Source organism: Anabrus simplex, chromosome 1, assembly GCF_040414725.1.
Source record: "Anabrus simplex isolate iqAnaSimp1 chromosome 1, ASM4041472v1, whole genome shotgun sequence".
Classification (NCBI taxonomy): domain Eukaryota; kingdom Metazoa; phylum Arthropoda; class Insecta; order Orthoptera; family Tettigoniidae; genus Anabrus; species Anabrus simplex.
The window spans coordinates 1,558,872,477-1,559,128,299 of NC_090265.1; the positions used below are offsets into that span (position 1 = coordinate 1,558,872,477).

Sequence of the window (255,823 nt, forward strand, 5' to 3'; positions counted from 1 at the left end):
CCCGCAGTAGTTATTTTATGAGGCAGTAAATCTCTCGGTCGTCTTTGAGCACCTTGAAATGCCACTGGACTGAGCCGGGATCGAACCCCCCAACTTAGAATATCTGAGCTACTTAAGGCTGGCACTGAAAAAATAGCCTATACTGTAATAAATGTTATTGTTATAGGTTTTACGTCCCATAAACTAATTTTATGGTTTTTGGAGACTACAAGGTGCCGAAATTTTGCCCCACAAGAGTTCTTTTACGTGCCAGTAAATCTACCGACACGAAGCTGGCGTTTTGAGCACTTTCAAATACCACCGGACTGAGCCGGGATCGAACCCGCCAACTTGAGCTCAGAAGGCCAGCGCTTTATCGACTGAGCAACTCAACCTGGCGACAAACATATGGTGCATTAGATCTGGAGTGTCCTTCGTAATACATTACTAAACTTCTTTTCCTTCCGAAATCAGATGGGACGGGTTGGTAGGTCCTATCCCGCGCACCTAGAGATTCGTATCAGTTACTGTGCCCTGAGGTACAATAACACTGATATTGTTTGCGCACGGCGAGATAATATACGTTGCAAAGTTTATATAAGATTACAAATATTTCCATAGCGTCTGAGTTTCCTGTTCACCGGTGAAGAGATGTGCGCTAACTTCTAGCCTTGTCATATCACTTTACTCCGAAGTTCAGTCAGCAGTCGAGTCAGGTAAGCAGAAACAAAGTGGCCATGATTTAGTGATACTAAGATACGTAGAAGTATACCGACATCTTCCATATCCCTGCTTCTTCTTCTTCTTCTTCTTCTTCTTCTTCTTCTTCTTAATCTGTTTACCATCCAGGGTCGGTTTTTCCCTAGGACTCAGCGAGGGATCTCACCTCTGCCGCCTCAAGGGCAGTGTCCTGAAGCTTCAGATTCTGGGTTGGGGGGTACAACTGGGGAGGATGACCAGTACCTCGCCCAGGCGGCGTCACCTGCTATGCTGAACAGGGGCCTTGCAGGTGAATGGGAAAGATTGGAAGGGACAGACAAGGAAGCGGCCGTGGTCTTAAGTTAGGTACCATCCCGTCATTAGCCTGGAGGGGAAGTGGGAAACCACGGAAAACCACTTCCAGGATGGCTGAGGTGGGAATAGAACACACCTCTACTCAGTTGACCTAGCGAGGATGAGTGGACCCCCTTCCAGCCCTCGTAGCACTTTTCAAATTTCGTAGCAGAGCCGGAAATCGAACCCAAGCCTCTGGGGGTGGCGGCTAATCACACTAACCACTAAACCACAGAGGCGGACTCTTTCATTTCCCATGTATATTAATTGAATTAAATTAGTATTCACATTATTTCACCATTTGGACTTCCACTTGTTCTCAAACGACATTTTGATTATTTTGAACCACGACAGAATTAAATAGATTGGCGTATTTGAGCACCTACATTGTGACCAATTGTCACCGGACTGAGCAGAAAATAGTAATTTTCTTCGTCATTTGAAGAGTAAGCGGAGTTATGTAAATAACAAAAAAATATTTAAAATGAAGGGACGTTTCACATATAGTCTACAGAGTTTACAGAAATTCAATATTGTACGAGAAAATATCAAATAACTCGTGTGATCTCCCTATAAACTCCTAGTTTGTTCCATGATTTTTAAATCGTATGCATGCCAAAACCTGCTCCTGGATGAGTATGCTCTAAATATGAAGTTTGGTCGAACTCTATCCAGCCGCTTCGCTGTGATGGTGGAATAGACAGACAGACGGACGGACAGGAAAGCTAAAAACCACCGATACGGTCTTGAGTTGACCTAAAACGGATACATATCTGCAAAATTCGCAAAATAAATTAAATTACAGACAGCGGGCCCCCTAGAACTTTATTTTTATAGCTTTTATTTGTAAACCAAACCAATATTTACAAGCAAAATGTGATTTTCCTGAAAGTACATAATTTGCTTGCAAATAAAATGTTAGAAGTTTAAGTTTTACTTCGTTGTATGGAATTTCAAAACGAAAGTTATTGTCATTATATTTACAACGTCTTTCCCTCTTCATAGCTTAAACGAAAGTGTAAGTCAAGGAACTTCGTATTTATATTTAAAATAATTTCACAAAACAACGGGTTTAGGTTATTAGCGAACAGCTCATAAAATGGAATCGATATTTCTAGCATAAAATATCAATGTAAAACGTTTTAATCCACAGTATTCATTCTTTGCTTTATTTCTTCTTAATAAAAATGTTTTGCTGAATCATGAAACTTAATTGAATTTTCACCAGATCAAACAGTTTTTGGGCTGTTTCGCTAAACAATGACTGAGGAACCAGTCCCTACCTCAGGACATGTGGAACTGTTTTTCGAAAGAAGGAATCACACCACGAACTGAGCAGAGGGGTGGCACAGCCGACTCAACGCAACTATTGGAAGATTACATCTAAGGGGTATCGAAGCCCTTAAAAATGAGGCGGAGTTTGCTAGTCTTGCAATAGTTAGACACGAACTAAATTTACCTAAGTTCGAGTCCAGGGATAACGTTCCATGTTTTTGAAGTAGTATAATGCAGGGATTCTGGCGCCTCCTCCGCCGCCCGCCTCCTCCTCCGCCGCCGCCGCCCGCGGGAAATTTTAATTTTGGCGGGAAATTTGAATGTTGGCGGGAGATTTGAATTTGTAAACAAAGCCACGTGCTTTTTGACAGCTGTCATCGACAACAACGCATCGCTAACCTCACTGCTGCCATCTTGACGGGCCTAAACCTCACTAGTGCCAACTTAACCTAACTTGCGTGAGGTAAACAAAGCCACGTGTTTTTTGACAACCACGTGCTTTTTGACAGACAAGAACGCATCGCTAACCTCAGTACTGCCATCTTGACGGACCTAAACCTCAGTAGTGCCAACTTAACCTAACTAGCATGAGGTAAACAAAGCCACGTGTTTTTTGACAGCCACGTGCTTTTTGACAGATTTGTAAACAAAGCCACGTGCTTTTTGACAGACAACAACGCATCGCTAACCTCAGTACTGCCATCTTGACGGGCCTAAACCTTAGTGGTACCAACTTAACCTAACTAGCGCGAGGTAAACAAAGCCACGTGCTTTTTGACAGCCACGTGCTTTTTTGACAGCTGTCATCCGCCATCTTTAATCAACAGAGCACTGTGCTACTATCATGCGGGCAATTTCATCACCTGTCATCCGCCATCTTTAATCCACAGAACACCGTGCTGCCCTCTTTATGGCTACTACCTTAAGCACGTAGTAGCGGGCAATTTGAAAAGTTCTGTTAGCTATCATCCGCCATCTTTAATCAAGAGAGCACCGTGCTGCCATCTTTAGCTAGATACCTTTGAAATGTGGTGGCGGCAAATTGAAAAATTCCACGTGCTCTTGTTTGGAAACAAACTCACGTGCTTTTTCGACAGCTACCATCCGCCATCTTTAATCAACAGAGCATAGTGCTACCCTCTTTAGTTTGAAATGTGATGGCGGCAAATTCCACGTGCTCTTGTTTGGTAAACATAGCCATGTGCTTTTTTGACAGCTGTCATCCGCCATCTTTAATACAGAGAGCACCGTGCTGCCCTCTTTATCGTAGTAGATGTAAATTCGTCACCTATCATCCGCAGTGCTGCCATCTTTAGCTAGATACCTTTGAAAAGTGGTGGCGGATAATTTAAAAAGAAAAATTCTACAGCAGCCCTCTCTCGACGCTAATTGCATAAGATGGCGGCTATACATGACTCCTTAAGGGTGCTTACGCAAGATGGCTGCTATACACAGGTTCTTATGAGACGCCCTTGGGATGCTTGCGCAAGATGGCAGTTAAACATGGCTCCTTATGAGATACCCTAGGGATGCTTGCGCAAGATAGCGGCTGCTCTTATGGGACGGCTTAAGGGTCCTTGCACAAGATGTATTGAGACGCCCTAAGGATGCTTGCGCAAGATGGCGGACACAAGATGGCGGCTATACATAACTCCTTATGAGACGCTTTAAGGGTGCTTGCGCAAGATGGTTGCTACTCTTAGCTTAGAGGCTAACGTGTCGTGATAGTTCGATTCATTAAATTTAGGGCTTAAATGCAAAATGTTAAATATATCGAAAACGGTGCACCGTAGAGCAAAACGGACAAAATTTTTCTGCCTAATACGTAGGTTCGCAGTATGAGGAACAAGAAAATCATAGTCTAATGATGGGATCGACGGTTCGGTACCTACTTAGGCCCTTTGGCATTTGCTCTGTTTTAGCTTGTATTGAAGCGAGTCTTCGTAACATGATCAGGTCTAGCTATGGTAGAGAGTAAAACGTGCCGTGCAGGTTCGTTTCATTAAATTTGGAGGCTTAAATGCAAAATGTTAAATATCTCGAAAACGATGCATCGTAGAGCAATACGGACAAAATTTTTCCGCCTAATACGTAGGTTCGTAGTATCAGGAACAAGAAAAAACATAGTCTAATGATGAGATCAACGGTTCGATTCCTACTTAAGCCCTTTGGCATTCGCAGCTATCTATTTCTACAAGATGGTGGCTGCTCTTATGGGAAACAAGATGCCTTGAGACGTCCTAGGGATGCTTACGCAAGATGGCAGACACAAAATGGTGACTATACATAGCTCCTTATGAGACGGCCTAGGGGTGCTCGCACAAGATGGCGGCTACTCTTATGAAGAAAGCTAGCTTAGAGGCTACTGCGCAAGATAACAGCTGCTGTTATGCATGTGGTGGAGGGCAATTTGAAATTCTATGTGCTTAATCAACAGAGCACCCTGCTGCCCTCTTTAGCTGAAATGTGGTGGTGGATAATTTGAAAAATTCTTTTGACAGCTATCATCTTTAAAAACAATGGCGACTATACATAGGCTGTTAAGGCCTTATCATTCTCCTCCTCCTCCTCCTCCTCCTCCTCCTCCCCCTCCTCCTCCTCTACCTCCTCCTCCGCCTCTTATGTCAAGGCATAGCTTTATATCGAACAAGTTTAAACCTGCATCGCGAAGGCAAGCGTGTGCAGCGATAACATTATTGTGCATGTTTAGACTTTCGAAACATAAGAAGAGTAGAATCAAACGCTGTACTCGATACGACATGTGATCAGAACATTGATTGATGCGTTCAGAAAACAAAATAAGTGATCAAGACTAGAATCGAACAATGTACTCAATACATCATGTGTTTAGAATATGTCAGGGGATACGCTTGTTCTAAGAAGATCAGATTGAAACATAACAAGACTAGAATAGAACACTGTAATCGATGTTGTTAACTTCAACATGTGATCAGAACATTGATTGATGTGTTCAGAACACAAAATAAGTGATCATGACTAGAATCGAACACTGTACTCGATACAACATGTGATCAGAACATTGATCGATGTGTTCAGAACACGAAATAAGTGAACAAGACTAGAATCGAACACTGTACTCAATACAACATGTGTTTAGAACATGTTAGGGGGTACCCTTGTTCTAAGAAGATCAGAATGAAACATAACAAGACTAGAATCGAACACTGTAATCGATGTTGTTAACCTCAACATATGATCAGAACATTGTTTGATGTGTTCAGAGCAAAAGTACAATTTTGATGATTTGCTTAGTGTAAAATCACAAACTATGGAAACACACTGTGCACATATCGCGTAGCTAACTCGCTCAGTAAGCAATATTGCAAAACTACAACTTCAATGATTTGCATAGTGTAAACATCAAAAACACACTGTACCCATACTGCGCAGCTAACTCGCTCGGTAAACGATATAGCCAAAGTATAACTTCAAATTATTTACCTTCCATCATTCGTCTTGTGTGTAAAAATCAGTCGAACAAGTTATCGCATAAACATGGCTGAAAAAAAATCGTGATAGGGTATGGAACCCAGGGGTTACATCTTGTCAGAAGGGCAAAAAGGATGAAAAGACTCTTCCTCCTCCTTACCGCACATTCCTTGGCTAAAGGGCTAATGGGCTAAAGGGCTAATGGGCTAAAGGGCTAATGGGCTAAAGGGCTAAAGGTGCAACAACCTCGTCGATCGCTATCAGCAAGAACGCTTGTACTTTGTAGAAAATTAATCTTTATTGGTAAATGGTTTTATGTTCAGAACAAGGAATGGAACCTAGGGGTTACGTCTTACGTAATAAAATCCCCGAGGTGCGATGAGTTACGTTTTTCGAACTAGTGTTTGGAACACTGAACTTTTCAAGATGATAGCAGAGAGTTTAGCAATGTTCTGTTGTTGGATTTTAAATTCCGCGCTACAACATGCATAAGGTGGCAGCCTTGAGGTTTACTGCCGTAAAGATGGCAAGAGTGAGGTTAACAATGTTCTGTTGTTGGATTTTAAATTCCGCGCTATAACATGCATAAGGTGGCAGCCTTGAGGTTTACCGCCGTAAAGACGGCAGCAGTGAGGTTAGCGACGCTCTATTGTCCTTCAAAGTGAGGTTAGGGTTCGTCAAGAAGACAGCTGTCAAAAAAGCACGTGGCTATGTTTACCAAACAAGAGCACGTGGTCGTGACGTCACGGTCACGTAGTATCTTGCCTCAGCATGTAAAGTTCAATGTCTACACCTACGTAGTTAACACTCTGCTATGTTCACAAGATTTTTTACACATAACTATTCTTTATGCTTTAAGTTCATGCACATAGGCTATGCTAAGATAGCAGCACAAACACATGCGAACTTTGTACATTCTAATGGAATAAGTTTAGTACTGTATGCATCATGGATACATGATGTGTGCACGCATTTAATCTTGACTATACGTAATGCTGCTGCTTTGTTTACAAGATTTTTATACATTGCTATTCTTTATGCTTTAAGTTCGTGCGCGCACAAGCGATACTCGTACGCTCTAGCAGGAGAAGTTTAGTACGATATTCGATACATACATTATCGATAGGTGATGTGTACACGCTTTAGAACATAGCTCATCTTTATGCTTTAAGTTCATGCACATGGGTTAGGGATACACAAAAGCGATTGCTATATGCTCTAGCGGAAGAAGTCTAGTACGATAGTCGATGCATGTAAAATCGATAGGTTATGCTAAGATAGCAGCACATTTACATTATTTTAGCACAATCTAGTGGAAGAAGTTTAGTATGATAGTCGTTTCGTGCAAAATCATTAGGTAATGTGTAAACGCTTTGAAACAAGGCTATTCTTTGTACTTTAAGTTCATGTGTACAGGTTATGCTAAGATACCAGCACAATCTAGCGGAAGAAGTTTAGTACGATATTTGATGCATGCAAAATCGATAGGTGATGTGTACACACTTTGAAATATAGCTATTCTTTGTACTTTAAGTTCATGTGTATGAGTTATGCTAAGATAGCAGCACAACCTAGCGGAAGAAGTTTTGTACGAGAGTCGATACATGCAAAGTCGATAGGTAATGTGTACACGCTTTGAAACATGGCTATTCTTTGTACCTTAAAGTCATGCGTATAGGTTATGCTAAGATAGCAGCACAATCTAGCGGAAGAAGTTTAGCACGATATTCGATACATACATTATCGATAGGTAATGTGTACACGCTTTGAAACAAGGCTATTCTTTGTACTTTAAGTTCATGCGTCTTAGTTATGCTCGCGATAGTCGATGCATGTAAAATCGATAGGTTATGCTAAGATAGCAGCACACTTACACGATTTTAGCACAATCTAGTGGAAGAAGTTTAGCACGAGAGTCGATGCTTGCAAAATCATTAGGTAATGTGTACACGCTTTGAAACAAGGCTATTCTTTGTACTTTAAGTTCATGCGTCTTAGTTATGCTAAGATAGCAGCACAATCTACCTGAAGAAGTTTTGCACGAGAGTCGATACATGCAAAATCGATAGTTGTTGCGTACACGCTTTGAAACATGACTATTCATTGTACTTTAAGTTCATGGGTATAGGTTATGCTAAGATAGCAGCACAATCTAGCGGAAGAAATTTAGTACGAGATTCGATGAATGCAAAATCAATAAGTAATGTGTACACGCTTTGAAACATGGCTATTCTTCATACTTTAAGTTCATGTGCATAAGTTATGCTAAGATACCAGCACAATCTAGCGGAAGAAGTTCAGTACGATATTTGTTGCATGCAAAGTCGATAGGTAATGTGTACACGCTTTGAAACATGGCTATTCTTTGTACCTTAAGGTCATGCGTATAGGTTACGCTAAGATAGCAGCACAATCTAGCGGAAGAAGTTTAGTACGAGAGTCGATGCTTGCAAAATCGATAGGTAATGTGTACACGTTTTGAGACATAGCTATTCTTTGTTCTTTAAGTTCATGCGTCTTAGTTATGCTGAGATAGCAGCACAATCTACCTGCAGAAGTTTAGTACGAGAGTCGATACATGCAAATTCGATAGTTGATGTGTACACGCTTTGAAACATGACTATTCATTGTACTTTAAGTTCATGGGTATAGGTTATGCTAAGATAGCAGCACAATCTAGCGGAAGAAATTTAGTACGATATTTGATGCATGCAAAATCAATAAGTAATGTGTACCCGCTTTGAAACATGGCTATTCTTTGTACTTTAAGTTCATGTGTATAAGTTATGCTAAGATAGCAGCACAACCTAGCGGAAGAAGTTTAGTACGATATTTGTTGCATGCAAAGTCGATAGGTAATGTGTACACGCTTTGAAACATGGCTATTCTTTGTACCTTAAGGTCACGCGTATAGGTTATGCTAAGATAGCAGCACAATCTAGCGGAAGAAGTTTAGTACAAGAGTCGGTGTGTGCAAAATCGATAGGTGATGTGTACACGCTTTGAAACATGGCTATTCATTGTACTTTAATTTTATAGGTATAGGTTATGCTAAGATAGCAGCACGATCTAGCGGGTGAAGTTTAGTTCGATGGTCGATGCATGTAAAATCGATAGGTCATGTGTACACGCTTTGAAACATAGCAATTCATACTGCTGCTCTGTTCCCAAGACTTTTAAGCATAGCTAACCCTAATACTGCTCTTAACGACGTCGAGCTAAGGATTGATTACGTGACCGTGACGTCACGACCACGTGCTCTTGTTTGGTAAACATAGCCACGTGCTTTTTTGACAGCTGTCTTCTTGACGAACCCTAACCTCACTTTGAAGGACAATAGAGCGTCGCTAACCTCACTGCTGCCGTCTTTACGGCGGTAAACCTCAAGGCTGCCACCTTATGCATGTTATAGCGCGGAATTTAAAATCCAACAACAGAACATTGTTAACCTCACTCTTGCCATCTTTACGGCAGTAAACCTCAAGGCTGCCACCTTATGCATGTTGTAGCGCGGAATTTAAAATCCAACAACAGAACATTGCTAAACTCTCTGCTATCATCTTGAAAAGTTCAGTGTTCCAAACACTAGTTCGAAAAACGTAACTTATCGCACCTCGGGGATTTTATTACGTAAGACGTAACCCCTAGGTTCCATTCCTTGTTCTGAACATAAAACCATTTACCAATAAAGATTAATTTTCTACAAAGTACAAGCGTTCTTGCTGATAGCGATCGACGAGGTTGTTGCACCTTTAGCCCTTTAGCCCATTAGCCCTTTAGCCCATTAGCCCTTTAGCCCATTAGCCCTTTAGCCAAGGAATGTGCGGTAAGGAGGAGGAAGAGTCTTTTCATCCTTTTTGCCCTTCTGACAAGATGTAACCCCTGGGTTCCATACCCTATCACGATTTTTTTTCAGCCATGTTTATGCGATAACTTGTTCGACTGATTTTTACACACAAGACGAATGATGGAAGGTAAATAATTTGAAGTTATACTTTGGCTATATCGTTTACCGAGCGAGTTAGCTGCGCAGTATGGGTACAGTGTGTTTTTGATGTTTACACTATGCAAATCATTGAAGTTGTAGTTTTGCAATATTGCTTACTGAGCGAGTTAGCTACGCGATATGTGCACAGTGTGTTTCCATAGTTTGTGATTTTACACTAAGCAAATCATCAAAATTGTACTTTTGCTCTGAACACATCAAACAATGTTCTGATCATATGTTGAGGTTAACAACATCGATTACAGTGTTCGATTCTAGTCTTGTTATGTTTCATTCTGATCTTCTTAGAACAAGGGTACCCCCTAACATGTTCTAAACACATGTTGTATTGATTACAGTGTTCGATTCTAGTCTTGTTCACTTATTTCGTGTTCTGAACACATCGATCAATGTTCTGATCACATGTTGTATCGAGTACAGTGTTCGATTCTAGTCATGATCACTTATTTTGTGTTCTGAACACATCAATCAATGTTCTGATCACATGTTGAAGTTAACAACATCGATTACAGTGTTCTATTCTAGTCTTGTTATGTTTCAATCTGATCTTCTTAGAACAAGCGTATCCCCTGACATATTCTAAACACATGATGTATTGAGTACATTGTTCGATTCTAGTCTTGATCACTTATTTTGTTTTCTGAACGCATCAATCAATGTTCTGATCACATGTCGTATCGAGTACAGCGTTTGATTCTACTCTTCTTATGTTTCGAAAGTCTAAACATGCACAATAATGTTATCGCTGCACACGCTTGCCTTCGCGATGCAGGTTTAAACTTGTTCGATATAAAGCTATGCCTTGACATAAGAGGCGGAGGAGGAGGTAGAGGAGGAGGAGGGGGAGGAGGAGGAGGAGGAAGAGGAGGAGGAGGAGAATGATAAGGCCTTAACAGCCTATGTATAGTCGCCATTGTTTTTAAAGATGATAGCTGTCAAAAGAATTTTTCAAATTATCCACCACCACATTTCAGCTAAAGAGGGCAGCAGGGTGCTCTGTTGATTAAGCACATAGAATTTCAAATTGCCCTCCACCACATGCATAACAGCAGCTGTTATCTTGCGCAGTAGCCTCTAAGCTAGCTTTCTTCATAAGAGTAGCCGCCATCTTGTGCGAGCACCCCTAGGCCGTCTCATAAGGAGCTATGTATAGTCACCATTTTGTGTCTGCCATCTTGCGTAAGCATCCCTAGGACGTCTCAAGGCATCTTGTTTCCCATAAGAGCAGCCACCATCTTGTAGAAATAGATAGCTGCGAATGCCAAAGGGCTTAAGTAGGAATCGAACCGTTGATCTCATCATTAGACTATGTTTTTTCTTGTTCCTGATACTACGAACCTACGTATTAGGCGGAAAAATTTTGTCCGTTTTGCTCTACGATGCATCGTTTTCGAGATATTTAACATTTTGCATTTAAGCCTCCAAATTTAATGAAACGAACCTGCACGGCACGTTTTACTCTCTACCATAGCTAGACCTGATCATGTTACGAAGACTCGCTTCAATACAAGCTAAAACAGAGCAAATGCCAAAGGGCCTAAGTAGGTACCGAACCGTCGATCCCATCATTAGACTATGATTTTCTTGTTCCTCATACTGCGAACCTACGTATTAGGCAGAAAAATTTTGTCCGTTTTGCTCTACGGTGCACCGTTTTCGATATATTTAACATTTTGCATTTAAGCCCTAAATTTAATGAATCGAACTATCACGACACGTTAGCCTCTAAGCTAAGAGTAGCAACCATCTTGCGCAAGCACCCTTAAAGCGTCTCATAAGGAGTTATGTATAGCCGCCATCTTGTGTCCGCCATCTTGCGCAAGCATCCTTAGGGCGTCTCAAGCCATCTTGTGCAAGGACCCTTAAGCCGTCCCATAAGAGCAGCCGCTATCTTGCGCAAGCATCCCTAGGGTATCTCATAAGGAGCCATGTTTAACTGCCATCTTGCGCAAGCATCCCAAGGGCGTCTCATAAGAACCTGTGTATAGCAGCCATCTTGCGTAAGCACCCTTAAGGAGTCATGTATAGCCGCCATCTTATGCAATTAGCGTCGAGAGAGGGCTGCTGTAGAATTTTTCTTTTTAAATTATCCGCCACCACTTTTCAAAGGTATCTAGCTAAAGATGGCAGCACTGCGGATGATAGGTGACGAATTTATATCTACTACGATAAAGAGGGCAGCACGGTGCTCTCTGTATTAAAGATGGCGGATGACAGCTGTCAAAAAAGCACATGGCTATGTTTACCAAACAAGAGCACGTGGAATTTGCCGCCATCACATTTCAAACTAAAGAGGGCAGCACTATGCTCTGTTGATTAAAGATGGCGGATGGTAGCTGTCGAAAAAGCACGTGAGTTTGTTTCCAAACAAGAGCACGTGGAATTTTTCAATTTGCCGCCACCACATTTCAAAGGTATCTAGCTAAAGATGGCAGCACGGTGCTCTCTTGATTAAAGATGGCGGATGATAGCTAACAGAACTTTTCAAATTGCCCGCTACTACGTGCTTAAGGTAGTAGCCATAAAGAGGGCAGCACGGTGTTCTGTGGATTAAAGATGGCGGATGACAGGTGATGAAATTGCCCGCATGATAGTAGCACAGTGCTCTGTTGATTAAAGATGGCGGATGACAGCTGTCAAAAAAGCACATGGCTTTGTTTCCAAACAAGAGCACGTGGAATTTACCACCACCACATTTCAAACTAAAGAGGGCAGCACTGTGCTCTATAGATTAAAGATGGCAGATGACAGCTGTCAAAAAAGCACGTGAGTTTGTTTTCAAACAAGAGCACGTGGAATTTTTCAATTTGCCGCCACCACATAGAGGGCAGCACTGTTCTCTCTGGATTAAAGATGACTGCTTGTCGAAAAGCATTTTTCAAATTATCCGCCACCACATTTCAAAGGTAAGTAGCTAAAGAGGGCAGCACTGTGCTCTATAGATTAAAGATGGCGGATGACAGCTATCAAAAAGCACGTGGCTGTCAAAAAGCATGTGGATTTGTTTATCTCGAGCTAGTGAGGTTAAGTTGGTAGCACTAAGGTTTAGGCCCGTCAAGATGGCAGCACTGCCGGTGACAGGTAACGAAAGAGGGCAGCACGGTGCTCTGTAGTTTAAAGATGGCGGATGACAGCTGTCAAAAAAGCACGTGGCTGTCAAAAAGCACGTGGCTTTGTTTATCTCGCGCTAGTTAGGTTAAGTTGGTACTACTGAGGTTTAGGCCCGTCAAGATGGCAGTACTGAGGTTAGCGATGCGTTGTTGTCGATGATAGCTGTCAAAAAGCACGTGGCTTTGTTTACAAATCTGTCAAAAAGCACGTGGCTGTCAAAAAACACGTGGCTTTGTTTACCTCATGCTAGTTAGGTTAAGTTGGCACTACTGAGGTTTGGGCCCGTCCAGATGGTAGTACTGAGGTTTGCGATGCGTTGTTGTCTGTCAAAAAGCACGTGGCTTTGTTTACAAATCTGTCAAAAAGCACGTGGCTGTCAAAAAGCACGTGGCTTTGTTTACCTCGCGCTAGTGAGGTTAAGTTGGCACTACTGAGGTTTAGGCCCGTCAAGATGGCAGTACTGAGGTTAGCGATGCGTTGTTGTCTGTCAAAAAGCACGTGGCTGTCAAAAAACACGTGGCTTTGTTTACCTCATGCTAGTTAGGTTAAGTTGGCACTAGTGAGGTTTAGGCCCGTCAAGATGGCAGCAGTGAGGTTAGCGTTGCGTTGTTGTCGATGACAGCTGTCAAAAAGCACGTGGCTTTGTTTACAAATTCAAATCTCCCGCCAAAATTCAAATTTCCCGCCAAAATTCAAATTTCCCGCGGGCGGCGGCGGCGGAGGAGGCGGCGGAGGAGGAGGCGTGCGGCGGCGGAGGTGCCGCAGAACCATCCAATTATACTACTTTTTGAAATATTTATTTAATACGTACCGCACGTAATGTAAGTTCAATGTCCGCTTTCATGCAGTATGTGGGAATGAATGTATTTGTTTCCCTAAAAAGGGCCGATTAGTTAGCAGGCCGGACATATACGGACCGGAAATAATGGGAACACAACTGACCTGACAATGTTTTATTGAAGCAAATGTTCGATGTGATGACCGTTTTGGTTTATGCATATTCGGGCCCGGTGTCTAATAGATCGTGTTGCACGCTGAAGCATTCCAGGTGTAATTGCTCGGCAGGAGTCCATGATGAATTGATGGAGCTGGTCGGGGTTTGCCGGGGCTTGAGTGTTAACGACGTTCTTCAAATGCCGCCACAAGAAGAAGTCTAACGGCGTTAAATTCGGAGATCTGGCGAGCCAAGAAACCGGGCCTCCTCGTCATATCCATTTCCCTGGCAGTTCCTCGTTCAGATGGTTACGAGCGGGTAAAGTCGAATGTGGTGGAGCACAATCCTGTTGCAAACACATCGTCAAACGATCGTGAAAGGGCACATCCTCCAGCAGCAGTGGGAGTTCCTGACGCAGAAAGTGCAGGTAGCGTGGGCTCCTCCAATGGTCTTCAAAGAAATAGGTCCAATCAGGCGATCCCCTAAGATTCCATACCAAAATTTACCCCCTCCCCCCCTCCCCCAATCGTACTTGATAGGCCACCTGTCGCACCCAGTGAGGATTGTCCAGACTCCAATAGTGCATGTTGTGGTGATTGACGTTCCCATTATTGTGGAAGCGCGATTCGTCCGAGAACAAGATGTGCGATACGAATGCTGCTTCATTGTCCAGCGTGCCTAATAGTCACCAACAGAACTCCATTCGATCTTCGAAATCCCGCCCTTGGAGCTCTTGCGTAGCTTAAGAAGGTATGGATGAAATTTATATCCATGCAGTATTCGCCTTCTCATTCCTAGGCCTTTCCCGTCCCATCGTCGCCATAAACCCTATCTGTGTCGGTGCGACGTAAAGCAAAATAGTAGAATATTTTTTGACAATTGGTTTTACGTCGCACCGACACAGATAGGAATTATGGCTACGATGGGACTGGGAAGGGCTACGCGTTGAAAGGAAGCGGCCATGGCCTTAATTAAGGTACAGCCTCAGCACTTGCCTGGTGTGAAAATGGGAAACCACGGAAAACCGTCTTCAGGGCTGCCGACAGTGGGATTCGAAACCACTATCTCCCGGGTGCTAGCTCACAGCTGCGCGTCCCTAACTCCACGGTTAGCTCAGCCTGTACAATTAAATAGAAGTACGGCATGATCATGCAATTAAAGTTATTTGGTATTTTAATACACACTAAGGAACTAACAGACACTGAAGAGGCTGCCAGACTGACGAATGCGTGCGGCATACGGGTGAATTATAACTCAGTGTCCACGACCTTGGCAAAAGCATTATACCCCTACTACCCTTCCCCACAGCATATGCAAAGTCTCCACTACTTGCCGTAGCGCTATACAAATCGGTTAGCCACGACGAACGGCATTTGGTGCTTATTTCCGCCGAAAGTTATGTTAATAATTAAAGAAAATAAAAGAAAGAATTAGCAGATAAGACACAAAGGCTTGTACAGATAACATTTCTTTTAAAAATAATTCGCTGTGAGATTGCATCCGGGAGATCGTGGGTTCGAATCCCACTGTCGGCAGCCCTAAAGATGGTTTTCCGTGGTTTCTCATTTCACACCACGCAAATGCTGGTGCTGTACCTTAATTAAGGCCACGGCCGCTTCCTTCCAACTCCTAGGCCTTTCCTATCCCATCGTCGCCATAAAACCTATCTGTGTCGGTGCGACGTAAAGCAATTAGCAAATAATAATAATAATAATAATAATAATAATAATAATAATAATAATAATAATAATAATAATAATAATAATTCCTAGTTTCAGGTGGCTAAAGTGAATATGTAATGTTTACTCCACAAATTGGTGAGGGGCGGGGGCGACGTTCCCTTCTCGTCCCACCCCCTAATCGCCGCTACTGTTTGTTAACACGCCGAAGATGCAGAAAAGGAAATTTAATAACTTGTTAATTTATACATGTGTAGACATTCCACTCGATAAAAGAGTTGCTTGTATGAAACAAAAACGATACTGTTCGATGAAATACTTGTGTAGAAGGCATACGTCTGTTTGGAGCTTCGGCTGCATTCCGACCGCGTTGTTCAGATTAAGATAATGTCTGTGTATTCACCGCTGCTGATCACACTAGCTACTGCCGATATGCAGACAGCAAATATAGTGCGGCTGTAGCATACACCAGCCTAGTACTATGGGGTCGAAAACGATGTTTACTAATGCAAGGTGTGCATTCGACCGGCAACGCTGAGTAACATGCTGTGAGTATGACTCTGTTTCTTATCTCTTCATATTCTGACGTAACCTAACCGCTGGCAGTAGTTCCCCTGTTAAAATCAGTTGGTAGACACCACACACATCACTTATGCATGCGGGACATTTATAAGTAGAAAGTACGGCGTCCGTGAGCCACCTGGTATATAAAATAGCTTGTCCTGACTGACTGACTGACTGACTGACTGATTGATTCATCATCGCCGAGCCAAAACTACTGGATATAATGAAATGAAATTTTGGGGATACATTCATATTAAGATTTAGGTGCTCGCCAAGGGAGGATTTTTGGATATTCCGTCGCTAAGGGGGCGAAAAGGGGGGGGGTAAAATTTTAAAAGGACTGTATCTATATCTCAAAACTTTAAAAGTTTACAAATGTAAAAATTGGTATTTAGAATCTTCTTTAAAAATAAGGATACATGTATTTTTTTGTTTTCATAAAATCCCAATAGGAAAGGTGGAAAGGGGTGAAAAAGTGGTTGAATGCATTTAATGAGGATACTTATATCTCAGAAACTGAAGATATTACAGACTTGAAAATTGGTGTTTTGGATCTCCTTTAAAAATAAAGAAACATGTATTTTTTTGTTTCTGGAAAATCCAATTAATGGGGGGGGGGTGAGAAGGGGGTGAAATTTTAAAATGAGTGTATCTATCACAAAACTTTTGAAGTTTACAGGTGTAAAAATTAGTATTTAGAATCTCCTTTAAAAATTAAGAAACACGTATAGTTTTGTTTTCGGACATTCCCAATAGGAAGGGTGGAAAAGGGTGAAAATGTGTTAAATGCCTTTAATGAAGCTAATATTTCAGAACCGGAAGATATTGAATGCTAGGGGCTTTACGTCGCACCGACACAGATAAGTCTTATGGCGACGATGGGATAGGAAAGACCTAGGAGTTGGAAGGAAGCGGCCGTGGCCTTAATTAAGGTACAGCCCCAGCATTTGTCTGGTGTGAAAATGGGAAACCACGGAAAACCATTTTCAGGGCTGCCGATAGTGGGATTCGAACCTACTATCTCCCGGATGCATGGAAGATATTACAGACCTGAAAATTGGTATTTGGGATCTACTTTAAAATAATAAAGAAACATGTATTTTTCGTTTTTGGAAAATCCAAATAATTGGGGGGGGGGGTGAAAACGGGGGTGAATTTTTAAAATGAGTGTAGCTACATCTTAAAATCTTAAAAGTATACAGAAGTGAAAATTGGTATTTTGAATCTCCTTTAAAAATAAAGAAGCATGTATTTTTTGTTTTCGGAAAATCCCAATAGGAGGGGTGTAAAAGGGTGAATACTGGGTTGAATGCCTTTAATGAGGACACATATATCTCAGAAACTGAAGATATTACAGAACTGGAAATTTATATATGTGATCTCCTTTAAAAATAAAGAAACACGTATTTTTTTGTTTTTTGGAAAATCCAATTAATGGCGGTTAAACAGGAGTGACATATTTGGGTGAATTTTTTGAAAGACAATATCTACAGAATATGAAACCTATAATGTTACAGACGTAAAAAGTGATATTTGGAATCTCCTGTAAATGTAAAGAAACATAGGCGATTTGTTTTTGGAAACTCCTCTTAAGGGGAACTAAAAAGGGGGTGAAATTAAAAAATGAGAAATTATACAGTATATCTCAAGAAACTTAACATGTTACAGAAGTGAAAAATGGTATTTTTATCTCTGTAAAAATAAGGAAACGCGTATTTTTAGTTTTCGGAAATAACACTTGGGTGGAGGGGGGGTGGTAAAAGTGACTGAAAATGGTGTTGAATTCTTTTAATGAGGCTACTGTTATCTCAAAAATGAAGATGTTACAGACGTGAAATTTGATTTTGGAATCTGCTTTAAAAGTAAAGAAGCACTAATTCTCGGAAAATCCAATGAATGGGGAGGGGGGCGAGGTGAAAGAATTGAAAAATTAATTGACTTTAATTTATGAGAATACTTACATTTAATAAAAACTAAAGTTGTTAGGGCCTACGGACGTGAAAATAGGTATTTGTATCTCCTTTAAAAAGAAAGAAAAGCCCGTTTGGGGGGGGGGGGATCATCTTGGGGGCGGGAGTGAAAAGGAGTTGAATTCCTTTCATGACACATAAATCAAAAACTGAAAAAGTTACAGTCGTGATAATTGGTATTTAGAAGATCCTTTGCTATTAAAGAAACAAGTATGTTTTTGCCGGAAAATTCACTTGAGGGGGGGGGGGGGGGAGTGTGAAAGTGAAAAAAAGTGAATAATTTTGATCTCAAAACTGAAGGTAATAGACGTAAACAATGTTGTTTGGAATCTCCTTTAAACATAAAGAAACACGCCTCCATTTAGTTTATTTGGGGGGGGGGGGGGAAATAAACTTAACGGCGATGGGATGTAAAAGGAGGTGGGACCAATTTATTTTACTGTTCATAATGTATTTATAAGGAGCCTCCGTTGCTCAGGCGGCAGCGCGCCTGCCTCTCACAGCTGGGTTCCGTGGTTCAAATCCCGGTCTCTCCATGTGACATTCGTGCTGGACAAAACGGAGGTGGGACAGATTTTTCTCCGGATACTCCGGTTTTCCCTGTCATCATTCATTCCAGCAACACTGTCCAATATAATTTCATTTCATTTGTCATCCATTAATCATTGCCCCAGAGGAGTGCGACAGGTTTCGGCTGCCGGCACAATTCCTATTGTCACCGCTAGATGGGGGCTTTATTCATTCCATTCCTGACGCTGCCGAATGACTGGAAACAGGCTGTAGATTTTCGATGTACTTATTCTGATCATAAACCGATCATGTTTTAATCTTTCCTGGGTTCGTTTTCAAGAGCCATCTTTTCCTTCGGAGAACGTTCTTAGATTACAGTAGATTCTCCTGGCATATAAATAAAAAATTAAACACATTTGAAATAAACGATCGGAATGAGATTGACCGTCCAATTTTTCACCTCTATAATAAGGTCAATAATGCACGTCATAATGCATGTCATTCGTATGGCCAGAAATCCCCACACTTGCCTACGCGCGACAATGGTGCTGGTCACATTCTCAACAATGACAATGGCAGCAGATGTAATTTACCGCCAAGTAGCGGTCTTGCATCTTGCTGTTGGGTCCAGAACATCTATAATATAATAATAATAATAATAATAATAATAATAATAATAATAATAATAATAATAATAATAATAATAATAATAATGTCAAATGCACGGACCGCGCTGGAAACGGATCCTGGACGGGTAATGACTAAGAATGCAGTCCGGTCGCGGGTTCAGTACCGCCAAGGCACCCAAGACGACACTACGCCTGATCTCCTGAAGGATTTGTTCCATATTAAAAATGCTTATAGGAAAAGATGGCAAAGATTTAGGGACCCAACTGACCGGGTGGAATACCTGGACCTAGCCGGGAAGTACGAAATCGATTGCTGGAAAGAAAGATTGAAAAATGGGAGGAAACTTGCCGTAATCTATTAGAAAACGAGACAGATCGCGAATTTTGGCGGATTCTCGCAGTAAACGAGTCAGATCGCGAATTTCGGCGGATTATATATCTACAACAATAAGCATTCAATTATAAATTTCAGTATAATACCGTAGCGAAGCACGGATATCTTGCTAGTCTATATATATAAAATAACTTGTCCTGACTGACTGACTGACTGACTGACTGATTCATCATCGCCGAGCCAAAACTACTGGACATAAAGAAATGAAATTGTGGGGATACATTCATATTAAGATGTATGTGCTTGCTAAGAGAGGATTTTTCGATATTCCGTCGCTAAGGGGGTGAAAAGGTTGGTGAATTTTTAAAATTGCTGCTATCTATAACTTATCTCAAAACTTTTAAAGTTTATAGATGTAAAAATTGGTATTTAGAATCTCCTTTAAAAATAAAGAAACACGTATTTTTTTGTTTTCGGAAAATCCCAATAGGAAGGGACGAAAACGGTGAAAAATGGGTTGAATGCCTTTAATGAGGCTACTTATATTTCAGAACCTGAAGATATTACAGACCTGAAAATTGGTATTTGGGATCTACTTTTTAAAAAAAGAAACAGGTATTTTTTCGTTTGTGGAAAATCCAAATAATGGGGGGTGAAAAGGGGGATGAAATTGTAAAATGAGTGTATCTACATCTTAAAACTTTAAAAGTTTACAGATGTAAAAATTGGTATTTAGTATCTCCTTTAAAAATAAAGAAACATGTATTTTTTGTTTTCGGAAAATCCCGATAGGAGGGGTGAAAAGGGGATTGAATGCCTTTAATGAGGATACTTATATCTCAGAAACTGGAGATACTACAGACCTGAAAATTTGTATTTGGGATCTACTTTAAAAATAAAGAAATACGTATTTTTTCGTTTTTGGAAAATCCAAATAATGGGGGGGTGAATTTTTAAAATGAGTGTGTCTACATCTTAAAACTTTAAAAGTTTACAGATGTAAAAATTGGTATTTAGAATCTCCCTTAAAAGTAAAGAAACACGTATTTTTTTGTTTTCTGTAAATCCCAATAGGAGGGGTGTAAAAGGGTGAATAATGGGTTGAATGCCTTTAATGAGGATACATATATCTCAGAAACTGAAGATATTACAGAACTGAAGATTTGTATATGGGATCCCCTTTAAAAAGAAATACGTATTTTTTTGCTTTTAGAAAATCCTGCGGTTAAACAGGAGTGACAAATTGGGTTGAATTATTTGAAAGACAATATCTACAGAATATCTGAGAAACGTAAAATGTTACAGACGTAAAAAGTGGGTATTTGGAATCTCCTGTAAATATAAAGAAACATAGCTGATTTGTTTTTGGAAACTCCACTTAAGGGGAACTAAAAAGGGGTGAAATTTTAAAATGAGAATTTCTACAGTATATCTCAAAAACTTAACATGTTACAGAAGTGAAAAAAGGTATTTTTTATCTCTTTTAAAAATAAAGAAACGTGTATTTTTAGTTTTCGGAAATACCACTTGGGTCGAAGGGGGTAAAAGTAACTGAAAATGGTGTTGAATTCTTTTAATTAGGCTACTGATATCTCAAAAATTATGTTACAGGCGTGAAATTTGATATTTCGAATCTGCTTCAAAGTAAAGAAACACGTATTCTCGGAAAATCCAATGAAGGAGGGGGTGGGGGTGAAAGAATTGAAAAATTAATTGTATGAGAATACATACATCTAATAAAAACTAAAGTTGTTACAGACGTCAAAATTGACATTTTGATCTCCTTTAAAAACAAAGAAAAGCGCGTTTTGGGGAGAGGGAACCATCTTGGGGGGGCGGGAGTGAAAATGAGTTGAATTCCTTTCATGAGGACACATAAATCAAAAACTGAAGAAGTTAGAGTCGTGATAATTGGTATTTAGAAGATCCTTTACTATTAAATAAACAAGTAATTTTTGCTGAAAAATTCACTTGGTTGGGTGGGGAGGGGGAGGAGTGTGAAAGGAAGTGAAAAAAGTGAATTATTTTTATGGTGATACTTATATCACAAAACTGAAGGTAATAGACGTGAACTTTGGTGTTTGGAATCTTCTTTAAACATAAAGAAACACGCCTTCTTTTAATTTTTTTGGTGGGGGGGGGGGGTAAATAAACTTAACGGCGATAGGATGTAAAAGGAGGTGGGACCAATTGATTTTACTGTTCATAATGTACTTATAAGGAGCCTCCGTTGCTCAGGCGGCAGCGCGCCGGCCTCTCACAGCTGGGTTCCGTGGTTCAAATCCCGGTCACTCCATGTGACATTCGTGCTGGATAAAACGGAGGCGGCACAGGATTTTCTCCGGATGCTCCGGTTTTCCCTGTCATCATTCATTCCAATAACACTGTCCAATATATCATTTCATTTGTCATTCATCGATCATTGCCCCAGAGGAGTGCTTCGCCAGCCGGCACAATTCCTATTGTCGCCGCTAGATGGGGCTTTATTCATTTCATTCCTGACCCTATCGAATGACTGGAAACAGGCGGTAGATTTTCGATGTACTTATTCTGATCATAAACCGATCATTTTTAATCTTTCCTGGATTTGTTTTCAACAGCCATCTTTTCCTTCGGAGAACTTCTTAGATTACAGTAGATTCTCCTGGCATATAAACAAAAATGTAAACATATTTGAAATAAACGATAGGAATGAAATTGACCGTCAAATTGTTCACCTCTATAATAAGGTCAATAATGCACGGAAGTATGTCATTCGTATCACCAGAAATCCCGCACACTTGCCTACGCGCGACAATGGTGCTGGTCACATTGTCAACAATGACAATGGCAGCAGATTTAATTTACCGCCAAGTAGCGGTCTTGCATCTTGCTGTGGGGTCCAGAACATCTAATAATAATAATAATAATAATAATAATAATAATAATAATAATAATAATAATAATAATAATAATAATAATAATAATAATAATAATAATAATAATAATAATAATGTTCTGGACCGTCGTCAAATGTGCGGACCGCGCTGGAAACGAGTCCTGGACGGGTAATGACTACTATTGCAGTCCGGCCGCGGGTTCAGTACCGCCAAGGCACCCAAGATCTCCTCAAGGATTTGATCCATATTAAAAAATGCTTATAGGAAAAGATGGCAAAGATTTAGGGAGCCAACTGACGGGTGGAATACCTGGACCTAGCCCGAGAAGTACGAAATCGATTGCTGGAAATAAAAATTGAAAATGGAAGGAACTTTGCCGTAATTTCTCAGAAAACGAGTCAGATCGCGAATTTCGGCGGATTATATATAAAACGTTAAGCATTCAATTATAAATTTCAGTATAATACCGTAGCGAAGCACGGGTATCTTGATAGTTTTAAAATGAAGTAGTCCTCTGGACCTCAGGCAACTATTGAATTGCGGTGAAAGAAATAAGAATAAATAATATGTCAGGAATCATAATACTTGGAATTCATCAGGAGTTTCTTTTTAAGGTGTTTTAATTTTCCACCAGTAATAGACCTATAACTTGACCTACTTACTCCGCCAGGACGCGCGCTTGATTTTGTAATGTATTAGCTGATTGCAACATACCCCTTTGTATCAGCAGGCAGGGACGGCCGTACCCTATGTTCTGAAGTGCTGCAGCACATTGTCTATTTGAAAAATAAATTATTTTGATAATATTATCTACAGTCAAATGCAGTGCTTTGAAGGACGTCAGGCAAAGAGTAGGAAATCATTCAACTTCCCTCACAACCAGGTAACTAGTTGTGCGTTCCACGCCGGGTGCTGTGCAGATTACAGCTCAGCGAGAATTTCTAAGCTTTTTGCCAGAAAGCAGGAACTCTGGATTTCGCGCATTCTTGCCCAACTTCTCCGATGTGATGTGGAAACAACAGCCAAGACATCACTTCACAGCGATTCGTTCAACTACAGGTCACACTAGGATATCTACCGAAATGAGAACGTGGCAGCGGTGACTCAGCGGTAGTATTTCAGAGGAGATCGCTGACAGCAAACGGGAAAACAAAATACTATAGAGAGCTGTCAGCTGTTCCCACCAGGTATTTTAATACTCCCAACTTTCCTATTCCATAGCCACATGTGTAAATGGATGAACTCTAAAATTGTACTTTTTATGTTGTCAAAATAAGGACATGATATTGTGATTTTCTTTAATGACAAAATGTCTAGTTTATAAATTTCACTATAACAACATAACGTGTAATTTTGCATTACGACGTTGCTAGTTTTATTTCAATGATTTTGGTAACATTGAGAAGTTATATTTTTGCGCACTCACACCAAATGTTTCTGAGTTCGTGAATGTTTTGTCATTGCAAGTGTTGTGTTTAATTAGTTTTCTATGAGGAATGTATATATATATGTTGGGGTTGTTTGCGTATTTGTTCTGTATGGAAAACTCAGTGGAGAGGCTCTTGAAAACCGCATATGTTTTTGAATATTATTATTTTTTGGAGGGGGAATGGGTTGGCACACAACTCATTTTCTTCACCAGCCGCCGCTGCCGACATGGTATAAAAGTCCAAATAAAGCTTTAATCTTTTACTATTTACTGGTTTATGATCTCTCTCTCTCTCTACCGCAACTGAACTACACTATACTAACAGACTAACGTCTATTTTTTTTTTTTTACATCCACTTCTCCACCACGTGATACACTGAACTCAGCGACTCTAAGGCCGGCCCTATTCATTCCTTTTAACATACCGTAAGTCGCAATAGGTGATGTTCATAGTTAAGTAGCATAAGCCTAAAGTCAGTATGGATTGGTGACCTCTACACTTCACGAGAGCTGAATAGCTCTCACAAACATCAACACATGGGATCGGAGCATTACACTACACCATAGCTGTGCGAGAATGCCACTCTACAGCTAAGCTAGTATGATAACTGCCGAACTGCTAACGTAAATCAATGACAACATTAAAAATTTCTCTAATTAACTTACGTTAGCACGCGCGCTGGTTAGAAATTACCCAAGATTGGCATCAACACACAAATATGTCACCAGATCGAATAACACGGATACTAGTAATATAAGCAACAACGACTTTTTCGGAGATTCCATTATGAAAGTTGCAAGGGGTAGAAGACAAAATACCCTTTCGTCCAAGAATGATTAATTATTAATTTTGCCATGGGTAAAAAGTATCCACGCACCTCCTAGCGATTGATCAAATAACATTGAAACTTGTCATAGTTTTCTACCAGGTTAGCTCAAAGGTAGGAAAATAAAAGCAACGATCTTAAAAAAGTCATTTTTCGTGAGGAAGAAGGAAAGGAAAAAAATGTCAATGAACTGCTAAAATGTGTCAAACCTCTTCTTCAAATTTCGTTTATTTTAACCAAATTTCAACATACCTTTCTTTTCACTTGTATCCCGTCAGTCGCTGACTCATTCATTTACTTAGAAAGAGCTCTGGCTATCCTTGCATCAGTAAAATGAGTATGTTGTGCACTACCAATACGGGAAACACTGATCAGGAAATTCATTGCCATGTTACTTCATTGTATTTAGAATGGCTCAAAATCCAAATTGCACGTTGACTTTCAGTCATTTCTCCTCCATGAGTTACACCAGAATGACTCTTAGAGCATTTCATGAACATTTTCTCAGTGTACATATTCAAATACCATACCACTTCCTGTCCTTCCTTCGTACAGTAAAATGTCCTTTATTCAGCATTCTGTAGAGTTCTGGATTCATTGTTTTTAGTTCCTGCATTTCTTGAAGGTGTATTCTTGCGTATTTAGGATAAATCTATGACCTGAACTCGCAAAAAAAGTAGCATGTGCTCAACAGCCTGTAAGTGCATTACCTGATTGGTGGTGGTGGTGGTGGTGGTGGTGGTGGTGGTGGTGATTATTGTTTTAAGAGGGAGTACAACTGGGAAGCTATCCTCTATTAACACTAATCGGAAGAAAAAACGAAGATTATTCGAAAGATAAAGGTATCAAGAAACGGAAGAGAAGGGAAGGCCTAGGAAGTGCGTGAAAAGAAAGAAATCCTAGCCCTCGCAAACCTAATTACCCTCGGGTTTGGAAAAGAAAAAGAGTTGTCCAAGGCAGGTCAGACCGGATGGACGGAAGTGAGGAGCCTAGCACAAGTAAGTGGAAGCAATACAGTCTTAGCTGGAGGCTTAATGATCTCCCAACCTACGCTTCCAAAATAAGAGTATCTGGAGGCCTCCCTTTTAGTCGCCGCTTGTGACAGGCAGGGAATACCGTGAGTGTATTCCAACGCCACCACCTACAGGGAAAAGTAAGTGAAAGCAATGCCAGGACTCGACTAAGGTCCCCGTGGCACCAATTCACGCTCCCTAGTTGGAAGACCCCTGGAGTTCTAATTTTGGTGAGAGACAGGAATACCGTGGATGTATTCTACCACCCTCACCTACAGGGAGAGAGTGCGTCTGTATGGCAATCCCGTCTTATCATTCTTATATCTTAACGGTACTGGCATCTTATATTCGGCCCTGAACTTGACAAGTGTAAACTATACGCAATAGAATGGCCCTCTTGCTTGCTTGCTTGCTTGCTTATAATTTACCATGTAAAACTGTATGTTACATATCGATACTCTCATTTAAACGAGATCATAAATCGAAGAATTTCCTCACGAGATGGCGCAGTCTTCAACAGTGCATTAACCCACCAGCTTATTATGACATCCTCACGCAAGGTATCTGAGAGTCGAGTTAAGTTATATGCCAAAGGACGTCGTCACATCTCCAGATGTCTCAACGAAAAAGGTTCATAATTGTATATTATCTCAACAGTGTTTAGCCTCTAACGTAACGAAAGCAGCTGTGATAACCAACTGGAATCGAGTATGGAGGAATACCTTGACGCAAGTATAATAGACTAATATAACTTGGAAACAATATTCTTTAACCCATGGGTAAATAATGCAAATATTGATTATTATTATTATTATTATTATTATTATTATTATTATTATTATTATTATTATTATTATTATTATTATTACTTGTGAGGTGTAGCTATGAAGTTGTTTATATGTATCATTATTTACGTAGTTATGTCCGGACTTTATTTGGTATAAATCACGATCATATTATTTGTGAGGTTATGTCATGAAACATCTACTGTATACGCACGTAGGTATTAATATGAGCTTATTTAATGTATGAACGTGTAATTAATAATATATACGGTAACTTATTATTACCTGTATATATGATGTATTATCCAATGTACAATTGTGCAACACACTGCAATATTCAGAATAACGTATCTTGGACACTAGATAATTACAGAAAATTCTTTACATTGTAACTATGTTATTGGAGACTCTCGAATTTACGAGAAAATAAGTTGTGTCATATTCTTCTAGAAGCCTGGCCAGGCAACGTATATAAAAAGGCAGTCTTAATGATAGAGTGGGTTTTTTTTTAGTGAGACTTGTGTGGAAGTCGTGGTAGCTGAGTGTTTGAAGTCAAGTATGTGAATTGGTTTGTTGGGCTGGTTGTTGACATCCAACTGTTGCAGTCTCTCCTATCGTTATTTGTCGGATTAGTGTTTTGTTTTATTATGGCAGCTTATTAGTTTGCGTGTGAATATGTGTAAATAATTTGTAAATAAAATGGTGTACACAGCTGACAGCATTTTGTGTGCGTCTTTGTGAATACATCTATCTCCAATCGCATACTTCCAGATGTAGTAAAAGAAAGTTGGTATTAAGTAATCCACGACATTATACCGACAAACAGCAGACTTCATCATATTCATATGATGGAGACGGATTTGTGCAACTTCTGTCAACATAAAGGCACAATCCAACACCGACTTACAACTTGTGCGAAGATTCGACCGACGTGGGATAAATTTAAACAGTTGATGAAGTGCATCATCGGACGTCCGAACACATATATCGAACCTGAATGGATGACCCGCCCTACATTTATTTTACAACCACCGCAACTGAACAGTCCTGTCGTGCCTGTTAGGTTGTTATGTCGACTGTTTGCTGAAATCTTCTGAGCCTTACAGTGAACTCGAAAAGATGTCCGAGATAAGTGACTATGTTTTAATGTGCATTCAGTGTCCGAAAAGGAAGAAATGGTTGGGAGAATATCTAGAGCAGCTAAGTGTGATCTATTCATTTGTTATTTGTTAATTCTTGTCAGGTCCAGATGGGCATTATTTTGATATTCTGAGACTTCAAAAAATTCATGTACATTAGGCAACAAGAAGTTGTAAAGACGGTTTCTGTTTGCGTTTTTCTCTATCTAATTTTGTGTTCATTTGTTAAACAGTTGAAATAATTTTATGTATTAACTATTATATATAAATAAATCAGATGTAAATAACGTAGTCTAATAACAATAGGCAGTCTGTTCACAAATTCACCACACAATTGAAATTCAGCTAGAAAACTTAGCCAATGCGAACGTGAAGATAATTGATGTCACAGACGGTCTGAATGCTGTGATGAGTTCATCAGAACAGAAACCGACGATACATACTTTTAATATGTAAGTAACCTTCAAAATAACAACTAACATCCATTGTATTAAATACGGCTTGTTACGGGGCGAGTTGGCCGTGCGTGTAGAGGCGCGCGGCTGTGAGCTTGCACCCGGGAGATAGTAGGTTCGAATCCCACTATCGGCAGCCCTGAAAATGGTTTTCCGTGGTTTCCCATTTTCACACCAGGCAAATGCTGGGGCTGTACCTTAATTAAGGCCACGGCCGCTTCCTTCCAACTCCTAGGCCTTTCCTATCCCATCGTCGCCATAAGACCTATCTGTGTCGGTGCGACGTAAAGCCCCTAGCAAAAAAAAATACTGCTTGTTCATTTTGGAAACTGGAAATATAACTGGAATATGCACAGATAATACTTATTAATTCATGAAAATGTTGGCCGATTTTTTTATATTTTTTTTTTTACAGAAGGTAAGATTATAAAACAAATGAATTTCAAAGTCTAAAAGGTGGAGTGCGGAGACAAGAGAGCGAATGTGAACGACATGAGTAGTTCAGCGGAGTTGCGGAGCGCAACGACATGAGTAGTTCAGCGCATTTGCGGAGCGCATGCAGCCCCGCGTGCCGAGGCCCATATTCCGAGGTGCGCACGCAAACCCACTTCGTCCTACGTCAAAATGTAATAGGACCTTTTTGTTGCAGATGTTGTCTACTTGCCACATATCTAGGTATTATTTCACCGGGCGAGTTGGCCGTGCGCGTAGAGGCGCGCGGCTGTGAGCTTGCATCCGGGAGATAGTAGGTTCGAATCCCACTATCAGCAGCCCTGAAGATGGTTTTCCGTGGTTTCCCATTTTCACACCAGGCAAATGCTGGGGCTGTACCTTAATTAAGGCCACGGCCGATTCCTTCCAACTCCTAGACCTTTCCTATCCCATCGTCGCCATAAGACCTATCTGTGTCGGTGCGACGTAAAGCCCCTAGCAAAAAAAAAAAAAGGTATTATTTCCCGAAAATACACACAAAAAAGGCTTTTTAAGTCCACGTTTTTACAGGGTTTTCTGAACATTTTTGGAGATTGTCGGAGGAATTTGTGGTGGAAGTTAAAAATCCGTATTCAGTGACCCAAGAAACATAAAAGTAAGCCAATTTCTAGAACTAGCATGAATTTTTCCAGGTTAAATTCGCTATTACCTGGATTATATCAGGGCAATAACTCAGTACTAACGATGTTCAAAACTGTCATCCTCGTGTGATAGATTTACTGGCAAGTAAAGGAACTTCTGCGGGGCAAAGTACCTCAGCATCTCCGAAAACTGCAAAAGCAGTTAGTGGGGCGTGATACCAATATTATTATTATTTTTATTAATAATAATAAATCTACTGTTTTGTAAAACTTATGCTGAACAATTCTTACCGTCATAGTACAGATATATCTTCAACGGTTTCGCCAGGGTAAGCTAAAAAGGCGAACGGATGACCTTGTTTACTTCGACTTGCTTCACTTAAATCGTTACTGTAACATAAAAAAGCTTACAGTGGGTTAGGAGTTAAAGATACTGTAGATGTACAGTATGCTGTCGCAGATTTTTTGTGAACGTTTTATGCTGAACAATTCGTACCCTTATGTATCTTTAGCAGTTTAGCCAGTGTAAGCTAAAAAGGTGGACGAACGGTCGTTATTTATTCGGCTTTCTTCACTGATATCGTAAAACCTCGGCTTCCTTTGGTCATAGATTAATGTTTCTGTGCATAAATCTTTCTCGGGAATGGTGAAAACCGCATCAAAATCCATCCAGTGGTTCTTAAGATTAACCGTCACATATAGACAGACAGACAGACAGACAGACAGACTCGAGGACTTCATTTAATACTAAGTAGAGCTAATAATGAATACGAAAGGAACTCAGCTGCAAATAATGACGATTCTATTCATTTTAGTTGTCCTTACATATACTTAATCGTGTTTGTAGGTCTTCATATCAAAATCTGTTAAGCATAAATGTAAACGCCAATAAGCCCATTGGATGAATGGTGAATTTGTGCAGTTGAGAGTTGAGCGACTCTAATCTTAAGTGTTACAGATAACATTGTATGGAGCGTCAAGGGCATCGTATTGAATATGGAAGCGCATGAAGATTGATGATAGCGTTATGACTTTGGAACCCAATATCAATGTTTCCGAGCAAAACTCGCACTCAAAAACGTTTAGCGAACTTCTTCCACTGACGGAAAAAGTATACATACAAGGTTAAACAAGAGAAGTTGCATCAGGTGGAATGTTTGTTACCTGTATATGTTTATCCAGAAATACGAACGGATTTTGCTAAAAGAGTGAAAACGATCGAACATGGGCAGCTAAAACTCGCGATACTGGATCTAATGGATCATTAATGACAATTTACAAAAGATTAAATAAATACCCGCCAGGCATTTCGCGAATGTTCCTTGTGAGTAGAATGCCGCATGCACAAGCGTAAATTCTGGTATGGTCATCCGTGAAGAAGTTCACGGCATCTCTACTACTGGCAGCATTCGTCGAATATACATCATTGGCTTCGAGGAGAAAACCAACTGTCAGATTCGAGACTGGTGTGACTGATCAACAAAGGTGTCTACTTTACCGATGGTATTCTTGCTCATACTAGATCAGGTCATGACTGTTAATCACTTATCCTCTTGTGTCAAATTCTGGGAGTGACACCATAATGATCAATTTAAACCAAAGACAGTGACTGTTGAAATGAGCGATGTCAAAAAAAAATAAAATAAAAAAAAAGACGTACGATTTTCTTTTTTGGCAAGTTGCTTTACGTCGCAGCGACACAGATATCTCTTATGGCGACGATGGGACAGGAAAGGGCCAGAAGTGGGAAGGAAGCGGCCGTGGCCTTATTTAAGGTACAGCCCCAGCATTTGCCTGGTGTGAAAATGGGAAACCACGGAAAACCATCTTCAGGGCTGCCGACAGTGGGGTTCTAACCCACTATCTCCCGGATGCAAGCTCACAGCCTCGTGTCCATGACCGCACGGCCAACTCGCCCGGTATATCTTAAATTAGGTTTACAAAAGTCGAAAGTGGGTCTAATTTAAATGTCTGTCTCTCCGTCTGATTGATTGATTGATTGATTGATTGATTGATTGATTGATTGATTGATTGATTGATTGATTGATTGATTGATTGATTGATTGATTGATTGATTGATTGATTGATTGATTGATCATAACGGTAAAGTTGATTGATAGAATTTCTCGAAACACGGTATTGAAGTTTACGAATAGCCGGCGTGTGCACTAGACTCTGTATTATTTGATTGGTATAAAGGAGCGTACTCTATGGTAAAGTGGTTAGCGTGATTAGCTGCCATCCCCAGAGGCACGGGTCCGATTTCCGGCTCTTCCATGGAATTTGAAAAGTGGTATTCAGCCTCGGGAGGTCAAATGAGTAGAGGTGGATTCGATTCCTACCTCAGCCATCCTGGAAGTGGTTTTCCATGGTTTCCAACTTCTCTTCCAGGCGAATGCCGGGAGGGTACCTAACTTAAGACCACGGCCGTTTCCTTCCCTCTTCCTTGTCTATCCCTTCCAATCTTCCTATCCGCCCCACAAGACCCCTGTTCAGCATAGCAGGTGAGGCCGCCGGGGCGAGGTACTGGTCCTTCTCCCCAGATATATCCTCCGACTCAAAGTCTTACGCTCCAGGACACTGTCCTTGAGGCGGTAGATGTGGGATCCCTCGCTGAGTCCGAGGGAAAAACCGACCCTGGAGGGTAAACAGATTAAGAAAGAATGAAAGTAAGATAAAGTGGCGTAGCAAAATTAAAATGACCAAAATATGTACTGTCAAATTCCCCCTTTAATATTCGCTATTTTCAAGGCTTGTTTCAAGTTAGGAAGCAACACAAAAATACCTTTCATTAAACCTACCTAATCATAGAGTCTAGTAAAGGATCAGATTATTCAATACATCAAAGAAATCTACAGTAAACCTAACACTTTTGTATTTGCAGATACTGTTGTGATATAGGACGAAAATAATAATAATAATAATAATAATAATAATAATAATAATAATAATAATAATAATAATGGTTTTACGTCGCACTAACTACTTTACGGTTTTGGGAGACGCCGAAGTGCCGAACTTTTGCCCCGCATGTGTTCTTTTACGTACCGATAAATCTACCGACATGGGGCTGACGTATTTGAGCATCTTAAAATACCACCGGACTGAGACACTCAGTTCGACAGGAAGGAGAGTGACCGAAGTGCAAGGCAAGTTGAACTGTTGGAACAACAAGTTTATGGAATTTAAGATTAAAATAAACAAATCTAATACCGTGGTCATCACTATCAATGGAGAAGGAACAAGTTCTACTATCTTTTGGGAGAGAACTAAGTTACAATCAGTTCCCTGCTTCAAGAATCTTAGAAGCATCATCTCTAAGCAGTGTTGCTAGGTCTAAAAATAAAAAATCGGTAGATTGTACGTAAAAATTTCGGGAGTTCTAATACAAATTTCGGTATTTTCTCGAGCACTGAAAGAATGGAATAGCCATGTGAAGTTATTGGGAGAAAAATTTACGATTTCACTCACCCGTACTCTCTGGCCAATCTAGGTTTCTTCTTCTTCGTCTTTTTCTTCTTTCTCCCCACTCTTCCCGTATTTTTCGTTATTCATCTGGCGTAGAGATTGTGTGCCAATGTTGAAGTCGTAGCAGGAAACAGATTTTGTATTCCTTTTTCAATGCAGAAGTCCGGAAATCGTTTGAGTGTTCAGTCTATTTCTGGTTTTTGTTTTCATTCGATTGATAGCAGAAGACAGGCAGATTAATGGGGCAAACACAAGAGTGATAGACAGCATCAGGATTTATAGCCTAGGAGAAACTTCTGATCCATATCCCTGTTTTGCTTTACATACTGCATTTCAAAATTCTATTGGATTTGCACTGTCAACATTCACCTCCGTATTTCTAAATAGCTGCCACTTAGTGTCAAGTTCCTGAATGTCATTTTAAACTAAGGTGGGAAAATGTAATGCAAGACTGGCTACAGGTGGAATTTTCTCTTGATTCTAACACAGTTCAGATCAGACAGTTCTAAATCATTTACTGCAGTTATTGCAGTATCTGTAAAAGGAAATCTTGTGAATACGGTATCTACAAAGCACTCTCAATAAAAATCTCTAAACATCTCAGTTTAAAGTTCTTGACTTGTTGAAGAGAAGGATCCTTACTTGTTTCAATGTACAAAGTAACTTTTGCGCCTAAGTATATTTCATCACTAGGCTTGAAATTAGAGGAATATGGATAATCACCATCTTTCAAGGGCGTTTTCTCTAGATAGTCCTTCATTTAGCTCTTTAGAATTGTTCTCAAGGTTCCCTCAACCTCACGATACATGGTATGAATTCGAGGTATTTCTTATTGCATTTTGGGATTTAAAGTGTAGAATTTAGGCAGAATAAAGGCCAGGAAAAGAAGAAAAGCGTGGTTGCACCATAATTTAATTTCTAAAAAATAGTGTCGCTTGCCAGAAGCCTGTCAATACCCATAGGATTGATAAAATACAGTTTCAGTGCATCATATTGTTCTAGAAGCCTACATACAACAATATGTAGAGACTATGGTGAAGTAATTTATGGGGCTTTACTTCCACAAAATTTTGGAATTATTTTAGTTCACCTACGCGTTTAGGACTACAATGGAAGTAGCTGTACACATCCTTGTAAGATATTCTATGGCCCTTGTTAATTTTAGGCATGCACATGACGCACATTATCCATCCACGACATGTTGCATCTTTTTCCCACTCTGCATTATAGGCCTGCTATACTTCAGTTTTTCTTAATTGATTTTGACACAAATGCCGAATCGGAACTCGAACTAGAATCCATATTTTTAAAATAGCTTGCCAGCTAACTGTTAGGAACTGTGGCATAGATTAACATCCAGCTAGAAGTGGTCTGATCTGAACGACAACTGACTGTGACTCACACACGTAACACTCAATATGCAGGTCGGGGATTTCCCTTCGAATGATGCAGTCAAGTGTGAGTTTTGAGTTCAGTAAGGAGAGAAAGATTACGTAATTCCAGCCTAAAATGAATGCGGAGAAGTACCTAACGAGTAGAGATGGGCGAAGTTGTTCTTTTTCCGGAACAGTTCCGGTTGTTCCGGTTCCGAAAAAATACAAAGTTCCGAATAACAGTTCCAAAATAACAGTAAAAGGTTTAGGCAGTGGAGAATTAGAAAACATTAACGAACCTCATAAATGCTCATTATAGAATTGGTTCCTCACTGTTAGTTTCATGCTTTACTCTCAATGTCTGTAGAGAACGCTGAAATATAGTTTTTATCACAAAAAGTGGGTATTAATAAAACCTGAGAAAGAAACACCTTAATTAAATTGAATTGAATTTAATTTTCAGGTGTGATTTGTTGTTAAATGTTTCATTTTTCAGGTATCTTACAGCCTAATAAATAAATTAGTTTCGACAGACGGAATAACAGTTATACACTGACTGACAGAGCAAATGCAACACCAAGAAGGAGTGGTTCGAAAGGGATGAAAGTTGGGAACAAAACAGAAACGGCACGGACGAATAATTGATGTTTATTTCAAACCGATATGCAGGTTACACAATGCGCACGGCATCGACTCAGTAGGATGTAGGACCACCGCGAGCGGCGATGCACGCAGAAACACGTCGAGGTACAGAGTCAATAAGAGTGCGGATGGTGTCCTGAGGGATGGTTCTCCATTATCTGTCAACCATTTGCCACAGTTGGTCGTCCGTACGAGGCTGGGGCAGAGTTTGCAAACGGCGTCCAATGAGATCCCACACGTGTTCGATTGGTGAGAGATCCGGAGAGTACGCTGGCCACGGAAGCATCTGTACACCTCGTAGAGCCTGTTGGGAGATGCGAGCAGTGTGTGGGCTGGCATTATCCTGCTGAAACAGAGCATTGGGCAGCCCCTGAAGGTACGGGAGTGCCACCGGCCGCAGCACATGCTGCACGTAGCGGTGGGCATTTAACGTGCCTTGAATACGCACTAGAGGTGACGTGGAATCATACGCAATAGCGCCCCAAACCATGATGCCGCGTTGTCTAGCGGTAGGGCGCTCCACAGTTACTGCCGGAGTTGACCTTTCTCCACGCCGACGCCACACTCGTCTGCGGTGACTATCACTGACAGAACAGAAGCGTGACTCATCGGAGAACACGACGTTCTGCCATTCCCTCATCCAAGTCGCTCTAGCCCGGCACCATGCCAGGCGTGCACGTCTATGCTGTGGAGTCAATGGTAGTCTTCTGAGCGGACGGCGGGAGTGCAGGCCTCCTTCAACCAATCGACGGGAAATTGTTCTGGTCGATATTGGAACAGCCAGGGTGTCTTGCACATGCTGAAGAATGGCGGTTGACGTGGCGTGCGGGGCTGCCACCGCTTGGCGGCGGATGCGCCGATCCTCGCGTGCTGACGTCACTCGGGCTGCGCCTGGACCCCTCGCACGTGCCACATGTCCCTGCGCCAACCATCTTCGCCACAGGCGCTGCACCGTGGACACATCCCTATGGGTATCGGCTGCGATTTGACGAAGCGACCAACCTGCCCTTCTCAGCCCGATCACCATACCCCTCGTAAAGTCGTCTGTCTGCTGGAAATGCCTCCGTTGACGGCGGCCTGGCATTCTTAGCTATACACGTGTCCTGTGGCGCACGACAACACGTTCTACAATGACTGTCGGCTGAGAAATCACGGTACGAAATGGGCCATTCGCCAACGCCGTGTCCCATTTATTGTTCGCTACGTGCGCAGCACAGCGGCGCATTTCACATCATGAGCATACCTCAGTGACGTCAGTCTACCCTACAATTGACATAAAGTTCTGACCACTCCTTCTTGGTGTTGCATTTGCTCTGTCAGTCAGTGTAGATTAACTAAGAAGACAGGTACCAGTAAAATATGAAATATTTAGGCCTTGTTCAATAACATTTGGTATATTGATATCGCCATGTTTTATATATCGGTATGTATAATAATCTAACACTTCTTATGAACAAATTAGAATGGATAGCACAACACAGACAGCCGTAAATCGCGCTAAAAGAATACTTTGACGATGCACGTGGGTTCACGCAGCAAGAATTCATACGAATAAAGATTAAAAATCAGTGCCATGCACACTTTCGCTGTCTGTCAAAATGCTGACTGAGATGCGCGCCTCTACGTCTTACAGTTTCATATTTTGTGGGTTCCTTCCCCTTCCATTGATGTTCCAGTGCAGTCAAGTTTCAAAGACCTTCGAAGCCAGTGCAGAGAAATAGCACTCACGTTCGCCCAGAGTCGGAACAATCAGCCAACCAGGATTCGGAACACTGTTCTTTCGGAACAGGGTGTTGCTAGACCAGTCCCGCCGAATGCAGGCGATATGGAACACTGTTCTTTCGGAACAGGGTGTTGCTAGACCAATCCAGCTGAGTGCAGGCGATACGGAACACTGTTCTTTCGGAACAGGGTGTTGCTAGACCAGTCCCGCCGAATGCAGGCGATATGGAACACTGTTCTTTCGGAACAGGGTGTTGCTAGACCAATCCAGCTGAGTGCAGGCGATACGGAACACTGTTCTTTCGGAACAGGGTGTTGCTAGACCAGTCCCGCCGAATGCAGGCGATATGGAACACTGTTCTTTCGGAACAGGGTCTTGCTAGACCAATCCCGCCGAGTGTACAGTACAGCCCCTTTCATAAAACATTTTTCACTAATATTATTAGTAAGAAACCAATAATATTAACTAATATTTTGAGTATTACGTTTCATAGAGTTATTAGGTAATAATATTAGTTAGGCCTATTAGTTTATGAGTAAACATTATTAGTAGATATTCCTAATAATATTTTTAAACAGTTTTAAGGACAATATGACTAATAAAAGTTATTCATATTATTGGGATTATTTCCATGAGTGTATTTCGACTCATAATCTACAGTGCTGGTAAAAAGTTTAAGGACACCTGTCAAAAGCAGATAATCATCTACAGGCCTTAAACATTGTGCTAACATACATTTTTGGCACTGGAGCTGAAAGTACACCAGAAATGCCACCCATTAATGAAAACCAAAGGTCTCTAGCTCCACCCATTCCCAATATAAGGTAGTTTTTGTAAGTTACGGCATGCTTAAAAAAAGTCATATATTTATAACAAAGTAAATAATAACTTGAAAACGGTTTGAGCCAGTTTTCTGAATTTTGTTATACAAGCAGGTGTACCAGGTAGAAATTAACCATTCATTACTAAAATTCATTTAAAATGTGCATTAAAATTTTAGGGGTTTTGAATGTTTGCTGAATTTTATGAAAAAGAGATAAAATATAGGAAGAAGAAAAATAATTTTGAATTTCCCTCCATATGATGGCTATGAAGCCAAAGACTTTCTAGCACACTGCAGTGACCCAAGGAGAGATGTTACAGTAGGAAGATGGCTACATGGCCATCATATGGAGGGAAATTCAAAATTATTTTTCTTCTTGCTACATTTTATCTCTTTTTCATAAAATTCAGCAAACATTCAACACTCCTAAAATTTTAATAAACATTTTAAAATGACTTTTAGTAATAACTGGTTGGTTTCTACCTGGTACACCTGCTTGTATAACAAAATTCAGAAAACTGGCTCAAACCGTTTTCAAGTTATTATTTATTTTGTTATAAATATATGGCTTTTTCTAAGCATGCCTTAACTTACAAAAACTACCTTAAATTGGGAATGGGTGGAGCTAGAGACCTCTGGTTTTCATTAATGGGTGGCATTTCTGCTGCACTTTCAGCTCCAGTGCCAAAAAATGTATGTTAGCACAATGTTTAAGGCCTGTAGATGATTATCTGCTTTTGACAGGTGTCCTTAAACCTTGTGCCAGCACTGTATATTATTAGTGAAACCAAAGCGAGTGGACCGAGCTCGATAGCTGCAGTCGCTTAAGTGCGGCCAGTATCCAATATTCGGGAGATAGTGGGTTCGAACCCCACTGTCGGCAACCCTGAAGATGGTTTTCCGTGGTTTCCCATTTTCACACCAAGCAAATGCTGGGGCTGTACCTTAATTAATGCCACGGCCGCTTCCTTCCCACTCCTAGCCCTTTCCTGTCCCATCGTCGCCATAAGACCTATCTGTGTCGGTGCGACGTAAAGCCAATAGCAAAAAAGAAAAGCAAAGTGAGTAGTATTTTAATATTTTGGCATAAAATTGTGAAGATCAGTGAACGGGTTGATTCTAATTCAAATAGTGATGAGGAGCTAATGTACTGGTGGGGAACAAACATATGAATACAATGAGAGATTTACGTCGGATTACAGACATCTGAATATGTGCTTGATAGGAGAATGCAAGGAATGAAGCACTAACCTCAAAACAGCAGCTTCAGATTGCACTGAACTGGTTAGGTAGTGGTACACAGTAGCATTCTGTTTCTGATATACATGGTATTTCATAAACGACAGTCTGCAGAGTTATGTCAGCGCCAGATGGCACCCTTCCTCATGATGTCTCATGTTGGTTAGCTGACTATGGCGAAGTGCTGCATTTGTCATATTCACTGAACTTGGCGGTATTCCTTTAGTTTGTGGAGTACTTGGTGGAACGCCAGAAATTGATGCACCAAGTGCGTATGAACCAGCATTTGCTGATTGGTATGGGAAACATTCCTTGAATGTAATGATCATATGTGGGCTAAATTTAGAATTATACAGTTGATAGCGTGGTTTGGCGACCACGGGGCTCATAGCTGAGTCCTGGCATTGCTCCCACTTACTTGTGCCACTTCTGTCTATCCTTTCCGACCTCCCTTGGTCAACTCTTGTTCTTTTCTGACCCCGATGGTATTAGGTTGCGAGGCCTAGGGAGTCTTTCTTTTTCACGCCCTTCGTGGCCCTTGTCTTCCGTTGGACGATACCTTCATTTTTCGAAGAATCGGATCCCTTCCATTTTGTATCTCTGATTGGTATCATATAGAGGATGGTTGGCTAGTTGTACTTCCTCTTAAAACAATAATCATCACCACCACCACCATTTAGAATTCTATTATGTAGTGAGAATTGGCCTGGTAGTGTTTACGATGTTAGGGCTCTAAGGCTAAGTGACTTGAACAATAAGATGACTGATGGTTTGAGACCTTTTTCTGGTGCAGTTCTGCTCGGAGACTCAGTCTACCCGTTTATGCTCCGCTTATACCACCGGTAAACCAAGATGTTGCTAGTCCATCTCAACAGAGATTTTTAAGAGCACGTAAAAAAAGAAAAAGCAAGGAGGGTTATAGAGTGTGCAATAGGCTGCAACCCAAAAACTTTCCTCAACGAACATTTCTTCTCTCACATTACTTTAAATCGTTTTACCGGTACCCATTCTCCTATGTATCGAAAGTCAGAACAACGAAAAATCAAGTGACCCTATTGAACATATGGATTAATATCCAGTTGTAGTCAAGCAGTAGCCTACTTCTGGGAACAAACACAAACCAAGAACATATGCAACAAAACCGATTCTAACCTCCAATTGGATCAGCTGACTAATTAATTAATATTATGAGTGAAGACATTTTTTAGTCATGTATACACCTTTATGAAACAGAATTTGGTTAACCAATAAATATTTTTATGAGTTCCAATGATATCAGTTAGTTTTATGAAACAGGGCGATACAGAACACTGTTCCTTCCGAACAGGATGATGCTAGACCAATCTCGCTGGAGTGCAGGCGACACGGAACACTGTTCTTTCGGAACAGGATGTTCCGCGTACTGTTCACTTAGAGACCAGTTCCGAGTTCGGAACAGTTCCAAAATAACTGTTGTGTTATTTTTTGCCCGGCTCTACAAACGAGTGATATTATCGACAACACGTCACGCAGTGAGGCGAGGAAAGAGCTTTTCAATACAAATATGCCATTAATAATTATTACTCATTTTCCTTAAAATTGGATTGGAAGAATTTTGGGAGTTTTTTTTCGGGTTTTCTGGTGTGTTGCAAAGAAATCGGAAGATCTTCTGAAATTTCGTGAGACATGGCAACACTGTCTCTAAGGATAATAATGTTCACCGATAAGTACTTCACAGGACACAAAACTTCACACCTCTACAACCAAGTGAAAAATCTGCTATAGGATTGCAAAATAACACTGAAAGTCAATCTTCAGCTCTTACTTTGTTCCGATTCTCATACCGTATTAAACAAAGACTAGACAAATCGAGGAAATATAAGATCAGAAAGAAAGTGAATAGGAAGCTGGCACCAAAATATCCACAATATTACTGGTATCATTGGAAGGCGCCGACTTCAGTGGTAAGAATAGGTACCTCTTGAACACCAAGGCAATACTTCAACAGAGAAATAAAATGAACGAGTCCACTGGGAAGGCCAAGGAGACGCTGGATTATAACTTTTAGATCGGAGGTCGAGAAACAGGTAATAAAGTGGGAGGGTATGGAGGAACAGAAAATAGATTTACGGTAACAGGACAGAATGGCGAGTGCTGTGAACTACTACCGGGAAAGTGGAGACGATGATGATGATGATGATGAATATTAGCTACTAGCATGTACCCGCGGCTTCGCCCGCGTTTATTAATTCAAGCGTTAGATATTTTAGCCTATACCGTTTATTAATTCAAGCGTTAGATAGTTTATACCGTTTATTAATTCAAGCGTTAGATAGTTTACATACCGTTTATTAATTCAAGCGTTAGATAGTTTATACCGTTTATTAATTCAAGCGTTAGATAGTTTACATACCGTTTATTAATTCAAGCGTTAGATAGTATATACCGTTTATTAATTCAAGCGTTAGATAGTTTATACCGTTTACTAATTCAAGCGTTAGATAGTTTACATACCGTTTATTAATTCAAGAGTTAGATAGTTTATACCGTTTATTAATTCAAGCGTTAGATAGTTTACATACCGTTTATTAATTCAAGCGTTAGATAGTTTATACCGTTTATTAATTCAAGCGTTAGATAGTTTACATACCGTTTATTAATTCAAGCGTTAGATAGTTTACATACCGTTTATTAATTCAAGCGTTAGATAGTTTACATACCGTTTATTTAAAAGCAAAATAAAAACATTATATTTATCAACACACATCGTTTTCTCATAAATTGCATGAATTACATGATTTCATTTTTAATGTTTAATTGTATTGTTACTTTCAATACTTAAGATAGCGGCTTGGTGCATGGTACAAATAATATTAAAATAATTTAAAGGACGAAATTATATTCAACTTTACAATCTGCTTTACGTCGCACCTACACTGATAGGTTTTATGGCGACAATGGGATAGGAAAGGCATTGGAATGGAAAGGAAGTTACCGTGGTCTTAATTAGGGTACAGCCCAAGCATTTTCCTGGTAAGGAAGTGGGAAACCACGGAAAATCATCTTCAGGGCTGCTGACAGTGGGGTTCGAAGCCATCATCTCCTGGATGTATACTCACAGTTGGACGGTCCTACCCGCACGGGAATTGCCGGACAAACTATATTAAGTGTCCTTTGGAGCTAAGATGTTCCGGCACCTCCCAGAGGCTTTTTTTTAGCAGTGTTTTTAAGGAGATTGCTCAATAAAAAGTTTCTGGAACATAGTCCGCACCGAAGGTTTAAAATAGTACCCTACACGTTTATTTAATCGTAACGTAACTATAATTAAGCGTAATTATAGAATATTACATACCACCCGTTGTTTATATTAAATCTTGTTGTTTTAGTGTTTTGATTATAAGAAATTATTTTTAAAAACCTGAATTTCAGAAAAGTATTTTGTAAAAAATGATTTATCATTGTAAGTTTTATCACAAGTTTCCAAATATCCAAACCTGTGACTTTTGTGTGTGTGTGTGGGGTGGGGGTGGCATGTAGTTGGAAAGGGGGGCAAATGTGTGGGTATGCGTTCCGGTACCTACGATTTTAGAAATTAAACACGGGTACAACCCACCTGCAGTTGACCATGGGAGAAGCACGGTTTCCGAAGATCGAGTTTTACAACTTTAAGCCTTGTTGATGCACATAGCGAAACAAAAAACAAAACAAAAAACGGAGAACTGGAGACGCCTAAATTGAAACGGTATATCCGAAGGGAAGATTTGAATCCGAGGAATGAATACTACTTCGCCCGCGGCATGTGCAGTCATGATGTTGGTTTCAATAATATTAGGCATCAGTTTCTTGACTGAGAGTCGTGTTCCATTGCAGAGGAAAGGACGATTCATATTCCTGAGAAGGATAATCGGTGCCACAATCATCCGTTCCAAGATGTTCGACGGTATTCCAGGTGACTCCAAGTTGTTCAAAAGCTCTGTCATGTAGATGGCAGCCACATGTGTATTACATGTGTAGATAGACTTGTAAAGGTGTAGAACACCAACTAATTCTTGTAAAAGTTCCTTGTTGATTACGTTGACAGGTTCATTTTTGGAGTAGGAAATGCTCTTAAACACAGCCATGCGTGGTCATTGAAATGACAGAAATTTCAGATCTCTGAGTTTGACTGGTCGTCGCACACAAACACTTCCGAATATCACGGACTGAACGAAAATGGCTTCCTATGGCATGGACTAAAAGAGGCATCTTCACTGATACATGTATTACTGTACTTCGTTTATTATTATTATCTATGTTATATACTGTATGTTCCCTTTAAATAAAATATGAGATTGAGTTAGTTGAAAGAAAATACGGTTCAACTTTTGTTGCTGGTATAGCGAAATCCTCGTATTACCTAAAATTTTAGGTGAATGAAATTAACTAACTAACTAAATAAATAAATACATTTAAATCCATTAATGAAAGAATTTCAGCACTTACCTTTAAATCAGTAAACTAAGTTTACACTATTGTAAATACACACGCACCAACAAATGAGGAAAATAGAACACAGAAAGAACAGACAGAAAATTTTTGGCAAGAACTATCAAACATATTAGATCAAATTCCATTCAAAAACACAATAATACTGCTTGAAGACTTTAATGCTAAAATCGGCAAATAACTTCATCATCGATCCATAGTAGGCAAATTCCCTGCACATAAAAGAACCAATGCAAATGGAGAAAGACTCCTTAGTATATGCAGAGAACATGACATAGTCCTAGAATCTACATTCTTAAAAAATCCCTAGGAAAAACCTACATGTGTATCCCCAAATTCAATCTGTGGGAAGAAATAACTTGACCATGTAGCTATAAGCAGGCAGTCGGCAACAGAGATACTCAATGTTAAAGTTGCTAAGAGCACAAGTTTAGATTCAGACCACTATCTATCTCTCATTCAATTCCAAATAAGGCCAATATACAGAAGAAAGAATCAATGTCAACCCAAACAGTTCGACATACTAAAATTAGGTAAAGAAAATGATTTCAAAACAATTTTAGAAAAGACAGCACCCTAAACGTGGGCACAACTTCAAAAATACATTGTACAGACAGCAGAAGAAACCATTATCCTTAGAAAAAAAAACGAAAACATGCCTGGTGGAAAGATGAATGTGACGAAGTAATCCTAAAAAGACAACGGGCTTGGAACAACTGGAATGTAAATAAAAATTATAAGAATTGGAACAACCTTAAAGTAACCGGAAATCTTGCATCAAAAGGCCTCAAAAAATCAAAATACAACATATGAGAGACCAACTAACATCAATGGAATCAAACTTCAAACAAAACAACGGAAGGGACTTTTACAAAACCTTCAAAAGTAATTTGAAGGAATACACCCCTCCAAGTTTACTTTTCACAGATCCAAAAACACAGAAAACTGCATATAATAACGCTGAGAATTGCAGAATACTTGAAGAATGACATAACTGCGATCCGCCTAAAGAGAAGTTTAATTCTGATACCATAATCCCAATAACACCGGACTCAAAGCCACCAACAGCAAAAGAAATAAAATCAATCATAAAAGAACTTAAAAATAACAAAGCACCCGGAAAAGACAATACAGTTGCCGAAGAATGGAAATACTCATGTGACAACATGACACTATGGTTAACAGAAATCATCAATGAAATTAGGAAATCAAACAGTTTACCATCAGAATGGACATCTGCATTAATACATCCACGACATAAAAAAGAGAAGAAAACAGATCCTAACAACTATAGGCGAATCTCCCTCCTGCTGGTGCCCTACAAGATTTTGTCCAAGGCACTTTTAAAAAGAGCAGAAGAAATACTCGACCCACAACTAGGAGAGTATCAGGCAGGATTCAGAAGGGGACGGTCATGTGCAAAACAAGTATTAAGCTTAAAGAATATACCAAACGTGGAAAATCAGGAACTTGAAATATGTAGTTACTTTTGTGTGTTTTGAGAAAGCCTACGACTCAATACACTAATTGACATTATAAAGGAATTAGGAGTTGATAATAAAATAACCGAAATAATTAAAGCAACATTAACAAACGCAATATCAAAAGTAGAATTTAGGGGCAGGGGGGGGGGGGAATCTTAAAACCTTTCAGGGTAAAGTCAGGTGTAAGAAGGAAGATGGTTTGTCGCCTCTACTTTTCAATTGTGCATTAGAGAAGGTAGTTCGAGAATGGAGGAAAGCAATTAATACTAAAGGTATTCAACTAGGAAGAAATCCAATTAAAATCAATATAGATTGTCTAGCTTTTGCGGATGACATGGCATTAATTACTGACTCACCTGAAAATGCTCAAGAACAACCAGAGAATTGCAGAAACAAGCATCAAAAGTTGGATTACAAATTTCATTTGAAGAAAACGAAGTTCGTGACGAACATGAGTGACGCCCCCCAACATTCATAACAATACAATATGTAAAACAAATTGCTTTAAATAACTTACCTAGGAGAATGGATAACGAGCACAAAAGAAAATACAGACACAGAAACCAGACTACATAAACTGGATAGGATGTTCAATACGACAAAAATTGTATGTAACAAAAATCCTTATCCAGGATCACAAAATTAAGACACTACCAAACAGTGGTCAGACCCGAAACTTTATATGGAGCAGAGACACTTAAACTAACTAGAACTGGAGATCTCGAAAAACTTGAGAAAGCTGAAAGAAGAATTTTGAGAAGAATACTAGGAGCTACAAGAAATAATAATGCAGAATACAGGTGAGGGCCAAACAGAAAGCTATATTTGAAAATTCGGCTTAGAGGTGCATTTGGACCCTCCTCCATCTACCTATGTTAAAAATTTCACATCTTTACTTGCCGTAGATTTTGGCTGGGCATCGCGTACACACAGACAAACACTTCATTTTATTTTGATATATACCAGTATATCGATAACTAGTGTAAAATATAATTTTCGATCTTGTATGTTTTATGCATTTTCTTAATAATAATAATAATAATAATAATAATAATAATAATAATAATAATAATAATAATAATAATAGAGATATTCCAGATAAAGATTATAGTATTTTTCACAAACTACAAATATCTGTGGAATTATGTGCTCCTTCTATAACCTGTGCCGGCCCCGTGGTGTAGGGGTAGCGTGCCTGCCTCTTACCCGGAGGCCGCGGGTTAGATTCCCGGCCAGGCCAGGGATTTTTACCTGGATCTGAGGGCTGGTTCGAGGTCCACTCAGCCTACGTGAATATAATTGAGGAGCTATCTGACGGTGAGATAGCGGCCCCGGTCTCGAGAGCCAAGAATAACGGCCGAGAGGATTCGTCGTGCTGACCACACGACACCTCGTAATCTGCAGGCTTTCGGGCTGAGCAGCGGTCGCTTGGTAGGCAAGGCCCTCCCAGGGCTGTTGTGCCATGGGGTTTGGTTTGGTTTGGTTCTATAACCTGTTCATAACTACAGTTATAGAAACGGCAATTTTCGACCCCTACATTTTACCGCACGGGAAATAATAGCAGACTTATTCACGAATTTAGATTTATACTGCAAGTCAATCAACGCCGAAGATGGCTGAAGTGAATATAGTGTTCAATCGGCATGGTTATCGAGTTAAATGACTATGATGGTCGTTGTTGTTTTATACAATTCAAAACAGCGTGATCATCAGTCCATACTGATCAGAAAAATGATTAAGATAATCATTGAAATGAAAAGGAAAAACACGTATAGAAATAATAGGAAGAAACGGAGCTGTGGAAGGAAGGTGGAAATAATACTCCCTTGACCTCGGATACGCTATCATTACCGAGCAGGGAGAAAATTAAATGCTGTGGTGTACAATGTCCTTAGCCCAAGCAGCTGATTAACAATGTCATTAGACTGCCTGTTAATTGAGATGTTGCTCTCTCTCGTCGGCTGCCACTCATCTCAGCTGGATGTCATTATGCTACCGCTGCAATTCTACAAGAACTAACTCGTAAATGACGGGTTCAACAACTAATTTTCTTATAAATGTGCAGTAATTCTAGAGGAGCGGGTTGGTAGGTCCCTAGCATTGCCAATGAACACATTTCTGTTCTACAAGTAGTACGAGGTAAGATTTATATTGTTTTCGTTTCGAAATAATATAATGTATGCTGAGGGTCCTATAGTAAAGTTTTACAGAAATTGGATGACTGTGTGGGAAAATGGTGCCTCATTAGGTATTATGCTGCATACTTCAATAAAAGCTTCTTCTTGAGCTGCAATCATCGAATATCACTTTTTTAAATCACCCTCATATGATTACATTAATTATGTATTATTTTTCCTTTCCACAGCCCTACATGATTATGATCGAGAATGAAGACAACAGAAATGATGAAGGTAAGTCTATAATGTTCACCGTGGAGGAAAGGGGGATGATAGCAACATTAATTATTAAAAGTAATTCGCCAAAAGAAGTCCACAAAGAACCCAACTTTTCACAAACAGGAACATTGTACAAGTTTAATGATTAACAGTCCACCGATGATCGCGGAAAATAATATAAGTTGAGAGTTTATTGCACTCATTAGCGCTAGCGAATAGTCGAGGTCATAATGCTTGTTCCTGTCCCAAGCAGGGGCGGCCGTACCTTATGTGCTGAGGTGCTGCAGCACATTGTATATTTCGAGATAAATTACTTTAATAAGGTTATCTAGTACAATCAAATACAGTGCATTGAAAAAGACGTCAGTCAAAGAACAGCGAATCATTTAACTCCCCTTACAACCAGGTACGAGTAAGTTGTCGTGCGTCCCACTCCGGAGGCTATGCGTGTACAGCTCAGCGAGAATTCGTAAGATTTTGCCAGAAAGCAGGAACTCTGTCTATTGCGCATGGGTGCCCAACTCTTCCGATATGCTGTGGAAAGAACAGCCAAGGCATCACTTGCCAGCGATTCTTCGTTCGACCGTAGAGAGGCAGCACTGATCACACTTGCATTTCGACCGAAATGAGAGCGTGGCAGGCGGCACCCTCTGGATTCAGTGGTAGTATTAAGAGGGAATCGCTTAAAACAAACGGGAAAACAAAATACTGTAGAGGAAGGCATCATCTGTTCCCACCAGACTTTTTAATACTCCCAACTTGCCTGTTTCATAGACTATACAAATTGTACTCTTTATGTTGTCAAAATAAGTACACGCTGTTTTGATTTTCTTTAATTACAAAATGCCTAGTACATAAATGTCACTATAGCGACATAACATGTATTTTGAATTACTGCGTTACTGGTTTTATTTCAATGCTTTTGGTAACATTGAGAAGTTCTGTTTTTGCGCGCTCACTCTAAGTGTTTCTGAGTTCGTCAATGTATTGTCCTTGCAGGTGTTATTTTGTGCTTAATTAGTTTTGTATGCGGAATGTGTATATGTTGTTGAAGTTATTTGAGTGTTAGTTCAGAATGGAAAACTCTGTGTAGAGCCTCTTGAAAAGCGCATTTTCATCCAGAACTCTGGAAGAAAAAATTAAGGTAAAGATGTTAGGTAGACCTACCCCAGATTTAGATAGAAAAGTGTATAAAAACGATTGGGTGTGCGGATGCGAGATTAGAAATGCCCTTTTCTGTTTTCCGTGTTTATGTTTTGGCAATAGTGATTCTTGGGGAACAGTGGGTGTTAAAGGTCTTGGGCATCTAAACGCTTTAATTAAGAAGCATAATGACAGTGAGAAACACATTAATAATTCTTCAAACTTAAGTGCTTTAGGAAGGATTAATATTGCAACATTTTTAAGCCGTGCTTATCACGATGGAAAAGAAAGGCACAATCAACAAGTGGAAAAGAACAGTTATGTGCTATCAAGAATTATAGACTGCATTAAGTTTTGCGGAGGGTTTGAATTAGCTTTAAGGGGACACGACGAAAGTGAAAGTTCCGACAATCCTGGGGTTTTCTTGGGCCTAGTAGATTTAATTTCTAGTATAGACAGTGCAGTAAAGGAGCGCATTGAATCATGCATTTTAAGTGAAATGAACAACGTGTTTAAAAGTACACCGCACAAAGTTATTGCGCAGACATACGACGGGGCATCAGTAATGAGTGGTGGTAAAGGTTAGGTGCAAGCAAAGATAAAAGCCTACTACCCCAACGCACATTACATCCACTGCTACGCACACCAGCTGAATCTGAAAATGGAACATGCTGCTTCGCGGTATCAGTCGGCTAGGGTGTTCTCCGCTCACCTTTCAACAATCCTTGTTTTCTTTTCAAGGTCGCCGCAACGGATGTCTGCTTTCAGCTCGAAGAATTCCAACAGGAGCAGCGACTAGATGGAATTTCAGGTCGCACACCGTAAATGTGGTGTACGAACAAAGTGATTCCATAAAGGAGTCTTTATTAATGTTGGAAAAAACCTCATCCTATAAAATTTGCCTTGAAGAAAACGGGCTTCGTCGCAGCTTAGAAGACGAGGAATTCATCTTTTGGCTATCATTTTTTTCATAAACTGATGCCACATGTGGACATTATGTACAACCAGTTGCAGTCAAGAACAGCTGATGCTGTAAAAATAAAATATGCTGTGTCACACTAGGGAATCGGTAGAAAACATTGCCAGTACTTCTGAAGGTACGTGTGCTTCAGAAAACAAGCGCGGAAAACTATCGTGTCGGCGTACTGATGCCAAGGAAGTGTGCGATAGGATAACACGTGAGGCCCGTGATCGCTACCAAACCTTGGATGACCTGGAAGCAGCAAGATGGTCAGAGTCCACCAACTTTGAACGTTTTTATAAAACGTTTCCGGATAAAGAACTTGATGTGACTGTCCAGGCCTATAGCATGGTGGAAAAGGAAAGGCTCAGAACAGAACTGTCGGTTCTGTATTGTAGGCCAGATTTTAAGAATATTGGCAGGGCAGTTCCACTTCTGCAGTTCATAATTTCTACTAATCGGCAAGGCACATTCTGCCAAATAACTAAGCTTCCGAAGATATTAGTAACAACACCAATGACTACTTCAGAGCCTGAGAGATGTTTCTCATCACTGAAGAGGATCAAGGCCTTCCTTCGGAACATCGTGTTGCAAGAAAGACTAAGTGCCCTCGCAATGCTCTCCATGTCCAATGAATATCTGGAGTCTATTTCCATTTTGAAGACCAGGAGTTCTGGTCCCTTTTATGACAAAACATTTTCTCAAGACTATTTGCAGGAAGCTAAAAAGGCCACAACTATGACTTCAAAGTCGAACTAACATGTGATTTGCAGTGTGTGTTATATTATTTCCTGCCTGTGTTGCGACAAACAAGTGATATTGTGTAAATCCTTTTTCAATTATCGCATATCTGTTTAATTTATCAAGTAAGTCCTGTTATGTATTCTCCAAACCAATATTCACCACGCCTGCTACTATTCAACATGGATTTCTTCTTGATTGTTATGTTTATCTACAAATCACTGGCCTATGATGTAAGTAGATATGATTTCATTGAAGTGTCCTGTTTAAAGCATGAATTATTGTATTTTGTAGCCCAGAAGTATTATTATTTTCGTCAAACCGGGGTAACTTAAGTCGAAAATCGTTAGATTTTGTGTCGCGCGAGAGATTTACTGATGGCCCTTCTCAAAAGTTGGCAGGTATGCTGGAATGCAGCTCTACGATGATGTCCTAGTAGTATTCGTAGGTTGCGCTTGTGTCTGTTCCAGAGCGCCTTCATTTGAAGGTCCCTGGCGTTCATCCATAAGGCGCGAACCCGGTTTTTCAACTTAATGACTTGGTGAATCTCGTCGGGCAACGAGGTAGCCTTAAGATATCTGGTAGAAGGTCTCACGGTGGAAGTTTCAGCTGCATTCCTTATGGCCGTCGTAATTGCTTCTGCTTGGAGGTCGATATCCTCGGCTGAGCGAATGTTAGGATTGCCAGTGATAGCCTCGCTCAGCGTACTGCGATCGCGTTCCCAGTGCGCTGGTGTAGCGGGGTAGTATCAGGTTCGTGCTGAGGGGCGGCGTCAAGTGTGAGAAGGACGGGTTTTATGGTCGGAATCTAAAAAGTCTTGAGTGATGAAACATGGGAATAGATTAAGGTTACGTGAGAGAGAAATATCGAGGTATTCAGGAAGAATGTTAGGGTTGGGAGTAGTATCTGGGTTCATCGGTGGAGTAAGCTAATACGTTGTTATCGCAGTACGTGGCGAGAATACGGCCTCGTTGCGTGATAAGGCGGCTCTTTCATCTGGTATTTTTACACTTTAAATCTCCCGCGAGGATTACTCTTGGTTTGACTCGTAGTATGGAGTCAAACTCGTCCGCGTTAAGCTCAGCGTGAGGGGGTAAGTAGCACGAATCAACAGCTAAAGGTCCTCGACTGGTCTCTACCTCCACTATAGTGGGGTCTAGGTGTGTAAGGCTTCCTGGGGTTGGTAAGCGAGTGTGTGTTTAGTGTATTTTTAATGAAAATTCACGTATCTCCGCTGGATCGATCTCCGGGGCGGTCGTTTCTGTACAGTTTTGTAGGTGTACATTTAGATGAGGTTTGAGTTGAGTTTCCACAACTAAGATCAGGTCTGCATGGTGTGTGCGGGCTCGCTCACCAAGTTCAGTTACTGTTGAGGTCGTGCTTAGGGCCTAGTTCCCATCACTGGTCCATTCGAGAGCTGCACTTACTAATATTTCCATCAGTCCGCCTTGGAGGAGGCTGTACGGAGACGATGCAGCAGGGGCAGTACTTCCCTAAGTTTGGGGTCCCGTAGGAAGTTTAAACAGGTCAGCAGTAGGGGAGGGGGTTGTGGTTTGTTGATTGGCGGTGGTGGGGTTGGTGGGGGAGGGGTCAGCGTTTGACCCCATGGCTTGGGCCAAAGTTGTTCCCTTCTTCCTGAGGGCTGGGTCTTAATGGGGGTGGGGACGGTTTTATCTTTCTTAGAGAAGGGGAGGCGTTGGTTCCTTCCTTCTAAGATGTGGAGGTAGACTTCGCATCCCCTGTAATTGGTTGTGTGCTTTTTATCGCAGTTAGCGCACGTAGGGACGAACTCATTTTGCCCACGTCTGGGCATGCGCCAGCTAAGTGCTGCTCAGAGTGGTTGCAGTGACAACCAGTAGAGCCGTGACCGAAACCCTGGCAACGATAACATTTAATGGGACCTTGGGGGCCGCGATATCATTCTAATTTGACCTTGGGGCTGGCCAGGCCTTTAATTTCGTAAACTGAGCTTTCCTGGGCATTGGTCCCGTTGTGGGTGACCAAGAAGAACGGCACTTTCTGTCTAGACCTCTGGGAGGTCTTCTGAGCTATGGAAGCTACGTTATAGCCGTGGGAAATGAGTTCGTCTTTAACGGCATTCATGCCCTGCGTGTGGTGCAGCCCTCGAATAACTGCTTTGCGGTAGCGCTTGTCTCTAAAGGGGCGGGTGTGGTATTGCCACTTAAAGTCCTCCACGACTTGGATGACGGTCTCTTTGTCCTTCTTGGTGGGGTTATCCACCCTCACTCCTTTGCGGATTGCTTTCAAGAGGTAATCCACCTGGTGCTGGACGAGCAGGGCTTGGAACTGGTTTATGTCAGTGATCTCTTTGACGTAGACTGGTGGAATGTCGATCCTGGCCTTTCTGGCCTGTGCGTCTTGGGCGTCCTGCAGTGTCGTCTGCTGGTTTGAGGCGTGAGGGGTGGGGGCCGGTTGATGATTAGGGGCTCAGGAGGTGGAGGCTAAAGGCGTGTGTGGGGTGTTAGGAACGTTCAGAGGGGCGAAACTGTTACGTGTAGTTAGTGGAGCGGGGATGGGGTAGGGGTCTTGGGAGGGGAAGGGAGGTATGAGTGGGTTTGCAGCCCGCGTTCCTGTACGTGACGATCGTGAAACCGTCAGGGTCCGTAGTAGTCGTAGCGCCGGAGTCCTGAGGGCTGGCGGCTGTAGGTGAGCTTCTTGGGCTGCGGCTGACTGGCGACTCTGTAGTTTCAGAGGACGACAGAGAGGTCGCTGGAGAGGTTGAGACATTAGCGCTAAGCGGGGCGGTAGGACCGGTGATGGGGCGGCGTTGTCTTCGCAGGGCTAACTGCCTTAAGATAGACTTTGTTATTCGTTAGTGCGCGCTTTATGTTCGCGAGACGTCGTGGCTGCGACGGGTTGATTTTAGTCATGGTGTATGGTGCGGTAAAATCGCACTTTATTCGGAAAAGAGAGATCGGATAATTTAGTAAGGTCCCCTGCCGAGCCCAGGAGCCTGAGTGTGGGTATGGGGCGTTGCCTGTTAGGTGTAATTAAAGCAAGCATCCCGTCGCTAATGTGCGGTGAAAGTTGTGTGGGGTGGTGGTGGTGGTGGTGGGGGGTGTCTAACACCCTAGGGTGGACCAAAGGAGCCGCGCTACGGCTTACCACCGTGAGCCAAGGTTATGTTGACACCGTTAACTTTCGGCGAGTCTCACAGTGGGGCCGGCTATCGAACCCAATTAAGGTGCACATTACGGTGGCCGCTATTCGTCTTGAAAAATAGGGAGCCTACTGGTACACCTAAGACCGCCGCCTGGCGCTAGATTAGTGATTAGCCAACGACCATACTATGTTGAATACACCGGTTATCGTCCGATCACCGCAGTTAAGCAACGTTGGGATTAGTCATACTTGGATGGGTGGCCCTCAGTACGTGAATACCGCAGGCTTATATAGTGGTCGGAGAGAGGAGAAAGTAGGGGGAACACACACTGCACAATATTCTGGCGGGTTGAACAAAGTTCTTTCATGACGTCAGCGCAGGGCCAAGGTTGCTGGCAAGTGAATAGTCTGTAGCCTACCTGACGGAGTGTAGTGCTACTGCCATCACAATAATAGAGTGCGCAAGTAAACTGCTATGGGTTTTAAAATGTTTGGTTTTTACAACCCTACTTCTGCTTGTAATGGAAAACTTCAATTCATGTGTATGTTTTATGTTTCGTTACTTCTAAGTTAATTTAAATTTAAATTATAGGGAAGGCTCGGCTAAGTGTCCCGTACGGTTAATTCCCCTGTAACTAAAATATAAATTTACTTCTACTTTATCCTAGCGCGAAGAGAAAGTCTGATCGCCTTATTACATCATCTAAACATCGTATATTCTGAAGGTAAAAGTTGTAAATTGTGCAGTGGCAGAATGAAGAAACGTTAGTATTTATCCTGTTAACTGTGTTGGAGGATGTACAAATAAAACACTAACTCTTTTATTGAGCTATGTTAACCGAAGATGACCCAGTTAGTACACACTCAACATTATGCTCGTCAATGAATAACAACACTTCACTAATTACTGGCTATTTACAAACTTCTCAGCGGATCTTTGGCTGGCAGTCTTTACCTGTAACAGGCGACATGTCTCGCCTTTCACTTCGCTATGCACGCACCAGATTCACTTTACACAGCGGCTCCATGCAGTGAAGCTCAAACGCACGTCCATTGGCTATCAAAATGCACGACTGCTGTACACTAGATTCGATTCCAGACAAGACTGATAACTTGTACAGTCAACTCACATGATCACTCTACACACTGAACTCTCAGCTCACGACTTGTAACACTCACCTTACTATTCGAGGTGAACCTACTTTTATACAGCTGGTGATGGAGTTCTAGTATCTCGGGGAACGGACAGATTACGAGTGTTCTAGTGTTATACCTACCAGAAAATTCACGCAGACACCGGAAGAAAGGTACAACAGATGCAGAGGTTGTCACGTGACCGCAGAACGGCTGGTAGCTCTCAGTCTGATTCACCCATCCCTTCCAGGAACTACCAAATGGATTCTCAGTACAGCAATAATAAAAATTGTAACGTAGTAATGCGACTGTATTTTCAAGCAATATCATGTGCTGCGTTACTGGCAATACGTTCACGAATTACTGCGAATTACCCGGACCGCTGTAGATTTAGCAAAAGTCTTACAATTATAGCAAAGTGAATTAATTGAAAAAGTAAATTATAACATTGTTTTTAAGTACTAAATAAATATAGCATGAGTACCATAACAGTTGATCTCTTGTATAAATATTATTGTTTAGTAATTCCCAAAATATCGTAAGTCGTACTTCCAATTCTGCCTTATTATTTCGGATTTAACCGAGTCTCCCCTGTAAGTAAGTAAAACTTCGTGTGGAATCCTATGAAAATATCTGTAATCATTACATTACACCATTCGGAAGTAATTGTCGGGCTGAGAAGAGCTCTAACCTTCTGAGGCCAAGTTAGCGGGCTCAGTCCAGTCCTGTGCTGTGGTATTTGAAAGTGCTCAGATACGCCATCCTCGTATAGGTAGATTCATCAGCACGTGAAAGAACACATGAAGAACAAAATTCTCGCACCTCTGCGTCTCCGAAAGGTGAAAACCATAGTATTTAGTGCAACGTAACACAATTATTATGAGTATAATTTTCAATTTCATGTAACTTTAAATTATCAAGTTCACCGGACAAAAATTAGTCACCGCTGGGGAAATCATTACAAGCATCATTTAATAGCACGTAACTCCGCCTCTGGACTTGATAACCGCCTGGATTAGTTTTGGAAGTGAGTCCACAAGGTTGTGCAGGTACATCGCATCCAGGTTAAGTCACTCGCTGAGGATTTGATCGCGTAATTCTGCCAAATTGCGGGGATTCCGACGTCGGCGTTTTACCCGCTGTTCCAACATGTTCCACAAGTTTTAAATGCGGTTCAAGTCAGGTGATTTTGCAGGCCAGTCGAGATGTAATGGGGTAAACCAGACACATTTGCGTCCAGACCGATGACCTTTGCTGTTGTCATCTTGAAAAATCCGGGTATCAATAGCATGCTCATAATGCAGATGTTGGCCGAAAGACAAAACCTGATCATTCAGGATGTTTAAATAAACATGCTGGTTCATGTTAGTGGTCACCTCAGTGAGCTGACCCAATCCATGATATGAATAACACACCCAAAACATTACTGACCAACCTCCGTCTTGAATCTGACCTTGCACACATCCAGGATAAAATACTTCATTTGGCCTTCGGCGCAATCGACGACGTGCGTCAATGGAATACAGGCGAAAACGTAATTCGTCAGATCACACTGTGTCCCGCCAGTCAGCTACTGTCCACGTTCGATGATTTCTACCCCAATGAAATCGCGCAGCTTCATGTGCCTGTGTGAGCAATGGCCTCTTGCGAGGTGACTGACTCCAAATGTTCATTACATGCAGTTCCCGTCGCAATGTTCTGTCGCTAACAGGTTGGGATGGACCTCCATTCCTGTCGGGTTTATCTATCTATATCTATCTAGGTATTCTGCCTTATGGCAGGTCTTGTCATGGGATGAACCTCTTCCACTGTTGCCTGTCCTGCGCCAAGTTTTTCATGTCCGAATATTTATTTCCTTGGATATTGTCCAACATTTGATATTTTTTCCTTCCTCTTCCTCGTTTGCCTTTCACCATTCCTTCTACTCCTTCCTTCAGTAAACAGTCCCTCCTCAAACAATGTCCGATCCAGTTCATTTTTCTCCTTCTAATGGTTTGTAACATACTTCGTTCTTCTCCAACTCTTCGTAATACCTCCTCATTCCTTACCCGGTCTTCCCACTTCACTCGTTCTATTCTCCTCCATACCCACATCTCTAGTGCCTCCAATCTTCTCTCATCTTTTTTTCTCAATGTCCAAGTCTCTGCGCCATACAGCGCTATGCTCCAAATGTAAAACTTAGCAAGTCTTTTCCTCAAATCTTTGTTTAGTGGTCCACAAAATAATTTTGATTTTTTTCCTAAAGCCTTCTTTTGCTATGGCAATTCTTTTCTTAATTTCTGTTGTGCAATACATATCATCTCTGATCATACTTCCCAAATACTTGAAGTTACTGACTTGCTCTATTTCTTCTCCTCCTATACTAATATGACAACTTCTACCTTTTCCTCCAATTATCATACTTTTGGTCTTCTTCTTATTAATTCTCATTCCATATTCTTCTAGTTTCATGTTGAGTTTATCTAACATTCGTATATTTTCACGTTCGCTTTCTCCCATCACAACCATATCATCTGCAAATCTTATACATTCTACCCTCCTACCTCCAACACAAACTCCACTATTTTAATTCACAAGACGTGAAACGTGTCTCCGACCCCTCTGAGGATCTTTTTCTGACCACTATGCTGAAGTGTTTCGTGGCCACGTGTAGTACACCACTGCTTGTAGACACGCTGAACAGTCCGCTGTGAAACGCCAAAAAATCCAGCTTCACACATCGTATGGCCATGGGCACGGCCAAACAAGATTGCCCTTCTTTCTGTCACATCCTTAGACCTACATCTACCTATGCTGACGTACACCGTCCGCTTGAAGCATCAACATCTCACTGATAGCATCTGCCTTATGCTCACGTAAAGGCAGTGCGCGTGCGGTCGAGCACGGGAATCGTTCGCTGCGCCATCTGTACAGGCTTAACGATCATCTGTGCGTGCGCACCAGGGTGAGTAATTTTTGTCCAGTGAGCTTATTTTTATGTTACTTGCAGGATAATAATAATAATAATAATAATAATAATAATAATAATAATAATAATAATAATAATAATAATAATAATAATAATGATAATAATAATAATAATAATAATAATAATAATAATAATAATAATAATAATAATAGTGTTTATTGTTTATTGTTTTTTAGAAAAGGTAACTGCTTAACCATCCTCCATTAACGCTATTAACATACCTAAATCAGTGATGACAAACGAAGATGCCTTCGAAAATTGAAGGTATCGGTAAAATAAAGGGAAGGTCCACGAAGGGCGTAAAAATCAAGGACTCCCAAGGCCTCGTAAACCTAATGCCGTCGGGGTCGGAAGAGAACAATAGTTGACCAAGGGAGGTCGGATATGAAAGATTAAAGTGAGGAGACTGGCATAAGTGGAAGCAATTCCAGGCTCAGGTAAGGCCCCGTGGTTGCCACCAACTCTCCCAAGTTGAGAGCCCCTGCGGCCCCTTTTAGTCGTTTTTTTATGACAGGCAAGGGATTTATTTTAGCACCACCACATGTGTGACCCAGACCGCACCAGGGAGTGGGCAAAGTGGTAGAGGAAGACTAAACATTTTATTAAAATTCCTAGCCTTCTCAACTTAGAACTCATAGAGATGCTGGTGGTGACAATAGTTTTGGTTGTCGAGATTATTGATAGTTATATGTTCAGGTTTAAATATCTTCTAATTTTTTACATAAAGGTAGGAATACTGTCGTAGTAAATAAATAAATAAATAAATAAGTAGTATAATGGGAGAGTTCGGCCGCCGCCACCGCCACCGGGCTCCCAGAGGCCACCTTCACCACCACCACAGCCAGAGGCCTCCCAGATGCCTCCTCCACCACCACCACAGCCAGAGGCCTCCCAGAGGCCTCCTCCACCACCCGCGGGAAATTTGAATTTGTAAACAAAGCCACGTGCTTTTTGACAGCTGTCATCGACAACAACGCATCGCTAACCTCAGTACTGCCATCTTGACGGGCCTAAACCTCAGTAGTGCCAACTTAACCTAACTAGCGCGAGGTAAACAAAGCCACGTGTTTTTTGACAGCCACGTGCTTTTTGACAGACAACAACGCATCGCTAACCTCAGTACTGCCATCTTGACGGGCCTAAACCTCAGTAGTACCAGCTTAACCTAACTAGCGCGTGGTAAACAAATCCACGTGCTTTTTGACAGCCACGTGCTTTTTTGACAGCTGTCATCCGCCATCTTTAAACCACACAGCACTGTGCTGCCCTCTTTATCGTAGTAGATGTAAATTCGTCACCTGTCATCGGCAGTGCTGCCACCTTGGCGGGCCTAAACCTTAGTGCTACCAACTTAACCTAACTAGCGTGTGGTAAACAAAGCCACGTGCTTTTTGACAGCCACGTGCTTTTTTGACAGCTGTCATCCGCCATCTTTAAACCACAGAGCACTGTGCTGCCCTCTTTATCGTAGTAGATGTAAATTCGTCACCTGTCATCGGCAGTGCTGCCATCTTGGCGGGCCTAAACCTTAGTGCTACCAACTTAACCTCACTAGCGTGAGATAAACAAATCCACGTGCTTTTTTGACAGCTGTCATCCGCCATCTTTAATCTATAGAGCACAGTGGTGCTCTCTTTAGCTACTTACCTTTGAAATGTGGTGGCGGATAATTTGAAAAATGCTTTTTGACAGCAGCCATCTTTAATCTAGAGAGCACCGTGCTGCCCTCTTTAGCTAGATACCTTTGAAATGTGGTGGCAGGCAATTCCACATGACAGCAGCCATCTTTGAGCACCGTGCTGCCCTCTATGTGGTGGCGGCAAATTCTACATGCTCTTGTTTGAAAACAAACTCACGCGCTTTTTTGACAGCCGTCATCCGCCATCTTTAATCAACAGAGCACAGTGCTGCACTCTTTAGCTAGATACCTTTGAAATGTGGTGGCGGCAATTTGAAAAATTCTATGTGCTCTTGTTTGGAAACAAAGCCACGTGCTTTTTTGACAGCTGTCATCCACCATCTTTAATCAACAGAGCACTGTGCTGCTATCATGCGGACAATTTCGTCAGCTGTTATCCGCCATGTTTAATCCACAGAACACCGTGCTGCCCTCTTTATGACATGTAGGAGCGGGCAATTTGAAAAGTTCTGTTAGCTGTCATCCGCCATGTTTAATCAAGAGTGCACCGTGCTGCCATCTTCAGCTAGATACCTTTGAAATGTGGTGGCGGCAAATTGAAAAATTCCACGTGCTCCTGTTTAGTAAACAAACTCACGCGCTTTTTTGTCAGCTGTCATCCGCCATCTTATATCGCAAACCTCAGTGCTACACTCTTTAGTTGAAATATGGTGGCGGATAATTTAAAAAAGAAAAATTCTACAGCAGCCATCTCTCGACGCTAATTGCACAAGATGGTGGCTATACATGACTCCTTAAAGGTGCTTATGCAAGATGGCCGCTATACATAGGTTCTTATGAGACTCCCTTGGGATGCTTGCGCAAGATGGCGGTTATACATGGCTCCTTATGAGATTCCCTAGGGATGCTTGCGCAAGATGGCGGTTGCTCTTATGAGGCGGCTTAAGGGTCCTTGCACAAGATGGCTAGAGACGCCCTAAGGATGCTTGCGCAAGATGGCGGACACAAGATGGCGGCTATACACGTCTCCTTATGAGACCCTTAAGGGTGCTTGCGCAAGATGGCTGCTGCTCTTATGAAGAAAGCTAGCTTAGAGGCTAACGTGCCGTGCTAGTTCGATTCATTAAATTTGGGGCTTAAATGCAAAATGTTAAATATCTCGAAAGCGGTGCATCGTAGAGCAAAACGGACAAAAATATTTCTGCCCAGTACCTCGGTTCGCAGTACGAGGAACAAGAAAAACATAGTCTAATGATGAGATTAACGGTTCGGTTCCTACTTAGGCCCTTTGGCATTCGCTCTGTTTTAGCTTGTATTGAAGCAAGTCTTCGTAACATGATCAGGTTTAGCTATGGTAGAGAGTATAACGTGCCGTGCAGGTTCGATTAATTAAATTTGGGGCTTAAATGCAAAATGTTAAATATCTCGAAAACGGTGCATCGTAGAGCAAAACCTGATACCTAGGTTTGCAGTATCAGGAACAAGAAAAAAACATAGTCTAATGATGAGATCGACGGTTCGATCCCTACTTAGGCCCTTTGGCATTGGCAGCTATCTAATTCTACAAGATGGGGCCTGTACATAGCTTCTTATGAGGCAGCTTAAGAGCGCTTGCACAAGATGGCTGCTGCTCTTATGAGACTCCCTAGGGGTGCTTGCGCAAGGTAGCAGCGACAAGACGGTGACTATACACAGCTCCTTATGATACGGTCTAGAGGTGCTCACACAAGATGGTGGCTGCTCTGATGAAGAAAGGTAGGTTTGCATCGCGCAGGTATCTTTACAGCACTAAACCTCATACCTTTGAAATGTGGTGGCGGGTAATTTGAAAAATTATACGTGCTTTTTCTTAACAGCAGCTATCTTTAAACAATAGCGGCTATACATAAGCTGTTAAGGCCTCCTCTTATGTCAAGGCACAGCTCTATCGAACAAGTTTAAACCTGCATCGGGATAGCTAGAGTAAGCACGTGCTGCAGTGATGACGTCATTCTGCATGTTTAGACTTGCAAATCACTAAAGAAACATAACAAGACTAGAATCGAACACTGCACTCTATGCCGTTAACTTTATCATGTGATCGGAACATTGATTGAGGTGTTTAGAACACTAAATAAGTAGAACCGAACACTGTACTCGATACAACATGTGTTTAGAACATGTCAGGGGATACCTTTGTTCTAAGAAGATTAGATGACCGCACATTCCTTGTAGGGCTAATAAGCTAAAGGGCTAATGGGCTAAAGGGCTAAAGGGCTAATGGGCTAAAGGGCTAATGGGCTAAAGGGCTAATGGGCTAGAGGGCTAGTGTGCCTCTCCTCTCTTTATCAGGGCTTGAGACCGGCTCTACAACTAGAGGCGGAGTTAACACCCTAAGGAAGGGAGAATGTTGGGAAATAATCTATACGAATATAGCTACTCGATCGACTATATACTACAGATGGATGACTTAGGTGAGGGTAAGCGCTTACTTAATAATACCTACACGACGTAATTCATACTCTATTTCAAAAATATCTTCTTTGTACTGTGTGTAACCAGCATCATGATAGGCTCTTAGCAGTTGTAAACGTTTTACTAGTACGTTGGGGTGTTTACAGTAGCTTATATCTACATAGGGTAACAGAGGCTTGTTGTGAACTTTGAATCTATATGCAGACAGTTGATGTGCAGGAACTTGTTTTGATGTAATACGTGCTTCAGCAGTAGCGTTTCTAAGTACAAACTTAACTTGTTTCGATAGCGATGAAGCGTTAAAATTTCCTTCTTCTTTACCTTGCATCTCTTCTTGAGATGTTTGCACTGTGACAGAACGTGTAGTAGGCTTAGGAAATGAAGTAAAATCATCAAGCTGTAATGGCAATGAAACATTAAGATTTTCTTCTTCTTCTACTTACCCTTTACTACTGTTTTGATCAACATCATCATCCTTATTATCATAATCATGATCTTGCCTCTCTTTATCTTGAAGTTTGTGCTTAGTAACAGAACTTGCAGCAGGCCTAGACAACAAGGGAGAATTAAAAATCTCTCACAGAGGTGTACTTTTCAAACATAAATCAGTGTTCGCTGGAATATGGTTGAGCTCTTTGTATTTTGTTCCCGATGAAGCTACATTACACGCGGCTTCATGACGTTGAGCGTTGTATGCGTTCTTGAACTCTCTTCTACAATGTTTGCATTAAAAAATTGTCCTACATGATATCTCATGACGTCTCCTGTGATAGCTTCGGGAAAATGCTTTTCTACACTCTTCGCAAATATACCTAGACATAGGTTTTTCCATGACGGACTTTTATCTTCTGCTAACAGATTCGTATTTAAATCTACTCGACATTTGTTACTCTCTACTTCGATGATGCGAACAGCTTAGCGATTAACAGTAAACTAACACAAAAGCGTATAACCAAGGTAGCAACAGTAAGGTTTAAGCCCATCAAGATGGCAAGAGTGAGGTTAGCGACGTTCTGCTGTTGGATTTTAAATTCCGCGCTATAACATGCATAAGGTGGCAGCCTTGAGGTTTACCGCCGTAAAGATGGCAGCAGTGAGGTTAGCGACGCTCTATTGTCCTTCAAAGTGAGGTTAGGGTTCGTCAAGAAGACAGCTGTCAAAAAAGCACGTGGCTATGTTTACCAAACAAGAGCACGTGGTCGTGACGTCACGGTCACGTAGTATGCTGCTTCAGCATGCAAAGTTCAATGTCGAGTACTATCCGCACACTTTATCTTGGTGCATTTACATCCTAGTGCTGAATCGGTCGACCTCGGCGATCTTCGAGATTCATACTGGCAACCTTTGAAACACAAAACTATGAATCGCTTAAGCATCGTTGTGCGACATCTAGCGTAAACTTTACGTACTGGTACTGTTGTTGTTTACACATCAAAGTCAAAGTATAGAATTAATGCTAGGAACAAGAGTCGCATCGAGAGATATGTTTTATAATGTTATATAATGTGTATGTGACATAGTTGTTGGCTTAAGATGATAACGGTTTAGAAATTTCATATCGATCGATCATATTCTCGATTCAATTCAGATTTCATTTTCATTCAGTTGGCAGCACCAGGCAGCACTATCGATACCGGGACAGCTCGCTCCTTACTCCTCACCCCGTACACAAATGCATCAAGATAAAGTGTGCGGACAGTAAGTAGTATTGTAGTGTAGCAGTATATTAATTACCTTATTGTCTGTGATCCTTGTGTACTACCCCAGACAATATTTCTTTTCCTTCTTTTTTGCACAGAATACGTCATTTTATATGTTCTTTTCTTTTCATTTTCCGTAAAGAATGGCTAAGGAGTGCAAGTGTAGGAACGGTGGGTGTGGCCAGGCATTAAGGAGTATGAGGGAGGAGTTGGAGAGTTTGAGGAAGATAATTAGTATTATCTCAGAAGTCAGGAAGAAAGGTATACCTCCCTCAAACAATGTACAGAATACAGGGAGTGTAAAAGAGGGATGGAAAGGAAAGTTGGGAATTGTAGAAGACAGGTGTCTGTGAGAAATCGGTACGAGTTACTGCAGGTAGAACAACAGATGGAAAATGAGGAAAATGAAACTCTTGCTAAGAAGTGTGTGAATGTAGGAGGAAGGAAAAGGGTAGAAAAGGGAAATATGGAGTAGAGGATAGAAAAAGACAAGTGGAGCTGGGTCATGGCAGGGAGAAAAGAGAGAAGGAAGTAGCTTCTGCAGCTGTCAGGAAAGATAGGCCTGACCAGGAGGGGAGGGAATCAAATGAGGATGGTTAGTGTTGAGCCTTTGGTCAAGGGGTATTCCATTATTAGACATGTGGGGAAAGTGTGTGGAGGATAGGGAACCAGGGTAGAGTGTTATCCAGGAATTACGTTGAGGCATATGTTGAGAAAAGTAGAAGAGAAGTAGGAAGAGAAGGAGATGGTAGATTTCACGTTGGTACCAACAACGTAAAGCAAGCAGGTATAATACCAACGTAGTTGGGGATTGTGGGATCTGGTAAATGCAGCACGAGTGAAGATTAAGGAAGCGGATATTATTATCAATAGAGGGATACTGACTAATAGGTGGTTGGGGATTTAAATGAGACTATGGAGTGGGTATGTGTGAAACTGGGAGTGAGATATTTAGATCCTAATGGGTATGTAGGAGATAGAGATCTGCGCTCACGTGGCCTTCACTTAAACCAGAGTGGTACGTATAAGTTAGGAAATTTATTTAGAAGGGTTATAGGGAGGTACATTCAGGGAAACGAGGTGGTTAAGGGAACGGTGATAAGGTTACATGAATCAGGAATTCAAGTAGGGATGACATAAAAATGTTAGCGTTGAACTGTAGAAGTATTGTAAAGAAAGGAATATAATTAATTTAATATATATACTTACAGGCATTGTAATAGGTGTTGAATCATGGTTGATCAATGATATAATGGATGTGGAAATATTCTCACGGGACTGGAGTGTGTATCGCAGAGATAGGATAGGATTGGTAGGAGAGGGAGTATTCATTCTGGTGAAGGGATAATTTGTAAGCTACGAAAAAGTTAAAGATGACAAACATGAAATTCTACGTGTAAGGCTCATTTCTAAAGATAATAGGTAACTTGATATCTTTGGAGTGTACAGACCGGGATAGGGTAGCGCTGATGCTGATACAGAAAAAATGAAAAGATAATTAGCTATGTGGGAAATGACATGGAAAGGAATGTGATTGAAGCGGGAGATCTCAATTTACTAAATGTCAATTTGGAAGGTAATGCGAATGACAGGAAGCAAGTCCAACAAATGGCAAATAATATGGGAAGGACTGCTGATTCAGATACTGATGGAACCAACTAGAGAGAAGAATGTGAGATCTCAATTTACCAAATGTAAATTGGGTAAGTTAATGCGAACGACAGGAAGCATGAACAACAAATGGCAATTGGAAGGACAGCTGATTCAGAAAATGGTCACTTCCTTAATTAGTTGACAGATGTATGACACACAATGTGTGGAGCGAATGACTTATCCTGATCTTCAAGCCAAAATAACCAAAATATGATTTCCGAACATATTCTGTTACTTGTCGGCGTCTTGTACTCATAATATTCCACATATGTAACAGAATGTATCTAGGCTATTCACACAAAGCCTTCTTGACAGTTTGAACACTGTTCGATGAAAGAATTTCGAATTATTTTGATACAGCTGCATTTAGTTGTGCTGTTATTGTGCGCTTGTTGGTAACGGAATTAATTTGACTGTATAGCTGGGAATGACGTCATGTCCGTTTGTATCTCAGCCAATCGAGATGCTACTGCGTGCTTAAGAAATAGAGAACGGCGCGTGCTAAATTACATTAGGTTATAAAATTAAATGTACCTAATTCAGGTTTCTGGCGGGTGAGTCAATGGCTGTCGCAATGAACACATCTCTCCTCTACAAGATATTCCACATAAGATTTGGACTGTTTCAAACCTATTATAATTTTATAAAACTTAGGCAGCGGTTGCTGAATTTATAACTCTTCGAATAATACCCTATTTCGGATCCCCTCCGAAAATAAATCCTAGCTATGGGCCTCTTCACAGAATGAATATGCCCGCCCCTACCCACTGTGAAGTGGCCAGTATGGAACAGAAATATGTTATATACTGTATATGTTAATAATTATATATTTCTTTGTTTGCAGATTTTCAACCCATGGAACATTCGCCACTAAGGGCTTCCCACAACACCTCTACTGAATACACCGAGAAACGATCACCGCCTACTCAAAGGAAGTTTCCGAATACCTTCGTTATCTTGTTTATTGGTTTCTCTGTTATAATAATTAGCATTTCACTTATTGTAATGAAGTTTCACTTTGGCATGTTTTAAGAGAAATCAGTGCAGGAACTCTAAATAATAAATCGTCATTGATATTAGTAAACAAATATATACTACTTCGAAGAGGATCCTACATTGGTGACTAATAAATTTGTACATGCACCCGTAAAGGAATAGTCTTGCACAGAGCCCCCTCCCCTCCACCAAGTTAATGTGTTAACGTTTTGCATGTTCATGTGCTGTCCGAAAAGTTGACTCATGTGAAGGTTTACCAGACGTAAGTAATCCTTTTGGGGCCTCTACTTGTGCAGTCTTTCTTTCTTTCTTTCTTTCTTTCTTTCTTTCTTTCTTTCTTCAGGTGAGAACATTTCTGTACTCTTTTCTTACACCAAGTATCCTATCTAAACAATCAAGTTTAAAGTAAACAAATAGGTGGCGGAGTTAAGGTAGGAGCGTTAATCACAACACAGATAGCAAAGTCTATTTCGTCTTAAAACTTGGAGGAGATAACATGCGTACATATAATTTATGATTTTTAATCCCCCTATTTTTAAACATGTAAGTATGTAGTATCTCGCAACATTCTTGTCCGTGTGTGTGTTTCGAAAAAAACAGTAACGTGTATCAGTGTTCTAGTCGTGTTGCAATTACTAAGCGAGTGACCGAGCGAGTTGGCTACGCAGTGTGCTTTTTTGATTTTATCATGACATATATCAGTGTATTTGCAATTACTGAGCGTCTTAGCAGTGCGGTGAGCGAGTTAGCTACGCAGTATGGTTTTCTGATTTTCGCACTAGGCAAATCATTGAAATTATATCGTTTACTGAGCGAGTTAGCTACGCGATATGTGCACAGTGTTTTTAATTCCGTACTAGGCAAGGCAAATCATTTGAAGTTATATCGTTTACTGAGCGAGTTAGCTACGCGATATGTGCATAGTGTTTTTTAATTTTCGTACTAGGCAAGGCAAATCATTTGAATTGTTGCTATATCGTTTACTGAGCGAGTTAGCTACGCAGTATGTGCACAGTGTGTTTTTGATTTTCGCATTAGGCAAATCATTGAAGTGTTGTTATATTGTTTACTAAGCGAGTTAGCTACGCAGTATGGTTTTTGATTCTCGCACAAGACAAGGCAAACCATTTGAAGGGTTGCTATATCGTTTACTGAGCGAGTTAGCTACGCAGTATGGTTTTACGATTAACGCACTAGGCAAGTCATTGAAGTGTTGCTATATCGTTTACTGAGCAATTTAGCTACGCGATATGTGCACTGTGTGTTTTTTATTTTCGTACTAGGCAAGGCAAATCATTTGAAGTGTTGCTATATCGTTTACTGAGCGAGTTAGCTACGCAGTATGTGCACAGTGTGTTTTTGATTTTCGCACTAGGCAAATCATTTGAAGTGTTGCTATATTGTTTACTCAGCGAGTTAGATACACAGTATGGGTTTTTTATTTTCGTACTAGGCAAATCATTTTGAAGTGTTGCTATATCGTTTACCGAGCGAGGTAACTACGCGATATGTGCATAGTGTGTTTTTTATTTTCGTACAGGCAAATCATTGAAGCGTTGCTATATCGTTTACTGAGCGAGTTAGCTCCACAGTATGCTTTTTTATTTTCGCACTAGGTAAAATCACTGTTATATATCGTTTACTGAGCGAGTTAGCTACGTGATATGCATAAGATCGCGTTGTATGTTCGATAAAGCTATGCCTTGAGAGAGCAGGAAGAGGAAAAGGAGGTTATAACAATCGCTATCTTACGCAAGCTGTTCAGAACTGTAGTCTTATTATTTTTTCTCTTAGAACAAAGTATACCCCAGACATGTTGTAAACACATCAATCGATGTTCTGATCATATGTTGTATCGAGTAGAGTGTTCGATTCTATTCTTGCTATGTTTCAATCTGATCTTCTTAGAACAAAGGTATCCCCTGACATGTTCTAAACACATGTTGTACACTGTTCGATTCTAGTCTTGATCACTTATTTAGTGTTTTGAACACATCAGTTAATGTTCGGATCACATGTTGGGGTTAACAACATCGAGTGCAGTGTTCGATTCTAGTCTTGTTATGCTTCAGTCTGATTTAATGTTCTAATCACATGTTGTATCGAGTGCAGTGTTCGATTCTAGTCTTGTTATGTTTCAATCTGATTTTCTTAGAACAAAGGTATCCCTGGCATGTTCTAAACACACGTTGTATCGAGTACCGTGTTCGATTCTAGTTAGTGATCTGAACACATCAGTCAATGTTCTGATCACATGATAAAGTTAACAGCATCGATTCTAGTCTTGTTATGTTTCAATCTGATCTTCTTATAACAAAGGTATCCCCTGACATGTTCTAAACACATGTTGTACAGTGTTCGCTTGTAGTCTTGATCACTTGTTTAGTGATCTGAACACATCAATCAATGTTCTAATCACATGTTGGAGTTAACAACATCGATCGATTCTAGTCTTGTTATGTTTCAATATGATCTTCTTAGAACAAAGGTATCCCCTGGCATGTTCTAAACACATGTTGTACCGTGTTTGGTTCTAGTTAGTGATCTGAACACATCAATCAATGTTCTAATCACGTGTTGAAGTTAACAACATCGATTTTAGTCTTCTTATGTTTCTTTTGTAATCCGCAAGTCTAAACATGCACAATAATGTTATCGCTGCACACTCTTGCCTTCGCGATGCGTGTTCGATAAAGCTATGCCTTGACAGAGCAGGAGGTATGGGAGGAGGAGGAGGTGGTAGAGGAGGTAGCCATAACAGCCACCGCCATCTTGTGTAGTAACCTCTGAGTAGTAATTAGCGTCGGGAGGGGCATCTTGTTGTATGGTCTCCTTCAAGATGGTAGATGAGAGGTTAGGTTCGCAAATGCATTAAAGTTGATGATAGCTAACGGAATTTCAAATTATCCGTCACCACAATTCAAAAGGATAGCAGCACGGTGCTCTGTTGATTAAAGATGGCATCTGGATATAATTTCAAATTTGCGCCACCACATGTTAAATGTATGTAGCTAAAGCTAACAGCACGATGCTCTGTTGATTAAAGATGGCGGATGATAGCTAACGGAAGTTTTTTCATATTATCCGCCACCACATGTTAAATGTATGTAGCTAAAGATAGCAGCACGATGCTTTGTTGATTAAAGACGGCGGATGACAGCGGACGGAATTACCCGCAAGATAGCAGCACGGTGCTCTCATGATTAAAGATGGCGGATGACAACTGTCAAAAAACATGTAGATTTTAAATTTCCCACCACCACAACGATAAGGTTTAGTACCGTAATGATAGCAGCACTGAGTTAAGCGATGCAAGATGGCGGATAACAGCTGACGGAATTTTTCAAATTATCCACCACCAAATGTTAAATGTATGTACCTAAACAGTGCAGCACGATGCTTTGTTGATTAAAGATGATAGCCTGTCAAATAGAATTTTTCAAATTGTCCGCCACCACATTTCAAAGGTATGTAGCTAAAGAGGGCAGCACGGTGCTCTCTTGATTAAAGATGGCTGCTGTCAAATAGTATGTTTCAAATTGTCCGCCTCAAAGGTAAGTAGCTAAAGAGGGCAGCACTAAGGTTAGCGATGCAAGATGGTGGATGACAGCTGTTACGTAGAAACTGCCCACTACTACGATAAAGATAGCAGCACGGTGCTCTGTAGGTTAAAGCTGGCAGCTTGTCAAATATAATTTTTTTAAATTGCTCGCCTCAAAGGTAAGTAGCTAAAGAGGGCAGCACGATGCTCTGTTGATTCAAAAATGGCGGATAACAGCTGTCAAAAAACACGTGGATTTGTTTCCAAACAAAAGCACATGGAATTTACCGTCACCACATTTCAAAGGTAAGTAGCCAAAGAGTGCAGCACGGTGCTCTCTTGATTAAAGATGGCGGATGATATCTGTCAAAACAAAGCACCTGTATTTGTTTTCAAACAAGAGCACGTGGAATTTTCTGCCACCACATTTCAAAGGTAAGTAGCTAAAGTGTGCAGCACGATGCTCCGTTGATTAAAGATGGTTGCTGTCAAAAAGCATTTTTCAAATTATCCGCCACCACATTTCAAAGGTATGTAGCTAAAGAGGGCAGCACTGTGCTCTGTTGATTAAAGATGGCTGCTGTCAAATATAATGTTTTTATAAATTGTCCTTCTCAAAGGTAAGTAGCTGAAGAGTGCAGCACTGGGGTTTGCAATGCAAGATGGTGGATGACAGCTGACGGAATTTTTTCAAATTACCAGCAGTGCCGTAAAGAGTGCAGCACGGTGCTCTCTTGATGAAAGATGGCGGATGACAGCTGTCAAAAAGCATGTGGCTTTGTTTACCAATTCAAATCTTCTGCTAGTGAGGTTAAGTTGGTACCACTAAGGTTTAGGCCCGTCAAGATAGCAGCAGTGAGGTTATCGATGCGTTGTTGTCGATGACAGCTGTTAAAAAGCACGTGGCTGTCAAAAAATCACGTGGCTTTGTTTACCTATTCAAATCTCGCGCTAGTAAGGTTTAGTTAGCAGCACTGAGGTTTAGGCCCGTCAAGATGGCAGTAGTGAGGTTAGCGATGCGTTGTTGTCGAGGACAGCCGTCTAAAAGCACGTGGCTTTGTTTACCAATTCAAATCTTCTGCTAGTTAGGTTATGTTGGCAGCACTGAGGTTTAGGCCCGTCAAGATGGCAGCAGTGAGGTTAGCGATGCGTTGTTGTCGACGGGCGGAGGTGCGGGCCCCTGGGAAGGCCCCCGTGCGGAGGCGAAGGAGGAGGCTCCTGGGAGCCTGCGGAGGCGGAGGCGGCCGAATCCCTGACTTTATCTACTTCTGGTTCGCAACTTTCTTTCGTGAAGGAAGAACTGGCAGAGAGATTAGGTCTTCAGGAGATTAGAAAAGTGACTATGAGCCATGCTGTGTTTGGTGGTATTATTGTGTCTCCTGTAGAACATCGTGTATTTGAACTTGTTCTTCAGAATCTTGATCATTCTAATCAGTTGAGACTGACTGCTCTTAGCCAGCCTGTTATTTGCAGTCATGTTCATCCGCTTGCAGCAGAACACGTGATGCAACTGAGACTGTCACACCTAGATGTGGAGAGAGATAAAGAAATAGAGATCCTTATCGGACCAGATTTCCTAGAGTCAATTCTCTTGAATGAGCGTAGAATAGTGGGAGATTTGACAGCAATGTTGACTACATTAGGGCGGACGGTATTCGGCAGAAATCAGCGCTCAGGTTGTGATGAGAGGGAAGCGACACCTATTCTGCTGAATATAGAGCAAGTGAGTGACCTGTGGAAACTGGACGTTTTGGAGATAGAAGATCCTATCTCTGAAAAGAAGAAATGTCAACTGGAAGAAGAAGCAAGGCTAGATTTCCTGGAAACCGTACAGATAAAAGAAGATGGTAGGTACGAAGTTCGACTTCCATGGCTGAAAGATCATCTGCCCTTAGGTCCATCATACGAGACAGGAGAAAAGCGGCTAGAAATTACAAAGAGAAAGCTTGACAGCAACGGACTCTTAGAAGAATATGATAAAGGTTTTCAAGGCTGGCTTGATGAAGGGATAATAGAAGAAATTCCGGGTGATCAGGCTGGAATCTGTGGGCATTATCTTCCTCATCGACCTGTCATCAAGAATTCTAGAATACGCTGCTGTCGTCGTACGGAATGCTAGAGGCCTGACAGCCGCTTCACAGCCCTAACCTCGACGCTTACGGCCACAGATCCCATTTGCTCGGTCACAGTCCAAATCAATCCGCTAGTTCGTAAGTTGAACAATAACACCCCCGGCTCGCATGCTGCCACCCCCAGCGGTGACTCCAGAGATACCCTGACGTACTCCAGGCAGTGGCATTTTCCTAAGCACAATTTTAGAACTCTTCGTAGTAGATTTTTGCTTTTTATAACCTACAGCCAGGTGATGTGAATTTCAACCGCTCCATTGGAGACAGGCGCTGACCAGTTTTCCGCTTGCTGCAAGTCAGATGAACGGTGGATTTGGGTCGGTTCTTCCACCCTCTCTTCCATTGGGATATGTCCTATTCTACCGTTGAAGCCTTTGACCATTTTCTTGTCAACTCAGTTGATCCGCGGGTGGCTATTTGGCTAAGCCTTATTAACACTTGTCCTTCATACCTACAGGAGCTTCCCCTATCAGCCATTGGGATGCGCCGTATCGGGGTTGAGGGCTCCATCCCAGTGTCTTACGCAGGGTTTTGTCTAGGTCTTACTAAATTCTAAGCTAAACCCCCACGCAAGCTGACCATATTATTATTATTATTATTATTATTATTATTATTATTATTATTATTATTATTATTATTATTATTATTATTATTATTATTATTATTATTATTATTATTATTATTATTATTGTACCGGGAGGTACACCTCAACACCGGACATTTGAACGAAGCGCCTTGAAGAACGCTATCTATCATATAAAAACTGAAGCATCTAGTACAAGAAGTCACTCCGTCATTGATTGTTGTTATTTCTCCTTTTCAGTGTAGGCCAACATTACGGGGCATATGCATAGTATGTATTTTTACATTTTAAAATTGGAAATTTATAAGTTCGTTTTGTAATAGTTGTTCTGGTTGACATTGGCCACTACTAAAGCCTTTCATTCACTACCACACACTGGGCTCAAGCATGTTCTGGAACTATATAAAGTTCACCCCTTAATCATTCACTTCCTGAAGACGGTAATGGCAGACTGGAACACCTCACTTCACGTTTCTCTGAGAAACGGCAGTGTTGCAACAAATACGACGAGCGATCTTCCAAGGGAACTCACTGAGTCCATTATGGTTCTGCATGGCATTAAATCCACTATCCAACCTATTGAACACAAGTGGGTATGGATTTAGCATTGAGATCAGTGAGAAGAGCTATTCAAAATCAGCCGCCTACTCTATATTGTGCCATTTCAATATTCTGAGAATAGAATTCAGTGGAGTTAAAATGGTTGCAATTGCCGATAACGAATTTAAACAGAGCGCACGAACTCGATAATATATCAAGGAGATACGGTATAGCGAAAAATCAGAATAGTCAAAATCAACATGGCAGTGACTAAAACAAAACTAGTCTTAGAATTGTTAAAGACAGCACTATTGTAAATTGATAAGTGAACAAACCATCGTAGAGAGCGAACGCATTACATCCAAGAGGCTAGAGAAGCAATTTTAATTTGATTCCACAGAAGAAAATTATCGGAAAAAGAAAGACTTACAGTGTCAAACTAACTGAATAGCAAATAAATATACAACAGCAATAATATAAGCTACGCGATATAAAGAAAATATTATAAGATAATGAATATTCAGGATTTCATCACGGCAAAGACAAGGCCTTGATCCCATTAGAAGAAAAATAATTCCTTGTAACGAAGTGATAATATATTGAGACTTCAAGCAATATATTACTATTTAAAAAGCTTAAAAAACAGCAGAAATATCGGAGATCTGCAGGATTAAAGCGATATAATTCAAGTTAAACGAATTCACATTGAAATTGTTATGTTAGAAGGCTTTGAATTCAGCATAATGTTGCAGCTAAGTTTATATGTGTATTTTTATCTTCCTATTGCGCAAGATGAAACCGCCATGCAGTTCTAAGAAGAGTATTGGGAGATTGTCTCGATGAGGCCAAGCTGAGATGACGGCAAAGAGTGACATCATCTCCGAGGACATCTCGATCGTCAGCGGCGAAGTGCGAACGTCAAACCAGAGCCGCAGATGACGATGCAGACATAAACCAATCCCGGAGACGAAGGAAAAAGATAAGTTATTCATTAAATTGAGGTAAATGATTGTATTATAAATTCCAATGTAGATATTTTAGTCGTTTATAGGTAGGTGTTAGATCGTTAATATCTTCGAAATGATTCAGTTATGTTGGATTCTCGCGTAATAGTTATGCATTTGTGTCGATATACATGGAGATAGCTATTCTTCCTAAAAGACAAGACCCATCCTAATTAGGGAGTGTGATATGAATAATATGATAATGCCATTGCAATGAAACAAAAATATTGGAAGGTTAAGCCATGTGAAATGTGACGTGCAGAGTGGTAGAATATTTTAAGGTAATATGTAAAGTGATGATTGATATATTGGAATATGAACGTTAGATTTTGCCATAGGAAATCAGAGTAGGGATATATATGGATATGAGGATAAACCGAAGACATGTTAAGAATGGATATGAAGATATTGATCCAATGAAGTGAATAATTAGGAAAGAAGTGATTTTAAGCGTCAAGATAAGTTATATATGAGGTTTATTGGAAAGAAACGGAAGTGATATGATATGATATGATATGATATGATATGATATGATATGATATGATATGATATGATATGATATGATATGATATGATATGATATGATATGATATGATATGATATGATATGATATGATATGATATGATATGATATGATATGATATGATATGATATGATGTGATATGATATGATATGATATGATATGAAGGTAATGTTATTATGTTATATGAGTACAATGAAGCATGGAAAGATAGAATATATGTTGCTACGACGTTAAAAGAAGAAAATGATTGTTTTTGAAGAGAAAGATGATGTTATTTGACATAAGCTAGAATCATTTACGTTCGTGATACCATGTTTATATTTCATTGATAGAGAATCCATATCCTACCGTCGTGTCAACTTGTTGTGATAGTTATAATACGTTATGGCAGGATTAGATCATCACAATGAATCCTTATAGGTAGTGTTAGTCATTAATTTGATAAATTTTAACCTAGTATTTCTAACATAAAATTATATTTACCTGAGTGATAGGGATGGCATACATTAAATCACATGGATAGGCAATATTATTTTATATAAATAATTCCAGAAGGATAGATGGTTCCTTGTATTTTCATGAAAGATATTCCTTGCCTGCACATAAAGTTTTAGTTCTTCCTACTTATGTAATCACGAGCCAGTAATTGCAGCACTATCTTATCCTGATTTGTATAACCTATTGTTGTTTTTGTCTTTTTCTCCTAAATTTATTATAAGTTTTCAAAATAAGTTGTAAATTTTTTGTGATCTTTTTATGTTTTGCAATATATATTATTGTACTATATTTTGTAATGTCTGTTGTACATGAATAAATAAATAAACAAATAAATCACACAAGGTCATACATTGAAGTTCAGACACATATGTGAGAATATGGTTGATTAGTTATATTGATTAGTTATATTAATATTATCCTTGACTTTCCAAGCGGATTTGTACTTATTTTTTAAGAAATTTAATTTATATATCTTCTTGATTTGAATATGGATGTAGTGGTGATTAATACGTTCATTTCAGATTTTAAATCATTGTTACCATACGTAACCAACATGTCAATTATTAACATTCACAGTTTATGCTATCGAAGCAAATTCAATTAATTCAATTAAAGATATTGATTTTTCCTTTATTTCATTTTCTTTTCCCAACTTTGAAACTTGAATAAATGATTATAGTTAAATTATGCTGGAAGTTCTATTGATCAATTTTGGTTAAGGATAATAGAGAGATTTAGAATTAAGGCGTCAAATAGATCATATTTTGTATAGCCAACGATTCGTAGGATGGACACGTTCATCATTAGTAATGGCGTATAAAACGTTTATCAAGATGTCGTTCCCTTTTCGGAACTCACGTTAAAAAATAAATATAAACATCGAACCCTGAGAGTAGGCTGGCCTGGATTTCTTGTACGTCCCCTCCCTGGACGCAGGTAGGGCGTAAATTGATGACATTAAGCTGTATGCCTCTACCAAACCACATCTGCAACATCTCTTCTCAATTACCAAGACGTTTTCTTCAGATATAAGCATGCGGTTTGGATTGGACAAATGCAGAACCCAAACTGACATCACAGGTTCCTTCTCAGCACGAGGGACAACTTCTAGTTAAAGCGAACGAATCCATACAACAGCTGGAGGAAGAAGAAATGTACAAATATCTCGGTTTTCATCAGAGCACTCTTATGAAACATGCTGACATAAAGAGAAATGTCACACAGCAATATATAACACGCCTCAACAAAGTACTATCATCAAAACTGACAGCTAAACTTCTTACCAAAGCAGTCAATACGTACGTCGTACCACTGCTCACATACTACTTTGGCGTCGTAAAATGGACCCAAACAGAATTTCAGCAGTTACAAAGGAAAACAGCAGTTTCACTCTCTCGATACCATATGCATCATCCTAAATCTATCACCGAACGTCTTACACTCCCGAGATCAGAAGGTGGTAGGTAGCTTTTTATCCATTGTCAATTTACACAACAATCTGATATCAAACCTAAGAGAATATTTCCACTCGAGAGCTTAAACATCATGCTTTCATCAAGCTGTTTGCAGAGCTGATATAAACTATACAGCTCGCAATCTGTGGTCGACGAAAATGTCTGTTTCTACCCCACCTACAAAGGAGATGAGTAATGCCACGTGGAAGCAAAATCCTCTTCAGGAGAAATACTCCCACGAACTGGATCAGCCTCATATCGACAAACCTGCGTCGCACGCTTGGCTGACCTAATCTGGTTTTTCCCCAGAATTGGAAGAATTTGTTCTGGCCATCCAAGATTAAGTAATTGCTACATGGAACTACCGTAGGTTCATCTTGAATGATCCAACAGTTGTCACATACAACTGCCGGCGCTGTTTCAGAACTACAGAGAGCATACAGCACGTCATCTTTGCCTGCCCATACTTGGCCAACACTAATTATAAGCACCGACATAATCACGTAGCTAAAATCATTCACCTGAAACTTTCTGTACAACGTGGATTTCTTCAGTCATCAATTACATATTTGATATATACACCTCCACCCGTTCTCGAAATCCCTTCATACAAACTATTATGGGACCGAGAAGACATGACCGATGTCACGCTCAGCAACAATAGGCCAGATATTATTCTAATCGATAAATAAAAAAAAGATACGCATTCCTTTTGCTTGTCCAAACACCTCCAATCTGCAAATAACAATAGACACGAATATATCAAAATACACAGAACTAGCAACAGAAATACAATGCGTGTGGAAACTAGAATCAGTCACCACAGTTCCAATAGTAATATCATGTACCGGTGTTATTCCAATAAGCTTGCACAGCTCTCTGGCCGCAGTATACCTGCATCATCACATATACGTTGAACTACAGAAAGCTACCCTCCTGAGCACCGGCCACATTGTGAGAAAGTTTCTAGAAACAACTTTTCCTCTGACTTACGCCAAACAGCATGAAGTTCCAGGTCACAGTTCCAGTAACACTGAAGAACAGATTCCCAAAATGGGGAGATAAGTTGTTTAGCGACATCATCTGTGCATATTTATTGTATAAATGTATATGTTGTAATTATTTATGTTGTAAATATTTGTAGATATATGTGCCTATAGTTTCATAATCAGGAGGGTGATTCCTTGCTTACGTCAAGTCAGTCCATTATATTACCGGCACAAGCCGAGCCTTCCTAAATTGATGTAATAATAATAATAATAATAATAATAATAATAATAATAATAATAATAATAATAATAATAATAATAATAATAATAATAATAATAATAAATCCTTTATTGAAACACACACAAAAGAGGATCGCCCGAATGAGCATTAATTCTATATGTATTCACTAAAAGATTTTGTTCTTTTGTGGCACGTCATTAGATGATATTTGGTACACCATGGTACAAACTAGAATTACAAACAACATTGGTAGAACCAGAAAGATGGTTGAATGAAAATAACAATGAAATTAATTTTCAAAAATCAGTTCAAATAACATTTAGAAAAGGCTGAAAATCTTCTCTTAAAGACACCCTAACGTTGTACAACGAACTATTAATCGCAGTGAACAAATTCAATTACCTTGTTATGACCAGACTTCAGCAAGATCATTCAGGTATCATATACAAGACAGTTCAGCGAAAGCCATCAGAGGTCATCCATAAGATAAAAAATGTAACAACCCTATTTCTCACTAGTTTTGACACTATTCCATACGTCCATCCCACCCGTTGCGACATATGGTATATATATGGGATCAATTCACAATCAATGATCTCGAAAGAGAAGGTGTCAAGTCACATTTTTATAAAATGTGCCCCAAGTGTTGGATAAATGGCCCCTATAAGATTAGTTTACAAGCTAGAGAAAGAATCATTCTACATAGAGGACCTTAGGATGGAATTATCTTTGCCAGCTACAGGTCCATCTACACATCTATTAGTGTATAGACAAGCATAGAGAAAGGAGATCGATCAAGGCTTTTATATTACTGACGCCGTAATGAACAGAACGTGAACCAACGAGAATAAAGGTCAAAGGCATATAATACCGAGACTCATAGTAGTAGAGCTGTGACAGTTCTGGACCATGGCGTGAGCAATTTTTTCTGCTGAGGCAGCGCCCGAGGTCATTGAACCCTAGTAGTATACCTATGCGCGTTTTCATTCAAGGTCATTGACCCCTAGTATAGTAGTATGACTCTGTCGATTCACGGATTTTGCATAAGAGAGCTAGCCAAACATCAATGACGCCATCTTAGAGGGGCCTAACCTCACTTTTAACGCCAGTTGCCCTTCCCGACTCGGATTTTGTATAAGAGAGCAAGCCTAACGTCACAGTAACAATCTTGGCGGGGTATAACCTTAGTTTTACGGCAAGTTGCCCTTCCGGACGACGTGGATTTTACATAAGATAGCATTCCTAACCTCTCACCAGCCATCTTGGAGGGGTCTAACCTCAGTTTTACGGTGAGATGCCCTCCCCGACGCGTATTCTGCGTAAGAGAGTTAGTCTAACACAACAGCTGTCATCTTGGAGGGTGCTAACATCAGTTTTATAGGCAGATACCCTTCCAGACGCCATCTTGCCGGATGCCCTTCTCGATGTGGACAGTTGCCATCTTGGATTGGCCTAACCTCAGTTCTACGGCAGATGCCCTTCTCGACGTGGACTGTGTCCATCTTGAAAGAGTCTAACCTCCGATTTACGGCTAGATACCCATCCCGACATAGACAGTCGCCATCTTGGAGGGGCCTAACCTCAGTTTTACAGGCAGATGCCCTTCCAGACCTGGACAGTCACTATCTTGGAGGGGCCTAACCTCCCTCCTCCTTCTTAGCAGGCTTCCCTTCCCGACATCAATTGCACAAAATGGCGGCTATACACGGGCGTTTATCGAAAAAGCTGTCCCAGAGGCTACTGCGCAATATGGCGGCTATACATAGGCTCTTACGGAGAAAGCTCGCTCATTGGAGACATAGGATTTAAAGTGGTGGTCTAAGGACCATTGCGCAAGATGTCGGCTATACACGGGCTCCCATGGGGAATGCTAGCCCCAAGGGTACTGCGCAGGATCGCGGCTATACATAGGCTCTTGTAGAGAAAGCTGGCTCAGGGGAGACGTAGGACTAAGACAGAACATGTTCAATCCTGTTACAGAGGGCATAGAACCTATTGTTGTTACCTTACAGTAAAGAAATGAATATAGGAAATGATGCGGTCAACTACCAAGAGCATCAATTTTTGCGTGATTAGAACATATGTATAGACTGTTGTCATCTCACAGTAAAGATTTGAATAGTCATCATACATTCCTATCGTGTTCTGAACTTCCTTTGATAGGAGAAGGGCGCGCGAAGAGAAATTGTCACGCAGGCAGATAATGATTATTGCATGGAATAAAATTACCTCTCTCTCCTTATTTTCATGAATATAACATCAAATTCTATGATGCAAACTAAATAAAAGATCATGATTCGAATTATAATCTCTCTTTGTTCAGTATTAGAAAAATGTATACATCACATGGATTTCGAACCTTGAAAAAAATCGTAGATTCAAACTCTGTTCTCTCAGTTTACCGTCAGAAAAATTCTCTAATACGTGAACTCTCACCGGATTAATGCAAGAATAAAAATACCTCACTCTTTATTTTGCAGTTACTGTAAAAGAATAACATACATAGAATAGAACACTGAAACTCTCTGATGCGTAAGATAACAACAGTCTATAACAAACACACTACTTCTTTAATGATATACGCATCCATCAATCTCTATCGTAAAACTGATCTCTCACAAAAAAATATGGAATTGATTGTAGGACAAGCAAATGATGTGAGGTAGCCCCTTAGACAATTACAATTTGATTACATGACGAATAGCAATGTGAGGTTAGCATAAGTCTTTATGTCAACATCCGACACACAAATAACTATAAACAGCGTCCACTTTCTGCGGAGAGGATTTTTAGAATATACTTACTTTGAATAGCACGAACGGCGCTAGCCTTCTTGATGATACTTGCTATCTTCTAACGCAATACAATACGATCTTCTGAAGGACACATAGTAAACACCAAGCAAATGCTGCGACTGTATCTTCTGTCGATATTCGTTTTTAGAATTTAAAATATCTCAATATAATTTGGCAAGCACAAACAGACTATACATACTTACATACATAGAATAGAATAGAATAGAATATACGTACGCTGAATTGCTTGACGGCACTGTCCTTGTTGTAAGAAAACTGGTTCAATCCTGTTTTCAGCTTGATCACTCATAAGATAACAACAGACAATACATGTTAACAAACGCACTACTTTGATGTTATACACTCTCTCTTGTAAAAACCGAACACACGCAAAAATACGTAGGACAAGCAAATGCTGTATGTCTTCATCCGACAAGACAAAAGATCTTGACAGGTTCAATCCAGTTACACAGGACATGGAACATACTGTTGTTATCTTACAGTAAAGATTTGAATAGGTAGCATACGTGTTCTGTAATCGCCTAGGGAAAATTGAAAAATGTTTAACGATGTTGCCATGCAAATGCTGGGGATGTATGCCTGTTAAAGTTAAGGCAATAGTAAATACCAAGCAAAATGCTAGTACTGTATGTTACAGCCCCCGACAATATTACTCCGTCAGAATAATGTCATTGGCTGTTTTATCATACTAACTGTTTACAGATGCTGAGGTGGCATGGTAGGACTATATGACACATCACTCCAATAATACTGATCCTGTCGTCTCGGTAAAATGTTTAGCGATGTTACGAACCTTTCTCTATACACAATTACAAAACCACTGTAAAAAATCAGAATCACAGAACGTTAAATTCTCTTTGAAGATAACACAGCACACGTTTTTACAGTTTTTTAAATGAACGTTTACTTTTCGTACTTACCTTATTGAATTTATTTATGAATTGAAATAATAAATGTAATTTGTACATTGAGATAATCTTATGTGTTTGCGTTGTCTTATTATGTGAATGAATGTATTTTTTATTTTTGGAAAATCCAATTAATGGAGGGGGTGAAAAAGGGGTGAATTTTTAAAATGAGTGTATCTATATTTCAAAACATTTAAAGTTTACAGATGTAAAAATTGGTATTTAGGATCCCCTTTAAAAATAAAGAAACAGATTTTTGTTTTCGGAAAATCCCAATAAGAGGGGTGAAAAATGGTGAAAAAGGGTTGAATGCCTTAAATGAGGATACTTATATCTCATAAACAGAAGATATTACAAACCTGAAAATTAGTCTTTAGGAACTTCTTATAACATAAAGAAACGCGCATTTTTTGGAAAATCCTATTAATGGGGGTTAAACAGAAGTGACAAATTGGGGTGAATTTTTAGAAAGACTATATCTACAGGATATCTCAGAAACATACAATGTTACGGATGTAAAATTGGTATTGGTATTGGTAGAAACATAGGTGATTTGTTTTTGGAAACTCCACTTAAGGGAAAAAATTGGCTGAAATTTTAAAATTAGCATTTCTACAATATATCTAAAAGCTGAACATGCTGCCGAAGTAAAAAATAGTATTTTTATCTCTATTAAATAACGAAACATGTATTTTTTGTTTTCTGAAAAACCGCTTGGGTGGAGAGGTAAAAGTGACTGAAATTGGGGTTGAATTATTTTAATTACGATACTGATATCTCAAAAGCTGAAGATGTTACAGACGTGAAATTTGGTATTTGGAATTTCCTTTAAAAATAAAGGAATACGCATTTTCTGTTTTCGGAATCCACCTAAAAGGGAGGGGGGTGATTGAAAAATGTATTGAATTATTTGTATGAGGATACTATTATCTCAAAATAGAAAGATTTTGCAAACGTGAAAATTGGCTTTGGAATCAGCTTTAAAATTAAAGAAACACGTATTCTCGGAAAATCCAATGAAGTTGGGGGAGGGGGGTGACAGAATTGAAAAATTAATTGAATTAATTGTATGAGGATACTTACATCTAATAAAAACTAAAGTTGTTGGAGACGTGAAAATTGATATTTGGTTCTCCTTTATAAACAAACAAAAAAGCGTTTTTGGTGGGAAATGATCTTGGGAGTGGGCGGGGATGAAAAGGAGTTGAATTCCTTTTATGAGGACACATTTCTCAATAACTAAAGATGTCAGAGTTGTGATAATTGGTATTTAGAAGTTCCTTTACTATTAAAGAATCAAGTATTTTTACAGGAAAATTCACTTAGGCGGGGGTGGGGGGGGGGGGGCGAGGTGTGTGCGTGAAAGGAAGTGAAAAATGTGAATTCTTTTCATGAGGATACTTATATCTCAGAACTGACGGTAACAGATGTGTACATTGGTATTTCGAATCTCTTTTAAACATAAAGAAACACGCCTACTTTTTTTGGGGGGGGGGGGGTAAATCAACTTAACGGCGGTGGGGTGAAAAAGGAGTTGAGACCAATTGATTTTACTGTTCATAATGTACTTATTCTGATCGTAAACTGACCATTTTTAATCTTTCCTGGGTGTGTTTTTAAGAGCCATATTTTCCTTTGGAGAACATAAAGTTAGATTACAGTAGATTTTCCTGGCATATAAATAAAAATTTAAACACGTTTGAAATAAACGATAGGAATGACATTGACCTTGCAATTGTTCACCTCTATAATAAGGTCAATAATGCACGGAAGTATATTATTCGTGTCGCCAGAAATCTCGCGCACTTGCCTACGCGCGACGATGGTGCTGTTTACATTGTCAGCAATGACAATGGCAGCAGATGTAATTTACCGCCAAGTAGCGGTCTTGCATCTTGCTGTGGGGTTCAGACCATCAATAATAATAATAATAATAATAATAATAATAATAATAATAATAATAATAATAATAATAATAATAATAATAATAATAATAATAATAATAATAATAATAATAATGTTCTGAAGCGTCTGCGGACCGCGCTGGAAACGGGTCCTGGCCGGGTAATGACTACGAATGCAGTCCGGCCGCTGGTTCAGTACCGCCAAGGCACCCAAGACCTAACCACGCCGGATCTCTTCAAGGATTAGATCCATATTAAAAATGTTTATAGGAAAAGATGGCAAAGATTTAGGGGCCTAACTGACCGAGTGGAATACCTGGACCTAGCCCGGGAAGTACGAAATTGACTGCTGGAAAGAAAGATTGAAAAATGGGAGGAATTTCGCCGTAATCTCTCAGAAAACGAGTCAGATCGCGAATTTCGGCGGATTATATATAAAACGTTAGGCATTCAATTATACATTTCAGTATAATACCGTAGCGAAGTACGGGTATCTTGCTAGTTTGAATATAAAGTTATTTCATCCGGTGAAAATTCTGGTTCAGAATCCTCAAATTTTGCTTCATGTCCACAAGGAATATTACTTGGCTTGTGAAGAGTAGAATAACCAACATTAACAACAAAAGAGTGCTCATTTCAATGTTGCAGTAATTGTATCAACCACTTCACCTTTTGCGCGATTTAAATCTACCTCAATTTTTTTTACAGTTTCCAGTGCATCAGAAAGTCGAAATCCTGTCCTGCAGTTTCAAGACGAATTATTAATCTTGACATTGTGCCGAAGTCTGATGTTATATAGATATGTCAGATTTTAAATTCATCACCAACCTGTCTACTTTTGATTGATTGGTTGCCATTTTTACTGGGCAAAATTTTAAGAGCCCATGAACATCACCCAGAAGAAGAAGATTATTGGTTGGCATGACCAAATACTGTATTTGGCATGACGCAACTGTCATTTTTGGGCGGGAAGCAACAGGTGAAGAGTAGGTTGTAGTGCCGTAGCCTATGTCATAAGGTGTTTTGTAGTGTCGTAAAATCTGTTGCATTCTTTGCTGATGTTAACGGTATTTTAAATTATCGAAACTGTCTTTTAAATCCAAAGTAAGTTCTTACATCGTATTTCTATGTAGTAAACCATTAGATTGCTGTTGAGCTAAAATCGAACACAACTACTGTGTCACCATCATTGAAATAACTTACTATACAATGAAGTAGAAGTGACTACCTACTCCCTAAGCTCATACACGATTTCGTTAATGATGAGGTTCGCCATAAAATGGTGGATTGGAGTTTTAAATAGAAAATATTGCCGAATGAAAATACTGATGAAGAATTAGGTACAGAGTGAGTTGGCCGCGCGGTTAGGCTCGGTAGCTGTGAGCTTGCATTCAGGAGATTGTGAGTTTGAACCCCACCGCCGGCAGCACTGAAAATTGTTTTCCCAGGTTTCCAATTTTCACAATAGTCAAATCCTGGGGCTGTACCTTACTTCGATTAAGGCCACGGCCGCTACCTTCTGAATGCTAGCCCTTCCATCTTTGCATCGCCAAACACCTTCCATGCGTTAGTGAGGTGTTAAACTAGCCTACCAGTACTAGGAAAAAACAATGAACTAGGTACCTAGTATGCAACTTTTTACTAAATGTGAATATTATAATAGAATATGAGAACTATGAGCTGGATTCTTTCCACACAAAACCTTTGCTTTCAGGTGGATGATCATCTTACAATTAGAGAAGACTCCACTGACTTGCCACCACTTCATCAAGTTGGTTCCAGTTGTCTGCAATCCGCAGTCTATGTATTCAGTTTTCATGATGTTCAGCTGTAGTCCATTTTCTGCTGACTTGGTCTTAGGAATGTCCGTGGATGTGGGGTTTGGATATAGATCAGCTGTTATCGTTTTTATAAATAGTATGAACAGCAGTGTCAAGAGGGCCGAACTTCGGTGGATGCACATGTGAATGGGGAAAGGAGGATCGTAGTTTTAATGGATTTAGCATGGGGAATTCAAGATTCGTAGCTCTGGGAAGATAGAAAAGTACATATAGGTAGGGATACCGGTAATACAATCCGAATTGTGAATTTCCGCACACAAAAATTGGGTTAATTTAAATAAAAAAATAAAAAAAAGCATTTGAGTGGTGACCGTAAATGTTTTTGACTATAGCTTCGTATTAAGAAGGGGACTATCAGGCTGAAGCACCTTCCTCTGTAAACATCATACTTGTATCGTCCCGTATCTTATTCTGTTATTCCTTTCCTTCTGTTTTGCTGCTTTATAGTTTTTTCATATTCTTACTGGGATAAAAAATTGACCCACTTATGATACACTAAAAATTTCAAGTACCAGTACTTGGCAGTTGTGTAATTACACTTATGGGATCCCTGAAACACAAAGTGCTACTTTTGAATTGGATTGCCATTTTCATTGACAACATAGTATAATATCAATAGTTATTGTTATAATATATCAATAAAATATGTAAGCTACCAGAACTCGTAGGCTTATATATAAGTCAGTATCGGTACCTCAGATAATTTAATTACACGGTCTTTTCTTGTTCTTCTTAGCACTTATCCCGCTTTGCAGCAGGGTCTGCTGTTTTATATGCCAGTTGCCACTTCTGCCGATCAAGGGGATCACGAAGGGAGATACTGGTGTGTCGCATGTCTTCTTTCAGCTGATGAAGTCACTGCTTCTTAGGTCGCTTTCGGAATTGGTGTCCGTCTGGGTTGGGCGGCAGGCGGATCTTGGTGACCGATTGGTCCCACACTCACATAAACAAGCTTCCTACCATTTTTTTTTTTTTCGTATGGGTGCTAACATTATCGCTCAGACATTACTGTCCTTGATATGAACGTGTCATGTCAGACCAAATGCTCAGCAAAGCAGATGCATCTCCACGATATGTAGTTCTTGTTCATGTTCAACAGATGCTGGTCAGCATTTGGTGCCAAAGAAGGCAAACTGGGTGTATGATGTTCCTGTAAACCTTTGCTTTCAGGTGGATGATCATCTTACAGTCAGAGAAGATTCCACTGACTTGCCACCACTTCATCGAGCTTGCACCAACATGTATGCATCAGAGAGCATGTCACCATTCGATCAAATCAGGGAGCCAAGATACCTATACTGCTTAACTTTCTCGATCGTGTTTACTCACATGGGTGGTCCCAGTTGTCTGCAATCCGCAGTCCATGTATTCGGTTTTCATGATGTTCAGCTGTTGTCCATTTTCTGCTAACTTGGTGTTAGGAATATCCGTGGATGTGAGGTTTGGATATAGATCAGCTGTTATCGAACATAGTATGAACAGCAGTGTCAAGAGGGCCGAACTTCAGTGGATGCACACGTGAATGGAGAAAGGAGAAGAGATCCCTGATGGACATCGCACCACTCTACTACATTTACAAAATGGGAGCTGCGTTCAATGGACATACACCTCGGGAACACCATGCAATTGGAATGCATGCCAAATCGGTTCGTAAGGAACTCGATCAAACGATCTCTCAAAATCCAAGAAGGCCATGTGGACAGATCTTTTCTTTTGTGAGCAGTCTGGTAGCATGTATGGCATCTGTTGTCTCACTTCCTTCACAAAGCCATGCTGATTGTGTGTGATCTCAACGGTGTGATGGAGGCGACTGTAAAGGATGCACTCTAAGAGTTTTATAATGTGACATAGCAGGGAGATAGGTATGTAGTTGCCACACTTGCTGATGTCACCGTTCCTTTCCTAATGGGAACTTTGGTACTGGTGTTCCACATCTGGGGCACTGCACCTTTTTCCACAATTAAGTTGAACAAAAATGTCAGAAGTTTGGCGCTGCACTGACCAGATATATTCCACACAGCTGATGTACCCAATGCTTCGCCATGATCCTTTATGATATTTTCTCATTTCTATAATATCATCCTCACAATTTTCCTAGTCGATATGGAGCGATGAACATATGGTTTTGCACCTTAAGACAATTGTGACAAAAACCATTGCCAGTTAACATGACAGAACAATATTTCCATGTCAGCAATGCTTGTCGTCAATTCATAAGATCTGCACAAGGCCTCTCTGGATGCCATATTACTCCTGAATACTGAACGCGAATCAGTCAAAGTCTCGCTCCTGCGACAACAACTCCGTGAAAAAGAATTCGATGCCTGGTGTGCCTTACCACAAAAAGGTAAGGGTGTTATACTGTATAAGGAATACACTCCAGCAAATCAGTGGGTAAGAAAGCCCGAAGGTCTAACCAGCAGCGACTGGAGAAATGCCATAAAACTGACAGCAAATGTAGTTCCAGTTCGTGCATTACCTGGCAGGTCCCAAGACAATAACCACTGTCGGCGTTGCCACAGTGAGATTGAAACACTTGGTCACGTCTTGGGTTCCTGTCCATTTAGTGACGCCCTGAGGAATTCACGACATCATCGAATAAGATCTATGATTGCTGAAGCCCTGAGAGAAAAGCACTATACAGTGCACGAGGAGGTACATGGATTGTCTCAGACAGGGTCAAACCGGCGGATTGACATGATAGCTATATCACCGGGCTCAAGTAAAGGGTTCATAATAGACCCCACAATTAGAACCGAAGCATCATCCACTCAACCACATGATGTACACAAGGAGAAATGTGATATATATGAACCCACAATTCCATACTATGCCGAGAAATATCATCTGGACTCCATAGATGTTTTAGGATTGATGATAGGAGCAAGAGGCACCATTACTCACACATTTCACAACTTTTGCAAGAAATTTAATTTGCATAACCAATTCATTAAGGACATTGGGTTAGCAGCCCTGAAAGGATCGTTAGCAATAGTAAAAAATCATTTATACTCCTAGCTATATCTTTGTCCTATGAGGAATTTATCATTGATTTCATAACTATTGACTGATACAATTTTTATTATTTAGGCTTTACTGTAGTATACCTATTTATAGACACATTTTAAACGGCCCTTGCAATTACTAATCAAAATTTTTATGTAAGCTTTGTCTTTTTGGCAGCCTCTGAATGGAGGAAGCAGAAATAAATGCATTTCTAAATAAATATTACTTTTGTTTTGCTAAGACTTGTATTTCACAACATGAGGACTATCACTTAATCAGATTAATAGTGTTCTTTCATATTATTCACACTCACATTTATGTAGAGTATCAGCACCAAGTTAACCATCCCCATTTCAGGCTCAGAAATGGCACTTCCAAGGCACTTTTCAAACATTCTATCTCAGAGATGCCCACATACATTGGTGTATATGCAAGCTTTATGGATTATCATAAGGCATTTGATTGTGTTTCATACCAGAAAATTGCTGAGATTTTTCAGGTCATCAGCATCTATACTAACAATCTACTGTACATAGTCATCACACAGCTGTACTGGAACCAAACAGCAGAGGTTGGAATTGAATAGCAAATAATAAAAGGCATCCAACAGGACTCTATACTGTCCCCTTCTCCTCTTTAATATTTACTCAGAGGCTGTGTTCAGAGAAGCCCTGTGTGCTCTGGCCATGTTGTAAGCAATATCTGCTTTGTTGATGATATGGTAGTACTAGCCAGCAACCTTCCAGACCTACAGCCTGTGATGAACTGTATCCTGAAATAACCAGACACCATTTTTTTTTTAAATACAGAATTTAATTTTGCAAGTTACAAGTGTTAGTCACCTTTGAAGTACTGTCCATTAACATTAATACACTTGTTGAAAGGTTTTTTCCACTGCTCAAAACACCTTTTACACCTGTCCTTTTGGATGCTTTGTGGAACCGCCTAAGATTCTCTTTTCACCTCTGGAATGTTTGCAAAATGTTTCTTTTTCAGCTCCCTTTGCATGTGGGAATCAAAAAGAAACCGCACGGTGCAAGATCTGGCGAGTAGGGTAGGTGAGGTAGTGGTGTCATGCGTTTTTTGCAACAAAAAAAAAATCACGCACAGAATGGCTGTTTAAGCTGGAGTATTGTCATGGTGGAAGAACCAGTTCCCACTTTGCCACAAATCAAGTCATTTCAACTGAAAACTCTTCTGCAAGTGCCTCAGAACAATCAAGTAGAAGATTTAGTTCACCGTTTGATGGTCAGGGATGAACGTCGAAAAGAAACAGATCAACATTGTCTTTATGACTGATTTGAATTGCCGGGCTGTGTTTGGGCAAGGAGAGAGTGGTGCCATCCACTGTGACGATTGTTGCTTTGTCTCAGAGTCATAACCATAACACCACGATTCATCCCCAGTGATGATTTTTTCTAAAAAGTTCTTGCCTACTTCCAAGTGGCCCAACAAGTCATGGCAGTCAGTGACTTCAGCTGCCTTTTGATCAGGATTAAACAAGCTGGGAGATGACTTTCACAGTGTTTCGTCTCATTTGCAAATCTTCAGCTACAGTATGTTGCACTGAGCTCCATGAAATTCATCAGTAGTACACCTTTCATCCTTATACACAAGCACCCAAATTTTTCCCAAGTTTTCATCAGTTTTGGACATGGAAGACCATCCCGGGTGTTGAATTTCTTCGATTGATTGACATGTTGCCACATATGAATCATGAATACCACTCAAACACTTGAATTGTTTTCAAGGCGTGTTCTTTATAAGCTGCAGACAACATATCAACCATGTCTGATGCGCTCTTACCATGCAGAAAACAAAATTTTAATGCCACATACTGTTTTCGAATATCAGCCATTTCACAAAATCAAAAAAATCAAAAAGGTCAAAAAAACATGTCACATGAAAACTGTCACAACGGCTCACTAAATTGTTTCAAGCCACACCACTCAGCATACTGGCTCAGGAGGGAGAAGCCAACCTAGAGGGAGAATCCCAAACTAAAAGAGCAACGTGCGCAGTGAATTACGTCCAGTTATTTTTGTGTTTCCTTTCATATATACTACGTAGCCAAGTAGCGGAGTGACTGCGCGTGCTAATGTGCTATAGCTACAGGGCCAAGCTCTGCTCTCCGGGAGACATGTGGTTGCGAAACTCACTGTCAGCTGTCCTAAGAATGTTTTTCTGTGGTTTCCAATTTTCACTTCCAGGAAAATGCCCAGGATGGTTCCTATTCATAGGCGACAGCAGATTCCTTCTACCTCCTTACCCAATTTAATTCACTATCATACTTTCTTCTTCATTAGCTCCTCAGTTGTGGTTACCATCAAGAAGGGACCTCATCCCAGATCCCGTATCAAGAAATGGGACTAAAGTGTGACACAAATGTAGCCAAACATCAGCGGGCATCCCTTTGCTCCAGCTGCATTTTTCCATTGTATCATTAAGACATGACTGACTAATGCTATACGGCTATATGTGAAGACACAAAGGCTTGAACATCATAAATGTATTTTCTGTCAGAATGAGTCAATGAAGAGAGTTGTGTGAGTTCAAATAAGGCATGATTTTAGGGTCCCATGAATATGGGCATTTCATCAGAGAGATTTCTCAGCAGTTTAAGGTACCCTGGTCCACTGTTAGTAATGTTACTGTCAGGTGGAAACATCAGCAAAGCAATCAACCCAACCATTACTCTGGTAGGCTCAGAAAATCGGGACCGGCAAACTCTGAAGGACATTGTGTACACCAATCAGCCTTGTCAAAGATAGCAGAGGACTTCCATCAAAACTCGGGAACAGAGGTCAGCAATAGGACAATCCGTTGGAAGGTCATGCTGCTGTTAGGAACCCACTGAACACATGCACCAAACTTCTAACATTGTTTGACATGGTGCAAACAACACAGTCGATGAATTGTGGAGCAGTGAAGTGATGAGTAGAGCCCTGATTTTTAGGCAGTAATAGGTTAGAGTAATAAGTATACTCTAGTCCACGTAATGGTTGACCTATGTTATTTGCATAAACTTCTGGAGTATGACCTATTAGGACCTCAGAATTTGTTACTCGTGCTACACTGTGGAAGAGCAGGCTAGACAACACTAACCAAATTAGTTTGGATTCTATCTGGAAGTCACAATACTTGCTCTGGCACTCATAGACCTGGCAAACAGAATTTACCAGAGCATGCTCTATCGGTAGGGAAATTTGGTGGCAGTAGTATGATGGTCTGGAGCTGCTTTTCCTGGTTTGGGCTTAGATCATTCGTTTTAATCAAGGGAATAGTTAACTTAAGCCCTTCACTGTAATTGGCATTCATTGACTTTGAAAGAGCTTTTGATAGTGTACAGTGCCAAGCAATCCGGAGAGTGATGCAGGGGTATGGGGTTCCAACGAAAATCATCAACATGATAAAATTGTTATACAGAGGTTACACCTGCCAAGTGGAACATGATGGAGACCTTTCAGAGCCCTTTCAAATAGAGTCGGGAGTGTGACAAGGGTGCCTGCTGTCACCTTTGCCGTTCTTGTTGACATTATATCAGGTGATGTAGATGTTGATTCCCATAGGGAACCTAAAATATTTGTCCTGAATGAGCAAATTTATAATACCAATATAATGGTCCGTTATTGGACATTATAAATTTTCCAGCTAACTCATTCTTGGTTGCCTGTGCCTCGCCCTCGTGTGCTAAGTTAGGCTCGTCAGTTGGGACTTAGCACACCACCCAAGACGCAAGGCTAGTGCATACTGTGGAGGCCACTGCATAGGCTATTTGAAGCCATCAGCAGTGCCAATGCACTATGAGAGCTAAGTCTCATTTACAAAAATAGATGCCTGCCTGGCCATCAAATGATGTAGATGTTGATTCCCATAGGGAACCTAAAATATTTGTCCTGAATGAGCAAATTTATAATACCAATATAATGGTAAGCTGGAAAATTTATAATGTCCAATAACGGACCATTATATTGGTATTATTATATCAGGTCATGAGAAAAGTGGATGAAGGGAAGCAGAGGGGAATACAATGCAGGATGACGGATCATCTGGAAGATTTGGACTTTGCAGATGATATATGTCTATTATCTCGCTCATTCAGACATATGACTGAGAAAATGAAAGACCTCGAAACAGAAGCACAAAAGGTGGGACTCAAAATAAACATTGCCAAGACAAAGGAGTTAACCCCTTAACTGGGGAATAGTTCCATAATGTCAACCAGCCAGTGGGTAATTATTCAGCGCAACGTGCAATTTTGGAATGGGTAGAGCAGCGTGCGGCAGATGTAAATACTCAACAGAAAAATATATTTTACTTGATTTATTTAAATTATTAGTGATATAGTAGAAATTCAATAGCGTTATGGTATTACCATTTTTCTTGCAAACCCGTAAATATATACATATATACACAGTGTGTTCATATAAAAGTGAATATAAAAAGTGCTCCTTTTATTATTATGATGACATTTTTCAAGTTTTCAGATATGCATCAATAGGTTCTACATACTTTTTGGTTCACAGGTCATTCTGAAATTGTGCACAGTGTGGTAAATACAGAAGCATGGGCAAGCACAAAGTGCCACATCACATTCCTCACAGCAGTGGACAGATTCCCGTCGCCTCTGTTTTGACAGGGGGACAACACAAGGTTTTCTTGAGTGATTCCTACTTTCGGTCAGTGGGTTCTCAGATAATTCAACGTCTTTCCTAACCAAGCCATGTTCACATCACATGGAACAGTTTACCACGATACACAGACCGATTTACAAAAAGTTATCAGAACATGGACAATGGAGTTCACAGAACAACTCTATCGTAACAACAACTCGCAAATTTAGTAATTTCAATGTACATATACACAAATAAATTCTTTACAAAGAGTTTGGCGCAGACCGTACGAGGCAACGTGAGACAGCTATCGGACTACTGCCTAGGCGCCAACTACCCAACTGGCATGAGACCGGATAAAAATGAATAGGACAGCAATAACCACATCTAATATGAATGGAATTAGTTTTAAGTTACAATAGTAGATGTCAGAAGTGATTAAGAATAGCCAGACGTCTATAGACAGGCAACCCTACATAAGAACACATTTAGAATTACAAGAACGCCTAAAGGCGTCAAACGCAATACTCGTGCGACAGCTATTGACGTCTTTAGGCGTCAAACCCAGTTAAGGGGTTAAAGATCAATGCCATAAACATGAACCCACTGGTATTGGAGAACAAGATAGAGCGAGTTGACAACTTCTGTTTCCTAGAAAGTGGGAGTTGAACGTTACTTATGTCCGTAGGTATTACCTCAAATTACCCTACATGTGACCCCCGGATGGTGCTAAATGAGTAACAGCGTTAAAGGTGACATACAATATGCCCAGAAACATAACAAGTAACAGTTCTTTTCAGAACCATCAAACTAGAGGTGAGAAACACCCAGTCTGCATTATGCAACTTAATATTGAAGGCATAAGTTCTGCCAAATGTGAGTATCTGCAAAAACAACTGCATGACCTTAACATTGATGTTGTTAACATTCAGGAAACCCATACCAAAGATGAACAGGATCTCCAGCGTAGAGGACGAATACCCGGTCGAAGCTATCCACCATCCGCAATATGGAATAGCCACTTATGTGAAGTCAAGTTTAAATGGAGTGCAAGTAATTGGTTGCACTGAAGATGGCTACATTTATACTATAGCAATTCAGATAAATGACTTAAAAATTGTCAATCTGTACAAGCCTCCATGTGTGAATTGGACTCTACAGGCCGGCTTTTGATCACCCTTGTGTATACACTGGAGACTTCAACAGCCATCACACAAAATGCCGGTATGACACCGTGGATGTGAATGGGGAGTCTCTAGTTCTATGGGCAGAAACTAACAATATACATTTGGTTTTTAATGTAAAAGACAAGGAAACCTTCCACTCCTTACGCTGGAACAAGGATTACAACCCAGACTTGACATTCATGTCTAAAGATCAACTAGACCAATCACTCTACACCACTCTCACTGTTCTGTCCAACTTCCCAAACAGTCAACACAGACCTGTTACGGTGGAAATCGGTTTGAAAATTCCCCTTGTGAACTCAATGCCTTTACCCAAATGGAACTTTCAACGAGTCAACTGGGATGGATTCATAAAGACCTTGACTCCAGCCTAGCTGCAGAGAATCTTCAGCCGACAGCAAATAACTACGATGAATTTGTTAAACTAGTTATCAAAGCTGCTCCAACATTCCTAGGAGTTACAGAAAGGAATATGTTCCTGGATCGAATGAAGATTGTGAGGCTTTATACCAAGAATACCAAAGTTCTGGAAATCAAACAGTGGGCTCACAGCTACTCCACTCTTTAAATAAGAACAGAAGAGAGAAACGGGAAGCTACACTAAAAGAAATGAACTTCGCAAAGTCAAGCAGGAAAGCTTGGAGAATCTTGAATGGGCTAACAGGCAAGCATTATCCCAAAAAGCTGCATCCTAAACTGAGTCCTGACATTATTGTCAACAGGATCGTAGACCTCACAAGGACAAAGAGGGACAAGAATCATACCAGAATAATAAAATGTAACCTTTCTAAACTCAAGCGCAGTGCCCCGAGAAACAAGCTGCTTTCCAGATCCTTTTCCACAGTGGAAGTAGAAAATGCAATTAAACAACTGAAAATCGACGAGGATGCTGGCCCCGACAACATCTACAATGAATTTATTAAGAACACTGGAATCGTCGCCATAAGACCTATCTGTGTCGGTGCGACGTAAAGCCCCTAGCAAAAAAAAAAAAAAAAAAAAAAAAAAAGAACACTGGCCCGCATTGTATATACTGGCTCACTTCTCTCTTCATACTCCAAGAGAACAGATTGCCCAGATAATTCAAACTGTCAAAGGTTATAGCAATTCTCAAACGTGGCAAAGCTGAGGACAGCCTCGAAAGTTATCGACCAATAGCACTGCTCACTTGCATATTCAAGCTTCTTGAATGAATCCTTACCAGAATAGTTCTGTTCATTGAAGCTGTTACTCCTCCTGAACAAGCTGGATTCAGACATGGACGCAGCTGCACCGATCAAGTTCTTGCCCTAACTACACATATCAAAGCTGGTTTTCAAGGACAACTAAAATCAAAAGCTCTTTTCATCGACTTGACAGGTGCATATGACACTGTTTGGTGACAGGGACTGATCTACAAACTATTGCAAGTTGTACCAAGTCGAGAAATCATGGATCTGATATCTAACATGCTTAGTGAAAGAATTTGAAGTGTTTCTAGGCAACACTAAAAGCCGCAAACGAAAACTAAATAACGGTCTACCACAGGGATCTGTTTTAGCACCATTGCTATTCAGTTTGTACATTCATGACCTACCAACCACAACATCAACTAAGTTCATATATGCTGATGACATAACATTGGTAGCACAGAGTAATAACTTTGAAAATGGTGAACAAATTCTTACGGAGGACCTCAAGATGATGTCAGCCTTTTTTAAGACCTAGAGATTGATCCCCAGCACAACAAAAACTGAAGTCTCTTGTTTACATCTGGTGAATCGTGCTGCAAACTACAAACAAAGAGTTCTGCTCAATGGACGAAAGCTGAGGTACAACCCTTTCGCGAAATATCTTGGGAGTTACTTTTAGATAGAACCCTGAACTACAAAGAGCACATCACTAAGGTTTCTCATAAAGTCACTACAAGAAACAACATACGGCGTAAGCTCTGTGGTACCTCCTGGGCAGCCTCTGCTGATTGTCTACGTTTAACTGGCATCAGCCTTGTCTACTCGGCTGCTGAGTACTGTGCTCCTATCTGGTTGGAAAGTGTACATGTGAAGAAGGTACACACAATTGAACGATACAAGTTGTTGCATTACTGGTACCATCAAATCAACTCCATGTCACTGGTTACCTGTGCTGAGTCACATCCCTCCACCTCACTTAAGGTGGAAGCAAGCTGTACTAAGGGAAGCTAGGAAAATCTTTGCATCACCCTCTTTGCCACTGCACCAGGAATTCAACCATCCGTCACAGCAGCGACTGCAATCAAGAAGACCAGCAAGTGTCACTGCAGGACAATTCATTATGGACGGATTTGACCTAACTGAAAGCTGGAAGCATGAGTGGTCAACAAAAACATTGGGAACAAGTGCCCACCATCTTGATCCCACAAAGAAGCCAAACGGTTTTGACCTACCGAGGAACCTCTGGTGCCGTATCAACAGGTTAAGGACTGTACATGGTTGTTGCAATTATTTCAGGTACAAGTGGGTTTGGATCAGTTTACCAATGTGTGATTGTAACTTGGAAGAACAGACGATTGAGCTCCTGGTCCAATGCTGTCCTCTTCATTCGTACCCTGGTACTCCTGATGATTTGTTCGCTCTCACACCTTGTTTATCTGAATGGCTGAGAAGGATGGACTTTAAAGTTTGATTTTGCCTTGTGTATATATATATATATATATATATATAGTATAAAATCACCATACGATTAAACAAATAACCTAGAAAGTATTATTTCTAGAAGTGGAGGGGCAAATAAAGATGTCCAAAATAGGGTAAACAAGGTCAAAGGGGCCTTTGCCTAGCTCTGGCTGGTGTGGAAGTCCAAAGAATTGAGAATAAAGACTAAATTGAGGATCTTTGAGACAAATGTAAAATCAGTGCTCTTCTATGGGTGTGAGATGTGGAAGATGACTGGGGAGATAACACGCAAGGTCCAGACTTTCATTAACATATGTTTGTGAACCATCCTAGGAGTGTGATGGCCAGATATTATATAAAATCAGGAATTGTGGGAGCGTACCCAACAACGCAAGGCTGAAATCCAGATAAAAGAACGTAAATGGAAGTGGATAGGTCACACACACTGCATAAAGTTCCTGACAGCATTCCAAAACAGGCTCTTTAATGGAACCCACAAGGGTATAGAAGAAGAGGGAGACCAAGGATAACATGACATCGAACAGTGGAAGCGGAGGCGGCATCAGTTGGGAAGTCCTGGAAGAACATCAAAACTGTGGCAGCATATAGTCAGATGGAGGGCTCTTGTATGTGCCCTATGCTCCACCCGGGAATAATAGGAATTAAGTAAGTCTTTTCTGTATTAGCATGATAATGCTCCTGTCCATTAAGCAAGGCAGTTGAATTGTGGTTAGATCATGTTGATCTGCCTCACTAGCCCACTCAAAGACTTGACTTGATCTCAATAGAACAATTTTGGGATGATCTGGATTCTGACTTTGTACTAGGCCTACACGACCAGCAAACACACATACAACTATTCATAATACACAGTTCAAAAAAGTTAGTGGAACATGTTTTTGAACATATGCCATGCTCCACAAAATATGTCACACCCAGGTATATTACCAACTAAAACCTTTATTCTTTACCGTTGAAGTATACAAAAGAACATTGATGGATTTGTGTTCATTTTCAGAACACAAACTGAAATGTACAAATAGGGGCAAAAACAAAGTGATAACAGTCCTCCAGGGTGGATTTTTATCACAGTTGGAGAGCTTCAGTATGGTGTATGTCCTCCACGAGCATTTATCACAGCTTGGCACCTACGTGGCATGCTCCGTATCAGTCTATATAGGTCACATTTCGTTATCAAGTCCCATTCCTCATTGAGAGCCAGTTCGAGGTCTTGGAAGAGTCTGTGGTGGATCAGAACACCCATGAACACTTCTGTCAAGCCTATTCCACACATGCTCGATGGGATTAAGGTCAGGGCTCATTGCTGGCCATTCTATCTCTTGAGTTTCCAGTTCTCGCAAGACAGCTCTGGTGATGCACGCTACATGAGCCCTGGCATTGTCGTGCATGAGTATGAATTCAGGGCCAATACTGTATGCAGCAACCAACACATGCTGTAGCAGTATCTGCTCGATGTACCCTTCAGTGGTAAGATTACCACGGACAACAAAAAGATCTGTTCGGTCATCAATACTGATGCCACCCCACACCATCAGAGAACCTTGTCCAAATTGATCGTCTTCCTGGACAACATTTGGCATGTACTGCTCACCACGGGATCTCCATACATGTTGATGTCCATCACGCTGTGTCAGGGGAAATGTGGACTCGTCTGTGAACAACACAGGTCTCCATTGGCAAAGTTGCCAGTTGACGTAGGTACGGGCAAACAGAAGGCAAACTGCGCGATGTTGCTGCGTTAAACGGGGCACTCGAACAGGACGTCTGGGTCGTAAGGGCACTTATCTTAACCTGTTCCTTACTGTCTGGTCAGACACCGTGACTCCAGTGACCCTCCTGAGGTCTTGCTGCAGTTCTCTGGCAGTTGCTGAACAACGCTACAACGCACACATGGTCAGATATTGGTCATCCTGTGGGGTTGTCATGCGTCCATGACCTTATTCAACCTTCCTTGTGAACTGGCCTGTCTCAATGTAGCGATTCCACAAGCGTTGAATAACTGACAGAGAGATATTGCTATCCACTGCAACACGACGAAAAGTCCATCATTCTGGGTCAAAGTGATGGCCCTTGTGACTTGAACCTTGTTAAGATGTCTCATGGGATGTGCTGGTTGATGTACGAACTCAAATGACTGCAGTAGTCTGTGTACCTCACAATGACACATGGACGCACTGGTATTCGCTTTGTTTTGAGGGGCCACCTGACAGTTTAATGCTTGGCTACGCCTACAGATGGAGTATAACTTCGATTTGACATACCCTGAGTAGCTAAGGTCTCAAGGTATGCTGTAAGACCATTGGAACCCCATCTACCAAATTAAGGTTCACATACCAGATGTTAAAAAACATGTTCTAATTTTTTTAAACTGTGTACTACAGGAAGAAAGGAAACAAATTTCACCAGAAGTTAGTGGAGAGCCTATCTTGAAGCGCAAACACTGTGATGAGAACAAAGGGAGGTCTGACATCCTATTAGTTACTCAGATGGTGCCTATGGAACCAACTGCAACGGGTGCCTGATGATTTTAGGCTATAAAGTGTATACCACCAGCATTGTTCATAATTTAGGTAATATATACTGTGCATGACAATGTGTACAATGCGTATAGTTTTTGGCAAAGGTGGAAATTCATCACAATACATGGTCTACTTACTTTATGTGGCAATTAAGCACATTGCATAGACACATAGTAGACACTGCCAAACTGAAGACAAGCTAAGCTGTTTATTCAAAATAGTCTTCTGCAAAACTAAACCCAGGCACAGTGATTTCTTCAATTTTTCATATCTTCCAGTTGGTCAGGTCCATTATTTAAATTGAGGTGGGGGTGAGACATTTAAAAAGTCCATTATTTCAGTCAGAGAGAGGCGCGTGGGAAGGCATTTAAAGCAAATCAGGGTGGTCAGAAACAATGTGAACTGGGTTTTTATATTGCTAGAGAAGTGATCATATTGATAAATTTGAAAACGGTAATTCGATATCTCTCACCAATCAGGTCGTTTCGCGGGCGAATTCAATTGATCTTTGCGAGGTGGTGGTGCTAAATCTGAATGTGGCTTAAGACTGGCTTGAGAGCACCAATCGAAGAAAAACTTTGCCTGGGGAGGGATTGAAACACAGACCTCCAAGCTGATAGGATCGTGCCATAGCAAGTGCGCTTCGGTGGCACTGGTTGAAACCCAGGGTGTTAGCGTTTATTGCTGATTTCTCGGCATGGCTCCCAAGCCGGTCGTAAGTCGCGTGCAGATTCAACACCACCACCCTGCAAAGCCCATTTTAATTTGCCCATGAAGCTAGCTGATTGGTTAACTTCAGAAGTTAATAAAATGACAACAGCATTAGATATTAAATTAATTTTTTCAAATTATGTGTTAGTATGACCAATCTTCTAATGCACATATATACACATATACCATGTACACTTTGCCTCTTATGTGTGACCTTGCCAACAATGGTTAGGTGATGCTAGTAATGATAATTATTTTGTACTCTGTCTGATGGTTTTTAGAGTGTTTATATTCCATACACAATCCTTAATATGCCAGAATTCCTAGTTTGCTTGTAACATACGTTTAGCAAGTAAATAGCTTGACTCTTTAGCTGAATGGTCAACATAGCGGCCTCCAGTGCATAGAACTCCAGGTTTGATTCCTGGCTAGGCGAAAGATTTTAGTTAGTTGGGAATTCTGAGCTGGGTGTTTATGATTGTCTTCATATCAATTTTTATTATGGAAAGGAACAAATGAGTGACAAATCAAATTCTACATCAGTGTTCTCCCTAGGACCTTTTTAATGGGTGCACCGTCCTGCCGTTTTTACAGACCACCCAACTAACATAACCTAGATATATGCTACTTACTACACATTTGAGTCACTGGGTGCTCCAAATTAAAATGTAAATGCTGTAAAACTGTTTATTTAAATGAAAAATCATTATGGTCAGCATTGTTGCATCAGTTACATTGGAGTTTAAATGTTTAGCTTGACTATCATGTAGCGTCATGAGCGAGCGGTGTCTGGATTAGCGTGGAATCGCATGCGATAATTCGATTCCGCATGTCGTCTCAAACCTGTATAGCACTCCAGAACAACCGAGTGGTTAGCCCTGATGTTACATGATTATGAACGAGCAATAGAACACTAGTTCCAAATACTCTATTCTATCTTGTTTGTGATAATGGTACTAAACTAGTTCAAATTTTCAATTAATGTGTACCTGCCTGATATTATTGTTAACACCCCAAGGGGGATTAAATTGAAATGTTATCATATTCATTTTTTAAGTAGTATTTCTCGCCCAGCTGATGAAAATGTCTGGGGAGAACTCTGTTCGCAGAATGGTAGGAACATATAATATCAGAAGAGGTAGCATTAAAAAAGAAGACAAGGACAACCAGGAAATCACAGAAGGATAAATATAATCTCCTAATCTTCATACACTGCTGTCTACAAATAAATTGGCTCTCTCCTCATCAATCTCAATCCTTCTACATCCATTCCTTCTCAGCCCCTGCTGAATTTGTTTCTGGTATTTAGCTTTATCAGGAGGGCGGGCTGCAACTCTCATTGAGGGCCCATTTCAACAGACCTTCAGTCTTGACGTGGGAATTAAATGATAAAAAGAAAGCCACAGGAAAATGGAACAGACAGGTGTTAAGAGTAGGAACACAGGACAAACACAAAAGGAGAAAAGGTACCGTATGATTACAAGATATTAAAATCATCATTCCGTATGGACGGTTTTCACTTTACAAAGGAAAGGATTTATTACGTCCGCCTATTTGATACATACGTCCATCTTTGGATGGAGTAATTCTAATCAAACATGTTTCGGCTATTTTGAGCCATCTTCAGTGAGAAAGTGTTAAAAAACTACATGATTAATGTTAAAAGAATGTTATTGAAACATGATGAGAAAGAATATTTAAAAACAAAAACAATAAGAGGTTGTAGCAAGGTTGAGAACCTCTTAGTCTGAAAGTTCAGTGTGTCACACTACGAGAACAAAATCACAAAACTAAACCTTCAGAAACGGTCTATGTTCATTGAGTCACATACTCGAATGGTCTAGAGCAGGGCCTCTCAGGGTGCATGCGCCTGGTGCATGCACTGTACACGGTGCAAAAGACGACTTCACTTGGTTGCCCAGAGTGCAGACCCCCACTCCTCGATTTGGAGCAATAGTGCTCTCTCTCTTTCCCCATGCCTGTCTCGCTCACTCCGCCTGTCTCCCTCTTCCTCACTTGCTCCGTAGCACTCCAAATCCAAGCTGAGCTTAACTGAGTAGCCCAGAAACGAAGCGTTGGTCCGAGCCGAGCCAATGGAACCGATGCACAGTTCACGGAGCTCTTGCACCTCGATTTGCACGCATTTGATTTTGGGCATTTGAGAGGCCCTGCTCTAGAGGATAACAAGAATTAAAAACATAGTTTGAGAGGAAACAAATGCCAAGTATAGTGTGTGTGATTCTGTAGTGAAAACCGCCAATAAAATCCAAATCTGTAATGGAAAAAAATGAATGAGTATATTGTGTGAGAAGCTCTTGTTTTAATAACATTCTTTTAAGATTAATCATGTAGTTTTTTAACACTTTCTCACTGAAAATGGCTCAAAATATAAAGATATATATATATATATATATATATATATTGAATAAGAGGATGCAATAAATCCTTTCCTTTGTACAGATACCGTATGAGTCACAATGGAATGGAACAAACAAGTGGCAAATCAAGTTGCCCAGTACTTGTATATACTTCCCCCAGGAACTGCGCACCACACTCCTATGTTTTTGTCATGATCGGTTTCTCATGCGTTGTTTTTATTTTTATTTTTGGAACTCCATTATTACCGGTATTAGTAGTTTTGAGTATTAACATTACTGTAAATGTAACACACAAGTGACAAATCAAGTTGTTAATTACTTATATTGATCTGTTGGGTTATTTCTCTCTTTTTGTGTTCGTCCTGTACTCCTAGCATTTTATTATATGCATCTTTAGAATCGCTTTGTCCTACACTCTTTAACATTTTACTCATTGTGTGTGTCTTTCACTATTAATTGTATCTTTAAGCAAACTCCTCTTTTTAATGTCATAAAGGGTTTTTCATGCAGTATATTAGGTAGTTTGAAACTCCAGTATGGGTAGTTTTACATATTAACTTAACTGTATCCAGCAAGTGGCTGCGCACTTTGGGTGTTGTAACTGTCAGCTTGCATTCGAGAGATAGTGGGTTCAGTTAAAATTGAAGTACAATAGTTCCACCTTTTCAATACAAATTCAAGCAATGTGGGTTACTTTACAGAAGAAACATTTATTAGGTACTAGTTTTGACCCATTCAATCAATCAGTCACTACTGATCTGCATTTAGGGCAGTCACCCAGGTGGCAGATTCCCTATATGTTGTTTTCCTAGCCTTTTCTTAAATGATCGCAAAGAAATTGGAAATTTATTAAACATCTCCCTTGGTAAGTTTTCCCAATACCCAACTCCCTTACCTGTAAACAAATATTTGCCCCAATTTGTCCTCTTGAATTCCAGCTTTATCTTCATATTGTGATCTTTCCTACTTTTAAAGACATCACTCAAATATATTCGTCTACTGATGTCATTCCATGCCATCTCTCCACTGACAGTTTGGAACATACCACTTATATATGTTGATTCCCATAGGAAATCCGAAATATTTGTTCCGAATGAGTAAATTTATAATACCAATATAAATGGTCCGTTATTGGACATTGGCAACTTGGAATGAGTTGGGTGGAAAATGTATAATGTCCAATAACGGATCATTTATATTGGTATTATAAATTTACTCATTCGGAACAAATATTTCAGATTGCCTATGGGAATCAACATATATATCATCTGATGGCCAAGCAGGCATCAATTTTTGGTAATGAGACAAAGTCCCTCATAGTGCATTGGCACTGCCGGTGGCTAAAATTAGCCTACGCAGTGGCCTCCACGGTATGCACTAGCCATGCGTCTTGCTAGGTGTGCTAGGTACCAACTGATGAGCCCAGCCTAGTACACGGGGGCGAGACGCTGGTAACCAGGAATGAGTTGGCTGGAAAATTTATAATGTCCAATAATGGACCATTTATATTGGTATTATAAATTTACTCATTCAGAACAAATATTTCAGATTCCCTATGGGAATTAATATATATATCATCTGATGGCCAAGCAGGCATCAATTTTTGTTAATGAGACAAAGTCTCTCATAGTGCATTGGCACTGCCGGTGGCTAAAATTAACGTACACAGTGGCCTCCATGGTATGCGCTAGCCATGCGCCTTGGTAGGTGTGCTAGGTACCAACTGATGAGTCCAGCCTAGCACACGGGGGCGAGATGCTGGCAACCAGGAATGAGTTGGCTGGAAAATTTATAATGTCCAATAATGGACCATTTATATTGGTATTATAAATTTACTCATTCGGAACAAATATTTCAGATTCCCTATGGGAATTAATATATATATCATCTGATGGCCAAGCAGGCATCAATTTTTGTTAATGAGACAAAGTCTCTCATAGTGCATTGGCACTGCCGGTGGCTAAAATTAACCTACACAGTGGTCTCCATGGTATGCGCTAGCCATGCGTCTTGGTAGGTGTGCTAGGTACCAACTGATGAGTTCAGCCTAGCACACAGGGGCGAGACACTGGCAACCAGGAATGAGTTGGCTGAAAAATTTGTAATGTCCAATAACGGACCATTTATATTTGTATTATATACCACTTAGTCGAGCAGGGTGGAACTATTGTACTTCTAATTTTAATTGTAATCACAGTTCAATATGGACCATTCACAATGAAATTTCTATCGCTTAATGATAGTGGGTTCATACCCCTCTGTTGGCAGCCCTGGAGATTGTTTTCCATGGTTTCCCATTTTCACACCAGGGGCTGTATCTTAAGACCATAGTCACTTCCTTCCCACTCCTTGTGCTTTCCCATCCTACTGTCACCATAAGACCTGTCTGTGTCAGTGCGACGTAGACCAAACAAAGAAACTGTAAATATAATAAAGTTTTATCAGAAGACAAAATGGAATAAGGATCAATAACTCCATGATGTAAGTTATTAATAATCCATTCACAGAATCATTGTACATTGAGGATCACAAGGTATAAGTTCTTGCCCTACAATAAACTGATATGGTTTTAACTTTGTGGCCATTCATACAGAGCCAAAGAAAATTCCTGATTGCTGAGAAAAATGCCAAAGAGACTTTCAAGGGGAATTTTACAGGTAATTCCTGATGTCATTGAGAACTACTTCTGTGAGCATCACGTGAGTCATCTTCACTTCTTATCTTAAACACTCTCTGCTTTCCAAAATTCATTGAATGAAAACCTACAACCTGTTTTCCAGTCATTGACCGGGTCAGGGATGTAATGAATGAAACATATATAGGCTGTTATTACAATGGGGTCGCCACTCCCAAGGTGATTTATTAATGAGTGATAAATGCTATGAAATGATAATGGAGAGTGTTGCTGGAATGAAAGATGACAGGGGAAACCGGAGTACCCGGAGAAAAACCTGTCCCGCCTCCGCTTTGTCCAACACAAATCTCACGTGGAGTGACCGGGATTTGAACCACGGTATCCAGCGGTGAGAGGCCAACGCGCTGCCGTCTGAGCCATGGAGGCTCCCCCAAAATTCATTAACTTAATTTAATTTAATTAAATTTATTAAATTAATTTAATTTATGAATTACAGTACAACTTGGAGCTCGATCATCAGAAAATATTTTGAAGTGGGAGCATGAGCAGGTTCTGTATGCACTTGTGAATCATAAACATATAAGTTACTTCTTGTGGAATAGAATACTTAGGGCCATTAATAACCATAGCTTTATTAGCACATTGCTATATACATGAAGTTTCATCACATGTTTAGCTCAGACTGATAACACTCTGAGTTCCCAAAAAAAACTGAGGATTTCTTCCTTGTATGTTGTGGCCCTGACGAATATTGCTGCTGCTCTGTACCATGGCCGACTTTACACAAGGCCGCGATGTCTGACCTTGCAACCCTGCACTTCTCTAGCCTGGGATGGCCACTGTCAGCTCTTGGCACACGTTTGCTTTGCTATGAAAGAAATTGAAATATGGAAATAAAGTATTTGTTATTATCAGCATTAAAGTGAAAGGATAGTGAGGAGTGAGCACGTGGAGTAACAAAACCAATTTCCTCTCAATTTTTATTGGACATTTTTACGGAAACATAATACCACAGGTAGGCCTACTCTAACAAAGAATACTGTGATTAGTATGAGAAGTTGCCCGTTCAGTCCTCAACTTCCTGTAATTATTTAACAAAATGTTACTCATTAAGACAATACTTGTAACTATTGTCATAACATTACATCCACAGGCACAAGTTTTCTTGGCAATTTCTGACAATTCATTATGTGATAAAACGCCAAGTAGACTAAGATGCTGAATTACTTGGTGTTGATCGTTACATTTACATTTTAAAAATTGTTCATCAAACTGATCAGAAATTAGTGCTTGCGTAATTCCAACAACATGTTTACACACTGATATAATAAAATCTGCAGGAACTGAAGGTCCACCCCTATTTATTTGATTGAAGTAGTTGTCATTTATTTGCTCTTTATTTTTCAGCAAAGCCAAACATTCTTCACATTTTATTTTTGAGCATTGCTTGAACAAAATGTAACCACAGGCATAAACAAAACCTGACTCGTCAAAATGTATGTTTTCGGTATACTTGTCTTCTAAAATACTGTAAAAGGTATCGTCAACAGTAATTGACGAAAGGCTGCTTGAACTTTTTCTTGAATTTGTATCGGAAGAGGTCATTGTCATTTCTTTAGAAAAAGTAACTGCCCCGTACCTAGCTGAATGAAGGCCAAGTACGCTTTTTAACCTTATTTTGAATTCGGCCTCCATTACCTGAGTAACTGATATATTATAGTTTCCCCCTGTTAATTGGCAGTATTGGCCAAACCTGGATTCTAATTGGTCTCTCTGAAATTTGCCAGTTAGCACATGAGAGGGATTCACAGTATGTAGAGCATAAATAATAATCGCACGTAATATGTAGGTTGTTACGTATAATGCATTGTAAGTTTCATTGGTTAGACAATTCTTTTTTGAGGAGTCATTTTCATCATTCTTTTTCCATGTGGACAACCACTGGATGAATACCTTTAGAAAAGCCAACCTTTCATCTTCGGGATTTTTAAAAGGCATTTGAAGACTATTACGCTTAACAACATGGGCGAGAGGCCACTTAATATTAACAATGGACCACCACATTAGGATTATTCTAACAAAAAATGCAGTACCTTTATAATAATACTTGTTTCGGGCAGAAACTGTAGATTCGTGAAACACGTTTGTAACCCAAGAAACCCTTTGACATTCAAGTGAATTTGGATAAACACTTTTAAATATTAACTTTGGTGCAGAATTAATCAGTAAATCGGTCTCTTTTATAGATCTCTTATGTCACTGAATGATGCTTAAGTTTCCTCTTTAAAATCAGGGTTACAATCAACTAAACTTGAAACATTTGAAAATGAGTCTAAACCTTCCCATACAGCTATAATAAATGACTTGTTAACGCCACTTACATTCAGCCAGTTATTTCATATATTTTTAGACAACTTGGATATTTTAATTTTAAGATTGATAAACCTATTTAGTTTGGAATCCATTTCATATATTTTTCAATACATGGACAATGTCATATAAAAGAAAGGTTTATAGGAGGTTTCCATCAATATAGAACCAGTAATTACTATCAGAATGTTTGGTTAGTTCTTTGAACATAGCACGATTTACAGCATTATCGGCTATGATGGACAAAATATTTAGTCCACAATCCTGTATTTGCCTGATAACACGTTTTGCAATATCAGCTAGTTGGAAACCTGTTAACTGTTTCACTGGAACTAATTTAACAACCACTTTCAAATTTCCAAAAGCAGAACTAACGAGAAAGCCTAAATCGACAGATCTATTTACAGCAACACAAAATAAATGTCCATTTTTGAAATCTAAAATTTGTTTGACATATATGTCATCCATCTTTAAATTTACAACCCTTTCTAAACTTCATAAATCCTTGACAATGTAACTTAAAATGTTACTGTTCTTTTCATCAGCTTTCGGAGATATGGCAAAGGAAGTTGACAATTTTTGTAAAACTCAGGGATGAGGTAGGGATAAAATATGGTTAAACCTAATTGCGTTATAACACTTTGTAGACAGCATATAAATGAGGAATGCATTTAGAGTTGTAGTGACATATCTAGGTTTCTTTAAAAATACAAGTGTAAACTGATCATGCAGAAACGTTAATTTTTTTTAACAGAATCTCTGAAGTTTCATCTTCCTGGTTTTCAAGTTCAGATTTTAGGTTATCTATTAAACTATTAATCTGCACAACTAGAGAACTGACAGAACTTTCAGGTAAGAAATATCACAGAGCCAGAATGAAGAACATTTGCGTTAGGAATTAAGCCACCATTGATATGAATTCTGACCGTAAAATTGTTGTTTACCCTAATACTTGACCTTATTTTAGGTATGTTTGACACATCTAATTTATACAAAATACAACAGTTTCCACCAGTACTTATAGACCACTCAATTTTATGCTCTGCCAATTTGTTTTGTATATTAGAAACAAAGGACTCAAAAGTCTTAATTTTGTTTGCTTCCTCAGCTGGGGTCTTCTTACATTCCTCTGCAGACTTTGTCCGTTTTTCTTCTTACCTTCTTTCACCTGGGGATTTCCTTATCTTGGAGGAGCACTTACTGAAGTACGATGGTAAGTTTGGAAATACCTTTGGAACTGCACGAGGTAACAATACAGGCTTCTTCCGTGTGAATTCCCGATTTTTCCCATCACCATCCTTGTATTTTTCAACATAGCTTACCTCTTCAGGAAGAAAGTGTTTAATTCATACGAACAAATATTTGGTAGGTACCCAATTGGCTTGAGGAATGACATGTTCCCATACAGCTTTCAATTGTGGATTTTTAGGAAACCCAAACAATGTCACAAATCCTTCAGTTTTTATCGATGAACGATAATTAAACTTACAATTCGACACAACACAAGTCTTTGACATTGTAACCAACCACTATACACAGATAAGCAATGGTATCATTTGACGGTATTTTGAAGAGAACGAGTGCGAGACACACCTCCCATGTAACTCAGTGGGCTACACAGAGCAGACTAGCCATTCACTGTGGGGTTACCAATTTTTGCTCGCCGCGGCCTTCTGTAAAGTCGGCCATGGCTGTACCCATTGCATGCATGGGCAACTCGTATTCTACTCACCATTAGTATCAGAAATTGGATGTAGGCCCTATTTGATCAAAGCCTTATACAGTGTCATAACGAGAATGTTGCTCATGTTTACTATTGATTCAGCATTGCGATATGACATGCATATGACTGGCTGTACAATACACAAGGTAACGTTTTATTATTGAATGCAACAAATCGGAATATGAAGACTGGTTCATTCAGGAATGCTGAACTAGTATGTAACATTGTCAAAGATGTGAGGCATACACTGAAACCTGTAGAGGACATTGCACGTGGTTGAAAAGAGTGGACTATGGTCATAATGTCCTGTATCATTGTTATTTCACAATGCTCTGAAAGGCACCAACATCATATACTGGCCTGTAAGGTCACCACATATATTACCAATAAAACATTTGAATTGTTTAGGCTTTGAGGTAGAACATGTATTGAATCATATAACCCTGGTTGATGTATAACTGTAACATGGTGATCAAGTATTTTATGTTGTTTTCTTTGACTTGAAGACTCTTTGCTTGTGTGGTTTTTGCAAGCATTGCAACTGTTATTAGCTGTGACTTTGCCTAGAAAAATAACTATTTTATGTATGTTTTAACAGGGTGGTGACATTGTTACAAGGCAAAATAAATGTTGTCTTTCAATTACATTACAAATGATGTAACTCTTGTTTTTCAAAGAATGTGAATTTAAGGAACACAAAATTAAATTATAAATTGATATTTATTATTCTTCTGCTTTCTTCACACCCTGGTGGAGTCGCAGGTGCAAACTATGGCGCACAAAAGGCCTGACCCTGTTTTACGACCTGATGCCCTTCCTGATGCTAACCCTTTGTGGAGGGAGGTATTCACTGTTGACATAAAATATGTCTTATGGCTGGAGATCATCTGAAAATTTGCAGTCGTAAAATTAGTGGTACAAAATATGTGACGTGATGTTATCTAGCAACTGTGCAGTCTGTCAAGTGAAGTACTGATCGATACCCGTGAATGAGAGACATATAGAAGGCTCTCATCTCATTATGCTCTAGACAACTAATTCATGGTAGTTAGATTCCCCTTTTGATACACTTGTCGATGCCAAATTCCATGCATTCTTTTCTCAAAAAGATTTGTTAGATGAAAATAAACTAATCATCAATTTGAGTTTCACTTATTGAAAGGCATATTTATGATCACTTGTTTTTCCCAAAGGGAAATTTGACATCATTTTTTGTGTTCTTGGGTTATGTTGTACGTATTGGGACAAACACACACCTAATTTCTGAGTTGAAGACTTTAACCTGAAGTGGTTTAAATCTCTGGCTCAGGTAGGAATCAAACTAATTGCTACAGAAACACACAGTAGTGAATACATCCAGTGTTGGCATCAGGAAGAGCATCTGTTCATAAAACTGGACCAAATGTACACATGACATGTCAACCCCAAGAAACAGGGAAGAAGAAATCATGCATAACCTTTATCTCAGACTCTCCTACTGGCATCAGCTATATAGATTCATACTTCCTTTCATTTTCTTTGTTGCCAGGTGGAACAGTACAACGAGGCAAGGGCAAAGGACGAGGATGAGTGAAACAAGTTTGGAAAGTTTCATGGAGGAATATCTGCTGAGTAACTGTTGTCAGTATGTGGATCTTGGGCAGACTGCTCTACTGTACAGAAAGCAGACTGGAAAGAAACCTGTTATGGTTGTGGATGGTGTCAATTTTGTCCATAAGTTTTATTACAGCAGTGATATAGAACGTGATTTTTTGTGTGGAGGCCAACTCAAAGATTTCACAAAATTTGCTCAAGACTTTGTAAGGATATGTAGGGTAAGAATTTCTTCCCTTGCTGCAGAATGCAGCTCTCATATGAGGATATTTTAATTTTATGTCCTATAGGCTGCCTGCTTGTCAATTTTGATGGTCTGTTCTATTCTACCAGATAATAGAGAAACCAGAAGTCAATTGGGTGATCTATTTGCTGAGTTTTAATTTTGTTGAGTTAACACTGAATGTGTCACAAGTCGCCAGAGATCTTTTACATGTTAAAATGGTATGTCAAGGAGTGGAAAATGGACTTGTACCTGCCCTCCAAAAATCCAACTACTTCAACTGCGTTTGAACTTCACTCTTGGGATTCAGAGTCCATTACTCTATTACTGATTCACAAAAGGAGCATGCAGTTTTATAAAAATTTCATAATCTGCCCAGGTCCATCTCTGGTGAGATAGTGTACAGTGTGTACTGCCTCTCATGGTATGGGCTAAATCAAGTTTGTTACTTTCATTTTTTTTGCCTCAGTCTCATCCTCGCTTTTGACAATATGAAAATGGTGTTATCAATATTTCTAGTAACACCATTCCTTATGCAGTCTACTGTCAGAGATAAAATAACACCAATATTTGTGAAAACCTTATTCTTGTACTTCATTTCCATTTTCCAGTATTCTGGGTCTGGTTATGTATCAAGGACCTTCGCAGTTTTCTATCTCTCCACTGCTCCCTTCTTTCAATATTTCTTCTACTTTTACTCTTGACTCTCCTTCACGGTATCCCGTCCACCTCTTTCTGGGCCTTCCCCATTGACTTCCTTCTATTATTTTCTCCATTAATACTAGCTTTGGAACTCTATCCTCTTCCATTTTCATCATGTGTCCATACCATTTCAGCTTACTGGTCTCTATCTTGTCTTGCATTTTAGGAAATCCAATTCTCTCCCTGATTTCTATGTTTGATTTTATCCCTTCATATCTCTCGGCTGCTTGGATTCTGCTTTCAACACTTTTCTGTTGTTGTCCATGTGCCCCCGCTTCCCCTCAGTGTATGCCAAAATTAGCTTGTAATGCATTGAGGACAGAATTTTCTTGCATTTCCCTGAGACATCCTGGTTCCGCACTATACCTCTCGCACATTGGTAAAACCTGTTGACTTGTTGGGTTCTTTTTCCAATTTCTTCATATATTTTCCCATCTTCTGCAAGTATACACCCCAAATATTTGAAGTTTTTCACAAGTTCTAATAATCTTCTCTTTAATAATAATAATAATAATAATAATAATAATAATAATAATAATAAAAATTTATTAATGATAATACCATTTTATGCAACAATAGAGAAAAATAAACAAAACAAAGCACACTAAAAAGAAAGTTTAGTAGAGTATAAGTAGAAAAATATGTACAATATATACACAGGTTATATTACAAGTAAGCACAGGAAAGTAAGTCAGTTCTGGAGATTATGTCGGTGATTTCTAAATTTTGACAATGAACAGTTAAATATATCAATATCCACTTTATTTAGAGATCTTGACATTCGTTCAATTGGTCCATTGAATGCATAGTTAGTTAGATTATATTTGTAGACAATGTATTCTTGAACCTTGTGCGTCTGTCTGGTACATGTATGTTAAATTTTTCAAGGAGTTGTGGACATTCACCAAGGAATGAAGCAATTCAATTACTCAATTACTTCAATTACTTCAATATTCCCTCTTTCTTCTCTATTACCTCTCGTTATCACTACTGTCTTACTCTTCTCCACACTTCTCTATCTCCCGATTCCATACAGTAACTTGTTCTTGTACTTCCGTTTCATCTTCTCCCTATATTACTATGTCGTCTGCAAAGAGTAAGGCCTTTATCCCTTTGGTTCCCATTTTTTATGGTACACTCTTGTGGATGTTGTCCATAACTGTGATGAAAAGTAGAGGGGATAATACACTTCCTTGTCAAAGTCCTGTTTCTACATTGAACCAGTTTGTTTGTCCTATCTTAGTCTTCACACTACTTACAAACTTTTCATATATGGCTTTGATCATTTGTACTTCTGCTCTGCCTACCTTCTTTTTAATCAATGAATTCGCAGACCAGATGCTGTGGTACACTGACATATTCCTTCTCAATATCTATAAATGTCATCACTAAATCCTTCCTGAACTCCCATCTTTTCTCCATGTTCCTTAATGCAAAAATTAAATCAAAAGTTTGTCTAAATCCATAGTGTTCTTCCTCCATTTCCTTTCGTACTTTCATCCTCATTTTCCCCTCTAATATTCTTGCTTGTTGTTTTAAGGAGCCTAACATCGAAGGTCATTGGCCTCCTCTAATATTCTCTCAAAGACGTTTGCTACAAGTGAAATGAGGATGATTCTCCTATAGTTGCTACATTCTTTGTTATCATCCTTCTTGAATACCAGGATTATCAGACCCTTCCTCCAATCTTCTGGTACTTCTTTTTTCTTCCATATCACTCAAAATTATATATATATCCACTGTAACCCTACTGGTTCTGCTTTCTTTATCATCTCTGTAGCCACCTTATCCACATCTGATGCTTTTCCACTTTTCATCTTTATAGTTCCTTCTATTTCCAAATTTGTTATATCTTCATTTTGGTTTCTTCCACCATTTCTTCATGATCCTTCTCTTCCTCCATTTCTTTGAATATTTGTGAAAGTTAATTTAAATTTGAATTAAATGTAATTTTAATTTATGTTTAGTACTCAGTTAAACCTAGTGTTAAGTAGTAAAGTTATGGTAAGTCTATGATATGCTTTCTCAATTTTTACTTCTATGATTCATTTAATAGAGTTGAAAACATGAGTATACATGTGTTGAATGAGTTGCTGAGATTTAGAGCAACATTTGTTTCCTGAGCAAAATTAAGCATACCGTAGATCTTCTGGTGTGATGGATGGTTATGAGAGACTGTTAGAAACATTTTGTTTTTAAACATTATACGGACACTTAGCTGTAATACCTGGCGTTGCCCAGACATTTTTAAAATACTGTATTTACCTTTAAGATTTTTATTACCACTTATGTGTAAAGTGTATTTTTATAGAATTCCTTTTGGAGATGTCGATTGATATTTTGTGGTCTATTATGTAGTTTTAAAATTATTTAGATATGTTTGATTTCAAGTTTTAGATTATTTAATTTTTGAATAAAACTTTGTCCTTGTGGAAGCTTAAAATGGAATGGAAAGTATTTGATCCTATCTAAAAAATACGTGATAACTATATGTAGGCCTATTTATCCGCTGCACTGTTGATATGATGTACATGATCTCAACTGTCATTGAGACTGTCAACCAATCAGCCTTGTAACCCCAAAAGCAGTGGATTCAACACTAATCTTGGTCAATTTATACTATTGACTTTTAAGCCCCTCTCAGCCCTCCGTCTCATTGGAGGCTGAACGTGGATTTAAACGGTATCCAGAGCATCACAATTCATCTCGGTGGCACATGAACAAGGTATTCGACATTAACATCAGTTATTTTCCATTATTCTCACCCTGAGCAATGGTTGGGATGTTTCATCTCCATAGTATTCTTTTTCCACATGGTAGGCCCTAAATCATATGTGTACCAAGTTTCATTTAGAGCTATTCTGGATCATACTCACATACATCCATATTCTCGGTTATTTTTTACATTCATTTTCACCCCTTCTCAACCTCGATACTGATTGCTGTTGAAATATGACTTAACCATCCTGTCATAGTTTAACTCAGTGACCTCGCAAACAATGTATTTGACATTAATATCAGTCATTTTCATTTATTTTTATATTTCACCACCTTTCCTAGTGGTGCTAGAGGTGTTTTACCCCAACAGATTTTTTTTTTTTTCAGATAATCATATGCGTACCAATTTTGTATGAGGGCTATGCTGAAATGAACACACATACATCCATAATTTCGGTCATTTTGGACATTTTCTTTTCCACCCCTTGTTATCTTCATGCCAATGTGGGCTGAACTTGGACTTCAATGATATCCGGAGTGTCATTATTCACCTCAGCGACCCCAAAAACTATGGGCTATACATCAATATTTGCCATCTATTATTTTTATATTTCACCCATTTTTTTGTATTGTTTTGTAATTCACCCCCGCACCTAGGGGTGCTAGGGGTATCTTCCTCTCATAGTAATTTATTCCAGATAGTAAGTCATACGTGTAACCCCAGTCGCTTTGGACATTTTTCTTTCTTCACCCATTCTCAATCCCCTGCCGATTAGGACTGTACTTTGTCTTAAATGGCATTCAGAGTATCACAGATCATCTCAAAAACCCTGAAAACTATGGATTCGATACAAATATTGGTTATTTTTACATTTCGCCTGTACCCTAGGGGGCTAGGGGTCTTGTACCCCCAAGGTATTATTTTCCTGCTAGTAAGTCACACTTGTGTCAATTTTGGTAGAGAGCTGTGCTGGAGCATACACCTCATACGTCTATTATCTCGGTCATTTTGGAAATGTTATTTTTCACCTTTTTTCACCCCCTATACAAAAGGAGGCTGAACATGGACATCTAAAAAATCCGGAGTGTCACTGTTCATCTCAGCAATCCCGAAGAGAATGGATTCAATACTATTTTCGATTATTTTTCCATCTTGCCCCCTCCCACTCCCCACCCCTAGGGGTGCTAGGGTTGTCATACCTTCACGCAGTTTGTCTCCTGATAGTAAGTCATAAGTGTACCGAGTTTGGTTCAAATCACTCCAGTAGTCCTGAAAACTGTGGACTCAACACTATTATTGGTCATTTTTATTCATGTTTGTATTTCACCCCTTCTCCTAGAGATTTTAGGGGTATCTTGACCCATAGCATTTTTCACAGATAGTAAGTAACATCTGCACCAAATTTACTTGACAGCTCTGCTGGAAAATACATACATCTATAATCTCAGTAGCAGAAAAATTGACATAATTGTGTTTTGTAGTGATAGAGAAAAGGAATATATTCTCGATCCTGCTGTTAGTTTCAAGAGCCATGATACTCATCTTGAAGTAAATCAGGAAAAACAGCATATTTCTCATCCTGTCCTACTTTACTTTAAGGTCCATTGTACTATCTAAGATACATTTGAACATTAAGGCTGTGGGTACAGAACATCTCGCTTCTACTAGCGCTTGAACATGCTAGTAGATGCTTTCACGCTTGTTCTCGATAGTTGACTGGATGTCAGTCTGAGCAAGTTCTTTTCAAGTGATGGAGTTCTCTGTAGGTGAAGAGTTATTTTTATATGAAAATAGTTTCCTTAAATCTAGATATTTACAAAGATGAAGGTATTCAGTGCACCCAATTTATGAAAATCAACATGAACTCGGTGAATTCCATCATTTACACAGAATGCTTAAAGATGACAAACAAAAATTTCTGGAATATTATTGAATGAGGCCAGATACTACTGTATCTTAGGTAGTAGAAAGGACCTTACTACAAGGCACAAAAACATTCTTTTTCGGCAGAAGAGAAACTTGTAGAACGTTGAGATAAGGGAGTTGGTGAAATCAAAATATTTTGGAATATCATATACTAATATTTTATTTCATATTATACACAATTCTTTTAAAATGTTAAAATCTGAGTGGAATGGAATTAAATAAAATTGTTTTCATTTTATTTTTCATAGTCCATTAGTCCATGATTACCACTCTGCTGATAAGCTTCAACTGCCATGAGGAAACCGACAGTGGACCATTTCATCCACTTTACTGGCGCTACATAGCGCCAGCTTGCACGTGAAAAATGAGAATTTCAACCGCTTCAATACTGAGGAATGTTTATAAACTGTAGCGCTAGCTCATGCTAGCTTATGAGAGTAGCTGCTAGTTGTTCCATAACCACAGTCTAATTCATTGGTTCTAGATTAACAATTCCCCCTTTCCTCTTGAAATTTTGACTCCCCTCACCCCTCCTCCTGCTCTCTTTTCAGTGAAGAATATTGTTTTGTTCTTAAGGGATCATGAGTTATTGAATTAACAATAAAATGGTAGGGCTCATAATGTACTAACATTTTAGTACAAGAACGTAAGAACCATATATCAGTATCATAGGTACAAAGAGATCAAATCACTGTTGGCAGCCCTGAAGATGGTTTTCTGTGGTTTCACATTTACACACCAGCCAAATGCTGAAGCTTAATTAAGGCCACAGCCACGTCCTTCCCATTCCTAGCCCTTTCCTATCCCACCCTCACCATAAAACCTATCTGGATCGGTGCTACGTAAAGCCAATTATTGTATGGAAAGAAAAAGGGAAAAGTTCTGTCTGTAAGCTTGCTGCCTCAGTGGATTAGCGATAGTGTGTCCAACTCACGACGTAAGTTCACTGTTTTTAATCCCGGCTGAGGTAGTTGATATTTGAAGGACAGTCATAAATCTTGGTTCTCCATGTCATCGTTGGCACGTTAAAAGATCTCTGGCACAGTTTCACCCAATGAAATTGAATTAACTCAGCCGTAATATCCATTCCAGTAGAATTCTGCTTTAGTTGCTAGATCACAGCGCAATCAGAATGTCAGAATTGGTAGGCAGGCACCACTTCAAAAGGTCTTCATCATGGTAGCTGAGGCCATATGCTGGTTATTATAATTATTACTATTTGTCTGTAAGATCTAATTACTTTACTTGAATCTTGAAAGTTACATTAACTTAAGTCAACACTGAAAACAAATGGCTTCCTTATTAACAAAAATATATATATCTTTAGTTCACATGTTCGACAGTTTCCTCTCTGTAATGCAACTTAACACTTCTGACCTTTTAGATGGATTAAAAATATTTAAGAAAGGGTTGTTGCAGGACTGTAGATACAAAACCTGAACTAATAAAAGAGAAAAGCCAAAGAAACAGTCAATTCTACCGTGAAACATGCGTCCACACAGATTGCACGCGATGGATGTGGGACAACAAGGCTGCTTCTGAGTGTGTCATTTAGCTTCTTCATGCCTGTGACTCTTGTTCAAGCAGTTCAGCAGCAGTAGAGGTGGCTTGGTGGCAAAGCAGGCGATGCTTGCAAAGTGTCTCCCAGGTTTGAGAATAGATATTTGTGACATCCATGGTTTGTTTAAGCTGGCCTTTATAATGCATCAAAGGGCACCACGGTGTCTTGTGTCTAAGAAAAGTTCACCATGCAGGAATTGGCAGGGAAGCCTGAGAAGTGTTCTACCTGTTTCAGAGTCATATCTGAGACAGAGAGATCGAACTCTGCAAAGCTAATCCGTAGGGCAGTTTAGGCAAGAATCTAGTTTTGTTTTGCACATTGATGGTGAGGCCAAAATGATCATATGCACTCTTGAAACTATTGACTGACTGCTGCAACTCCTCAGGCTTAACAGCAGTGTCATCAGCATACTGCAGTTCAGTTATCTTAGTCACCTGGGTTAAAGCGATGTGAACAAAGTGTCATGTAAGTTGAAGAGACTTTCATCGGAGGGATACATTAAATCATTGCCGGAGGTATGATGTATTGCAAAGCAAAGCATAGCAGCTACATACAGAGCAAAGAGTACTGAGGCAAATACACACCCTTCAAGCACTCAGGGCAACCAAAGTTTTCAACACTGCCCCCATGGCCAGCCTCAGGACAGAATCAAAGGCCTCTTCCAGATTATAAAATGCTAAGTAGAGAGGTTGCTGTGCTTTCCATTTCTCTTGGAGTTGCCATGTGCAGAAGTTCATGTCAATTGTGCCTCTTGAGGTACAGAAACCATACTGAGACTCTGGAGAAATGTTCTCAGAGACTACATGGAGATGGATGAGTAGAAACCTTACACAAATTTTGTCAGCTATAGATAGCAGGGATTATAATGCGATATTTGCTGCATACACTGCTATTGCCTTTCTTAAATATGGTGATAATAGTTACATTCGTAAGGTCACCAGCTACTTAAAAAGGACTAGTATGAAGAGACTTGTCTTTTAAGAATAAGCCTCCACATTGAATCAACAAGTGTAGAAGTGTTGTTTCCGATGCTCGAAGATGTCCTTGCTATAGTAAAGGTAGCATTGTCAACTGATTTTGGAGCTCATATGGAAGAATGAATTGCTCCATACAGCTAATCCCTGCATAGAAGTTTCACAGGTCTCTGACATTAGGTAACATTTGAAGTTCTTGATCATTCTGTTGTCACTATTGTTCTTCATTTTCCTGATTTGACTCTGGCATTTCCATTTAAGATCTTGGAAATGGGCTTTCTTCAAGTTGGAGGATTGATCTTGCTGAAGGACTTGCAGTTTGATATCAGTGAGGCTCATGATTTCTGCATTGTTTTCCTCAAACCAATCTTGCCTCTTCTTTTCTTTAAAACCAATAGATTCTTTAGCTGGCTCAGAAAGAACAGTTAGAATTGTTGACCATTCTTGTTTCATGTCATTTCTGATAGTTGGATTGGATGCCAGCCGCTCGGAGATCACATTCTGGAATTGTGTAGCAGTGGATTGGTCTGAAACTTTATGGATGTTAAACTTCCTTCTGAACACACTTGAGCAATGCAGAGGCAATTTATGGTGGAAAGAGGTTCTGAGTTGGCAGATCAGAAGTTTGTGATCTGTCTAGCAGTCATCAATATTTCTTGCAGTCTTGGTGATCAAAATGTCTTCCTCAACACTCTGCTGGGTGATGACGTAGTCAAGGATACGTCAATGCTGAATGCATGGGTGCTTCCACAAGGTCTTAAAGTGGTAGCTGGAATTGAGTATTGGTGATGAAGAGTTCATACTTAGTGCATAGAGTGAAAAACAATAATCTATTTATGTTGCATTTTCCAATACCATACCGGTATTTGTGTCACATTTTCCCACAGCTGATTATAACTCTCAATTCTGGCATTTATCTCTGCACATGGTTATGAGGGTGTTTTCTTTGGATTTTTTCCAGTTCTTGAATCAGGTTATCCTGGTGAGGGTCCCATACACTGGAACCATACTCTAGTTGGGGTCTTACCAGAGACTTATATTCCCTCTCCTTTACATCCTTAATACTTGTATGATTTAAGCAACATGAATCAATACAATTATCCAGATCTCAAAAGTTTTTTATTTTTTATTTATTTTTTATTTTTTAAACAATTTAAAAGATGTTCACCACATGAGTTTTGTCAATAAAATGTTAGTCTTAGATAGATTTTAGACAAAAAGTTTTAACTTAGACATAATTTTATTGTTGTGTGACTTTTAAAATGTTATAAGATTTGTCAATTAGTTTTATAGGAATAATCTTGATCCAAAAGAATTGTCTCATGATCTTATACAACCTTAAGTGAATGATAGTTGGCTGATGATGCTCACAAAAAAGGAGCGAAACATGTACCATATAAACATCTTAATAAATATGTAAGTTTGTACTATGTTTTTATTGTATTGAATAGGTGGTAATTAACAAAATTTTGTATCATAAGTGATATGTTCCAAACTGTCACGTGGAGAGATGATGTGGAATGACATTAGTAGACAAGTATATTTGAGTGATGTCTTTAAAAGTAGGAAAGATCACAATATGAGGATAAAGTTGGAATTCAAGAGGACATATTGGGGCAAATATTCATTTTCAGGAAGGGGAGTTAGGGATTGGAATAACTTACCAAGGGAGACGTTCAATAAATTTCCATTTGTTTGAAATCATTTAGGAATAGGCTAGGAAAACAACAAATAGGGAATCTGCCACCTGGGCGACTGCCCTAAATGCAGATCAGTATTGACTGATTGATTGAATGCATAATCGCTTAAATGATACTTCATGCTCAGCTGGTGATAGAACTTGTTTTTAACATTAGCATCTAAAGTGGAGACATGTGAGGAAATGAGAATGATGAAAATATCCCCAGAGATTGGTATATGGATTACTGATTGCTGCGGGAGGTGGAGGGTATTTACCGGTTGTGTCTGTACAGCAAATGCAACACTGCATGTGATTCTCACCTTCCTCCCTTCCCTTCAAAAAGATGGTATAGTCTGATCCAAACTACAGAATATTTCCATTACCAATCTGTTTTTGCTTAAGGCAGCAATATTGATGTCCAATCTAGTAAGCTCGTGAGTGACAAGTACTGTTCCCAGTAGTGTCTTGGCTGTGCTGCCAGGCAAAATGTCTGACTACTGATGTTTAGCCTACATTTTCTAGGCCCTTCCCCTGTGGGGTAGACAGTAGTCTCATAAATAGGCTTGCCCAGACACAGATGCAGGATTGAATTCCTCAGTAGTCACAGGTCTCAGAAAGACGACTATCACACATCTACTGCCAACAAGCAGGTCCAGACTAGAGGCTCCCAGTTTCATCTGAAAACTATTCTTACTATCTTTATCTCATCCCAAATATGAGAGAAGATATGGAATGAAAACGTTCCACTGACATGAATTTGTTTAAGGTGGATCCCAAATTCCTGGGGAAAGAGACCCACACAGACATGGCAGGGTTGAACACTGAGACTGTAATGGACTGCCAGAGACTGAAAACATAGTTGAGATGCACCTTCACAGCCTGTCTGTCTAATATGACCTCGTCCACCTCCAAGACCATTGGGAACTGAATAGCGAACATTTCTCCTCCGTCCATTTTGTTGTTGGGCCATGAAGCTTGATGACTTCCAGTGTAATTTCCTCCACTAATGGGGCCAACAGCTTCGCTGAAGCTTTTAGCCCCTCATGGAGTTGGATTATTTACTGGCAGTATGGTCTACTCGTACACCATAGCACAAAAATCCCAGCCGGTCAGACAGACAGTTACAAACACAGTCGCCCACAAAAAAAGGAATGAGCGCATGGTATTGTGTACGTTCCTCGGAGGTGCAATTTTCTCAGAAACAACTGAACCTATAGAAATAGTCTTCGTTGTGGGTATCCACAGGATTTGTATCTACATGGGAGGTGAATTATATTTTGATAATAACTAAAATTAAATGTGATAAAATATTAAATGTGATGAATGTACAATACCGTGCACTCACTCCTTTCTTTGAGCAATTATGCATTCCATCTCCTTACTCTTATGTCTTGTTCCTCTTTTTCTGTTGAACAAGAGCTTCAGCAACCATAAAATGAAGATACAGGGTGGCCCATTAAAATGACCGAATATTTTTAATTTAATTTTTAATCGAGCTACTACAGTGTAGCTATGGCTAATTATGGAAGTGTTAGTTTCACAGTAAGATCCACAAAATGACCGTGCATCAATTAATCTTATCAGAGAAAGTCAAATATGTATGGCTGTGTTCTATCTGCTGCAATAATTATGCGAAGGTAAAACTCTGTATGGCGATCGAGTATGGGATGCCTGAACCTTCCCTCTTCACGATCTGAATTATTAACTCGAAGTTTGATTCAACAGGCAGTGTACAATATGCCGAAGGAGCGGGTAGACCAAAAAGTGTGGTCACTGAGGACAGCAAACAACAGTTGCAGAGTGAAATAGACTGCTCGCCTGCCAAGGACAAATCACAAAGGTGTATATCTATCAAATTGGGTGTTTCTGAAACAAGTGTGCAAAGGATGTTGAAAGAGCTTAGGCTAAGACCATATCATCCGTGTGTTGTCAGCGAGTTGGATGAGAATGATCCTAATGGGTGTGTGCAGTTTGCAGAGACCTCACTCACGATGCTTGAAGATAATCGTGAGCTGGCACGCTACATGTTGTGGATTGATTAAGCAAAATTTCACTTATCAGGTATTGTGAATTGTCACAATTGTTTGTACTGGCATCTTGCAAACCTACACATGGACATTGAAATGAACAAGCAGATCCCTGGAGTCATGGTGTGGAGTGGTGACAGTTGCTATAGGATAATCGGCCCTTTTTCCTTCAACAACACAATCACAGGAGACAGTTATTTGGAGTTACTAACAGACACACTCCACCCTCTACTGCTTCAACAATTCAACTTGGACACAATGTGGTGGCAACAGGATGGTGCCTCACCCCACTATGTTTGCACAGTTCGGAGATGGCAGGACAAACAATTTCTGGATCAGTGGATTGGCAAATCGACAAACAAGGACCTGTGGAATGTTGGCTTGATTTTCTGCTTTACACCCAGCAGATTTATTTCATCGGGGTATCTCAAAGACAAGGTGTACCATCATGGGATCAACAGCTTTGCAGAACTTTGTACTGCATTAATCAAGAAATTCAACATCATTCCTGTGGACTTGTATCAAAGGGTTTGTGATAATGTGAAGTTGCTTTCAGCTGTGATCAACAGTATACTGAAGAAAAACTATTTTTACATCGGTCCATTTTCAGAATGATTTTATTGAATGAGATTGAAAGCTGAATGAACTTAGAAAGGCGTATTCATAAGTTAGAAATAACAGACAAAATAGCAATAATGTTTGCTGGTACAAACAGATGGTGGGAGGGAAGAGGGTGCACTCTGAATGAGGAAATAAAAGCTAAGTTAGGAATAAATTTGATGGCTGAAAGTCATCGTCATCATCATCATCTCCCCTTATCCAGCTCCTGCCAGGTTGGGGTATTTATGGTACTTCTCCATATTCCTCTTTCCTTCTAAGATTCCTCTTCTATGATCTTGTCCCAGTCTAAATTTCTTCATCTTATGCTGCTCTTCACTGATTCAATCCATCTTGTTCTAGGTCTTCCTCTTGCTCTCTTGCCCTCGTACTTTGCCTCCAGCATCTGTCTTGGAATTATATTTTCCTCCATCCTCGTTACGTGTCCAAACCACCTTAGTTTATTCTTTTCAACACTCTCATTTAGCTTTCCTATCCCAACTTCCTTCCTAACATCTTAATTTCTCACTCTGTCTTTCCTTGTCTTTCCTATTCTACTTCTTAGGAATTTCACCTCACTAGCGTGAATTCTACTCTCTTGCCTACTAGTCGAAGTCCAAGTGTCAGCTGCATAAGTCAGTATGGGTACATAGTACATTTTGTTCATTATCTCTTTACTTCTCCTTGGTATTTCTTTGCTCCAAACAAATTTTCTTACACTTTGGTAGAATGCATTACTCTGCTGTACCCTCCTGCTAATCTCCATGTCCACCCTAGCATTTTGCATTAATTCAGTTCCTAGGTATTTAAAGCTGTCCACAGTTTCCAGACTCTGACTTCCAATTTTCACAGTGCCCTTTCCTTGCCTTTCCCCTCTTGACATCACCATGGTCTTTCTTTTCTCTGTGCTGATTTTCATGCCATACTTCTCAGTATTTTCCTTCAGTACATCTAGTTGTTGTTGCACTTCCTTGCTGTTCTTTCTCCAGATCACATCTTCATCTGCAAATAGCAGTACCTTCATAGGCTTCCTTTGTTTCCTTTACAATTTTGTCCATGACCATAATAAACAAAAGAGGTGATAACACTCTGCCCTGTCTTAGTCCAGTCTTATTCCTAAAGTGTACCCGTAAAATGGTGGTGTGATCATCTGAGAAAAATAATGGAATTGGCCATTGAGGTTAAGAGAAATAGGGGGAGACCAAAGTGATGATGGTTAGTCTCTTTTTTTTTAGTGATGAGATGTGAAATTAAATAAGGACACAGAGCTAGTAGCAAATAGAAAATTATGGAGGCATATAGTTAATTCACACCGGGCCAGACTAAGTAATTTGGACGGTAGAGCGCTGCCCTTCTGAGCCCAATTTGACAGATTCGATGCTGGCTCAGTCTGGTGGTATTTGATGGTGCTCAAATATGTCAGCCTCATGTTGATAGATTTACTGGCATGCAAAACAATTCGTGCGTGTGGGAAAAAAATTCTGGTACCCTGGCATCGCCAAAAACCGTAAAAGTAGTTAGTGGGACGTAAAATCCAATAACATTAATTCACAGAGGGTTGCAGTCACCCGTACTGAACCACATTCAACCTCCTCACATCAGACGACAAAATGCTCTTGTCAGATTATGGACTAAGGTGACGATGAACAGCTCACTTCCCATCCATCACGATGCAGAAGAAAAAACCGTTGCGAGACTGAAATCCCGGAAACCTGCCTGGAAGATGGCCAGGGAACTAACTGACATACCTTTTAGACCTGACGAAGCATGGAAGCAAGAATGGGCCAGATTACACCCACATGGTCTAATAAACATTGATGACCCAACAACAAAACCTCCTGGGTTCAACCTCCCACGCACCATCTGGACTAGATTAAACAGGATACGCTGCGGTGTTGGAAGAACTGCTTATGCACTACACCAAAGGGGGTGGTTGGAGTCTCCTTCCTGCAACTGTGGTGCTGAAGTGCAAACCATCAGTCACATCGTGAAAGAATGTCCTCTCTGAGCATTCACTGGACCTATGGAGGAGCTACATCAAGTAACCCCTACGGCACTCACTTGGCTGGAAGGACTTGACATCAGCTTGTGATGAAATCTCAGAACCTGCAGTTGTGTGTGTATGTGTGTTTACCTCCTAGTTAGTCTGTAAATACTCTATATCCATGTATTTAAATATGTTTATATTTTTTTAACTAGCAAGATACCCGTGCTTTGCTACGGTATTATACTGAAATTTATAATTGAATGCTTATTCGCGATCTGACTCGTTTTCTGAGATATTACAGCAAAGTTCCTCACATTTTTCAATCTTTCTTTCCAGCAATCGATTTCGTACTTTCCGGGCTAGGTCCAGGTATTCCACACGGTCAGTTGGGTCCCTAAATCTTTGCCATCTTTTCCTATAAGCATTTTTAGTATGGATCAAATCCTGAAGGAGATCTGGCGTGGTGTCGTCTTGGGTGCCCTGGCGGTACTGAACCCGCGGCCGGACTGTATTCATAGACATTACCAGGCCAGGACCCGTTTCCAGTGCAGCCCGCACAATTTGACGACGGTCCAGAACATTATTATTATTATTATTATTATTATTATTATTATTATTATTATTAGATGTTCTGGACCCCACAGCAAGATGCAAGACTGCTACTTGACGGTAAATTACATCTGCTGCCATTGTCATTGTTGACAATGTGACCAGCACCATTGTCACGCGTAGGCAAGTGTGTGGGATTTCTGCCGATACGAATGTAATAGACCTGTGCATTACTGACCTTATTATAGAGGTGAACTATTTGACGGTCAGTTTCATTCCTATTGTTTATTTCAAATGTGTTTAAATTTTTATTTATATGCCAGGAGAGTCTACTGTAATCTAATAACGTTCTCCGAAGGAAAAGATGGCTGTTGAAATTGAACCCAGGAAAGATTAAAAATGATCGGTTTATGATCAGAATAAGTACATCGAAAATCTACAGCCTGTTTCCAGTCATTTGACAGGATCAAGAATGCAATGAATAAAGCCCCATCTAACAGCGACAATAGGAATTGTGCCGGCTGCCGAAGCGCTCCTCTGGGACAATGATCGATGAATGACGAATGAAGTGAAATATTGGAGAGTGTTGCTGGAATGAATGATAGGGAAAACCGGAGTATCCAGAGAAAAATCTGTCCCACCTCCGTTTTGTCCAGCACGAATGTCGCATGGAGTGACCAGGATTTGAACCACGGAACCCAGCTGTGAGAGGCCGGCGCGCTGCCGCCTGAGCAACGGAGGCTCCTTATAAGTACATTATGAACAGTAAAATCAATTGGTCTCCCCTCCTTTTACACCCCACCGCCGTTAAGTTTATTTACCCACCCCCCCCCTCAAAAAAATTAAAAGAAGGCGTGTTTCTTTATGTTTAAAGGAGATTCCAAACACAAATGTTCACGTCTATTACCTTCAGTTTTGAGATATAAGTATCCCCATAAAAATAATTCACTTCCTTTCACACTCCTCCCCCCCCCCCCTTAAGTGAATTTTCTGGCAAAAAATTACTTGTTTATTTAATAGTAAAGGTTCTTCTAAATACCAATTATCATGACTCTAACTTCTTCAGTTTTTGATTTATGTGTCCTCGTGAAAGGAAATCGACTCCTTTTCACTCCCGCCCCGCAAGATGCCCCCCCCCCAAAATGTGTTTTTCTTTTGGTTTTAAAGGAAATCCAAATACCAATTTTCACGTCTGTAACAACTTAATTTTTATTAGATGTATGAATTTTCATACAATTAAGTCAATTTTTCAATTCTTTCACCCCCCCCCACCCCCTTCATTGGATTTTCCGAAAATAAGTGTTTCTTTACTTTAAAGCAGATTCCAAATATCAGATTTCACATCTGTAACATCTTCATTTTTGAGATATCAGTAGCCTAATTAAAAGAAATCAACACCATTTTCAGTCACTTTTACTCCCCCCCCCCCGCACCCCCTCTCTCCGCCCAAGTGGTATTTCCGAAAACTAAAAATTCACGTTTCTTTATTTTTAATAGAGATAAAAAATACCATTTTTCACTTCTGTAACATGTTAAGTTTTTTGATATATACTGTAGAAATTCTCATTTTAAAATTTCCCCCCGTTTTTTTCCTCCTTAAGGGGAGTTTCCAAAAACAAATCACCTATGTTTATTTACATTTACAGGAAATTCCATATACCCACTTTTTACGTTTCTCAGATATTCTGTAGATATAGTCTTTCGAAAAATTCACCCCAATTTGTCACTCCTGTTTAACCGCCATTGATTGGATTTTCCAAAAACAAAAAATATGTGTTTCTTTATTTTTAAAGGAGATCTCATATACAAATTTTCAGGTCTGTAATATTTTCAGGTTCTGAAATATAAGTAGCCTCATTAAAGGCATTCAACCCCTTTTTCACCCTTTTCCACCCTTCCCATTGGGATTTTCCAAAAACAAAAAAAATATGTTTCTTTATTTTTAAAGGAGATTCTAAATACCAATTTTTATATCTAACTTTAAAAGTTTTGAGATATAGATACACTCATTTTAAAAATTCACCTTTTCACCCTCCCCTCCCCCCATTAATTGGATTTTCCAAAAACAAATAATACATGTTTCTTTATTTTTAAAAGAGATCCCAAACACCAATTTTCAGGTCAGTAATATCTTCAGGTTCTGAAATATAAGTAGCCTCATTAAAGGCATTCAACCCATTTTCACCCCTTTTTACCCCTCCTATTGGGATTTTCTGAAAACAAAAAAATAAATACGTGTTTCTGTAATTTTAATGAGGATTCTAAACACCAATTTTTACATCTGTAAACTTTAAAAGTTTTGAGATATAGACGCACTCATTTTAAAAATTCACCCCCCTTTTCACCCTTCCATTAATTGGATTTTCCAAAAACAAAAACAAAAAATACATGTTTCTTTATTTTTAAAAGAGATCCCAAACACCAATTTTCAGCTCTGTAATATCTTCAGTTTCTGAGATATAAGTATCCTCATTAAAGGCATTCAACCCATTTTTTACCCCTCCTATTGGGATTTTCCAAAAACAAAAAAAATACATGTTTCTTTATTTTTAATGAAGATTCTAAATACCAATTTTTATCATCTGTAAACTTTAAAAGTTTTGAGATATAGATGCACTCATTTTAAAAATTCACCCTCCCATTAATTGGATTTTCCAAAAACAAAAAAATACAGGTTTCTTTATTTTTAAGAGATCAAAAGTGCCAATTTTCAGGTCTGTAATCTCTTCAGTTTCTGAGATATAAGTACCGGTATCCAGATTAAAGGCATTCAACCCCTTTTTCACCCTTTTTCACCCATCCTATTGGGATTTTCTGAAAACAAAAAAAAAAAAATATACGGGTTTCTTTATTTTTAAAAGAGATCAAAAGTGTCAATTTTCAGGTCTGTAATCTCTTCATTTTCTGAGATATAAGTACGGGTATCCTGATTAAAGGCATTCAACCCCTTTTTCACCGTTCACCCCTCCTATTGGGATTTTCTGACAACAAAAAAATACGTGTTTCCTTATTTTTAAAGAAGATTCTAAATACCAATTTTTACATTTGTAAACTTTTAAAGTTTTGAGATATAGATACACTCATTTCAAAATTTCAACCCCGTTTTCAACCCCTTAGAGAAGGAATATCCAAAAATCCTCTCTTAGCGAGCACCTACATCTTAATATGAATCTATGCCCAAAATTTCATTTCTTTATGTCCAGTAGTTTTGGCTCGGCGATGATGAATCAGTCAGTCAGGACAAGTTATTTTATATATATAGATAACACTTATATGTAAAATACATTTCAAACTACTGCCAAATGAAGCATCATATGCTAAATAATAAATAACAGAGGGTTGCAGACTGAACATTGAAAGGCATAACTGTCTATAACGGCATATGTATGCGGTGATGGGAAAAGTACAAGGAAAAAAGTAAAGTATTTTACTCAATTACAAATACAAATGGGTTTTTAATCAAGTAAATAGTAAAATTACACTTACTTCACAGATCTTGAGAAAATTACTGACCTTTATTGCACGAGTACGTAGCCTCTTTTGTGTTAAGATGGAAGCCACACTTTCCAGTGTCGACTCGGTTATATGTAACTTAAAAGCTTTCCAGTCTGTCGAACACACAAGTTCAGTATAAATACAGTGTATATATATATAATTTGAACGTGTAACACAAAATTGTTTGAAAACCGCAATACTAACACCTATGTGTTATACATCTAAAGAAAGATCTCCATCTCAGGATTACTAAAAAGATATTATTTCTTTCGTTAATTCCTTAATCTATGTAAAATAGTCAGTTATTCAAATAATATGATGCTTAGGTCCTTGCAGTTAACTTTATTGCTAGTATAGGGTTCTATGAACGTAGTCTCCTGATCTTTCTGTACCAGCCCGATAGAGGGCTCTGTGAAAGTTGTCTATACATATCTGTGATAAATGGCTCTGTTAAATAAAGTTATAAGAATGCAAGTTTTTACTCTGTATGACAAAATTATGAAATTAGGAGTCATTACAGGCGCTTCCAAGAATCAGATAATTTACCTACCTATGATTGGTTTGGTGTCTACAGACAGTAACCTGCCTTTCATATTCAAAAGGAGTCTGTTTCCATTATGTCTTGCTTTTACAATGACCATTAGCAAAGCACAGGGTCAAAGTTTTGACAAAATAGGTATTTAATTCTCTCAGTGTGTTTTTCAGCCATGGTCAGATATATGTGGCATTTAGTAGAGTTAAAGCTCCAAGGGATGTCAAATTTAAAATTATAACTACACTACACCAGTTTGCCCCTCTGGTGTACTGATTAGTGTGATTAACTGCCACCCCCGGAGGCCAGGGTATCATTTCCGGCTCTGCCACAAAATTTGAAAAGTGGAACAGGGTCCACTCAGCCTCGGGAGGTCAACTTAATAGAGGGGGTTCGATTCTCACCTCAGCCATCCTTGAAGTTGTTTTCCATTGTTTCACGTTTCTTTTCCAGATAAATGCTGGTATGGTACCTAACTTAAGGCCAGGGTCGCTTTACACTCCTAGCCCTTTCCTGTCCCATTGTTGTGTCGGTACTACAATGTAAAGCAAATAGTAAATAAATATATACACACACATGCACGCACCATTTCAGGGTTTCACGAAAAACATAGTTTACAATTAAATACTAACTTCAATCAATGAATAGGACAGTCGAATGCAATCATTTACAGTGTATTGTAGCCTACTTTATTAAAGTGATTCATGACTGTTAAAAGGGTCTTCTGGAGTTCAGTATATTTTCTATTCCTTTCCTTATGCTTTGTTTATCATGTTTCATTCCCATGGCTAAATGGTTAGCGTGCTGGCCGTTGGTCAAAGGGGTCCTGGTTTGATTCCGCTGGCCTGTGGGCTGGGTGTATGTGTCGTCTTCATCATCATTTCATCCTCATCACGATGTGCATGTCACCTACAGGTGTCAAATCAAAAAGACCTGCACCTGGCGAACCAAAGTCCTTGGACACATCCCGGTACTAAAAGCCATATGCCATTTCATTTAATCAGTTTGATTTTTAGCCTTTTTTCACAGCTATTGCTGCAAGAGGCCACTAGTTACACTATAATTCCTTGTTTGATAGTGTATATTTTTACAGGTATGTTATAGTGTAATATTTATATTGAACTTGTGTATTCGACAGACTGAAGAGGTTTTTAGGTTGTATTTACCGGGCCTCTGCCATAGTTACTATAAGAATCTTCCGAATAGAGGATACGGTGCAGTGTGTTCTGAAGATAACACACTTGATACAAAAGTTTGCAACGAAAAATATAGTACTTTATTTTTTGTGTGGGTGTTCTTTTTTTTTAATCGATAGACACGTCAGGGGGGTTATCATCACTAGACGAGACTGAGACTGAACACAATACCTCGCAACTTTTGTAATGGTCTTTTCCATTTTTACTTTTTAGTTAGCAACGTTCAGCATTTCAAATAATTTTGCCATTGACCTTACAAAATAATTTGTTTTTAAGATGTTCATCCATAAGCCTCAACCTCTTTGGAGGAAAGTACATTTCTGCATTTACTGAAAAGATGCCCACCAGACACACTTGAAGGAATACCTGTGTTTAACTTCAAGAACATTCTCAGCAGTTATGAATATTGTAGGATAAGTCTGATGTCTGTGGAAATAATGGAAAGATACTTCCAGCACTGGTGAAGCTACTTGTTCTGCTGTTGCAGAACTGGAAAATTTATCTTCATCATTCCCTCCCTCACCCACATTTCTTCTTCATACAATTAAAATTTTATTTCAAGAAGTAAATTATAAGTAAAAATTGCAGTTTGTAAGAAGTAACTATTACAAGTAAAAATTACTAAGAAAGTATTCCTCAGTAATTCAATTACTTTTACTCAATTACTTCACAACTATGTATGTATGTAACATGCTGCCTAGTGCAGTATAGCTTACACTCATCAGCTGATGCAAAGTAACATTCTTTTGTTGTTTTCTTTTTCCAGGATCTTGATATAGAACCAGTCTTCTATTTTAATGGAGCAGCTGAGAGTAAGTTAGACTGCCAATCGGTGAGGGAATCAAGAATGCTTAAGAGAGACATGTTGTTTTGTAATCTTGGCAATTTAAAACCATATAAGTGGAATAAGTGGAAGATTCTACCACTGCTGGTCAGTGAGACAGCTTCATTTATTTTCAAGTATGAATGTAAGTGTGCAGTGTACATTTCCGTTAAGGATCTCTGTAAGGAACTTGCAGATTATGCCAACAAGGAGTCATGTTTTGCTGTTCTGTCTCAGGATACTGATTTCTTATGTTTGAAGAGTGCTACCTATTACCTGTCGATTAAATATTTGAATCTCAAAGACATGAAAACATTGACATATAATAGATTTGGAATTCATAAATTCTTTGCCTTCACAGTGCAACAGATGTGGCTGTTTGTGTGTCTTTTGGGAAATGCTGCTGTTTCAGAACAAAGACTTAGGCACTTTCATCTACATATCTGTGGTAGAAATTGTTCACTCAGAAGAAAGTGTGAAATGGTTGCAAAGTTTGTCAGAAATATGACTGAAGATTGCTGTAACAATGTTGAACAAGCAGTGCCAAGAATTGTGCAATCTCTTGAGACATTGAGGTTAGATGTGTTAGATGAAGAAATCAGAGCAAGCCTTCAAAGGTACAAACCAAGGTAAGTTGTATTGTTTTTCTCTCAACATCTCTCTTTCCTGTCGTAGTATTTATCCCAACAATTCTGCTAACCAGATTCCAATTATATGTAACCTTATAGTCAATAGCAAACACTAAAAAATGAGTAGGTTGGTCTTCCAATCAGAATTCTTCTTCATCTGTGAGTCCGTTGGTGACTGAACAGCCCAATGTGGGAGGCACAGAAGTTTCCGCAGAGATGGCAGACAGTCCCAGGTGGAGCAGCTGTTGTTCTCCTTTTTTGTTCTTTTTTCCTTCCTTCGTTGCCTCTTATCGTTCGCTACTCGCCTACGGTTTTCTTTGAAAAGTAGTGTGGCGCGATGAACTAAAGATCTCCAGGATGTATGATTGAGGGCTAAGGTCTCCTATTTGTTGACGCCAATGTCGCACATCTTCATGTTAGCCTTAATTACATCCTTAAATCGCTTCCTTAGGGTACACCAGTATTGACACCAGACTTCTGCTCACACAGAATGGTACCCAGTGACTGGGAACCAGCATGGGAATATCTCAAATATTCCTGCTAGCAAGTATGTGAGCTGGGAGTTGATTACCTGCTTGCTGGTTAAAGAGTTGGTCATGCTTGTCGCTGGTACTGAGTCAAGCTGGTGAAGGATACACAGTGGGAGCATGGAGCTGCTGAGCCTGCCAATATTCATTGAAACTGATGATTAACTGTTTTTTGTTTTTGGCATTACAGTGCACCGATACAGATAGGTCTTATGGCGACGATGGGATGGGAAAGGCCTAGGAGTTGGAAGGAAGTGGCCGTGGCCTTAATTAAGGTACAGCTCCAGCATTTGCCTGGTGTGAAAATGGGAAACCACGGAAAACCATTTTCAGGGCTGCCGACAGTGGGATTCGAACCCACTATCTTCCGGATGCAAGCTCTCAGTCGTGAGCCTCTAACCGCACGACCAACTCGCCCGGTGATGAACCGTTTAACATGCATCCTGTCACCACAAAAGTTGCAGCACAGAAAACCGTGGTTGTTTGTTTCATGAATTTAATTTCATAAGGGCAGGAGTTGCTGTGGCAAGTGTAGTAATTTGTTCAGAGAACTGGAGAAACATAGTGATAGATTTTTCATGTATGTATAAATGAGTCTTAGAAACATTTAATTGTATATTCTGAATGAGATAGAGCATAGTCTACTAATGCAGTGGTGACTTTCTTTCATAACTAGGATAAAATACAGTACTCTTTTCTTGAATGCTATATATCAACACCAACCTTCTGATTCAGAAAGCAGTTGGCTTTCTTTGTAGCCTGGTTGGCATTATTACATGAAATAAATTTCATTTTGGATCCGTCTTGACAATTATGTTATATAAGTTGAAAAACTAGTATATTGGTTCCACCTTGTCAATAACTATAAATTTATTTACAATTTAAAGTTGTAAAAACATATTAAAATAACCGGACATGTTTTGGCCACATTAGGCGATCTTCAGCTGTCTAGAATTAACTTAAAATGAATATACTAAAAGCTACAAAACATGAATCACTAAGATGAATATTAGAACTGATGATGATTCGGCTTGCATTTTTTAAAATTTATAAGTACTGTACATCATACGAGTGTGAATTTTTAAAATGTTTTTTAACTTTTAGTATATTCACACTCATATGATATATGATACTTACGGATTAAAATAAGTGCATGTTGCATCATCATCAGATGAAGAAGTTGCTAGATGTAATGTGATGAAGTCAGACCAGTTCTGCGTAAAATGATGATGATGTAATTAAAAGATTCTTCTGTCCTTAAAATTTCTTTCATGCAAAAATGACAGTTGATTCAGTAAAATTGTTGTTCCACTTAATATAAAACTAAAAAGTTATGAATTTATAAATGTAGATCAAATTGATTTAATGCCAGCCAGGACATCAACTGCTGTCCGTCATGTTGTGCGATATAAAATCTAGAAGGAAAACAAAAAATTACTGAGATGAATATTAGAACTGATGATGATTCAACATGCATTTATTTTAATTTATAAATACTGTACATCACATGAGTGTGAATTTTATTCATGTTTTATAACTTTTAGTATATTCATTTTAATTCTAGACAGTTGAAGATGGCTTAATGTGGCTGAAACATGTCCTGTTATTTTAATTTGATGTTTTTACAACTTTGAATTATAAATAAACTTATAGGTATTGACTAGGAAAAACCATTATACTAGTTTTTCAACTTATGTAACATAATTGTCAATACGGAGCCAGATGAAATTTATTTCATGTACCAACCTTCTGATCTCACTGAAGCAACTGGGAACTAGTGCAGGAGTATCCTAAACGTTTTTGCTAGCAGGTATATGCTGACAACCTGCTCAGAGAAACCAGTTCCAGCGTCCACTGTGAGCTGTGTAAACTTAAATACACAGATTAAATACTGCTCACAAGGTGCTGGTAGTCAGCAAGCAGGTAACTGTTCCCACTGTGTACATACCCATCGATATTAATAAAATACCTTAACCAACTCTTCGCAAAAGTAGTCATGTGGTTAAGTCCTACTCCACTATTGTGTGTGACCTGTCCAACCAATTGGTGCTGGACAGTCTGAGCGAATGCACCACATTCGGTCAGACTGATTCACATTCACAGTCACTGTGAAAGTCATTATGAACATGGAATGGGAGTTCAAAGACATGGCAAAAGCAAAACTTGAGAGGGAGGAATATGAATTACAAAAGATAGAAGGGATGAAGAGTGAAGTGTGGAAAAACTTGCAAATGGTCAACACGTAAGATATGTCGTGATACATTGTGCTTTGTTATTGATGTTTGCATCTATACTGCCTCACAGATGGAAACACACATGTGTGTCCATCAAATACATTACCACATAATGTCAAACAAAATATCACACAGAAGTGTGTCAAAATGTGTGCAACAGATCTTCGATCCTTTATGGTTATTTGAGGTACTGGTACAGGGTTCCAACAACTTGTTAATATTGGTGCAGACTATGAACAAATAAACATTGCCAATATTCTTGTCCACCCTACAACAGTTTCACAAAACATCAAATTACAAGCTACAGAGGTTTGAGCTACATTGATTCCTAAAATTGTTTGAGCTGCAGAGAATGGTGCTTGTGCATGTACAGGAGATATGTGGACGGATCCTTTAACTTACTGTTACCATTCACTTTATAGATGCAATTTCTAAGTTTCCTAACAAGCCAGGAATAGGAGGTAATAAAAGAAAAGCTGTCAGAGCTGGGAACATAGCTTGAACATACGATGAACATAAGCTTCATGACATGCTGTACAGAGTAGTAAATAAGTTACAGGATTGTATGTTGTATGTATGTTCAGTCTTCAGCCCTAAGGCTGGTTGGATCCTCAACAGCTCCGCCATCAGCTGTCATAGATGGCCTAGGCATCACTGAAGAGGCGTACTAGGGAAATGAGGAGTGAGGTAGTTTCCCCGTTGCTTTCCTCACCGAGCCAGAAGTTGCTATTACATATCAGTCTGCCAAGCCCACTGAAATGCATGCACCAACCGACCCTATGAGCAACATTTTCACACCATTCATAGCAGGGACTGGCTGCAGAAGGAATGGCATTACTAGCATCACTCATACCTCAGTCACTTTCATATTATCAAAGTCAAGTATAAGACAGACAGATCAATGAAAGTAACAAAATTACTCTAGCCCATACCAGAAGACATAGCACACTGTAAACACTAGGTCCTGCCAGCAAAGGCAATAGAGGATTGTGAGAATCAGCAAAAAGACGTACAGTATTGTGAGGTGGACAGCAGACAATGGTATAATGGTAAACGGAATGAAAAGTCAGGTTGTAAGTTTCACCAGGAAGAAAAGTCCTATCAGGTTTAATTACTGTGTGTGATGTCCATCTCCATGGCTAAATGGTTAGCATGCTGGCCTTTTGTCACAGGGGTCCCAGGTTCGATTCCTGGCAGGGTCGGAAATTTTAACCATAATTGGTTAATTCCGCTGGCTCGGGGTCTGGGTGTAGGTGTCATTTTCATCATCATTTCATCCTCATCACGACATGCAGATCGCCTACGGGCGTCAAATCAAAAGACCTGCAACTGGCGAGCCAAACTTGTCTTCAGACACTCCCGGCACTAAAAGTCATACGCCATTTCATTTTTTTCACTGTGTTGATGGGGTGAACGTACCTTGCAGTACTTAGGGGTTAATATAAGGACATATATTTATTTGGGAAATCACATGAATAAGGTTGTAAACAAAGGTTACAGATCCTTTTTTGAAATTGATACAAACAGGAATTGAATCACATACCAGTACCGTACTACTAAAAAGGGAATAACTCCACAAAAATGGAAAATACTTTTTTATCTTCATATTGAAAATATACATATCGATTGGTGCTAAAGAGAGGGTATTTGAAATTGGCATTTATTGCTGATAGAGGAAAACTCTGTGAGTTGTCACATTTAGAAATAAATGTGTGGCAGGCCTGAAATCAAACAAGAAAAGGTAATTCGTGTATTAGGGATTAATATGGATCCCTTTATAGGAAAAGGTTGTTTTCTCTGCTGAAACAATGGGAAAAAGACACTGGTACATTGATGAAATACAAAAGTATCATGTGCTCCCCAGCAGTTTCTGCATTACAAGTACAAAACTTAAAGGATTTAACAAGTGATTGCTAATGAACCATAACTTTCCCATTAGTGACATTGTGCATATGCTGAAAATAATCTTCACAAACAAGATAAAAGAATGATGATATAATGGAACCACAGTATGAAGGCTTTTATAATCAATTCAAGATATAGCTTAGTGCTCAGCCAACATTTGTGAAGTATTTTAATGTATGGTTTTATAATATGTCCATTGCAATATTTAAAAAATAGAACTATGATGACGATCATCTTAAATAATATCTATTATTTTTTATGTACTGAATCCTGTTGTTTTTAAGCTCATTATTTTCATGTAACTTCAATAAATAAACTTAGTTTCTTCTTTTTGCCATTTATTGCTTAAAAAGGACATGTCCATATTATAAAAATCACAGGAGTAACAACCTAATATTTTTGGAACAGGGTAATGCTATCCACACAATACCAATTAATTTGTATAGTTATGTAGAATATTATGTCCTCCTGAAAAGAATTGGAAACTGGGATTTATCCCCTTTCAGAAATAGGCAAATTCAATTTAGAGGGGAATGAGTTCAAGTTATCCAGTGTTTCTAATTAATCTGGTTTGAATCAGTAAAATCTCATTATTTGGCAACATATTTTGTATTTACATTAATGATGTCTTATTTCTCATCTTTCCAGTGCTGTGGAGAGCTGGGTCACTGATAAGGACATTGAAAAGTCGTGGCTTGAAGTGCTTGAGGTGGCGTACACAAGGCATGTAGAATGTGAAGCTGTCCCTCAAGTGTACAACACTCTAGTGGGCCAGCCTTACAAGATTGATGTGTTGCTGGAGAAGACTACCAGGGTATACAAAGATTCATCCAGGTTTTTCTTACCATTGCGTCAGAAGATTTACAGTCTACTGCTGCACCAGAAACCATGGGCTGAAACTCCACATTGTGTGAAGGAGTTTGGGATGTGGGATAACAGTTGGCATGATTTGGAACTGGTGAATGTACCAGAGTTCAAAGAAGGTAATTAATGTTGTTGAACTACATAAATTTGTGTCATCCTGAGGTGGTGCAGCTCTTTTTAGGCACACCCCAATGGAAGTAAGCTGCATGTAACATTTTAACCATAAACCAGCCCTCCTTTCCATCTTTCTGGCAGTACCGGGAATTAAATCCAGGCCTCCAAGAACAACAGCTAATAGTGCTATCCATTAAGCTACAGAAATGGATACCGTTGAACTGCTTCTGTCACATTATCAAGATGAAACTCCCTCTCTGTCTTCACCTTCCTCTAAAATCCCATCTGAAGAAATAATTTATTTCCTTGATATATTACAGTCGTGCATAACAGTGATGTGGCATTTCATTCCTACATGCATTGGAAGGATTAAGCTTTTGAGTAGTGTATGTTCAATCCTCAGCCCTAAGGCTGGTTGGATCCTCGACAGCTCTGCCATCAGCTGTCATAGATGGCCTAGGCATCACTGAAGAGGAGTATCATACATTAAATTATGTCATTTTGTTTTAGTTTATATATACAGGACAAGTCAGCTAAAATCATCATCTCCTTAGCACTGTCCAGCAGGGTCTACTTGTTGGATCATCGGTCACCACTTCACTCTGTTCTGGACATACGTTGACTATATGGTGCAGATTTTTGGCCTGCATTGATTGAGTTCTTCTTTGTTTAGGTTTGCCACATGGATGCCGGCCTTTGATCTCATGGTGTTAGGGTACGTCAAGGACCGTTCAAGGTGCTGTTATCAGGACACGTCCAAACCATCGTAAATGTCCTTCGTGCATTTTCTCATGGATAGGGGCAGTGACAGGCTGTCTTCTGAGAGTGTCATTGTGAATATGGTGTAAATGGGAGACTCCCAGTATACAACAAACCATTCACATTTCCACAATGCTCGGTGGTTTGGTTGTAGGCCTGAACGATGTTCCATACAACACCACAGGATAGACATCGGTTCTATAGATCTTTGATTTGAGATGCATAGGCATGTTTTGGTCACACAGGCTTCCTGCGACATCCTTAAACATCTTCCAGGTTGCATTTACTCTTGCTTGCACTTTGTCATCAAAACTGTCATAGCTCGGCAGGTAGGAACCCAAGTACGGGAAAAGGTCAGTCTTTGTCAAGTCTCAGTTATTAACTTGAGTGGTATCGGTGGCTGGGCTTGCCTCCATATACTCAGTTTTCTTGATGTTAAGACAGAGTCCTAATTGCAAAAGACCGGGCGAGATGGCCATGCGGTTGGGGGTGCGCAGCTGTGAACTTGCATCTAGGAGATAGTGTGTTCGAATCCCACTGTTGGTAGCCCTGAAAATGGTTTTCCATGGTTTCCCATTTTCATACCAGGCTGTACCTTAATTAAGGCCATGTCCACTTCCTTCCCATTCCTAGGCCCTTCCTATCCCATCGTCGCCATAAGACCTATCTCTGTATGTGCAACGCAAAAAAAAAAAAAAACACATTGCAAAAGTAGATTGGTTCAGGATACATATTTTGATGTAAAAGTGTTTGATTTATCAAAAATCTCTTTTCACTTTTAGTAATGTTACAAACTGTTTTATAATCAAACTTGCAGTACTTTTCTAGGATGTCACTATCTACTGAGATGATGGTAGTTTACTAATTTTGTATTTTTAAATGGAACTACACTGTTTTCTACATACAGCATTACAGATATGGGCATTGCAAATTCAGTGATGTGATTATTTTCAGAATCTGACAAGTACTTCTTGAGATTGAGGAATGTCTTTAAGCATGCTTTGTTCAAATGATCAAATGAATCACTAACTACCCTATAAAAGTTGAAGAGATTACAGTAGTGTATGTGTACAAACTACCATTAGTCCAATGGCTGCCTGAAGTCTTGTCTCCACTCCCTCATCCAGTTATGTATGTGAGTGATTTCAACAGCCACCATATAATGTGGAAATATAACACCATTGATCAGAATGGTAATGCACTTGCAGAATGGGCAGAAGAGAACAACTTAAGCCAGATTTTGAATGCAAAAAACTAGGGTACTTTCAGATCTGCAGCATGGAACGGAGAATACAACATAGACCTATGTTTTTTAACACAAAATTCTCAAAATCAACCTCTACACATATCTAGAATAGTCCTAGGAGACTTCCCGCGCAGTCAGCACAGTCCAATCATATACGAAATAGGGATTCATATCCCAGTGTTTCGATCCATCCCTAGGCCAAGATGGAACTTTCAGAAGGCAATCTGGGAAATATTCTCTCAGGATCGATATAAAGTAATAAGATGAATTCCACCAATCTCCGATTAATTAGTGCTGTAATCTCAACTGCAAATAAAAAGTATATTCCAAGTGGATAACACAAGGAATATATTTTGTGATGGAACAACGAATGCAAAATTTTTTATGAATCTTATAAGGAGGAAGGTGATCCAAATTTAGCTCATGACCTGTTACCAAAACTGAATACTGCAAGAAAAGAGAAGTGGATAAAAATGGACCTTGATTTTATGAAATCAAGGTAATGGTCTTGGAGCTTACTGAAGAAATTATGAGGATGCAGTCCACCAATACAAAAATATCAGTATCATCAGATCAAATAGCCAGTAGAATCATCTCACTGTCTAGAGCTCCACAAGACAAAAATCATACAAAAAGGGTAAAGAAAGAACTTTGTAATTTACGGTGAATAACACCATATGACACAAAATTCTCTCGTTCACAATGGAGGAACCAGAAATAGCTCTCAGTGACTTGAAGACAGGCAAGGTGCCTGGTTTTGATGGGATACACCATTGGCATATCCTGGAATCTCCACCGAGGCATTCAACTAGTAACCATGCAGTAACACTATGTATTAAGTAAATTTCAATTCTACTCACCCTAATTACATGTAGGTGAACTCGAGCCAAACAGTTTTACTGTAAGTTTCTGGATGGAACGTGCATACACAATTCTTGTTTTCTGTTTTTAAATTTGCGAGGGAAGGTAGAGGTCTCCTGGCTTTAACTATTTGAATCTTTTCATCAAACAAACGGCCAGTAAATGGCTTTTCAAACTGATTTACAATTATATCTGTTTTAGACTCATCCATCGTTAATACCACATATGCGCAAAATATAATAAAACACCAAAAACGACGAATAGCACAGGAACAGCACACACAGAATGAACTCACTAATCAGCAAAACATACAATGAATGAACTCACTAATCAGCCACAACTCAAGCACAGCAGGTAAGTCACCCCAGTGGCACTGGCCAATTTCGTCACATTGAGTTCTCGCTGGGGGGTAATCTGTGGGTCCCGTTCACTGTAAACTTGGACCTGCCGACTTTCTTCAAGTTGTTAACAGATGGCAGAGGGTAGCACGTGTATGGGGTGACAAACTCTGACCAAGTTTCAATTGCAGTGACATCATTCGGAGGGTTTCAGAACTATGTCTGCCACCAAATGCAATTTTAATATTGAATGCCTTACATCCTTAACTCCTTCATTTGCTATCTCTTTCTTTCTAGCGTGGAATAGATGGTGAGACTACACCAGCACCACACGTAGTCAAGCAACGGAACTAGTACAGCTGCGCGGAACTTTTGAACTTCTGAGAGATGAAATCGTTAATATTTGACTGGAAAGAACCTAAAATCGTACTTCAGACAGTTCTTTGTTATCATAACACATGCAATGAATGCCTTGCATTCAAGGAGAATACGCCCCTGGGATACACTCTGAATTTCTAATAATATGTGGGAAGAAGACTAGGATATGGCTGATCAAATTTTACACATACATCTTAACATTGGGATGCCTGCCAAAAGCTTTCAAAATCACCAAAGTAATTGCAGTCCTAAAACCAAACAAACCTCCAGCTAAAGTAGAGAATTATCATCCAATAGCTCTACTCAAATGCTGCTATTAACTTCTGGAAAGATTTCTACTGAAAAGGATGGGCCTAAGGATCCTGGAAAACATCCCAGTGGAATAAGCTGGTTTCACACCTAATAGGAGCTGTGTAGACCAGAGCAGGGTTTCAAAGATAAATAAAGACATCTGTAGTTTTCATCGACCACTGCCTACGACATGGTATCGAAAGGACGACTTCAGTGTAAATTGTTCAGAGTCATCCCCTGCCAAGCCACTTTCAGACTGATCAATAACATGCTCTCTGGCAGGTACTTTAAAGTAATCCAGGGTAATCTCATAAGCAAACAAAGGAAACTAAATAATGGTCTACCTCAGGGATCAGTACTATCCCCTGCACTTTTCAACCTGTACATTTCGGTCTTACCTGAAACATCCATTTCAACTTCGGTTCTTTCTTTGGCTGGCCATGTGTTTAAAATTCTTGGAGGGTTGGCTGATTGACAATGCAAGATCAACATGGTGAAGGGAAGTAATACACTTCCCAGCATTGTTAGCACTGAAGAGAAAAGGGCCAAAACATGTTAGCTCATAAAAATATCTGAGGAAAGAAAAGATCGTCAAGAGCCGGGCTGCGTGGCTCAGACGGTTGAGATGCTGGCCTTCTGACCTCAACTTGGCAGGTTCGATCCTGGCTCAGTCCTGTTGTATTTGAAGGTGCTCAAATATGTCAGCCTCATGTCGGTAGATTTACTGACATCTTAAAGAACTCCTGTGGGACTAAATTCCAGCACCTCTGAGTCTTGGGAAACTAAAAGTAGTTAGTGGTACATAAAAACAATAATAATAATTATTAGATAAGTTAATATATATGCATTTCTTAGATAAATGTATCTTAGCATAGTACCTCCATAGTCTTCAGTTGGCTTTCTTTTCTCATTGTTGTCAGAAAATAATATTCGCTCATTTTTAAGTGTTCCTTAGTGTTGTGTATAGTGATTTGTTAATATAATACAAGAAGCCAGGGAATGTTCTCCACAGTGCCTATGTGCTGCTGCGCGAGGTGGTATCAGCATAGGTTATAAACTTCATGGTTCTGATCCGTATTGAATTGTAAGTACAATATAATTATTAAATTAATGTATTAATGGTCCACATTTCAATACTATAATATGTAATATTCTAAATTACATTAATTAATTAGCGACTAGTTTTGGCCGGGGTTGGCGATCTTCAGCCTTAATGTAAAACATCTAATAACTAAACAAATGAAACAAATATATACAAATTGACTTTAAAAAAAATTGAGATGAAATTATGATTAAATTTGAAAATAAACTAGGTTCTAACTTCTTGAATATGCTCATCATTGAGAATATTTCAAGTATTAATTTATATACACGGAACATCTAATCATTAATAATTCAATAGTAAATGGGAATTGGTAAAAGTTGATCCTGTAGTTCATCACCAAATCTATTTGAGTGGTGTTAGTCATATGCAAGCCATTGGGCACCGCTGTAAATAACCATAAGCTGACAAAGAACTGTTAGATGTTGTTTCATCATCAATCAAGGTAATAAAATGAGATGCTCTCATGGTGCTTCTTAAATCATGCTGAAATGATCATAGATACATTGTGTCTGGTATAAAATTTGCAATTCATTGCGGTGCCCATGAAGTTAACCTGAATATATTAGATAAAATTAAAACAAAACAAATCAAAACAAACAATAGAAAAGCAAAAGTCTTGCATAATGCCACATCCATAAACAATTTCAATAGTTATTAAAAATCTGGAGTATACAGGATCATTTGCAGCAGTTGTAATTCTTCTTACGTTGGACAGACCAGGAGAAATTTTAATATAAGGTACTCGGAACACTTCAATGCCCTAAAATACAATAAATTTTCAGCTGCAGGACAGCATATGCATGACTATAATCACAAATTCACAGACATAGAACAAGATATGTAAATTCTCAAAATCATCAACAAAGGACCCATACTTAAGATTACCGAAAGCTGCTTCATACATTAAGATCAATATTTCAATCCAAATCATAATCTTAGTAAAATTTCAGAAAAGCCAAATATCCTTTTTGACCTTCTAATTCCCATTTTCAGTAACATCAAACCAACAAGTCATAATTCAGTTTTTCATAATATTTACAGCACCTTTCCTCAACAGCCATCCTTTTTTCCCACATCCTTCAGCCCTGCCTTAATAATAAAGAGAATAAAGCAAGTCTTATATGTGACTTTCAGGTCCATCAATGAAATATGCGGCAGAGGCCATGGTTTGAACGGTGCAAGTTCAGTAATCAAGTAGGCATTTATGAAGCAATTGATTGTACACATCAAGAAGATATAAGTGGATGGTTAAGCATGTTCCTTTGCATGATTTCTTAATTAAGAGAGTGACTTTGTCATAGAAGGCATTCCTCAAATGTCAAAAACAGATGGAAAGGAAATTATAGACCAGCGATTTGTCAGAAATTATAGAATGCGAACCAATGCTGTTATTGTAATATTTAAATAGGATTTTGTTTTATGTGAACAATGATGTAAAAAAAATCGAGATTGAAGGTCGAGAGGAAGAACTACTAGGTACATTTAAGAAGGAAGCTAACTGAAAATTGTAAGACTTGAGAAGTTATTGTGAGAGGAATATGGGAAGAAACTGTAATAATATCTAGCGTTTAATATAAGAAACAAGGCGAGTGTTTTTGGATTAACATGAAACATTGTGCATTACATATCATTGTACTAATTCCGATTGTACAAGTATCAGGTCAGAATGCCCATGAAGGTGGAAGATTGTTACTGTAATACCATAACCAAATCAGCCATGAAGGCTTGAACAGGATTAGTGTCCTAACAGGCCTGGAACTATGGTGAAATGAAATAACATTTATAATTCCACTGACGAGAGGATGGAGATAAGCTACAAGAATCTGTCAACGATAAGTACCCCAAGATGTTGTCTCTCCTCTGTTCTATCATGTAGAATGCATAGCAGTAGCGTAGATTTTTGTCATAAGGTGACTTAATTAAGACACAACTTGAGTAACATAAGGTGATTTTCGCAAAAGGTCAATGATATTCATAATTGCAGTTAAGTATTCCATAAGGAAATATTGGAATTATGTTTCTCGTGCAATATTCAACTTGTAAAAGCACGCATTCGTGGTAATTATTATGGGATTTCCTAAAGATTGTTCGCGAATGTAGGAAATATTATCCTTGTGTTTGAAGTGACATACTAGTTACTGCGTAGATAATTCTTGCAAGATGATGTGATTTACGTGTCGTTTGAGATCTTTTTATATGATAACTTTCATGTATGCGTGTGATTTGTGTAAGATATGAGTATTTCGTCAGGTTAATACTAGGGTGATTATAACATGTATTTGATGATGAGATGGTTCTTGGGATATATATGCTTGTATATTATTTTGGATGGACAATTATGAATAGGCATGGTCGATAGAATGTTAATATGATAAAATGAGGTTGCTGTGATAAATGATTTGTTGAAAATAAGCATTACGGGATTGTAGTGTGGTCTTCGAGAATTTCAATGAATTTAAGGTTGAGAATGATTGATTAAGATGTTCATCATGTGAAGTTGAAGTGGCCCTGGAAATAGACAAGCGTTAAGATTTGATGTTAGTGTTTTTGCATAATGTTCCGAAGATTATAAGTATTGAAACGTGTGTTCGGTCATCAAAATATTAATCTGTGGCACGGTGAACATGTGAATGTTACATATTTGAATAGAAAATCATTGATAGAGGATCTTCGACAGTAGACGACATCAGTATGAAGGTAGTGAGATGTCTCATACTTTAATGATGTTATTGTCACCTGAAGCAGTGCATGACTAGTATTTATTTAAGTAGTTGCTTTGTAGTATGGATTTCGTAGACTGTAGTAGATCTTCATAATTTTCAGGAGGAGAATCTCGGTGAAGCCAGATGCTGTTGAATCGTTTCCAAGTCTTCTTATTTATTAATGATGTTATCAGTTAGATGTTGAGTATTTTAGGTGCAGTGGATATGAGTTTCCAGGAGATGCTGTTCCTGCTTTGATTGAATTTACTAATTATCAATAGTCCCAATGTTTCTGAATAGTATGTGATGACATTATTAGCAAGCGACAGTGTTGGACATAGCTTGTTATGGAATACTCAAGTTGTTAGATGGTTAATTTATGCAATGAGTCATAATGTGGATGGAATATAGAAAGATAAAATCTTGGACTGATGAGTGATAAGTACGAGTGAAATAACTAAATATTTCTTATTTTAATTCTATGATTGGTGGACAATGAAAAGATAGTAAAATGATTTAATATATCGTGATAAATAAGCCTTCAGCAAGTTCCATGTTGGATTTGTTATAAGTCAAGATTTGAATTTAAGGTAGTTTATGACCAACATATGATTGTGGTATGATCCAAACCAACAAAGCATGCAGTGTTGATTTTATTCTTATTTTCCAATCATGTTGTGATGTAAATTTTATTTCCATTTACGTTTTATTAATTAAATTGGAATATCCTTCCAAGAAACTAGAATTTTTGATATTTTCATTTCATTGAATTAAGGATTAGAGAGAAAGAGAGAGATAGAGAGAGAAAGAGAATCCACAAGGGATAGCTGCCCTAGAACAAGGGGTACCGTACGGTAACAGCATCAAATTATTATCTATTTTTGCACTATTTATGTTAGGATAAAATGAGCTTATATATATTTTTAAAATTTTGAATTTCCCCTGTTGTAGATGTACAGCTATCCCCGATCAGGAAAACTTTATTTTTCTTTACACATACCGTACAAATGATGCTTTACCATTGCCAAAGAATCTCATAAAACATCTAAACAAATATCTTTTAGATACGAAACAGGAATACCAAAACGAAGGAAAAAATTCATTGAAAATTTTGTGACAGATCCTCGCGCACTGAAGGGTAACCCAATCACTTCCCAGCAACTGGCGGGTATGTGATACTTTTCTTCAAAGTATTTAAAACAGTTTTTGTAGTGTCTCTTCTTTTCAGAATCAACTTCTTTGGCCTGTGAACTGTTACTCTCAAACCTTATTGTTGGATCAGTAACAATGCCGATGTTTCTCTTCCTGTCAATCGCGACAATGTCTGCACGTTTAATGGATCCATCACTAGAGATACAGTGCACTTCTTCAAAGACTTCAAATCTGCCAGATTTTTTGAGAAGTTCTGCAATACTGCTCCTGACCCTATGGTGCCTGTTATTTCTCAATAGTTCCCCTTTCGAGCAGAAACCAAGAACATGAGGGAGGGTTTATATCTCGTTGTAGTGACGGCAACAGTTTTCTTGGCTTCTACCAGGAACGCTTTGGACTGCTAGCACATTGCAGTTCATTTTAATGGCATTAGTCCATTGGGAAGTTGAAAGTCCTTTCTTCGTTGTAATCCAGGTGTTTATGTCCATTCTGAAAAATGAGATACACCTTTTCCACAGTGTGGTAGTTTTTTCCATATTTCAAACTGCTGATCTCTCAGTTTCTTCTGAAGAGTCTGTACCTTAGGTTGTTCATCGGGAGCGAAGCCAAGGCTTCTCAGACTACCCTTTATTTATTGTTGAAAATTTCTTGTTTGTACCAGAAGTGGGTCAACAACAGAGTCCACTCTGTTACAGACGTTAATGTGTTGAAGGAAAGCTTCCCATGACGCTCTCATAATGCCCAATCCACAAACTTTTTTTGAGCTGTAGAGCATACAATCTGGACAATCAGTTGGTAAATCCTTTACTGTACTTCTGATTAATTTATCGACATCGTCTAAAAACCCGCGTCTGAGTTTCGATAAGGGTGCACACTGTAAAGGATAAATCAAACTCGGCCAAATGTATTGATTTATAATGTTAATTTTCTGATCTGGTTTAAGAAAAATTTAGTTCACAAGTCTCGATAAATTATCGCTTAGTTTAGTTATAATGTTCCTTTCGTCTAATATTATTTCATTGTCATGTGTAACACCCAAATATTTAAGGTTTTCCTGCTTATCAATAGATGACACCTGAAGTCCACTGATAGTCCTAATAACAATGTTTATCAGTTGCCCATTCTCAATAACTATAGCTTTTGATTTAGAAGTATTCAGTGTGAGCCCTACTTTGGAAAGGCATTGGCCTGGTGTATAAATCATAAGCGCTGCTGATTTTTTATCTTTAGATATTAACGCAACATCATCAGCAGAACCTAGCGCTGCCACGTTGTCGATATCTTGCACAAGATTGTAGCCAAATTGAGAAGCATGTTCTAAGTCGTTTAATTCTCTTAATATGAAATCAATTGCCAAATTAAACAGAAGAGGCAATAGAGGTGATCCTTGAGCTACTCCCCTATGAACTTGAATTTCCTTAGTTCGAGTGATCGCGTCTATTTCCACATGAATCAAATTATTCCTGAAAAGAGATATTATTAAAGACTTTAGCTTCTTGGGAACAGATGTCGAATTTAGTGTATATTCCAAATGATTATGACCAATATTATCGAACGCTTTGAATACATCTAGAAAAGTGATGCAACAATTCTTTTTTTCAAGTTTTGCGTCTTGAAGACAACTGCTGACCAAAGATGAATTTATGAATGTACCTGGTGTAGACACAAAACCTCTTTGCTGGGTTGATAAGTCAATGGAAGGCCTAATTTTTCTTTCCAGACTTCTTTCGATGATCCTTCTTAAAATAGAATAAATTGTTACTGGATGCCAGTTACTAATTATGTTTCGATCTCCGGATTTAAATAACAGGATAGTGAGACCTCTTCTAAAACTTCACGGAACATAATCCCAGGTTATCATTATATTTGCTATAATACTGATGATTTTCGAACATTCGATTTCCTTTATGACCTTAAGAAATACTCGATCAGGGCCAGGAGTAGTATCAACATTTATTCCCTTCATAGCTTGTTGAATCTCCTCGTCTGTCACGGAACAGTCATATTCGTTATCCTCATCATCAGAAGTAGTGTAGTTACTTAGAACAGCAGGATTTTCTGTGCCTATGGAATTTGAATAGAAGTCGTATACTTCCGAAGCAGGAAGTGTACATTGTTTACCTTCAGTATTTGTCATAATATTTTGAACAACCTTCTTTCTTCTATAATAGTAATAATGTTGAATCAGATCATATTTATACTGATTTTGTTTCTTATCCCTAAACTGTTTATCACGGTGCTGAGGATTGCTACAAGTGGAATATTTTGAAGGTTCACGTTTAATTTGCCAAGCTTTTCGGGTGTGAACCAAAAAGTCATTATGATTTCTACTTCTGTATGTGCAATGTATTGGGGAACAACAAAGTTAATAAATCTAAAATGTATGGAAGGCTTAGAATCAGCTATTAAGCCTGTGCCACACAGTCCAGATATTCCTGTTCCAGCACCACCAAAGGAACTAGAGGATGTGATACCAATATAAATGGTCCGTTATTGGACATTATAAATTTTCCAGGTAACTCATTCCTTGTTGTCAGCGTTTTGCATTGGCACTGCCGGTGGTTCCAAGTAGCCTACGCAGTGGCCTCTATGGTATGCACTAGCCATGCGTCTTAGTGGGTGTGCTATGTACCAACTGATAAGCCCAATTTAGCACATGGGGGCGAAACGCTGGCAACCAGGAATGAGTTAGCTGGAAAATTTATAATGTCCAATAACGGACCATTTATATTGGTATTATAAATTTACTCATTCAGGACAAATATTTCGGGTTCCCTGTGGGAATCAACATCTATACCATAGAGGATATAAAGGAAACAAGTTCATCTGAGTCTGCAGAACGTTTTGAAGTGCATGAGGATTTCTCCCCAGAAGACAAACCACAGCTTTTTACTCAGGCAGAGCTGAATGATTTTGTGCAAGACCTAGATCTTGCAAAAGAAAAAAGTAGGATTGCATGATTGAGATTGAAAGAAAAGAAAATGATGGCACCAGGAGTGGTCTTTAGTTTGTACAGGAACCAAGAGGGAGAATTCCATAAGTTTTTCAAAATGGGAAAACAGGTTATTTATTGCTGTAACATATCAGGTGTAATTGTTCAGTTTGGTGGTGAAAATTTCTATAGTTGCAGGTAATTATCCACATTTTTCTGTATTGATGTTATACAAAGTAGACAATATATGTTCTACAGCTTTTAATTTCCCTTAAGCAAATAAACAGTATCTATCAGGTGGAATTGTAGAGTATTTTACTTCTATTAACAATAGCGTTTATCAATGCGTCAGAGAGGAGAGAAGCCTGAAAGCAGTGTTACTACATAATAGCAACAAATTTCCTTCGATTCCCATTGGGTCTCCTGTTTTTCTCAAAGAAAATTAACCCATCTGCATCTGCCTCCTCCTATAGCAGAAAGGGCTTGGAAAACATGAATTTTCAAACAATTTGTTCAGTTTGTAGACCTCTGAATAAATTGGCATAAATTCCATATTTATTGACATAATTCAAGATTCTTTACAGAAAAAAGGTTGTAAAGCAACAGTTATATAATTTGTGCACTTACACAGAATAGGATCCTTGTTGCTTGGAGTCCAGGATTTGAAAGTCAGTAGGTCTTTCTTGTGTGGTATGGCTGGAAATGCTCTAGACACCGTGGAATGTTGCAGGAGTCACATTGCCATGTACTTTCAAAATCACGAGTGCAAAATATACCCTGAGTTCATCAGATGATATTTTCGTAAACTGGCTGCCACTAGACCTGAGCGTGTTGGTTTGATCAACTATATAATCAGCAAAATTATCATTCATATTCAAAGCAAATTTTACCACCCTGCTAACACCAGCCGGTAAATTCACTCCAGAACCCAAGCTACTAACTCCAGTAAACAGGTGCTGTGTTGGTGTCGCAAGCTTTTTCTCCCAATCCCATTCAACGACGTCCCCGAAACTGCAACAAATGTCGTGCATAATTTCATCTGCCACTGACGTAGTGTTGTCAAGTTCCGTTTCACTTTCACATGCTGTTGCATCACAACAATTAAAATTTATATACATATTATCACCAAGATCTTCCTCATCATCACTATTGTAATCAGAGCCTAGAAGTTTGAAATAACACATTAATTCTTCATCATCCTTTCCATTAACGAACACATGCTTCTGTTTATCCGCCATTGTTTCCAAACAATCTGGTTCGGAAATTGCAAGTACTGTATTTTTACAAGCACCACTCAAATGAAATAGTTCTTAAATCTGCCCCCAGGTTGCAGGCTATCTCATTTCTGGTAAAAAGCTGATAAGAACTACCAAGTAGATGAACAGGTCTACCAACAGAAAGTAGGACATCTCGCTTTTGGCAGACAAATGAGCACTGCGTACTAGTACGCATATGGCTATATAGCATTTTATCGCGTCAGCGTACTGGTACACTTACGGATGCGGTTGGGTTAAGATTTTCAGTTGATTCTAGAAAAAATTAACTACCAGGAACATCAGTGGCTATCATGTGGAGACCTAAAAGTAACCACCATTTTGCTAGACCAAAAAGCAGATTACACAAAATTTCCTTTGCATCTGTCAACACTGGCGAGATAAGAAGTGTTCACTGCCAGCGTGCAGTTGTTTAGCACTCTGTCCCTCAGTTCGCTGGAAACTATTGGATTTTTAAGGGGTATTGTGAGGTTATCATCACAATGGTTAAATACACTATAGAGCAAAGAATATTTTTGGTCGACTGTTATTTGCACAAGAAGAAGAAACCAGTTAAAAGGTGCCTTCGAAAATTTCGTAGACAATTTCCTGGTGTGACACTATCATCAAAATGTTATGTGCAGCAGCTCATTTATAAGTGGCACAGTACTGGTTCCATAAGCAATAAGAAAAAGAAGCGAAGAAGAACAGCTCTCACATGGGAGAGGTTAGAAGATATACAGGCAAGACTCCAATTCAGTCCACACAAGTCGCTTCGGAGAGTAGCTCAGGAAAGTGGTATTTCACCTTCTTCAGCACGTAATGCAACAAAATTGTTACATTTACGATCTTATCGGACTCATTCAATCCATAACATACTGCCTACAGATTTCAATGCAAGAATATGATTTTGCAATTGGCTAATGTATAGTGTCCACAACTGTATTGTGGATCCGAAATTTCTTTCTATGAGCGACGAAGCCTGGTTTCATTTGAGTGGATATGTCAATTCACAGAACAATAGAATCTGGGATAGACAACCCGCACATTTTACAGCCGAGACCTCTGCACGATGTGAAGGTGGGTGTGTGGTGCGCCATCAGTGCCCGACGAATTATCGGTCCGATATTTTTTCAGGACACGATTACTTCTGACCACTGTATTCACAACATTCTGGAACCCTTTTTTTGCTGAACTGACTGAAGAAGAGAAAAGGTACGGCTATTTCCAGCAGGATAGTGCAACGGCCCATACGGCGCATAGCTCTATGCGTTGGTTACGGGAAATGTTCGATGATGATCAGATCATCAGTAAAGGCTTATGGTCCCGTCGTTCGCCTGATTTAAGCATGTGTGATTTTTATCTATGGGGAAATCTTAAAGGAAAAGTTTACAGGAATCATCCTCGAACTGCAGAAGGATTAAAAACTGAAATTAGAAACATTGTGCATTCTATCGGTTTCCATGAACTACAAAGTGTGTTTCGAAATCTCATTACAAGATGTGAAACTTGCATTGCAGCTGAAGGAGATCACTTTCAGCATCGTCTGTAAATACTGGTGAGTTCAGTTTAACTTCCTAGTTGATTTATTTATTTGTTTATATATTTATTTGGGTTACTGTAGTCGCGTCCTAGTTCGTAAACCATGGACAATGGCTGAGTGGCCTAGTAAGTGATTCTGAGAGTCAGGATACCAGTTGCTATGGAATAGGAGTGGGCATCTTGGACATATTCTGAGTCATGGCCCTCCTTGTGCTCAGGCGGCTAGGACTATACAATTCACCGGTGGTCCATAACCCGTTAAAGGAGAGATCCTCACTTGGACTATGTGCAAGTAGGGTAGCATCCTGCTTCATGAATTTACTGATCTCAGAACATTTTAAGCAAGCCTCGGACCTATGGGAGTAATGGAGTCCCACTCCCATTTGACAGGCGAGGGACTCCTTGGAAACAACTTGGCGAATGAAATGGAATTCGATGGGGAGCTATCAATATTATTGGGGCTTATGGAAGAAAGAAAGTAGAAATGGCTGAGTCAGCAAAGAGGATGCATCTGGATGTGTTAGGAGTAAGTGATATTTGAGTAAGGGGAGATAACGAGAAAGAGATAGGAGATTATAAAGTGTACTTGACGGGTGTTATAAAGGGAAGGGCAGAGTCTGGGGTAGGGCTCTTTATCAGGAATAGCATTGCACGGAACATAGTTTCTGTTAGGCACGTAAATGAGCGAATGATGTGGGTAGATTTGTCAGTTGGAGGAATTAGGACTAGAATTGTGTCCGTGTATACACCATGTGAGGGTGCAGATGAGGATGAAGTTGACAAGTTTTATGAAGCATTGAGTGACATCGTGGTCAGGGTCAACAGCAAGGATAGAATAGTGCTAATGGGCGATTTCAATGCGGGAGTTGGGAATAGAACTGAAGGATACGAAAGTGTGATTGGTAAATGTGGGGAAGATATGGAAGCTAATGGGAACGGGAAGCGTTTGCTGGACTTCTGTGCTAGTATGGGTTTAGCTGTTACGAATACATTCTTCAAGCATAAGGCTATTCACCGCTACACATGGGAGGCTAGGGGTACCAGATCCATAATAGACTATATCTTAACAGACTTCGAATTCAGGAAATCTGTTAGGAATGTATGAGTTTTCCAAAGATTTTTCGATGATACAGACCACTATCTGATCTGTAGTGAAGTAAGTATCTCTAGGCTCTAGGGTAGAGAAAGTGAAATCTGTCTGCAAACGAATAAGGGTATAAAATCTCCAGGACAAGGAAATTATACAGAAGTACATGGATATGATTAGTGAGAAGTATCAAAGAGTAAACAGTAAGCAGGTTCAGGATATAGAAAGTGAATGGGTGGCATACAGGGATGCTGTAGTAGAAACAGCAAGGGAATGCCTAAGAACAACCTGTGTGTAAAGATGGGAAAAGGCGAACATCGTGATGGAATGATGAAGTGAGAGCAGCTTGTAAATGTAAAAAGAAGGCTTACCAGAAATAGCTCAAAACAAGGGCTGAGGCAGACAGGGATTTGTACATAGATAAAAGAAACAGAGCAAAACAAATAGTTGTTGAATTAAAAAAGAAGTTGTGGGAAGATTTTGGTAATAACCTGGAAAGGCTAGGTCAAGCAGCAGGGAAACCTTTCTGGACAGTAATAAAGAATCTTAGGAAGGGAGGGAAAAAGGAAATGACCAGTGTTTTGAGTAATTCTGTTGAACTCATAATAGATCCCAGGGAATATCTGGAGAGGTGGAGGGAATATTTTGAACATCTTCTCAACGTAAAAGCAGTTCTTCCTGGTGGTGTTGCGACCAGCCAAGCTCGTGGGGAGGAGGAAGATGATGATGGTGAAATTAAGCTTGAAGAAGTATAAAGGATGGTAAATAAACTCCATTGTCATAAAGCAGCAGGAATAGATGAAATAAATTAGACCTGAAATGGTGAAGTACAGTGGGAAGGCAGGGATGAAATGGCTTCATAGAGTAGTAAGATTAGCATGGAATGTTGGTAAGGTACCTTCAGATTGGACAAAAGCAGTAATTGCACCTATCTATAAGCAAGGGAACAGGAAGGATTGCAACAACTATCGAGGTATCTCATTGATTAGTATACCAGGCAAATTATTCACTGGCATCTTGGATGGGAGGGTGCGATCAGTCGTTGAAAGGAAGTTGGATGAAAACCAGTGTGGTTTCAGACCACACAGAGGTTGTCAGGATCTATTTTCAGTATGCACTAGGTAATTAAAAATGCTACGAGAGGAATGGGCAGTTGTGTTTATGTTTCGTAGATCTAGGGAAAGCATGTGACAGGGTACCGAGGGAAAAGATGTTCGCTATACTGGGGGACTATGGAATTAAAGGTAGATTATTAAAATCAATCAAAGGCATTTATGTTGACAATTGGGCTGCAGTGAGAATTGATGGTAGAATGAGTTCTTGGTTCAGGGTAGTTACAGGAGTTAGACAAGGCTGTAATCTTTCACCTTTGCTGTTCGTAGTCTACATGGATCATCTGCTGAAAGGTATAAAAAGGCAGGGAGGCATTCCGTTAGGTGGAAATGTAGCAAGCAGTTTGGCCTATGCTGACGACTTGGTCTTAATGGCAGATTGCGCCGAACGCCTGCAGTCTAATATCTTGGAACTTGAAAGTAGGTGCAATGAGTATGGTATGAAAATTAGCCTCTCGAAGACTAAATTGATGTCAGTAGGTAAGAAATTCAACAGAATTGAATGTCAGATTGTTGATACAAAGCTCGAACAGGTCGATAATTTCAAGTATTTAGGTTGTGTGTTCTCCCAGGATGGTAATATAGTAAGTGAGATTGGATCAAGGTGTTGTAAAGCTAATACAGTGAGCTTGCAGTTGCGATCAACAGTATTCTGTAAGAAGGAGGTCAGCTCCCAGACGAAACTATCTTTACATCTGTCTGTTTTCAGACCAACTTTGCTTTACAGGAGCAAAAGCTGGGTGGACTCAGGATATCTTATTCATAAGTTAGAAGTAACAGACATGAAAGTAGCAAGAATGATTGCTGGTATAAACAGGTGGGAACAATGGCAGGAGGGTACTCGGAATGAGGAGATAAAGGCTAATTTAGGAATGAACTCAATGGATGAAGCTGTACGCTTGAACCGGCTTCAGTGGTGGGGTCATGTGAGGCGAATGGAGGAGGATAGGTTACCTAGGAGAATAATGGACTCTGTTATGGACGGTAAGAGAAGTAGTGGTAGACCAAGACGACGATGGTTAGACTCAGTTTCTAACGATTTTAAGATAAGAGGTATAGAACTAAATGAGGCCACAACACTAGTTGCAAATCGAGGATTGTGGCGACGTTTAGTAAATCCGCAGACGCTGCAGACTGAACGCTGAAAGGCATAAAAGTCTATAATGATTATGTATGTATGTATATGATTGATTTATTTATTTATTTGTTTGTTTGTTTGTTTGTTTGTTTGTTTGTTTGTTTGTTTGTTTATTTATTTATTTATTTATTTATTTATTGCTGGCAAGTTCAGTTTAAATTCCTAGTTGATTTATTTATTTGTTTATTCAATTCCTTATATGTCCAGAGCATCTATGTAGCCGGTGAGTTCAGTTTCGTTTAGTTTGTATAGGCGTAATCATGCCGCTTCTTTGAGCCGACTATGCCTGCTTGTCATGGCGGGCACTGCGCTCACTGTCTCCGCTTCCCAGCACGCCTAATCCTCGCTACTCCACTCTGAACTTTCAAATTAATCACCCTGTATAATTCTCCTTTACAATACAAAACAACAATCTGTATTAGATGGGATGATATCTATAGGTTTCAGACTATCTAAAGGCCATCCTCAGTAGAAGCTCAAATATTACATTCCTGCAAATAAATAAAAACACTGATGTAGCGCGTGAAATTAACGTAGAAAATCCTCTCGTCTAAAAACTCGTTTGGTTGACATAAAACTTGCTTAATCCTTTCTTTAAAAGTGGAACACTGTGTTGTGCAGCATAGTGAGACCATCAATAAAGGGAATAATAAGTGTACATCATCTGTAATGGGAAAAAGGAAAATGAATGGATGAAACAAAAACCAAAATATCGCGTAAAAAGAAAAGGCTCAATCAACTTACTCGTTAAATGGCTGTTGTCTCAAATGGTACGACCTTGTCGGTCTCATGTCACATTGACACTAAGCTTGTGTGTAGCTTACAACATGTCAGAGCTTATGTGGTTGGGTGGGGAAGCAGAAGGGGGAAGGAGGAGGGGTAAGGTAGGAGAGGGAGATATTGAGGAAAGGGTGAGTCTAGATCTGGAATGTTGGTAGTTCAACTAATTTTTATTCACAAACTGTGGACAGATGAGGGGAACAAAGGTTTCCAATAAAGCATTTTTCTTCTCGCTGGTTTCATTGAGGTTGTACTGTATTGGTCAATATCAATATAAATATTCTCCAGTATATTGAGTAAGGAACCTTCTTGTTCATAACGTAAAATCTTTAAATCCTGGTCAATTGTTGTGTATTTATGATTTTGTTTCTTACATTGTTCGCTCATGGCTGAGTAGTGGTTATACTTCCAAGGTGTTAAGATGTTCGGTGTACCTTATATTGAAAGTACGGCCTGTTTGTCCTACGTACATTGAAAAACAAGACTGGCATTTTAATTTGTATACCCCAGAGTTCATGAATTTGCTCTTGCCATTGATGGTATGAGAATTAAAAGCTATTTTGGCATTGATGTGAGTGGTCTTGAAAGCTATTTTTAACTTATGCTTTTTTTTAAATGTTATAATTTGGATATATGTTGTTATTATTGAAGGTAAATGTGGTAAACTTCTTTTTAGGGGGAGGTTCTTTTTCCAAGATAGTCTTGGGTTTACTTCTAAATGTATAAAGAATTTTGTTCATGAAGGCTTTATTGAAACCATTACATTCAGCTATTGTATTGATTTCTTTCCTGAAATTCTTGCAAGATAAAGGAAGAGTAAGTGCTCTGAAAATCATGCTATTCAAAGCTGCCTTCTTCTGCATCCCCAGGTGTAGAGAAGTCTGGTGAATTGTGTTAATTGTGTGAGTGGGCTTCCTGTAAATATCAAAGGAAAGGGTTATATTATCATTGCAAGTAATAGTTAGATCGAGATAATTAAGAGAGTTGTTATTTTCGGACACTATCTTGAACTTCATATGAGGGTCAGAGCTATTAAGTAATTCAAGTACTGTATTGCTGTCTATAGTATGAGAATCTAGGATAACAAAAGTGTCATCGACGTAGTGTGTCCAGTGTTTGATACCGTTAATTTTTCCTATGATATGAGTGTGTTCAAGAAAATCAATGTAAATGTCAGCGAGGATTCCTGATGCCAGTGATCCCATAGGAAGGCCCTTCTGTTGGTATACAGTATTATTAAAAGTGGAGAAATTACCTTTTTACTCGTGTATTAGACCCCCTCGCATATTAGAACCCCTTTGGCTTTAGAGAGGAAGAAAATGAAAAAAATAAGTACAACGACCCCCCCAACGTAATTCGTCAGAGAAGATCAACGATTCCGCTTCGAAGCGGGTACAAGCCTTATGCAGCTCTGATGACATCACACAAATTTGTGATTAGTTTCGTCTGTACGTCAAACGCAATGAAAAGATGTGAAGTCATGCAGTACATCTGTGTTTCATAGTTAAGAAATGTCCGCCTCCGTAGCATAGGCCTACTGTAGCTCTGATGACGTCGCACATATAGGTGAATAGTTTCGTGTCCGACCTGCACATTGCAAGCACGCACCAGTCATCTATATATGTCTGTGTTTTGTAGTTAAGAATGTCTGCCAGTGTATAGTTAGCACAATTAGATGCCTTTCTTGGGAGCCTGAGTTAGATTCCCAGTACCGTATTGCCAGAGATTTACGAATGGTAGGAAGGTTGATTTGCGGTAAAAATGGTACATGCAACTCCCTTTCACTGGGGGCCTGTCTAAAAAAGAGCTGCACCACCTCGGGAAGAGAAAAAGTTAGTTAAGAAATATTCACGGTTGTTGATAGGCCCATTAATATAGGCAGGCGAGATCATTAACAAAGTGATTGTTTAATATCTTGTAACTCAGGCCAATATAGGGTTTTTGGGAGAGAAGTAGGTTTAATACTTGATAAAAACAATCCAATCACAATTGTTTTACTTGCCAATGTACCTAACAAATAATCATATTTATTTTTTATGTCCCCACTTACTTTCAACGATTTTCGGAGATGCCAGACAAAACTTACTAGGGTGTGTTAATAAAAAATGAGAGACAACGAACGTACAAAATTAAACATTATGATAATAAAACGCATTACCGACACACCTGTAGATATCCATAAATACGACAAACTTTCCTGTTATTTACTTTTATACTTTCCGTCGTGGAACTTTTAGCACTATCCAGGTGATAGCATACCTAACCTAAACAATGTGGTCTTTCTTATCTCATTTACAGCTGTTTTGGTAAATCCTGATATGATAAATATAGAGAACAAGCATGAATTATACATTATTTATTCCTGGCTAGTCAAAACTTCCCTAGAACTTTGTAATAGAATTAACCCTTAACTATTGACGTACATTTTCAGTGACATCAACATGGACGTGAGGTCACTGAGACCGCATGAAAATTAATTTGACTACGGAAGGGACGGTTAATGAGATAAATTGCTAGCTGCTTTTATTTGAATAATTACACTTTATTGAACCCAAAACCACAAAAATATTTTCCATTTGTTAATTTGTATAACCCTCATACCTTCAGATTGCAGTCGCAGCAATTTTCGTTATTCAGAATACACTGTTCCATTTAAACACACACATATCCTTTACTCTATCAACAAAAATTGACCCTAACTTGGGTATTAAAGGTGTTTGATAACCAATGCACTGAAAATTAACGACAAATTAGACTGATCTCTTGTTGGGGTGGAAATTGCAAGCACTGAACTTGGCCTTCAATGTTACTCTCACTCAACACATTCGAAGCAGATCTTCCTTGTACACTCCAAGCATACTGGTTTTTCACATCTGTAGCACTTGTAATATGTTTTTTCTTCTTTGCTGGTGGGCACAGACGACAAGTTATCCGTTTTTCAAGCTTCTCCTCGGAAATTTTGATACGCTCCGCAGGGATGCTCAAAATTCTAGAGATAGCGCCTCGAATATCTCTTGGGATCCTGGGATTTGATAATCTTCTTATCATGTGTGGCCTAGTGAGTTGAGCAGCAAGTTCTTTCAGAAAATGTTGCCTGGTCATTTGGGGGCTGTCGTGATAGGACTGATGCAAGATATTCGCATTCACAGCTGCAATATCGACGATACGGAAGAAGACTGCCATCGGCCACCTTCTTGTTCTTCTACCTGTGCAGTAGTTGGCTGACATCTGATCCAAAGTATCTACTCCAGACTTCGTAGAATTATAAAACTGAATCATCTCTTCCTTCCCCGTGTCCGCATCAGTTGCTTTCCCATGGTGCATAGAGGATTCTAACAAAACAGCTTTGTTTCTTTTCGGAACGTGTGAGAGAAGAGTTATGTCTTTCGTGAAGCCATACACAGAGAAACCGACCTTTCTCTGCTTGGAAGGCAAGAAGTTAGTTGGAATTTCCTTTTTGTTCTTTCTTACTGTCCCAACATAAGTGAGTCCCCTTTTCCTCAGCTCCTGAACAAGCTCCACTGAGGTGAACCAATTGTCAGCTGTTATATTTCTATTTGTACCCTGTATTGGTTCCGATAAACGAAGAACTGCCTGAGTTGGCTTTGAAAATGTTCTGTCTTCTCTTGAAAGACCTATTCCATCAGTGTCCTTCCCTGCATAAATATATGCATTGTACAAATAACTATTTTTCGAATCGGTTAGGCACATCAATTTCACTCCATATTTCTCAGGCTTGTTCGGAATATGCATTCTGAACTTACACCGACCTCTGAAACCAATTAGCATCTCATCTACTGTTGCATTTGTGCCAATGGAGTAACACCTTTGAGAGTTCTGAATCAACATATTCAGAAGCTCAGATATGGGTGCAGTAGGATCTGTCTCTCTCCGCTGCGTTCTGTCTTCAGGATTGTCAAAACGCAGGCTGCACAGGAGAATGGAAAACCTTGTACCTGACATCACAACACGAAATATTTCACGGCCCGTACCGTCAGCTGCGAAGGCTGAAGCGATGTCCTCTTTGTTAGATTTGAAAACCGCCGAATAAATAAGAAGGCCTAGAAAAGCTTTCATTTCAACTGCGTCAACATTTTGTAATTCTGGTCGGGTAGACTTTCGGTAATTACTTCTCATTGTACTGAGTTTCACATTTGTCCATCGCACTAGTAAGTTCACCATTTCTTCACTAAATATTAGTGTCCATGCCGTAACAGGATCCACACTGTTTCCAAATCGAGCTGAAGGGCGCGAACCGGGAAGGTGAATCACGATATTGTGACGAGGTGTACGCACATTCTGTGGAGGTTCCGCAGACGACCATTTGTACCTATTTCTACCATAAAAACACTTAGAACGTGAATCATCAGGCAGTAGCGCGGAACTTTCATCTTCTCCCTCTCCTTCAGTCTCAGTATCGGTATTGTGATCACTCTCTATTTCACTATCACCATCGTCCACATCACTCATGTCTTCTTCAAACCACTCGGTAATTGTTCCTTCGTAATTTGCAACACATGTTCGGACACTCGCCGAAGTACTTGCACGCTGACTCATTGCTACACACAGCACTATCAACTGAAGACTGCTTCAAACCATGGACGTGCGGTCACCCAGGCCGCTACAAAACTCATCAGCTTCTTATCGCAGCTGCACGGTTATTTATGACAGATAAGATAAATACAGTGGAGAGGTCATCTTAAAATAGAAAGGTACTGCAAGCAAATATACTGGCAGGGCGATAAGCGAGGTGTGGCACGTGTTTACTTTTCCACCGCGGTCGTGTTGACCGCACGTCCATAGTTAAGGGTTAAAGACCTTACTTTATCAAAACCTTACACCCTTCACTCCTTTGATATTGTTAACATGTGAAGAATGTACCTATTAACAAAACCAATAAATTAGTAAAAACTAATCTCTCCAAAGTCAGTAAATTGAGTGTAGGTGAGATAGATGAGTTTATTCAGATCCTCAAATTTACATTAAATAATAATTTCTTCACTTCTAATAATACTGTATACTAACCAAAGATTAGCCTCCATGGCCCAGGTGGCAGCACACCGGCCTTTCACCGTTGGGTTCCGTAGTTCAAATCCCGGTCACTCCATGTGAGATTTGTGCTGGACAAAGTGGAGGCGGGACAGGTTTGTCTCCGGGTACTCCAGTTTTCTCTGTCATATTTCATTCCAGCAACATTCTCCAATATCATTTCATTAATCATTCATTAAGCATTGCCCCAGAGGAGTGCAACAGGCTTCGGCAGCTGGCACACTTCCCATCCTTGCCGCTAGAAGGGGGCTTCATTCCATTCCTGACCCGGTCAAATAACTGGAAACAGACTGTGGATTTTCACCAACAGAAGGGTCTTCCTATGGGGTCACCAGCCTGAGGAATCCTCGCTGACATTTACTTTGATTTTCTTGAACACACTCATATCATAGACAAAATTAATGGTATCAAACACTGGACACGCTACGTCGATGACACTTTTATTATCCTAGCTTCTCATTCTATACATAGCAATACAGTAATTGAATTACTTAATAGCTTTGACCCTCATATAAATTTCATGATAGAGTCCGAAAACAACAACTCTCTTAATTGGCTCGATCTAACTATTACTCACAATCATAATAAAACCCTTTTCTTTGATATTTACAGGAAGCCCACTCACACAATTAACACAATTCACCAGACTTCTCTACACCTGGAGATGCAGAAGAAGTCAGCTTTGAATAATAGCATGATTTTCAGAGCACTTACTCTTCCTTTATCTTGCAAAAATTTCAGGAAAGAAATCAATACAATAGCTGAATGTAATGGTTTCAATAAAGCCTTCGTGAACAGAAATCTTAATAAATTTAGAAGTAAACCCAAGACTATCTTGGAAAAAGAACCTCCCCCTAAAAGGAAGTTTACCACATTTACCTCCAATTATAACAACATATATCCAATTTATAATATTTTTAAAAAGCATAAGTTAAAAATAGCTTTCAAAACCACTCACACCAATGCTAAAATACTTTTTAATTCTCATACCGTCAATGGCAACAGCAAATTTACGAACTCTGGGGTATACAAATTAAAGTGCCAGCCTTGTTTATCATATATAGGACAAACAGGCCATAGTTTCACTATAAGATACACCGAACATCTTGACACCTTGAAGTATAACCGCTACTCAGCCTTGAGCAAACATTGTAAGGAACAAGATCATAAATACACAACAATTGACCAGGATTTAAAGATTTTACATTTAACGTATCCACAAAGGTGCACAGAGGTGCTGTCAGTTGGTACACTTATTTTATTCACAACTGTTTACAAATTAACACACACATAACCTTAATCACTGCTGTCACTAACAGAACACGCGCATCACAAAGTCGTACTTAAAGAAAAAAAACTGACTGTCACTTCAATATGGAGACTGCAACTATTGCATGTCACTTGAGAGAAATATTCTTGCTACACCATAACTCTACTGAACAATAACTCGTCAACCAATCACACTCTAACCAATCACTCGTCGTCACTGTCAAGATCGTCTCCTCATATATATATCCTGGCCAGGCTTCCAGAAAGATACGTACTGAGCTTGATAGCTACAGTCGCTTAAGTGCGGCCAGTATCCAGTATTCGGGAGATAGTAAGTTCGAACCCCACTGTCGTCAGCCCTGAAAATGTTTTTCCGTGGTTTCCCATTTTCACACCAGGCGAATGCTGGGGCTGTACCTTAAGTAAGGCCATGGCCGCTTTCTTCCCACTCCTAGCCCTTTCCTGTACCATCGTCGCCATAAGACCTATCTGTGTTGGTGTGACGTAAAGCAACTAGCAAAATAAAAAGAAAGATACGTTACAAAAGTCTTCTTGAAAATTCTAGAGTGCCTAATACATAGATTATAATGTACAGAATATTCTCCATCGTTCTAGTGCCTATAACCATTCTGGAAGTTACAGTGTGTTTCACAGTTATGGATTACAAATTATATATACAGGTAAGAATGAATTATATATGTGTTCTTATATTAATTGAACTGATATAAATGTCTATGTACAGCACTTTTCATGACATAACCTCACACACAATACAATCATTCAACTACATAAAAAAAAAAAAATAATAATACAAATACTAACTGGATGTAACACTTTATAGACATACATACAAGTAATAATAATAATAATAATAATAATAATAATAATAATAATAATAATAATAATAATAATACAAGCTCAATATTTGCACTAGTTATCCATGGGTGGGAGAATATTGTTTTCAAGTTATATCCGTTTATTGCACTTGCGTCACATTATGAACAAAAAAGTCCCTTATTCAATATACTGGGGAATATTTATATTGGTATTGACCAATTAAACAATTTCTCACACAACCTAAATGAAACCAACGAAAAGAAAAATGTTTTATTGGAAACCTTTATCTCACTTATCTGTCAACAGTTTGTTAATAAAAACTAGTTTCATTACCAACGTTCCAGAACTAGACTCGCCCTTCCCTTAATACCCCCTTCCCCTACCTTACCCCTCCTCCTTCCCCCTTCCACTTCCCCACCCAACCACATTAGCTCTGACATGCTGTAAGCTACACACAAGCTTAGTGTCAATGTGACATGAGACCGACAAGGTCGTACCATTTGAGACGACTGCCTTATAACGAGTAAGTTGATTGAGCCTTTTCTTTTCACGCGATATTTTGTTTTTGTTTCATCCATTCATTCTCTTTTTTTCCCATTACAGTTGATGCACACTTATTATTCCCTTTATTGATGGTCTCACTATACTGCACAACACAGTGTTCCACTTAAAAAAAAAAGGATTAGCAAGTTTTACTGTATGTCAACCAAACAAATTTTTAGACCAGAGGATTTTTTACCTCAACATGTTTTTACTTTGTCAATCATGATCATTTTATTTTAATTCCACACACTACATCAGTGTTTTTATTTGTTTGCAGAAATGTAATATTTGAGCTTCTACTGAGGATGGCCTTTAAATAGGCTGAAACGTACAGATATCATCCCATCTAATATAGACGGTTGTTTTGTATTGAAATGGAGGATTATATTCAACTTTTTATTTGTAAAGTGATAACCATCAATACAGAATGAGATTTGTAACAAATCCGGTTGATTCTAAACAAATGCTACTTCCACTTAGCATATCAAACTTGGGATCATTAAGCAATTTGTAAAAGCACTGGACAAACGTGGTATGTGCTTTGAGTATTTAAACCAAAGATTTCCACTCTAGTCAGATGCTAAGATAAAAGAGGGAGCATTCGATGGTCTACAGATTGGGCTCCTTATGAAGGACACTGCGTTTTTGGGCAGTATGAATAATGCTGAACATCAGCCATAGTGTGCTTTCAGAGAAGTAATCAATGCATTTTTGGGAAGTGTACAAGATGTGAACTATAAAACAGTCATGAAAAATATGTTGAAGCGATTTGAAGCTCTCGGTGCAACGTGAGTTTAAACTCTATTTCTTGAACAATCATCTGGACTGTTTCCCTGACAATTTGGGAGCCCTAGGTGATGAGCAGGATGAAAAATTCCACCAACAAATGAAGAAAATGGAAAGTAGATGCCAGCGATGGTGGAACGTAACAATGTTGGCTGACTTCTACTGGTGCTTGTAGAGGGAAACTACGCAACACAGTTATAAACGTCAGTCAACACAGGCAAAGAGAAAGAGAGTTTCTTCAAGTGGTGCTTTGTAAAGGTATGTAGGTAGTTTTATGTTGTACAAGGTTTTTCTTCTATTTTACAGTGCACTTTATTAGTTTTGTATACTGTAAGAAAACCGGACTCCAGCACTTAATTCTTGACTTATTTCCTTCAATTCCAGGTGGAACATAGGGCCTCAACGAAATTTATCCAGCTTGTTCTGTCTACCGCCAATGTTTTTACCTCCCTCCATTTTTTGTTAACTCCAGCAATCTCCTTGTCTATGGTTCTTTTCCAGGTAATCCTCGGTCTGCCTTGCCTGCAACTGCCTTGTGGATTTGAGCTCAATGCCTGCCTTGTGATACTTTTTTTATGGTCTTCTCAGGGTGTGCCCAACCCATATCCATTTTTTTCTCATTGTCTGTTCCTGTATGAGACTTGGACGTGTGCCCTCCCAAAGGTCTTTGTTTGAGATGGTCTTTGGCCACCATATTCTTATAATGTACCTCAAACACAGATTTATAAAAGTCTTGTGGTAATGGTCAGTTTCCAGGTCTCACTTCCATACAGTAACACAGATTTAGCATTATTTTAAGTTGAATATCCTTAACTTCGTTTTTATAAAAATGTGAGGGGATCCCCATATTGGTTGTAACTGTGGAAAAGCTCCTTTGGTTCTATTTATACGACTCACCACATCTCTAAAAGCACCTCCATCCTGGTTTACCATGCTTCCATGCTTCCATGCTTCCTAAGTAGCAAAATTCCTCTGCCCTTTCTATATCCATTCCATCTGGAGTCAAGCAAGAATTGTTACGATGGTCTATGCACATTTCCTTAGTTTTTTTGTTATTAATCTTTGAGCCTACTTCTTTAGCTTCTGTTTTTAAGTTATTTAGTTTGATTTCCATGTCCCAAAAACATTCTGGGAGAAGAGAGAGGTCATCCACATAATCCAGTTCTTCCAATCAGTTATTTAATCCCCATTGAAAGCCATGGTTTCTATTCTTTGCCTCTCTCAGCATACGATCCAGTGTCATGATAAACAAGATTGGCAACAGTGGACATCCTTGTCTTACTCCAGATTTTACAGCGAAAGATTCAGACAGCTTTCCTTTATGTTCTACTTGACAAATATATCCATCATACATTGCCTGTGTAAGACGGACTATCTTTTGTGGAATTCCAAACTTTTCCATAGCCTCCGGTTGACAGAATCAAAGGTCTTTTCAAAATCAATAAAAAGTATATACAGAGATGTCTGATACTCAGCAAATTGTTCAATGGTTAGCCTTAATGTGTTAACCTGATCCACAATAGACCGACCTTCTCCGAAACCTGCCTGTTCTTGACGTAGTCTCCTGTCAACGGCTATGCTTATTCTGTTCAGTATGACTCTTGACATCACTTTTCCCCCATATGAGAGCAACATTATTCCCTTCCAGTTATTGCAATCTGAGAGGTCACCGTTCTTTGGTATCTTGATGAGGACACCCTTCTTCCATTCCTCAGCAAGATGTTCTTTGTTCCATATTAGTGTTAGAAGTGGCTCCATGATTTCCGCTGTTAAATCTGGATCTACCTTTAGGGCTTCTGGGATAATGTTATCTACACCTGGTGCTTTGCCACTCTTCATTTGTTTCACTGCTTGTGCAATCTCTTGTCGTGTTGGTGGTTCTACCAAGATGTCTGGATCCTCCAAAATGGTTTCAACTTCAGTTCTTGATTCCTCACCAAGATTGAGTACTTCCATGAAGTGATGTCCCCTCTTGCCAATTGTTGTGTCTCAGATGTCAAGACTACTCCATTTGTATCTCTGACTGGTTTCTCCCCTGAAAAGTTCCTCCTAGAAAGCTTTCTTGTAATGGCATATACTTCTTTGCTATTGCCGACTCTTGCTGCTTCTTCTGCTTATGTTGCCACTTGGTCTGTAAACTCTTGTTTATTTCTCCTCATTCTTCTTAACCTTCTTGTTGGCCTCCCTGTATTTTTCCATTGCTACTGCTTTCTGGTTTCTTGTTCTACTGGTGCACTCTCTTCAATTTTGGATTGATTCTCAAATGTCATCTGATATCCATTCTTTCCTCCCTGGTTCTCTGTAGTCCACTATCTCTTCACATGTCAAGAAAGAGTTCCTTGACTGTGTTCCATTTAGTATTTACCTCTTCATCTGGTTGTTTGGTGAGGGCTTCAAACCTGTTCTTCAAATGTATCTTAAATTCATTTTGCACCTCAAGTTTCCCAAATTTCCCGGAGTTGAAACTTTTCATTCATACTGCTGCCTGTTTTCTGGTGCTGCCACTTTCAATCCAATATCAGCAATCATAAGGTGATGATTGCTCCCTACATCTGTTTCACATTTATTCCTCACATCCAGGAGTGAATGTTTCAATCTTTTACTTATTGCTAAGTGATCAGTTTGGTTTTCTGTCCAGAGATCAGGTGATACCCACGAGATCTTGTGCCATTTCTTATGTGAAAACAATGATCCACCTATAACCAATCCAAAATTACTGCATAGGTCTATGAATATCTGGCCATTATTATTTTCTTCTCCTATTCCGTGTCTACCCATAATGACTCCTCTTCCTTCATTTTTACTACCGATTTTTGTTTAGATCTCCCATCAATACCACAATGTTCTTCTTCTTTATCCCTGCCAGTGTTGATGTAGCCTTTCATGAAACTCCTCCTCCTCTTCCTCTTCTACTACCTCTGGTGGCGTGTAACACTGTACTATGGTCACAGGTCTAACTTTAGTTCTTATTCATACAGTAATTATCCTATGTGATACAGGGGTACGTTCCATTATGCTAATTTTTTCTTTCTTTGTGAGTAAGACACCCACTCCACTTGAATGCTGATCATTTTCTTCTCTTCTAGAGTAGATGAAGACACCACCCTCCTCTGTCCTCACCTCTCCATAGCCTGTCCATTTTGTTTCACTCAACCTAAGTATCTCCAGTTTATACCTTTTCATTTCTGCCATTACTTCTCTGTCTGCCAGTTTCATACATAATTTTCACATTCCAGAATCCGATTTGAGTCTTGTATTTCATTGCAAAAGTCATCTCCATAAAATCCGGCCGGCATAAATTTTGTCTGGTTTCTGTAATGAGTTTAATTCAGGTGTGAAAGTTATTAGCCACAGCACCCTAAGTCTAGTGGAGGGGCTGCCTCCTGTCTGCGCTAGATCACAGGGTTTTTCTGTATGGGTTATCTCCCTTAGCCTTTAAAGATCCCCCTTTACCACAAGGCAGTGGTTTCTTCTTTGTTTATCCCCAAGAAGAAACGTTGCCTCTTCCGCCAGCTTCACTGTACCAAAGGAGTCCTTCTCTGCCATTGTTGCCATTGAGGTCTTCACCAGAGCCCCGTTAGCTGTCACTCTTCAGGGTTCCTGTAGGGCCTTACAGCTACCGTAGTGGTCATGGGGCACACACGGTCCCCACTGTAAATCACCCCTACAGGCAATCCTCTACTTCATGCCGTTACCCACCTCCCACGACGTGGACAAGGGGTTGGCCTTGTGGGAGGCAGCACTTAATTCAGTGTGTTAGAATGATTTATGGTCACCTATTGAATAATTTTTTTCAGATCTTTAAGAGGTGTAAAAATTTAGTGGAATGTGATCAAAATCATCACATTAAAGAAAATGATAGGATACTGTAAAAAATTCTTAGGTGATATAGAAAAATGGAAAGCAGATATGAACTCGGCACACCTAAGTAAGATCATCTATTAAACCTGTTACTGAAGGGAAATTTTTTAAATTATTTTTCAGGCTAATGTATCATTTCATCATCTGTGCATACTTCATTTACCACACTTGACACTTGTTACTTGTAGTCACGGTGGCACTGACCTTAAAGTGAAATATTTGACTGATGTTTCCCTCAAAGAAAAGAAAAAAGGGAAACCTGAATGTCTTCTTGACAACTTTCTAAGCTGCAAGGAAGGAGAGCATGCATCAAAGTGATGAAGCATGCCAATGCCAGGGAATGGGTGGATTTATGGCAGGTGCATTTACACACTCTCACCAGGCGGTGAATTAAAGAACACTTGCAGTACAAAATTCAGAGACCCCAGTGTCTCATAAAACCTATAGCAATTAACAGGGTTTTAGTCTAATAACATTATCATCATGTCTTTGCCCATTTCTTACATGAAGTTCATCCAAAGATATTGAAAGTCTGTCAGTCAAACTTTTGGGTTTTCATATTGATGCCAAATTGAACTGCGAAATACACATTGATATGTTTGTAAAAAAAAAATATTATGAGTGGCCTATTTGATATGGAAATTAAGGGATTTAGTTAGCAGCGACTACCTAAGGATGGCATATTTTGGTCTCTTCCAGTCACACATTACTTATGGACTGTTACTATGGGGGCATTCTTCTTACATATATAATATTTTTCTAATACAGAAAAGGGTTGTCCACACAATGTGTAGGGCTGGTGCAATTGACCGTTGTTGACCTCTCTTCATTAAGCTTAAAATACTGACAATTGTCTGTTGTCTGTTAGGTCATCAGCCCAGAGGCTGGTTGGATCCTCAAATAGCACCACCATAGGTTATGCGGTTATAAGGAAACCCCAAAAACCGATGGCAGCACCAAAATGAGGCGTACTAGGCAAGATGAGGAGTGAGGTAGTTTGCCACTGCTTTCCTCACTGGACCAGAAAGTACTACTGCAGCACGACTGACCCTATGAGCAACACCTTTCATAACACTCAGATGCACTAGTCATGCTCTGAATGTCGTTACTCAGCACTATCCATACCCCAGCAGCTTCCATATTGTCACAGCCATGGATAAGACTGGGACTTCGGTGGAAGCTACACTTTGCTGTGGCCTGTGCCAAGAGATGGATGCAAAAGTACTATATCCATCAAGAAATGACAGCAGGCAGACTGACAGTTATAAATTTGTATATTTATATATCTTTGACATATGTTGGAAACAACATAAATTAATTCAGTACTAGGGAAAGCGTTCACCTTCATGATACTTGAGCAAAACAGACATTTACATCCCAATTCACAGGCTGTCAAAAACTGCTCACTCACATAAAGTCAGTTGTTTAAGATTATTTAATAAATTACAACATTCTGCACTGTCCACTCCTTTAAGTAATTTTAAAAGGAAAATGTATGATTGGTTAAAAGAAAATCCATTTTTATAATTCCTCTGAATTATTAGAAATGCATAATGTTGGTATTAAGTTTTAGTAAAAGGTGTATGTTCATTTAGCCTTAGTAATATTAAGTACTAAATTATTATCAGTTGATGAAGCCTATTTCATTGTTTATGGTCAATGGCAAATAAAGATTCTTGATTCAAAACTTTCAGCTATTTGTATGTAATTCCATCATTCTACAGAGGTTTTCTGCCATATATATATATATATATATATATATTTTTTTTTAATTTCCAAAATTCATTATTTCCATTTCCTTCGTACTATATTGTTTTAAGCTATTGTTCTCTGAACAGATATCCAACATCCAGGTCTGATTGCTCTGTGGACGAAGGATACACAACAAATTGATAAGCAGAGGTGGGCGCTGTTTGCTAACACCATCTCACCGAGACTAGATCCAGCTGCACTGAATGATCTCAATCGCTACTATGTTGTGCCAGCTGTTCTGCTTGTGTACATGTTGGATGTAAGTAATTTTTATTCCATTTCAGTATTCATTTTCAGATATTATTTTAAGTTAAAATGCACATGAACAGAGTATAATCATCCACTGACAAAGGCTGCAGTCGAAAATTTTGCACCCACGTTTTTCTTTTGTGTGTGGGCCTACTCTATCCATGCGTGCTTACATGATAAGTTGCTGCTCTCCATCTGTTTCCTATACATATATATTTCGCTCCAGTAAGCTTTCTTACCGGGGCATTTATGATGATAATTTGTTCATCCTGACTTTATTCCTTTGTATCTATAGTTAGAGCCCTGCGCGGGTATACAAAATATTATCCACATCCGCACTTCCTTTATCCACACCTGCATCCGTGAATGGTTATCCGCATTGGTGAGTAGTTATCCACAGATATTATAAATATTTAACTACAGTATATTTCACCCAAGGTATTGAAACAGACAGATAAGTTAACAAAATACAACAGGCCCGATACCTGGCACCAAACCCCCTACAGTCACAGGTTTATACGGGATTTTCTCTTGCGATAACTACCAATGTACTGACCTTTGTTCCTTCCTCCCATTAATTCCGGGCAGAAGCCAGTTAGGTTAGATAGATTTACAGCATTATGGTCTCAAAGCTTCTTATACGAGGGGGGGATCAAATAAAAACAGGATTTTATTTTTTATTTAAATTCATTTATTGAAAAACACAAGGCAATTACAATTTATTTTTCCACATAGTTTTCTGCTTTAGAAATGCATTTTCCCGCATCGTAAAAAAGAACAGGGTCGTGTCACCAGTTAGTTGCACATGAAGTCTTCCATATTTGTCATCTTCAAATCGTTGTCCTCCTAGAGCTTCTTTAAGCTGTCCGAACAAATGGAAATTGCAGGGCGATAATTCCAGGCTGTAAGGAGGATGATCAAGTGTAGTCCAGTGTATTCCTGTAGCTTGGAGACAGTTAAAGCTGCAGTATGGGGCCGCGCATTGTCATGGAGGAGGATGAGCTCTTGAATCGGTGGGTTTCGTCTTTTGCGGCGGTATGCAACCCTCGCCTTGTTCAACAGCTTGCAGTAGTAAGCAGCATTGATTGTGCGTTGCTCATGCCCATCTATTGTTATCAATAATGTCTTTAACTGCACAGATGTTTTTGTCTGTAATGCTGGTCCGAGGACGGCGATCGTGTTGCTGATTTTCCATACATTCTCGTCCTTCCTTGAACTTTTTATACCAGGCAAACACGCGCCCTTGACAATGTTTGATCACCAAACTGTGCAGTCAATCTCTGGCAAATATCTGCTTTTTTAACTCCTTCACGAGCAAAAAATTTTTTATAATTATCCGTTGCGCAGTGGAGAAGTGCACCTCTTGCTCCGACATCATGAGTGTTGCTGATGAAACGGCGGGAAATATCTAACAGCACACTCTCCCCACTCCTAACTGTCCCGCCTAAGCATAGCAGAAGTGCGGAGCCAGTCCTATCAACTGTTGATCTTCAGGAACAAAAGTCTTGTTTATATTTGATCATCCTTCGTATATCACCATTCTCCCATATTGCTGTCAAGGGTCGCCTGACCACAAGCAAAAATAAGAGTATACCTGAGTGACTATCAATAAACTTCATTATTTAGAAATTATCAGCAAAATTATCCGCACTGACGTACAGTTTTCATCCGCCAAGACCATAACTTCGCGGATATCTGTGTAGGGCTCTCTCTATAGTCCTATTCCTTCACAAATTATCTGTAACTTTCTTGCTGTCAGTAATGCAGGGTGTTCCAAAATGAATATTGGGGTTTTAAGGCTCTGTAGTGATTATTACATAGAACTTACATTTGTAAATAATACATCAAGTGACAGAGCAACTCAAACAGTGTGTCCTACAAATGTAAATGTTCAATGTGAGCACCATTCGTCACATGGCACATAGAGTCGATATCCGAATTCGTCCCACACTTTGCTCACTGTGTCGGTAATAAATGTTACAACAGCTGCTTCAATCCTGTTTCTTAAATCACTTAGGTCAGCTGGCAGTGGAGGTACATACAATCCTTGACGAATCCCCAAAAGTAAAAACTGCATGGCGTTAGATCAAGTAAATGTTGAGACCATGCGAAATAAGCTCTGTCCATCTGGCTGGTTGTAGCCAATTCAGCGGTTTGGCACAACGTTTAACCAATTCGCATACTGAGTTATGCCAATTAGGCGGTGCACAATTTTGTTGCCAAATAAAGTTCTCTGGTTCTGCTTCTTATAATAGAGGAAAGAGCCATTGTTCAAGGGCATCAAGATAAGAAACACCAGTTACAGTTGCTATTTTGTTACTAGCAGTATTTCTAACAGAAGACAGAGGAACCAGTGCATCCTTGCAGGAACAAGTCCTTGTAGAACAAACTGTTTGAGTTTCTCTTTTGTTTGATGTATTGTTTATAATTGTAAGTTCAGTGTAGTAAGTACTACAGAGCCTTTAAACCCCGATATTAATTTTGAAACACCCTGTACTTGGAGCATAGTAACATAGCACTAGCTTCTTACCAAGGTGGCTATAGCTCAAATCCCAGCCAAGAAATGTGGAATTTTTAAAATGTAAATTTGTATCCCAGAAGTTTGAATTCCACATTAAACTGTACATTTTGTATTATTATTATTATTATTATTATTATTATTATTATTATTATTATTATTATTATTATTATTATTATTATTATTATTATTATTATTATTATTATTATTATTGGTCATTGAGACTTTCAATTTTCAGTCTCATCATTGAATGAATGATATTTTTTTGTTCTACAAGAACATCCTCAGAATCTATCAAATAACTTTTAACCATGTGTGTATATTGTACAATATCATTTGTTGCATAAACATGTCAATGATTGTTAATTGGTGATATTATGAACAAATGAGAAATTCTTTGAATGTAAAAGTCTGTTACTGACACTACAGTAAATTTGAGAAAGTTTTCTGTACATGTCTTATCATCTGTCACCTGTAGTGAAAACAGTTGGACTGAATCCAGGTCACTTTGTCACTAGCTTTGACTTTGGCTTGCAGATTCACAACTAAGTATTTTTTATTTTCCACCTTGTCGATAAATAGTTGCTTAAGGCAACTTATTAGTTAAAAGTGGTACATGTTTTGTATATTATTAACATCTTCAGCCACAGAACACTGTTCAGATGAAAAATTCTCAAAGCATTGATACTTCGTCAATATATGAATTTTTCATCTAAACAGTGTTATGTGGCTGAAGATGTTAATAATATACTAAACATGTACCATTTTAACCAATAAGTTGCCTTAAGCAATTAATGTATCGACAAGGTGGAAAATAAAAAAATACTTAGTTGTGAATCTGTTAAAGTGCGATACGGACCATGAAGTTGATTTTATGTGGCTTGCAGGTCGATTAAGGGAACTGGAGGTGGTGAATGACTATTTTATACATCTTGGGTCAACCATTTGTGATACAAGAAGTTCCGACAAAGAGATTAGGAGATGTATCACCTTATGCTGGGCTGCCATGAGCAAACTCACTAAGATCAAAAATCAAATCAAAATCTCTTTATTTGCAATGGCAGAACAGAGCCATAACGAACAGCACAAAGATGAAACATGTTATAATGCTGAAGCAGATGATAGAAACCCAGATAGAAGGATGGAGGGCAACAGGGAGACCCAAACTAAGATGGTTGAAAACGATCAAGAATAGTAGAATTAGAAGAAACCTGGATTGAAACACAGTTAAGGAGGAACAATTGTGGCGGGAAATGGACGACAATGAAGAAAGGAAAAAAAAAAGGAACAGAAAACTTTCATTATGGATGAGAAGGTTCGAATCTTGGAAAAAGAATTCATTCTGCAGATCACATTGCACTGGTATACGAGTTATAACTTTCTGTATCCACGTGAATACAATGGTGAAAAACAGAGGAAGCATAATGTCAAGTGCTTCAGAATGCAGAACAAACTCCAAAAAAGAAGGATATTATATGAGCCATATTTGAAATATGAGGAATTGTAAAAAGTAAAATGTTGTTTTGAAACTTTGAGCCACAGGCATTCCAATTGACGTACTCATAAGGGAAAAGGCACATAAAGTGGTGAACAATCTTAAACATTCTTGGCATTGAAAATTCCAGTGTGTTCAGTGCCTCAATTAACCAATTAACGAAAAGGTATGACATAACCTATAAAATTGCTGGTGGGGAATCAAATGCAGTTAATGATGAAACTGTGGAAGAATGGATCAATGGAAGTTTGCAGGACCCTAACCAAAAACAAAAAAACTAACTCCAGGGCACTACAGCCCTGAAGGGCCTTGGCCTACCAAGTGACCAATGCTCAGCCCGAAGGCCTGCAGATTATGAGGTGTCGTGGGTTCAGCATGATGAATCCCCTCGGCCGTTATTCTTGGCTTTCTAGACCGGGGATGCTATCTCACCATCAGATAGCTCCTCAATTCTAATCACAAAGGCTGAGTGGGCCTCGAACCAGCTGTCAGGTCCAGGTAAAAGTCCCTGACCTGGCCGGGAATCAAACACGGGGCCTCCGGGTAAGAGGCAGGCACGCTACCCCTACTCCAGGGGGCTGGCGGAAGATTGCACGAGCTGACAATAAACAAAACAGGGCTGCTTTTCAGTGTGTTGCCCAGAAATACTTTGGCATTTAAAGGGGATAAATGCCATGGAGGGAAACACAACAAAATGAGGCTCACAGTCATATTGGGAGCTATGCTGATGGTTCTGAGAAGCTCTACCTCTTTGCAGGGGGAGTCTAAAAAAGCCTCGTTGGTGCAAGCATGTGCCTATGATGATGCCAACCATAAAGCTTGTGTACCCGATGCATTTCCTGGACTTATTACAAAATGGCGCCTACGGAAGATAGAGGCCAGCCAAGGCAAAGAAATGTGTAGTAGGATATCGATACTTATATATGTCAGAAGGCGATGACTAACTTAAACCTACCACTATGAAGGCGGTGTACAATGGTGTAGAATCGATAGAATTGTTTTAAAAAAATAAGAAGGGTCAATCGGATTATTATAAAAACGGACTTAAAAAATTGACCTCGTAAGGATAAGACTTCCTGAACATCGCTCTAAAAAAAATAAGCAAGATTTGCAGTATCTAACGTGAATTTTAAGCTCAGAGGTCGGTAATATTGAAGAAAACGAAGAGATAAACGTTGAAATACAGTAAAGAAATAAAATCCAGAAATTTCGAAAAGGTCGTCAAAATACTTAACGCAAAATCGTTCGGAAACAAGAAGTTGATTGAATCGCGAGAGCTTGAAATTGAGCTATATTAAGTGGAAATAATAGCAACGATAGCCTAAATAAAGAGGCAATCATTATATATATACTTCGCAGAACCATGATGAGTTCACATTTTCCAGTATCGATGGATATTGTCTACTGTGTTCCTGAACAGATAATGGCTTACTAAATCGGCATAGACCAACCTGGAGGGAGATGTCATCCTGGCAGTTAAAACCACCCGACCCGTGTGGAGGAGGTCACTCTACCCGAGATACCAGTGAAGGAGAACCTGCCCAGTTCTCAATCCAAGGCCTATGACCAGACCGAAGAGCAACTAAGGCCCGAGATATTGAATGGCGAGCTAAGTAATAGTATTAAGTAGTATAATTTCTTATGTAGAGTATTACCAGTATATGCAATAGATCTGAATAGCCTAAACGTGAGATAATTAAGTGTGCAGTGAATACAAGAAAGTGCTGTGTGAAATATTTAAGACGATATCTCGTGACAGATTGGTAACGTATTTACTATATCATCTTATCCAAGGAAGTAAGAATACGATTTAAAAGTGCGACGTAGTGTAATATATGTTTCATAGAATCCCGGTTAGTTAGAAAGATCCATGAATGATGTTATACCAGTCAAACCCAGTTTACGTCACAGAGGGACGCATGTTTGAATTGGTTAAGTTAAATTACCATACTCTTTGCTGTGTTATTATATTGAAAAAAAAATAGATACTGAATTTGGGGTTATATGTTAAATTGTATGACAAAATGCGTTTTGAAGAACGAATTCTGCGCTATTGGAGTGATGCGTATCGTTGTGTTTAATTAATATTGGAGGTTAAACGCGATAATTATAGATGTTAAATGAATTAAATATGGGTTGAAACGAAGGTTAGTAATGAAATAATGAAGTATATATGATACTTTACCGAGCTCGATAGCTGCAGTCGCTTAAGTGTGGCCAGTATCCAGTATTCGGGAGATAGTAGGTTCGAATCCCACTGTCGGCAGCCCTGAAAATGGTTTTCCGTGGTTTCCCATTTTCACACCAGGCAAATGCTGGGGCTGTGCCTCAATTAAGGCCACGGCCGCTTCCTTCCCACTCCTAGCCCGTTCCTGTCCCATCGTCGCCGTAAGACCTATCCGTGTCGGTGCGACGTAAAGCAACTAGCAAAAAAAAAATATATGATACTTTAAATGTATTATTGCGCAGATTAACAGGAAGTAAAACGTATATATAATGTGCGATGTAGGAGCACAAGTAAAACGACTACGGAATATAAGTATGCCCCAGAGAGGAACTATAGCAAGGTATGGACAATAAAATTACGCATATTTTAATGAAGTGTGAAAGTGGTTTGACTATTATAACAACCGGTGATGGGTATATGAATGCATGACTGTGTCGTATTCTGAATGAATGTTAATGGCGTGGAAGATCAAACTAGGATGTAACTAGTATGGTAACGTAGTGTTGAAATATCTTAATGTAGGCACTTGCACATCCATATATGAAAAAATGCTTATTGGCTACGTGCATATTGAACTGGAATACGTTACATAAGAAATTATATAGCTAGAGTAGGGAAATTATTTGAGATTTACGTAGGGTATCATCGATGCTTTGTTAATCTGAAATATTATTAGAGCGAATATTTAGCTAGGAGCCATACTTAAGTGGCAATTGGACCGAGAAGCTTAGTGCGTCATTCAATATTTCATTTTCTTCACTGTAGTCTGCACCAACGAACTCAGATAATTTTCAATGTAACTTAGGTCACTGATATTAGTATTCAGAACACTTTTATTCATATTCAGTTCATTTCCACGATAATTTAAATAATGTAATGATTGTATTTTTGATGAGGGTGTATAATTATCACCGTGAGTGATGGAATAATTTACTGATATACCGAATTTTGACCGTGATCAGAAGACTATGATATACTGTATACTTAAATGACTAGATGTAAATTTTAATAGGAAGATGAAACAAAGCAACAATTCATTTCAGGAATACGCGACCAAAACTTAGTTTAGGAATAAGCCAGCGCTGACTTAGAATATTTGATTTAGGAATTAAAATATTTATTTATTAGGTTGACAATTGGAAGATCATGAGCAATATTTGACATTAACCATTTCTTTCGCAAGTCTTGATAATTTAATAAATGTGTTTCTTGATTGATTTTTTTATAGAATGGAATGAGTTTTCATTTGTAATGGTAGTCTGTAGTTATACTTAGTGAGTAAGGTTCTCGTTAAGCAGATGTGTTTGTCGAAAGGTTGACTGAAGTTTGCGTACGCAAATCCACTACTGAGCGTTGAATTACGTAATGCTGGACCGCACATGGTGTCATTATTTTCTCTTTGAACGCACGTTAAACCAAAACATAGAAAAATTAACCATTTTTCTGGAGGCATGAATACCCTGAGATATGTAACTGACTAGTTGGGAAAAATACTGTGGTCACCCTGACCCGTAGGGTGCAGTATTTAATTGCCGCTCCAACGTGGGGCGATTAAAGAGAGAGATACCGGAGAAAGAAACGTATCAGTCACCAAAAATAGGCCAGTTATCTAATTGTCACTCATCCTGGCACAAGAAGAGAAAGACACCGCGGGAACGATTATTTAATTGAGAGTTAGACCCGAGAAAATAGCCCGATAACTTATTGCTGAACCAACATGAGGGTCTGAAGAGAAAGGTAGTAGTTGATAAGGAGATAGATGGAGAAAGGCACCGAAGACTGCAATGTAATGGACATCCAAAAATAAGCCAGTTATTTTTGACACTCGGTGCTGAGGTCAAAAGAGAATGATATCGCGAAACGTTGAGGGAAGCAAAAGAACTCAACATGCGGTTGGTGAAGAAGATACTTGGAGATTTGTCAAGAAAATAGGCTCGGATGAGAAGCTAATAATTAAATATTGAGAAAATGATATTTAAGTAGGAATATTTTTCAGAAGTAGATTGTTAGATGGAGTGATAGGAGGACATTTTTTCCTTTTTATTGAAATGATTGTAGGTCTTCACATTTCATTCTTTATTTTAAAATATGATTGAATTTATTCTTGATATTTGGATTAATAGTTAGTATGTAAGTGAATGATGAATACCACATGGTGGATAATTATTTTTCTTTTTGGGAAACTATTTCTGAAGTGATTTCAAAGGAAAGTGATCTGATTTCGTTGGGAAGTTGCTCATACTTCAACTGGTAGGATGATGTCGATCTTCAGGAAGGTCTATATTTTAAATAATTTGAGAAACTAAGTGAATATTTAGTATATAAGACTTGATTGCTAGCTTTAAGAGTATCTTAGTATAAGAAATTGAAAAATTTTTCACATATTTATTGATACTTTGTGATATTAGACAACTTTAAAAAAAATTAGAGTTGGCTAGGAAATTAGAAAACCACTCGAAATATTACTGAAATTGACGAGATAATGGCAACTCAGGGAAGAGTGCAAAACAGAAGGGAACAAGAAGAAGAAATGAAAAGAGCACAGGAAAGGCAGGAAGGAATACCGTTATGGTTTCAAGAATATATGAAGAAACAGGAGGAAGAAAGACAGAAGGAGAAGAAAGAACGTGAAGAGAAAGAAAAGAAACAAGAAGAAGAGAAGGATAGGAGATGGGCAGAGAGAAAAAAAGAACAACAAGAATTCTTAAAGGAGTTCCGTAGAGAACAAGAAGAGAAACTGGAGGAGTGGCAACAAAAACAACGTGAAGAAAGAAGAAAGGAGCAGGAAGAGTGGCAACAAAAGCAACGTGAAGAGAGGAAAGAGGAACAGCAAGAATTATTGCAAGAGCTGAATAGAAAGTAAGAGGATAAACTGAGAGAACTGACAGAAGAACTCAGAAGGAAACAGGAGGAAATAAAGGAAGGCAACACAAGAACTCGGTTGGAAATACAGAATAGGCTAACCGAAATGACTCAGAGTATGGAAAATAAAAACAAGCAGATACACGAAGAAATGGACAAAATTAAAGGACAGGTTATAGAAAGCCAGGAAATCATCAAGAAGTTGAAGGATGAGGAGATTAGCAAACTGACAAAAATCTACGAGAACTAAAAGTCAGTAATGAGAAGAAATGGGACGAATTGAGGGAAATAACAAGCGGCATGGAAGGATTGAAGGTCAGACATCACGAATTGGAGGAGAAATTCGATCAGGCTGCTGGCACGGTGGCCGGTAAAATTAATTAATTAAAAGAGAGGATCGAGAGCGATAAGAATGAAACGGACCAGAAGATGGAGAAGACGAAAGAGGAATTAAGGCAGATTAGGAAGGAGATGCAAGAAATTAGGATAGAAAACCAGACAACGAAATGCGTTATTTCAAATTATAGCGAAAGGCAAAAAGCGATAGAAATTCAGATTAATGAGAGGGAGACCACACCGTCAAGAACACTGGATGCAAGTAGGCAGAGCATAGACTTAGTAAATGGAAGCAGTCAGAATGAAAGTCCAACCATAATAAACGTCATAAAAACTTACGACGATCGCCCAAAGCATTTTGACAACACGTCAAAAATATCACCTAAGCAATTTCTCAGAGATATTGAGGAACATTTTCGCGAAGGTAGAATTCAAGAGGATAAGAAGCTGCGCGTGACAGAAAAACATCTAGACGGAAACCCGAACATCTGGTTCCAAGCTTTTAAATATTCTTTCCACAGCTATGAGGAATTTAAGGCAGCGTTCCTAAGAAAATTTTGGAGTCCAGAAATTCAACAACAACTAAGAATCGAACTTTACGCAAGAAAGTTTTCGTCAACGGGTCAAAACCGATACAGCGACTATTTTTCTTTTCAGTTTCATAGGTTTCAGGACTTAGACTCAGCACCAAGCGAGCTAGAGGCCATAAAAACTATTCAAAGACAATTCCCACCGGAGGTGCAGAGGTTATTAGCAGCCTCAGATGTTGAAACCGCAGTCGATATGGAGAGGAAGCTAAGGCAGATCGATATGACATCCTCATACATTGAATAGAAATGTACGGAATACGGCCCAAGAAGAAGCAATAAACATCATTAGTCCAGAGGAAACGAACCATAGGGAAAATCACAAGTCAAAGAATAGACCAGAGGACCATGACGAACAAAGAGAGAAGGGCAGAAAGAGATGTTGTTGCCAATGCAGTGGAAATTCTAATGCGGAATATGGACAGAATAGTAGTAGACATAATCCACATTATACGAATAATCCAAGATTTCGAGGCAGTAGGAACCAACAGCATTTTAGAAACAGAACATGGTTTAATAATCAAAAAGGACAAAATAATTATCGTAGGAACGAAGAAAACCGAAGGTATATACAACAACTACGAGAGGAAAGACGAAATAAGAACAGATGGGAAGAAGCAATAAAAGACAAAGATATAAATGGAGACATCGAGGGAGCGGAGAGCCTCGAATTGCAGTCATATAAACAAACGAAAGCAGAAGAGGGGAGACTCAATCCAAATACTCCTGAATTTGTAGGAAATTCGGAGCCACCTGAAAGAAAAAAACCGCCGATTTCCAACTGAGAAGTGAGGAGATATCATATAGCGAAAGAAATGGTAGATTCGACAAAATTCGTAGTTGGATAATTGCGCAAGTAGACCACTGGGATATTCGACCTGGTGATCTGCTTGACGAAAATGATCGAGGCAAAGAAAGAACAAAATTTAGTTTACCCGTAATTGTAGTAACAGTGGCCGACATAAAGTTGCATTGCTTGGTGGACTATGGAGCAAGTATTAGTGTAATGGCATCAACGTTTTTCCAAGAGCTTACTAAAAGAATCTACATACCTACAATCCCTGTATCAGGAATTAAAATAAGAGGAATAATCCCAGATAAATCTGTTGACTGCAAGCTGCAAGCATATGTTACAGTCATGATAGGAAAGCACAAATTTGAACATCCATTTATGATTATGAAGAGGATAAAATATAATATCATCTTTGGTATAGATTTCATGTTAACGACTCGAATGACCATTGATATGGAAAAACGAGAAGTCCGGTTCCCAGTAACAGAAAGTGGTGGAACGCAATCTATAGAAACCATACAACTTAACAACATTACGGACGAAAGGGAACACTTGAAGATCATGGTGGAGAAAATTGATCCTGAAATCATGGAAGGCCGAGATCAAAATAAAGACATATATGAACAAGAGATAGATTTAGAACTGATTGAAAGGTTCGAAGAGATAATGGCTATCGAAGAGGAGGAGGAAGAGAAAACTGAAATTTGGAAAACTATGGCCGAAACTACAATATCATCCACAGAAAAGCGGAAGATCTTTGAAATTTTGAAAAGACATGTCGAGGTTTTCGACAATAAACCGGATCAAATACCCAACTTTAAGTACAAAATATTAGTTAACAACTGGACGCCATATAAGGGAAAGTTATACGATGTACCAGAAAGGTATTTAACAGAATTAAGAAAAATTATTCAGGAGATGATGGCTGACGGAATTATAGTAAAGACAACCACACCTTACTTAAATCCGCTGGCAATGGTAAAGAAAAGCAACGGAAAACTCAGACCGTGTGTGGATGCCAGGGTCCTCAATGAAGGGCTTATCCCAGAGTACAATAAGGTCCCAAGGATTAAGGATATAATAAAAAATTTAGAGGTCTGCAGTACTTCTCAAGCTTAGATTGTACATCGTCCTTCCATCACATCGTGCTGGAAGAAAAGTCAAGGATACTAACAGGGTTTATGTTTGATAACCAAACGTACGCCTACTGCAGATTACCCTTTGGTCTGAAGGATAGTTCTGCTGTTTTGATAAGGGCCTTAGATAAGAACCTAACAGATGAAGTAAAAGGATTTGTCAACTGTTATGTCGATGATCTAGTATTTGTCAGTACAACTTTCGAGGAACACTGCGAAAAATTAGAAAAATTGTTGAGTAACCTGCAGAAAACCGGATTTAAAATTAACCTAGCGAAATCAAAATTCTGCCAAAATCAAGTGCTTTTCCTTGGACATATAATAGACGGCGAAGGAGTTAAGCCAAACCCGGTAAAGATCAAAGCAATTTGTGATTTCCCACGTCCTTCTAAAGTGAAGCACATAAGACAATTCCTAGGTATGACTGGATTCTTTTCAGACCACTGTAGAAATTATACAGAGATAGCTGCACCGCTCTAGGAACTCTTAAAGGCAAATAACCGCTGGAAATGGAACGAAGAAACTGAAAACGCATTCATAAGAATGAAAGAATTGCTTAGGCAAAGTATCAAACTACGGTACCCTGATTTCGAAAAAGATTTTATTGTCCAGGGAGACGCGTCAAACATTGGTGTTGTAGCATGTTTATACCAAGAGGCACAGGAGAATAAGAAACGAACGTACTTAGCCTTTACGAGCAGAAAACTGCGAAAACACGAGCTACATTATACAACGACGGAGCTCGAACTCCTTGCCATAATACATGCACTGCAGCAATGGAGACGGATTATTTATGGATACCCCGTGATCATCAGAACGGATCACAAGGCACTAACTTTTGGGTTAAAAGCAATGATGACCAGTGAAAGAGTAGTTAGGTGGATGCTTTATACACAGCAATTTAACATCAGAATTGAACACTGCAGCGGGAAAGAAAGTGTATTAGCCGATGCATTGAGCAGAAATCCAGCAGACCACGAGGAGAATATTTTACAGTTAACGTTAGATAGTCAAGACGAGGAGTTGCTAACAAAACTGGAAGACCTTGCTGAATATCAGAAAATGGATGAAAAGTTAAAGATCATCATTGACAAGTTAATGGCTGATGAGAGGGAACCATTGATGGAAAATAAATATAAGATGTTGAGCGGCATATTAACAAAGGTCGTGGATGAGACCACGCGTAAAAAAGAATAGTAGTACCACGAGCACTGCAATGTGAATTAATTTGGCACGTACATAAAATAACAGGACATGCAGGAATCGATAAAGTCATTGGAACGTTATCAGAAAAATTCACATGGACAGAGCTGAGGAAATCAGTCAGAAGCACAATTAAAACCTGTGAGATTTGTCAGCGGGTTAAACATAACAATTTTATCACTAGTAACCAACCTATCGCCATATTGCCATCTAAAGTAAGAGAAATATATGCAATTGACATTTTTGGAAAATTACCGACAGCCAAAAAGGGAAACAAATACATATTGGTGGTAATTGACATCTTTTCAAAGTATATATCACTACAGCCAGTACAACTAGCAAATACAAAGCAAGTTCTACACAGGCTAGTGGAGAAGGCATTTCCTAAAATGGGCAAGCCCGAAAGAATATTGTCGGACAGGGGAACACAATTCACATCTATGTTGTTCCGAGAAAAGATGAAAAGTATGGGCATAAAACACGTATTATGTTCAGTACGGCATCCGTCGGCAAATCCAGTGGAGCGATACATGAAGGAGATAGCAAAATTCTGTAGGATATACTGCAATTATTGTCACTGGAAATGGATTGATGTAATAGAGATAGAGGAATGCCTAAATAACACCGTAAATGAATCAATTGCTCAGATACCAAACCGTGTGCATCACAATAAAGAATCACGGAGAACATGGAACAGTATAATAAACATATCACTTGAAGAGAAACCAGACATCCAGCAGATCAATAAAATGGTCCAAGAGAGGCTAAAACAACAGTCTGAGAAGAGGCTAAGAAGGTTACGAAATAAAAGATTTCGCGCACCGTTTAAGAAAAACGATCTCGTTTTGATTAAAAAAGCACCAGTGACGAACGCACCAGCCACAATATGCGCTAAGTAGTACAACTCCCGTAAAGGTTGACCAGCGCAGAATCGCTGTTTAATGTTCATTTGTCATTGGGGATGTAGGTCAGTTCAATTACTTCGTGGTACCAACTTGAATTAGTATGACGTACCAACAACTAAACTTAGTTCCTAATACTACTTAGCACGAAGTACCAACTTGGCCGGGCGATAAAGGTGAGTGCACTGACTGCGATGTTTAATTATTCTTTTCCTTTCTTCTTCTTGGGCACTCATTGCGCGCGAGGTTTAATTATATTTTTTCGTTGCTACGGTAATCAACAACTTACTATTTAAATGGATGTCGCTGGTTGTGGACACTGCTGTGTGAAAATTTCTTCCTCTACCCTCCTCTCCATTAAGGTACGTTCAATGTCACCATAAATGTTTCTTTTTCTATATCCTTCTTTATGTGTGTGTATTTTTTCCCTGGACCACAGTGTACCGCTATCTCTGAAGTGCTGATCTCTACCCTCCTCTCCATTAAGGTACGTTCAATGTCACCATAAATGTTTCTTTTTCTATGTCCTCCTTTATGTGTGTGTATTTTTTCCCTGGACCACAGTGTACCGCTATCTCTGAAGCATTTAAACATGCCATTATTTGTGTTTCTTATTGATAATGAATCATTAGTTCCACTATTGCAGTCAGTAAGAACAGCCCAATCTATGCATTAAAGTGTGCAGTTCCGTAATAACTGTCTCCCTACATTGCTCTTTATACGTTAGGTCCGGCTAATGACAAAATCATTGCTCTAACCTCCATTTCTTCTTATTATTATTACTAAATCATCTCCCGGTAGTGACAAAATCATTGGTCTGTGAACAAGCAAACGTTAGGCCTCTATTTCTTATTAATATTAAATCGCAAGTGGCGCTGTCTATGATTTGTAGTGTTTGGAATCGTAATTACTCCTCACCTACAATAATATTAAATCGTAAGTGGCGCTGTCTATGATTTGTAGTGTTTGGAATCGTAATTACTGCTCACCTACAATAATATTAAATCGTAAGTGGCGCGGCTTCTAACCTCCATTTTTTCTTATTACTTTCGCGGCTTTAGGCCTCTATTTCTTATTAATATTAAATCGTAAGTGGCGCTGTCTGTGATTTGTAGTGTTCGGAATCGTAATTAGTGCTTACCTACATAAATCGCGGCTTCTAACCTCCATTTCTTCTCGTGGCTTTAGGTCTCTATTTCTTATTAATATTAAATCGTAAGTGGCGCTGTCTATGATTTCTAGTGTTTCGAATCGTAATTACTGCTTACCTACGTCTGAAGTATTTCAACATTATGTTATAAATCTTCGGTGTTTCTGTATAATCATGGCTGGCGGTGGAACGAATAGACTCTGCCATTACCTGAAGATTTTCCCCATGAAACGTCACTCCCATAATTCAAGACAGCGACATATTGTTATGTTTATTTATTTCATTTCGTTACTCTTTGCCATTGCCTCATTTTCTTAGGTCTTCTCATCGCGCGTAAGTTGGCTATAACTTCTCGCTGTCTTGAATTATGGGAACGACATTTCATTGCTCTAATCTTCAGACAATGGCAGAGTCCATTCGCCCACCGTCAGCCATGATTACTATGTTACTTATCCTGGGGTGCCTCATCGGGAGTTATACCCGCTAAGTTCAATCATTTATATGAAGGACCGTACAGAATTGAGCAAGCTTATGGAAATAACGCGTATCTTATTGTAAGCATGAACGGGAAATACAAAAACGTTCACAATGCAAGTAACATGAAGCTATATTTCCCAGAAAACAGAGCTGGAGAAACCATAATATAAGACCCACGGAAGTACGAATCAAGTCCAGAATAAATATATTGGTGAATCAGCTGATATGCAAAGAGATAGGCTTGGAGAAGCTAAACATCAGTTGTAATAACAGAATAATCGATAAGATTCCATAGAGAAATAAAATCCATTAATCGATCAAAGAACCATGGAGAAATAGCAGAAATGCTACGTCACATTTGTCGATCATAGTTCAAGAGAATAAATATATCGCAAGCAATATATTTAATTTGTGCTGGGGGAATAAAATGTACCCGATGCATTTACTGGACGTATTACAAAATGGCGCCTACGGAAGATAGAGGCCAGCTAAGGCGAAGAAATGTGTAGTAGGATATCGATACTTATATATGTCAGAAGGCCATGACTAACTTAAACCTACCACTATGAAGGCGGTGTACAATGGTGTAGAATCGATAGAATTGTTTTTAAAAAATAAGAAGGGTCAATCGGATTATTATAAAAACGGACTTAAAAATTGACCTCGTAAGGATAAGACTTCCTGAACATCGCTCTAAAAAAATAAGCAAGATTTGCAGTATCTAACGTGAATTTTATGCTCAGAGGTCGGTAATATTGAAGAAAACGAAGAGATAAACGTTGAAATACAGTAAAGAAATAAAATCCAGAAATTTCGAAAAGGTCGTCAAAATATTTAGACGCAAAATCGTTCGGAAACAAGAAGTTGATTGAATCGCGAGAGCTTGAAATTGAGCTATATTAAGTGGAAATAATAGCAACGATAGCCTAAATAAAGAGGCAATCATTATATATATACTTCGCAGAACCATGATGAGTTCACATTTTCCAGTATCGATGGATATTGTCTACTGTGTTCCTGAACAGATAATGGCTTACTAAATCGGCATAGACCAACCTGGAGGGAGATGTCATCCTGGCAGTTAAAACCACCCGACCCGTGTGGAGGAGGTCACTCTACCCGAGATACCAGTGAAGGAGAACCTGCCCAGTTCTCAATCCAAGGCCTATGACCAGACCGAAGAGCAACTAAGGCCCGAGATATTGAATGGCGAGCTAAGTAATAGTATTAAGTAGTATAATTTCTTATGTAGAGTATTACCAGTATATGCAATAGATCTGAATAGCCTAAACGTGAGATAATTAAGTGTGCAGTGAATACAAGAAAGTGCTGTGTGAAATATTTAAGACGATATCTCGTGACAGATTGGTAACGTATTTACTATATCATCTTATCCAAGGAAGTAAGAATACGATTTAAAAGTGCGACGTAGTGTAATATATGTTTCATAGAATCCCGGTTAGTTAGAAAGATCCATGAATGATGTTATACCAGTCAAACCCAGTTTACGTCACAGAGGGACGCATGTTTGAATTGGTTAAGTTAAATTACCATACTCTTTGCTGTGTTATTATATTGAAAAAAAATAGATACTGAATTTGGGGTTATATGTTAAATTGTATGACAAAATGCGTTTTGAGGAACGAATTCTGCGCTATTGGAGTGATACGTATCGTTGTGTTTAATTAATATTGGAGGTTAAACGCGATAATTATAGATGTTAAATGAATTAAATATGGGTTGAAACGAAGGTTAGTAATGAAATAATGAAGTATATATGATACTTTAAATGTATTATTGCGCAGATTAACAGGAAGTAAAACATATATATAATGTGCGATATAGGAGCACAAGTAAAGCGACTACGGAATATAAGTATGCCCCAGGGAGGAACTATAGCAAGCTATGGACAATAAAATTACGCATATTTTAATGAAGTGTGAAAGTGGTTTGACTATTATAACAACCGGTGATGGGAATATGAATGCATGACTGTGTCGTATTCTGAATGAATGTTAATGGGGTGGAAGATCAAACTAGGATGTAACTAGTATGGTAACGTAGTGTTGAAATATCTTAATGTAGGCACTTGCACATCCATATATGAAAAAATGCTTATTGGCTACGTGCATATTGAACTGGAATACGTTACATAAGAAATTATATAGCTAGAGTAGGGAAATTATTTGAGATTTACGTAGGATATCATCGATGCTTTGTTAATCTGAAATATTATTAGAGCGAATATTTAGCTAGGAGCCATACTTAAGTGGCAATTGGACCGAGAAGCTTAGTGCGTCATTCAATATTTCATTTTCTTCACTGTAGTCTGCACCAACGAACTCAGATAATTTTCAATGTAACTTAGGTCACTGATATTAGTATTCAGAACACTTTTATTCATATTCAGTTCATTTCCACGATAATTTGAACAATGTAATGATTGTATTTTTGATGAGGGTGTATAATTATCACCGTGAGTGATGGAATAATTTACTGATATACCGAATTTTGACCGTGATCAGAAGACTATGATATACTGTATACTTAAATGACTAGATGTAAATTTTAATAGGAAGATGAAACAAAGCAACAATTCATTTCAGGAATACGCGACCAAAACTTAGTTTAGGAATAAGCCAGCGCTGACTTAGAATATTTGATTTAGGAATTAAAATATTTATTTATTAGGTTGACAATTGGAAGATCATGAGCAATATTTGACATTAACCATTTCTTTCGCAAGTCTTGATAATTTAATAAATGTGTTTCTTGATTGATTTTTTTATAGAATGGAATGAGTTTTCATTTGTAATGGTAGTCTGTAGTTATACTTAGTGAGTAAGGTTCTCGTTAAGCAGATGTGTTTGTCGAAAGGTTGACTGAAGTTTGCGTACGCAAATCCACTACTGAGCGTTGAATTACGTAATACTGGACCGCACATGGTGTCATTATTTTCTCTTTGAACGCACGTTAAACCAAAACATAGAAAAATTAACCATTTTTCTGGAGGCATGAATACCCTGAGATATGTAACTGACTAGTTGGGAAAAATACTGTGGTCACCCTGACCCGTAGGGTGCACTTGGATGACCTTGTTTTCTTCCTTCAGTAGCAGTTGGCTTCTCTGGATGCAAATATGGGTGCGCAAAATAGGAAGATCTGTATTTTTATGGACCATTAACCTTCACATCCCATGAATGTTTATTTGAGGAACATGCAGTTAGAATTTCTACCACCCCCTGTGAGTACGGTACGCAGAAGATGAATACACCCACGGTATTCCCTGCCGGTTGTAAGAGGTGACTAAAAGGGGCAACCAAGGGATGATGGAATTGGAACCATGAGACTACTTGTGATTAGTACCATTACGTGAGGAACACCATAGGTCAACGTTATTTGCGATCATTATGACATGAGGAACACCGTTGATTTATGTTACCTAGGAGTAGTACCCATGTGGAGAACACCGCGTGTCTGGGCCTTGCCTGTGTTTAGTGCAGTCAGGTGTATCCCGCTGAGGCCGGGGGAGGGGGGGTCCATGCAAGAAAAGGTGCCGTACACTGCACTGGAATGTGTCGGTTCCCCTGTGTTCAGAATGGTTCTGCATTACCTATGAGTGGTACCAGTATATGAAGAACACCATGGGTCTGTGTTGCCTCTGATTAGTACCACTATGTGAAGAACACTTTTTTTGCAAGTTGTTTTATATAGCACCGACACAGAGAGGTTTTATTGCGACTATGGGACAGGAAATGGCTAGGAGTGGGAAAGAAGCGACCATGGCCTTAATTAAGGTACAGTCCCAGCATTTGCCTGGTGTGAAAATGGGAAACCACGGAAAACCATCTTCAGGGCTGCCGGCAGTGGGGTTCGAATCCACTGTCTCCTGAATACTGGATACTGGCCGCACTTAAGCTACTGGAGCAATGGAGTTCGGTGTGAAGAACACTATGGGTTTGGCTGTTGCCCATGATTAATACCCCTATGTTTGGAACACCATGGGTCTGCATTGGGTGAGGGTAGTACCATTATGGGAGGAACACCATGGCTGTGCGTTGCCTACGAGTGGTGCCATTATGTGTGACATACCATGGGTCTGCATTACCTGTGATTAGTACCACTATAGGAGGAACACCATGGGTCTGCATTACCTGTGATTAGTACCACTATAGGAGGAACACCATGGTTCTGCTTTACCAGTGATTAGTACTATTATGAGGGACCATTGACCTATATTTTTGACCCCTTTATATAACAAGCATCACCTCATAAGATAAGGCATTGTAAATGGGATCTATGGATTGTTTTGGATTCATGGTGATTTTTTCATCATTTGTTTTATATTTTAGTCAGTGGATACATTTTGAAGTTTTAATTATAGTTTCATTTCGCTGCACCTTGTACTATTAGGGGCCGATGACCTACTGTAGCTGTTAGGCCCCTTTAAATAATAATAATAATAATAATAATAATAATAATAATAATAATAATAATAATAATAATAATAATAATTCCATTGCACCTCGTATCATTTGGAGCTGATGACCTCGCTGATAGGCCCCTTTAAACAACAATAACAATAATAATAATAATAATAATCATCATCATCATCATCAGAGATCTACCTGGTAACTTCACAAGCAAGCTGCAGTCTATGAATTTGTTGAAAGAGACTGATACAGCAGATTTTATTCCTAATGGATGCTGGAAATGATCAATCATCTAAAGAAAGATATCCAGATTTAAAGAATATATTACACAGTATTTTATCTACCTACTGGTACCCTTCTCCTGGTCGGTAAATGAACAGAGTTACAAAGGCAGCATCGTATCATCAATTAATGTACATTGTACTTTTAATTGAGGTGAGTGATAAGATTAAGATTAAAATACTGTATAAATTAATAAGATGCATCTGTGTAATATTTACCTCCTTTTACAGAGCATTTTCATATATAAGTTGTTTCCCATGATTTACACTTTCCCCATGGGTCCCTTAAGATGTGTAAAAGAGGGGTAATACCATATATTTTTTTTTTTTTGCTAGTTCTTTTACGTCGCACCGACTCAGATAGGTCTTATGGCGACGATGGGACAGGATAGGGCTAGGAGTGGGAAGGAATCGGCCGTGGCCTTAATTAAGGTACAGCCCCAGCATTTGCCTGGTGTGAAAATGGGAAACCACGGAAAACCATTTTCAGGGCTGCCGATAGTGGGGGTAATACCATATAATACTGTACAAATACTTGAATAATTACTGTAACACCATAATCAACAAAATTCAATCAAGACTAAGACTTTACATTGAATTTCAGTAGTATCATTATAGAATTCTCCCGTATCTGTACAGTATATTTGATTTCCCTTTTTGTAAGATTATATATTTATTCATGATACCAGCTTTCTTTTATAATTCCTGTTTACCAGTATTATAAAATGAAATAGATTAAATTATGCTTGAAAATAAAATCAAACAAGCTAAATCTGAAAGAGATTTCCATTCCTAATGTAAATAAAGTGATGCCATGACAGTCTATGAAAGATGACAATAATAACAAAGTCCAGACACGAACACATCAACGCTGTATCAAGTAAGTGGAACCAGTGTAAGATCACAAAATATATACATACAGAAATAAGAAATAAACATCAGTAGCATCCAAAGGTGGAAAAGAAACAGCAGAGGTGCATGTACATAAAAAGCATAATAGTTACTGGACATGCAAATCACACATGCTATCTACCATCATATTTGAAGTTGCGCTTCCCATTTCATATCTTGTAAGATAAAGAATTTAGATTTGAAATTACAGAAAAATCTTTTAGATCTGTTCTGTTCTCTGGTATCATGTGGTTTGGGTTTACTTGTAAGAAGACTGTAAATACACCTTCTAACTCATGCACATAAATACACACATTCCTCGGAGAATTTCTATGACCCAACTTGATGGCTGCAGTCACTTAACTGTGGCCAGTATCCTATATTCGGGAGATAGGTCGAACCCCACTGTCGGCAGCCCTGAAGATGGTTTTTCATGGTTCCCCATTTTCACACCAGGCAAATGCCGGGCTGTAACTTAAGGCCATGACCGCTTCTTTCCCACTCCTAGCCCTTTCCTGTCCCATTGTCGCCGTAAGACCTATCTGTGTTGGTGTGACGTAAAGCAACTTGTAAAAAAAAATCTATGATCATCTCCTCTGGTGTAGATTAAGATAACATGGGCTCTACAATGACATTGCTGTGCTTGTAAATTAATATCCAAGCATGCAACAATGCATAAAAGTTCCTCGTGACTTCCTACATGCGACATAACGTAACACGTTAATATTCTCAAAGATTCTGTGCTATAATCGTGCTCTTATATCATAAAATTTATATTTTGAAGACACTGTTGCCGTACTTGTATTATTGTATCATTCTATTAAAATATCCATTCACGTACATATTGTTGAGGATTTTATTCAGCTAGCATGCATGATTCACAAATATACAGTGTGTCTGAAAACGAGTTACGGAAATTGTAAAAGAACGTAGTGTTCTGATACAAAAATCGCACTCTTGTATATTTGATTTCCTTCTACTGAAAGCTTACCAAAAAATCGACAAAGAAATGTAAGTTCAGTTGTGAGCAACTTCTGTGTCAGCCTGTGCAGCATATGGCTGGCCAAACTATCTTACTTGATAACCTTGGGTGGTGCACTACCATAGCACACTGACGTGTCGCTCACTCACATGCAACCTCGCTAGTAATGGCGGCGTATCCCAGAGCAGCATCTGATCATCATGCCCAGATAATATACCATCTTTATTGTGGTTATTCTGCACTAAGGTATCCTGAACTGACAAGTGTACTAAACTTAAATCTTAGTAGAAAAATTCTTCCCCATTTTGGATGAGCACAATATATGTTTTAAAGCATATTGGTAAACACAGTATATTTCGTGCATGTTAAAGTTGACCACATTGCAAAATAATTCTGAAATGACATACCCACATAACATAAGTTATGTAATAAAAATAAATTTTGCAGGCACATACTGTGGTAGTGACAAGTATTAAAAGCTAAGTTCATAACAGAGTATCCTAAGATATAAGTTAATAAAACTAAGTCCAACATGGTTCCGTATGTTATCATTGTGGTTTGATAGTTGTTAATCAGAAATGAACACCACTATCAATGGCAAACATCTTCTTTACGTTGTTTAGATTTCATGACGTAACAGGCTGGGTATTTACAGTACATCTTTAGAGTCTTTAGGCCATTGAGGAAATGTGTTGAATGACAATTGATTTCTGTTCTTTGTTTCTGTACCATACATACTGTGAACATTAATATTTTTATTTCATTTTTATAGTGTGTTTCACTCAGCGCAGGGTACTAGTGCATAAACTTACAGAAAATGATGCTTTAAATTTCTCCTTTCTGATGCCCCACTTGTCCTCTCCCCTCCCCTATATGTGCTGGGTCATACAATGCTTTCTACTGTATTGCATGCCAACAGCACATGTAAACAACCAATACCATATGGCCCTCTGTCAAGCGCTCATGCCTGTATTCTGTTCACGAGTAAAGGGTCTGATCATTACTTCATATCTCGTGCATTTTCCTTGCGAATTTTGAATGCTAATAGCAGCCTTTCGGTAGTTGGAGGGGCAGCAGTCTAGATGATTGACTGATACGGCCATGTAATAATACTCAACATGGCTTAGCTGTGTTGATACTGCTACATGGCTGAAAGCAACGGGAAACTACAGCCGTAACTACCTCCCGAGGACATGCAGTTCTCTCTGTATGAATGATGTACTGATGATGGCTTCCTCCCGGGTAAAATATTCCGGAGGTAAACTAGTCCCCCATTCGGATCTCCGGATGGGGACTACACGAGAGGGGGCGATCATCAGGAAGATGGATACTGACATTCTGCGAGTCGGAGCGTGGAATGTTAGAAGTTTGAATTGTTGTGGTAGGTTAGAGAATCTGAAAAGGGAGATGGATAGGCTAAAGTTAGATGTAGTTGGTATAAGTGAAGTACGTTGGCAGGAAAAACAAGATTTTTGGTCAGGCGACTACCGAATTATCAACACAAAATCAAACAGGGGAAATGCAGGAGTTGGTTTAATAATGAATAAGAAAATAGTTCAGTGGATGATGAAGAAATCGAAAGAATATATGAGGAGATAGAAGATTTAATACAAAAAGGTGACGAGAATCTAATTGTGATGGGAGACTGGAATGCAGTGGTAGGCCAAGGAAGAGAAGGTAGTACAGTAGGAGAATTTGGATTGGGACAAAGGAACGAAAGAGGAAGCCGGCTGGTTGAATTCTGCACTGATCATAATTTAGTCCTTGCCAATACTTGGTTCAAACACCACAAATGACGGCTGTATACGTGGACGAGACCTGGAGACACTGGAAGGTATCAAATAGACTTCATTATGATTAGGCAGAGATTCAGAAACCAGGTGTTGGATTGCAGAACTTTCCCAGGAGCAGACGTGGACTCTGACCACAACTTGTTGGTCATGAAATGCCATCTGAAGTTGAAGAAATTGAAGAAAGGAAAGAATATAAAAGATGGGATCTAGACAAGTTGAAAGAAAAGAATGTGAGGGATTGTTTCAAGGAACATGTTGCACAAGGACTAAATGAAAAGGCTGAAGGAAACACTATAGAGGAAGAGTGGAGAGTCATGAAAAATGAAGTCAGTAGGGCTGCTGAAGAAATGTTAGGAAGGAAGGAAAGATCAACTAAGAATCAGTGGATAACTCAAGAGATAATAGACCTGATTGATGAACGACGAAAATACAAGAATGCTAGAAATGAAGAGGGCAGAAAAGAATACAGGCAATTAAAGAATGAAGTGGATAGAAAGTGCAAGGTAGCTAAGGAAGAATGGCTGAAGGAGAAGTGCAAGGATGTCGAAGGCTGTATGGTCCTGGGAAAGGTAGATGCTGCATACAGGAAAATCGAGGAAACCTTTGGAGAAAGGAAATCTAGTTGTATGAATATTAAGAGCTCAGATGGAAAGCCACTTCTAGGGAAAGAAGACAAAGCAGAAAGATGGCAGGAACATATCCAACAGTTGTATCAAGGTAACGATGTAGATAATTTGGTTCTGGAACATGAAGAGGCTGTTGATGCTGATGAAATGGGAGACCCAGTTTTGAGGTCAGAGTTTGACAGAGCTGTGAGTGACCTAAATAGGAACAAGGCACCTGGAATTGATGACATTCCCTGTGAATTACTGACTGCCTTAGGAGAAACCAGCATGGCAAGGTTATTTCATTTATTGTGCAAGATGTATGAGACAGGAGAAGTCCCATACGGTTTTCGGGAGAATGTTGTTACACCTATTCCCAAGAAAGCCGGTGCTGACAGGTGTGAAAACTACCGCACCATTAGTTTAGTATCTCATGCCTGCAACATTTTATCACGCATTATTTACAGAAGAATGGAAAGACAAGTTGAAGCTGAGTTGGGAGAAGATCAATTTGGCTTCAGAAGAAATGTAGGAACAAGTGAAGCAATCTTGACTTTACGTCTGATCTTAGAGGATCGAATCAAGAAGGACAAGCCCACGTACATGGCATTCGTAGATCTAGAAAAGGCATTCGATAATGTTGATTGGACCAAGCTATTTATGATTCTGAAGATGATGGGATCAGATACCAAGAACGAAGAATTATCTACAATCTGTATAAAAATCAGTCTGCAGTGGTAAGAATCGAGGGCTTTGAAAAAGAAGCAGCAATTCAGAAAGGAGTGAGGCAAGGCTGCAGTTTGTCCCCTCTCCTTTTCAATGGTTACTTAGAACAGGCAGTAAAGGAAATCAAAGAGAAATTGGGAAAGGGAATCACAGTCCAAGGAGAGGAAATCAAAACCTTGAGATTTGCCAATGATATTGTTGTTTTATCAGAGACTGCAGAAGATCTCGAGAAGTTGCTGAATGGTATGGACGAAGTTTTGGGTAAGGAGTACAAGATGAAAATAAATAAGTCCAAAACAAAAGTAATGGAGTGCAGACGAACGAAGGCAAGTGATGTAGGAAATATTAGATCAGGAAATGAAGTCTTAAAGGAAGTAGATGAATATTGTTACTTGGGTAGTAAAATAACTAACGATGGCAGAAGTAAGGAGGATCTAAAATGCAGACTAGCACAAGCAAGGAAGAGCTTTTTTAAGAAAAGAAATTTGCTTACTTCAGACATTGATATAGGAATTAGAAAGATGTTTTTGAAGACCTTCGTGTGGAGCATGGCATTGTATGGAAGTGAAACATGGACGATAACTAGCTCAGAAAGAAAGAGAATAGAAGCTTTTGAAATGTAGTGTTACAGAAGAATGGTGAAGGTGAGATGGATAGATCGAATCACGAATGAAGAGATACTGAATCGAATTGGTGAGAGGAGATCGATTTGGCTAAATTTGACCTGAAGAAGAGATAGAATGATAGGAGACATCTTAAGACACCCAGGACTTGTTCAGTTGGTTTTATAATAATGTTTTTTGTTTTTACGTCCCACTAACTACTTTTTGAGGTCTTCGGAGACGCCGAGGTGCTGGAATTTAGTCCCGCAGGAGTTCTTTTACGTGCCAGTAAATCTACCGACACGGGGCTGTCGTATTTGACCACCTTCAAATACCACCGGACTGAGCCAGGATCGAACCTGCCAAATTGGGGTTAGAAGGCCAGCGCCTTAACCGTCTGAGCCACTCAGCCCGGCTCAGTTGGTTTTTGAAGGAAGTGTAGGTGGTAAGAACGGTAGGGGTAGACCAAGGTATGAATATGACAAGCAGATTAGAGCAGATGTAGGATGCAATAGTTACGTAGGAATGAAAAGGTTAGCACAGGATAGGGTGGCATGGAGAGCTGCATCAAACCAGTCTATGGACTGATGACTCAAACAACAACACAATATTAACTCTCTTCGCTACTAACATTCTATTGTGAATTCAGAGCTCTACATCACAGGACGTAAGAGATATGAACCAGTTACCCCTGGAGATTAACCAAATACCTAGTTCAGAAAAATATAAAATGAATGACAGATCCTCTCTTATATTATTGGGTTTATTATGCCCATAAATTTTCCAGAACTTATATTCAGGCACTCTGCAAATACATGCAATATTTAACTATAACTTACTCAACTGCAAGCAGTATTAAAAGAATTGTCCCATATTATACAATGTGTACATCTAAATCCAGCTATATAACCTACCATTGCTTCAACTTGTTCAACATGGCATATCGTTATGAAGAACACTTTGCAATATAGTTACGTTACTGACTGCAAAAATCACTAACAACTATAATATAATATAAGTCCTCCGCTAGCAACAAAATATGAAAGTTTTTATCAAGAGACAATAAGTTAATCTTAATGACATTTCACAATAATAAAGCCCAAAATACAGTAGGAGTCCGTTATAGCGAGAATTCATAACAGCGAAAAATTTACTCGCTATAACTGAACGGATTGCCGTTATATTCGATTTTTGTATAAAAGACGGAAAACCCTTCATGCACTTTAAAATTGGTATGAAACGGCAATCAGTTTGTTCAAAACTTGCGTTTCCGCAGATGATATCCACACTACGGCTTACTTGTTTGTTATTTTTCGTAATCCGATACTACGTGAAAGTGTATGTTTAATTTCATTCTGAAAAAAATATAGTTCCGTATTTCTCTGAATCCAAGATGAACCCCACTTTTTCCTTCAAAAAAATTTAAATCAGGCTCAAAAGGAAGTTTGTAAAATCGTACAGGCCTACGCATTTTTAGACGCCGAACATTGACTTTCGTCACGCCGTATTTCATTCTTTTTTGCGGCTGCTTAATTATTCTTTATTTCCGCGGGTTTAAGGGCCATTAACTTACATTGGCATCATAATACCGAAGAGAACTCGTTGAAAATTTTCCGGCAATACTTATTCCATGCGTCTCTACAATACAACGATCTATCAGGAAATTATTCTTGCTGTCTATAAAACTGTTACTTTTACGCAGCGCCAGATATAACCGGCTACAGCTACACGCACGTCTCGCTTGTCGGGTGCGGCCAAATCACTGATCTCTATACATGGATCGCTGATGGCAGGTCTCCGCTGCAGGAGAAAGTACGCCAAGTTGAGTGCGCGTTTCGCCATGTTGGCGTACCCAACCTAGAGCTCTCCTTATGGGGAAGCAATGATAATATAGTCAATTTTAAGTCGCAATTAATGGCGCATTGGAATAATTAAAAATATAGAGACATGTTCACTCAAAGCATAAGGACATTGGGATCACTGACACGTCATTCCGAGGTCACTAAATCTCCGGGATAGCAATAAACATGAGTGTATAATAACGGCCTACAAATATTAACTTAGGTGCTGAATACATGCAATTAGCGATCGGTAACACAATACAAGTGAAAACCAGTTTCTGGAAACATTGCCGTAAATTGTATACATGTATGCCACGAAATTATGCATTCTTAAAATGATGTACCTATAAAAGTAGCTCACTATACAGGCCTAGATTCGACATACCATAATCGGTGCTTGATAATGAATTCCTGTTTCTATGAAATAACGCGCATATTATCAAATTAAAATATCAGTGAAGCAAATGTACACATTTATAAAACCAGCAAATATTCAAAACTTGTCAATATATCACATTACCTGCAGGTTAATTTACTATTACAGACCTCTTTAATTAAATTCAGCTAGCAAAGCGATATTGATAGTCATCATCAGATATATGTAACACCAGTTAAGAGTCCCAAATACCACGAATTGTATAATGGGATAGCCCCAAACACCCACCACACTTTCCCTTCTCCCACCCATAATTATTACTGATGTAAATAAGGTCTAGAATTCCCCCAGACTTCATTTTCTAAGATTGTTATAAGGTCACGTCAATTATTTCATCGAAACCGTCAGTTTAATTACGAGAAATAAAAAAAAATATAAGTAAATTTTTTACTTGCAGTTAATGTTCAGTAAAATTGCAAACAGTTGGCTGTACATCACTTCTAAGGTGTACAGTTTGTCCATTTCTATCAAAACAGTCTTCCTCTAAGTGATCCGAGCAGAGAACAGCTGTTTTAGAAGGCTCCCAATTCTCCCGCCTGATACTCCTAATCGATGATCTTAGATGTTCGGGTCTCGAGAAAGGAAACCTACAAAAATTAATTGCCATTTTGCTCCCGGAATATGCGAAATAAGATACAATAAACCTAAAACTCAGAACACTACCCTAGGAAGATTCTTATGTACAGTATAAAACTCCCCGATGAAATGATTTCTCCTTCTACTGATCGGTTCTGTTTGTACATCCATAAGCTGTACACTGCGGTATAATACCCCGTAGAATGTTTCTTCATTCATATTTCAGATAAACACATCATCATCATCTGTCGGCTTTTTCCCTCGAGACACAGCGAGGGATCCCACCTCTACCGCCTCAAGGGCAGTGTCCTGGAGCTTCAGACTCTTGATCGGGGATACAACTGGGGAGAATGACCAGTACATCGCCCAGGCGGCCTCACCTGCTATGCTGAACAGGGGCCTTGTGAAGGGATGGGAAGATTGGAAGGGATAGGCAAGGAAGAGGGAAGGAAGCGGCCATGGCCTTATGTTAGGTACAATCCCGGCATTCGCCTGGAGGAGAAATGAGAAACCACGGAAAACCACTTCCAGGATGGCTGAGGTGGGAATCGAACCCACCTCTACTCAGTTGACCTCCCGAGGCTGAGTGGACCCCGTTCCAGCCCTCATACCACTTTTCAAATTTCGTGTCAGAGCCGGGAATCGAACCCGGGCCTCCGGGGATGGCAGCTAATCACGCTAACGACTACACCACAGAGGCGGACTCAGATAAACACATACATATTTAAATTGAATCTTGTAATCCACAAATATACTACAAGGCAACGAACCTAAATTCGTAAAATACACTATTTACTTTGCTATAAGAAAGCACAGAACACTCGTGGAACTACAATCAAGAGGCCTGGCGTCACTGAACTAAGCATAAACAAAGCAAGCGCGCTCCTCGTGGTCTACTGCACCGTGCGCTCACTGCCATCTTACTACGCCAGTCATCTTCTATTCGGCTTACTGCTACCCAAGCTACCAGCCATCCAGGTATAGAGATCAGTGGGCCAAATTCAACGGCTAGCGATGTATAGGCCTAATCGCGAACGTTGAAAGTCAACGAACGAGTATGGCCAACCGCCCTTGCGTTTTTTGTGCACATACCTCACAATTTCATTATCGACTTCTTTAAAGCGTTCTTGTTGTGGACCACTGAATACAGTTTTTGTTCAGTACGCATTTTTTTTTTTTTTTTTTTTTTTTTAGCTCTTTGTCGTCACGCTAACGCCAAATATTGGCTTTAGTTGGGCCTATGCCGTATTTTCTTGCGGCTGCACAATTATTCTACATTTCCGAGTGTTTAATAAACATTAACTTAAAACTGGCATCATGATATCGACTAGAACCCGTTGAAAATTTGCCGGCAATACCTTTTCCACGTATCTTTACAATACGACTATCCATCACGAAAATATTCCTACTGTCTTTAAAACTTAATTTTACTAAGCGTCAAGTACAATACATGCGTTATGACTCTGCCACTGAGTAGCCATGGCTTTTCTAAGAATTCGAAGGGTCGCATGTTTTGATGCCATTCTGCAGATTTGAGAAACACACAGGCACTGTACACCGTACAACCGGTAGCCATGTATAGTAAAGAAGCGATCGTCAACGGTCGTCAATGAGTTCTGTGCGCGTGTGAAAAGAAGCAGCGTGGCTACCGCGGTAGTTGCCAGTGGTATCCATTAACTTACCGTACTGTTAGGCCGCGAATGCAACAACCCTTGAGTTTTCGCATGGATTTTGAGGGGGGGAAAAAAAGTCTTGGATTTGGAGAAATACGGTATCACTCCAGAGATTTCTGTGGCAAACACCTCAGCTTTCTTCTTCAAACAGCGTTACCTAACTTAACCGTATATGTAGCCTATCATGAAAACATATTTGAAACGCATGTAGAGAAATAACCTCCTCGCGAAAAATTTACATGTAAATAGCCGTAACTAGACGCGAGAAGATATGAAATATCCTCTAAAATTAGTGATGCACTGTGCCATATCTTGAGGTTATGACATTCTTACGCAATTTCCGTATATAACATTAAAATTAAGATACCGGTATCGTTTATTCAGTCTTTATTTTTGCGAGTTAACAACTGCTTTCGGCCACGTTATTTACGCATTTATTACGAAAACATGTTATCCTCTTTCATTTCGAATTTTCTTTAGAGAAAAGCAGTCGATGGGTATTACCGGTACTAATCAGCTCCAACATCGCCTTTGAATGTCAACGAGAGAGCTCGCAAATGCACAGAGTGAGAAAACTATACCGTACCGAAGTTGATCGATCGCATTTTGTTGCAAACGTTTCAGTTTTCTTATTCAAACAGCGTCACGTATCCTAACTTAACCGTACTATACGTATGATGAAAACACACTTCAAGCGCCGTTAGAGAAATTATACCTTTCTCGCTGTAAATTTTCATAATAGCCTTTCCGTAATTTAACCAGACGTGACAAAATACAAACTAACCTATGAAATCAATTAAGCACTCTGCCATATCTCGAGGTGTATCCCATTCTTACTTAATTGCAGTATTTAGCCTCAAAATTAAGCGGTCGTTTAGTCAGCCTTAATTTTAACGAGTTAACAACCGTTATTGGACATATTTACGCATTTATTACGAAAATATGTTCTCTTTTATTTCGAATTTTCTTTACGGAACAGCTGTCGACGGATATTACTAATCGACTCCGACATCGCCTTCGAATGTTGACGAGAGAAATCGCTAGTACACATAGCGAGGAAACGATGCCGAAGGTAAATCGATCGCATGCAATATCATCGCCGGGGTGCATAAATATCGGTAACGGAAAAATCGCAAGCGCTTAATCGCTCGTAATAACGGATGCGCCAGTGATAGGGCTCTCGCTGTTACCGAAGGACGATACACAGGTTAATATAGGAATTTTGTAGGAACAGAAAAATGTCGCAGCTATAACGGAGTTCTCGTTATATGCCGTACTCGCTATAGCGGACTTCTACTGTAATACCTTCTCCAACAGTTTCAACATACTGATTACCTTTCTGCTGAAAAGAAACACACTATTCAAGTGAAAGAAACTGCTGAAGCAGGGTCTTTTGTTTTAGCTCTGGGCGAGTGTTGGGGGAGCTATACGGAAAAGCGATAGCATGACCAGGTGACTCATTTGCCGAGAGCTATTGCTTCATGTTCAGCTGATGTGGTCTAATGCAGTAGCAGTTAAGCAGAAAGTCCCGCATCTTCACCGCAATATTTTAGTTTAACATCTTTGGTATTAATAGTGTGTTCACTGTGTTGGCTTTGAAATAGCATAGTTTCTGTATGAATAAAAAAGTTATTGTGTGTTTAATGAGTGATGTTATACAGTAGAAAAGTGTGTATTTATTGTGTTGTTCAGTCGAATACAGGTATCGGTCATCCTATGATCATGTCTCCATTCAGCTCTATTCCAGATAGCTTCTTTTAGTTAAGCAGTCATCATACCAGACAAAGTGGCCAAAAGGAGATTTTTGGCTTGATCTGGTCCAAGAACTTATCACTCATTCATGATATTCTCAGCAGATATTGCCAACACCATATGGATGAGTTCTTCTTTTATCAACTTTCTTCAGAGTCTATGCTTTACAGCCATAAGTAGCTATAGGAAAAACAAAGGGACTGATTAATCAGCACTTGGTTTTCTCACTGATGTTTTTGCCATTGCAGATATTTTTCAAGCTTATCATTATGTTCCTTTCAAGCAGGGGCAGTGTGTGGTACTGTTGCAGTGTTGCACAACTCCCAATAATTTTACACTTCATTTGTCATCTTTTCTTCTAATGTTTTAGATTAATATCCCTAATATATATTCTAAAACATGTTAAAATCAACCATCTTTATTCATTCGCTGTACTAATGCTTCATAACGGATCAGTGAACGCTGTTAGCTTCAAATCAAACTCAGGGGGTTTGGTTTCCTACGGCAACTCCCTAGCAGACAGCGTGGCACAATGTACCTCAGCAGGGATGAGCCTAAGCCTGTATAGCATCAGGTAGCATGCTTGTCAGTATCTGTCTCAAGGAGTTGCATGAGACTAGCAAGTCCCCTATCGAGAAACAGTTCCAAATGTCTCCGTTAGATTGCGCCACTCTCTGGAGATTACTTCATTCCTCTCCTCTTGCAAAGGTAATTTCATTCCCTTTTTTTTTCTTTTTAATTTACAATTTTTGCTTGATGTTGCACTGATGCAGATAGGTCTTAGGGTGATGATGGGATGGGAAAGGGCTAGGAGTGGGAAGGAAGCGACCGTGGCTTTAATTAAGGCATAGCCATAGCATTTGTCTGTATGAAAAAACCACGGAAAACTATTTTCAGGGCTTCTGACAGTTGTGTTCGAACCCACTATCTCCCGAATGCAAGCTCACAACTATGCGACCGTAACCGCACGGCCAACTTGCTCGGTAATTTCTTATCCTCGCCATATCAAATCACCCACAAAATTATCAACATCTGTCCGACTCGTTGGCTGAATGGTCAGCGTACTGGCCTTTGGTTCAGAGGGTCCCGAGTTCGATTCCCGGCTGGGTCAGGGATATTAACTTTCATTGGTTAATTCCAGTGGCCTGGGTGCTGGGCATTTGTGCTGTCCCCAACATCCCTGCAACTTACACACCACACACAACACTATATTCCACCACAATAACATGCAGTTACCTACACATGGCAGATGCCGCCCACCCTCATCAGAGGGTCTGCCTGACAAGGGCTGCACTTGGCTAGAAATAGCCACGTGAAATTATATTATATGAACATCTTGCTTCAATGAAAAACAGGAGGGCAAATTTTCAATTCAAGTGAGGCAAGAGTAACTGTGCCAGGCTGAGTGACTCAGACGGTTGAGGCACTGGCCTTCCGGTGGTACTGAAGGTGCTTAAATACGTCAGCCTCATGTCAGTAGATTTACTGGCATGTAAAAGACATGTGGGACTAAATTCCTTTACCTCGGTGTCTCTGAAAACCGTAAAAATGTAGTTAGTCGGACGTAAAGCCAATAACATTATTATTAAGAGGAACTGTACTTAATAGTGTACAATTAACCTCTTATTTCCTGTATTGTAATTGCCAGATATATTTCAATTTTAGTAGGAATGTAGTTCATTGCTTAACGATAATAGTTTCTTCTTATTTCTGTAAGCTTCTCATATAAAAATGTGACACTGAAAACTTTGGTGCAACACCCAGCTTTTGGTACCACCAGCCACCACTGCTTTCAAGTGCCAACCATTGCTTGATTTCAGGGCTACAGTCACAGTGATTAATTTTTGGACTAAGAAAACTGAAATCCTAAACTATCTCTATTTTTTCATTGTTAATTTTAATATTAACATCTATGTTGTCTGCTGTCAAATAATCTTCACTTTCGCCTTCCTGATCAGTATTCAACTGTCTCTCAGTATGACATTCTTGACTTCGTGATTGGTGTAGAGCAATTTGATTAGTTTGAGTAGGCATCCTGTTGTTTCCATTTCTTTCAGGCAGTACCATAGCTTGTCATGTTCAGTGTTAAAAGAAATTAAATGTGAACCAGGGAATTTGCATAAAGGAGAGTTGAGGACAAATAAATGTTACATCTTCACATAATGCTACTATAATACATGAAGTGTTTCTGTGTACATTCCTATTCTTTCAGCTTTGTTTCTTTCCAGAGAACTTGTTGCTCAATTTTAACAAGCTGACTTTCTCCACTCCTCATAATAATGTTATATTGCTGTACTTACAATAATTAATCCTGTGTTCATTTATAGTTTCAGAAAGCCTGCAGCCTTGAGGATGTTGAGATTGATAGTTTCATCATGCAGGCTGTTACAGTTTTGTCTTTGGAGCCAGAAAAAATGGATGCAGGAAGGAGACTAAAAGTCAACTCCACAAATGAACGAATGATAAATTTGTCAACTCTCTTTGGATATGGAATTAACATGATCCTCTTTCTTATGTCTGTTCTCGGATTTCCTCTTGAAAAGGTAATGTTGAAATTGTTTATAATTTGGGGGCTTATTTTGAGAAATTGGACTGGTAATTAGAGGCAAGACAATTAGGCACAAAACCACCATATTTTCTGAGCAACATCCCGATTAAAATATGGAAAGAACATTTTAGCAGTGTCTTGCAGGCAAAAGAAATATAACTACACTAGAAGGACTAAATAAAGACAAGTATCCTACAATTCATTTCAGTCTTTTTATGGTAGAAGTAGAACAGGTATAAATACAATGAAGAAAGGGCTTGTGGTCCAGATGGAATATACTACAAAATCTTAAGACACAGCAACACGCCTCAAAGAAATATGGGCAGATCTATGTAATGAATGGATAAAGCAAGAAAAAAATACCACATAACTGGAGACTTTCTACTCTCAAAGTTCTGTACAAAGGGAAAGCAGATATTAGAGATCAAAATGCATACTGTGAAATAGCTCTGGAATGTATAGCCCTAAAAATATTGACAAGCCTTGTAACAACACATCTGTACAGCTTGGTTGAAGGGTCAATACCAGAAGAGCAATTTGGATTGATAAAGAACAAATTCTGTAAAATGTTTACAAGGGTATAAATAAGTTGCGTTAAAATTCCACAGAGGTAAACTACATGTTGTCTTCATAGACTACACTAAGGCCTTCGACCTCTTAAATAGAAATATAACAATTGATTAACTGGAAACAGTTATTGGGAAAAATTACATCATGAACAAAAATTTCATACAAATGGATGACAATGATGACACATCAGATCCAATATAACAAATGGACTATTACAAGGTGATCACCTTAGTCCCCTCCTGTTTAAATAGTAACTGCAAATAACTAAGAGCACTGCAACAGAAAAGGTCAAATTGTTGACATATGTGGACGACATGGTGCTAATATTGACTGAGTTAACAAATATTCAGGAGGCTTTCAACAAACTTACAGTATGGGCAACCGAGAACGAACTTCAATGAACTGAAAAATGTCAATGACTTTCAGGAAAGGTGACAAACTGGCAGCTAACGATGTACTAATTTATAATGTAGAAACACTGTCGATCATCACACATTATGAAAACCTAGGTATCACATTACAGACACATGGAAATGTATATGGTATCCATGTTTGGGAGAGAGTTATAGCTGCTTTAACAATTATGAGCAATATATCAAAGTTACAGAAGTTGTCATTAAATACTGTGTTGAAAATTAAATTAAAAATTACCCGAATAGTGATGTGGTTGATGTTAATCTGGGAACAACCAAAAAGAGAAGAACCTCAAGGAAATCAAAACTTTACAAGCAAGAATTCCTGAAATAGATTTTGTGTTTTTCAAAGTATACACCCTCACGCCGGGCATATGTACTCACCAGAGAATCCTTCAACATTGAGGATTTGAGATATGAACTATTACTGCCATCAATAGAAGTATACCAGAGTCTACTCTGAGAAACGGGAGGAAATATTTCCTGAGTTTTATGCTACAGATGCTATGATCAACAGAGAATGGATAAAAGCTAATTATGAATTGAGACACATCATGACGTGCTTTGCGGTCCATGGTTTTTATCACCGGATCTGCACGAGACATATCTACCATCAACTGGATGAACTATGCATATACAAACTTTGTGGTAAACCATGTGACAGATCACACAATGACATATAAATGCAGAGAAATGTCTCGGATGCAATTCTGTGAAAATGTTTAAGAATTTAAGATTCTTTACTCTGACAGCAGCCCATTGGCCATACCCTCTCTTTCTGGGGCTCTACTTCTTTGTCCCTTTGTGTACCTTTCAGTTAGTTTTTGCTCCATGCAGTGAAAGTGACACGCCGTTCGTTCTGTTTGACCTTCAGTAAAAGCGCGGTAAGAGCGCTATGCTATCTCACAGACATGGTACTGATTACAGGACTACTGTTTGTGAGTTGTAGTAATCAATATTTTGCATTTATTGTGAATATTATGGTTTAATATAATATTTTTATTGCTGACAATGCTTTGTGATTAATCAGAAAAATAAGGAGCCACGACCAGATCCATCTCAAAAATCAGAACAGGCTGATAATGTGGAAACACAAACTGGTTATTCACAATGAGTCTGAGAGAAAATCAATGAAACTTCAGAGTTAATTTGGAAGAAATCATTAATGAAATGTTGAATGACAGTGATGTTGATCCAGATTATGAGATAGAAAGTGATGATGAAACGGATTCAGAACAGGAAGCGTTGGATGGAAGAGATGGCATTAAAACAGGTGAAGATGATCTAACAAACATGAATTTTGGACATCAAAATGTGAATTTGTGCTTTGAGTTTTCCTGTAATGTTGACATGATATGGGATTTTGGGCTTATGCCATGTCAAGGAAACAAGGTGAAACTCTTTACGTTTTGCAGAGGACTTTGCTTCGCTTCTTCATGAGGAAATCAACCACAATGAGGGTTTGAATTTAAGAATGTTTCATGGTTGGAGCTGTAGTGGCACATGGCTCACTGTAAGCTGGCACAGTGCTCCAAGCGGAGCTGACAACATTAAGCTCCAATCAAGACGTTCTATCACACCATGTGTGCATGAGAAGTGTCAGAGAGGACATCAGACAAATCAGGGATGAATGTACCGGGCAAGTTGGCCGTGCAGCTATGAGCCTTCATCCGGGAGATTGTGGGTTCGAGCCCCACTGTCGGGAGCCCTGAAGATGGTTTCCTGTAGTTTCCTATTTTCACACCAGGAAAATGCTGGGGCTGTACCTTAATTAAGGCCATGGCTGCTTCCTTCCCACTCTTAGGCCTTTGCTATCCTGTCGTCACCACAAAACCTATCTGTGTCAGTGCAACGTAGAACAAATTGAAAAACAAAAGGGACGAATGTGGTAAAAGAAATAAAAAAATAAAGTGCAACGAAAAACTCACAGGATAGAAGATACAGTAGAGCTGAAGAATGGAAAGAAAGTGTGTAGAAAAACCAGAGGATAATGAGTGTGAGTCATTTGGGGGTTGGGGGCATAAAAGTTGTACACATGTTATGAAAGTATGACATTAACACACAACACATAGCTTGGAATGAACCAAACGAACACATGAATTTGGAAAACACTGAAATTAAATAACAGTATAGAAAGGACAAGGAAAAAATGAAATGGTGTATGGTTTTTAGTGCCGGGAGTGTCCAAGGACAAGTTTGGCTTGCAGATGCAGGTCTTTCGATTTGACACCCGTAGGCGACCTGCGTGTCGTGATGAGTATGAGTCCATTGGGACTCCCAGCAAGGAACACCAAAGAAATATCAGTCTCAACCAGCCAGGCAAGCCAGCAATAACTGAGCATGCCCTATCTTCGGGTCATGATGTCATGTTCCAAGATGTTTGAGCTCTTACGCGCACTAAATACTATAGGTCTAGGACTATTCGGGAAGCTGTGGAAATACGTAAAATTCCTAACAATTTCAACGGGGACATCGGCTATCAATTAAGTAATGTGTGGTTGCCAGCCATTAAGGATTTGCCCAGGTAGTTCTGTTCACCAGTTATGCACCTCCCCTCCTCCCCTGTCTCTCACACCATCTCACATTATCATCATCCTCTGGTTTTCTCCACATACATTCTTTCCATTCTTCAGCTCTGTTCTATTCTATCCTGGTGTCTTTTGTTGCATTTTATTTTATTAGTTTCTATTTATTTCTTCTACCACTTTTGTCCCTGATTCGTTTGATCACGGTGTGATAGAATTTATTAATTGGAGCTTAATGTTGTCGTCAGCTCCCGCTTGGAGCACTGTGCCAGCATACAGTGAGCCACCTGGTGACGAACGAGCGTACCAATAAACCTCCAACGGTGAAGCGCTCTTAAATTCAAACCCTCATTATTGTGGACGACTTCCTCATGAACACTCAAGATTTTCTTCTGAAGATGCGGAGCAAAGTTCCCTGCAAAATGTTTTCTAGACACGGCTTAAGCCCATATCATATCTACAAGTACGGACTGTGAAAGCATCAGTGTTAATATTCCTGTAATGTTGTTTCTTTTTTTTCTGACTTTAGGTTCTTTTTCAAAGACTAACATAACAGAGAAGTAATCATTACAAGTTTTGTTTCTAGATTTTTGAGAAAAATATGAAGGTACAGTACACTTTTTTGGAGCCTCATTTTAGTATTTTGGTATTTTCTTGGGTATTTGTAATTTTTTCTCCTAAGTTTTGCTGTGACGTTTGAAAACATCTTTCAAGTAATTAAATTCAACAAAAAATAAATAAGTATGAAAATATTGTATAATTTAATTGGAAATTTCTGGAGTCTGGGAATATAAGAGATATTTGAATGAACCTTGTACTAATTGCACTGCTCCATTGATATATGAGGCATGTTCCTTAAGTAAGTACCGTTTTGAAATAAATGAAAAACAAACATATTTTTTAACAATTATATTTTTATATGAAAGCCTGTACATTACTCTACTTTTCAACATAATTCTCACCAATATTGAGACACTTGTCATATCATACAATGAGCTTTTGCATACCATCCTCATAGAAGTTGGCCGCCTGATTTGTCAGCCACTGCAACACAGCCATCTTGACACCATCATCGTCGTTATGGCGTTTGCTGGCCATATGTTTCTTCAAATGCAGGAACAAGTGGTAATCACTGGGCGCAAGATCGGGACTGTATGGAGGGTGATTGAGTTGTTCCCAGCGAAATGATGTGATGAGGTCTTGGGTTCGATGAGCTGCATGTGGGCGTGCATTGTCGTGAAGCAAAACGACGCCCTTACTGAGCATTCCATGCCTTTTGTTCTGAATTGAACAGCGCAATTTAAGGTCTCACAATATGTTGCTGAATTGATTGTCTCACCACAGGGCAAAAAGTCCACCAGTAACACCCCTTTTCCATCCCAAAACACGGTACACATGATTTTCCGGGCTGACATTATTTGCTTAAACTTCACTTTCTTGGGTGAAGTTGAATGTCCCCATTCCATAGACTGCTGTTTTGATTCAGGTGTAATGTAGGCCATCCAGGTTTCATCCCCCATTACAATTTGACTCAAGAAATCATCACCTTACTCGTGGTAACGCTCCAGGAAAGTTAAGACACTGCCCAAACGTTTGCTTTTGTGCTCCTCCGTCAACATTTTCGGTACGCAGTGTTAGTATACCTTGGGTAATTTAATCGTTCACTCACAGTTTCGTAAAGAACACGTCAAGAAACTTGAGGAGACACGTCAGATAACGACATAATCGTAAAGCGTATGTTTTCTCTCACTGCTCGGTCAACTGCCTGCACCAAATCTTCACTAATGACTGAAGGTCGCCTACTCTGTTCTTCATCATGCACATCTTTGCAGCCACCTTTAAATGTTCGAACCCATTTCCTAACCATTCCATCGCTCATAATGTTTGGTCTGTAAACTGCACAGATCTCATGATGAATATCGATAGCTTTCAAACTTTTTGCACTCAGAAAACGAATAACAGACCGGACTTCACAGTCGGCAAGACTCTCGATCGGGGAGGCCATTTCAAATGCTTGCCAACAAACGTACACAAGGGTGACTATTGCCATAATGGCGTCTCAGTCTTGCCAATAGATGCAGGTACACAGCGCGCATGCATGGAATGCGACCGCAGCACTGCATCGGCGGAATATCAAAACGGTACTTACTTAAAAAAAACATGCCTCGTAAGTGTACTTTATCAAAAAGACAAGTTGCATATATTATGAATTTTTTATTATATTCACCTGGTTAAGAGACAAAAACTGGTAGAAAATATATCAGTAGTATTTCAAAAGCTATTTATATCATTAAGTGAGGCTGTGAAAATAAAGATCAGGAAAATAACTTTCTTAGAAAATAGAGGAATAGGTGTTTTGCAATTGAGTATTTTTCAAAAACCAATAACTGCATTAAAATTAGTTTTGAGATTTAGGTTTTTGTTTACACCAGGTTGGTATGAGTTCTTTTCAATGGCATTTCTGCATTTCACATGTTCAGTCTGACATCTGAAACACAGAAAATTAATGCAGTTTTTGGCTTTTGAAAAACCATTCCTCAGGTTTTCAAAGAAAGAACTACCAGAGTGGATAAAAGGATAGGTCAATTTTCAGTTTAATGCATTGATAACTGCTACATGAATTTACATAGTTCATTAGTGATGTATGAATTACCTCCTTTTCCTTCTTCAAGTGCCATATCCACCCCCCCACCCCCACCCCCACCCCCAGACTTTGGTAATTACCCTGGAGAAAGCACCCTTTTCTTTAGCTAGCTTGAAGAGTTGTTTGATGCTGTTGATGCACGTCCAGTCTTTGATGTTCTGGAGCCATGACATCAGTGGTCTACCGGCTCCTTGCTTGTCATATATCTTGCCTTGTAATATCAGGTGTAGAAGCCCGTGCTTTCTACTTCATGGCTTAAATAAGCTCTTTTCATGGCTTTGATGGATGTTTGTCAGCTCATGCCCAACTCTAGCTCTCCTTAATACTTCATTATTTGTTACAATATCTGTCCAGGGTATCCTGAGCATTCTCCTATGTAATCTCTAATCTGTTCGTTGAGGAAGCTTTGACAGTCCAGGTATCTACTCCGTGAAGCAGTGTTGATGACATGTAAAATTTCAACAGCTTTTGCCTGAGTTTGAAGTTTAGATTAACATTTTAAAACAGATGGAAAGATGACCTGGAAACCTCAATACAGCATCTGATCTCTTTTTTAGGGTCCAGATTGTCTGTTACAGTACTTCCATGATAAGTGAACTGACTTGCTCGTTCAGTGCTGTAATTATTTAATGAAATGAAGGTACCTTCATGGTTGTTTTTGCTAAATACTCGGTTTTTGTGGTCGTGATGTTTAGACCATATCTTAGTCAAATCAAATCAAAATCACTATTTGCCTTGGTGGCAAATGGTACACAAAAATGCATTATTATCAAGCACTAAATTTTACATTAACAAGAGAAAGACATTTTCCTAAAATACAGTACTATACAATTTACTCTAACAATTTTTCTATTAAACACACAGCTCATCCTTAATAAATTTACAAAATTCTACCCATATTTTCTTATGTACTTACAAACATAATCAACTCATATACAGAATGTGGAATTACTTCAAGTAATACTATACAACTGCTATAAGATTAAAATTTACGTTGCATTTCTTTTAAAACCCATTTTGGTACTCAAGCATAACAACCTGATGCATCTTAACCAGAGCACCTTTTCCCACTGCTTTTCAGAGTTCCTGAATGGTCTTCACAGCTCACAGCTACCATAGCAGTCCAGGGCCCTCAAAGTCCCCACTGAGATGAATTCTACTGAGCAGTTCTTGAAGATCTTCAAGGGTGTCATGTTTAATTAGGGTGTCATTTGCATATCTAATATTGTTTATGACTCCATTTACTTTCACACCTAGCTCAGTATCATGCAAGGCTTCTTTGAATGTGTGATTGACATAGAGGTTGAATAGGAACGGTGAACGTATGCAACATTGGCGTACTCCTCTTTTGATACTTACCTCTGAAGTTCTTGTTCATCCAATCTTGACTGCGGCTGGCTGGTTCCAATAAAGATTTTGTATGATTCAGATACCTTTTACATCTTAACCATTTCTGCTAGAGAATTTTGATTAGTTTTTAATGTTTTTCTGTATCAAATGCCTTCTCATAGTCAATGAAACATGCAAATACATCTTTACATTGTTCTTGGCATCTTTGAAGGAGAACATTAACACTGAACATTGCCTCTCGGGTACCAAAGCCTTTTCTGAATCCAATTTGGTTGTCATCCACATCCATTTTGCACTTTGATCTTAAGTGCGGATGTATAATACACACAAATATCTTCAGCATGTGGCTCATTAGACTTATAAGACGGTAATCATTAGATTTCCTTGGGTGCAATTTCTTTGGTATGGAAAGAATGTTGACTGTAGCCAGTCATATGGGATTTCCCTGTATTGTATATTGTGTTAAAGAGCTTGGTGATCTGATGAGTATTGTCTTTTGTTATCAGTTTTAAAACTTCAGCTGGGATATGATCAGGCCCTAGTGCTTTATTATTAGGACTGACTTAGAGCATGCTGCAGTTTGTCCTTCATTATTTCTGAGCCATCAGCAGTATTGAATTTCATATTCTCAACTCTATCACTCCCATACTGTTTATTTACAAATTAACGGGCAAGTTGGCCATACTGTTAAGGACACGCAGCTGTATGCTTGCATCCAGGAGATAGTGGGTTTGAAGCCCACTGCCTGCAGCCTTGAAAATGGTTTTCTGTGGTTTCCCATTTTCACACCAGGCACATGCTGCACTGTACCTTAAGACCACGGCCACTTCCTTCCCACTCCTAGGCCTTTCCTATCCCATCGTCGCCATAAGACCTATCTATGTTGGTGTGATATAAAGCAAATTGTAAAAAGATTTACAAATTTCTCCCAAGTGTGTGCAATTTTCTGCTCATCCAAAATGGGTCTGTTGGCACTGTCAAGAAGAGTTGCTTGATGTTGGTTTCTTGTATAACGTTGCTGTATCCTTGACCTTCTGCAGTTAAAGTTATTATGTTTTTTACTTAGTCAGTTCTTTGCACATTTCTGCCATCCATTTTTCTCCTAATTTTTGTCATCATTTCTCCTTGTCCAGCTCCTGCCAGGTCGGGGTGTTGATGGCACTTCTCCACTGTTGCCTCTCCTTTCACCACTCCTCTTCAGTAATTGTATACCATTCCAGTCTTTTTCTTATACTGATCTTGACAGAGTCCATCCATCTTGCTCTGGGCCTCCTTCTTGCCCTCTTTCCCTCTCTCTTAGCCTCTAACACTTGTTTTAGTATCCTTCCCTCCTCCATTCTCATAACATGTCCAAATCCTCTCTATTTATTCTTCTCCATCCTATACTCAATGTTTATACTTCTATTTCTTTTCTAATCTCAACATTTCTTATTCTGTCTCCTCTTGTCTTCCTTACCATACTCTTCAGGAATTTCATCTCACTGGCCTGAATTTAACTCTAATTTCTTACTGTCAATGTCTGATGCATACGTTAATATAGGGGTAAAGTACATCTTGTGCATTATCTCCTTACATTTCATAGGAACTTCTCTGTTCCTCACCAGGTTCCTTACATTCTGGCAGAACGTATTTCCCACTTGTACCCTTCTGCTTATCTCCTTATCCAACCTTGCATCTTGCATTATTTCAATTTCCAAAGCATTCAAGAGCCTCAAGGTTTTGCCCCCTGATACTAACGATTCCTTTGCTTTCTCTTTCTCCTCTTGTGCTCACCACTGTTTTTCTCTTCTCCACACTGATTTTCATTCCATATTTCTGATGATGTTGTTTAAACCCTCTAGTTGGATTTGCACTCCTGTATTCTTGACTCTCCAGATCACTGTGTGATCCATAAACAACAATATTTTCATATACTCTTTATATGTTGCCTTTGTTTGCTTTAGAATTTCATCCATAATATAATGGTTACGGATGAAATACAAGTGGAGACAGTACACTTCCCTGTCTTACTCCATTTTGATTTCTAAACCGATCTGTTCTCCCCTCTGGAGTCTGGATACAACTGGAACAGTTTTTATACATTGCTTTCACTAATTCCCTTGATTGCTTTCCACATTCTTTTCTTTCCAGGGTTTCCCACACCTTTTTCTAATAATATTAATAACTGGGAGTGAAATTTCTAGATCCTAATGAGTGGGTAGGAGATAGCGATCTGCGCTCAGATGGCCTTCCTTTAAACCGCAGTGGTACGTATAAGTTAGGAAATTTGTTTGGAAGGGTAATAGGGAGGTACATTCAGGGAAACGGGATGGCCTAGGGAGCGGTGATAAGGGAACAGGGAACTGGAAATCAAGTAGGGATGACATAAAATTGTTAGTGTTGAACTGTAGAAGTATTGTAAGGAAAGGAATAGAATTAAGTAATTTAATAGATATATATTTACCACATATTGTAATAGGAGTTGAATCATGGCTGAGAAATGATATAATGGATGCAGAAATTTTCTCACGGCACTGGAGTGTGTATCGTAGAGACAGGATAGGAAGGGTGGGAGGGGGAGTGTTCATTCTGGTGAAAGAAGAATTTGTAAGCTACGAAAAAGTTAAAGATGAGACACATGAAATTCTAGGTGTAAGGCTCATTTCTAAAGATAATAGGCAACTTGATATATTTGGAGTGTACAGATCGAGAAAGGGTAGCACTGATGCAGATTCGGAATTATTTGATAGGATAGTCAGCTATGTGGGAAACGACATGGAAAGAAATGTGATTGTAGCGGGAGATCTGAATTTGCCAGATGTCAACTGGGAATGAAATGCGAACGACAGGAAGCATGACCAACAAATGGCAAATAAATATGGGACGGACAGCTGATTCAGAAAGTGATGGAACCAACCAGAGGGAAAAATATCCTGGATGTCGTGCTGATAAAACCAGATGAGCTCTATAGGGAAACTGAAGTAATAGATGGTATTAGTGATCATGAAGCTGTTTTTGTGGTAGTTAAAAATAAATGTGATAGAAAGGAAGGTCTTAAAAGTAGGACTGTTAGGCAGTACCATATGGCTGATAAAGCAGGCATGAGGCAGTTTCTAAAAAGTAACTATGATCGGTGGAAAACGGTAAATAAAAATGTAAACAGACTCTGGGATGGGTTTAAAGAAATTGTTGAGAAATGTGAAAACAGGTTTGTACCATTAAGGGTGGTAAGGAATGGTAAAGACCCACCTTATTATAATAGAGAAATAAAGAGACTAAGAAGGAGGTGAAGACTGGAAAGAAATAGAGTTAGAAATGGCTGTGGAAGTAAGGAGAAATTGAAGGAACTTACTAGAAAATTGAATCTAGCAAAGAAGGCAGCTAAGGATAACATGATGGCAAGCATAATTGGCAGTCATACGAATTTTAGTGAAAAATGGAAGGGTATGTATAGGTATTTTAAGGCAGAAACAGGTTCCAAGAAGGACATTCCAGGAATAATTAATGAACAAGGGGAGTGTGTATGTGAGGATCTTCAAAAGGCAGAAGTATTCAGTTAGCAGTATGTAAAGATTGTTGGTTACAAGGATAATGTCCAGATAGAGGAGGAGACTAAGGCCAAAGAAGTAATAAAATTTACATATGATAACAGTGACATTTACAATAAGATACAAAAGTTAAAAACTAGAAAAGCGGCTGGAATTCATCAGATTTCTGGGGATATACTAAAGATAATGGGTTGGGATATAGTACCATATCTGAAGTACTTATTTGATTATTGTTTGGTCGGAGGAGCTATACCAGATGAATGGAGAGTTGCTATAGTAGCCCCTGTGTATAAAGGAAAGGGTGATAGACATAAAGCTGAAAATTACAGGCCAGTAAGTTTGACATGCATTGTATGTAAGCTTTGGGAAGGCATTCTTTCTGATTATATTAGACATGTTTGTGAAACTTGCCTTCTATAACTGGTTCGATAGAAGGCAATTCGGTTTTAGGAAAGGTTATTCCACTGAAGTTCAACTTGTAGGATTCCAGCAAGATATAGCAGATATCTTGGATTCTGGAGGTCAAATGGACTGTATCACGATTGACATGTCTAAAGCATTTGATAGGGTGGATCATGGGAGACTACTGGCAAAAATGAGTGCAATTGGACTAGACAAAAGAGTGACTGAATGGGTTGCTATATTTCTAGAAAACAGATCTCAGAGAATTAGAGTAGGTGAAGCTTTATCTGACCCTGTAATAATTAAGAGGGGAATTCCTCAAGGCAGTATTATCGGACCTTTATGTTTTCTTATATATATAAATGATATGAGTAAAGGAGTGGAATCGGAGGTAAGGCTTTTTGCGGATGATGTTATTCTCTATAGAGTGATAAATAAGTTAAAAGATTGTGAGCAACTGCAACGTGACCTCAAATGTTGTGAGATGGACAGCAGGCAATGGTATGTTGATAAACGGGGTTAAAAGTCAGGTTGTGAGTTTCACAAATAGGAAAAGTCCTCTCAGTTTTAATTACTGCGTTGATGGGGTGAAAGTTCCTTTTGGGGATCATTGTAAGTATCTAGGTGTTAATATAAGGAAAGATCTTCATTGGGGTAATCACATAAATGGGATTGTAAATAAAGGGTACAGATCTCTGCACATGGTTATGAGGGTGTTTAGGGGTTGTAGTAAGGATGTAAAGGAGAGGGCATATAAGTCTCTGGTAAGAACCCAACTAGAGTATGGTTCCAGTGTATGGGACCCTCACCAGGATTACCTGATTCAAGAACTGGAAAAAACCCAAAGAAAAGCAGCTCAATTTGTTCTGGGTGATTTCCGTCAAAAGAGTAGCGTTACAAAAATGTTGCAATGTTTGGGTTGGGAAGAATTGAGAGAAAGAAGAAGAGCTGCTCGACTCAGTGGTATGTTCCGAGCTGTCAGCGGAGAGATGGCGTGGAATGACATTAGTAGACGAATAAGTTTGAATGGCGTTTATAAAAGTAGGAAAGATTACAATATGAAGGTAAAGTTGGAATTCAAGAGGACAAACTGGGGCAAATATTCATTTATAGGAAGGGGAGTTAGGGACTGGAATAACTTACCAAGGGAGATGTTCAATAAATTTCCAATTTCTTTGAAATCATTTAGGAAAAGGCTAGGAAAGCAACAGATAGGGAATCTGCCACCTGGGCGACTGCCCTAAATGCAGATCAGTATTGATTGTATATTGTATTGTATTGTATATTTATTTACCCCAAATGATTGAGGTTGCCAAACTGACAAAGAATATCATACAAAATAAATTCAGTATACAGTAAAAAAACAATCATTCTATTGATAATGTAAGAAAACAATGAAGCAACAGATAAATTACTTTTATTAAGTGGATGGAGCATAGAGGTGATGTCTCAAGATTGTTATTTAGGCTTTCAATGTTTGGATGCCCCAGCTCATGACTGTCTCATTTCGTACACCAAAGCGTCGTAAGTAAGTGACCAGTAATGTAGGAATGGTGCCCCTTGCACCCAGCATGAGCCCTATGACCTCGCTGTCCTCAAGGTTGTACTTATTGAGGTAACATGGAATGGTTGGTGAATATATCCTCTTTTTTTCTTCATTGACTTCAACGGGCTGTTGTGCATCTGCATGTCGAGAATTAAACTTTTTTTGCTCCTGGGTTTGAAGGTGATCATGTTGATTCGTCTTGTCCCACAGTCAACTGCGAGGCCATGGGCCTCTTCACGTACTAGATACCATTTACTGTGTATCGTATCGGCCAAGGAAGACCGAATGTGATGGTGTCTGGTGTTCCATAGGCATTCGATGAATGGGCAAGATCCTAAGACGTATGCCAAAGTTTCAATCTCACCGCATCGTCTGCAGTGGTTACCGTCTTTGGATCTGCCTGGTATGGTGCGCACAGGAGCTATATTCGCTGTCATTTTGTGAGCATCTTTCCACTCGGTGCCTGTGAGTCCGTCCTGTTTTCTTATCCACTGGTTGGCTGGAGTAAACTCTTGATATAGGCATATGCCTTTGCCTTTCTGATTTAATAGGCACTATCTTGTATATCCCTGGTCTCTGAGAGATCTCCTGAGTTTCATGGTGTCCAACAAGCCGTCACATGTTTGCAATTTAGCAGCATTTTCGGTGACACATTCAATGTTAAGGATGGACATGCAATGAGCGGTTTCAACATAGACGTTTCTCATTGCTTCAATGTTCTTCTTGCCACCTTTGTGGAGGATGTTACAGCTATTGGCCTGTTGGAGAGCTGCTTGCCACCTTGTACAAAAAAGACCCAGACAATTAACTGCTTTGGCAGAATAGATCATTGCATCTGGAGTGTCAGCTGGAAGTGATAAAATCTCCTTGAGAGTACTCTTAATAATTTTGTCGGCATCATCTAAAAATCGTTGGGGAATTTTTTCCCATGGGGTAAAAAGGAACTAATATATCAATGTGGGACACAAGGATGAATTTAAGATGTTAAATTTTTGATCAGAATGTAGCCAAGGAGAAGTTGCCAGGGCATTTAGTTTCTCTTGCAGTAATATGATAGATTGCTTAGAATCTAGTACAATAGCAGCAGCGAAGTTAACTCCCAGGTATTTAATATATTCAGATCTGGAAATGCACCATATAATTGTTCCATTTGATATACATAGGTTCCCACTGGTAATTTTTCCTTTATTAATGTTGATTCCGTGGTTTCCCATTTTCACACTAGGCAAATGTTGGGGCTGTACCTTAATTAAGGCCGCGCTGCTTCCTTCCAACTCCTAGGCCTTTCCTATCCCATTGTTACCATAAGACCTATCCGTGTCGGTGCAAAGTAAAGCCACTAGCAAAAAAAATATATAATGTTGATTGTTTGCGTTTATTTTCAACCCTAATTCCTGAAATCTCTCAATTGCCAAGTTAGTGATTTCAAGAGCTGATTGCTTATTTTTTCCAATGATTACAGTATCATCAGTAAAGCTTAAAATTGTCAGTGGAGTTAACCCATCACCCATACTGTACCATATTCATTAGATACAGTGTTTTCACTGAGTTCTCTATATATGTGGTCAGTAGTGATATTGTATAAGTGACAATGGGGACCCTTGCATTACATCATGATGCAAAATAATAGTTTTTTTTTTTTTTTTTTTCTAGTTGCTTTACGTCGCACCGACACAGATAGGTCTTATGGCGACGATGGGGCAGGGAATGGCTAGGAGTGGGAAGGAAGCGGCCATGGCCTTAATTAAGGTACAGCCCCAGCATTTGCCTGCTGTGAAAATGGGAAACCACGGAAAACCATTTTCAGGGCTGCCGATAGTGGGGTTCGAACCTACTATCTCCCGAATACTGGATACTGGCCGCACTTAAGCAACTGCAGCTATTGAGCTCGGTAAATGATAGGTTTAGTCCTCCTTAGATTGACTGTCCCAACCAATGGTATTACAAACAATACGAGGAACAGCGGGGTACATACGGAAGTGCTGCAGGTGCTGTCTAATGCATGAAATGCAATTAAGAAGCATGGGATAACCAACAAACAACATATCAAGGACCATGGTTCTATGTATACTCTGAAATAAAACTTTCAAGTACTTAAACTAGTTTAATAAATAAACAATTGGAAATGAAGTAGGAAATCTTAAAATAGATTCTTCTTCTTTCCAACATCTGTGGGGTTGCAGGTGAAAATTTTATCTCACATCTGGATTTAGCCCTTTTTTACAGCTGGATTCCCTTCCTGATGCCAACTCAGTATGGAGGGATGTGATCACTATTGTGTATTGCTGTTGTGGTTGGTAGTGTAGTGTGTTGTCTGAATATGAGGAGGAAGGTGTTGGGCAAACACAAACAGCCAGTCCCCAACCCAGAAGAATTAATCAGATATGATTAAAATCCCTGACCCGGCCGGGAATCGAACCCAGGATCCTCTCAACCGAAGGCCTCAATGCCGACAAATCTTAAAGTAAATAATTAATAATTCATCAATAAATATAAATCAGATTAAAACACATCTTTGCAAATAATTAGGTTAATTAAAAATTTGAAGACGATCTAACTAGGTCAACTATAAGAAAATTACACACCTTAATTTCTTAATAAATAAATCTGAACACATTTAAAATTACACAAGTCGAGCTGACCTTGATTTAACATATACCACATCTCAATTAAGTTTTAAAATACGTTCTTGGATTTCATTGTTTATCTCTTAGGTGACTATCACAGCTTAACTGACTCAAAAGGGGAGATGAGAACATAAACACTGAACGATTACACATATTCGCAGAAAAAAGCAAGGAAAAATTAGTAAGGTAAAATTCCCCTTGAGTGAAGTGTAGGTACATGACAATAACATGGAGGTAATTCAGATTGGGGCATATCAGAATACATCTCCAGAAAATTAATACATAATCCCAGTTACAAATTCAGAGGGAAACATTGTTAAATAGTCCTACAGAAAATAATAATAATAATAATAATAATAATAATAATAATAATAATAATAATAATAATAATAATAATAATAATAATAATAATAATAATAATAATTTTATGTAAGGGAATAGTGAGAAATAAGTCACATCACCAAAATCACGGCCAACACAAAACAATATATTAATAACCAAGCATAACCAGCCACAACACGTCAGTATCAACATAACATATCTCGTTGAAGGCCACAATAATACACAATAGCTAGAGACGATACAAACAAGGCTGGCTCGAACCCAGGAAGTAACAGATAACAATGCAGACAAGATAAGAGCATGTCACAAGAGAGCACCAAGCCTTGATAACAGAGATAAGATACCAACAATGACATATTACCTAATAATAATAATAATAATAATAATAATAATAGAAATATCCTCCATATAATTTAATGTAGGCTAACATAAACACTACCGATAGAACAGAAACACTTAAAAGGAACGTAAAATATTAAGAATTACATTAGCTTACAGAAATCATCACACTATCGTTTCACATCTTAATTAAATTGCTGAAAGCCCTTCCTATAAGAATTGAACCATACAAAATTACTCACTGAAACAGTTCTTAAAATAATAATAATAATAATAATAATAATAATAATGAAAATATTCTGGTATAGTACAAAAGCAATTACAGTGTCTACATAGAACTTACTGTCCTCTTCTAAAAGTTATTACTACTTAAAATAATTTACAATAGAAAATTACAAATCAGCACCTCAGCACACATTCTCAAAGTACATAATTCAGTATCAAGTACACCAGAGGGTTCGCTGTTATTTGCAAATGAACACAATATGAAGTTAGTGTTAAAATAATTAATTTCATACGAAGGCTGTCCAGAAACATAACTTCAGAAGAGAATGTAGTTTACATCAATTTAGCTATTTATGTGGAACCAAAATATTGATGTTATCAGTATGCCAAGTCGAAAGTACACATCACAGTTTGAAAATACTGCAGATAGCATGACAGTTAGTTCAACTTCAGACACTTGAAGTATTTTAAAATGAACCAAACGTAATGTTGTAAGCAACTCAACAGCTCGGAAGTAATTTTCACGTAGCCTCAAATAATGTTCAATTTATCACCAAACTCTACTTGCATACTCTCGATATAGATGATGGCCTGTACTCACATGACATGCATTAAGTTAATCTCACACGCTTATAAAATGAAAAAAATCACAGTTAAATAACCTAGTTCATATGAAGGTGGTGATCTTAAGCAGGATCAATAATCCATATTGCCACACAGTCCATAAATGCGGACTGACTTCTGTAACTGTCAAATGTAGCAGCCATGTCGAGAAGCTCAGTCTTCCACGATGACTTGTCTTCCCAAGAGCTCAAGCCTAATTCACCGTCAAAGAGATTAGTGCGCAGTGTTGCCAAGGCTATTCAATTTCAATCACCACTGATCTGCATTCAGGGCAATCGCCTAGGTGGCAGATTCCCTATTTGTTGTTTACCTTTTCTTTTCTCAAATAATTCCAAAGAATTTGGAAATTTATTGAACATCTACCTCGGCAAATTATTCCAATCCCTAACTCCTCCTCTTGTAAACAAATATTTTCCCCAATTTTTCCCCTTGAATTCCAACTTTATCTTCATATTATGATCTTTCCTACTTTTAATAATAATAATAATAATAATAATAATAATAATAATAATAATAATAATAGATATTACTGGATTTATGTCCCACTAACTTCTTTTTTGGTTTTTGGAGACACCAAGGTGCCAGAATTTTGTCTTTTGTCCTGCAAGAGCTCTTTTATGTGCTACTAAATCCATCAACACGAGGCTGACGTATTTGAGCACCTTCAAATACCATCAGACTGAGTCAGGATTGAATCTGCCAAGTTGGGGTCAGAAGGCCAGAGCCTCAACCGTCTGAGCCACTCAGCCTGGCTTTCCTACTTTTACAAGTAGGCCTAACTTACCTCATGTGTTAATCTGATTTGAAAGTCTGTTTAGTTACAACAAACAATGTTTTATTATAAACCACCTATTCAATATATCAAAATTAATATGAAGTTATATGCGGGACATGTTTCGCTCCTGTATAGAGCATCATCAGCCAATCCAGAATCTCAAGGGTTGGTTTTATGTTCATAACTAATGACTTTAAAACTACTTGTACATTTTACAATCTTAAACTTATTTTACTAAAATATCATAGAAGGCAGAATCATCTTTAGTGTACCTTATTAACAAGGACTTAATAGTGGAAAAGTTGATAAAAATACATTCATTTAAAATTATGGTAGAATAAGTTTACTCACAAATATTTTCAAACAATTAATATGTCTAAAATATTGAAGAATGACATGATTCAATCTTAAGAACTAATAATTATGTTATAGTCATTTGAAATTTGAAATTAATGAAATTGAAATGAAATTATTTAATTTTTTGAATTTAATGAGGAAACTCTAAATGTAATAACATTTTGATGTATTGAATAGGTGGTTTATAATAAAACATTGTTTGTTGTAATTTCCTACTCTTCACCACTCAAAGTTATTCGACTACTAAGTGTTCCACAATGAATTTCAACAATTAGAGTACATGGTTGTTGGTGGGTCACGTAAGATATAAATAAATAACCACTGTCAGCATAATAGTATTGCAAGACACGATCATCAAGCCCAGCTCTTGTAATGGGAAAATAATTACTCGGCTTTATAACGGCACAGCATTACCGTATGCTTTCACTAGATCAAGGAAAACCATAACCCGACCGTTTCCATATTCCCACTGTCTTTCCATCAGTAATCTCATGGTATATATAGGGTCTATCGTTGACCTGCCCTGTTGAAAGCCATACTACTCTATTTCTAAATTTTGTTCCACACTTCCTCTCATCCTCCTTTTTATTGTTCTCTCTAATATTTTGGCTACTTGTGACAACAGTGTAGTTCCTCGATAATTGTCTCATACCTTCATCAGGATCTTCATTTTCCTCATCACCTATGTATAATTGAAGCTTACTGTATGCAAGTACTGGTCAATCTGTTATTGTATTTGAATTCTTGGTACTTGACTACTGTTCTTTCTATTTTTCTTTGATACAGACTATACCTTCTTGATGGGTGTTTCACATTCCCGTAGCCTCCAGTCATCTGTGTATGTACAATATCGTTATCTTGCTGATCATTCTTGATGTATCAAGATGCTTCCAAACAGAAGCATGATGAGTAAAAGTGCTTCAGAAATTGACATTGCCATCCTTCTACATTACACTACATTCCATAATTCAGGAGTAAATCTGAGTGGCACAGAGAGACTGATCTTACTCACAGGTATGTTGTTTCCACATATGTCGGTAGGTCATGTATGTCGCAGTGAGAAGTGTCAATCAAGCTATTAGAATTTACTTCTGTGTCCTCAAGTAGAATAAATGGCAAGGAAGGAATCCTGCATATGTTCTTTTGGAATTATGCCTTTGCTGGCAGGACCTAGTGTTTACAGTGCACTATATCTTCTGGTATGGGCTAGAGCAATCTTGTTACTTTCATTGATCTGCCATTCCTTCTGCAGCCAGTCCCTGCTATGAATGGTGTGAAAATATTGCTCATAGGGTTGGTTGTTGCATGCATTTCAGTGGGCTTGGCAGACTGATATGTAATAGCAACTTCTGGCTCGGTGAGGAAAGCAACGGGGAAACTACCTCACTCCTCATTTCCCCAGTACGCCTCTTCAGTGATGCCTAGGCCATCTATGACAGCTGATGGCGGAGCTGTTGAGGATCCAACCAGCCTTCAGGCTGAGGACTAAACATACATACATACGTACATACAAGGAAACATTGTGTCAGTTCTTCCCTCACAACAGCACTGTACCAAGTAGACTGTCCATCCTGGAATAAGCATCCCTTCACCGAAAGGTTTAGCAGAACATGACTAACAGTATTTTATGAATATTATCAAGAATAGGCAACACATAAGAATATAAATAACATGGAGGAAATGTTTGTGGATGCAACGCACTGGACAAGAAAGTATCTTGGATGAATTGCAGTGGATGAAATGTCCTAAAATATCTCTACCAGACCTAATCACAATCGTTATTTGGTTCGCTCTTATATCACACTTCAGTTTGTTAATATAACGAGCCCAAATTTGTAAATTGTGTATTTGAGATACTCTTATAGTGATGTTGCTATGTCTTTCAGGCAATGCCCTGGAACTATTTTGATGGCCCATTGTTCCACTACTTTCTCATGAATGCAAAGGAAGGACAGCGTGCAATCTTCAGGCTGTCTCGTTATTTCTCTCTTCAACAAGTTCAGGTAATAGAAGACTACTATTTTAATGTCTCGTAGAGGAGCAATGATGGAAAAGTAGTTATAAGCATATTATCTTTTCGTATCCCCCACAGTATAGTCTTGCAGTAAGTTGACACAGTCATCTTTGTTCCCCTTAGACACTCTCTGATCAAAAGAAAAAAAGAATCCAGACACAATTTCATACTTGTAAATTAGTGCCTAGATGGAACTAGGACCACTCCTACTGCTATAAAAGGTGACTGAGGCTTGTCCAGTGCTATGAGATGCCTGCAAATGGGTGGAACAAGGAAGCTTATTGACTTCGAAAGTGGAATGGTTATTGGTTGTCACATCAGCATACCTGCCAACTTTCCTTATTTAGGTGGGAGACTCCCAATTTTCGACAGTTTTTCCTGCCTCCCAAATATTCTATTACTTCTCCCAATTTTAGCTAATTTTTTTGGTGAACTTCAAACATTTGTTTTCAAATCCCACCATTTCAGCATTTTTTCGCCAGTGACCGGAAGTCCTTCACTCATTGGCCGCTTTCAGACTAAATATCTACGTTTATTAATGTGAGAAATGTGCAATGTTTCTTGAAATCTGTATATCACGACACGTATATCGATCGTCAATCTTTCGTTCTCGCGTGCTATGTTCATGTTGGTTCACAACAGTCTAGTTGATTCTAGAGACTAGTCGGTAGATATGGAGTCTTTTTTAGTAATTTTGTGACAAAATTTCAATGATAACGACTAGTGACTTTTCTAGAGATTTTAGGAGCCATTTGGAGACAATTCTGACTAATTTTAATTTACCTCAATATAAATAAAATAAGAGTGCCTGTACATTGCTCAGAATTTAAAAATGATATTTCTGTACTGGTCATGACCATAGTAACAAAGAGAAATGCACATTAATTTTCCGTAATGTCTGTCTGTATGTACGTATGTACACGCATCATGAGAAAACGGCTGAAGAGAATTTAATGAAAATTGGTATATAAAGTCGGGAAATAAATCGCTACAATCTAGGCCATAAATAATTGTGTTCACTCTGAGTGAAATGGGAGTTTGGGGGGAGGGCTAAAATTTCTCACATATTTGTTATTATTGGCCCTATCGATAAATACTACATAATTAAAGTTATATATTATCAAAATTTCCTATCATTTATGTCGTATACATTTTTACCGTACCAGCTATGATAACAGAGATATTCATGAATTTGGATTTTTGTTGCTAAGTCCATATCAGCGCCGAGGTACAAGAAAATGGATGAACAGAATTTAATGAAAATCGGTATGTAAAGTCAGGGAATAAGGGACTACAGTCTAAGCTATAAATAATTTTATTCACCCTGTTCAAAATGGTAGTTTAGGGGAAGGTGCCAAAATTTAATTTTTAATTACCGTACCTAATTGGTCATATCAAAAAATACTACCTAACAAAAGTTATAGAGAGTACAGTTTCTGATTACTTGTCTTATTCAAGGATGACTCGCTTTACATTAGATGTTCTAATATCACAGTCTGAAGACAACTAAATGTGAAGGCCTGCAATATAGACAGCTCATAAAATTGGTCAACAATAACATAACAATAACATAACCACCATTGTTTGTTGTGATGTGCTTTGTGTATTCTGCTGCCATTTATCTCTGATAGATGGGATTACTGCTGCGTACCTAGTATAACAGCCTGCCTGAATATTGGCGGGAAGTAGTTGGGGAGTTAGATCTCTCTCTTCTTTAGCAGGTACCATTCCTCTGGTTCATAGATTTTCTGATACTACTGGTACGTAATACACTGGATCATCATAGTATTCCAGCTATTCGATCCCTACTCTGAGGCAGTGATTGGAATGAGCAGTGTGCACACTTAAATGGAATAACCACGAACCTACTACGCTAGTGTTGCAAGGGGAGAGGTGATACTACGACGTGGCGCGTTCCAGGTGGCGGATAGAGGGGTCATAACTAGCTTGTCGGCGGACTTGAGCGAAATAAAATAGCTCTCGCAGACCAAACAACCCCCCTCCCTTGGGTGGGGGATGCAGGCGAAGAATACACCCACGGTATCCCCTGCCTGTCGTAAGAGGCGACTATAGGGGGACCTAGGGATATTTGAGTTAGAACCATGAGACTACTTATAATTAGTACCACCATGCGGGGAACACCATGGGTTGCTTTTACTTGCGTGTAGTACCACTATGTTAGGTACACAATAGGTCTGTGATTAGTGGTGACAGTGTGTGAATCAGGGTGAGTTTTACGGTATTTGTGATTAGTACCACTCTATGAGCGACACCATGAGTATGCCTTACCTGTGATTAGTACCCACTATGTGAGGAACACCACGGGATAGTACAAGTCCCTGTGATTATTACACCTATGTGAGGAACACCATAGGTTTGCGTTGCCTATAAATGGTGCTGCACCGGGCGAGTTGGCCGTGCGCGTAGAGGCGCGCGGCTGTGAGCTTGCATCCGGGAGATAGTAGGTTCGAATCCCACTATCGGCAGCCCTGAAGATGGTTTTCTGTGGTTTCCCATTTTCACACCAGGCAAATGCTGGGGCTGTACCTTAATTAAGGCCACGGCCGCTTCCTTCCAACTCCTAGACCTTTCCTATCCCATCATCGCCATAAGACCTATCTGTGTCGGTGCGACGTAAAGCCCCTAGCAAAAAAAAAAAAAAAATGGTGCTGCCATGTGAGAAACACCATAGGTCTGTGTTACATGTGCGCATTGCATTACCTGTGAGTAGTACGATGATGTGTGAAGTACCGTGAGTCTACACTACTTTTGATTAGTACTGCAATATGACAGATACCATGGTTCTACTTTCCTAGTGATAAGTACCATTATGAGGGGCTGATGACCTGGACTTTAGACCCCTTTAGACTATAACCGTCATCAATTCAGGATTGTGCTCTAGAAGTAGTCCCTTGGTCAGTAATACTATTGATTAATGCTGGTTTCTGGGAATGTGGGGCATTGCGGGTTGGATCCTCTGATTGTTTTAAATTTATATCCACCCATTCATTCATTATGTTTTGAATTCCGGTCAGTGGATGATTTTGGACGTTTTGAATTGTCATTACCTTTCATCTCATTTTGTACCATTAGGGGCGGGTGACCTAGATGCTAGGTCGCTTTAAACAACAAGCATCATCTTAAATGGAATAATGACTCAGGAGTGTTCACAGCTTTCTGCGGCCTGTTCATTTTAGCTCTGGAACTTTGAACTGTTAGATCGACACTGTAGTACTTTTCTTTAAAAGAGAGAAAATGTGCTGTTTTTTGTTTTATCCAATATTTCATATGACAGCATTACTTTTAATTATGACATTTGTACTGACATCATTGTAATGATCTATGTTGATTTCAGTTGGGAAAACTATAAGGACAGTCTTTTTGAGAATTCCGTAGCAAAGCACAGGTACAACAACTAGTTAGGCACTTGATGCAATATATTAATCTATGCATTTGCTAAGTAATGGCATTTTAAGTGCATGGCCGATTCACATGTGTGGAGCATGAGTTCATACTATTTTCGGAAGGCTTATCAGAGACCGATCACTCACTCGCATACTTCCTGTGAGGTAATAGAGATGTGTAATTTTTAGCCTTGTAGCCTCGTTGTAGCAACAGTCGGGCTTTGAGACTATAAGTGTTATAAATATATCATAGTACTGTATTCTGCAAAACATGTAGAATAAGCAGATTTTACCAATTGTATCTCCTGATTGTTCCTGATTTTCATATCAAAATTTCCTAATTTTTGGTTTTGTAAAGTTGGCAGGTATACATCAGTAAGTAGTCTGTTCAGGCTATTTCTGACCTCAAGAAGTTGCCCAGGTTGACTGTCAGAGACATGATTGTGAAGCGAAAACAGGAAGAGACAACACAACATAACAAAAGTGCAGCCAGATAGACCATGCCTGTTAAATGATGGGGACTGTCAAGCAATGAAGAAGGTTTCTTTTATGTCATTTGAGCAGTAAAATCAGGAAGGGAGTATACATCAAAGTAAAGCCTTTTTATATTATGTAAGCAATAGACTCAGAGCCTTCTTATATATCATGTGAGCAGTAGACCCAGGAAGTCAACATCAAAGCAAAGCCGTCTTATACGTCATGTGTGCTGTACACTCGAGAAGAGAGTCAACATTGGTGTATGCAAATATTAACTAATACTTCCTTTCTCCATGAGTAGTTGCAAATGATAAAATACTTGCTATGAGTGAAAAGCTATATCATTTAAATATGAGGCTTGGTACTTGAATTGTGACTACTATTTTGTTACAACTAATACAAAAGAGATACATCTGTGAAACTTCTGCTCTCCATTAATATAGTTACTAGCATTGTAGAACGTGTTGTGCTTGTGTAATGGAACCGGGCGAGTTGGCCGTGCGGTTAGGAGCATGCAGCTGTGAGCTCGCATCCGGGAGATAGTGGGTTTGAACCCCACTGTCGGCAGCCCTGAAGATGGTTTTCCGTGGTTTCCCATTTTCACACCAGGCAAATGCTGGGGCTGTACCTTAATTAAGGCCATGGCCGCTTCCTCCCCATTCGTAGGCCTTTCCTATCCCATCATCACCATAAGACCTATCTGTGTTGGTGCGACGTAAAGCAACTAGAAAAAAAAGTGTAATGGAAATGGTAATGTATCTCTCAACACCCGTTCTCTGGATGGTGCAAATGGAGTAGTCTGTCTGGAACAGTTTGGAAGCAGATGCCATGAAGCGGTTCCTTCATCTTTGGAATCTAATCAAAATCATGGGAGCTTAAGTCTGGGAAGTATGAGAGATGGTGGAGGACTTCCAGTCTCATCAAGCATATAACTTGGCCACCAGTTGCACCCCATATTTACCCAGGCATTGTCGTACAAAATAATGAGAGGAATCTGCAAAAAGTGTTATTGCTTCTTTCGCAATAATGGTCAGAGATTATGTTCTGAAAGTGAATGGTAATACTGGTCATTCGTGGTCTGTCCTTGAGGTACAGTATGCATTAGGTTAACTCCATCACAGTCATACACCAGAATCACCACCACTTGCTGGGGTTCTGCTGGGATTGCTGGCATTCTGGTGAACTACTGATTTTCATGGGGACATGTTTGATTGGCGTTTTATTTTTGGCTCATATAATCAGACCTATGTCTGTCCAACCAATTGGCTAAATGGTCAGTGTTGAGGCCTTCAGTTCAGAGGGTCCCGGGTTCAATTCCCGGCCGGGTCGGGTATTTTAATCGTCTCTGATTAAGTCTTCTGGCCTGGGGACTGGGTGTTTGTGGTTGTCCCAACACTTTCCTCTTCATATTCAGACAATACACTACACTGCCAATCACCACAGAAACACGCAAAGTAGTTACATCCCTCCATATGGGGTTGGCATCACGAAGGGCATCCGGCCATAAAACAGGGCTAAATCCACATGTGCGACACAGTTCGCACCCGCGACCCCACAGGTGTGGGAAAACCGGTAGACAAAGAAGAAGATAATCATACCTATGTCTCATCCAGCATAATTATACAGCATAATGATACAGCCCTCATAGTGATCCAAGTGAGTTTGTGCAGCATTGTACAGTTGCCATTTCTGCTGTTTTGTAAAATGCTGCAGAACTCATCGCAATACAATTTTTCTCATGCTCAGTCTTTCAGGATATGAAGCACAGTTTCTTGGGCTAATTCACAAATCATCTGGTCGGTATCTGTTGCCAGCAATGCATCAACAACCTGCATATTGTCTTCAACACCATGGCTGCACGGCCAAGACAAGTTGGCTTTTACCCACTGTGTCACTGTTCTGGTATGGCAACGCCAATCGCCCACATTACCCATGAAGTCCTCAGAGATACCACTGTGCTATACAACAGTGGGCTTATTCAATCTGTATCAAACTGTTCTGTTCCTTGTTTGACAACTCACCTTTAGACCACCAGCTTACAGGTGATGTTCTTTTTTGCAGTGGCACATGCATGGAGCACTGGATGGGAGAGTCCATGTACTATGAGATAGATTACGTTATGACCTAACGTGTGATATAGGAGGCACTGGTGTTCATACAAAAATGTTGCCACTCCTGAAGCACAAACAACCCTAGTATGATTTTTGCTTATTCCAGCACTAGCTGATGGTACAATAGCATATTAGCGGCAAGTTGGCAAAGCATACCCATAATGAAAAGAGGTTCATGAAGTTAGCATGCAGCAGATGGAGATAATGAGCAAGTTTAGATGTTACAAGTGCTTAAAGCAAGTTACTACATGTCTACCTAGCCAGCGTGTCTGAATTTGAGTATGTAGTGTGATACATTCTAAGTTATATCCATAAAGAAGTAACCGAAAATGTAGGACTAAATACCGAAAACTTCAGTTGTGATTGGTTGATGGCCCTTTGCCTTCTATATCAGTTTTAGTTTAATATTCTGCTTAGCATTGCAGGTACAATGTCTCCTTAACCACTTGACGTTCTTTGACAGATTTCTCCATCCTGGCTCTTGACTGCACTCCGGTACTCTGTCCTCACGTAGTGTTTATTTCTGGACCCACTCCAAGCCGGTTTCTTTTATGAAAGGATTTTATATTAGTAAGGTAACCTCTTGACAGATGGAAGCACCGTTTTATTCCATTGATGTATTCGATAAACACTTCTGGGCAGTTATTCTGTGGAAAGTATAACCTGTATCTTAGCAACCTCATCGTAAGCGAAATCATGGCTGCCTCCAAATTGAGTGACTAAGCGATTATAAGGGAAATTTTAAAAGAGAGTGACATTGATATAGAAAAAAGCGACGAAGAATTGAAGTGAAAGTAGTGAAATTAATTCTTGTGATATTGATGTGAGCAATGCTAGGGGTGATCAAAGTGCTGTTTTGCCATCATGTGTCACTGAATTTTAGGCCTACATTTGATGCCGCACCATCAGCTTCTAATCATATTTTACACGATAGGGAATGGAACTGGGAGCTCGTAAGTAATACTCCAGAGTTTCATTCATGCATTGCAACTGGTGAAATAAATAGTGTTGTCAAAGGCACCTAGGATAATGCCCAAATGAACTGCAAGTTGTGAACGAATTTCTATTAGAACAATTTTGGGAACGTCAAACCAAAGAGACAAATGCTTATGCAAGTAAATGTCTTATATCAGCTTCCTAGGATATAATTAGGGTAATGTCATATGAAAAAAAAAAACACTGGTTTCCTGTATCTGTGGATGAAATGAAGGCCAGATTACCTTGAAATGGTAAACTATGATGGCAAGAAGTAGTTCAGACCTAATCTTGTTGTTGATTATAATTGTGGAATGGGTGGTGTTCATTCCCATGACCAGAAACTCACATCATTCCGCTTGATGAGGAAGTATGTAAAAGGATACAAAAAATATACTTCTACATGCTGGTCATGACACTTCTGAATTCATCACCACCTCAACCCTGACAAGAAGCAAGTAGGCTTTACCATCTTCCAGATCAATTTGGCCGAACAGCTGTTGGGAAGGTGTGACCTTACCTAACTATCTGCAACGAGGACACCCAAGCCCTGTGGATACAAACTGAGACTTCAGGGGAGGCACTGGGGACACTATCCAACCAAAATACCTCAACAACGGAGGAGGTTATCCCATCACGGAGATGCAAAGTCTGTGTGACACGGGGTCTGAGGAAGGAATCTTCGTTGAATGCCACCGGTGCAAGGTGGCACTGCAGGTAAATGACTGTTTTATGATCTACCATACACATAAAGACTTTACAAAGTACTTCTGACAGTAGTTTGGGTATTTCCTCTCATTAGGTTGCTGTAAAGCATGCTTTTTCAGTGTCAGTGATAATATCATGTAAAGTAATGAAAATAGATGGTATACCAAGGCATCTATAACTTCAATAAAATGGTATGTGAATGGGTTGATATAAGAAATGGTAAAGAACATACAATTCATACTGACCCATTGGATTCCTTGTCTCTTTTTGTGTTTCTTCTGTGTTCCTAGTTCCTTTACCAACTATGTTTCATGTTTAGTTGTATAACAATCTTTACAAAGTTTTTCTCCTATTTAATTCAGTAAAAGTGCCTTTGACACTTGTATGTATGTATGTATGTATGTATGTTAGGTATGTAATGTATGTAATGTATGTATGTTAGGTATTCAGCCTGAAGGCTGGTTTAATCCTCTACAGCTCCAACAACAGCTGTCATAGATAGCCTAGGTGTCACTGAAGAGACTAGCTGCCTCTGTGGATCAGCGGTAGAGTGTCGGCCTCCGGATCCCAAGATAGCGGGTTCAAACCCGGCAGAGGTAGTCGGATTTTTGAAGGGCGGAAAAAAGTCCATTCGACACTCCATGTCATATGATGTCGGCATGTAAAAGATCTCTGGTGACACATTTGATGTTTACCCGACAAAATTCATTAAATTTCAGCCATAGACTCCCAAGAGAGTTTCGGTTTACTCGGTCTGCCATCTAGTGGGGACCTAGAGTAAAACGGAACATTGAAATTGACAAGCAGACAGCCAGATGGCGTCAAATTGAAATGTCTGCACACGGTAGCTGAGGCCATACGATTATTATTATTATTATTATTATTATTATTATTATTATTATTATTATTATTATTATTATTATTATTATTATTATTATTATTATTATTATTATTACTGAAGAGACTAAGATTTAAGATCTATACATGTTTCAGCTCTAATTTTGACCATCTTTAGTAGAAAATATTATTAAACCATGGCAATAATTTAAATCAATTAAAATTATGTTGATATATGATATGTGTGACTGGCATATAATACACTATTTTTATCTTAAAGATAGACTTCATGGTCCAACTGGACGATTATAAATTGAAACTTTCCATCTTATTAAGTTCATTGCATTTTCTCTAGGGTGCAAGTCTTCTTGTCTAGTGCAATGTTAAGAAGTGCCTGAAACTGTCAAAAAATAATAAATATCAGCTAACGGGAAAACACTTTCTAATGTGTGATTTTGTAGAGATGCGGTTAGCTGCCAATACGGTATTAAATTGGCAATAAGTACTGCAGCGTTAGAAATGTATGCAAAGAAGAAAAAAAAATATCAATTTGTTGGAAAAGAGAAGAAAAATGTGGAGTGTTGAGCTGAATAGTAGAATAACAAACTGGCCTCTCATTGCCCAGTCAAATGGCTTGCTCCTTAACACAACTAGTGCAAACTAATTTGTGTGTCTAGCGGCGATAACTGTAGCTCCTGATGGGAGGGGCAAAGGAGGAGTGGCATGGGAAACAGATAACGGAACTAAAGGTGGAGAAGGTAAAGCTCTGATTCATTGGAGGCAGGATCACGCGTTGTTAAGCATGTGTTTACAAAGAAATGGAGTGAAGATTTCATATAGTAAATTTTATTTTTCATTAATTTCATTTAAATTGTGTTCTGGATTGTATTGATCTATATGGATGTGTATGTTCTCTAATATGTTAAGTAAGGGACTTTTTTGTGCAAAACAAAGGATTTTTAAATCTTGATAAATCGACATATAGTTATGGTTGAAATATTTCATATGTGTGCTTACAGCTGGAAAATGGTTGTACTTCATGGTATTCAGATGCTCCTGATATCTTACTGTAAAATTCCTACTGCTTTGTCCAATGTAAGAAACTTTACAAGATTGACAATTGATATTGCATACTCGTGCATTTAAATATTTACAGTGAGTTTCTCCTATCGGTTGGCCGGCAGGCGCGCCCAGCTTTTCTGCCTCCTGTTGACTCATCACTCCCCGCTCCACGGCATAGCATCATTTCGCTCACTTTATCCGTGCATGACATGAGATAACAATTAAAATTAAGAAAATAAACTTGTACCTAATGACAGGAGATATTGGAAATGTTCTCGTCCTACATCCACACATTTCTGGCATCATCTTGGAAAACTCCGATTCACACGCTTAAGTTCCCCTTCCATAATTGGAGGCTATTTTTCTATTTCAATTCTAACATTTTCGTAGCCCACCATGCTGAGTTCTTCGAAACTCCAGCTTCTTGTTCAAGTCATATAGATCAATATAATCCAGAACACAATTTAAATGAAATTAATGAAAAATCAAATTTATACGAAATCTTCACACCATTTCTTTGTAAACACATGCTTAACAATGTGTGCTCCTGCCCCCAATGAATCAGACATTTACCTTCTCCACCTTTAGTTCCTTTATCTATTGCCCCTTTCATCAGGAACTCCAGTTATCATTACCAGACAAACACCTTAGTTTGCACTAATACCAATATAAATGGTCCATTATTGGACATATAAATTTTCCACCCAACTCATTCCTGGTTGCCAGCGTTTTGCCCCCGTTTGCTAGGTTGCGTTCATCAGTTGGTACCTAGCACACCTACCAAGACGCATGGCAAGTGCACACCATGGAGGCCACTGCGTAGGCAACTTGGAGCAACTTGGTATTATAAATGTACTCATTCGGAACAAAAATTTCAGATTACCTATGGGAATCAACATCTATGTCATCTGATGGACAAGCATCAATTTTTTGGTAATGAGACAAGTCTCTCATAGTGCATTGGCACTGCTGGTGGCTCCAAGTTGCCTTCGCAGTGTCCTCCACGGTATGCACTTGCCATGCATCTTGGTAGGTGTGCTAGGTACCAACTGATGAGCCCAACCTAGCAAACGGGGGTGAAACGCTGGCAACCAGGAATGAGTTAGCTGGAAAATTTATAATGTCCATTAATGGACCATTTATATTGGTAAGTTATTATAAATTTACTCATTTGAGTCAAATATTTCAAATTCCCCAATGGGAATCGACATCTATATCATTAGTTTGCACTAGTCTATGTAAAGGAGCATGCCATTCGAATGGGCAATGAGAGGTCAGTTATTCAAGGTGACTCTTTAAAGAAGTCAAAGATAAAATTGCGAGGTATGTGCGTGAAAAATGCCAGGGCAGAATGGCTGTACCATAGCGCAGTATACTCGCTGACTTCAACATCCGCGTCTTCATTATACATTTCTAGCCATTGACCGAAGCCAGCAAGTGAGACGTGCCTCTAGCGGCAGCCAGTTATATCTGACGCTTAGTAAAATGAACAGTTTTGTAGACAGCAGGAATATTTTCCTGATGGATCATCGTATTGTAGAGACGTGCAACAGGTATTACTGGCAAATTCTCATTGGGTTCTCTTCAATATTATGATACAAATTTTAATTTAATGGTTATTAAACTCGCGGAAATAAAGAACAATTGTGCAGCTGCAAGAAAATACGGCATAACTAAAGCCAATGTTCAGTGCTGGTGTGAAGACAAAGATAGTCTAAAATGCGTACTGTACAAGAAAGGCATTAATATGATTACACAAAGAACTTTTTAAGCCTTTTTTTTTTTTTTTTTTAAGGAAAAAGTGGGAGTCGTCTTGCATTCAGGGTCATCTTGGATTAGGAGAAATACGGTATTAAATTTAACTGGGGGTGAATATAATGAGCATAATAGTAAAATCGATTTGTTATTGTCATGATTGATTTTATGTCAAGATACAATGAACTTATTGTTTATGTATCCATAGCACCTACAGTTTATATGTTGAATAAAACCAACATTTGGTGTTAACTTAATTACAATGTCCCTTTTCATGTTCCTATCTCTATCTATACATTTCTCCTGAACACATATATTTTGCTCTTACTAGATTTTATACTAGAGCACGCATTTACTTTCGATATTACAATCATTTTGTTTCAGGCCAAGATTTTAGAAGATATTGAAAGCATCAGAGCCATTGTTGGTGCTACCCATCAGGATGTTAATATTAATGGAGGAAGCTCTAGCTGATACAAAATTTCAATTTTAGCATGTAATTCAAATTTGCTCTGGCAGGCACAGAGTCATCCATATATTTCAGTTTTAAACCTTAGTTATTGTTTAGTTATACAGTATATTTATATCATAGTTTTAAATGAAATGTTTAATAAGGGAACTGTGACATATTAAGAAACTAGAATTCCTACCCAGGCATGAAATATCGTAAACAATCCACTTCAGTTACATGTGTGTTTGCAATAAATTTACTTCTACTTCTTTCTTGTTACTTCATTTTGAATGCAGTGTAATCTGTCTTTATACAGTCTTCATTCAAAATGTGTAAAAATCTTTTGAAAATATCTGTATTCTTCCAGAATGAAATACTGATTTATAGTAGATGATGATCGAAATTATGTATGTAAAGGTAAACCTTTTAACATCTGTATCTAAAATTATTGATTTTAATTAAATGTCTCTTAATTTCTTTTGAAAGAAGTGATCTTTTAATGTCCCCTGTGGGTCGGGGACGTAGACGAAGAATACACCCATGATATCCCCTGCTTGTCATTAGAGGCGACAAAAAGGGGCAACCAAGGGATGAAGGTATTAGAACCATGAAACTACTTGTGACTAGTACCACCACGTGGGGAACACCATGGGTCGCTTTTTTACTGGCGCGTAGTACCACTATGTTAGGTAAAAAAGTAGGTTTGTGGCTAGTAGCGACAATGTGTGGCTCAGGATGCATTTTACAGTACCTGTGATTCGTACCACTATATGAGCGACACCATGGTTCTGCCTTGCCTATGCTTAGTACCCACTGTGAGAGGAACACCACAGGATAGTGCCAGTCCCTGCGGTTAGTCCACTTACGTGATAAACACCATAGGTTTGCGTTGCCTGTAAATAGCGACACAATATGCAAAACACCATAGGTCTGTGTTACATGTGCGCATTACATTACCTGTGAGTAGTACCATAATGTGTGGAATACCTCAAGTCTACACTACTTTTGATTAGTACGGCAACATTACAAGTACTATGGTTCTACTTTCCTAATGATAAGTACCATTATGAGGGGCCAATGACCTGGATTTTGGACCTGCTTAGACTCAAGCATCATCTATTCAGAATTGTGCTTTAGAAGCAGTCCCTTGGTCAGTAATACTATTGTTTAACGCTAGTTTCTGGGAATGTGGGACATTGCGGGTCGGATCCACTGATTGTCTTAACTTCATATCCATCCATTCATTCTTCGTCCTCACGTTTTGAATTCTGGTCAGTGGAGGACTATGGATTTTGAATTGTCCTTACATTTAGTCTCATTTTGTGCCATTAGGGGCCAATGACAGAGATGTTAGGCCCCTTTAAACAACAAGCATCATCATGTTTGAAAATTTTAAATGTGTTTTCCTTAAGTATGTTTATTGCAGTTTTGGTAGTAATGGGCAAGGGCAACACTCTCAAGACCAGTTCTCCTGTGCTGTGAGCTGTGCGATGTCCTAGTATCTACGAACGTAAGCTTAATAGTATATAATCAGCAGTTCCCATATGAAAACATGTGTGCTGATACATTCTGTCAAAAGCCTAGAAAAGCACTGCATGTTGAACTATGAGCTCCTTAATACCATTAACGAAAGTGAAAACAGAATGTCAGTATCATAAACGGTTCATGAGTTATTTCAGGTGGGCGGGCATCTTAACTGAATAACCCACATAATTTGTTAATAACTGTAGATAGGATGTACACCCACCTGGATACTTCACAACACTTGTCAATAGGGTAGATTCTTGTGATCAGACCGGGCCAGAGATGTTATGTGAATATTCCCCTTCACCGATATTATGTTTTTAAGTGCCGGATCATCCCAGAAGTATTTCTGCTGACGTAGCGGGCTGTGCTATGTGGCATCTCTTCAAAATAATCTATTTCCACGACTTACGTTGCGTTTCAGACATAGTCATAGAGATGTCGCATACAATTAGACACAATTACACATAGCACTGTCATATAATGAAGTATGGTACCTAATTATGAGGTGAATACTCTGTAGCATTGTAAGGAATTATTTCCTTCGTCACCAAAATATCGGTAAACACAAGCAGTGGTCATATGATATTGAATGTGGGGTCTGATAACTAGGTACACCTACCTGTCAAAAGAATTGGAGCAACCTCAGGCATTTTAGATTACACGTTCCACTCATGCGTAATGGTGGTTGAATATTCAGCGAGGTGCACCTTGCCCCGTCTCGAGTTTTAATAATGCACACCTCTAGTAAGTATCCAGGTAGGTATACTTACAGTAGCCATCACTTTCTGTACTTAGCCTACTCATTAGTGGTACTTATCGCTGCATGCAATGCCAGAATGCATATCCTTTATAATTATGTTATATTGCATCAAAACAGATCTCAGTAGAAATGAGGTCCGACTCGTTGGCTGAATGGTCAGCGTACTGGCCTTCGGTTCAGAGGTCCCGAGTTGGATTCCTGGCTGGTTCGGATATTTTAATCAGTTCTGATTAATTCCCAACACACTCATCATATTCAGCCAACATACCACACTACCAACCACCACAGAAATATGCAATAGTGATTACATCCCTCCATATGTAGGGTTGGCATCAGGAAAGGCATCCGGCCGGAAAACAGGACCAAATCCATATGTGCGACACAGTTCGCACCCGCGACCCCACAGGTGTGGGAAAAAGCTGAGGCAAAAGTAGAAGAAGATGATCTCGGTAGAAATGAACGTCCTAGTCGCTTGTTACGTATTTACGGAATGGAGAAGGCCCGAGGTTGGCTATTCGCATATTTAGCACAAACAACATTCAGCTCCTTCTGCCTGAAGGCCTACGACACAATGCGGGGATACCACTCTCAAGATCTCTCGAAATTTCTCGCGAGAAATAGTGCCTGCGCTATTCTCGAGAAATCTCAAGACTTCGTCTCAGGCTGCCCATCACCCACACTTTTACTAACTAGGTTTGGTGTTCACATGACAAAATCAATTAAAACTGAGAGATCTTGCTTACTCTGCTTATAGTAGAGTAAAACAACTTCGGAACTGACGCGTAGGCAGCCTAAATTACATAGAATTAAATTGAAAATTTGTTCCAGTTTTAACATCGCACTGGCATAAATTAATACAATGGCGCAATTATTCTATATAATCTTAAGAACAGTTTTTAAGAAGAGAGAGGTACGGTACTGATAATCGTGATACTGAGCGGGCCCCCGTACTAGCCACTGCACGATACTTAAATTTACCGCTACCACCGAACACAAACCCCATGGCACTACAGCCCTTGAAGAGCCTTGGCCTACCAAGCGACCGCTGCTCAGCCTTAAGGCTTGCAGATTACGAGATGTCGTGTGGTCAGCACGACGAATCCTCTCGGCCGTTATTCTTGGTTTTCTAGACCGGGGCCGCTATCTCACCGTCAATAGCTCCTCAATTCTAGTGGACCTCGAACCAGCCCTCAGGTCCAGGTAAAAATGCCCGACCTGTCCGAGAATCGAACCCGGGGCTCCGGGTAACAGGCAGTCACGCTACCCCTACACCACGGGGCCGGCTACCACCGAACACACTCAATTGTAATACCCACCGGCCATCAGTGGCGTATCCTGGAATCTCCACTGAGGCATGCAACTAGTAACCATGCAGTTGACACAATGTATTAAGTAAATTTCAATTCTACTCACTCTAATTACATGTAGGTGAATTCGAGCCGAACAGCTTTACTGTTTCTGGATTGAACGTGCCTACACAATTCTTGTTTTCTGTTTTTAAATTTACGAGGGAAGGCAGAGGTCTCCCGGCTTTAACTATTTGAATCTTTTCATCAAACGAACGGCCAGTAAATGGCTTTTCAAACTGATTTACAATTATATCCGTTTTAGACTCATCCATCCTTAATACCACATGTGCGCAAAATATAATAAAGCACCGAAAACGACGAATAGCACACACAGAAGGACCTAACTAATCAGCAAAACACACAATGAATTAACTCACTAGTTAGGCACAACTCAAGCACTGGAACTGGAGGTAAGTCACCCCAGTGGTATTGGTCAGTTTCGTCACGTTGGGTTCTCGCTGGGGGGTAATCTGTGGGTCCCGTTCGCTGTAAACTTATACATGCCGACTTTCTCCAAGTTGCTAACAGATGGCAGAGGGTAGCACGGGTATGGGGTGACAAATTCTGACCAAGTTTCAATTGCAGCGACATCGTTCGAAGGGTTTCAGAACTACGTCTGCCACCGAATGCAATTTTAAGATTGAATGCCTTACATCCTTAACTCCTCCATTTGCTGTTTCTTCCTAGAGTAGAATAGACGGCGAGACTACATCAGCACCACACGTAGTCAAGCAACGGAACTAGTACAGTTGCGCGGACCTTTTGAACTTCTGAGAGGTGAAATCGTTAATATTTGACTTGAAACAACTTAAAATCGTATATCAGACAGTTCTTTGTGTTATCATAACGCATGCAATGAATGCCTTGCATTCAAGGAGAATACGCCCCTGCCGGTCATGCAAGACTGGAGACTGAAAATAAAGGACGGAGATCCATATAGCTGTAGAGGTTTACACTGCCGGCATTATGAATGTCTATTTTCCAGGCTTGTAAGCCATGGTCTATGACAGCGGTGCCCAAACCCTGCACAGTTCAGTGTGTACAGTTACCGCACACTGACTTCGCACGTGTGAAGAGCTTGGTAGACATGTCGGCTCTCGGAGAGAGAGAGACGTTATGCGGTGGGAAGCACTGTAATTAGAGTTGGCCAGGTGTATTGTGTGAGCTTGACGGCTAGGGAAGTAGCTTAAACGGTTCAGAACGGCGGTTCGTTGGAAGTGCTGTTGCAAACACATTGCATAAGCACATCAAAAAAGAAAAGTGGCGAAAATCTGCAATCCTTTAAAACATCTGGGAATTGCAGTTCTTTTTCACGCCCGACGGAAACAATAAAATGCTTATGCCATCAGACTATCTGCGGACAACGGAAATTTACCGTACTGTCGAGCGTCACTGTAACGCTGTCCTCAAAGAAGAATATGACACGTTAATAGGGGAAGAACGCAAAGCAAGTCTTAGGGATCTGAAAATACGTGATCGCAGTCAGCAGGCAGATTTCGGCGTAAGTTAAACATTTGAAAACAGATTTTAAGATCCAATCTCCTGTGGCTCACAACTGCAGTGTGCTCAGTAGTGTCCTCTCCTACTTTCAGGAAGATGACCTCGACATGTCGGCATTAAGAGCTAGTTACAATATTGCACTGAAAATAGCGAGATTGGGAAAGCCATTTGCGGACGGCGAAATGGTGAAAAGGTGCTTGGTCGATACAGCAAAACTTCTCTGCCCCACAGAAGCCAGCAAGTTTGAACATGTCCATCTTTCCCGCCAAACAGACACGTGGGCATGGCTAGTGATGTACCTCGACAATTAATTACTGCCGTGAAGGATTTCGTCGCCCTTTCAATCGCCTTGGATGAGTGCACAGATATATCGGATACGGTACTGCAGTTAGATTTTTTAATTTTTTTTTCGAGGAGTGGACCCTAACCTCCGCGTTACAGAGGACCTTTTAGATATGGTGTCCATTAACAACACTACAGGTGTAGACATCCTTAGAGCCGTAGAAGACGTCATCGATGCAGTCGGTTTGGATTGGAATAAAAGGGTACCGGTAACGAAGGAAGGTGCACTGGCAATACGAAATAAACTTGGGCGCATGTTTCCCAGCGTTCATAGCATTTTACACCAACAAGCGCATTGTGCGAAGTCACCCAAGTTAGATGATGTCATGGAAGCTGTTGTGCGCTCTGTAAACAACCTAAGGTCTCACGGCTCGACGCACCGACAGGTTAGAAATTTTCTGAGAGAAGGAGATGAAGAGAGTGATGATATTTTGTACCACAGCGACGTCCGTTGGCTTAACCGGGGTAAGGTTTTAAACAGGATGTTTGAGTTGAGACTCGCGATAGTTACGGTAACTTCTTAAATGAGAAAACCAAACATGAGTCAAAATTAGAAGATCCTCTGTGAATAGCACACCTTGCGTTCCTAGTAGATATTACCAATCATATGAATTCTCTCAACGTTGCTATGCAAGAAGAAAACAATGCGCGCCCCCTCCTATCTTACAATGATAAAAACGGTATCTGGTTGTGTTTGACCCGCCTCATGTTATTCTTCTCGCATGCCCACGGCAGGGTTGAGCACGATGAGCACCGAGGAATAAATAGTCGGAAAACACAACACATACACAGGCAGAAAGATAACGAAAAATGAAAAGCAGAGTACAAAAATCAGTGGAAGCTCAAATCAACCATATGTAACGGGGTGATAAGTAAATACTTACCTATCATGTTCGCGCGAACCGGGTCGAAAATGACCAGAGACCAGTCATGAACTGAACGCGAGCTCATTAAATCAAACCGGTAGGTAACATTTAAAAGGCTACCCCTCCTACTCCCACAATAATAACGCCGAGTAGGAAACAAAGAGTTTATTCAATAAATGTTAGATAAAAATAAAAAGTGGCCACACGAATATCAGACAGAAATAAAATAAAAAACTGGCCCTGGTGGAAACAATGCATAGGCCTTGTTACGGAACCACATTTATTCCATGGACTGCCGTGTCATATCTTACTGGCATATCTATGAACATTACAAGTGACACAACACTGTTTATCTTGTTTGTGTAATCTTTGGTTGTGGTGTAGATCATGGCGTACAATGTATCTCTTGGTCAGTGCAGTGAATTGTAAACTTGTTTTATGTAAATAAATTGGAGCATTTGTGTTAAATTGTGTTAACGTTACATTATAAGCACTTTTCTCAACATCTGGCGACCGTGACAGGACAAGTTTCCGCGTAAATATGGCAGAAATTATGAAATTGAAAAGTGAACGAACACAATTGCGCCGATTGTTTACACGTGCTGGCAATGACTTTGAACAGAAGTTAAATGCAGAACAACCCACAAGAGAAGAGGTCTCCGCAGGATTCAAGATCTTCGAGGACAAAGCTGAACGATTATTCGTGCTCGATGAAAAAATTCGTGATGTTTGGTACGCCGGAGAGCACGAAGAAGAAGAAGAGATCGCTGCCGAATACGAAATCATGGAGGGATACCGCGAAAGGTGGTTAACCTTAAAGACCAGGTATGAGAATTTTTTGCATGATGACACACTCAGTGACAATGGGGCAAATAGTATTGCTAGTACTAGTTCTAGTAAATCCAGGAGTAAAAGAAATTTAAGATTGCCGAAATTAGAACTTAAACAGTTCGATGGAGATGTGCGCAACTGGATAGCCTTCTGGGGGCAGTTCAGAAAGATACATGAGGATGATGAAATCGAGGAAGAGGATAAATTCCAATACCTTTGCCAGGCTACTGTACCCGGGACGTCAGCTAGAGAACTCGTGGAAAGTTTCCCACCCTCAGCTTCAAATTATCAGAAAGCTATAGAGCAATTAAAATCGAGGTTTGCAAGAGATGAACTTCTGATTGAGATTTACGTTCGTGAACTCTTGCAATTAGTACTTCAGAAGAGTAGCATGCTAAACGATATAAGTCTACGGAGTCTTTTTGATAAACTGGAGACCCAGTTAAGGGCACTAGAGTCACTAGGGGTTACTAGCGATAAATATGCGGCAATGCTCTACCCGCTTGTAGAATCAGCACTACCAGATGACATTTTGAAAGCATGGGAGCGGTCTCGTATGTCGCAGGCATGTAAGAAGGGTGACCAATCTAATTATCTCGAGACACTTTTGAGATTTTTGAGACAAGAGGTAGAAAGTGAAGAACGTCTCCTTCTGGCTCGTTCTAATTTCCTAGGTGGCTGTGGGAGTGCATCGCAAAACAACAAAGAAAAGCTACCGACAGCAGCAGTAATTTTCTCGAGTGAAGAGAAAAGGGGTGATAGGGCATGTATTTGGTGCGATAAAGGCAACCACATGTCTCAGGACTGTTTTAAAGCTAGAGGTCTCACTACAGAGAAAAAACAAGAAGTTTTGAAAAAGAAAGGAGCATGTTTCCATTGCCTCAAGGTGGGCCATAGTGCAAAAAAGTGCAAAGTTGTGCTTAAGTGCTTGATTTGTTGCAAGGGGCATCACACTATTATGTGCAAGGGTTTAAAGGATATAATTCCAGTCGATAGCAGCAAGAAAAGTTCAGTTGAGAAAGGAAACGAACCAGGTAGAACAGAGAACTTACTGTCTCATCAAAAGGGTCAGACATTGTTGCAAACTTTGGTAGTTAAAGTGTCGGTGGACAAGGTTGTTAAGTTGGCAAGAGTGTTACTAGACTCGGGATCTCAAAGATCATACATCACGAAGGACAGTGTTCACAAGCTTGGGCTGAAGAAGATAGGGGAAGAGACGTTAATACATAATCTGTTTGGTGGAGTAGAGACAGGGCGAGAAGTGCATGGTATTTATGAAGTTACTCTTAGAAGTTTAGATGACAAATTTGAGTGCACCATTCCTATGTTGGACCAACAGAAAATTTGTGATTTTGTACCCCGGCTTGAGACACAGCGGTATTACCCAGTGCTTCGAAACCACAACATAATCTTATCAGATGTAGGCTATAATGTTCCTGAGGTAAAGATATTACTTGGGGCAGACGTAATGGGGCAACTGCTAACAGGCTGCAGATTAGTTTTAGATGACACGATGGTTGCTCTCGAAACTAAGCTGGGCTGGACGGTGATGGGGCAGCGCAGAATATTCAGCAACTGCAATACAGTAACTGACCTCTTTTGTATGGCAGGTTTTAATGTAGCTGATTTGTGGCGTCTGGAAGCCATAGGCATTAGCGACCCGGCAGATGTCAAAACCAAAGAAGTTCTAGAAGCACAGACACTTGAATTCTTCGAGAAGACAGTGAAAGTTGACCAAGAAGGAAGATACGAGGTTTGCCTTCCCTGGAAAGAGGGGCACCCGCAGCTGAGGGACAACTACGATCTAGTGGAGAAGAGATTGTTGAGTGTAAGCAAAAGACTAGAAACCATTGCCAAGTTGGAAGAGTATGATGAAATCTTTCGTGAATGGCTGCGGGAGGGCATAGTGGAAATGATACCCTCTGCCAGCAAGAATGATGGTCACTACCTCCCTCACCAGCCAGTAATAAAGGAATCTAGTATGACCACCAAAATTAGGCCTGTGTTCGATGCCTCAGCCCAAGATAAAAGAGGCAACTCACTTAACAGCTGTCTGGAAAAAGGGCCCAATTTGGTGGAATTAATACCCAAGCTGTTGATACAATTCAGAAAACATGCTATTGGAGTGACAGCTGATATCAGAAAGGCATTTTTACAAATCAAGCTAGCCCAAGGTGACAAGGATTTTTTAAGATTTCTTTGGTGGAAGGACTGTCGTAACAAAGAGGTGGCAATCCTCAGGCACTGCAGGGTTGTCTTTGGAGTGTCGTCTAGTCCATTTCTACTGGGTGCGACTATATCACATCACTTGAGACATGCGCCTGAGGAACTGAATAGTACTGCAGAGCGACTCAGAGACTCTTTCCACGTGGACAACTGTGTTACCAGTGTAGCCAATGAAGAACAGTTGCAGAAATTTGTGAGGGAAGCTACTGCACTGATGTCTACAGCACAATTTGATCTTCGCGGATGGATCAGCAGCCCCGTTCATCAAGAAGACAGAGCTGCTATGCAAGATGGAGTTGTTCCAGTCCTGGGTCTCTTATGGGATGTCACTACAGATGAGCTTCTCTGTGATGTCAAAACCATTGCGATGACCACTTGTCGAGTTACCAAGAGGAATCTGTTGTCTGTGGCTCAGCGTGTTTTCGACCCAATTGGCTTCACATGTCCGTCTACCTTACTACCAAAGCTGATGCTGCAAGAAACATGGAAACACAAATTTCGATGGGATGAAGAGCTTCCGGATAGCATTACAAGTAAATTCAAGAACTGGGTGGAGCAGATGCAATGGTTAGCTAGATGTCGCCTTCCAAGGAGAATGGTACAAGTGGACTGGGGAGCGGAAGATATCAGTCTTCATGTATTTTGTGATGCGAGCAAACTTGCTTATGCAGCTTGTGTATTCTTAAGGGCAAGGAGAGGCGCAGAGGTATCGGTCCAGTTGGTCCAGGCTAAGGCGAGGATTGCTCCTGTCAAACATGTCACTATACCACGTTTGGAACTGTTGGCAGCAGTCATTGGTACCAGAATTTCTACCCAAGTGAAAGAGGCATTGGGACTACAACGGTGCAGAACATTCTTTTGGAGCGACTCATCAGTAGCCTTGACTTGGATAAAGCGGGCGGACAACTGGAGTACATTCGTGGGTAACCGTTGTCATGAAATACGACAGTACACCAATAGTGAGGATTGGCGCCACCTACCGGGGACTCTGAACGCAGCAGATCTTCCATCAAGGGGATGCAGTCCAAAGGCACTCTTTGAGAGCAAATGGTGGGAAGGACCACGGTGGCTAAAGGATAATCCAGAGCAGTGGCCTTTTTATGAAATTGCCGCACCTGAAGACGAAGTCAATATTGAGAAACGGAAGACAGTTATATCGAGTGTGGCGTGTAGTTCACCTGACTTTTGCTCGCGTCTCTTGTATTTCTCAAGTTATGTCAAGATAGTCAGAATGATTGGTTGGATCATCAGATTCTTCCGCAACCTTACTAAGGCAAAACAAGCAAGAAGAGGTGAACTCACTGGTGAAGAAATGCAACAAGCAGAGAACACCTTGTTGAGAGTTGTGCAGCAGGAATGCTTTCGAGATCACGAGCAGGAACTTGAGAAGAAAGTCAGGGTATTCAAGGACGAAATGGGAGTTCTGAGGGTTGAAACAAAACTTACCTTTGGGGAAGAAAGTGAAGCATTCACGAAACCCGTCTTGTTGCCGTCAAACCATGCCATCGTGACCAGATTGGTTTGGGACGAACATCATCGGTCACAGCATGCAGGGCTACTGACGCTGTTAGCTAGACTCAGGGAAAGATTCTGGATTCTTGGAGTTAGGAAAGTGGCAAAAAGAGTTATTGCAAGATGTGTCAAATGTAAAAGGTACAAGGCTAGTCCTACAGCACCAGCTTTTGCTCCTTTGCCCAAGGATAGAGTGGGCTCAACAGCAGCTTTCGAGGTCTCGGGAGTGGATTATGCTGGACCGCTGTACCTAAAGTCTGGAGAAAAGGCGTGGGTTGTATTATTTACTTGTGCGGTGTATCGTGCGATACATCTGGAGCTGGTGCAGTCTTTGACAACTGATGCTTTCATTCTGGCGTTAAGAAGATTCATTGCCCGGCGTGGAAGAATTTCTGTGCTGTACTCAGACAACGGGACCAATTTCATAGGACTTAATAATGCCCTGAAAGCGTTGGATTGGGATGAGATTGTCACCCACTCGGCTGTGAGAAAGATTACTTGGAAATTTATCCCACCTACAGCAGCCTGGTGGGGAGGATGGTGGGAGAGACTAATCAGAACAGTGAAAGAACTACTGCGTCGAATCTTGGGACGAGCCTCTGTGTACTATGAAGAGTTATATACTGTGTTATGTGATTGCGAGGCGACGATCAACTCTAGACCACTTACATACATTGCGGACCATTCGTCTGAACTAAAGCATTTGACACCAGCAACATTTCTGCAGGGTATTGCTACAAATGAGACTCCAGATTTGGATGCAGTTGACAAGGTTGACTATGTTAAACGATGTAGGTACCTCCAGAAACTACGTGAGGACCTACGACAAAGATTCAGGAATGAATACTTGGCGCTCCTAGTTCACCACGGCCAGAGGAAGACCAACAGCATCAAGGTGGGAGATGTGGTATTGATAGGAGCAGATTCCACAAAACGCATCAACTGGCCCCTCGCGGTCGTCGTGGAAGTGTATCCAGGGAAGGATGAAGTAGCAAGAGTAGCCAAACTGAAGACATCTGAGGGAGAGCTGATCAGACCACTCCAGCGTCTCTATCCATTGGAGGTGCACACAACTCCAGAGGATTGGAAGCAGCCTGAAACTATGACTATCACTTCGCCTGAGACAAAGCCTCCACATGAAGAATTCAAATTGTCAAAAGGGGGGCGGAGAATTAAAGTGCCATCAAGACTTGATTTGTGAATACTCTTGATGTGACCTTGCTTTTGTGTTCATTTATTTATTGTGTTATGTGTTTTTGTTTCAGTTGTGGTACGGAGTATTTTGCAATTGAAAATAACAATTGCAAGGTGGGAGGATGTTACGGAACCACATTTATTCCATGGACTGCCGTGTCATATCTTACTGGCATATCTATGAACATTACAAGTGACACAACACTGTTTATCTTGTTTGTGTAATCTTTGGTTGTGGTGTAGATCATGGCGTACAATGTATCTCTTGGTCAGTGCAGTGAATTGTAAACTTGTTTTATGTAAATAAATTGGAGCATTTGTGTTAAATTGTGTTAACGTTACATTATAAGCACTTTTCTCAACAGGCCTAATAACCTAATTACAATCATCATAGCATCGTGCGTACGCAATAATACGATCCAGCCAACAGGTTCAACCATTTATAGAATACAATTATTCAGAACATAAAAGAAATTGTTACCTTAGGAACAAAATAGAGTAATTCCACGACGCAGACCTCGACCCTAAGAAATTAATTGTATATCCATATGAATAGGGCGAGTATTTACAGATCGCGACACACGACCATTAAATGAGATTTCACACACAGCAATGGTTTCCAACGATCTCAAAACAAAGACGAAAGAGAAATATGGCCAAACCAAAGATCAAAGAAAGAGGGGACCGAGCTCGATAGCTGAAGTCGTTTAAGTGCGGCCAGTATCCACTAATCGGGAGATAGTGGGTTCGAGCCCCACTGTCGGCAGCCCTGAACATGGTTTTCCGTGGTTTCCCATTTTCAAACCAGGCAAATGCCGGGGCTGTACCTTAATTAAGGCCACGGCTGCTTCCTTCCACTTCCTAGACCTTTCCTATCCCATGGTCGCCATAAGACATATCTGTGTCGGTGCGACGTAAAACAAATAGCAAAAAAGAAAAAGAAAGGGGGGCATGAGCACACATGGAGCCCGGGATCAGGGATAAACAAGACAACATACACACACCAAAAATTTCAAGTGCCCAAAATAATGCAAAGATAAGAACAAACGACACAACAAGGCAATATGATATGCATCCTACATATCTCACATTCGTACACTCACGCAATAGGTTAAAAGGGGTCCAAGGAACAGGGATCGTATAACAGATAACAGTGGTCAAAAAGACTAAAAAATGTAGAAGCACTGTTCATAAATAACGTTTCACGCGGATATCCGAAGCGAAACCCACACAAGATCGGAGGCCCAACTCACACCATAAATTTGTCTCATACACAACACAAATGCCAAAGCAGCACAAACCTTCCATGTACAGGCCCTTCCGATACATAGCCACATCGGGGACATCGGAGAACAATTTGGTACATGAATAATAACATAGAGACCTCCACAACACGAACCGTAGAATAAAGTCGACATAACACACCTCCAAGGTGCAACAGAGCTCATTCACGCAATACAGTAGTACTCATTGATAGTAAGACAAAGATCAATGTCCCAAGTAGTGACACAAAGAAAAACTATGCTGATATAAATAACGTAACATGGGCAACAACAGGAAGCACAAATACGGGCCACCAAAATAAATATATAAATAAATAAATAAATACCTACGGAGAATAAAGAAATAGTGGCCAACCACAATGCCACGTGGTGATTAAAAACAAACAAAAATATATAAGTTACATCACCTTAATAAGGCCATTCATATATGTGCAATAAAGCACGTTGGAAACCTCCGAGACTAACAGCATTCACGACTTAAAACGATTGAAATAGAGCTTGTAACATTGTGTCGCTCGCCATAACACTTTACCAAGATAAAAGCTTAGGAAAAGATCCATGGAGAAGCTAGATAGACAAGATCGGGACGTTCTAGAGTATGTTAAGCAACCCAACAGCAGAATTTGGCGACTCACTGTCCCAATCCTCATCATTCTCTGCAATGTCTTCGCAACCCTGTCTTAGATAATCATAGTGTGAAAACCCTGTGTGGACTGCTCTGGAATGAAAACTCCAACGGGTCGTGCATCCTTGTGGAAATCTGAATCCTTTGGATTCCATGAATGAAACGCTGTCAGATTAAGAATGAAGAGCCTGGCTGATTTTATTGTTTTGGAGCAATGGAGAAGAATAAGATTTAGCTTGTGGGCAATACAGTGTAGAAATATTCCCCTTGGACAAACTTGTTTAACGTAATGCTGAACACCCCCATGCTTTCCTGCCATTGTGTAGCACCTGTCATATGTTCGACATACTATTTTATCAGTTACTCCCCACTTTCGCAGAATATCGATAATTAATTCTGATACCCTTTGCAGTCTTATCATTCGAAACCATCATACCCTATGAATCTTTCTGTGGGACCCTGTTTTAAGCAGAACCAGAATATTACACTGACTGAGATCTATGTCATACATTTAAAACCGGGTCTCCACTAATTAACATTTAACAACAACATGTTAAAAATGACATGTTGAAACTGACATACATACGAACATTTGGTTCATAGTTGACTGAACATGTTGGCGCGTTTTCCGGTGGGATTGGGAAACACGTTAAATCAATTCATTGTTCGTAATCTTTCGGCATGGCTTCGGCAAAGTTCGCATAGGCAAATTACATTAAAATCCTGCTCAGACATTCTCAGGAGTTTTAAATCCAAACCTGTCTTCTACTTTGAGCTCATTCAGAACATCATCCACATTGTGCCTTCTATTCAGATATTGTCATAAGTGTGGACACAATGTTAAATGAAACAGTAGTTAACATTTAACAGTTAACATGTTGGTGGTATCTCGAGTTAACATTTAACAGTTTTAACATGCTTTTGTTAATTGCCAATCAGTGGAGACCGGCCTGAAGGTCTCATCTGCCTGAATACCAAGGATATAAAAAAATCTGCTTTGATTGTCTCCTGAATTATGATAGTTACAGACTAAATGAATTCATTCATTCTGTATTTCACTTGGTGTGCCTTTAAAGCCCGATGTGGACTGGAGATTATCTCGAATGTACTGTTCCTGTTTTTAAAGATGATCTAACAAATGTAGGTAACTGCTCCTGTTGATCGAGTCTTCCCCTTCAAAATGACCTCGAAATCCAAGCTCCTGTTTCCGAAGAAAACACACAGTATCAAGAAGTCTTTCAACAAAAAGCCGATATTGTTTCACGACTTTGTTATGTTTAACGGCTTGAATTCTTGCACCTTCAGATAAAGAATATTCTATCCCCACGCGCCCCTGTAAACGGTATCTCTCTTCTTTCTGAATATCTTTATTTGAAGTTTGATGCTTCTCCGCCTTTCTAAGAAAGTTGTTGGTATCATTTACTCCATTTAAAGTCCATTTCCTTTTGAAACCAAACAAAATACACGTACCCTATAACAGAAAATCTTCTTGATTTCGGAATAGGCGGTTAACCACAAGTATCGTGTATACCAAGAATACTGAACTTTTCTCCCTATTTTACCGTCAAAATCTTAATATCTAAATTAGGCATTCGTCTTTTGTTTTTGGCTTCACACTTCTCTTCGTAAGTTCAAGAAGAAAGTGTTTTATATTTTAAAGTGTTCAAAAGTCCTATAAAGTTCCCAAAGGGGCCTACCTCACTCATTATTTCAACACGAGTTTCAACCAGATGATGCCAGTCTTGTTTTACACAACTAACAGAAAATCAGAATTTTAATTGGTTGTTTCCATGTCTAAATTGTCACTAACAATGCATTGATTGCCTACTAATTCAAAAAATAGCGTGCGCACTTACACAATCATCATCATTAAAAGTTTTCATTGTCCTCCCTGAAGGGGAGGGGGCCACCTAGTATGTTACGCCTACTCTCTGGCCAGCAGATTCGGCGGGTTGGGGAAGGAGAGGTGGAGTTAGGAGGGGGTAAAGGTGAAGTGAAAGAAGGAGGAAATCGGGAAGGTGTTTTATTATTTATTTGCGATTATGCTTTTTTTAAATATTTACAGGAACATATTGATAATACATTGTTTCTGAACCAATTCTATGACTCACAATTGTACATATAATGTTGTGTAAGTAAATATATTGGTTTGAAACCTATAATGTATTTTTGCAGGAATCTTAAATATCTATACAGTCAGTCAAACTTCCGTAGAACGATTACCAATACAACGATAAACCCGGGTAAAGCGATAATTTTATATGGTCCCGGCAGATTTCCTATATTTACTATGTTAATTAACCCTCATTAGAATGATGAAGTAATTTTATTAACATCCTGTTATAACGAAGACAAAATTTCGAGGATCTTACCATTTTCTGCTTCTAAGAATCTGACCATAATAGTACGTATTGTTTGTTAAACCTCTCGACGTTCAGCGCTGTATTCCTTTAAGCTTCCCTACATACTTTGCTGGCAGTAAGCAGGTAGAGAATAGCTGCGGCAAGCTGTGATCAGCGGCAAGTAGCAAGAGTCAAAGAGCTCCTGTGTTTGAAACGGTGTTAACTGTTGTAGTCTGTATATTACTGAGCTTGAGTTGCAGTCAGAAGTGTTGTTTTGAGCTCGTACGAAGTTTATTTACGTGATCTATCTTTGCCATCTGTAAATGTTTAAAGTGAGAAATACGTTTTGCACTTGGCTAATGAGATTTGGACAATGGCTGGAACTCGGAAGCAGATAAGCTTAGAGACTAAACTGGAAGTTTTCAAAGACATTGATAACGGGATGAAACAGGTAGATGTGGCGAGGAGGTATGGACTTGCACAATCGACGTTGGCTACGTTCCTTAAAAAACGGAAAGAAATTGAAGAACGTTTTCTAGGTGGCAAGTTTAACCTTTCAAGAAAACTAATGAAAACAGCTGCGGCTAACAATATGGACAGTGTTACACTGCGGTGGTTTAATGAGATGCGTGCGCAGAACATTCCAATTAATGGCCCCTTGATATGTCCCAAAGTCTTAGATTTCGCTAAGTGGCTTGGCGATTCTAACTTTCAGGCACGTAACGGATGGCTGCGGAGGTTTAAGGAGTGGCATGGGATCATTTTTAAAGTGATTTCAAGCGAAGAAAAATCCGCAACTTTAGGTGATGCAGAATGTTGGCGGGAAAGCACCATGTGAAACCTGATGGAAAAGTACGGCCCTGAAAACATGTACAATGCAGATGAGACGGAATTGTTTTACCAGCTGATGCCAGAGAAGACGATGGTCTTTAGAGGAGAAAATGTAAAGGAGAGAAACAATCTAAATATAAATAGAGTCAACAAAATGTGTTTCATTAATAGTATTTTAATGATATTTTGTGTCAGAAGAGTACTGTATACACTGCACTTTTCGATACAATAGATACAGTACGTTAGTAGTCACTATTTAACAAAACCTCATTATAACAATAACCTTGCTATAACAATATTAATTTTAAGGTCCCCTGGATATTGTTCTATCGAGGTTTGACTGTATTAATATCTACTAGTTTTAATACATTGAAGTATAACGTTATCAATGTCTTTGAAAATTATTTTTCTGAATACACACAAGGGTATAATGGTAATATATTGTTTTGGAACAAAACTCGACTACATTTATACATATAACGTTACGTACTTACTATATAAATTATCTGGTAAAGAACGTATGGATAATATAGCGATATAGGACTCTAAATCGACATTAATAACTAGTGTTAATACATTGATTCTTGAGAGCATTTTGTTAGCCTAGTGATAATAGAGTGTATCTAAACAGACCTTTACAGACTGCATTTTGAGGAACAATGAAACTAAGCGAATATGTGAACAATTAGACGGATTGCAAGATGTGATATGTTGTTGCGAAATGTGATATGGGCGGGCAAGACGCCGACGTCCGCCCACACACTCCACGGAGCGTGCTGTAAATTTCTGCTGGTGTGGGGGAGAAGGGAGTTGGTTTCAGTACTCCCGTCACAGACTCAGTAAAGCCAACTAGGGTGGTGGAAGGGAGCGGAACAGGTGAAGACGTGACGGGGTAAAGTGCAGGAGGGAGGAGGTGGGCCATGGAGGAGGGGGGCAGAGAAGGATGGTCGCGGGTGAAGGCGCGTTGGAAGTGAATGAGGACGTAGGAATCGAGTTTCAGGAAGAGGAAGATGTCGTACAAATCGGCAGAGGGATAGTTGAAGGGGAGGAGGAGGACATGGCAGACTGTTCGACGTTCGATGGAGAGAAGAGGACTGTATAGGTGTGGGTTAGAATAGGCTACGGCTGCCCAAGCGGTCAAACCATAAGTGAACAAAGTACTTATAGGTGAGGAGAGGGAAGGAGGAGTTTAGATCCCACCAGGTGCGGCCAGGTGGCGGACCAGACGGGTACGGGTGGCGGTCTTGGATTCGAGTTGAAGAAAATGGGTGCGGAAGGTGAAGTGTTGATCGAGGTGGATTCGGATGTATTTCAGGGTGGGTTGGGGTCGAATTGGGGAATCGCGGATACTGATCGGAAGTTGGTTGGTGCCACAGGTACGGCTGGAGCTATGACGTCGGCGGTGGAAGAGAATTCATTAGGTTTGGCGGGGTTGAGTTTGAAATTCCATCGATCACAATAGGATATAAAGGAATCAATGTATGGTTGGACTGCCTGATTGATGGATTGGGTGGGGAGGAAGGATAGCGTTGTCATCAGCAAATTGAAATAGTTCGGGAGGTTGGGGTATATCGGCAACAAATAGGATGAATAGGAGAGGAATGAGTGGGGAGCCTTGGGAAACATCTAATGTAATAGGAAAGAGAGACGAGAGCTGATGGTTAAAGGAGATCTAAATGTATCGATTGGAAAGGTAGGATGAGATGAGTCGGATATAGGAAATGGGGAAGGCAAAGAAGCGGAGTTTGAATAGGAATGCCGGATGCCAGACGGAATCAAATGCGAGGTGGAAGTCAAAAGTAATGAGGAGTGTAGGGTGGACGCAGTTGAAAGTGTTGGAAGTGAGCTGGACAAGGCGTAAGAGTTGGTCGATGGTGGATAAACCGG

At 39.4% G+C, this 255,823-nt stretch overlaps 1 protein-coding gene and 1 long non-coding RNA gene across 5 annotated transcripts; both read left to right on the top strand.

The window, feature by feature from the left end:
* The first annotated feature begins 584 nt into the window (after positions 1 to 584).
* On the top strand, positions 585 to 65,365 carry LOC136880581 (uncharacterized). The gene is made up of 3 exons (XR_010860950.2): positions 585 to 695; positions 46,676 to 46,721; positions 65,067 to 65,365. It is a non-coding gene; the product is annotated as an uncharacterized lncRNA (long non-coding RNA).
* A 17,878-nt stretch (positions 65,366 to 83,243) lies between these two features.
* LOC136880592 (constitutive coactivator of peroxisome proliferator-activated receptor gamma) lies at positions 83,244 to 237,201 on the top strand. 4 transcript variants are annotated; one of them, XM_067153311.2, is made up of 8 exons: positions 83,244 to 83,325; positions 109,512 to 109,797; positions 130,512 to 131,197; positions 136,512 to 136,846; positions 169,701 to 169,873; positions 204,468 to 204,683; positions 224,841 to 224,957; positions 236,682 to 237,201. In XM_067153311.2, the coding sequence occupies exons 2-8, from the start codon at positions 109,549 to 109,551 to the stop codon at positions 236,769 to 236,771; spliced, it is 1,866 nt and encodes a 621-aa protein (XP_067009412.2). In that variant the 5' UTR covers positions 83,244 to 83,325; positions 109,512 to 109,548; the 3' UTR covers positions 236,772 to 237,201. The 4 variants fall into 4 exon arrangements, with proteins under 4 accessions (XP_067009412.2, XP_067009411.2, XP_067009413.2 ...); XM_067153310.2 differs by having other exon boundaries at positions 83,316 to 83,450; XM_067153312.2 differs by lacking the exon at positions 236,682 to 237,201 and adding an exon at positions 230,911 to 231,041 and having other exon boundaries at positions 83,316 to 83,450.
* Positions 237,202 to 255,823: the final 18,622 nt, after the last annotated feature.

Bases quoted from the DNA above. Each gene is read 5' to 3' on its own strand.
- LOC136880592 (XM_067153311.2), top strand. From the start codon at position 109,549: ATGAGTGAAACAAGTTTGGAAAGTTTCATGGAGGAATATCTGCTGAGT. The intron at 136,847-169,700 runs GTAATTAATGTT...TTCTCTGAACAG, and splicing joins TGTACCAGAGTTCAAAGAAG to ATATCCAACATCCAGGTCTG. The intron at 169,874-204,467 runs GTAAGTAATTTT...GTTCATTTATAG, and splicing joins TGCTTGTGTACATGTTGGAT to TTTCAGAAAGCCTGCAGCCT.